Here is a 218314-nt window from a genome sequence, read left to right as displayed (position 1 = left end):
AAATGGAAATCCTGTTTATCCACCTGCATCATATTAGTATGCCTGGATGGCTCAGTTGGTGAGAATGTGGTGCTGATAATGCCAAGGTTGCAGGTTTGATCCCTGTATGGGAAAGCTGCATATTCCTGCTTTGCAGAGAATTGGATTACCCTCAGGTTCCCTTCCAACTCTACAATTCTATTATTCAAGGCTCAGCACAATAAATTCTCTCTTAGTTCCACTAGAGGGAGTTAGATTCTAATCTCTAGCATCATTTCATGCCAAGAGTGTAGCTGGAGTGGGGAGAACAAAGTACTGCTTAAAACTGTTGTGGGTTTGGGCTTTTTTCTTAGATTGTGTTAACTTCAGGCCTGTGCTTAGGTGTTCTCTCTCCTCCTTGTAGGAATGGAATAGATTGTCACACTGCCAGATTAAAAGAACTAAATAAATCTGCCTTGCTCGTTGAGGATTAATGGCTATAATTTTGGATTCTAAACAGGAAGGAAAGGTGACCGAGGTTGCACTTATCCAGGTAAACCAGTAGAAGGAATAGACAGGAGAGAGCACTAGTAATGAGTGCACTAGTGTAGTAATCCAGATGACTATGTTTGTTCCAGGATTTTACTTGTACTGGGAAGTACCCAGCACACAAATGGGTCCTCCTGATTGCTCTGCAACCTGTTTGTTCCTCAGCACTGAATGCAGAACAGGTCCTTACAGCAGTTCCTTCACACATGAAGGGCATACTAAGCAACTTACATTTCCTGTCTTGGCCCTTTCATCTCATCCTGCTCTAACGGAAGAGAGAATTGAGGTTGTTATAACAAATACGTATTTCCATCTGGCTGTAGCTGAGGAAGAGGTGAGGCCGCAAAACCCATCCATTGGTTCGGATCACCTACCGCTTTGTGCCTCTCCTAATGAAACTGTTTTTAGCGGCCATTCTACTTGGTCATTGTGCTACTGGGAAGATTTTTTGGTGCTCAAGTTTCCTTGTTTTCATTTTCTTTCTCTCCGCTCCCCCTTTCCTCTTGTGCCATGTGCTTGTGGTTGTAAGTCCAAAGGCAGCTCCTGTATCATTTTTTAAATCTTTGTACAGCACCTGCAACATTTTAATAGTTTGGGGAAAATCCTAGTTACTGAACATAATGTCTTTCCTGCCCACCTCTCTCCTATGGCAGCGCACGGTTTTAACTATGAAAAGGTGAAATAGAAATAAAATTATGTATGTATGAAATAGTCCTATCAGACTATATGCTGGGTTCCTCCAGACTGTCCCTATTTTCCAGGAGGGATTCGAGCACATAACAGAAATATAAGTTTGTGTAGTTAAAGTGGATTAAAGTCCTTTGTCATCCCGCAAGCAAATCAAGATGAATGCTCATTGCCCCGCAAACAAATTGGAACAAATGCTCAGTAAGGACTGGGCATAGTCTCTACTCTGTGTAAGCTTTGTGCAAGCAAATCAGGCCAATTGCTTACTAAAGAGGTCCTCTGGAGGAGCCCTCTAATGATACACAAGGAATCTGTATATACATGCTGCTGCAGCTGCTTTTCTAAGGAAAAAAGTCATGCAAACAGGAGTCAGAAAAGGGGTGTAATTGGTATATTTATTTATGATACCCCAGGGTGCCCATCCCTTTCACTAACTGAGACGAAACAGGAATATGCTGCCTACTGCCTGCCCCACTCCTACCCCACCACTGGAGTGCAAGAGGCAGCATCCCACCACTGGAACATCCCCCTTTCACTGAAATGCAGTGCTCCCGAAGCGGTGGGGTGAGTGGGGTGCTTCCTCTTGCGCTTCTGCCACCTGAGGCCTCCACATGATGGGTGGGCCAGCTCTGATGATACCACAATAGCCTGCAGAACCCAGATAACATTCCTGGTTTCTCCCTCCGTTCTTCCTAGAAGTCATCAACGTTTGGTACCTGGGTATTTCTATAAGATGGGCTGCCACAGGGAATCCATGCCTAATCTCTGAGCAAATTATACATTATTGGTTGCAAACTGATTATTGATTATACTTTTTATTTTCTTCCCCTGCTCTTTTGGCCTCACAAACGTGTGCTTCAGAATAACAGGAATCACAGATGGACTTACAAACATCATAAATTAAATAAAACAAGGCCATTCATTTAGTTGTGCTTAAGTGAAACCAGTGTTCCATGCACTTTTGGCATTTAAGGCTTGAGTTCTCACAGGGGCCAACCACAGGGGCCTGGAGGAAACCCACATGCAGGACTTGAGCACAAGACCACTCTGGTGGCTTCTAGCAACTGCTATCAAAAGTTTACTGCCTCCATTGTGGCAGTAGCCACTGTTAGTCTGTTCCTCCATTCATTTGTCTAATTTGTCTTTCTAGGTTGGTGGCCATCACTGCCTCATGTGGAAGCAAGTTCCATAGTTTAACTATCCACTGTAGGAGGAAGTCCTTTCTTTTAATCTGTCCTGAAGCTTGAGGCACCAAAGGTGAACAAAAATCTCTTCTCCCCTGAAATAATTTATGTTGTTTTTTTACTGCCTTTTTGAAACAAATGTTGCTCTTATTATGTAATTGCTTTTTTATAAAAGTCATAAGGTCATATGGTTATAATGGTTAGGGGATTTTTATCTGGGGGCTTTCTAATATAGCTTGTGGAACAAATTGTGGTTAAAGATGCTAGCAGAAAGAACAGGTGTTATATGCTTTTACAGAAATTGTGGTTAAGAAGAACACCAAGAAAACAAGGTATTGACATGCTTCAGTGAAATAAAGGAACATGGCTTTACTGTATTGCTAAAAACAGTATATAAGGGGCTTTGGGGAACAGGAAAGTGAATGGTGGTTGGATTTGACATTGCAATAGAATAGGTGGACGCGATAGGTGTAAACTTCGCATGCCCCTTTGTTAGTGGGCAGCGAAGGAGGGACTTGCGCTCAGGAAAAAGGGTTTATATACGGTATATTCATGAATATATATATATATATATATATATATATACATACACACATATGCAGGTTTTGGTGTCTTCGGGTGTCTTCCCGTGTAAGAGTTGGGGTGTCTAGGCGACGTTTCGACGAGGTCTCACTCGTCATCTTCAGGCTGGTGCTTTCGGCTTCTTGTTACTGGAACAGAGCAGGATCTCAGTGTTTGAGTTCCTATAAATACTGTTGAGGGGGTGTGGTGTATATCCTCCAACGTTCTGGGCAGAGAGGAAGTTCCCAGGTTAGTGTGCCTTTTCTTCTTTTGTTCATTAATTACTTGAGGGATATCTTGAGTGATTTCTTGAGTGATATTCTGAGTACCACTTAGGAGGGTCATTAGGTGTGGATTAGTTGCTAAAGCTTTCGTGTCTTGACCTCTTGAGCTTGTGAAGAGTTTTTCTGAGAAGATGGCTGTACTGCATTTAGTTGTGCTCTGGCTTGGCTTCGTGTATAGGGGCGAGCTGTGGTTTTGTGCCCTGTGCCAGCCAGATCTGTGTAGGGATTGCAGGGGGGTGCAGCATCCGGAGGTGCCACTATGGTTTGGCTACTGGATGGTGTCTGTAATTTATCTGTGGAGAGGGTCTGGGTTTGGGTCTGGTGTGGTTGATTGGAGATGGCGTTCTGTGTGCCTCTGGTTCTGGTGTCGGTTTTTGTGGGGAGGGCTATTTTCCAGATGTCTGGCAGGCGGGACGTATCGTCACGCTTGTTCATGTTGTGAGGGTGTTTCTCTATTTCGATGGCTTCCATGATTATTCTCTTGTGGTGATGTTCCATGTTAAAGAGCAATTTGGAATCTGCAAAATTAATTTCGTGTCCTGTTTCTTTCATGTGTTGGTAAAGAGAGGAAGTTTTTTCTTCTTTTTTGACGGCATTCTTGTGTTCTGCGATACGTGCATTTATTCGTCTGTATGTTTGTCCAATGTACGTGGTTGGGCAGACTTTGCAGGGTATTTCATAGACCCCTTGGTTTTCTAACTGGATTTTATCTTTGGGGTTTCTGAGGATATTGGCTATTTTTTGGTTGGTGCAAAAGGCTGTTTTGATATTGTGTTTATGGAGGATTTTGCTAATTTTATCTGTAGTGCCCTTGATATAAGGAAGGAGGGCCATGCCATTGTTTTCTTCTGTGTCTTGGTTTTTGGGGGGTGTTTCTTTTTGGATTAGCTTCGTAACCCTGTTTTGCTGGTATCCGTTGGCGATTAACACATTTGAGAGATTCTGTAACTCAGTTGTCAAGTGGTCTTTGTCAGCCAGGCGTTTGGTTCTGGAGATGAGAGTCTTGGCTACGGAGTTTATTTGTGCAGGGTGGTGGTGTGATTGTGCATGTAAGTAGCGGTTGGTGTGTGTTTTTTTCCGGTAGATAGTGTGTCCTAGGGAGCCATCAGGTTTTTTGTAGATTAGGACGTCAAGGAAGGGAAGTTGGTTGTTGGCTTCTATTTCCATAGTGAATTGTATTTTGGGGTGTAGGCTGTTGAGATGTGTGAGGAAGCTATCTAGTTTTTCCTTCCCGTGTGGCCAAATTACAAAGGTGTCGTCAACATATCTGAGCCAAAGTTTGGGTTTGTGTTCTGACTTGTCTAAAGCATTGGTTTCAAAGTGTTCCATGTACAGATTTGCGATGAAAACAATGGCATGGCCCTCCTTCCTTATATCAAGGGCACTACAGATAAAATTAGCAAAATCCTCCATAAACACAATATCAAAACAGCCTTTTGCACCAACCAAAAAATAGCCAATATCCTCAGAAACCCCAAAGATAAAATCCAGTTAGAAAACCAAGGGGTCTATGAAATACCCTGCAAAGTCTGCCCAACCACGTACATTGGACAAACAAACAGACGAATAAATGCACGTATCGCAGAACACAAGAATGCCGTCAAAAAAGAAGAAAAAACTTCCTCTCTTTACCAACACATGAAAGAAACAGGACACGAAATTAATTTTGCAGATTCCAAATTGCTCTTTAACATGGAACATCACCACAAGAGAATAATCATGGAAGCCATCGAAATAGAGAAACACCCTCACAACATGAACAAACGTGACGATACGTCCCGCCTGCCAGACATCTGGAAAATAGCCCTCCCCACAAAAACCGACACCAGAACCAGAGGCACACAGAACGCCATCTCCAATCAACCACACCAGACCCAAACCCAGACCCTCTCCACAGATAAATTACAGACACCATCCAGTAGCCAAACCATAGTGGCACCTCCGGATGCTGCACCCCCCTGCAATCCCTACACAGATCTGGCTGGCACAGGGCACAAAACCACAGCTCGCCCCTATACACGAAGCCAAGCCAGAGCACAACTAAATGCAGTACAGCCATCTTCTCAGAAAAACTCTTCACAAGCTCAAGAGGTCAAGACACGAAAGCTTTAGCAACTAATCCACACCTAATGACCCTCCTAAGTGGTACTCAGAATATCACTCAAGAAATCACTCAAGATATCCCTCAAGTAATTAATGAACAAAAGAAGAAAAGGCACACTAACCTGGGAACTTCCTCTCTGCCCAGAACGTTGGAGGATATACACCACACCCCCTCAACAGTATTTATAGGAACTCAAACACTGAGATCCTGCTCTGTTCCAGTAACAAGAAGCCGAAAGCACCAGCCTGAAGATGACGAGTGAGACCTCGTCGAAACGTCGCCTAGACACCCCAACTCTTACACGGGAAGACACCCGAAGACACCAAAACCTGCATTCCTGTACCCGTGAAAATCTACGAAAGCATACACACACATATATATATATATTCATGTTTTGGTGTGTGCCTGCTTTTTCAGGTCATCCACCTTGCAAGTGTCTATTTGCAATAAAATATTGCTGCTTCAGTTGCAGATAGGTAGCCGTGTTCTTTCCAGTAGCACCTTAAAGACCAACTAAGTTAGTTCTTGGTATGAGCTTTTGTGTGCATGCACTGTGTATCTGAAGAAGTGTGCATGCACACGAAAGCTCATACCAAGAACTAACTTAGTTGGTCTTTAAGGTGCTACTGGAAAGAATTTTTTTATTTTGAATATTGCTGCTTCATCAACTTTGCCCGGACTTTATTTCAGAAGGGGTCCTAGGACTTAAGTCCTGGGGGACCAGTATTTGTATCTTACACCCCCCTCCACTTTCAACATGATTTATTGACAGGATGCTGCATGAGCTCCACATTAGAACAATACTTTCATTAGGGCCAGCATGCCTTTCTAAAAAATAAAAAAGCGTCCGGTTTCGAGTTTCGTCAGAACTATTCATCATGGTTAACGAGGAAGAATATCTCAGCTGTTTCATTTTATTGTTTCCCGTCCAGAGAAGTCTACTACCGAACAGCATTGCAATAAAAAAATAAATACGCTTTCACTTTTCCTGCTGGACTTTTTTTGCGGCGCTCCCCACAATCGCTTCGAGGAATTTTTTTAAATACTGTATTACTATTACAGTGTTTTATTGTAATTTCTGCCCGCTAGAGGCGCTTTCCCCGCGGCGGCCTTCCTTATACGTCTCAGCCTCCAAGGGGCGGGGCGGAAGAGAGGGGCGGAGCCATCGCCTGTCGCAGCTCAACCCGCCGCCGGGGCCGACCTCCTCTTACGCAACCGGGCAGCTGAAGCCAGGAAAGGGAGCTGGCGAGGAGGCGGGCCCGACGCGTGCTTTTTGTTCAAACCCTCCAATGGGCGCAGGCCGCCGGGAGAGATTGACGGCGCAGGTCAGGTGCGGCTCTTGCCAATAAGCTCCCGCTGCTGGGATTTGACAGACGCACGCACAACAAAACCCGGGCCATATTGTCGCCGTGCGGCTTCTCTTTAGCGCTCGGAGCAGGCGGGACCGGAGGCGGCGGCGGCAGCTCCTGAGGATTAACTTAATTAATTGCAAAAGGGATCCAGCAAGCTGACCTCGCGCACATCCCCGCGAGGCAAAAGGGCTCTTGAGGGTTTTTATTTCCCATCCTTATTGTTGTCGGCATCTCGGGCGCTTTGCGGGATAAGTTTGTGCGCTTCAGGAGGAATCCCGGCTTGGAGAGGCAGAGGACGAGAGGAGACCGGAGAAGAAAAAAAGGTGGCGCCCTTTTGTTTCGTCTTGTTTTTTTCCTCTGCCCCAGAGTCAAGCTCCCCTTGCGCTGTTGCCCCAAGTCCTCCCCACCCCATTCCCCCCAGAAGTCACCCCAGGCGAGCCCCCCTCGCGCTCAGCCGCCCTGCCTTGATTTCTTTCCCTGGCCCGGAACAAAGCGCCACTTCTTCTCCTTCTCTACCGCCTCTTTTGATGTCCCCCCGTTTAAACAACACTATGAAAAGACGCTCCGAATTGTCTCTCCGTTTATCTCTCGGCTTATCCCCCCCCCGCCCCGTCCTTGCAAGGAGCAGCGACGACCCGCCTCGCGCATGCTGCTTTTGTTGTTGTCCTCGCGAGGCGCTGGCAGCTGCGGCAGATCGGAGGGACTTTGCCTTGGCAGGGAGACGCGTTGAGGAGGGGAGCGGCGGCCCCATCCCGGGCGTGTTTTGCTTGGGTGTAACGCTCCTCGAGTTCGCCGGGACTTTCTCTTGGAAGTCAGGGGCTGCCGCCGCCGCCGGAGGAGGGTGTTGCAGGGAGCCACGCGAAGCGGGTAGTAGGGAAACAGGGAGCAGGGTGGGACTTCCTGAGGACGCCCTCCCTCCGCCCTCCCCGCGTGGCCGCCGGCTGCCGGTAGCTCAGGACGCTTCATTCGACTGGCTCGTTTTTATTTCCCCGCTCAGATCTGCTCCCGGGTCCCGCTCGCTCTTTCTTTTACTCTTTGTAATTGGCTTGAGTGGTCCCTTCAGAAACCGTCAGCCCGCGACCGGTAACTCGCAACGGCAGCCCTTGCCAACCTGGTGCCCGCCCTCCATAAAGTTCAGGACTACAACTCCTATCGCCCCTGACTATTGGCCGTGCTGGCAGGGGCTGAAGGGAGGAGCAATAATAATAATAATAATAATTATTATTATTATTATTATTACTATTATTATTTTATTATACCCCACCCATCTGAGTTTCCCCAGCCACTCTGGGTCGCTCCCAACAGAATGTTGATATTATTAATAATAAATAGGTAGCCGTGTTGGTCTGCCATAGTCAAAATAAAAAAATTCCTTCCAGTAGCACCTTAAAGACCAACTAAGTTAGTTCTTGGTATGAGCTTTCGTGTGCATGCACACTTCTTCAGATACACTGAAGAAGTATCTGAAGAAGTGTGCATGCACACAAAAGCTCATACCAAGAACTAACTTAGTTGGTCTTTAAGGTGCTACTGGAAGGAATTTTTTTATTAATAATAAAGTGATCAAACATTTAAAACGTCCCTAAACAGAGCTGCCTTTAGATGTCTTCTAAAAGTCGATAGTTGTTTATTTTTTTGACATCTGATGGGAGGGCGTCTGAGGGCACTCAGTCGGCAAGCAAAAGTGATGAATTTTAAAGGGGGTGGGGAGGTTCATACCCACTTGAAAGCCTGACTTCAGTGGTGGCTCATTATTAGGGAGGGGGGGGGGAAACAGGACTATTTTGAAGAGTGTTTTTATTTATTATATTTGCTACTCCACCCCTTCCCCATACAGAACTTGTGAGGGTAAAATGGCACCCTGAGTTCTGTTGTGGTAGGTTGGACTGGAAGAGTGAAGTGACTGGCCCAAGGCCACCCAGGTAACTTCATGACAGGATTTGAACACAATCCCCGCCGCTACCACTAGTCCTCGTCCAACCATGATGGGGAAGTGGATGACAGTGGGCAATTTGGACTTCAGTTCCTGTCAAGACAGCCAGTGTGTTGTAGTGGTTACAGTGTCAAACTAGGCTGAGAAGTAGATTAGGCTGAGAGGCAGTGAGCTTCATGGCCTAGTGAGGATTTGAACCCTGGTCTCCTAGGTCCTTGTCTGACACACTAACCGCTGTACTGTACTGACAGCCTTTGCTGTTATACTTTGTTCAGTGGCTTCTGCACATGTTCCAAGGTTAGAGAGTCAGCCTTTACATTGGGAGCAAGTTTCAGGACTTGTTCTTTCTTTTTGCCTTTGCAAAAACCTGAACTGGGCCCCGAAAGGACTCCCTTTTCCCCAGATGTCTCAGTCATTCTCCTTATTGGGGGGAGGGAGGGGATGAAACTTGGTAAGAAAGGAAGGAGCAAGGCAGTTTGGCACATGCATAGGAAGTAACTTGACAGAGGTCCCTTATAATCTGCTGCTTTCCCCCTTCCTGTTCTGAAAGGAGGCCAAAACTGATCCCTAGAGTTAGCATACATGCTTTCTATTGTATCCCCCCAGGGATAAGTGCTGTTTCCTAATAGCACTGAACAGATGCCTTTGTACTTTTCTTTTGCTCTTTGGGATTTGATGTAAATGCCTCTTTACTTTGCGCCCACATGGAGTGGGGAGGAGTCTCTTGTGGGCTGCTGTAAAATGATGGAAAGGGGTGTGTGGAGCATAATAAGCCCTGTTTGCAGTATAGTTCTAGGCAAGTACAGGAACAGCTTGAGCATCCTGCTTCTGTGGAGGGAAGGGATTTAGTTTTAATTTTTTTACAAGGATCCAGAGAAAGGGATCTTCTGCAGGCAAGCATGTGATCTGTCAGGGCGTCGTTTTGCCAATGTAGCCCTGAAGAGAATTGGCCGCATCTCCCAGAATAGCTGTGGTGCAGGATTACAAACGCAGGCTGGCATAACATGATCGAGATTTGACTGGTTTTGTTATTGAAGTTTCATAAGTGGCTGCCTATGAACAGCCTGGTGACTGCTTGCTTGTTGCTGTGATTGTAGAGAGCCAGGGAGGCAGACTTTATAACCGTATAAGGGGTGGATATTTGAGCAGAGTCAGGCTAGATTTCTGCTGTTCAGACTGTTTTGCATCTTGGCAGGCAAATCTGCAGGGCGGCTGCCTGGTGGTGTAAAAATACAGCCACTGCCAGAGGGTCACCTAAATGAGCCTGACTTAAGTCTGAGATGGCTCTCTCCTTGGCTGGCCTGGGACATGTGTTCTTTTCTTGGCCAAGAGCTCTGCAGCTCCCTGCCAAGTTTTGGCTCCTGGTGCTCTGAAAAGGAGCATGTGAGCCATATGTCTGCTGGTTAGAAAGTTGAGCTCACGTGCTCAGGCCAGCCAGACGGAGGCTCTAGTGAAGGGGCCTGTAAGGTAGCAGGAACTTCTAAATCTCAGGTCGCAGTTCTTCCTGCTGGACAAGTAGCAATGCCCCTAATCCTCCTGTTTCAAGTAGAATTAATAGATCTGCATCAGTTACCCTTTTACGAGTGTTTTCAGATGAGCTGTTTGTGGAGCATTCATTCTCATCCGCTTGGATGGCGGTCAGATGACATTTTGTCAAAGCAAGTGTTAGCCCAGTGCATTTTTCCATTGCTTTCCTTATCACAAAAGGTCTGATTTGGGGGAGGAAATGGGTTTGTTGTGCGAAACCTCCCACACATACCAGCCTAAACTTGTTAGTATGTGATTGAATCCCAAATGTTTTTGTCTGGAATGTGGCCATGAACTCTGATATTGCCACTTGCTCAACTGAGTGGAAGCTAGAGAGGGTTCTCTGAGTGCGTAGAAACTAGCCTACTGTCCAGACATAAATGTTTCATTTAGTTATTCAGCCCGCTTTTGCCTCTGGGCCCACCCCCCACTGGCATATGGCCCTTGGAAGGTTGCCCAGAAGGAAAAGTGGCCCTTGGGCTGAAAAAGCTTTCCCACCCCTGATCTAGATGACCCCAAGGTCTTTCCAACCCTGTGATCCATCAGGGTGGCTGTTATATTCTTGCTACACCTCTAAAACCTACGCTGTCATGCCAAGGACAAGACTCCTGTCCTGGACCCCAGACTAGCTCTGTATGAGCCTGATTCTGGGATCTGTAGATTTTCAAGAGTGCTGGGAATTGTAGCTCTGTAAGGCTTAACTGCATTTCCCAAGTTTATTTAGGGGAAGCTTTGTGCTTTAATTGCACAGTGCGGAATGTTACTGTGGCTGTCCCAGCTGCTGAGTTTGTGGACCTTATGCTCTCTTCTCTCTATTGCTTCCCCAGGTATCTTGACAAAGGTCTGGTGGTTTTCCTTTGACCATGTCCCGACGAAGCCAGCGCCTTGGAACTGTTCGTTATTACCAAAATGAAGATGATGACAACATCAGTAATAGTGGAGGGAGTTCATTGCTGAGTAGTCAGCACATCCTATATAAAGATGGCTCTGATAGGTAAGTCAGAACAAAGCAAAAGGGAACCCACACCTTTCCCTCCCTCCTAAATGTTGATGCACTGCCAAGTTTCTCTGCAGCTCATTATAAAACATTAGCTTGTTATTGCTGCCTTTCACATCCAAGGGTTGCATGTGATATGTAACTGGCATGAGCTGGGGATAGGAAGAGGCATTTTGTGTTGTGGGAGAAACTAATAGCAGTTTGCATGGTCCAATCCAAATTCACAAATTAGATAGATAGATAGATATTGCATTTTGAAAAATCACATTTTGCTTTTAGACATTTGGTTGAGAATTTTCAGCACTGAAAGTTGTATTCGGACCTCAAACTGGATATCAGATTTATAGAGCTGAAGCATGGTTGAATTTCAAATCTGAGCACTGCTGTATTTTTAGGAAATTTATTGTTAACACCAAGCGGGGCCCAAACAGGTTTAACTGCAATATTAATCACAGCTATATTGCCCAGAGCTCTAACTCTGCATCCTTCAAAGTGGTTCTTAGAAGACTCTCAACTTGATTCTCTTCCTACGCAGAATTCCAGTATAATTCTTGCCACATTCTCCCACATCTGACTTGTGATAACCCTCCCTATTTCCACAGTTTTTCCCCAAGCAGCAATATAGCCACACCTTGTCTGATGCACAGCACATTACTTAATTAGAGGAGAAAGGAAGGGTTGCAGTACAGGAGAAGTAATTTTTCTAGTTCTTCAGCTTTGCTGGATGTGACATTTCCAAAGTTACAAATTTATTACAGAAGTCTTAAGGCCCTTCAATGTGTTATTAAAAATTAAGTGCAGCCCCAGAGTTCATCCTAGCCTTTTATAGAATGTACGGTGCAGCAGTCAGTTGGCACAAATAGGTGGTTATGCTGTGGGAAACTTACGTTGCTTTGAAAGAAAAAAAAACTTGACAGGGCCCATTTTCAAAACCTGCTTTATACGTTTCACTTTTAGAAAGTAGCAGTAGCTTAGCACTACAATGGCACAGTATGGGGAAAACATTTATTTATTTGTTTGTTTATTTATTTATGCATACATACATACATACCCTGTCTTTTTTTCCTTGATGGGACTGAAGGTGGCTTAGTTAAAAGCAAGAGCCACAGAAAACAGCCACAAAATGCACCATGAAAAAAAGAGAAACCTATCCTCTTTAAAATAAAAAAAGTTATTGCTTGTTACAGCTAGGGAGTTCAGTCGGTTGCCAGCCATTACTGATGTCACATGGGCTGGCCACTACAAGTGCCCACTGTTCTTGCATTTATTTATCTATTTTTGCTTTTAAACCTTTCCTTCATGAAGATCAAGGTGGTATACATTGCTCTCCTCCTCTGCTTGTTATCCTTACAACAACCCTGTGAGGTAGGTTAGGCCGAGAGGTGGTTTCTAAGGTCACCCAGAGAAGGTTCACGGCTGAGGGAGGATTTGAACCAAAACCTAGTCCGACACTCTCACCACTGCACCACACCTGTCACCATGTGAAGTGGCCTCTATTTGCTGGCTGTAACCTTTTTTACTGGTCCTCTGTACTTAGGAGGAGGAGGAAAGGTGAAATAACTGACTGACATATGCAATGACACATCCTGCGCTCTCTCTCTCTTGGAGTCCAAAAACAGGTCAGGGCCACAGGTTCCCCATAGCCAAAGAAGTTCAGTTTACAAAAGAGGGTGAGGGGAAGCTGTGCTCCTTGTTTTTCAGGCAAATGGCTTGTCAGGATTTTTCTCTTCCCCCTCACCCCTGGCCCAGTCAGTTGGCAACCCCATTTTCCATCTAGGAGTAGCTACTGCCTGGCTCCTGAGGTGGCGGGGGGCGGGGCGGGTGATGCATTCATGCTGCTTGTGAGCTTCCCAGAGGCATCTAGTTGGCCATTGTGGGAAAAGGATGCTGGACTAGGTGGGGCTTTGGCCTAGTCCAGCAGGGCTCCTCCGTTCCTCCTTCCTTCCTGTTCCACCACGAGCAGCTGCTAGACGCTAAGCCATCCAGGAAAACCGCAGCTGCTGCAGAGGAAGCAGGCAGGAAGTAAGAGGTGGGAGAAAGAGCAAGCAGAGCCGTCTATTTGTGTGCTGAGCACATCTTCTCTCGCTTTGCAGAAGATCCGTAGGCGGCTAAGAAATGTTGTAATCTGCCTCTGCTCCCCCCAACTTTTAAAAATCATTTTTTAAATAGGCCAGGCAGAAATAGCTGCTTGTGCTATTTAAAAATGCACTCAGCGGCAAAGTTGTATATCTCTGTATTACCCTGGGCATTTCTCCTAATTCTGCATGAAAAAACCATGTTCTGGTTTCTTCCTGTAATGGAAACACGTTGTTGATCCCTCAGTGGCTATTTCCTGAGCTGTCACACCTAATCTACAGACAGAGAGGTGAGACAGGAAGTATCTATCATACCACAGCAAATATGAGCCACTGCTTTGGTGAGGTTATTATTGAAATTTTAAAGTGCGGGTGGGCAACCTGTGGCCTCAATATCAATTTTGTGGCTCCTGAAATTGCCTCATTCTTCTGTATTGTCAGGGGTTATTCCTTTCCTCTTTGTTTCCTTTTTATTTTTTTATTTTTTTTTTGGCCTGGCTTCTTAAAGTGTGTCTCCCCTCTTTCTATGTAATTTCAGAATAACTGGAAGGATCTGAGAATGTATTTATAGCACACTAAAGTCAGAAAGGAGTTGCTTTCGCTTGCTTTCCAGAACATTAGCTGTATTGATCTGTTGTATTACGCTCCCTTGTATACTTACTTGAGAGTAACCCTGTCAAACCCAGTGGGGTTTACTTCTGAGTAGACCTGCATGGGATTGAGAGAGCTAACCTCCAGTAGTTTTGATGACCAGTGGTAGGCAGCCCCCCAACAGATTGTCCCTGAGAAAATGTGTCCCTTGCACAAAAAAGGCTGTCTGGCCCTGTTTAAAGCTTCAGGCCTCATAACACACTTTTAAACTTCTGGGTTGCCCCAGTTCATCCGCAGTCCGTCAGTGATATGGTTCAAAGCATGTATAGTGTGTACAAGTTCCTGGACTGAGACATTGCTCCAATGCTGGCATGAGAAAAGGAATAGAACAAAGCCACCCACAGAGAAACTTGTTCTAGGATCCTTTCCCCACTTGGAGCATCAAGCATGCCCCATAATCCCCATAATCTGAGAATATTTTGGGGTGTACAGTATAGAGCATGGGTTCCCCAAGGGAGCCCCCAACCTGATTTCACCCAGCCCTCTTTGGGTTCCATCATCTGTTCAACAAAGAGGGGAAAGGGCTTCAGGCTTATGCAAACTGTACAATTGCAGCTCCTTCCACTGCAAGATCAAAGCAGAAGGGGGAATGTTTCAGCAGATGTTTTGCAGATATGCAAAAGGTAGTCTGTGCATTTTGCAGTGGCTATTGCATGCCTGCCTTTCAAAGTTTTGAGTTTCTAAATAGCTTTAACTTGGGGCTTGCAGTTTATCTGTGCATGATCTTATTTGCATTCTTCTGCAGAGATTCTTTTTAATAAAAACAAAAGCAAGCCAAATGTCATACACAAATGGTAGTTGGTGACTTGTTGCTTTCATCTTTATCTCACCCTTTCTCCAGTGCACATGGGTCCACCTTCCCATTTTATCCTCACAAAAAATGTCATGTGGCAGCTAAGACTGAGAATGTGTGACTGGCCCAAGGTCGCCTAGTAAGAAGAGTCCTTGTTGTCATAGTGGCTGCCCAAATGCTCCTGGGAAGCTCACAAGCAGGGCTTGAGCATAACAGCACCTGCCGCACATGCTCCCCAGCAACTGGTCTCCAGATGCATACTGTCTCTGATACTGCAGGTAGTGCATAGCCAGCCACCATGATTACTAGTAGCCATTGAGCTGCACAGCTAGGCAGGGATTTGAACCAGTCCCTCCCTGGACCAAGTTTACAGCTTACTCCCCTTTCAGAGTATCTCACCCACCTGCAGTGCACAATTATCGCCACATAATGGACATTCAAAAGCCAGTTCTAATCCCTTTCAGATCCACACTAACCTTGAACATTCATCATTTCCCCTTTTCTCTTTCTGTCCTGTTAAGTTCAGCCCCCAGATGCATGTCTGTTAAGTGGTGAGAGTTTAGTCATTACATACTACCAGCTTCATGTGTGTGAGCTTTGCCTTTCCCACACATTTATTGATTAAATTTGTATCTTGTCTTTCCTCTGATGAACTCGGGGTAGCGTTTGTGGGTTTATTTCCAGCTCTCATTTTATCCTCATGGCAACCCTGTGGGGTAGGTAGGAATGGGAGAGAAAGTAGATAAAGTTTGCATTCAAGGGCTGACCTGCTGAATTCACACTTTCCAAAATGCAAGAATCAAAACACAGCCATCCTTCAAAATTTGCAGTTCTCTGGATTCTTCGGTACAGTTCTGCAGCCAAGTAATATGTCCAATAATACAAATATTAGAGGAATATATACATAACTGTGAAAATAGCATACAAAAATGCATATATCAGAGAAAATTGCTTTGCAAAAATGTGCATATTGAACAGAACTGGATACAAAAACGTGTACATTAGGAGAAATTAGCACTACAATGCTGATGAATTTAAAATAAAAATTCCAAACTGACATGGAAGTGCGGAGAACTGAACTTAAGCCTGGAAGAATGAGAAATGGTCAGATTTACCCATCCCTGGTGGTAGGCTTGCTTGAGAAGGTCTCAATCAACCAGTTTGTTTCATGACATAGTGGGGGTTTATATGTGCGACAGCTGCCCCAGGTCGTTTGACCCTTTAAAAGATATACCTAGTTCTCTTTTTCTGTCTTAGAAAAGACTGCACAAGGCACTCTGTTTAGGGTTTAAACATAACACATTATTTTACCTAGTATACTAAAACATATTTACATGCATGTATTTATATAATCTTGGACTGACAGACTTATGAGACTTTACAGACTTCTGAGGCACATAGCAGCATACAACAAACTCACTAACGCTCTACAGTTGATAACAGACGTAACTGAAAAAACTGCCTACTGCAGTGACATCATAGAATTATATGCTACATTAACTATTTCCATAGCATTTTAGATGCACCACTCCCACATGAACCTGGTTCTTCCATTTCTTAGTCCACCATTCTAACCACTATCACACTGACACACATCGGCATGACAGTGTGTTCCTTTTTTTTACTCCTGCAGCCGGAGCCTGAGAAGGAAATCAAGCAGTGTGAAGCGGCCATCTCCGGCTCCTAGCCTGGGAAGCAACCCTGCTACCCATACCACCTCCTATTATAGCGAGTCTGTGGTCAGCGAATCTTACCTGGGAGATGGCAGGGGACTTTCCGGCAGAAGCAGCGCCCTCTTGGATGATCCACTAGACCGCAATTCTTACTGGAGTGAGTATTTCTTTTCCACTTAAGCCGAGGTTGGGGAATCCGTTGCCCTCCAGATGTTGGTGGACTCCAACTCCCATCATTCCTGCATGGGGGGGGGGATACCAGTCTACCACCCAGTATAAGCTGTAGAGAGGTTCTATATGGTTGCTTAGCACCCTCCTCAGCTACTTCTTACTTATTCTGAAATATTTATATCTGCTTGCTCTGCAGATCATATGTATATTTTTCTGTTAGAATTATATAGTATTATGACTGCTCTATTTATATTGATAGGAATCAGGGTTGTGGGTTCAAGCCCCACATTGGGCAAAAGATTCCTGCATTCCAGGGAGTTGAACTGTGTGAGCTTTGTGGTCCCTTTAAACTCTACAGTTCTATGATTCTAGGTATACTAAATGGTTGTGCTGAAAATTTCATGGTATTGCTGTGTGTGATGTTGTTAGCTTAAAGAACAAAGTAGGAAAAGTAGGAAAAGAATTTAAATACACCAGCCTTCCTCAACGTGGTGCCCTCCCGATGTTTAGGGCATCCCAGCATTCCTGCCCGTTGGCTGCGCTGGCTGAGGCTGCTGAGAGTTGGAGTCCAAAACATCTGGAGAAGAGCTTGCATCCGCTTTGCTCTTCCCCAGGTTTTTTAAGTTGGTGCAGGATGGCAGCCAAGCCACAGTTTAGTTAGGTTTGTGGTTAAGGTTTCTTCTCTTTAATCACAGCCCGTAGTTGTAGGACAAACCTTGGCTACAGGTTATAGTTAAGGGAGGTAATGGCTAATTTGACATCAGGTGGGCGTAGCTTGCCCAAATTTGTCTCATGGGTCAAATCAGAAGGTTTAGCAAGCCAGATTGGGCCCAAGAGCCACTGGTTCTCCACCCCTGGTGTGGACAATACTGAGATTGATGGTCTGATCCAGTATGATAAGGCACCTTCCTATGTTCCTAAAGAAGTTCCTCTTTCCTGGCCAGGCGAGGAGTTGTCAGCAAGGAGGAGGAGAGGTACTGGAGGCTCGGAGTCCAGTAAAAAAATCAATGGGCTGGTTGAAAGGAAAACCTACGACACCTACGCCTCATCATCTGGCTACTCCTCTGAGGATGATTATGCAGGTACAGAAGTGCTCTTTGTCCCAAGGCAGCAGCAATGATGCTCTGTAATGAGAAACCTCCTAGGAGAGAAAACTCATGTAAAAAAAAAAAATCTTCTTGCACCAAGCCCTGTCCCACAACATAGACTGCTTTTATGTCTCTTGTCGTGAAAACAGAGATAACCCTTTCACAATGGCCCTTTGCCTGTAGTGTCATCCTAGCTTTGCAGCTCCTCACACACACTGGCAAGAAGAAGAAGAAGAAGAAGAGTTTGGATTTGATATCCCGCCTTTCACTCCCCTTCAGGAGTCTCAAAGCGGCTAACATTCTCCTTTCCCTTCCTCCCCCACAACAAACACTCTGTGAGGTGAGTGGGGCTGAGAGACTTCAAAGAAGTGTGACTGGCCCAAGGCCACCCAGCAGCTGCATGTGGAGGAGCGGAGACGCGAACCCGGTTTCCCAGATTATGAGACTACCGCTCTTAACCACTACACCACACTGGCAAACCTTTGGTTCTGGCATCAGTCTCCCACCCACCCGCCGTTCCCTCATGCTGCAGGAAGGCTGCTCACCTTCGTAAAAAAAGAAACAATAAAATAAGAACGACATGACACATAATGCAATATTCCAATTCAATTAAGCGAGCTGCAGCGACAAGAATTTAGATGCCCATACTGGTCTTGTGTTCTAGGGTTCTGTGGGGGTGAGGCAAGACCAGTTGCTATTTCTGCGGCGGATCTGCGTCTCCAGCATCCTAGAGCTGACCGATCGGCATGAAAGGGAAGCTTTTTAGCTGCTGTGTGCTCCAAAGTGAAGGAACACTGAAAGCACATTTTTGCTTCATTTTGAAGAGAATGGTGTGCAAGTTCTGTTATGCACAATGGAACTTCACAGGAACCACAACTTAAGTCACTCCAAAGGAGAGAGCTATGTGCACAGGAAACAGTAGTTCTAGCTGAAGGGCAGCACATGGAGGTCTGTGCTGATAGTTGCAATGCATCCCTAATTTTTATTACTATTGTATAATCTTAGAAGGTTGTACAATATTCGAAGGAGTGAGGCTATGAGGGGGCATGGGTATGACTATAATGAAGGAACCCTGCTCTTCTGAATTTGCCACTATGCTACTGGATGCCCAAGACACCTCACCCCACATCAGGGCAAAAAAGGTGAGTTTTCACCTGCTGAAAAAATGACAACAGTGTTGTGATTGGATGGCCTGAGAAGGGAGGTTGTTTCAAAGGTGTGGGGCCAGCACAGGGAAGGCCCACCCATGTGCCCCCTTCCTCACTAGGTGTAGGGACCACCACCAAAGCTTCCCTTGCACTTCTTAAAACTCAGGCAGGTTGGTAAATGCTTTATCAGTCCCCTCTGTTTCCTTGGACAGGTTTCTTCTACTTTGGGAACCAAGGAAATAGAATCATAAAGAAATAATGTCTTTTCCTTACATTCAAAGTGTGTGAGGGAGGGAGGAAGAAGTGATGCCCTGTTTGCTGACAAACCTATACTCTGTTTCCTGCAGGTCAGACCTACTTGGACCAGAACACTTCTGGTTCTGTGTTGAGGAATGCAATCTCCAAAGCTGGCTCTTTTCTGTGGCTGGTGCTTACATCACCAGGTAAATGGAAAAGTTGTTAAGTGTTTTATTTAGAGGAGTGATTTTCATTATGCAAGTTAGCAAATGGAAATGAAAAGACAGCCTGAGACCTTCTACCCCCACTGAGATCACACTGCTAGTTGTCCATCATATTACAGAGGCCTGGCTGGCCTCAACTACAAATCCGACATTTAGTGTTTCTGGTCCAGTGCTGTGGAACACTCTCCCAGCAGAGATGCAGCAGACACCCTCCCTTTGGGCTTCCATACATCTCTTGAAGATCTTTTTGGGCCAATACAATTACATGACTATTTGTGACAACAGTAGTTAGTGATAACATTATTGTCTTAGCATTGCTAAGCAAATTGGCCTTCTGTCATATCCAGCCTAGAGAGCTGGAATCAAATCTCTTGATATAATTCAACCCTTTCACGATGGAGTCTCCTCCTGACTTTCCTGTAACAGAAGGGCAGTTTTTTAGGACAGCAGTGGGAGCATTGCAGAAGATTTAGATGTTCTGGTTTCTCTGACTGTTGCCATTTCTGCTGCCAGATCTGCCTACATGGCAAGCGAATAAAGGAAGTTGTGTGCCAAGACCTGTTTCCGATGAGCTACATTGGGGAGATGGGAAGTGCGTGAAGGGAAGCTGGTATTATACCACTTTGCCAGAGCAGGAAATGAAGTCTTAGATCTTGAAACAAGCTGAGCTGTTGACATGGCCTGTTGCTGTTTTTCATGCTGCTCTGGTGACTTTGCAGGTCGGGTCTTTGGATTGCTATACTGGTGGATGGGGACCGCGTGGTACCGCCTGACCACTGCAGCCTCCCTGCTGGATGTCTTCGTCTTAACACGGTCAGTGTGGCAGAGAATTTAGAATGTTCAGGAATGCGGCTGGCAGCAATTTCTGAATTGGCTGAGAGGCAGCAATTGGGTGGGAGCTGAAAAGTGCAAATTGCGAACAGGGTTTCCAAAGCTTGCCCTACAGGAGGGAGTGGGTGCCTCTTGCTCCCCAGGAGTTGATAGACTCTGACTCCCTGAAAATTGGCCACGCTGAACTATTTTTCTTTCTTTTTCTGGTTTGTATTTGATGTTTTAGCTTTGATGTGGTTGCAGTGGCATTACTATTTTGATTTTGTTATTCAACTTGGAATGACACTTTATAGTCAGTCTGTGTATATACATTTAATTAATTAATTAATTAATAATAAATTGTTTGTATGTTGTGTGGTTGGAATGATGAATTTGTTAGCTGCCTTGAGCTGCTTTTGAAAATGAGGGGGGCTAGCCAATTGAAAAATAAATATGTGCAGTCTTTCTGATGTCATACAGCCTGCCCCTTATTTGCTGGAATGGCCTCTCCCATGGCTGATCCTGGACTACAATTCCTATCATCCCTGACTGTCGGCCATGCTGGCTGGGGCTGATGGGAGTTTGGAGTCCCAACAGCATTGGGAGGACCACGACAATAGGTTGGAGACAGCTGAACTAAGGGGTCACCATATCTGGGGCTGAGATTGGAGCTACAGGTTGCAAGAGACTTGCAACTGCTGCTGCCCATCTAGCTCTTTGGTTCCTCTTCTCACTAATGACAACCATAGCACAAAGTGTTGTGCGAAGATGTCATGTTGCGCATTTCCCTGTCCCCTTTTGCATTGTGGGGTGGGAAAGCTCACAGTCTGATGGCTGACACATTGTGTTGTGGTAGTCCAGAGATTAGTAATCTCAGTCTTGGAGAGGGGCAGTGCAATAATTACTTACTACATGCTGCATTGTGGTAGACCAAGGGTGGGGGACCACAGGTCTGGGGTCTGAATGTGGCCCTCTGTGCTTCACTGTGTGGCCCTCAGAGCTCTCCCAGACCCCACCCCTCACTCTCCCTACTTTGCACCCCTGATACTTGGATAATGCCTTTTGCTTCCCTGGATGGAGGTTAGAGAGAGTTGTGGCAGTGCATATGTAGAAATTTAGCACATTGTACAAAGGTAAATACATTGTTTTCCCTGCTTTTGCCTTTTGCCCTGTCCACCACTGGCATGTGGGGCCCCCAGAAGGTTGCCCAGAATGAAATGTGGCTCTCAGGCTGCAAAAAGATTTCCCCACCCTTATGGTAGACATTATGAGGAAGGGCAAATTGACCATAGACAGTGGCTGCTCCGCTTCTTTGTCAGGTTTTGCCTTTGTGGAATTCCACTGCATCTTATCCTCTCCCTTTCTCTCTTGCTCCTTGGTGCTCAGGAGCTATCCAATCCTGAAGAAGCTCCTCTTGCTGTTGCTCCTGTTGCTGCTCCTGACTGCCATTGGCTACGGTGAGTTCCATATTGCTGTCAAGGTCCTCCTGCACATCAATAAGTGCTGCTTAATGATTAGTTATTCACCAACTTCCTTTCAGGAAGGGGAGAACTGTAGTGTAATAAAGACTGCTTTGCAGGATCAGACCACCCACCATTCCTCCTCCTGCAGCAGCCAACCAGATGCCTCTGGAAGCTCACAGACAAGGCATGATGGCAATTATTCCTTTGTTTTATCTGCCTGCATCTGGAACACTGGGCTTCCAATTTTGCTACCTCTGCTGGTAGCTTTTGTTAGTAATATCCTCCAAGATTCTGTCTGATCTCTTAATTTTTTAAAAATTTCCCCTTCTGGGGGGAAGCTGTAGCTCAGTGGGGGTCCACGTTTTGCATGCAGAAGGTCTCAGGTTCAACCACTGGCATCTCCAGGATGGATGGGGGAAGGCCAGACTTGGGGCTCTCCTGATGCTGCTGAACTATAACTCCCCCCATCCCTGAGCATTGGCCATGCTGGCTGGGGCTGCCAGGATTGGTTTGCCATGGGAGGCAGCATTGAGCTAGAAGAACCATGACTGCTTCCAAAACTGGTGTCCATTCCCACATCTTATGGTGAATTCCCCAAATTAATTTGTGTGAAGTTCTTCCTTCTATCCGTCCTGAGCTATGGTGCCAATCCATTTTATTGAGTGACCGTATGTTCTGGTGTTATGAGGTTGAGTTATATAAATCAGCCTACCCACGTAAGCCCTCATTTGAATATTGGTGTATATTCTGAAGTTTATATTTAACTAGATTTTTGTAAGTCAGACTGGACATCTGCTTTGACAGAATAGCCGGGTAAAGACCCATCGGATAAACCCAACTGTAACTGAACTCTCCTTACTAATCACATTTAGGTGCTTGGTATTTTTATCCTTTCGGACTCCACCCATCTGTGTTTTCTTGGGGATCTATGAAGCTGTCTTCTCCTGTTACCAAAAAGGGAGATGAAGCAAGAGATTTTGTTGCATTCTCGGAGGTGAGTACTATGTGGATCTCAGAGGTTCATCAGTAGGAGACACCCTGCAACATTTCTGCTCACCCCTCAGGCTGAGCTGAGCTAGGGAGTTCCCTCTTTGCTTCACAGGGATATAATTATATTCTTGTAAACATAGGTGGATTCATGCAGAGCCATATACTTTGCTGTTGGCTGTTTCTGAGCTGTAACCTGGGGTTAAGATGGTCATAAAATTCTAATGGGAACTATGGTGGGTGGTGCTGTGGTCTAAACCACTAAGCCTAGGGCTTGCCAATCAGAAGGTCGCAGTTCGAATCCCCACGACGGGGTGAGCTCCCATTGTCTGGTCCCTGCTCCTGCCAACCTAGCAGTTCGAAAGCACGCCCAAAAAGTGAAAGTAGATAAATAGGCTCTGGCGGGAAGGTAAATGGTGTTTCCGTGCACTGCTCTGGTTTCACCAGAAGCAGCTTAGTCATTCTGGCCACATGACCCGGAAAAACTGTCTGCGGATAAACGTCGGTTCCCTCGGCCAGTAAAGTGAGATGAGCGCCGCAACCCCAGAGTCGTTCGCGACTGGACTTAACTGTCAGGGGTACTTTATCTTTTTTATGGTGGGTTAAGAATCCAAGGGATAGCTCAGTCAGTAGAGCATGAGACTCTTAATCTCAGGGTTGTGGGTTCAAGCCAAACATTGGGCAAAAGATTCCCACATTGCAGGGGGTTGGAATAGATGAACAAAGAAAGAGCCTTGTTGCATCTGAAGCCTAGGATACATTTCCAGCATACATTTAAATGAAATAATTCTGGGAGCTGCAGTTTGTCAGGGGTGCAGAGAGCATTTTACATGATTCATTTTAGATTCTTTCTAATAAATTATGGTGATAGTAGCCTTATGTAGCTGCATCTCTCTCTCCTCCCCCCCCCCCCAATGCCCTGAATTTAAAAGGGACAGCAGCAGGTTTTGTCTCGGCTTCAGGCACTGGAGAGACATCTTGAGAGCCTGGAAGGTGCAGTTTCAGTGCTGGAACTGCAAAGAGGGGAAAAGACGGTGGAAGGGGCAGCCCTGTCTCATGACGATACCCTGTCACTTCTGGATGGGCTGGTGAGACGACGAGAAACCATCTTGAGAGAGGAATTCCGTGCAGAGTCAGACCTTCACCTCCAGGTAGGGCAGGAACAGAGAATGAAGGGGACATTTTGGCATCAAGGGGGAGAATTGACTTTAGGGCTACAAGCATGTTGACTTGTGCACATAACTGCTTAATTTCCAGTTTTGAACACTCCTCAGATTTGGGTATGAGCAGAGCCTGGATCCCTTTTTTGCATTCATGACGATTTGTGCTCATGGTATCGGGGTGGTTATACGCAATCTCACTTTCTATGTTGCTTGGGCCAGCAAAAGATTTGGAGTGGACATACTACTTTGTTTCCAATCGGTGCATGTCCTGTAGCTTCCTGATGAAACCTTGCAACGCTCTTGCTTCAGGAAACCATTAACTTGTCTGCAATCCTTGTTTTTCAGAGGTTTCTGAGAAATGGCTCTAGGGCACTCACTCAGGGGCAACCCTGACGCTGACATTAAACATGTCTTCCTTCTGCATGTTGCTCCCTACCCTTGCTTTAAAATAGCAGTTGCAGTTTGCTCGGTCTTGATCAGGATCATGGGATGGGAGAAGGGTCAAGCCTTTCCTCTGCACCATTTTTTCCACCTAAAAATGATCTCCTGAAGCTGCTGTTTGCAGCAAACAGCAGCAACAAGTGGGATCTTAAGGGGAGGTTTCTAGCAGAACAACATAGAGGGCAAATGCTTGAAAAAACAGGTTGTTACGCAATTTATCTGTAAGTAATGGCACAAAAATTACTTGCTGGAGCTTTAATTGCAGTTTTGCAATATGTCAATATTTTGCTTCATTGGTTTGTTTAACAAATTCAAAACCAAACTATTAATCAGTTATCAAACTTGTGCTTGTTTTTAAAGCTATATACTACTTCTCTTGTTTCCCTACAGAAGGAGTTGGATGCTTTTCGATCCCAGCTACGGAAGGATTTTGACAGTCTCTTGAAGAAAATATCCCAGGCTTCAGAGGTAAAACTTGACTTCTTATTTTAAGGATGCAATGTGTAGGGAAGGTTGTCATACCACCGGTGTTCACTTTCAAAGAATATTGGCTTGTTGTATCATATGAACCAAGGATCCTGGTTTAACACAGTTCCTGGTTGGTTAAACAAGCCAGCTCCAAAAACCATGGTTTGAAGCTTCTTGATAGTTTCTTGTGACATTCACTAGAGTTTGGTGTAAGCCAAGAATCCTTGCTCATACAACACAACAAGATGACATTTCTTTGAAATTGAAATTACTCTGCAGAATAACAGGAAGCTGCCCATACCAAGTCAGACAGTTGCCCAATCTAGCTCAGTGCTGTCAACACTAGCAGTAGCTCTCCAGAGTTTCAGACAAGGGGTCTCTTCCATCCCTATTGGGGGATGATAGAGATTGAAGCTGGGATCCTCTTCATGCTAAGCAGATGCTCTATGTCTGAGCTGTGGTCCGTCCCAGAAGTCATCGTCCTGACTGCACAGGAGGAGGAAGTGCTTGAACTTGCTGGAGCTTCTTCATGTTGCAATAAACCATGGTTTCTTGTTACATGTAGCTGAAACCACTGTCTTAACAGCTCTTGTAGTTGTAATGTGGTCCCCCCCCCCCATTTTTAATCCAAATAGAATATTTACAGTTTTCACTTTTTAGTAAAACATGTATAACCTTTACATTGATTATTTCAATTCTGTTTCACTGCATCTTTAAACATTACTAGGTGTGATGCAGCTGATCTAAACACATCTCCCACTAATTTAAGGGGGGTTTTAAGCATGTGCTTAGCTCTGTTTAATTAAATGAGGCATGCAAGCCAAACTTCTAGGGGGGGCTCTAACTCAGTGGGGGAGCATGAAGTCAGCTGATGGGCAGAAGAACAAGGCTTAGTCCTGCATTGGCTGTACATCCTGTTCTCTCCAGAGGCTGAAACAGAAGTGCAGGGGGTGAGGAAGGTCTGTCTTGAAGCAAAAGCAGCCTTTGAAGCAGTCTCTTGCTTCTCCCCTGTGTAGCCAGTGGTGAGTTGAAGAGAGGAGGCTCCTTTCTGCTCTCTTAAATGAGAATCATGGCGCTTCTTCAAAGAGGACTTTTGCAGATGGCTTTAACCCCTGCTCACCGACTGAGAAGTGGACAAAGAAGTAGTGAATGGTCCAAATAGAAGATATGTTATTATTCATCCATCCATCCCTTACTGTGGCTCCTCCAGTTGTGCTCCTCCAGTTCTAGTTACACACACGGTGCTGCACAAGCAATGGATTTTATTCTGCTTTGTTTCTATTTCCTGACCTGTGCTCTGTTTCTCCCACAGGAGACAGAAACTCGGATGCTCCAAATGACTTCGCAGTGGCAAAGGTAATTTGAGCATCCTCAAGAAAGAGTTTTCTCCTATGGCAGTTTTTGTCTTACGATAGCAGGAGGGCCAGGAATGCATGTAACCTGAGAGAGTTGTGTTTAAAGCGACATTGTTCTTAACTTGAAAGTGAAACTTACGTATTCTTGGAATAACAGGATGCATGAATAACCTGAGAATTTCTGTCAATGCTGTTCATACAATTTATCACCTTTTAAGTAGTGATGCTGACATATAATGAGCTGGTAAGATGCATGTTCAGTGCTTGTAATACTTGCTTATATTACAAGTCAACCCTGATTGTTTGGCCCAGAAACCTGTAATTAGTGGCTGAAATATGGTTTTAGGAGATTGGAGGGGGGGTCGCACATCATTGTTTTTAATTCATTTGCTGTTTGCACCATTGTGCTTTTAAGAAAGTGCTTTTTCTTAAGTCCTGTTGCAGTCAAAGATCAACTAGGAACTATGTGCTATTTTTTGATGGCAAGTACTTATAAAGAGGCATAGTCAGTTGCTGCCCTATTACCTACATTCAGAACATCTTAACTATTTATTCATTTGATTTTTTTTTTATCCCTCTCTGCATCCACAGTCTCACAAAGAGACATCCATGAGATCAACAGCAAACAAGACATATTGGAAATCAGAGCAGATCCACACCATCCATTTAAATCACATTCACACACATTTAAAGCACAACTTTCTCCAAAAGTTCCTGGGAACTGTAGTTTCACCACCTTGTAGAGCTACAGTTCACAGCAACCTTAAGCTACAGTTCCCAGGCTTCTTTGATGAAATTCATGTGTTTTAAATATACGTTGAATGAGCTTTAAATGTATGGTGTGGTACATAGCTTAGATTAGGCTGTCTGGTATGGGTTGATTTTCATGGGGTGGCTGTTGACTGATCTTCACAGCCAAACATAGTTTTTGTAGAACATTATTGGTGGAGGTAATTAAAGATACAACCGACTCTGAAGCACCTGAATTTTCATTTTGCTTTTGAAGCTCTACACAAGAAGGTCTGATGGGTAATTTCCAAAAGGAGATGGAAAGGCTGGAAGCGCAACTGACAGGCCTGAAAAAAGAATTTGTGGTCTTGGCCTCGGATCAGAAAAGGTTGTCAAAACATGTGGATTCTTTGCCAGGACAGATCAAGGAAATGCGGGAAGATGTAAGTTCATTTTATTTTATATATCATTTATTTAATACCTTTCCTCCAGCTCAAGCTGATATACATGGTTTCTCATCTCTGCATTTTAAGTCTTGCAATAAACCTGTGATTCCAGCCCAAGGTCTCCCAGTGACCTTCATAGCTAAGCCTTTCTTGGAAAGCTTTTATCTCTAGTGTAGTATAGCCAGGGAACTGGAGGTCTGCTCCTTTCTATGTAGGAGTGGACATGAACCAGGCATGGAGAGCCTCGGGGCCAAATTAAGTCTGTCGGACGTCCTAATTTTTCCTGCAAGGCTGTTTTCCCCAAACCACACTTAACCTTCCCTGACATCTGAGGTGTGTCATATGTGTGGCAGGTAAGAACATGGCTGCAAAGGAACAGTCTGGAGATTAAAGTGCATTACTGATGGGCGCTGACAGCAAGCCCTGCTTGCTGATCAGTGCTGAAAGCACATCTCATTGAAGTTATTTATTTATATTTTATTGATATTGTTATAGTAAATTAAAGTAAATAAACAAATGAATAGAAAAAGGAGAGGATACATCAGAAACATTTTTAAAAGCAGAGGAAAGCAGCAGAAACAAAATAAGCATACAATATAATTAAGATTACAAAACTATATAAGCTTATTGTTTCCCTCAAGTATATGTTGATTCATGTGTCACTATGGTTTCGACAAATGCATTCCAAATATTTATTAAATTTGTCGCCTGTTGTCACGATGACATCAGGTAAATGACAGGCGGGCAGCCCCACCCATCTGACAAAGTGGCCTGCAGGAGGTGGGAAAGGTCAGTGTCCAGCCTACGGATCAGCAAAATGTCAAAATTAAAAGATGTCAAAAGATGAAAAGCTGCAAACATTTTTGTTAAGTATCTCTGCCCCACCCATCATGCCCCTTAGAAAGAACAAATCTTCCAAGGTGGAAGCATTGCTGTTGCTGTTATTTAACAAATGTATACCCCTCCTTTCCTCCCAAGGGAGCCCAGGGCAGCTGTTGCTTGTTCTCAGTAATCTCTTTACATTCTCTCCATAGAAGGTCTGCAATTCACAGGAGGAAAAGTGTTTATGAAACCTGTTCTTCTCTTTGTTGGATTTCAGGTGGAAATCCAGTTTCCGATATGGCTCAGCCGATTCCTATCCCAGTCTAAAAGGGACGGGACAGGCAGTCTGTTTCTCCATCGTGAAGAATTAGAGGAACAGCTCCTCAACCTGGAGCAGAAGATCCTTGCCAAAGTCTCTGAGGACCAGCGGCTCTCTGCGCGAGATGTCGGGGTGGTACTCCAAAGGGAGGGTGTCATAGGAGTAACGGAAGAGGTGAGAATTCGCTTACCAATTGGCTGAAGTGGTTCCTCACAAGGGCATTTCCAAGAATGATGCTAAGATGGTGATGTAGAATATTACCTGTGTGTGTGTATTTAGAGGTCTGGAATGTGAAAGTAATATTGAGGAGCAACAATGAAAAGGCTACCTCACCCCCGCTAAATTTGGCTGAAGAAATGAAGAAAGCTTTGTGGGAAACCAGGAGTGAATTTTTGTCCTAGACTGAACACGTGCTCAGTGGCATCCTGTTCTTAATTCTTAGTCTGTGTCCTTTTTTAGTATACTTAGTACTGTAAGCCTGCAATTTGTGTGTTTTTAATTTGTGCACATTCACCTTTACACACTTGGCAAATTAAAAAAAAAATAAAGGGGGCAGGTGTCCGGGGGGAAAGACTCTGGCAACCCCCCACTCCATTGCACCCAGTGTGTTTAGATGATACGCGATTTTAGCTTTAGGCACGATCACCGGAATGTAAGTTATGGGCTTACTGTATACCTTAATTCTTAGCATATGTATTTGTATGTGAGTTTGGTTGCTGGACCTAAAGGTTCTAGTAAAAAAACAAAGTAGGTCTCCAATATCTAAAATGTCTCCAGCTCCACCTGCCTTAGCTGAGCCATAAACTCTAGCTCTCAACCCCCACATCTGCAATATGGGGCAAGGCTTTGTAAGAATGACTTATGTGCAGGTAGTGCTGTGAACACTGAAAATGCTGTATAAATGCCAATTATCATTATGAAGAAGCCAATGATCAGGCCTTCTATTCAGGGCTGAACCAGTCAGTCATGTTTGGTAAGGCTCTTCCCTGCCTCCCTTCTGCTCTCATGATTCTTCCAGGCCATTTCTCAACCCAGATGTCCTATGGCATCAGCACAGCCATGTCCAGCTGGTTGGTCTCTGTCCCTACACAGCCCAGGAATTCTTGAGGCTCCAGTGCTAATGCTATTCCAGGCTACATCAACAGAAGTATAGTGTCCAGATCAAGGGAAGTTCTAGTTCTATTCTGCCCTGATCAGACCACACCTGGAATACTGTGTCCAATTCTGGGCACCACAAGTTAAGTAGGATGTTGACAAGCTGGAAGGTGTGCAGAGGAGGGCAACCAAGATGATGCAAGGGTCTGGAAACAAAGCCTTATGAGGAGTGGTTGAAGGAGCTGTGCATGTTTACCTTGGAAAAGAAGAGACTGTGAGGAGATACAATAGCCACCTTCAAATCTCTCAAGGGTTGTCACATGGAAGAGGGAACAAGCTTGTTTTCTCCTGCTCTGGAGGGTAGGACTCAAACCAATGGCTTAAAGTTACAAGAAAGGAGATTCCAACTAAACGTACAGAAAAACTTTCTAAGAGTGAGGGCTATTCGGCAGTGGAATGGTCTCTTTCGGAAGGTGGTGGACTCTCCTTCCTTGGAGGTTTTTAAGCAGAGGTTGGATGGCCAATTGTCATGGATGCTTTAGCTGAGATTCCTGCATTGCAGGGAGCTGGACTTGATGACCCTGGGGTCCGTTCCAGCTCTACGATTGATTCTATACCTTTGACAACAGTGCAAGCAATATTTTGAGTGGCATATCAGCAGCCATCCATTAGGTGGCACCATCAGCCATCCCTTTGCTCCCTGACACAGTAATAACTCTTAACTTTGCTAATATATTTGCCTGCTGAATATTAAGCCTCAACTCTCATCCTAGGCAGTATCGGTTATTGACAAAATAGTGATCAGCTCTGCAGGGTTTGACAGTTCCTTATTTTTCAGGATGTCACTAACAATTTGGTGTGTAAGGCAGGAAGGAATGGTTAAGTCACAATTTATGGGTAATATGCAACTAAGTTCACTCAGAATAGACCCATTGAAACTAATGAATATGACTAAGTTGTGTCCATTAATTTCAATGGATCTACTCATTGAAATTAATGACACTAACTTTTAATATCACCCTATGCCTCTTCAACTGAGTAAAAAATGTGGCATGTTGTTCCCAGGCAAATTTTTGGCACAGCAGTCCCACCGGTCCATACGGTGCAGGTCTCATGTCTTAGTGGTCTGTTGATGCACCACTGATATGCAACCAGTCTCAGGATTTGCACCAGCCAAGCTATACCTGAATTCCTCAGGTAGCCTTGCCATTTGCACACTTTAGCCTGGCAGAATAGAACAAAACTGAAAAATAAGTTTTAGAATCCTGAGTTCTCGCCTTACATTCATTCCCTTTCTCTTGTTTCAGCAAGTTCACCACATTGTCAACCAGGCCCTGAAGCGCTACAGCGATGATCGCATTGGAATGGTTGATTATGCTCTTGAATCTGCAGGTATGCAAACTCTGGCTGGGCTGGTCTTTCTGTCCTGATAGCTGTCAAGAAAGGTGGCCCGTGAGCTAGAATTGGCATGATGTTGATTACATGATGTTGATTCCTTCCTGCTGCAGGAAGGAATTGTCTGAGAATCTTCTCTTTCACGTTAAAAACAACAACAACCATGCTTCTAGCCCTCATAGTGGCAAAGAATAACCTAAAACTTTGTTGCCAGTTTCTGTTATAAACTGAAAAACCAGAAAGGGTTCCCCCTCTGCATATCCACACCTATTTGTTTCTCAAATTTCAGCAATTTTTGTCTCTTCTGTCTCTCCTACAAGATTCAGCTTCTGCCCTCTCCCAAGAAAAGTTCCTAAACCCCAAATTGCCCATTCAGAATAATGCATGCAAATATGCATTGAATAGCCCAGTTGCAGTTTGGGAATATCTTATTGTTAGAGTGGGGAATGTTAAAGGAATGTTCAAATATCTTTTAGATTTATCAGCTGTCTGCATGAGCTCTCTTACTGCTTTGAGCAGAGGGAAAACCGATGTGTCTCTCCTTCACCCATATCTTTTTAACTACAGGGGCCAGTGTTATCAGCACCCGGTGCTCAGAAACCTATGAGACCAAGACTGCATTGCTTAGTCTCTTTGGGATCCCCCTGTGGTACCACTCCCAGTCTCCACGAGTCATTCTGCAGGTAGGTTTTATTAAAGGTACAATGGCCCTGCCCTACCTTTTCTTTGTTATCTTATTCTCCCCAAAGTGTCTGGTTCAAATCCACAATACCTCACCCAGCAGATTACCTTTTTATTTAGACCTTCATCCTAGAAGGTTGGTATGTATTGCGAATATCCACAACTACTCTATAAAGTAAGCTGGGACAGAGTGTATATGTGACTGGCCCAGTAAACTTCATATGCAAGCAGGTATCAATATAGTGGTCTCAAATGTTGAGCTGGAGAAAATATGCTGTGTGTGCTATTACATGCTCAAAGAGTATCAAAGCTTTGCATAAACTCCCCACTAGACAGAATCTGGAACCTGGCAGTTTAGCCTCCTGAGAAACTCTTGCTTTTTGCCTTGGGTTCTTTTGCCACTATTGCCCCGGTGTGTGGTCTGAAGGCACCTTGCTAAAGCTAAGCAGATCTGGCTCTGATCTATACCTGGATGGCTGGCTGCCTGCCCAGAAACTACATGTATGGCACTTTGGGTTCCAAGATGGAAGGAAAGCAGGATATTGATGTAAAAAATTAAACAGAACTGTGGCAGTAAATATAAAACCACCTTGTAGGAAGCAGAGAGGTAGTGAGTGCAGTAAGAAACAGGGGGTCTACATGACTTCATCACAAGGATGAGCCATATTCCACATTATAAGGGGAAGAGAGAAAGCACGTGACAGGACTGATTGCCATATTCAGCAGCATTCCCGTGTCAATTACAGCATGTCTTTCCACCTTGAACTCCTTGGAAATGAAAGGCGAAATGTATATTACGGATGGAGCAATTTGCTCCCTGACCTGCATGGAATTCCTAGTCACCTGCCAGGTGATTTGTTAAATACTTCTTAACAAATGTTTAAAAGTCCCTTTGCCCTGTTTTATATGGAATACGATAACAGTACCATAAGGTGCCAAGGGCTGTGTTAAATTTGTGAACAAGTACCAACCCAGAGTTCATTGTGTTTTCCCTCCTGGTCCTTGCATATTGGAGCATCATTTCTGCTTTCAGATACAATGGTTAAGTCTAACATATGGCAGCCTCTTACCTAAAACTCTGTGTGTTTGATTTAATTTCAGCCAGATGTCCACCCTGGGAACTGCTGGGCGTTCCAAGGCTCCCAAGGCTTTGCTGTCATTCGCCTTTCGAGCAACATCCGTCCCACAGCTGTGACGCTAGAACACATCTCCAAAGCCCTCTCTCCCAAAGGGACCATTCCCAGCGCCCCCAAGGACTTTGCGGTCTATGTAAGTCACTCTTTGCTTGGGACTGGGGGGGGGGGAGGATGTCGTAGATTGGGCAAGTTTAAAAGAGGCACACTGGAGATAATTTCCCATTCTCAGTCAGAAGAGGGAGGCTTCTCTCACACTTTGCTAGCAGAGGTTCCAATAGCATCCAGGGCTTTTCCACCAGAAGTCTCCTCAGATTTCTCTCTCTCCCCAAAGTACAGCAAGATGCCCTTCATAAATTTGCCCAACTGGGTGGTCAGATGCACAGCTATTTAAGGCCCCATCTGCACGATATACATTTAAAGCAATATTATTCCACTTTAGACAGTCGTGGCTTCCCCCCCAAAGACTCCTGGGAACTGTAGTTTGTGAAGTGTGCTGAGAGGAGGCCCCTATTAACCTTACAGTTGACAGATTTCCCTGGGAAGAAGGACTGATTGTTGCTCAGCATCTTTAGCAAACGGTACTTCCCAGTAAGCTTCATGACCAGGGGGGATTTGAACCCTAGTTTCCCACGTCCTAGTCTGACACTACACCACACTGGCTCTCAGTTCAATCATCAGCTTTCACCCACCTGGTGTCCTCCAAGTGTTTTGGACCACAACCTCCATCAGTTGTGCTGGCTGAGGCTTATGGGAGTTGTAGTCCAAAGAGTCCCATGTTGGCCAAGGCTGATGTGCAGTGTGAATACAGATGCACCAGGCAACCCAAGAGTCTGGGGTGAAAGGAGCCATTTGTTAGACACCTTGGGATCATTAATGATGAAGTTTGGGTTGGTACAACCAGGAGCCAAGACTGCAGGCATATGTACGATGCATACTGATGTTAGTCTTTGTCCAAGTGCACTGCTGCAGCTCCCCCACCTCCCTAAGAATCCTGGGAACTGTAGTATGAATGTCTTGAAATTTCATTTGGAGCCCAAGGCCCGTCCTGCAGAACTGCAATTCCCAGGGTATTCAAGAGGGACAGAATAAATCAAGACAGTATAAGGCACTGCATTCACATCACACTTTTACAGCACATGGCTTTTCTCAAAAATCCTGGGGATCATAGTTACCCCACTCTCAGAACCCTTAACAAATGACGGGTCCCAGGTGTGGAGGTGTGAGATTCCAAAATTGCACCTCTGGGAAAGGAGGAAGAGGCATTGACGTTCATAACTACCATCAGCCTTCTTTCCCCACCCCTCTACTGCTCCCATTTGTCCCTTACCTCCTCGTAGCCCTGTGTGTTTCATTTTGGCATGCAGCCACAAGACTGGCCTTTAACCGCACTTGTGTCCCTCTCCCCTCTCTGATCCTGCGGTTGCTCTGATCTCCCCACGGCCCTCCCCTCCCCATTCTCTCACCCCCTTCCCTCCTTCTCCCCAACCTGTTTTTGTTTCCACAGGGCTTAACAGAAGAAGGGCAGCAAGAGGGCAGCCTCCTTGGCCAGTTCACGTACAGCCAGGATGGGGATCCCATCCAAACATTCCACTTGCAGGTAAGGAAGGAAAAGGTGCAAGGTTTGAAGGGTGGTGGTGGGTCGAAACCCTAGCCCAAGGTAGAACTGGAGAGTGTGGTAGCTTTTGGGAAGCTACCTCAGACTGAATCAGGTGACTTGGTCCATCTAGTTCAGTATTGTCTACACTGATGGGCAGCTGGTCTCCAGGGTTTCAGGTAGGGCAGGGGCCCTCTCTCAGCCCTACCTGAAGATGCCAGTGTGAGCAGTGCCAGAGCATCTCACAGGAGAGGGTGTGGTAGAGGAGGCGGCATGGCAGCCCTATGTCTCCAAAGAAACAAGCTTGATGCTTCTCTGGCCCTCCTCAATATTTTGCCTTTCTCTCTTCCCTTTTCCCTCCCTGCTTCCCCCTTTTTTACATCCTCAGGATGAAGGCAGGATTGCAGCTTTCCAGCTTATTGAGCTTAGAGTTCTCAGCAACTGGGGCCACCCGGAGTACACCTGTATTTATCGTTTCCGCGTGCATGGGGAGCCAGTCCCTTAACCCCTCCTGCATGCCGCAGCCTTGCTCACTGGCTACCTCAAGTTCTGCGCCTCAGACTGACAAAAGGCAGACGGAGAAAAGCAGTGTTGGAAAGGAGAGCAACTTGGGATGAGTGATGCTTCTTTTTGTTACGAGGGGAAGCATGGAGACTTCAAAATTCCTATCCTGGTCAATTGGTTCTCTCCTAAGGGCAGGGGGTTGGGGGTACCTTTCAGTATGCAGAGGGAGAAAGAGGGCTTCTTGATTTTTGGTATTTTATATTCAGCTTTTTGAAAAAAACAAAAGCCTATGCAGTTCATCTCTTTCCCCTCCACCATCAAGGAAAAATAGTTTCTGGGTGTTCCTTTAGAAAGCTGTGCCATGATACTGTCATAGTTCTATCAGTGTTTATGTAATAATATTATATTTTGGTGGGGGGGAGTGCATCTATGGATTTTTTCTTTGATAAGGGCAGTAAGAGACCCCATGCTGTTGTTTTTCCCTTTCCTGGGTTGGAAAGGTTTAATTTTTCGTTTACCACACTGTAAAAGGTGGTTTGGCGTTGGCTGCAAAAGTAGCCTGCACAATAGAAAAAGACAAGAGGGGGAAATTGATGTTTATTTAAATGAGAGAGGCTGCAATCCTAACCAAGCTTACTAGCAAGCAAGCCCCATTTTGCTTAGTGGGAATTACTTCAGCGTGAACATGCATGGGCTTGCCCTGTCAGGTTAAGTATTTAACAACAAAGGCTGCCATGTTGAAAGATGGGAGAAGAGTCTACTTTACAGTGCTCAGAGTTGGTTTTCTAATGGAACTGCTTAGCTCTGCTAATATGTGTCACTGTTGGAACTCATTCCCATTCTACAACGCTTAATTTTCTAGAGGGAATGAATATTGTCTGGCCAGCACGGTCGTGCTTGCTTAGCCTAACTCCCAGGTGTGGCAGGGCTGCTTGTTAAGTGGCAAGGGAAAGCATTCTGTACATGTTCAGAGACACCCATTATCTCAGAGAATGTGCCCCAACCTTAAAATAGAGCTTACAGGGCCTTGATGAGCCCTGCTTCAAATAAACTTCATTTTCTTCCATTGTAAAGGAAACAAGGGGTGCTTGGCTCTTGTTCTGCAGGTTTTAACTCACATGCTGCTGCAATGCCCAGTGGGTTCATATGGTCAAAAAGGGTGAGGAAAATCTTTCCACGTTTCTGCACGTGATCCCCACGTGCAGTAAGACAAGGTAGCATAAGCAGCTCAAGTTCTGAGGTGGTACAATGGACAGCCTTGCATTTTCCCGTCCATACTAGCAGAAGAATAAAGGTGGGATTTCTCTCCCTGCTATGCCAGTTTTTATTTTAATTTGCAACGGATATTTTAAAAAATGGCATATATACCCATCTTTACTCTGAAGTGGTACGCTCTCTGTGATTGCCTCATTCTTCTGCAATATATAGACTAGCCCATACGGGAAATCTCATGACTACTTGGGTAAGGTAATAGAGGTCAGAATTTGTTACATTTGCTTAACATTAACATTTGCCGACTAGTTATTTATAGTAAATAGGTATCTGTAGTTGCCAGCAGTAACAGTTGTACTCTGGAGGGACAGCCTTCCTGGTATGGATACAGTATCTCATAAAATAGTGCCTTCATCTAGGCTTTTACCAAACTTAAGGCTGAAAACACATGGGCAGTGCTGAGTAATGAAAATTTCTGAACTGAAATTAATGTAGGAGCAATCAGGGTTTCTTTCCTACCTGCCTTTTATTTTCAGGGCAAGCTGGCTGTGCGGAGTTCCGATAAGCTAGTACTTAACATAAGCAGGAGGCTGTGTCCTTCCCACCTCCCTTCCAGCTATCTGTGGAGAGTGCTGATTGCCACAACAGCTGGCCCATCGCTTTTCATTTGGGCTTGGCCATAGCAACAATGTCCATTTAGGGATGGCACCAAATAAACATTTAGAAATATAAGACATACGGGCATTTGGGGAACTGGCAAAAGCTAAGTTGTGCCTGAAAAGGGGAGTGAGAAGCTGCAAAAATTCATACTGGCCGCAGATTTGTTATGTCAGTGGAGAAGTCAGTGTGGCAAGAGGAAAAACAGGGCTTGCCCCATAGCAGAAAAACCCACTCTCACTCCTGGAGGGAAAAGCATTTGTCTTCATCCTAAATCCCAAGAGGAGTGGGCTAATGCTGTGTCCAGCTTGAGTAGTTCCCCAAGCTATATAGAATACATCTAGTTTCTCAACTATATTGAGGGGCCAAGTAGACTCTTGAGTAAATATGATCAAGGGCACAGTTGCACACCTTTTGAGGATGCTATAACAGGAAAGTGGCATTAGTTATGTGTAGAAGCCACTTTGGCAGTATATAAATTAATTACATAATGACACACATCAAGTAGATAAGGGGTTGAACAGAAGACAAGCTTCTGTGTGATTCTAAGAAACAGAACATATCCATAAGGAAATAACAGTATTACATGGATCTCACAGCTTCAGTGTTAAAAAAGTCATAAGGATTGATGAAGGTAGTTCAAATGACAAGAGGGCAGCTTTCCTATTTTAAACCTGAAACCATGAGTGGTGGTGGGATTTAGCATACACTCACCTCCACCCCAACAACAGCTTTTGCCTGGATGCTTCTGGTAACACATAATCCTGATTATAACTAAAGGGCCTAGCATTGCTAACTAAACACATTATCTATCTATCTATCTATCTATCTATCTATCTATCTATCTATCTATGCATTCTTGCTAAGCTACTGTGGAAGTACATCAACACAGTTTATCTTCTAAGCATTTCACAGCTTCCCCAGTCTGGTGCTGTTAGCTGCTCCAGCTAACACAACCATGCGGCTTGCAGGATCAGTTAAGATGACCTGCACTATTAGAAGAGGCACATCATTCTGTCAGGGTCCAGTGATAACTGCTATGCTCTTTGGTCTATGGCAGAATCCTTGTGAAGTGTTTTGATGCCCTTGCATGCAACAAGAGAATAAAGGCCAGTTCCAACAGTTTTTTTTTCCTAGAAAGCAAGTAGAAGGACCACATGGTCAAAAGCAACTCTTGCTTTATATCAGGCAGGAGTTGCATCTGACATGCAAAAGCAGCATTCTGGAAGGCGTGCGTGTGCGGTTTGCATTACAAAAATACATTGGCCAGGTTTTCCTGCTTTTTTCATCTGAAATACAGAATAAAGGCTAGGAAAAAAAACCAGGCTGTTACAGGAGGGTGGATTGCGGTTAAACCTTAGGAGAAACTTCTTTAAAGGTAAGAGCAATCTGACAGTGGAACCAATTGCCTTGAGGGGTGCTGGGCTTTTGCTTACTGGATGTCTTTGAGCAGATAGCTATTAGCTGGGAGTGATACAGCTCCAGATTCTCTGCAGCGATGGGGCAATGTTGGGCGAGGTAGCCTGAAATTAGGCAGTTTTAGAGGCTTGCTTCAGCTCACCATGCTTGGTAGGCAACCTGTTGTGCTTCTACAAAGCACTAGGTCAACTTATGGTTTTGGGGTGGGGTGGGATGAGGTGGGAATTTCTAATAAAAACTTGGGTGTTTTTTGTAGGCAAAAGAAAATATAGGTAACTTACTCTTGTCTTTGTACTCTCCAAAAGATGAGGGGTGTAATAAGCACTGATTTTTACCTGTTCTCTACTCCTCATAAAAGAGGTTGATGGCTAGGTTGTACTTGGGAGAAAATGGAGAAGTCTGTTTAGGGGTGTATAAATCCCATGTTGATCATTGTAGGGTAGTTTCCCACAGTTGGGCTCCATACAACAATTTATGTAGATAGGCTTCTCTGCTCTATTAGTTGCATGGAAAGAAAGGATGTGTTTAACAGACCCTAAGTGCAACAAAGTGATTAAAAATCTAGAGTGACCAAATGAACATTCAGTGAGCTTATGAATGAATGCATTTGGAAAAGCATGAAACTTTCCTGGTCCTAGGGTCTACTCAAAGCCACACCAAGCAAAGAGTCAACAGTTGAAGAATGCTGGTGATTCATGCACATAATGGCTTCATGACCACTGTAGGCATTTCATGCTTGTGTCAGCTCCGACCAGTAGCAAGGTGCTCAGATGGCATTTGCAAGGTGACAGCAAGTAGGAGGCACCTTCCAAAGCATGACTTCTTTGCCCGCTCCCTTTACTTTTGACCTGGCCTGTTGTACTCTGTAAAGCACCATGCACACTGATGGTGCTGTATTAATAATAATGATTCTCCTATGAAAACAGTTATGTACAAAGTGTGCTTGGATTTGTATCTAAGACTGTATGTAGCCTGTTGCAAATGCTGCACTGTTCCGTTCCTTATTTTCTATCTCTGGATTGTAATTTATGCCTATGCAAAAGAAACTCGAGACAATAAACAATTTTTTTTAAAAAAGGTGAAGCTGACCATTGGTGAAGAGGGGACACTTTTTGGCCAGGGTGAAGGCTAGAAGCATTAGCGAGAAGAGACTATGCTGTAAATAAGTTGCATTGGAGCTGTTGTCACTGTCCACATTTCTGTTCCTTCTGCCTGAGGTTTTTCTTTAGTCCACTGCTTTCCCCGGGAAACCCCACTGTTTGATGCTTGTTCCAATTCAGCAGTAATCTGCAGAAAACTTGATTGACATTTGTTCCAATTCAGTGATACACAGCAGGTTTTCCTAGGGAAAGCAGCGGGACTGAAGAAAAACCTCTCAGACAGGAGGTACAGAAGTGTGGATGAGCCCTCAGTCAGTGCAGGACACACACATTCAAACTCAACATTATGAAGCCAATTAGAGGGGGGGAAAGGAGGGTGGGCAAGGAGAAATCCCCCCTTGTGTGTTGTTTACATTCTAAGCCTGCAGGCAGAAACTGTCCTGTTGATTGTATGTAAGCAGCTTACATACAATCAATTGATTGTATGTAAGCTGCTCTGGGAGCCTTTTTGACTGAAGAATGGATACAAATGCTTTTGTAAAATTCAGCCAATGCCCTTATTTTTAATTGCAGCAATTTTGATGAATCGAACAAAAGCCTGGCTCTCTTATCTGTGCCTAGATGGGAAACAGAACAGGGTTCATGACTGCAGAGACGTTTGCAGGTTCTAGCCCCTTTCCAACATAGTTGTATTTTGCAACTACTGCAGACCACTAACTTGGGAGACTTTGGTAATTTAAACACTATAAAAATGCAATAAATAAGCAAGTGGGACAGCTGAGTTCCAACTGCATTGCCTCCTGGTCCACTGCAAACTACCATTCAATATATTTTGCTACTTAAGTTTAAAGTACAATTTAAGCCACTCTGAAAACCGCTCCACTTATAAGAGCAGGGTACAAGTACTGAAAACAGAAGTGTAAAAAATTAAAACCTACCATTCCAACATATTTACTAAATGTTAAGTTCATTCTCTCCAGTTCCTATCATCTGAAAGATCACCACCAAGGTTTGGCAATACTTAATCATTTTCCATGTGTTTGATAGGCTTAACAGACCAGCAGCATTTCTCCAGCAGATGCACCTTTTCACAAGGAGGGAGGATGCTACAACTAATGACGTTTCCCCATGTGTCACTATTAAGAGAGAAGCCCTTTCCTCCTATTAAAAATTTGGCAATACCTTTCGGCTTCTGCTTAGGTGCTGAAGTTCACTGGTATACTGCCCAGTTGCCAACTTTTATTGCTTTGCCTTTAACAGCTGCACGAACAGCAGGAATTCAGCAGACAGGAGCTAGCATGATTGAAATGCAGTGGTTAGAATGTCAGATAAGGACTAGGAGTGGGGAAGACACTGGTTCAAACCCCCACACGGCCATATAAAGCTTACCAAGTGACCTTTGGTCTCTGCACCTCACCTACTTCATAGTGTCATAGTGTACACTGCTCCCCAACCTTGAGCTGCTTGGAGAAAAAATGAGGGAAATGTAAAATACCTATTGCCAACACCAGAGGGTACAAAGTTCACGTGCACTGGAATATGTGGATGCTGTTCACCTGAATATTACACTGATAAACTACCTCCCTCCTTAAAGTTTTGTACTCTTGTCAATAATAGCAAAAAAAAAAAAAAATGAAAGTAGGGGCTTATTTTGCATACAGTGAGCAAAATGACCCTTCTCTTGTGGTCAGCACTACTAACACTCCTGACTAGGCACAAAAACCAAGGTGTGTTCCTAGCCCAGGAGAGCAGCCAGCCCTGATCTCAAGGAGTAGCTTCAGCTTTGCATGATGCCTGCTTGAAAACATCTAAGCCTCCCCTCTGACACATGCAGATTCAGAGGTACCAACACAGTCACTGCTTCATTCCTTCTACAGTTGTAAGAACTGACAAACAACAAAGCCATTTAATTTTAAAACTTTAAACAAACCTTTCTTTTTATTATTATTATTATTACATCATGCCAGCCTCAGTAGTCTTTAAATGCTGGTCACAAAACAGAACACAGCACCATGTGGCTTTTTTTTTTTATAATGAAAACTTCAGCACTGCACATTCCTCTTTCAGAACTAAGGAATGAAAGGAGAAGAAAAAATAAAAAAGGACACCACACCAAGGTCTCCACTTCCCTTGGAAATAGAAGGCCATGAGGTGGATATCGCTACTGGGCGCCCAAGGCACCAAGTGATACAGGCTGCCGTCTTCCTTTAGCCACAGCACGCTCCATTCTCTCCCCAAGAGTGTTATTAATACTGTCACTGCTTAGGATGCTGCCCACAAAGTTTCAGGCAAGAAAGTAGACCATAAGCCATGCCTACCTACTCATCAGTGTTCACTCTTAGCTTCCGGGAAACTCCAGCCATTCAAAAATGTTAGGATGATGTTGCAGACAGCAATATGAGAGACATGGGGAGAGACTTTAAAAGCTACAAACCAGTGAACTACAAACCTGGTTTTTGTTTTTAAATAAAAACATGATGCCAGTTAAAAGTCAATTCAGAATAAGTGCCTCAAAAAGAAGCAGCAAATGTGTATCAAAGTTATAAAATCCTGAACATGTGTCCAAATTTAAAAGCACAGCTCAGAGCTGGCTCCAGTAAACCTCTTCCTGCTTTTACACAGTGAGTGTGTCTAAACCCACGACAGTTATGATTCTGAGGAGAGGCTGAAATGAGGGGTGCAAGCTGGCTTCTAGACACTAAGAGGCCCATGCCCACTTACAGGCAGCAACACCCATTTCCCTAATGAGGAGAAATGAATTCTTGCATTACACAAATATGCAGGGAGAAGTCGCCCACTGACAGTGTCAGTTCTTGAGGAGGGGAAGGAAACACTGCCTTTAAAGATACACTTGGATACCACGGGGAAGAAATGGGTGAGTCAGAAGAAGCCAACTTGCAATGTCTCTCCCTTTCCCCAATCTGACGTAGCTGGTTAGAAAACCAGATATGGCAGGATTCAGAATATGCACGCACCCATGACTGACTGCAAGAAAAATAGTAGGTTTTGAACACAAGGCCCAAAAAGGATTGTGTGAAATCAATTTGTTGACTTTACACCAAAGCCACCAGTGCTTTTGTGGCCTGCTACACCTCCTCCCACAAGTCTCGCTTTTAAAGTAAGCTTACAAGTGCATAATTATGAGATCTAGGATCTCATATCAATCCAGCTTTTGGGATGCTGCTGGAGTGTGTGTGTGTGTGTGTGTGTGTGTGTGTGTGTGTGTGTGTTCCTTCATGTCGATTACCAATTGCAGGCATTGGTACTTTAAGCTAAAGGAGGCCGCCCAGGGCTCACGCAGTTTGACTGGTGTGAAAGGGAGGGAATTCCTACCTCTTCCGAACCAACTAGCATATTCATACTTGTATGAATGGGATTTCAGGAATTCTTGATTGCAGACCACAGACACAGGGTCAGTTTCAAAAATATATATATGACAGGGTGGGGAAGAGAAGAGGAGGCAGTTACTTTACTCTGTATACCTAGATCCTCCCGATTCTTCATCCGCACGCATACCACACACAAACATCCACCATAATAAAAACTAATAAAAAATCATGACTAAGAGCTCACGATGTACAAAATGTTTGGGCGGGGGGGGGGGGGTAAAAAGGGAGAAGGCGGCAGCTGGTCAGTCCCACGTGTGCTTTTGTCACCTTCGTTAGCTTAAACTGTAAACCCTGCGTCCCCCCGGTGGCTCCTCTCCAGGAGGGGAGGAGGAGGAGGAGAAGTTCCACAGTAGCAGATCAGCTGGGATGGATTTTGGTTAGGCTGCTCTGGGTTTTTGGGTTGAAGAAGGGGAGGGTGCGAATTCCGCAGTGATTAAAAACGATGTTCAGCAGCCACCAGCAGGAGTCACAATAGCCCCTTGAGACTTCACTTTATGGCGCTGCCCTCCACGTCGGCGGCCACCTCCTCCAGTCTTCACCTGCGGGTAGATAAAAAGAGCGCTCAGGTAAGGGCAAGGTGGGGAAGGCAGGATCTGAACCTCTCAGCCCTAAACTGAACAAGAGGAGTGGGAATGGACAGTGTCAACCAACCGTATCCAGAAGTAAAAGGCAAGGGTAGGGAACCCGCGGTCCCCCAGATGCTTGACTCATGGCAAAGTATGCTGGAAGTTATAGTCCAACATCTGGAGTGCCACTGGTCTCCCATCCCTGGGGGAAGGAAAGAAGTGAAGTTGTCTTTGTCCTTTCTGGTCCTATGAGCACCTTTGCAATAGGCCAGGCTTCTACCAAAGCAAGCAGGAATTCCAAAAGGAAAATTGTAAGACTTTGGAGGGGAGGGGGATGTCTTGCAAGGGTGGCCTTTTCTCCCCAAGGCAATCAAGTCAAAGCAACAGAGGATGCAGAAGTACCTTGCTGCCCTCTCGGTTGTGGGGCTCTTCATCCAGGGCAGGCTGAAGGAAAGCAGCAAGGAAAGAGAAGCATAGGTGAGCAGAAGGCAGCAGACATCCAAGATGTTGGACAAAGATCAGCAGAGGGGAGAGCAGTCCCTTAAAAACTGCCACCAAGTGAGCACAGCAAGAGAGGAAACAAAGCACCAGTGATATAGACAGAGGCTATGACAGACTTTGCCCCCCCCCAGACAAACTTTGGAGAAGAGAGTACAGCAAGGGCACCAAGAAGCCACATTTACACCCAAGATGCAAAGCAAGAAAGCAGCTCAGATTCTTTCAGTCTGATTTTTAGAGGGCACCCTGTAACATATGTATAAAAGAGCATTTCTTTGCTACAATTATCATCGTAGCTGATGCTTGCAATTGCAGCATTTAAACCTCACCCCTCCAGTTTCAGGAGTCTCAGAATAATGCCAACACACACTTAAAATACACCAAAGTGAAAAACAAAAGAGCAAAGGAACTGAGACTAAGATTTCACTTCAGCAGAAAGAACTTCATTTCAAAGGTTCATCAGCCAGATGCCCCATGAAACAGCTCTGTCATTGGTCAAGGAGGTCCTTCGACAGCATGTGCACAACTGCGCAAGAGGTCCTTCTTTGAGCTCTACATATCCTTACCGCACACAGCAAAGACATGCACAAGGAAAGCCCAACCGATAAGCTTCAGAACAGCAGCAGGGCTCCAATGGGGAAAGTTAACAATACAGTTATGGGCAAGCAGGGGCAATTGCCCAGGGCCTCACACCAGGCCAGGCCTGCTGTTTCTGCCCACTTGGCAAGGTTCTCACCATCCTCCCTTCCTAAAACCACTTCACAGCCAGCCACTCACTAGTATTCAGGCACAGGACTAGGAGATAGCAGGTGAAATCTGGCTCACCTTAAAAGGTAGGCATGTTTACTACAAAAAGCTTAAGAAGCCATGAAAGATAACTTTGGAATAGGAGGGAGGGCACAGGCTGTTCTGCATACCTGAGGCTGTTGGGCGCTCGAAGGTGCTGAGGGGGCTGCTCCCAGCGAAACCGCATCATCTGCCACTGTGGGACTCGCCGTCGCCATGCCAGCCTGGGCTCCCCCTTCCTCTCGCTTGGTCAGGGGCCCCTTTTTCGTGGACTGCATCTTGATCTGCTGAGGCTTGGAGTTCATTGGAGAGTTATTTGTGGTCTGGAGTAACTGCCAGTCGAAAGGATGGTAGAGGCAAAAAACAGAATTGTGCTTGTGTTGTTGCTTTCATTTTAAGCACAGAGTTGGTTTAAGCAAAGTTCACCTTTGACATTAAACAGGACTTCAATATGTGGAAAGAAAATGCTCTTCCCCAGGGAGGCTCACCTGGCACCTTCATTGCACATATTTAAGCGCTAAGGGAAACCATTCCTCTTATTCCGCTAATTAAACATTCTATGGCCTTTTGAACTGGTTTGTATGTATTGTTTTGTTTGTTACAATGTTGTGTATCTTTGTGTTTTTATATTGTGAATGGTGCACGCAAACAGCAACACACCAAATCTCATTCACACCCGCACAGCTCTCTTTATCTCCCACTTCCTCTGCAGTGGGAAGGCTAGTGACAACAATTTCCTCTCTGTTCTTTAAGCACTTTTCTGTTTCATGTCTCTTATTATCTGCAGTAGGGCAGGTAGGTAAAGCAGAGGTGTGATAACAACATCTAAGCCTCGCTGGGCCATGCGCCAAGTCAGGATGAAAATAGTCTCCTTTCATTATTATTTTTAACCCAGGACATGCATGAAACTGCTTTCTGTCAACAACCAGGTCCCACAAAGTTCCCAAGATCTTTAAAAAAAAGTAATTTATAGAGATGGGAAGAAACAACTTGAATGCCAAGCAACTTGCCCTTCACCCAGAAAAGAAGCAAGGCCTTCACAGCACAGACTAGGTGGCCGGGCTGGCAGAAAAGTTTGGCAAGTATTAAAAAAACTTGGCCATTTGAGAAACATATGGTTTAAAGGGGGGAGCACAGATGAACAATAATCCCCATTCAGTAAGGGAATACAGGAATTAGTGGAAGAGAAAGAAAGCTTGTTCTGTCTAGCAGGGTTATATGCAAGTCTGGGTTTAAGGTTGGGGTTTTTGTTGTTGTTTTTAAATCAACTAGCAATGCTCACTCCTATCCTAAAGACAGGGAAAAATGAAAAGGAAAAGGAGAACGGAGCCACTAGTGCATATGACATGGTTTCAAGGAAGGTATGAAAATTCTGATAAACCAAGCAACTTCCCCATCATCATCTATCAAGAAGCTAGGGTTTTCAGTAACTAACTAGAGGGAAGGGAGGTGTCTGTAGTACTGTACTTATGGCATGCACAAACTTTGAGAACCTATGTCCTATTGTACCCCAAAAGCTCTATTACCTTGGTGATGGTACCCACAGCTTTGGTACGCCCTTCACGGAAAACCAGCCGCTGGTCTATGTGCAGGTACTCCGGGGTCTTGATGAAGCGGAAGTGCACGGTCGCCTTGTCTCCTGTGCGTAGACAGTCTTTGTCCATACTGAGGATAGTGGCTGTCTGGCGGATGCTGCCACAATGCACTGTGAACAGTAAGATTCTCACTGGCACTCAAACTGCAACAAGCGGACAAATCTCAGTAGCACAGGATACCCTGAACTGCCACCAGCTATGCTGCTGCATGCAGATGCCGCTAAATTCACAATACAAACACCTTACGAATCCATGTTTGTCATCAGGTACTGTATATTCAATTTCCAGCAGAGAGGCAACGTCAGAAGATAATCTACGTACCTACCTCTAATCTGCTCAGCAAGCCAGCCCTACCACCATGCCTCATAACTTCTATAGGGAAGGCTACAGAGGCCAAGTGCAATTCTTCTATAGCTATCCACTGAACCCATAGCTCAAGTGGGATTTTGATGAAGGTGCAAGTCAAGCGCCCCTGGTGACAGATCCCATAAGAGCCTTCTATCACTTCCCAAATTTGATCCACAAGGAATTGCTTTCTCTTTCAGCCATCCTCTTGTGGTTGCTGCTCCTCGTAAATTTGTCGGTATCAGAACTTAAATGACGCAACCACAAATTAATTCAATACCCAGGGCCAAAGCAGGAGGAGTGTGTAAGGGATACAAAAAAACCCTACACATACCCATCGCCTGATAACGTGGACTTATGGTGGTAGGATGATGCAGAACCAGAATCTCAGCTTCAAATTCCCAAGACGCTTGAGGATTTAATCGGGGAGACACCATCACCATGCCTTTCCGGATAGAGGAGCGCTTGATCTGGAAGTGCAACAATTTTAAAGCATAATTTAGTAATTAATTCACTTAGACTGATTTTTTAAAAAGAAGAAATCTATATATTTTCCTAGCATTTTACAGATGAAAGCCTAGATAAGACTATTTTGGGATGGAATGGGATGCCCATCCAGCTGAACATACTGCTGAGCATGAGTTTTACAAAGGTGTTGGGAGAAACATGAGAATGAAATAATTTCAAAAGAAAAAAACTTCAAGGGATGGTTTTGGTCAGCACAAAATTGCTATCCTTAAGGGATGTTATCAGATTTTCCTACACGCTGTCCTTCCTTCATCCCCTATGAGGACAAACTTCAGTCACAGACACACTTATGTTGCCTAAATGATGCAGAAATTACAAATGTCCATCCTTCATGGATGTAGAGAAGTTGGGATGCAATAGTGAAAGTATTCCTTTGGCTTTCTCTCTGCCAAACAAATGACTCACTTAAAAGCACAATGTCCACTGCTGCCTTTAGACAAGTTTAGTCCTAGCATGCCTTTGCAAATAAAACCTGCTCTCAGCTCCATATATTAAGCCTGAGAAGTTGCAATGCTAAAAACAATGACTAGGGAGAAAACCACATCTGAATGCAGAAGGACTTGGTACCATTGCCCAAGGATGAAGACAGATGTGATTAACAGCTGGATTTCATATGTCCCAAACATGAAGTACCAGCCACCATATGTTTCTCCTCAGCAGTTCTGGGTGCAACAGGAAATCAACCAAGCACCTAACAGAACCCCATCTGATTGTCCGCTATCTCCTCCCACATTCTACCTTAAAACTGTGACGAAATGACACCATTAAGGCAGCTCAAAAACCAGCCCTAATATTCTCTTTCCCCACAACCCTATTTTATTTCCCATCTAGTCTGATAAAGATTTCTACAGAACTTAAAAGCTTGCATGTTATTTTATAGCATTAGGGATTGCCCTCATGTAGATTTTGGGACTTTTTCTTATGGCCCAATGCAACTAGCTTTACTTTTTGTGCAGTCTCAAAGTAAACATTCTCATAACTGCACTGGCAGTTTCCCAAAAAACCCTCATTTTCTCCCAGCAGAAAAGCAATGGAATACCCTTGGCCAATGAAGTCCACACTCACCTTCTTCAGAGCAAAGGAGGCAGTCTGTCCTCCTCGAACCTCTTTGACGGGCATGCGCTTGCGGTGGATGGACTTCACAGCAATGGGCAAGAAGTTACCCAGAGGGTCTGGGCCGAGCAGCAAGGTGTCATTTAACTTGATCAGGCCTCTTAGTGTTGTCCCAGACACCACTGTCCCTACACCCTGCATCAGGGAGAAGTGCAAAAGGCAAATGAATTAGTCACAATGGTAGAGCAACAGCAGAATCAAGCCAACATCCCCATTCCTTCCTCCTCGTGGAAAAAAATTAGACTGAAGTGAGACTCTCAGCACCACTCTCCTTACTGGAACAGAGTAAGTGTCATCTATCTGGAATTCTGCAGGTTCCTCTTCCCTGTAACTGGTCCTTGGAGACAGGAGATTGAGAAACATCTTAAGCAATTCCAGGTTCTCACCGGTGACATTGGAAATCTGGAATATTGGGCACATCCTAATTGGAAGAGAAGAGAATAAGAACATATGAGTTATTCACAGTTCTAAGTTAGGTTGATCTTAATACTTGCAAGACATCACAGGTGCTGGTTGGCATGCTCAGTATCGGAAGGAAAATTCCCTACAGGAAAGTACTAGCTGTAGTACTCTTAACACTAGCGACATTCAGTTAAATAACTTTATATCTACTTCTGTTTTTTCTGCGATGGCAGCAGAAGTGCCCACTCAACTGGAGAGTCATCTTGCATGGTCAGCTTCCTTTTAGATCACACGCTCTAGTTAGATCAGATGTAATATTTACATTTTTAGCTCCTACAATTTTACTCTCTTTCCCTCTCTCATCAGCAGCTGGGACCAAGCCATTAAGAGAATGGTCCAGCAGACATGCCAACCATCATCAGTTGTCCAGGATATTTCAAGAAAAGGACAGACCTAACACAATGCTAGCTGCCAACCTCATGCAACTGTTCACTTCCTTCATTTCTCCCAGCTTTCCAGTATGGCTTATCTTCTGATCCATACACATGGCATCCACATTTTGCGGCAGCGGCAGGGAGGGTGTCTCATGCAATAGATCAGCAGCAGACTCCTGGCCAGACTTCTTGCAAGGCCATTTGCTTCAGCCTCTACACACAAGCAGGGCCATTCATTTTCTGCTCCTAGCCCTCACCCCCCATCCTCCTAAGTCCTCTGCTTGCTTTCATCCTTGCACCAACTGTGGATGACAGAAATGGATTCAAAGCAACAGAGACAACTCCACATGGTTTCATTAGAATTTGACCTTGGCATTTCCCCACTCACTGGCAAGAAAAACAAACTAATATATGTGGCAAAAAGAAAGATGATTCCTGAAGTCCATTTTAACTCCAGTCCTGGCCATTTCTACCATCCATCTTCACCTCTTCGCATGCATTTCTTGCCCAGAAACCTGGATAATCTGTTTTGAACCTGCCCAACAGAGCTAAAGGCGCAGATCCCACCAATTCAGGATCCTTGCTATTTAAGCTTGTAAACATATTCCACATCTCTGTTACAAATTCCTTATACTGCAACTAGAAAAGACCTGTTTGTGCTCCCAACCAATTATCATCCCAGAAGAGTCTTGGGGTCAAAGTTCAAAGCCCATGTTCTAAGGAGACAAAGAGTGGTCCACTTTGTTTTCATTTCTGTCACCTTTCTGAGCTGAAGTTGGAGGCAGTAACGATGACATCATCTTTGCTCTGGACCAGGACAGGGATCTTTCTGCATCCTGGGGACTTCAGAAGTCGTTGCAACAGCTTCAGGGTTTCTTGATGAATAAAATGGAGAGGACTAGATCAATATGCCCTTTCTTGCATTCAACTTTAGTGCCTTAGTTTATTTACCTAATTTTAAGACCTTCTAAGAAACGGACCTTATTACAGTGGTACCTCTGGTTACGAACGGGATCCGTTCCGGAGGCCTGGCTATATCCCGAAAATTTCGTAACCGGAGGACCGCTTCTGCGCATGCATGCAGCGGTGCAAAGCGCTTCTGCGCAAAGAGTGCTTCTGCGCACACGCAAGTGCCAAACCCACTTCCGGGTTTGCCGTGTTCGCTGCCTGAAAATTACGTTACCTGAAGTTAACGTAACCCGAGGGTCCAATGTATGTCCTCATATGTAAAACCACAGAATTCAGAGAGGGTGTACTTTCTTTGCCCCAAGTTTGTATGTATGTGTGAGCAAGCTGGGATATCGTTACAGATTTTAAATTTAAAAGGAAAGCTATTTAAGTATCAATAACATATAAGAGAACATGCAGGAGTCTTTGACACAAAAGGGTTAGTGAAATTGGGCTTTAGAGGTTGTAATATGGGGCTTCTTGTGCCCTTAACAGATCTTTTCTCTGTCCATGTCTGGATGTTGACCACATTGACAAACCTTCCCCAGTCTGACACCTCCAGATTTCTGGATTACCACCCCCCCATTATGGACCATTGGCCATATCAACCAAGGATGATGGGAGCCATAGTAAATGCATCTGGTGGGCACCAGGATATTGATCTGAAAAGCAAGCCAGCTATTACAGCTAGTATGTATTGAATTTCCACCGCTATTCTAATTGTAGAAGTTGTCAAGCTACCGTATTTTTCGCCCCATAAGACGCACCGGCCCATAAGACGCACCTAGATTTTAGGGGGGGAAATAAAGGGAAAAAAATTTATTTCCCCCCCAGGTGCGCTGCGCTAATCCAGAAGCTTGGGGCAAGCTGAGGTCAGCGCGCCCCAAGCTTCTGCGTGCCGGCAAGCAGTCCGCTGCCGCCCCAAGCCTCCCGCACCCGGCAGGAGGTCCCGCTGGGTGCGCAAGGCTTGGGGCGGCAGCGGACTGCTTGCGCGCACCTAGAAGCTTGGGGCGGGCTGAGCTCAGCTGGCCCCAAGCTTCTCGGTGCGCGCAAGCAGTCCGCTGCCGCCCCAAGCCTCCCGCACCCGGCAGGAGGTCCCGCTGGGTGCGCGAGGCTTGGGGCGGCAGCGGACTGCTTGCGCGCACCTAGAAGCTTGGGGCGGGCTGAGCTCAGCTGGCCCCAAGCTTCTCGGTGCGCGCAAGCAGTCCGCTGCCGCCCCAAGCCTCCCGCACCCGGCAGGAGGTCCCGCTGGGTGCGGGAGGCTTGGGGCGGCAGCGGACTGCTTGCGCGCACCGAGAAGCTTGGGGCCAGCTGAGCTCAGCCCGCCCCAAGCTTCTAGGTGCGCGCAAGCAGTCCGCTGCCGCCCCAAGCCTCGCGCACCCAGCGGGACCTCCTGCCGGGTGCGGGAGGCTTGGGGCGGCAGCGGACTGCTTGCGCGCACCGAGAAGCTTGGGGCCAGCTGAGCTCAGCCCGCCCCAAGCTTCTAGGTGCGCGCAAGCAGTCCGCTGCCGCCCCAAGCCTCGCGCACCCAGCGGGACCTCCTGCCGGGTGCGCGAGGCTTGCAGACACTCGCCCGAAGCAGGGGGAGCCCTCCAGAGGGCTCCCCGTGCTTCGGGCGACAGGCTGCCGCCCCAAGCCTCGCGCACCCGGTCGGACCTCCTGCCGGGCGCGCGAGGCTTGCAGGCATTCGCCCCATAAGACGCACCCCGATTTCCCCTTCATTTTTGGAGGGGGAAAAGTGCGTCTTATGGGGCGAAAAATACGGTAAGCCTCAGAGCGAGAAATAAGTTCAGTATTGCTACTAAGAAGCTGTCAAAACATTACATACAATCCAGAAATTTGCATAGGCTTTTCTGTACTACACATCCTGTTTCACTTTCAGGAAGCCTGCAGGGAAACCATGGAATCTTATGACTGGAAGGCTATCGTTTTCACAAGAAAGACTAGGATGTGTTTTTTGCTTGAGAATTGGTGGTTTCATTTTGTTTGTTTACAAAGCTAGCAGTGCTACCAGAGCTTTGAAAAGATGTCCAATTCTAGCCAAACCCTTGTCTCAAAATTTGCCCCTGGTGGTGGATTCCATGTCTAATTGCATGTTGTGCTAGATGCTCCTCTAAGACAAGAGCTTGTCTTTGCCAGAATAAACCGATTTCCCCACAAATGCTTACTGTTATGATGAGGAGTGAAAAACAAGATGTGCACATGAAAGATGGGTGCTAAGATGTATGCAACATCACGTACACATTTTAAAAGCGCTCACTTTGAAGCATCCCGAATGCTAAGTCCACCTGACCAATTCTCAAATTTCCATTTTCTACCACAGTGCTAGCTGCACATTGCAGAGGTTCCTCGGTCATCTTATGCAGCAAGTAACAGAAAAGCCAATAACTGCAGTACCAGAAAAACAGGGGTCTCTTGAACAGGAGCCCGCACATTTTGAATGAGCTTGGTAGCAAACCATTTGCTCTCTCGCTTTCCACTGTGTAGTCCCAAAGTGCATTCCTTTTCTATCTGATGCCCAGCATCTGCCACTAGTGATCATCTTTGTGGACCTCTTTTTTTGGAAGTGCATAATTACATACAAGGGAAAAGGCAATAATATTTCCTAAGCACTCGTTTTGGTTGCACAGTTTATGGCTATTGGTGACAATAGCTAAACGGTTTCTCAGTGTTCAGGGATATCGTGTAACTGAACATCAGTTGCAGGAGGAGAAACAGCAGGAAAGAGTTGCTGCTTTTGTTTCAGGAAGCACCGTGTTGGGCCCTGTGGGGAACAGGCTACACTAGTTGGTTCTTTCATGACCCTAAGAACCAGGAAGTGAACAGATGCAAAAAGTCTAACTCTCAGCTGCCTTCTCTTTCCCATAATCTTATTTACAGCAGTTGGGGAAGAACACAAGTCAAAACATTGCTTTTGAGCAGCTTCACTGTTGCAAAACAATTGTTTTAGAACTGCTGACATGACAGTTTTAAGAGACCAGCTACAGAGAGAAAAAATTGTACGTCAAATAAGTCTCAACGAGTAAGAAGCAATGAAAGCCAGGAATTGGAGATGGCTAGAAAGAAGAGTTTGCTTAAACGGCTCCTTAGTAGAGTCTGAAGACACACTACCAAAACAGATGGCAAACACTTCACAGGAGAAGCTGTTTGCGCCATCTTCAGTTTATTTTATTTATATACCACCCTTCACCCCACAATCACAGGGCAGTTTACAGGCAAATACCTTGGAGAATGTTGGCAGGACACATGTCAATCTTGGTCACCACCACAAAGACTGGGACGTTGAGCGCCAATGCAAGGCCCAGGTGCTCCTTGGTCATCCCAACAATTCCTGCATTGCTGCCAACCTGTATCAAGGAAAAGCACAATGAAGTGGGGAGTGGGGGAGGAAGGCAGAATTTTAAGTCTCTGTCTAGATATATGGCTGCGACTTTGCTGGGCAGCGTAATGCAGATACGCCACAAGAGAAAGGCAAGAGGTCAATTTTTAATAAATTATGAGAGCAATGGTTCTATCTAATACTGTTGTCCCACTAGCGCAACAGACTTCTATTTGGGCAACAGAGCTTCTCTTTCCTCTCCTCCCAATTCAGCCCCCTTGGATAGCTTCAAAACCTGCTCCAGACGGTTGCAGGAGTTCTGCTCACACAGCATTGGACAGAAACCCAGTGCTCTTACAATAAAGTAAGAGCTAATTCAGACATTAGCACTTGCCACTCTTGGAATAACGTTTCTGGTATGTTCCATGGTGTGCAAAGTAAACCAGAAAGGCTTATTTCCTGCTGCTTCACCAGGATAATGTCAAGAACAGATGGAAGAGGAATCCTGGGTCCTATTCCCAGAATCCTCTCAGGAAAAGCCACGGTGGAATAGGCTATCAACTAAACTTTTCCCAGTTCATGCCAATCACAAAATCACTTTTAAAAAACCATTGCATTTGCAGGTGACATTGTGTCAGAGCTAGCCTTCTTGTGGGTGCATGCCCACTACCTGCTTCTCCTAGCATTGCCAAGAATGGCTAGTATAGTCTGCTCCAAAATAAGTGTCATAACTAGAACTCTACTTCTCTGTTTTCATGTAGGGAAGCCAGTGACACTGTTCCGATGATGTTCCCAGCCTCCCTGGCTTATGAAGTCAGGGACTAGCATTGGGGCCAAGCACTCCTCCCTAACTCTTCTTCCTCACATCACATGCCAGCTTCACCACAAAGCTCCTGGCTTGTATCAAGCCAGAATTCTCAATTACAGCCAACCCCCGATTTGGGGGGGGGGGGTTATGTTCCGGGTCATTGCAAGCTTGCATGAAATCACATGCAATGGAAACGCCCTGCCCCCCCCCCATTTTGATGACATCTTTCCTGGTCACTCCCAGGGCTGGTGCTGTGTGCATGTGCACGGTCGCACACATATAGGTCGTGCCTAAAATGGGTGTTCCCCGTACCCCAAACTGGGGAACTCTGGTTTAATGCCAATTAACAAAACTGGGAAATAATCTAGCATCACAATCTAGAGATAGGAAACCTGTGACCTTCCAGACGCTCTTGAACTCCAACTCTCATCATCACCACTAGTGATGTTAAATTCTCGAGAACAATCTTTTGGAGAATATTCTCGAGAATATTCTTGATTAATGAAAATATTGTACCATTGAATGGCATTGCAAAAACCAGTTACTGGCACTGAATAAAAATATAGAAAAGTCAGCTGTTTAAATCAAGGCCACCTCACATGCTGTTACACATAATTGTATAGGCCTAGGTACTTTTAAGTGTAGAAAGCATTAAAGCTACTTTCTGTAAAAAAAAATTTAAAAAATCACACTTATGGCCAAGGGTATAGAATTGCTAAGAATAAGGTCACACCAAAATAGAAAAAAGGCTGTTACAAATAGTTGAAATACATACAAATCCAAATATTCATAAAATTAAATGAATAGCATTTTTAAAACTAAAAAAAAAAAAAAGGTTTTCTGTAGCTCACATTTCAGAACTGCCAATGGTGAATGACACAATGCCCAGTAATGTAACTGGATCAAAAAAATCATTATTCATTATTTACACTGGCAATATCACAGCTTGACTTATTATTTACTAATTTTTTTAATGTGGGTTGTAAAACTGGTTCTTACATTAGAATTTACAGTTCATGGAAAATATTCTCCAGAGAATTTTCTAGCAGAGAATATTGTCAAAAATATTCTCATTCTTGAGAATATTCTCCGGAGAATATTCTCACCTCACCTCACCTCACTAATCACCACCCACCAACCTTGCTGGCTGGGGCGAATGGACTTGGGAATCTAACAACATCTGGAGGGCCACAGGTTTTCCTTTTCTTGACATATACCATGGTTGATGAACCTGGGAACAATGTCCCAACTGAGCCACTATCTCAGAGTGTATCAGCTACCCCTTAATGTCATTCTGCAAGCATGTCATCAAGTGGCAGGCTGTGGCTCTTATTGATAAGAAAGGTTGATATGGGATACTGACCCACGAACAGAAAACTAAGCTAAAGAATTTCTATACCACTTCATCTCCTCACAAGGAAGCACCTGTCTGCAGTTTAGACTACCGTACTTGCCAATAAATCTGAGAATTCTTTGTTTATGTGACTGAAGCACACATACTCCAAAACCAACACAGGAATGTGCCACAGTGGGAGGAATAGTTTGCCTCTCATGGTTGCGGAAATAAATCCACTGATACAGATAGAACCTGAGACAAGTTGTGTTAAGCCACTATGGCAGAATTAGGTGTCCTTACAGTGCAGAAAATTTTTTTGTTGTTGCTGCTGCTGCTGGGAGAGTGGGGGAGACCAGCAAGGACAAATGTCAAATTAAGTTCTGGAAATAGGTACCAAACCTTGAATGCTTTGCACACATGACAATATCTTTGACACCCTGACACATGGGCAGGGGGCACTTCAGAAAGAACTTTTCTGAACTTCATGGTGTTTTTGCTTAGAGCATTTACTTATGTAGAAGCTTGCACCCGTATCTGATGCATGAGCATGAATGGAGAACTCAGTTCAATCCTTAACATAGGCCATCAATCACCCTCAGATAGGCAAAAGAGGAACATGGTGAACCGCAAGAAACAGTCCTCCAAGCAGTTTGTTCCTGTCAGGGAACTGCCATCGGAGCATCAGGTGGTGGAGGGGCTCAGGGAGGAAGAAAGAGACTCAACAGCTGAAGCAGGAACCAGCAGGGGGAGGAGTGGATCTCTGAGGGAATGCGAGCAGGAGGGAGGGCTCAGAGACGCTTCCAGCGAGAACAGTGGGGAGGTATCTGAGTCTCCCATAGGGAGACCCACACCTCGCCGGAAACTGTCACGCCGTGAGTCCAGGAGACGCGTTTCCGTTAAGGAGCTTCTTTGCTGGAAGCGCTTCCGCAGACAGCCACTGTCAGACTCTACGAGTGACTAGAGCAGACATGTTTGAGGAGCTCTGTCACACACAGAGGTTTGTGGAGCCGCACAAACTCTGAGGGAGCACGATTTTACGCACAAGCAGCTAATCATCCCATTACAGCAGTCTGACAGTCTCTGTACGCTGCCTGTGCAGGAGAAAGCATCATGAGCGACCCAGCCGGAACCGGAGGAGCAGGGGTTGGAGCTGGTCCAAGCTTGGAAGAAAGATACCGAGCGTTGGAAGTCCAACTTGCGCTGCAGACGGCGAGGCTTGAGGAGAGAAGGGCTCAGGATGCAGACAAGAAGGGGAGAGCCACTCAATTCCCCAGAAAGGTACCAGGATTGGTGCAGAAGTTTGGGGGGGACCCCAAGGATTACCATGCCTTTAGGACAGAGATGCAATATGCCATTAATGTGCAGTTTGATGAGTTCCCTGATGAGGAATCGCGAGTTGCTTTCGTAATTGGGCATCTTGAGAAAGGGGCGCGGGACTGGGTTCGACCCCTAATGGCAACGCACAATGACGTCCTAAAGGACACGATGAAGTTCTTTCGTGCAATGGATATCATGTTTTCCAGCGATATTGAGGAAGGGGTGGTGCGCAGACAGCTAATGGCTTGCAAGCAGGGAAGCCGATCTGTCCGTGAGTACTGGACTGAGTTTACCATGCTGGTTCACAGATTGGGTTGGGATTTATCGGCGGCACCCATTCAGATGCTATTTGAAGAAGGTCTTTCTTCGGCTGTGAAAGACGAGCTGTCCCGGAGCCCCAGGGCGGTGTCTATGGATCAGCTGACCAAATCTGCGCTGACCATAGGAGCGCGTCAGGAGGCAAGAGCCTTGGAGAGGCAGGAAGGGAGAGGGGAACGTTGGAAGGAGTTCCGCATTCCAGACATTCCTGAGCCAGCTTTCCCGCCGGCAGAGCCGATGGAAATCGGAACAGCGCGCGCGCGCGCATTTTCAAAACCCAGTGAGGGCCTAAGAAGGAGGGAAAGGGCGCCCGGAAATGCTATCTCTGCCAACAGCCAGGCCACTTTGCCAGAGTCTGCCCCCAGAGGAAGGAATGGCAAGGGATGGTGGGAGCTGTTGAGGGAGGAGAGCAGGGAGAAACAGAGCAGGTAAAAGCCAACGCCTGGTTGCCACAGTCGGGGCACTGCAGCCAGGCCAAAGAGCAGTGAAAGTGCCCGTGCCAGAAGCTCCTCAACCTGCTCTAGTGATTGAAGTGTCGCTAGAGCTGCAAAATGGACACCCCCTAAAAATAAAGGCGCTGTTGGACTCAGGCAGCTCCTGCAATTTTATGAGCAAGGAGTTTGCTGCTGAACACCAGATACAGACGATCCCTTTAAGCAACCCCCTGCAGGTGACCACGATCGATGGCAGGGAGTTGTTGGGAGGAGGAGTCAGCTTGCAGACCGTCCCAATGATAATGAGGGTGGCAAGGCACACAGAACTGATAGCGTTTAATGTGGCCACCTTGGGAGGCGCTCCCATTATTTTGGGAATGAGCTGGCTAGCGCTACATGATCCGCTGGTGGGCTGGCATCAAAGAGTGGTTTCCTTTGGTTCAGCACATTGCTTAGAACACTGCAAAGGGGAAAAGGGTTCAGCAGGGGCCCAAGCCACCCTAGCAGGGACTGAAGTAATGGAGAAGGTGAAGGTACCACCACAGTATGCAGATCTCAGCGACGTGTTCAGCGAGAAGGAAGCTGACCAACTACCCCCGCATAGGCCCTTTGATTGCCAGATCAATTTACTCCCTGGAGCACAGCTTCCTGTGGGCAAGTTGTATGCCATGTCAGACAGAGAAATGCAGGAGTTGCGAGAGTTCATTGACAAGAACCTGAAGAGAGGCTTCATCAGAGAGTCCAAAGCAGCGGGGGGTAGCCCAGTGTTTTTTGTGGATAAAAAGCACACGGACAAGCCGAGACTTGTATGTGATTTCAGGCGGTTAAATGCAGTGACAGAACCAGTGGCTTTCCCTATGCCCAGGATTGATGATATTTTGACCAGGGTGAGGAAGGGAAAGATTTTTACAAAGCTGGATCTAAGGGGGGCGTACAACCTGATACGTATAAGGAAAGGGGATGAATGGAAAACCACCATGTTTACCCCTTTGGGGGCATTTGAATATCTCGTTATGCCTTTTGGATTACAAGCAGGCTCAGCGTGCTTTCAATCTTTTATGAACCACGTACTGGGTCCTTTGCTCTACAAGAATTGCGTTGCCTTCCTAGATGATGTGTTGGTGTATTCGGAGAATGAGGAGCAACATGTGAGAGACGTCAGAGAAGTGTTGAGCAGGCTGCAAGCCAACAGGCTGTGGGTGAAACTGGAGAAGTGTCAGTTTCATACCAAGGAGGTGGAATTCCTGGGGTACCGCCTGTCAGACAAGGGATTGGCCATGGATCCCGGCAAGGTGCAGGCAGTGCTGGAATGGAAAACACCCAAAACCAAGAAGGATGTGCAGAGGTTCCTAGGGTTTGGAAACTTTTATCGTAAGTTCATCCGAAACTTCGCCCACCTGACGGCGCCCATTACGGACTGTCTCAGCAGTAAAAAGAAGTTTGTATGGACGGCGGAGGCGGAGCGAGCGTTTGAGGAACTGAAAAGGGCCTTCGCCTCTGAAGAACAACTTCTGCATGTGGACTTACAAAAGAAGCTGAGGGTCGAAACAGACGCATCTGACAGAGCCATAGGGGCGGTGCTTCTTCTGCAGCCGGGGAAGGAGGAGTCAGAGTGGCGACCGTGTGCCTTCTTTTCGCGAAAGCTGAACAAATCCGAGAGGAACTACACGGTGTACGACCGGGAACTTCTTGCTATTCATGAGGCTTTCCGGAAATGGAGGCACCTGCTAATTGGTGCACAACATAAGGTGCAAGTGTGCACGGACCATAAGAATCTAGAGTATTGGAGAACTGCGCGAGTGCTCAACCAACGGCAGTTGAGATGGGCCCAGGAGTTCTCCAAATTTAACTTTGAGATTTGTTACGTGCCAGGCCCAGAGAACGTTAGGGCGGACGCTCTCTCACGCAAACCTGAATATTTGGAGGGGGAGGGAGCACCCGAAGAGACCCATGTCATTCCAGAGGACCGCTGGGTGTGTGGGGCGACATTGGTGGGGCAAAGGGAATTGGTAGAGGGAACGGTGCATGATGAATACGCCCAGGACAAACTCAGGGGTCTCAGGAGGGAGGGAGACAAACCCGGGGGTTTTGAGGAGAGAAACGGGGCATTGTACTACAAGGGAGCGTTATATATACCCGAAGGGGAATTGAGGGAGAAGGTACTCAAGCAACTGCACGATAGCCCCACAGCAGGGCATTTTGGGCAACACAAAACCATGTGGCTGGTTACCAGGGAATTTTGGTGGCCCAAGGTCAGGGAAGATGTGCGGGAGTATGTGAGAGGGTGTGAACAATGCCAACGAGCCAAGGGGGAGAGGCGGGCACCGGCAGGTTTATTAGAACCACTACCCACACCTGAAAGACCGTGGGAAGCAGTGGCAATAGATTTCATGACTGATCTGCCAAGGTCTAGAGGGAAAACAGCCATCACGGTTGTGGTAGACCAGTTAACTAAAATGGCCCACTTTATAGCCTGCTCACATGCGGTCACAGCAGAAGAAACAGCTAAATTGTTTGTAGAAAATGTGTTTAGGTTGCATGGCGCCCCCTTGAGGGTGGTTTCAGACCGAGGGAAACAATTTACTTCCAGGTTCTGGAGGAAGCTCATGAGCTTACTGCATGTAGAGGTTAATTTCTCAACGGCCCGTCATCCAGAAACCAACGGGCAGGCGGAAAGAGCTAATGGTGTTCTCCAGCAATATTTGAGGTGTTATGTGAATGACAGAGAGAATGATTGGGTGGAGAAGCTGGCGTTGGCAGAATTTGCCTACAACAATGCAGAGAACGTGTCCACGGGGATGAGCCCCTTTTTGGCTAATCACGGGTGCCATCCCAGAGCCTTCCCAGGGGGGGAAGGGGAGAACTGGAGCGTTCCAGCTGCAGAACAGTTCGTTGAAGAAATGGAAGCGATCCATCGCCAGCTCCAACTCAACTTAAACAGGGCTAAGGAGGAATATAAGAGGCAGGCAGACAAAAACAGAAGGGAAGGTGAAAGCATTAGGGTGGGGGACCAGGTGTGGCTGTCAACCCAAGGGTTGCCATTCAAAGGGGGTTGTAAGAAGTTAAGACCCAAAAGGCTGGGCCCATTTGAAGTCATGCAGCAGGTCAACCCAGTGGCTTTCAGACTCCGGTTACCGAACCACATGAAGCTGCACCCAGTTTTCCACAGGTCGTTGCTGTCACCGTATAAAGGGGACAGAGAAGGGAGGGTCACTAGGGGGCCAGCAATGGAGGAGGAGGAACACAGCTACCATGTAGCGGAGATCCTCGATTCCAGGTGGAAGGGAGATCAAGTAGAGTATTTGGTAATGTGGGAAGGGGAACCGGAGTCGGAAAACACCTGGGTTAGGGCAGAGGATGTCAATGACGAAGTTTTAATAGAAACTTTTCATCAGAGGTTCCCACGTAAACCTCAGCCTGTAGCGAGGTTCCGGAGGAAATACTTTGCCACCACCGACGAAGAAGAGGAGTTGGAGGGGTTCACAGATTCCGAAGAGGAGGAGGATTCAGCGAGCCAGGACGGCGATCGATGGAGGGAATTGTTCGAGACGTCTGAAGATGAAGAAGATTCTTTTCGGGGTTTTAACCCTTCACCTCCCAGAGGAGAGGAAATGGGAGGGGGTGAGGGGGGCCCTGGAGGGGAGGTGGATGTCAGGGAACTGCCATCGGAGCATCAGGTGGTGGAGGGGCTCAGGGAGGAAGAAAGAGACTCAACAGCTGAAGCAGGAACCAGCAGGGGGAGGAGTGGATCTCTGAGGGAATGCGAGCAGGAGGGAGGGCTCAGAGACGCTTCCAGCGAGAACAGTGGGGAGGTATCTGAGTCTCCCATAGGGAGACCCACACCTCGCCGGAAACTGTCACGCCGTGAGTCCAGGAGACGCGTTTCCGTTAAGGAGCTTCTTTGCTGGAAGCGCTTCCGCAGACAGCCACTGTCAGACTCTACGAGTGACTAGAGCAGACATGTTTGAGGAGCTCTGTCACACACAGAGGTTTGTGGAGCCGCACAAACTCTGAGGGAGCACGATTTTACGCACAAGCAGCTAATCATCCCATTACAGTTCCCAACCTTGAAGCCTCCAACATTCTATGGTAGGAAATCACCACTTACTGAGAGTGACATGGCCCACGGCGCCAACTAATTTTTGAGCTCCTGTTCACAATAACAGTGAGAATTCTAGCCTATATTGTTTTCATTAATTCCTTAACTCTCCAACAAAAAAGATGGGAAAGTGCTGTGGATGTTAAGAGCCCCTTGCTGCTACTGACATCCCACCACCATGGCACAGCTTACCATTAGCATGCAGAAGTCAGGTAGGTGCCCAGTCATGCCAAAGACTGTAGTCTTCAGGTACTTCTCGTGCCCAGCCAGGTCAATGAAGGTTATGACCTTTGTTGACTTCTCACAAATCTTAGTCCACTCCAGACTTCCACCGTGGCTATCGGGCTTGTTCACTACATTGCCCTCACTGTCAAAGCCCAATATGTCATTGCCCACGCTGCTAGTACGGCCCGATTCGATCTCGTGCTTGTGGCGGAAAAGCTTTTGCCGGGCAAAGCCGCGTCCATTGTCCAGCTCACCATGGGTGAGGACACCCAGCAGCGTGCTCTTCCCTGCGTCCACATTGCCAACCACAGCTACCCTGTAGGAAGGCAAAAGGAAGCCATCAGAATGTCATCGGTCATGTGCAATCTCTGAAATAAACCCTTTATTATTATTTTTTGCAAATTAATTTTTTGTTGATTTTCAGTACACATACATACACTCATAAATTACACATATAAAGGTTACATATTTAACTTAGGCTCTATCATGCCTCTCACTTCCCTCCATTTCTTTGGTAAGTATCAAATAAAGTTCTAATATCATGTACTCTATATATCTTATTATCAACTACACACTGTAAGAGTTATTCCAACCCTACCAGTGTCTTCAAAGATTTACAATTGTTTCTTATATACATCAAATATTTACTCCAATTTTATTGAAACTTCTGCTCGTCCTGATCTCTTAATTTTTCTGATAGTCTGGCCAGTTCTGCGTAGTCCATCATTTTAACCTGCCAGTCCATTATATTCGGTATTACTGTATGTCTGTTTTCCAATTCTGAGCTAACATGTTTCTGGCTGCTGTCGTGGCATATAAAAAGAGTTTTTTATCTTTTTTTTCAATTTCCTTTCCAATCAATCCCAGTAGAAAAGCTTCAGGTCTTTTTTGGGAAAGTATATTTAAAGATTTTTTTAAGTTCGTTATAGATTAGTTCCCAAAAGCCCTTCACTTTACTACAGGTCCACCACATATGGTAGAGGTCACCCTCTACCTCTCCACACTTCCAACATTTCTTATTTTTTGTTCTATACATCCTTGCTAGCTTTACCGGCGTTAGATGCCATCTGTAGATCATTTCCCACAAATTCTCTTTTAAAGCAGTACAAGCCGTAAATTTCATGTTTACATTCCATAGTTCTTGCCACGCATCAAAATCGATATTATGGCCGAAATCAATAAACCCTTTAAAAATGAGTAAAAGACAGGACCTATGGGGTTTCATAGAATAGCATTTTAGAGCTGGAAGGGACCCTGAGGGTCATCTAGTCCAACCCCCTGCAATGCAGGAATAGGAAGCTGTCCTGTACAGGGATCAAACTTGCCACCTTGACATTATAAGCACCATGCTCTAACCAACTAAAGTATCCAGGCTTACACATAGCACAAAGAGGGCAAAAACCTACAACAGCAATCCTTTCATTCAGATACTGCTTGATCAGCCAAGTATGTGCGCAAGATCCTAACCACTGGCTTGTATACAAAGCACAGAGGAAAGGAAAGTTAATTAGTAAGGAGAGGCAGAGTCACTCCCATAGCCAAACCAGAGTTTCCAGCTTCTCACCACTACGTGTACAGGTTACAGGAGTGAGCTTCATGCTGACAAACACTCCTTCTACCTATCTCCTTACCTGACCTCCAGGAAATCGTTGTCACCCACCCGCTTCCGCACCAGGTAGTCACGCACTTTGCCTCCTGCCTCTTGGTGCTCCCGCAAGAGGATCACATCTGCATCTATTTGCTCAGCCATGCTCTTCACGGTGGCGTAGGATGCTTCCATATCTGCATCACTGAGCCCGTACTCAGTCCCATCTAATGTAGGCATGGGGAAGAAATGAGGAACAGCTGCTTCAAATGTTTTGCCAAACCAGGAGTTACTTTGTCATTAATGTAACCTCACCAGGGTCTTGCCACAGATGGGCCAGGTAAGGAAATGAAGAATCCATTTTAATTTCAAATGCTTATGCAATGCAATGCATTTAACTGTTCATTTAGCCCTATTTCTCCAGGCTAAACAGCGTCCATCTCAAAAGTTTGGAAGGAAAGGTGGGATGTACGAGAGTCAATTGTGCTACCCTCTTCAAAACCTTGGCTCCATTAGTTGAAGACACAGCAAGAAGGTCATTACCTAATCCCACATCCTACTCTAGAGGTAGCCAAGATGCCCTCCAGATGTTTTGGACCACTGTTGCCATCAGGCTCGGCCACCATAGCCAATGGTCAGGGATGATGGGAGCTGTAGTTCACAAGGTGTGGTTGACTCCTCCTACCCTAACCCATTAAATGCTGATAACAGTTGAGAAACTTATGTGGTGCAAATCTAACATTTGCTACACTTCCCCCCCTCCCCCCACCCGTTTCTTTGAAGACTGAGCAGACTGACATCACCTGAGCCAAGAACACCAATGCCAAAACCACCAGTCACTTCAAAGGCAGCAAACACCCTTTAATCTTTTACATTGGGTGGTGGGAGCAGACAAAAGTAAATATGTAGCACTACCAAAAAAACCAAAACCCCAATTAGAGGAAAAACATTAACTGCCCTAAACATTTTCAACTTGCTTTACGGAAAAAACCCATGACTGCATGCAATGCTAAGCTAAACCAGGGATTAGCAACAACAACCAAACACGCAGCTACCCAGAGTGAAAACCGTGGCGTCTTTGTTCCTCCACTGGTTCTGCTGCTGTTTCACTACTCAGAGCCAAACCATTGGCCTTAGTGTTACATGCAAACCCAAGCTTGAGGTTTTCCTCGCTCTCAACAAATGGTGAACTTATTGTAACCAAGATTTGCTCTTGGTTTACCATTCACAGTTTGTTTGGGGAAAACAAACAATTCACTAGCTGCTAGAATTATGCTCAGATCATTCATGGTTGAATTTAGCCATAACTGTACTGAGACCACCCTGGGATTGTGAGAATAGTACACATCAGCAGCGCACAGTAACAAAGGGATCTCTGTGCCAGCCTCTCTGGGAAAGTGGTGCTCTTGAGCATATGGTTTGGAACAGATCATTCAAATTATGGCTTAATAGCAGACAAGCTAAAACACATCCTTTCTTTACCCCACATGTCATTTGAATGGGATATACTTATTCAAAACGCAGGTCAGAATTGTTTACTGAAAGCAAATAGTTACTACTAGGCATATGTGGCCAACATGCAACACAGAATTAGCTGCATGCAGGAATAATCCAATGAATTTATTTGTGTTATGGAAGAAAGGCTTTTAACACTTGAGATCTAATATACTAACTGTCCCATCCCACAAACACGATACTTCAAGCAATAGCTGTTTCTGCTGAAACCACTATAGCATCTTTAGCTTGGCTTGTGGTATCATGAAACCATGCTCACCTGATCCTTGTCCAATGACATAGATGGTCTCCCCACATCCTTCATCCATCCTCTCCCACATCTGCCGCAGCAAGCTATCATACTGCTCTGATGTTGGGCTCACCATTACTAGCTGAAAATAAACCAGGTATCTGTGTTAAACATGCTGATATGGGGGAGAGGGCCAAAATCACTGGCACTAACTAGTAGATGATTTTCTCTCAAATTGTTTATGAACTGTTTTTCAAAGAGTTCATAATTATGAGACTCAGCTTATACTCAAAAGATATGCAATGTAGTCCTTTTTTTGGGGGGGGGGTTATGACAGAGGAAATAAAAAAGGGTTGATATGACACCAAGGAGCCACAAAGTATAAAGGGAAATTCAGAAAGCTTAGCAAAAGCAGTGTGAAGAAGACTGAAGTGTATATGTGTATGTATGTATGTATATGTGTGTGTGTCTGTGTATAATATATATATATGTGTGTGTGTGTGTGTGTTCATTTTAAAAACACTGTCGATCAAACAAATCCTTAGTAACGTAAAAAATATTATGCTGCTTTGTGGTGGCTTAAAACAAAAAATAAACTCAAGGTACTCCTAGTTTATTCTGAGTTAGATCACATGAAAAGCCACTCCACTTTCCCCTATGACTTCCATTTACCCACAACTGCAAAGGTCACACAAAAAATGTAAAGCACAACAGCCCCAGATGTCTGAACTTACAAAATGGCCCATCATCACTTTTCATGGATACTCTGCTCTGAGATTTTGTCCCTTTTGAGCACATCACATGATGCCCATCCAGCAGGTTAACTAACAGCCATGCAGGTATCGCTGCCCATTGTTTTGTTTAAACATCGCCCCTTATTGCACTTTAGGGTAGTACTACAAAACATAAAGGCTATCCCTTTACAGTACTTCACCCACAGCACCTGTTTAACAATTTCAACTTTAACCTTTTTTTTTTAAAGCAATGCCCTAAAAAGATAAGCGAGGAGCTTGAACTTTGCACTTAGAAGGGCTGTATTAACACAGCACGAGGGTGTTGTTGTTGTTGTTGTTAAGGAAACTACAAACGGGGAAACAACAACTTCAGCTGAAACCCTACCTACGCTTAAACCGGGAGTAAGCTTCGCGGAAATGAATGGAACTTATTTCTGAGCAGGCATTATTTACAGGGCTGGGCTGCAATCCTAAACGTGCCTAAACGTGGGGCAAGCCCCACTGAAAACGGAGGGGCTTACTTGCGAGTAAGCCTGTTTACGCCCCCCCCCCTTCTCGTCCCCGTCTGAATCCATTCTCGCGTGCCACGTACACCAGCCCGTACCCTTGAAGCTGCCGCCGTCGCCCCTTGGCGACACTCTCGCCCTCCTTGTACCTCAGGACTCGCAGGGGGTAGCCGGCCTCTCGCCGCCTCAGGAGGGAGCGTCGGCAAGGGGCCCGGGGTACCCGCTCCGCGCTCCTTAAAGGGGGCTGGACGAAGTGCCCGGAAGGACAAGGGGAGGCACCGCCGCCAGACCGAACGGAGAGAGAGGGAAGTGCCGGAGCTGCCTCCGGGCGCGTGAAGGGGACCGGAGGAGCCAGGTACCGGGGTCTGGGCTGGCGGGGCCCTGGGTCTCCGCTGCCCCCCGGCCGCCGGGCCTACCTTGCTGGTGAGGTCGAGCTCGGGCTCCCCATTGAGCACCTCGCCGTCCTCGCTGCAGTCCGAGTCCGCGACGCCGCGGTGGAACCTGGAAGAGGCCGCCACTGCCCCGCCGTGAGAGGCGGGCTCCGGGGCGAACATCGAGGCCGGCACCGGCGAGCCCCCCATCGGGGAGCGACTGCGCTCCGTCGCCATCTTGGCAGCCCCGGCCTCCTTCTCCGGCCTCATTAGCATAGGCCCCGCCCACCCCTTGCGTCGACCGAGCCGGAGAAGCCCGCCGAGCTCCGCCCCCCGGATGGGCCTGCTTAATAATTTAGTACCCTGTTGACCAATCGGGGAGCAGCACTGTTAATACAGTAATTGCTGTATTGCTATGACAACCCGCAGCTAGAGCTTATTAATATGGATGAGCCATATGCCTCCTTCGAAGACCCTTTTTGCGGTTCCTCTGGTTCAGAAAATAAAAGCAGCGGCAGCAGCGCTACCGGGATTTTTATTTATCTCTATTCTGGAAACTCCGGGTGGGAGCGGGGCGGTGTTATATTTCTACCTACTCGCGGCCAATGGGAAGGAAGAATGCATGATAAACAAAGTTCCTCGCCAATCGTGGCAAATATTTAAGTAATAGGCGGGAGTGGAGCCTCCGCCAATCAGAGAGCAACATTACGGCCAAGGTGAGTAGGTGAGAAAAGAAGGCGGGAATTTGATCGTGGCGACCAATAAGAAGGAGTGTACATATGCCAAAGCCAATCAAATACCCCAAACCCATTTTGTGATTGAATGGGGGATTGCTCTATTTACTTCTGTCTCTGAGACAGATTGTCTCGCCCGGGATAATCCCTGGCAAAAGCTGATGAAACGGGGTTGAAATAAATCGCTTTGAGCGGTGATAATCTTATGCAATCGAGCAATCATACTTGCGTTCCGTGACTTTCGCCCAAGGCCAAGAACGTTTTATTTCCTTGTTTTTCAGCCTCATTTTGAGAGCGAGGAGGTGGCACTGAAACGTGTCTGGACTAATTTCCAAATGCTCAAAGGCGTCGTGTAAATCGGTGAAGCCTCACTCAGCCCAAGCGCTTTTGTTTTGGCACTGGTATTCCTGGTTTCGCATTTCTTATCTATTAGGAATAAACTGAACGGCCCCCACGGACTTCAGTGTTTTGAGAAGCCAGCAGACAAGCAATAATAATAATGCTACTGCTATTGTTATTACCTGTTCTTCACCAGCAGGTCCCAGGCCAGGTTAGGACAATCTAAAGTTCAAATTTTAAAATCACTTAAAATACATGACATTTGTAGAAAAAATGTGTGCCTTTCTTAAAACACATCTTAAAAGGCTGACCTGTACAAGCACTCAAAGACTAAATTTCTTTTGAGGGTTTTTTATCTAGTTATTTTAAGTTTCTTTAGATGGACAAATATTTTATATTGGTGTTCCATCTAGTCTGCACCTTTAGGAAAAGTAAGAAAGCTTTTTGGTATTTTAAAGATTAACATGTTTTGTAGCATAAGCTTTCCTGGGCCTGTAGGATGTGCCAATAAGCAAGGTGCAAGAATCACCTATCTTCTCAAAATACAAAATTCTTCCACACAAAAATTCCCATACTATGTAGACATGTATATATCTGGAATACATAAGGAAGAGAGGGAAATGCTGTATCTTTGTAGCGTGGAGTCACAATATTTCAAGCATTGCAAGAGAGCTGTGTGTTACTGTACTATTCAGCACTCAGTAATGAAATTCAATCCAGTCAGTTGTCGAAATCTGACAATTAGTGGCCAGTTCTTAATAAAAAGAGCAAGGTAAAATTAATGATATTGAGAATACTAGGGCTTTTCTTCTCACTGATGACATGAGGAAATACAATAAATCACAGGTCAAAGTGGTGACTGCTCAGTTGCATAAGATTACAACAGTTGAGAATTATTGTGTTTCAGACTTGTGTAATAAGCATTGTCTAAGGATTGACCCGCGGGAAGCGGGTGGCGCTGTGGGTAAAACCTCAGCGCCTAGGACTTGCCGATCGCATGGTCGGTGGTTCAAATCCCCGCGGCGGGGTGAGCTCCCGTCGTTCGGTCCCAGCTCCTGCCCACCTAGCAGTTCGAAAGCACCCTTAAGTGCAAGTAGATAAATAGGTACCGCTTTATAGCGGGAAGGTAAACGGCGTTTCTGTGTGCTGCTCTGGTGCCGGTCGCCGGAGCAGCTTCGTCACGCTGGCCACGTGACCCGGAAGTGTCTGCGGACAGCGCTGGCTCCCGGCTTCTAGAGTGAGATGAGCGCACAACCCTAGAGTCTGTCAAGACTGGCCCGTACGAGCAGGGGTACCTTTACCTTTAAGGATTGACCCAGACCCAGACTTTTAAATCTCAGTGTGAGAGAATAGAGGAAATCCCCATTCATTTATACAGTACACACAATATAAAGCTATAGGGAGCTGAGGGCCACTTATTTCCATGGGTGAAAAAAATATCAGAAAATATTAAAAGTATTGATGAAGACTTGGATTTTCATGACATTTGGAATGGCTGAATTTATCAGCTTTTAGCATACCTGTACTCTGTTTCTTGTATAATATTAATTTGGTTGATGAGTTATCCTGTGGAACGATGATTGAATTGCCTATGTTAGCTGTTGAATTTGTTCCCATTTTGCATTGGTAAGAACAGATGTGACTGACAGATGGAAGTGGAAAGATATTGGCCAGGCAACAGATAGCCCTGTTGTTTTATATGCTGTTTAACATTATAGTGGAATGATCTGGAGTCTCAAGACTGTGCTGCCATCAATATGTTGACAACATGCAACTTGAATTCTTTGTTACAGCTAAAGCAGGTGTGAGGTGGATGTGCTCGATCAGTGCCTGGTTTTCGTAATGGACTGGGTGAGAGCCAACAAACTGGAGCTCAGTCAGCGTAACACTGTGACCCCGTTATTGGGTGGTTCGTCTCTCTGAATGAGGTTACACTTCCCTTGATGTGTCGCTTGAAGAAACAAGTGTGCTGTTGGGTACACTTGGATTCAATCCAGTCATTTGGCACAAGGAGCCTCAGTATGGCACAGAGTGCCTTCTACCAGCTTTGGCTGGTAGCCCAGGTACAACCCTGTCTGGATAGGGATAGCCTGACCTTGCTTGTCTATTTTCTAGTAATCTCCAGTTTAAACTTTGAAGACTGTTTGGAAACTACAGCTAATACAGAATGTAGCTATTAAATTGTTAACTGGAACAAGAAGGCGTTAATACAAAGCATGGGACATGGCCAGTACAAATTGGCTGCCAGTTTGTTTCTGTACCCAGTTCAAAGTGCTGTTTTGACCTTGAAAATATATTTACCTAAAAGACTGTCTTCATATGAATCTGTCCAGAACCAAAGATGGTTATCTGTAGTCCTCCTTTGTGTGCCCCCTCTGAGGGGTAAGGAGGGTGGCAAAGAGAGAAAAACCATTTATAGTCACCTCATTCATAGAATGCTGTCCACAGGGTGCCAACCATGTCATTTTAGCACCAGGCAAATATGTATTTATTTTCATGGGCATTTGGGCAACATATTAATACTAAATCTGTTTTTGATATATTTCTGTTGCTTTATTAGTGTTTTGTTGTTTTTTACAGTACTTAGCTGTAAATCATTTTGACACATTTATTTTAGTAGATAAAGTAAAGGTAAATGGACCCCTGACTGTTAGGTCCAGTCGTGACCGACTCTGGGGTTGCGACACTCATCTCGCTTTATTGGCCGAGGGAGCCGGCGTACAGCTTCCGGGTCATGTGGCCAGCAGGACTAAGCCGCTTCTGGCGAACCAGAGCAGCACACGGAAATGCCGTTTACCTTCCCGCTGGAGTGGTACCTATTTATCTACTTGCACTTTGACATGCTTTCGAACTGCTAGGTTGGCAGGAGCAGGGACCGAACAACGGGAGCTCACCCGTCGCAGGGATTCGAACCGCCGACCTTCTGATCGGCAAGTCCTAGGCTCTGTGGTTTAACCCACAGCGCCACCCACGTCCGATTTTAGTAGATAGTGATACATAAATTCAGCATATGTAACCTAACCTATATAAGCTTGCCTTCTTTATGGTCCTTAAATCTTAAAGACAGCCCATATAGTTGAGGAAGTATGTGGGTCTTCCCCAACTGGGCGTCCCCCATGTGATGTTGGACTAACATGCTAATCAGTCCTAGCCATAGGAGCCAACTCCTAGGGGCCCTTGGGGTCTTCAGCCTCCCAATAAAATATTTGAGGGGGCTGCCCCTCCCAGTTGATGGGCATTGTCATTCAAATGGTGTACATGCACCATGTCGTGTGATCAATTATGTGCGGTGGGACTGCACCAAGAGGCAGGAGGCTAACATTGGTTACTGGCTCCCAGTTCTGATTTGAAATACTGCACAATCGCATCAACAGACTGAATATATAACTCTCGTTTATAAATAAAATCAAGGCTACTTCAGCTTCATCCCTGAGAAAAGGTCCATTCAGCAGCGCAGAGGCTCCCAAACTGTGGTCCTGCGTTGTGGGGGGGGGGGTGGAGAAATATTTTGGGAATCAGTGCAGTCGGGTAGGGAAGGATCTTTGCTGCTCCAGCACAAACGAGCAGCGGCTGTCATGCATGCAAGCTGCCTGAAATAATGGTACCTCGGTTTAAGAGCAGCTCTGTTTACGCGAACTATTCAGTATACGATGTATGCACCGACTGAAATGTTTACCAATGTCAGGCACCCAAACGGAGCGGGTGAGGCTCGGTGATTTAAAACCATGACTCTCTGACTCAAAGGCAGGCATATCGTTAATTATATTTTTATCCCACCCGCCACGCGGCTTAGGAATGCCTACACCCGCCTTTTATGTCCTTAACAACACCCCTGTGAAGTGGGTCGGGGCTCAGAGGACGCCTGGCAGAGAATACCGTCCGCGCCGGGCTTCGTAGGCTTGAGGAGGAATTGTGAACACGCGGTCCTCCTCCTGGCGCGTCATGCCCAACCCTGAGCCCCACAATTCCGCACTGCCTATAATAAGGCACAGCTCAAGCCGCACGCACAGCCGAGGGTTAAGATTTCAGAAGATATTGTCTCCGGCGCCGTCTGAAAGGGAGGAGGGAGAGAGCGATCGCCGCCTTCTCTGACGTCACGCGGAACCCTGCTCCATAGGCCCGCGCCGGGGGCGGGCTCAGCGCGCTCACACACACGCGCGCGCGACGGGGAAGGGCTCTGTTATGGTTGCGCATGCGCTGGCTCCTGGGTGGTTGTTGGGCTTCAGCAGGTTGGGGCCGCTAACGGGTGAGTAGCAGCGTGACGGGGGGACGGGGCGAGGGGTCGCGAAGGGACAGAGGCGTTCCGTGCCCTCCCACCCCCCAAAAAACAAAAATGCCGGAGGGCCTGTGGGGTTGGCCCCCACCTGAGTAGAGCTCTTTTCTCCCACACGTCACCCTGGACAGTCCCTTCTTCTTCCTCTCCCCTCAAAAGACTCTCCGGTTCCCCCTTCTCCCGAGTTGGCGAGTTCAACGCCTCCCCCCCCCCTCCGCGCCCCACAGTCCAGAGAAGGAGCTGCCCCCCCCCCGAGCGGGCACAGGGGCCTCCTGACTGCATGACTGCGGTTCCCCAGGACAGGCCAGAATTGCTGTGATTGCAAGCACAAACTCCCGTTCCCTACTCTCCCCCCCCCCCTCGCAGTTCCTGCACGCGCTTCTCCTGCCCGCACTTAACGGCGGGATATTGGCACCCTCCGCGACGCCGAGGAGGGCTGGGGGGTGCTTGTGAGGCAAAGGAATACCCTTCTTTCCGGATGTGGGGAACCCCGGATCTCATAAGGCAGGCCTTCCTTGCACCTCCGTGGCTTTTTTTTTTGTTTTGTTTATGCAGAGCAGTTCTGGAAACCCTTTTCTGGAGTGCTGTTTTAAAAAGTCGGTAACCGGGCAGTGATAATTCTGTGCTTCATTGGATCTTTTCTTTTCTCCCATCAGGAACACAAGAAGCCTTGGGCAAGGAATTTTGTACCTGGCGAAGTTGGAGGACCCCCACCTGGAAGAAACAGTCTGTTTCCCTGCCTCTCTGCATCTGTTTTTTGGGGACGCAGCCTCTCTGACAAGATTGCAAAAATGCAGTTGATGCCTCTCTGGGGGCCCTGTATTCCTTCTGGACAGCACCAACTTGGCCTTGCTTAATTACATGATATTTGTCTTCCCCCACACCTTTTTTGTTATTGTTGTTAGATTGAGCATATTTTAAAAGTTAGGCTGTGGATCTTTGTCTTGGAGGCATCATTGACCAAAGGAAATGGAGGAAAAAGAGCGATGTGATACATTCTATCTGACACTCTGATGTTAAGGCCATATAAAACATTTTTCAAGGGGAGGCCGAGAAAAAGATGCAAATATACTAAGGACGGTTCCTTGCAGGCTAAAGGAGGTGGGAGGGTGGGAGAAAAATGATTAAAATCTTTAAGTTATTTCTGCAGCCATCCAGTGAAGACAACTATTGAAGTAACAGCAGGTGTTCCACTTGTGTGGGCTGGAGTTGTCTAGAAACGAAAGGCTGCTTGCTCTGCTTTTTGTGTGGTGGGGAGAAACTTTATAAACTTTGTCATCTCATATCTTCACGTCCTGCACTACAAAAAAAAATGAGTTGTGTGCCATGGAAAGGTGACAAAATAAAATCAGAATCATCTGAAACACCACAGCCGATGCCAGTGCGTATTTATCATGAAAAACAGCGCAGGGAGTTATGTGCTCTCCATGCCCTCAATAATGTCTTCCAGGATGGCAATGCCTTTACCCGAGACACATTACAGGAGATTTTTCAAAGGTAAGAAGAACTTGGTTTGCCAGCATTATGTTAGGGGGGGTGTTGTTTTGTTTTCTGTACACACATTCACTTCTTTAGTTGTATTTAATGCCTCAGAAACTCTGGATGAGGAAAAGAAGAGTTTCCAGAATTTTAACACTGATTCTGAATGGTTTCTTGTTTCATCAATCGCCACACATTTTACTAAGGAGACTAAGTTTGCCTTTTTGTCCAGGGTTCTGCCTCTCTGTACGTACCAGCTTTTGAAGCAGAAACAAAATCCTCTTAGAGCTGCGCTTTGCATAGGTTTTTTAATGTGTAATTAAAAAGACACACAGGCAAAATGTAGCCAGGGGATCTCATGAGAACACTTATTTCCTGATGTTAAATACAATTCTTGCTGTCCTGGGTATGGTGGACCATCATCCCTCAGGCTACATCTGCCAGTCTTTCATCATATCTCTCTGTCTGCTCTCTGGGAACCAGTGTCTTCTACAAGTCCTCCTGCTCCTTAACTCTTCCATGCACCATACCATTCAACCACCCAAGTTGCTTCTGCTGCATCTTCTTTTGTTATCCAACTAAACAGTAGCTGATATGGTCCCATTATTGTATCATGTGTGTTAGTAACTAGCGTGAAAACAGTGCTTGGAACTGAAAAAATAGGTGGTAGTCCTTCCGTGTATGCTCGATCCTTTATTTACTACAAATGTTTTGAGAAATGTGCTACTCAGCCATTTGCAAACTGGAATTCTCCCAATCTCTCTTTATGGATAGTCTTGTGCACCCTTAATAATGAGTAAATATAACGGAGGGGCTTACTCTTTTGAGTAAAAATACCTAGGATCATGCATATATTTTAAAGATGGTATGAAGTTTTTGTTGAAAATTAAAATAGGTAATATAGTCAAGGCAATAGTTCCTGTGTTGTTTATGTAGTGTTTTCTTGTTCTTCTGGGAGTTCTCCATATTCCTTGAGACTCTTGGGAGGCTTAATTTAAGACACGGTACATTTAAGTGGATTCCCTTGAGTTTCTATCTTGAAGTTATTGGAACTGAAAAGTGAAGTTTGTGTAAATGTTCAGGAACATTTAGAAAAGTTCTTAACGTCTAGGTTCCTGACCAAGGATTCCGTGGCTTAGGTCTTTACAAATGTAATTGTTGAAGGATTATGGCTGTAATTAACGAACCCACAAAACTTGCCTATCGCACACCAGAGCAAAGTGGCCCTATGCAGTCCTAATTTGTTAAATACATCTTTGCCTGCTTTCTTTACTGTCTTAGATCATAGACTGTTGTATTGGTTACCATGAGCATGTGAAATGGATCAAAGCAGATCTTCCTTGCCTATTTAAAAAGTGGCACTGTCTGTTGTTAACCTTTAGGGGAAAGGACAAGGTGCCATTCGTTCCTCCAGAGTAATTATGGATGAACAAATGTCATTTGGCTGTGGAGAGATCATTTCATGGTAAATGTCTGAGGATTGCTCATTTCCAGATGCCAGTCATAATTACAGATTGAGCTTGTTGGGATACCACACATAGCTTGTTCATGTGATTGAAACCAGCATGACCTACTTGGCTTTGTTCAGACAATAGTTGATGTTTGAATCTTACAGGAGTGTCATGCTCTTTCAACACAGAGAGGTATCTGCCACTGTAAAATCAAGAATTTTACCAGTTTTTCAAAAGTGTAGAAATCATTGTACTATAATTCTTCTGTTTTGGATGAAGTCTCTATCAGGGTCCAGTCAGGTTTAGTGTTGTGAAAGTTTATTCTTCTCACTCTTTGAAACTTTGCTGCCTTTTATTGTAGGTTCTATAATGGTTCATTGTAATCTTCTATATGTTAGCAATGACTTTCATTTTCTTTTTTGAGGGATATAAATCTGGTGACAGAAAAACAATAGGTTTACTTTGAGAACACTTAATGCACTTCCCCGCTTCCTGTCCATCCCAGCACCTATCTCTTCCTTACAAATGCACAGACAGAGTAGTGGACTTAACTTAGAATCATAGAATCATAGAGTTGGAATAGACCACAAGGGCCATCGAGTCCAACCCCCTGCCAAGCAGGAAACACCATCAGAGCACTCCTGACATGTGGTTGTCAAGCCTCTGCTTAAAGACCTCCAAAAAAGGAGACTCCACCACACTCCTTGGCAGCAAATTCCACTGTCGAACAGCTCTTACTGTCAGGAAGTTCTTCCTAATGTTTAGGTGGAATCTTCTTTCTTGTAGTTTGAATCCATTGCTCCGTGTCCGCTTCTCTGGAGCAGCAGAAAACAACCTTTCTCCCTCCTCTATGTGACATCCTTTTATATATTTGAACATGGCTATCATATCACCCCTTAACCTCCTCTTCTCCAGGCTAAACATGCCCAGCTCCCTTAGCCGTTCCTCATAAGGCATCGTTTCCAGGCCTTTGACCATTTTGGTTGCCCTCCTCTGGACACGTTCCAGTTTGTCAGTGTCCTTCTTGAATTGTGGTGCCCAGAACTGGACACAGTACTCCAGGTGAGGTCTGACCAGAGCAGAATACAGTGGCACTATTACTTCCCTTGATCTAGATGCTATACTCCTATTGATGCAGCCCAGAATTGCATTGGCTTTTTTAGCTGTCGCGTCACACTGTTGGCTCATGTCAAGTGTGTGGTCAACCAAGACTCCTAGATCCTTTTCACATGTACTGCTCTCAAGCCAAGTGTCCCCCATCTTGTATTTGTGCCTCTCATTTTTTTTGCCCAAGTGCAATACTTTACATTTCTCCCTGTTAAAATTCATCTTGCTTGTTTTTGCCCAGTTCTCTAATCTGTCAAACTTATTAACCTTTTTGTCCATCTTCAGCTATCTTTCCCCAAATGGTCAGCCTTGCTTCGTCATCCGCTTGGGACCAATGCTATCTTCATGTTTCTACAATGTGTTTTCATGTTCAGGTTGTCTCCCAACACCATGGTGACACCCCACAAGAAAAGCATGCTGGGAAACGGGAACTATGATGTGAACGTCATCATGGCAGCTCTTCAGACCAAAGGTTATGAAGCAGTTTGGTGGGATAAGCGCAGGTAAAGAGAACCAGACTGTCAAGAGAGACTTGCCATCATTGGAACTGGTTTCTTCCTAGTTGGGTTTATAAATAACTGTAAGAGCTTAACAGTTTTTCTTCTATTATTCTCTGTTCAGGGATGTCAGTGTAATTGCCCTCTCCAATGTGATGGGCTTCATTATGAATCTGCCATCAAGCCTCTGCTGGGGTCCATTGAAACTTCCTCTTAAACGGCAACATTGGATCTGTGTCCGGGAAGTGGGAGGTATCTACTATAACCTTGACTCTAAACTCAAGGTGCCTGAATCCATTGGAGGTGAAAGTGAGCTCAGGTAGGTTTTCTTCCATCCTAGCCAGTATAACCTAGGTGCCCATCCTCTGAACGTATTGTGAATTGAAGTGCATAATCCGTAGTGTAGATTGGTTTTAACCTCCCATAGATGAAGGGAGTAAAGTGTACCAACAATGGTGAAGAATGAAAAAAAAAGCCTAGACTTTGTCCTTACCCTTAACTTAGAATTAGCGCAGATTCAAAAGTAGGCATTTGACGTTATTTAGTAATAGGAACCCATTTTCAGGGCAAGGGCAACATTACCCTGGTGGAAAGTTGTTGGGGGCTGCATTCGACTGGCAGGTGCAACCAGAAGCATACACACACACACACTCGTTTTTTTTCTCTTTTTAGTTTATTTAATACTTAATTCATAGTAAGGCTCAAGGCTCACCTTCCATTTTCTTCACAGACTTTTAAAACAAAGTTTGTTAAAGGGTGTTGCTGTCTTTTGAACAGTAAGATTTTTTAAAGAAAGTTCTAAGATCTCTGCAGTTCCAGCTGAAGAAAACCAATAAGATGAAATCATGGCTGACCTGCAAGTTCTTAAAGCTATTCAAATGTCAGAATGTAGGTGCATACCAAAAATTACACTCAACAAAAAGATTGCATTTGAACTGTGCTTTATTTTTCCCCTACCCACCTTTAACTGCTACAGGAAGTTTTTGAGACACCAGCTGCGAGGAAAGAACTGTGAACTTCTTCTAGTGGTGCCTGAAGAGGTGGAAGCACATCAGAGTTGGAAAGCGGATGCATGACCTGCAACTACCCTGTCCTCGCACTACAATACTGGTCCTTCTCCCTCCACCAATTTCTAATGTCCTGTGATGTGGATAATGAGCACTCTTCTCCTCTTCCCTGGAACTTTGGCATTCCCCCCCCCCCCATTATGAGGCCATAAGGCAACCACAAGGTATTGTCGGAGCCAACATGAAGAACAGAAGCTGGACATGTAGTAGGGGAAGAGAAGGAGGTGGACGTAACAGAACCAGATCTGTGCTCTTTAATTATAATGCATACTTTCATTTAGAAATGGGTGTTGGAATTCTCCCCTTAAATTTCCTGCTCCCCCCCCCCCGGTCTTAGGACTTCATACTGGGTTACACACAACTGTCTCCAGGAGTTCCTATAGCTACTGTTTGGCTAGTGTGTGTCTCCTTCAGGGTAGGGCTGGGGCCGGGCATATTCTCCCCACCCCCAAAGCCATGCCTGCCTCCCTCCAACCCTCATTGTGGAACTCCTTACAGGAGTTTTGGGCTTTTCCTGCCTCCATACTCTTCATTATGTGTGTCCTTTGTCTCCAACACCAAACTTATGTTGAAGAAATTTGCAAACCATTTGGGTCTCTCAGGAAACTCTAGATACTCTTAGCAAAGGTATGGTGCTTGTGGATTCCCCTTTTGTAATAGTAATTGTGCCAAGAGTTAGGGGAGATGTAGACAAAATGGGACCATAATAATGGAACTCCTTACAGGAGTTTTCCTGTCTCATGCTCTTTTTAAGTGTGGTCTGAAAATGAAAGACTGAATAGTTTGGAAAAGTGGTAGCTAAATTGATGCTTATTTAAAAGCCTCAAGTATTTTTGTTAGGTGGTCCACATGTAGCCTGTGTTTATTTTTCTTATCTGTCTGTCCTGTAATTCAGGGAAATATTCACTGAGCAGGGAATAAAACTACAGGCTGTTTTGAGGATGAAATCATGAAACAAAAGGGAAGAGTAACCAAGTTTCAGCAAGGTAGGAAGCTGGAAATGGAGCAAATGTTGATTTCCAAGTGGAATTATGGGAAACAAGATCAAAGGGCTAGATTTCTGTTGCTCTTGTATAGCAGCTGTCAGTTGTTGGGGTTGAGAATGTTTAAGCGAGTTTGCTGGGGATGAGGGAAGACTGTTTACAACAGGTAGGCTGAGCCACATTCTTCCATTATGATTGGCAGGTGACCCTCCTGAATTTAACTCTTCTCTCCTCACCAACTAAGTGAACGAGCTAAAGACCCTGGCAGGAGACTGAATTAGTTTTCCTTCTGATCTGATTCAGGTGTTTCACATCACTTCTTTGTGCTAGTTAGTAGGTGAAATGGAGAAGGTGGCCTTTCACTCGATTGACTTCTCCTTGAACCCCGTTTATTCTATTGTTGCATTTTTCATTATTAATGCTTTTTGCCAGCTTCATTTTCAGTAGTACTGGAACAGTGGAAGTAGAACCCACTTTTTTAGTTTCATTCTATAGGAAAATGTAATGGTTAAGGAGGGCTGAAACCGACCCCTTACATCCTTGGAATTTGACCTGTCCATTCTAAGCATGAGCAAGATAAATGCTTTCTAAGCCAGCATTCCAAGCCCTTCACAGTTGAATGCAGTGTGAATGGTATTCAACATCTTGTTTATTGACCTCTGGACACCTTGCAGGCAATATACTGGGAACTTGTGTTGGCTATTCTCTGCATGTATTACAGTCCTAGCCTAATTACTTCTATTTTTACAAAAGCCCTCCCCTTTCTTCTGGACTACACATTCCAATAACCAAAGCCAGCTAGCAGAATTTGTACACACATGCACACACTTCACAAGCAGAACATCAGGCTTGCAGTTCTGCTTCTGACTTGAAGCCATTACCCCCCCCCCAAAAAAAAATATATCTCAAAGACATTATTTTATCTGCTGGCTAAATAATAGCACTTTGGAGAGACCCCGTTTGCATGGAAGCCAATGGACCAGTGCACAATATGCAAATATCTTTTAAAGCATACAGCTGTTTCTTTCCGTCTGTGTGTATTTATGTCATTGTTCTGTCCTTAGGGAAAAAGTGGTGTGATTCAGCAGCTCAGGAAAAGGGAACATGTGATCACCCACCCCTCTGGACCAGAGTTATGGCAGCAGAGGAAAGGAATCAGCCCATTCCCATTGCTTGGGAATGAAGAAGCCCTTAATTGTTTTCCTGCTTGTTTGGTTTTGTTATAGCCTTGTCTTGGGTTTGTTTACAGAGATGTATTTTGTTTAACCAAATATTAAAAATGAAAAAGCCTTCCTGTGTCCTGTCACTTCTGTGTGTTGAACTGAATTGTATTGTAATAATGTATATAAAGGGAAAAAATAAACACATGTTGGTATGAAGCTGTATAGCCTAAGAAGAACTTATTGCCCAGCTACTCTCCATCAGAGATGGTCCCTCCCTGCCATTACTACCAAACACAAGCATGTAAAGCTAAGGGTTGACACGCAATTGGTAAGTTTTAGTATCCTGCTGTTAGCAAGTATAATGTATGTAAAGCCTGAGGTAATAAAGAAAATACTTCCATGTTTGCACTGAAACTTTAATACAAAAGTGCTCTAGCTAACTTTGATACTAATAGATTCAGCACAGATAAGACTTGGCAAAAATGACTCTTCCTGCTTCCCTTATTTTTCAAATATGTAACATTGTAGGGCAAATATCTTTCAAGTAAGAGCTCACTGCATAGAGTCAAGTGCATTCTAGGTTCTTCTATATGCTGCACATTCTGGCATATTTACTCCATTTCTTGCTGTTACTGTTCTGAAATACAGTTGGAGAAGAACGCAGGGCTACTTACACTGACAATTACAGGTTAAAGTTGACCAAATATGACATGTCCTGAGGTGGTTTCCTGGAGGTAAGGCTACCAAAACAGAAGCTTCCAAAGTCTCCATAGGTACCTATAATGTTGCTTGAATGGATGGAAAAGTCATGACTGCCTAAAGATTGCAGGAGATCCAGATAGGGGTTCTGCCTTCATTAAGAATAGTTAATATCCCAAGGTTATGAGAAAAAAACGCTGGCCTAATCAAACAGTTCAAACAAATGATTTCAATATTTCATTCCACGATATGGGTCCAGTGTAGCTTCATTAAATCTTTCCAGGAAGAGACGGCAGAGCACCTGGCATCCCTCCAGACAATCCTGTGTTTGGTCCTAATAAAATCTGTTAAGAAATGTGAAAAAGTTTACAAATGCTTCAAAAGCAAGAGCAGCATTTTAACTACTTAGCCTACTGGAGGAAGGATTTTCACCTTCTGGTGAATAACCCTCCAGATCTTTTGTAAAACTTAAAAAAAGGGAACACAGCATTTCCTACCATTCTGGAATATTAGCAGTCTCTTCTTAAAACCATGCTGTTGCTGGTGTGGCGTTCCAGTACTTAAATACAAGGCTGTGTTACAATACAGTCATACCTTGTGTTGCGTTAGGTTCATGTTGCATCTTTTCAGCTTGTGAACACGGCAAACCCGGAAGTGTTTCGCCGTGCATGCACACGTAGAAGCGTTCTGCGCACTATGCGCAAAAGTGATTGTGCTTTGCACATGCGCAGAAGTGCTTGATCGCGCCATGCACATGTGCAGAAGAGGCGCTCTAGTTGCGGACTTTTCGGGGTGCAAACGGCACCCCGGAACGGATCATGTCTGCAACCAGAGGTACCACTGTAATAGATTTCTACTTTCATATAAGTGGAAAAAACTGCCCTGATAAAATTAAGTGAATGAAGTGTAAAGTACTTGAAAACACAGTATTAGCTACGTCTGACATGGTCATTCAGGCGGTGTGAGAAGTGTTTTGCAATTCTAATATTTCAATACCCCCCCGTCAGGTGACCAAAGAGGTTCTCTTATATCAAGGGTGATATGCAGCTTTAAAAAGTGTAACTTTTGCAGACATAGAAAAGGAAGAAAACTAACCAATCATAATTTCATGCTAATAAGAAAAACAGGGCAAGTGTTATTTGTAAATAAAGGAACACATTGTTACTAATAAGACCAGTCAAATGTCATCACTCAGAAGTTTTGCTGTGAGCGGACACAACCATCAGCCGATGTGCTTCTGAAGTCACAAAATAGGAAATACCCCAGCCAAATCTGGGAATGTGATGTTTTGTACTCTTTCAGCTGGTTCGGTGCAATTATGGCCAGCACAAAAGCTAGAATTAACATAGAAAGGAAGAGACTATGCAGAAATCTACCCCATCTTGCATCAGCAGCTGGGGTGACTGGAAAGTGTTAGGATGATGGAATGCCTGTAAAAGACACTGCGGGAAGTGATTCATCAGGAGGAAAAAAGTGAAAGAGGTCATGCAGTAAATGAGGGGGGCTATTATTTCATCATATAGCAAAGGTATATGCTACATGAGAAAACGTGCACAAAAAGATATAGATGAAGAAAGGAATCAAATACAGTGAAACTGATCCACTAGATGCTTTGAGACAGGTAATTATGCAAAGATTCAGGAATTAAATGTACTGTGTGGTGGAGGAAGATTCACAGATAAAAGGAGGGACATTCTGAAAAGGATGAGAATCACAGACTTAATAGGCCAAAAAAATGCTGTAATTCAGTTCTCACCTGTCGCTGTTGCATCTGCTGTTGCTGCTCCATTTGCAGTTTCTCAGTTTCAAAAACAACAGGAAGAACTAGGATCATGAAGGAAGTGGTCCCAATCCACAAAGCTGCCCTGGAGAATCTTTTTTGGGGGCGGGAGAAGGGGAGAGAAGGTAATAAGCTAATGTTTCCAACTTTACTACAATGGAAATGACTTATCCTAAAGATCTCACTGTTAGATTGCATTAGACAATTATTCCAGTTTCAATACAATCCTATTCATATATACTCCAAGGTAAGCTCCACTTATCTAAACTTATACTTTCTGGTAAACAGTTATGGGATTGCAGCCTTAAATCCCCTTCCTATGGCAACATTAGTGTGTGTGAACCTTACAACACGTCTCATCACAATCATATTTTTGCTTCCAAATATAAATACTCTCCCTATAAATATCCATCACAATCTGAAATACCTCCAGGATTTCTCCCTTAAAACTATCAAGATTCCATTCAAACACAAAGAATTAGCAAAGGAAGGAACTAAATGCATAAATAGTGTATAAAGTTTGGTTTTATACCATAATGAAGTTTCCTTAAAGATCATAGGCAACCTGAGTGATATCCAACATCAAACAAACAGCCTTCTACTCATGTGATGCAGCTTTCTGTCATCCACAGCACATTTTAGATCCCAAATCTGTTCTGAAAAGCTCCCCAACCCTCCAGAGCAAACTTGAGCATGCAGAGACTACAATGGGAAGGGGAAATCCTCTTCTGCTCACAGAAGTTTGTAAATAAGTGGACATAACTGGATATCGCTTCAAAAGAAAAACCTTTCCTCCTCAAAATAAAAAAATTCCTTCCAGTAGCACCTCAAAGACCAACTAAGTTAGTTCTTGGTATGAGCTTTCGTGTGCATGCACACTAAGAATGTTTTTTTTTTTTGGGGGGGGGGAGTTAAATACATGGATTGATCTTTGTGGGAAGATTAGGATACTGTGTCATGAAAGCTTAGAAATTAAACAAGAGAACAAAGCTATGCTTTCCAACCCTCACAAAATTTGAAACACCTGGAAGAGCAACATTTTAATTTTAATCATTAGCAGCCAACAGCGGTTCGTTATATATACCTATCTCAGGATAATACTTCATACATCTGACAAAATGAACTTTAGTCCATGAAAGTTTAAGCTATAAAAAGCTTGTTATTTTTAAAAGCATCATAGGATTCTTTGTTTTTGATGCAAAGGACTTACAAGGATATTCCAATGGAAATTATTTTACTGGAGGTCTTAAAAGAATATAATTATATTTGAAGCAAATTACTGATTCACAATCTTTTATTAGCAGCAATAATTTTGGTTTCTTCTGAATGGAAACTTCTTAGTATGTATTCTGTTTCAGAATGATTAAGAAAATATGATCACGACTACATTAATAAAAGAACAAAATGAGAATATAAATTCTATTTAACAGGGTTATTTTGTGTCCACAACCTGAGAAATTTATATTTATATTTGATGACAAATTGTTTGGTGTAGTACAGCCTTGCATTTATTATTCATGTCTATATGGAGTATGTGTGTGTAATAAAAGAGTTTAAAGAGCGAACAAAAGGAAAATTACCATTTCAGGTAATAAAGGGCCCAAGCCCTTTACAAGGTCTCAGTTTAGTTGAACTACTATAACTGACTTATGAGTGCTATATTTCTAAGCATACTCAAAATAGTTCTCTAGAACTTCACTCTCACAAGTAAATATAGAACCCCTTTTCTCCCCAACTACAGATATCACAATTATCTCAATTATTTATTATCAATTTGATTTTAATTAATTTTTAGAATGATGTTTTTAGAATGTTGGATTATTTGATTGTTGTTAGCTGCCCTGAGCCTGGCTTCAGCTGGGGAGGACGGGATATAAATTTATTATTATTATTATTATCAATTCCATGTCAATGGCTCCTTGCAGGCAAAGGGTTTTTTATATTTAATTTGCATTCATTTCTCAGCCTTTTCTTCATTAAAGCTTGAATATGCATGGTACATTCTCAACTGCTTGATGATCATTATCCAAACAGCTTACAACGGGTCATTTCTGTCCTCACATTAAAAACACACACGTCTAGAGTTCTGAATTAGGAAGTTTAAGCGTTCTCAATGGCTCTCTGTCCAACTTAAGAAATGCAAAACACCACCAACTCCCTAACAATTCTCCATCCCTTGGTGGCTGAAGGAGCCAGCCACTTCCCTGAGAAGGGCTACCTTAACCACCCACAAACCACAAGTCTTGCGAGGCATAGCTAAGCGGCCACCTGCACATGGTATCTGAGGACCAGGGACCAAGGCGCTTGGGTCCTCACCTCCCATTTCCCCCTCCTCACCTGTACATTTTCTGGGCTACAGAAAGAGACACGCCGAAGGTAGCTCCAGCTGCCGATCGGACGCTTTCCGGGAACATCTCTGTCAAGCCCCAGAGCCTCTCTGCCAGCGTCTCGTCCAGCTGCAAATGGGGGAAAGGAGAGATGAGGGTGGGAGCCCCACAAATCAAGACTCGCCCCACAAACCGCTTCCCTAAACCTGGACCCCGTTAACACTGAAAGAGCCCTGCTGAATGGGAACAAAGGCCGATCTAGTCCGGAGCTTCGTTCTCAGCAGCGGCCAGCCAGATGCCAATAATAATAATAGTATTATTATTATTACCCGAGGAGTCCTCCTGCAAGGGGAAACCTCAGCAGGCACCAATCCACGCTCCCAGCAGCACCGCCCCTCCGTCGAGCCCCCTCCCCCCCCGGCTCGTGCAAGGCCCCCCTCCAGAAATCATACAGAGGAGACGCTTCCCGCGCTGCTCCTCCTCCTCCTCCCACGTCTCCTGGCCGGGGCTTCAGCTCACTCGAGCTCCCCGCCTGGGCCCAAGGCAGGGCCGACTCCAGAGCGGGGTCACCTCGCACATGGCCGCCCGGCCAAGCTCGGCGCTTTCGCGGCAGCAGGGGCTGGCTTTACCTCGTCGTCGTCGTCCTCCACCTCCTCCTCCAGCTCTTCGGCCTTGCCTGCCGCGGACTTAGGCAGCAGCAGGTCCTCCGGGGAAAGGGGCATCGCGGCGGCCATGACTGCAACGAGGGGAGGGCAGGCAACGACGAGGCTGGCGGCCGGCAGCGGAGAGAGCGAGCGTCGCCGGAAGCGGAAGGAGAGGGAGAGCGGAAGCGCGCGGGCTGTGCTCTGCCGCTGCGCAGCGACACCCAGCGGACGGGAGGAAGAGTTGAAAAGGCTGTTCAGTTTCTGTTTCAGTTTCTGTTAATTGGTTCTCGTGGGAAACTTGCAGATTCTAGCTTCACCAATTAACTCAAGCTGGTGTCAATTTACTCTTGGCAGAAAGCCCAGGTCTGCTTGACCTAGAAACTACTCACTCTGATTGGTTAACGAGCAGCACTCAACTCTGTTATCTAGGGATTGCTAGCACAGTTTGATGTGAGGTGTGTTAGGAGTTAGAAGTGCTGTGTATGGTTATGAGAGAGAGAGAGAGAGAGAGAGGATTTATTTTGCTTTTATTTGTATGCAGAAACTCTGCTGGTTTTATTTTTTCCTTTTAATAAATCCTGTAAATAGTTATTCTGAGTCTAGCTGACTAGTCATTACCGCCGCAACTAGCTTCCTCGCTGTGCAGGAAAACTCTGCTACGTTTGGGCTAAAGCCAATAGGGCTATGCCTGACACTCCAAAGTTCCATGAGGTTATGGGCATTGTGCTGCCAGCCTGAGTTGCGGTGGTGTCAGCATCAACGGCGTTGGTTCCAGTAGTTCCAGAAGTTGTTGTTCCTGGCTGGTTCCTGACCGTGGTGAGCTGGTGACGCAGCGGACACAAGGACAACAGCTGCAGCGTGTGAGTGCTGGGTGCTGTGGTTCCTGTTTTCTCTCTCGGTGGTCGTGAGTAGCTTGTTCCGGGTTCCAGGGACATCGCTCTCAAGATGGCCTCACAACCAGGTCAGATGGCTTTTGAGCGTCTGAATGACTCCAATTACTTGCTGTGGTCGGAACGCATGCAGGCAGTGCTGCAGAGGGATCGTCTCTGGCAAGTGGTGAGTAAGTTTCCTACGAAGCCTGATGATGAAGACCTCGATAAAGACCAAAGAGCAAGGGCCACAATTGTCTTGGGGCTGGAAGATTCCCAGTTGCCGTATGTGAGGGGAATCAAGACAGCTAGAGGTGTGTGGCAAGCACTTAAAGAACTCCATGTGCGTGAGACAGCGGTTTCCAAGCTGTTCATTCGCAAGGCATTGTACAAGGCAATGTTACAGCCTGGGGTTACAATGCAAGAACACCTACACAGTTTACAGTTAAAGTTTGCTGCGCTACAGGAAAGAGACTGTGCCTTAGACCAGCAGGAGAAGGTGGCTATTATTTTGAGTTCTCTCCCGGAAAGCTGGGATAATTTAGTTTTGTCTCTAGAAGGCATACAGGAGCGTGATTTATCAGTCAGTTACGTTACTGGGCGTTTGATTGAAGAATGGCAGAAGAGGCAAGAAAGGTCGGTGGCTGCAGAGGCTTCTACAGGTGGACGGTTTGGAGGGAGTTCTCATGCTGTGCCAGAGGTGAAGCAAAAGCAGCGTACTGGTGAGGAGTCAGCGTTTGCTGTTAGGCGTTGTTTCCGATGTGGGTCTTCAGCGCATCTAAAACGACAATGTCCGGAGTTGGTCAAGTCTCAGTTGCCGGTGCAGGAGCAGAGACGAGATCAGCAGCAGCAGCAGCAGCGTAAAAGGAAATTCTTCAAACGAAAACAGTCGGCTCAGCTGGTGACCGGCGAGGTCAAGATTGCTGATGAGAAACAAGCGGTCTGGGTGGTCGATTCGGGAGCGTCTCGCCACATCGTGAATTCAGATGAATTGTTTGTTTCCAAGAACTCAGCACAGCGCAGCCAGGTGGCTCTAGCAGACGGAAGTACTTCCGAAGTGATTTCGGGGGGTGCAGTTTTTGTTCCTTGTCTTCGTGAATGCCTGCAAAATGTACTTTGTGTGCCGTCATTAAGGAGCAATCTGATGTCTGTAGATTGTTTGCTAAAAGCTGGGTTTAAAGTGTATTTTGAAGGAGACAGTTGCATTATTAAGAAGGCTGGTGAGATTTTAGGCACTGCTAAGTCAGAGGGAGGCTTGTTTTGGCTTAAAGCAGGATCTCAAGTTGCAGCAGTAGTCAGTAAATCTCAGCCTGCAGTGAATAACAAAGCTATACATGACAACTGTGTGCACTTATTGCATAGGAAAATGGGGCATGCTTGCTGGAAAAGTGTACTAAAAATGTCTGAATTGGCTGATGGGGGTAATTTAAAGAATTGTAACAAGTACCTTGATTGTAATGTGTGTAAAAAGGTTAAAACCCACAGAGTCTCTTACCCCAGAAGTGACAGAGTTAGTGAGTCACCGCTACAGCTGGTTCACATGGACGTAATTGGTCCATTTGCTGTAAGCAGGGGTGGATCGCGTTTTTCACTAACAATTGTGGATGACGCCACACGTTATTCTTGGGTTTTTCCCATGAAGAATAAGGGTGACGTGTTCACTAAGTTTAAAGGCTGGGTGGCATCTGTGGAAAGATTTCTGTCCATTAAACTCAAAAGGATTCAGACGGACAGAGGTGGCGAATTTATGTCAAATGCCTTTAGAGATTGGTTACAAAAGCGTGGCATTGGGCATAGAAAAACGAACGTTTTTCCCCCAGAGGAGAATGGCGTTGCAGAGCGAAAAAACAGATCTTTACAAGATATGATGTTTGCCATGCTTGAAGATGCTGATTTACCCATGTCTTATTGGGGGGAGAGCATGCTCACCGCGTGTTATCTCCAAAATAGGCTCTTTCACCAAACAATAGGTACAACCCCGTACTTTAAATTGTTTCAGAAAAAACCTAAAATTGACCATTTGCATGTGTTTGGATCAAAAGCCTGGGTATTAATTCCGAAACAAATGAGGAAAAAGGGAGATCCTAAGACCAAACAGCTAGTGTTTGTGGGTTACCAGGAGCTGGGAAAAGGTTTCCGCTTTGCTGAAGGGACAAATGGCATTGTGATCTCCAGGAATGCCAGTTTTTGTGAACATAGTGGCTGGGAGAGACTACATGCCAATACTGAGGTTTGGTTTGAACCTTCCCAGGAGCTTCATGACTCTGAAGGTAGACACAGAGAATCAGAGTCTGAGGGGGAGGAAAGTTCAGATAAGAGCTCTCAGGAAAGTGAAGTTAGCCAAAGACCAGTGGCTAAGCAACAAAAGAGAGGTCGTAGTTCTGAGGAGGAAAGTGGGTCAGAAGAAAAATTTTCTCCCAGAAGATCTAAAAGACAAAACAAAGGAGTGCCTCCAGTGCGTTTTTCTCCTGATACTGCAAATGTGTTTAGTGTAAGTGCAGAACCCAAGAGTTTTCAGGAGGTGTTAAAGTTACCAAAAGAGGAGGCAGAGCGCTGGAAACAGGCAATGGAGGAAGAGATGTCCTCTCTGAATGAGCACAAGGTTTTTACACCAGTAGCAGCGCCTGAGGGGGCAAAGATTGTAGGCTGCAGGTGGGTGTACAAACTTAAACCTCTGGTGACAGGAGAGTATAAATACAAAGCTCGTTTAGTGGCTCAAGGATATTCTCAGAGGCCTGGAAAAGATTATGACGAAACTTTTTCCCCTACTGCTAAGGGGGACAGTGTAAGGCTGATTTTAACACTTGGAGCAAAGAGAAAACTCCTGTTAAACCATTTTGACATTCAGACTGCATATTTACATGCACCAATATCAGAAGACCTGTATCTAGCCGAACCGCCTGGTTATGAGACAGGTTCCAATAGAGTGTTGAAGTTAAACAAAGCTCTATACGGTCTTAAACAGGCTGCAAGATCTTGGAACAAATGTTTCCATGAGGCCTTAGTGTCATTTGGTTTCAAGCAGAGTACAGCTGACAATTGTGTTTATGTACGTGGTACAGGCAGTGATCAAGAGTTTTGTCTGATTTATGTAGATGATGTATTGTATGCCTGCAAAACAGATAAACAAACTAAAAGGTTTGCCAAGCAATTGTCCAGTAAGTTCAAAGTGAAAGACTTAGGCCCGGTTAGGACATATCTAGGGTTGGAAGTGTGCTGGGCCCAAGATGGCAGCTGCCTAATTAGTCAGCAGAACAAAGTTAAACAACTACTGACTACGTACAGGATGCAGGATTGCAAAGGGGCAGCGGTGCCTATGGATCCAGGTTTCATAAAAACACTTCATACAGATGAGAGTCCTGAATTTGAACACCCTGATGTATATCACTCTGTAATTGGAAGTTTATTGTATCTAGCACAGTGGTCCAGACCTGATATTAGCTATGCAGTAGGCATATTAAGTAGATTGGTCTCAAAACCCACACTAAATGCCTGGAAAGGGGTAAAACAAGTTCTGAGATATCTCAAGCAGACAATTGGCTATATGTTACAATTAAATTCTTCAGAGGACGAAATGTTGAGTTGCTACTGTGATAGTGACTGGGGAAATTTGCCAGATAGAAAATCTGTCACAGGACTAGTCATAAGGGTCGGTGGAGCTTTAATCAGCTGGCGGTCACGCAAGCAAGATGTTGTAAGTGTGTCATCAACGGAATCAGAGTATGCCGCATTGAGTGAATTGTGCAACGAGGTGATTTATTTCAAGCATTTGATGGCAGATTTAAATGTAAATTGTGGAGAACCAGTACAAGTTTACATTGATAATCAAGCTTGTATAACCTTAAGTAAAACAGAGGGTTTCAAATCGCGTTCAAAACATATCTCTGTAAAATACCAAAATGTACGTTGCTGTGTACAAGACAATGTAATCACCTGTACTTATGTGTCAAGTGAAGAAAATGTAGCAGATGTGTTAACTAAACCATTGGCAAAGATAAAGAACAAGCGAATGTGCAAGGGTTTAGGTTTGCTGGAAAAATGATCTCCTACATAGGTGTATTTGATGTTAATTGTTCAGCAGAATCTGTGAGGGGGTGTTCAGTTTCTGTTTCAGTTTCTGTTAATTGGTTCTCGTGGGAAACTTGCAGATTCTAGCTTCACCAATTAACTCAAGCTGGTGTCAATTTACTCTTGGCAGAAAGCCCAGGTCTGCTTGACCTAGAAACTACTCACTCTGATTGGTTAACGAGCAGCACTCAACTCTGTTATCTAGGGATTGCTAGCACAGTTTGATGTGAGGTGTGTTAGGAGTTAGAAGTGCTGTGTATGGTTATGAGAGAGAGAGAGAGAGAGAGAGAGGATTTATTTTGCTTTTATTTGTATGCAGAAACTCTGCTGGTTTTATTTTTTCCTTTTAATAAATCCTGTAAATAGTTATTCTGAGTCTAGCTGACTAGTCATTACCGCCGCAACTAGCTTCCTCGCTGTGCAGGAAAACTCTGCTACGTTTGGGCTAAAGCCAATAGGGCTATGCCTGACACTCCAAAGTTCCATGAAAGGCAACGCGGGGCTCGCTCGTTGTCGTCGTGCAAAGGCAGCCCCGAGTTGCAGATGCGGCAGCTCCTTGTTCTCTGAGCTGAATTGTGGGATGTTGCAGCGTACTCTCTCCCCCCCCCACAAACTTTTATTAGTTTTTCCGAAAGCTTTAAAAATAAACAAACAAACAAACAAACAAACAATACAAACAAGTGACTTCCTCGTATCTCCCTGGTTGAATTTCAGTGTAGATCATTTTAAGATCATCAGGAGGTTTGGGCTGGGTGTTCATCAGTATGCGGATGATACCCAGCTCTACCTCTCTTTTAAATCAGAACCAGTGAAGGCCGCGAAAGTCCTGTGTGAGTGCCTGGAGGCGGTTGGAAGATGGATGGCGGCTAACAGATTGAGGTTGAATCCTGACAAGACAGAAGTACTGTTTTTGGGGGACAGGAGGCGGGCAGGTGTGGAGGATTCCCTGGTCCTGAATGGGGTATCTGTGCCCCTGAAGGACCAGGTGAGCAGCCTGGGAGTCATTTTGGGAGGCACAGGTCAAATCTGTGTCCAGGGCAGCTGTTTACCAGCTCCATCTGGTACGTAGGTTGAGACCCTATCTGCCTGCAGAGTGTCTCGCCAGAGTGGTGCATGCTCTGGTTATCTCCCGCTTGGACTACTGCAATGCGCTCTACGTGGGGCTACCTTTGAAAGTGACTCGGAAACTACAACTAATCCAGAATGCGGCAGGTAGACTGGTGACTGGGAGGGGCTGCCGAGACCATATAACACCGGTCTTGAAAGACCTACATTGGCTCCCAGTACGTTTCTGAGCACAATTCAAAGTGTTGGTGCTGACCTTTAAAGCCCTAAACGGCCTCAGTCCAGTATACCTGAAGGAGCGTCTCCACCCCCATCGTTCTGCCCGGACGCTGAGGTCCAGCGCCGAGGGCCTTCTGGTGGTTCCCTCATTGCGAGAAGCAAAGCTACAGGGAACCAGGCAGAGGGCCTTCTCGGTAGTGGTGCCCGCCCTGTGGAACGCCCTTCCAGCAGATGTCAAAGCGATAAACAACTACCTGACATTCAGAAGACATCTTAAGGCAGCCCTGTTCAGGGAAGTTTTTAACGTGTGATATTTTAGTGTATTTTTGGTTTTTATGGAAGCCGCCCAGAGTGGCTGGGGAGGCCCAGCCAGATGGGCGGGGTATAAATAATAAATTATTATTATTATTATTATTATTATTATTATTATTATTATTATTATTATTATTACTATTACTATTACTATTATTATTATTACAGTTTTCCAACACCAATATTCTTAAAAAATTAACTTATTCCTTAACATCTTTCTTTCTTTTCAATTCAGCATTACAACATCTTAATTCATCCCTTAACATGTTAAAATCCTAGGCCTATCTGGTATTTACAAGCTTTTTCAATTAAATTAACATGTTTATCTAGATAATCTTTAAATTTCGTCCATTCTTCCTGATAGTCCTCCTTCTTCTGGTCGCGGATTCTCCCAGTCAGGTCGGCTAGCTCCAAGAAGTCCATCATCTTCATCTGCCAATCTTCCACTGTTGGTACTTCTTGTGTTTTCCAATTCTTAGCTAATAAAATTCGAGCAGCATTTGTGGCATACAAAAATAATTTAACATCTTTCTTGGGCAATTCCATTCCTGTTATTCCAAGAAGAAAGGCCTCTGGTTTCTTAATAAATGTATATTTCAATTCATTATAAATCTTCTCCCAGAAGTCTTTCACCTTGGGGCAGGTCCACCACATGTGATAGAAACTACCCTCTTTTTCTTTACATTTCCAACATAGATTATCACTATTATGGCAGATCTTTGCTAATTTTACAGGGGTCAAATACCATCTGTACATCATTTTCATTATCTTTTCCTTTAATACTGTACATGCAGTGAACTTGACCCCTTTCTTCCATAGTCTTTGTTGCAACGTACTCTCACCTTACGACCAGAGTGGTTCTGCTTATGGTGCTGGTCAGCCAGCCCACTCCCCACGACAGGAAATTATAAGGCAGGGACATTGTGAGATGTGGTGGCCCCCTCCAGATGTTGATGCACTACAACTCCCATCATCCCTGACTATGGACCTGTGTTGGCTGGGGCTGAGTCCAGCAACACCTGGAGGCCACCACAATGGCTGCCTCTGCAACAAGATGCGAAGAGATCTGGCAGGGGATTTCCCTCTTTCCGACAGTCCGACTCCATCTCTCTTTCATTTTTCCAATGACATTCAGGATCCCATGGCTACTGAGCTCAGTCTTCTTGGGCAGATGTGTTTGTTTTTCTGACCTCTGAGGCTCTGGTGCTTTTTAAGTTGAAGAGCTCCCGTCCGCCCACCAGCAAAGCAGTCCCTTTTATTCACACACAGAGAGGACACAAAATTCCAGAAGGCAAACGAAGATTTATTCTAAAGAGAGTAAATTATGAAAAATGGGGCTTTTGCACTTCCGAAGGGGTAAATAATATGGTAGGTAAATGTGTGTGTGTGGATGTAAATATATATAGCACCCATGTTTTCAGGGTGCTTTTTAAAAATTATTATTTTTTATATAGGATTAATACTTTTCTGAGGAGTTAATCTTGAGGAGGGCCAGATTTCTCTTGAACTTGGACGATGTCCCTTAAAACACCACCCACAGTGGAGTAATGGGCTATGTAATAAAACAAAAACACAAGTCAACGCTGCAGCAGTAGAAACACTGTAATGACTTTATTTTTAAAGTATAAAAATAGATTTATACAACAATTCAACTCAACATTTAACTTACAGTGGCCTGAATGGAACTGGTGGCTGTACAAAGAATTGCCTGAAGATTTGTTTTTTACCAAGATAAGGAAGAAGGTAGAATGCACACAGAATTCATGGAGTGTTATAGAACTCTGATACATCATGAAGGGGAGGGATAAAAATGGAAGAGAACCAGCTGTTCAATGTGGAGTTCTGCCATATTAATAAGGCAATACAGCAAATCACTGGGCTGGCATGGGAAAGGAAGAGATGAAAGAACATATAGGACAGAGGTCTCATACTTCCCGGTACACCACTGTACTGTGGCTGTGAACTCAAGCTGCTCTGCAAAGGAAAAATAGAGCACCTCAAAACACGGTGATATCATGTGATTGACAGGTGGGTGAACTAAGGATCTGGCCCACTATGCTGAGCTGAAAAGGTCCCCCCCCCCCCGTGGTGTGTCAGTCAGCTTTAGAGTATAGGCCACTGCTATTCAGAATGACTGTGAGCCAACTGAAGCGTGTAACTTCCCAAATTGTTCACTGTCATCTCCGATGATAAAAGGTTTCTGTCACTAATATATATTGCAGGCCTATAAGGGTAAGGGCCCAGGATGCTGCCTATCCCCAGTGGTGTCTCTGTATCAGCTCACAGGCTCGGGTTCAGGACCTTACTTTTCCAGAGAATTCTGCGTCCCAAAGATACGAAACAGCCAATTGAAAAGCATTTCTGAGGCATGTTAAGAGAGAGACAGCAAGAGTATGTAGCTATATGTTGCAAGCAGTTTCTCCCATTTCTTTTTGCTCTCCCCACACCCCATGATCTTGATTGCCTTCTTGGGTGGGTGGGAAGAGATGCTTATTAACTACAAACCACTACTTGCTACTGATTAGATTAAATGCGTATTGCGGAAATATGTTAAGAGCACTTGGATAGAAGCTCCATTAGGGAAGAAGAAAAGTAGGATAGCTGCTTTCTGATAGCACTGTAGAACTTAATAGTATTTCACATTTGGAGTCCTGGCTAGATATTCAGCAACGTGAGGTCACAACAACAAATGTCTTCCAAGGCAGGTGTGGCTTCCTAAGTTCCTTGCAGTGGATGGTTTTAACCATATCCCCTTGCTCTTCCCTCTTCCAGCTCCTAGAGGCCCTCACGTCCAGTTCACTTCCTCTTTCGGCTATAATTTTTCAGTTCCTCCATCTCTTTCTGCATGAGGTGAGACTCTGCAGTCGTCTCAGAGAGCTATGAATAAAAGGACGAAATGGCAAAAAATGGCATTTGTTTTCCCATGTTGTTTTAGTGTTGGTAACCCTTAAAAACAAGTACGTTTGTTTGTTTCTCTCTAAAGCAGTGGATTTCAAACTACAAATCCAGAGGGAATTCCTTCTACATCATATCATCTTCCATTAACTGCTGCCTATTGCAGGTGATTCTGGGACTTGTTATGAGGCACATTCACAATGAATGGCCAGCACTAGTCCTCTGGAATGCATTTCATATTCCTTATGAACCTGGGCTTTGTGGGGGAAATCAATAGAATAATATTGGAAAAGCTCTCTTCTGGGCAGCCATGCTGCCACTGCCTATCTTCTCATAAAAGGCACCCAGGGTTCTCAACATAGCTGTCAACGTTTCCCTTTTTAAAAAAGAAATTCCCTTATTCCGAATAGGATTCCTCACAAGAAAAGGGAAAAGTTGACAGCTATGGTTCTCAATAAGATCATCAAGTGTTCTGGTGCCTGGTTTGAATCCCACGAGACATGGACCCACTGTGTCACCATTGTCATTCCCCTGATTTTGTATCAAGCAGAAAAATTAATGTAGATATCAAAGATATATTGATGCACAGAGGTGAGTGAATCACCTCATTCTCACCATATCCAACAAAATGTCAATTTTCAGCTGTAGGAGATTGTTCTCTTCCTCCAGCTGCTGGATCCGTTTCCGAAGGCGGCTTGCCTCCCTGCGGTCCCCCATGTCCCCAAATGATTCTAGGAGAGAGAAAGTGGTCAGTACTAGAATCACCTTTCACTCACAGGAAAGTGTCAAAAACTATGCAACTATAGCCCTCTAGCAGCTCTGAGAAGCAACTGCATTAGCTAGATGGAATCCAACACGGTCAATGTGCTGACATCTTGGTATACCTTTAAGATACCCTATTAAATGTCCGCCCCAAGAAGAGTGTCAGTAACCTTGTGACATGAATGACCATTGGTGAACCATGCACACCCACCCACTCAAGCTGGCATCTGCACCTAGTCAGACCCAGACTACAACAAAAATACCACTCCTGACACAAGGCCAGAAACCAGAACCAGCATCAACACTACAGTACTATTTGCCAGAATACATCAAATAAGGAGGTGTGGAGGACAATGGGAGTACAGACTCAAATGGATGGGGGTTATTGCAAGAGTTGTATCTTCTGAGGAACAGGATGAGGCCATTGAGAACCTGATAAGGATTGCTTTTGGATTATGGCCAACGGGATTAGTGTTCTCTCTCACCTGCTATCCACTGGCCATTCTCAAACCTCATACTCTGTCCAGTAAGGGTCATGACAGGAGTGCCATACTCCAGGCCTAGCTCAATCTCCCGGCTTGATCTATCCAGCTGTAGGAGGAAAATGGACACAACGTTTTGTTTTCATTCTCCTCAACTCAACTATACAAATATTCATTGCTCTGTCCACTTTGACTCTGATCTTGCCAATAACTGGCATGTGGCCCTCAAAAGGTTCCCCACAGGGGCCCTTGGGTTGAATAATATTCCCCATCCCTGGTTTTGTCAATCCAAGATTTTACCTTCTAAAACAGTGGTACGGGGGACAGACACACAGTGTAACAAAGATATTTGTTTTTAAAAGACAATTGGAAGCCTTTAAAATTAATCAACACAAACACTGCAATAATTATGATTCAGACCTTCCACTCAGAAAAAATCAGAGCAAGAATCTGAAACATAACCCTTTTTCCTTCTAGGAGTGGATGAGCTATTCTAAGTGTTGGTACTCCTCGCTTGTAAATTAGAGGTATTAATAAGTTGCCTGTGTAGTTGTGTAGTTGTTCCTGTTGTGCAGCTGCTTAAGAGTTTTGGGTCAGAATTGATGGGACTGTATCCAATGCTAGTCCTGCTCAAAACAGACCTTTTGAGGTGAATGGCAATGACTAACGTAATTTCAAATCTACACTGAGCACAATTGTATAAAACCCATGGTCTGTATTATTTATGGATTTCTATGGGCAGCACACTCCAGTCTACAGTGGTGTCTCGCAAGATGAAATTAATTTGTTCCGCGAGTTTTTTCGTCTAGCGAATTTTTCGTCTTGCGAAGCACGGTGTCGGAAAAGTTTTGGAAAAGCTTCAAAAATCGCCAAAAACCTCAAAAAAGGCTACCACACCGCGTTCTATGAGTTGCTCCTCGAAGTCAAGTCGCAACTGTATTAACGGTGTTAAGAAAAAGGAAACAAACTTGCAAAAAACGCAAGACGTTTTCGTCTTGCGAAGCAAACCCATTGGGAAATTCGTCTTGCGAAGCAGCTCAAAAACCGCAAAACCCTTTCGTCTAGCGAGTTTTTCGTCTTGCGAGGCATTCATCTTGCGGGGCACCAGTGTATGATACATTCTGTGTACAGCATATGATTGTGACAGGCTCTGCCTCTCTTATTTCCAAGGCACTATTTTGTGACTGACTGTAGCTGGGGGACCCTGGGACTCTATTTTTAAAAAGTGGAGAATTAGATCCCAGACCCCTGTTTTAGGTTCCGGAATTTACCATGTGCAAATTGGAAAGTGAGGCTGATTTCCTGGGTGGGGTTTTCTTTGGACTGAATGTGTTTCCAAAGAGCGGCATGGCTTCCTCACTTAAAAGCTTGTTAGAATTGTTCTGGTTGCCTGAAATAAGAAGGAAGAAAAAGAAACAAAAGACCATTACCTCATGACCTCATCACTGTGCACAACATTAAGAGGCTGTGAGTCAGAGCAGATTGGCCTACTTAGTGTCATCAAAATAGTGAGAGCAATAACTGTCATTTTCCAGAAAGCAGTTTCTAGTTCTCATGAATCTGGAGATAGTCAAAACATTTACAGCTCCCCTAGCCTAACCTTTTTTAAAAAGAAAAATGGTTGGTAATTTTTTAAAAAGAACATTTCTGCTATGGGCTTCATCTTAGGCTACTAAATACACTAAGTATTTTGTGTGGAATTGCCACCCTATTCCATATTGTAATTTGTTTTAACTGTTTTTAATAATGAATTTTAAATTGTTGTAACTAGTCCTGGGATCTAATTATGAAAGGTGGGTAAAGAATTTAATAAATAATAATACCTTCTGCACTCATATTTTTAGGAGGAATTACAAACAGTGTTGTCATCCATATGCAATCCTCCCTTTATTCCTATCACAAAAAAATAAAATAAAAAATGCAAGGGGGAATAGAGGATACAGAACGGTAGCACATTCTCCACAGGTCTGGTGGATCTTAGCACTAATCTTCTGTCTGTTTAACTTAGTTTCATTGAGCTGAGGGGAAATATCCTATTTAAGAAGATAGAAAGTGACAGAATAACAAATGCTATCTGCAAACCCAAAATTAGACTAATCCGTCACCATCTTTCACATATCTGAAATCATCAGGTCAGGTCATTCAATCTGCTTTAGTGTATGCATGGTTTGGGAAATATCAATTGTAGCAATAGATTAAATACAGTACGTACAGTACTTGAAAAATTAAAAAGGGTATCATATATCCTATTCCTTTTGCGGCTCATTACTGCCCTTAACAACAAGCCTGCAAAGTGCCATTCCTCAAAATTATCTCAATATTGGAACTAATATTGAAACAATGAAATCTGTTGTCATTGCTTCTGCTTCAGCAAAGTCAGGCTTGGAGGTTTAGCTGCACAATGAGTGTGATTAGGCACAATATCTTAAATTGAATCTTGTAAAAGGTGGTTCTTCATTATTTATGCAATTATGTGAGAGACCCTTTGAAGCCATGCCTAGCACTGCTGGATTCATCTAAGGAGAGTGTGGAAATGAATCACTTACCACGTAGCTTGGAATACAAGTATTTTCCACCCACCTCTTACACACACTCACACAACTTTAGCAGATGCACCGCTATGCAAAAAATCAACAGGTGCAGCTCATCACTGCAGCTCCATCTTTGGGAAAGCTGCACCTGTTGAATATCTGCCTGAACTACAGCTTCATTTAAAAGCTCTCTCGGGCCGGCAAGTGGCAACCTTAGCGGCACCTTAAGTGCCGAGACCCCTAACTAACCCCATCTACACCAAACTAAATCCTGACTCTGGTTATAGTGGGAGCTTAATACTCTTAATCCCACAGTTCAGGGGGCAGATCGAGACCGCAGCAAATAAAGCAGCGGGGGGGAGGGAGTCGAGAGTCGCTGCCGTCCTAAACCCGCCAAATGGCTTCACCCCAGCATCGCGCACCCACAACCGTGGAGCTCCTCACCCGACAGATGCACCACACACCTCCGCACCCCGGTTGTATCCTCCGAGGTGAATTGCGCATGCGCACTCTTTGATGCTTCGCGACTTGCGGTAGCCGAGAAACGCACGGCGGGCGGAACCACCCCAGGAAAGAAATCGAAAATTCCACGGGACAGAGGAGGGGGCATACGCATTTCATTTTAAATGCATAGAGTGACGGATTTTTTTTTTTAAACGGCTTCAAATAAGTAAAATGCCCTGCGTCTGGAGGAAGCTTGTGAGAATATCAGAAAATGCACCCCTTCTCTTTTCGTGTCATGGTTGTATCCCAAACCGCCGGGAAAGGCGGAGCGAACGGCAGCGCCGCGGACGGGACCGTACCATTGTTTATAAAAGGCGAAGGGGGGGAGAGAAAAGAGTTTTGGCCGAGTTGTAAAATTACGTTAACAGTGTTATCCCTCGGGAACAGAGCTTGTGAGTGAATTGCATCTCACACGCAGATTCGTCAGTCGTAGCCGGCATCTAATGCTACCTTTTGGAGATGCATAAAGGTTCAAGAAATAAATGGTTTGCTCCGAGTAGTTGCCACGGCGACGGAAGAACGCTCAGGGAGGAGGACATAAAAGGGCCTGTTGTGGGCGGGGTCGGCAGAGACTCCGTCGTGGTTCGAGAGATAGAGTCCGTGGGGCAAGGGCTGCTTCTGGTATCGGTCTTGTTAAGGGTCCAGAAGAAACAAACAGGGTCCCCACAGCTGTGTGGGCAAGGAGGTGCCTCTTCCCGCCCTTTCACTCCGGTGCGTATGGGCGCCCCTGTGTTACTGCGATGCTATGTAACACCCGAATAAGTTGGGAACGTCGTTTTTTCACGTCGACCATCGACGTCTTTTGATGAGCCTCTATAAGCTTCCCAAAGGAAAGGCGGGGGAGATCATAATACACGGACTATTATTGTTCATTTTGTAGCTCTCGTTTTGCTGGCATTTTCTTCACAGTCTTAATCTGGCGACCAGTCTGGGAGATCTGCATCAGTAACGCTCTGCATGCCTGGTGGACAGTTCTTCTCTTAATTCAGCCAAGGCCATATCAACACCCATGGCTGTTAAAAGTGGTATTGTGCTTTAAATGCCTGGTGCAGATGTGGTGTAAACTGGTAGTTTTCTTATCGACAGTTTTCTGTTGCTACTGATTAATTTTGAAATAGTCGTGCATTGTAGGAAAGGTTCTCCCAAGCCCTTGGCTATTTTGTCTGCCCCTTTCCCAGTTCTACAGTGTTCTTTTTGAGATGGGGCAATCAGAATTTTATACCATGCATAGCTGCAGCATTGGCATATTTAGAAGGTCATTAAGGTATTTCAGTTTCATGTTTTAATTTCCTGGTGATCACTAGCATGGAATTTTCCCTTATGTTTTTAAACACCTCTGCACACGCTTAAAAAACAAACAAACCTCTTCCTCCCACCCTATCCTGACCCATTTCACCTCTGGATAAACATGCGCAGGATAGGGCTGCACATTGATATGCAAAGCACTCCAGCATTGGACACGTTTTCTTGGAAATAAAGTTGACAAATTGTGTAGAGAGTACACCAGTGCAATGATACTTTTAGGCTGATTAGAATTTGCACATTTTTACTCGGAAGGAAGTGTATATAATGCAGCATCAGAATGCTAAAATACACATTTTTTATACTTGAAAAAAATATAATCAAAGGTAATACAATTTTATGTGTCTCTTCACAGTTTAAATGAAAAAGTAACACTAGCAAGAAAACTAATGTGTGTGACAGAACAAGAAACAAAATTCTGGTAGCTTCATAAAATCCTGATACTTTGCTATCCCTCCGTATGGTGGAGAACAATGCAGTTAATAGTTGTGATTTTCAGGCTTGAAATTTCTTCTGGGAATACCCAACTACAGCTAGAATTCCAAATTGCTGCCTCTGAGTTGGCAGCTGTAATTACTACAAATTAAGTAAGACAGATTAGGATAATTTTCCCCATGGGACCCTTTCTTCCTCTTACTAAGCTATATTTGGTGGAGGGGAGTGGGGCAGAAGTGTTACGGTATATTTATAAAGTAACCCTTTTGGTTTCCACATGAGGAATCCTAAAATAGCACTCAAGATTAAATCAGCTCAAGCCAATTGGAAAAGTTAATTTAAGTGTGATCATGCTTTGGGAACAAAATAGTAAGCAAGTTTGTGGGGAAATGTGTTTTTAATATATGGTAAATGTGTTGTCTCCACTTTATTTTTTAGGGTTTAGTAATTTCAAGATGCAATTTGTAACTATTAAATCATTTGTAAGCCCTTTAAAGGGATTCTTGATATTGCCATCAGCAACCCAAGAAAAGAAAAGAGACACCGTCAGTTGCACATTAGATGACAAACCACGATGTATCCTTTGTTCCTATAATTAACAATGTATGTGTAAATAAATATATAGCTTGTATCATATATAACTGTTTTACTTTTGCTTTAATTTCAATTGTTTGGGTAATACTTATTTGGTACCTGAACCTCATTTTTTTGAGGTTTGAAGAAATCTTGAGTCATCATTGGGGTTGCCATATTTCAAAGAGTAAAATTCCTGACACCCACAAAGTTGTGGAACTTTTTTGGAGAACAAACCCACATTGTTGAGCTTTTTTTGGGAAACCTAAACCAAAAATAGTTATTTTAAGCTTTTTGAGCTGTTTCCATTGCTTTTTCCATCATGTTGCCATACATCCGGGTTTTCCCTGACATTCAACAAACTTCACCCCCGACGCCATTTTTACACCCTAAAAACCAGGACATGTCAGGAATTTTCCTGATGTATGACAAACCTGGTCATCATCCCCAAACTTAGATACTTTGTCATGAAAAAAAGAAATATAATTGCAATCAGTCTTACATGATAATTGTGTGAGTTGAAATAAGGAAATACTATTATTTGTCTTGCATCTAGTGGGGCAGCAAGCAGCATGTGGTCAAAATCTGGCAGTCAGTTGAACACTTGTTGACTCAACATACACATAACATACTGAAATTAAAAGATGCCTGCTTCTTGGGAGAAAAGCAATGACAAACCTAGACAGCATCTTAAAAAGCAGAGACATCACCTTGCCAACAAAGGTCCGTATAGTAAAAGCTATGGTTTTCCCAGTAGTGATGTATGGAAGTGAGAGCTGGACCATAAAGAAGGCTGATCGCCGAAGAATTGAAGCTTTTGAATTATGGTGCTGGAGGAGACTCTTGAGAGTCCCATGGACTGCAAGAAGATCAAACCTCTCCATTCTGAAGGAAATCAGCCCTGAGTGGTCACTGGAAGGACAGATCCTGAAGCTGAGGGTCCAATACTTTGGCCACCTCATGAGAAGAGAAGACTCCCTGGAAAAGACTCTGATGCTGGGAAAGATGGAGGGCACAAGGAGAAGGGGACGACAGAGGACAAGATGGTTGGATAGTGTTCTCGAAGCTACCAGCATGAGTTTGTCCAAACTGTGGGAGGCAGTGGAAGACAGAAGTGCCTGGCGTGCTCTGGTCCATGGGGTCACGAAGAGTCGGACACGACTAAACGACTAAACAACAACAACAAAGTTGTGCTCCACCTTCACGCTCTGCCCAAGCAGTAGCAACATTCCTTTAGAAGACATCTGAAGATACCCCTGTATAGGGAAGTTCATTAATGTTTAATGTTTTGTTATGTTTTTATATATGTTGGAAGCTCCCAGAGTTGCTGGTTTGTGGAGGGCCAGATTCCCCTAAATTCCGGTGTGCCAGATCCTCCCAATAATTCATGGATATAGTAAAAGTTAGAATTAATCAAGATTTGATTAAATTTTGGCAAACATGGAAATCTCCTAGATTTAGCTATGCTAAGGAGCTAAGCCAGCTTTGCAGAGCTAGCTAGATGGGCCATTAGCAGAGGACACAGGCCAGTCATGGACCATCAAAGAAACCATCAGAGGTCAAGACTGCCAGGCAAGTAGGAGTGGGGCTTCTTTGTTGAGTGCTAGTGGGCTAGAATTAGGGTTTCAACTTTGAATGATGTAGACTGTGGTGAGTCCTTTGAGTCAATTAGCAGCAAGAAGGAGGAGGGGCAGGACTCCATGTGAGTTGGGGATAACAAGCTGGAATTAAGAATCACAGAAGGTGGCTGTCCTTTGAAACCAATGCTGCACTTAAAGGGGAAGTCAGACCCTCATAGGATGTGAATGCCCTTCAGTCGCTCCATCTAGGTCCAGGTTGTTTATGTGTAATAAAACCATATATCATAAAGACACCACAGTCTCTGTTGTCCCTCAAAAGGTAATACAGACCCTAGTAAGCATGTCTGCAACCCCTGGAATTTCACACCACTCAGGGAGATCGGGGTGGTGTGTAACAGTTTATAAAGGAAATACAGCATTTAAGTGATGGTAATAGGAGGTTTAACAAAAAGGAGGATGAAGAATTTTGCATATGCTTTGAAGGTTTTCAAAATATTCCTTAACAAATATCTGTTAGTGTACGTCATTGGCAGCATAGGACAAGTGAACCAGAAAATTTCTCACTTAGAACTGGGTCTGAAAAGATATGACAGTAGTGAAGGAGTGAGTAAAGAAATCTTATCAGCACTTTATACAAGGAATCCCACTGTGTTTTTTCTGCTGCTGCTTCTAAATAATAGATGCTTGGTCAAAATATATTTCTTAGCTTTTTTGATGACAAACTGAAAATCAGTTGCTGCTGTTGTTGTTTTTTAAAACTGAGGTGAAATCCTAGATCAACACTAATATAACTGTGTTGAACCCTAGAATAGGATACATCAGGTGCAATGAAGCTATCGCACCAGCTAGGCCTAAATATTGCAAGTTTTTGAATCCCCGTATTTTTCATGCACATATATTTATTGACAAGATCTTCTAGTTGTCAAATATTTTATTTTACTCACATTTCTAATCCTAATTTCAAATACATTTCTTAGGTTCCTGAAGAATGTTCTGGTTTTAACTGAAACTCAGTGTTAAAAGAACTACAAGATAGTGAGGGACTTAATAATTCCTCTCTTATTTAATACAAAGAAGGTAAATTCCAGGACCTTGTAGGAAGTTAGTGCCTAACCACCCTTTTCCATTATTTTTCTCATTGAAGGTGATTGGGGAAATGGGGCTCAAGAGACACAAGACATCCAGAAAAGTATCGAGACCACTTAGGGCGAAAGGTATGCATTAATACTACCAAATATGAAATGGAGGCTCTAACCCCTTAAAAATGATGTTCTTGTTAGAACATATTTATTCGAGTAAATTTGTATTTTGTCCTGTAGTTCAGATATGCCAAACCATGATTTGTGCTAACAGCGGCTAAGAACTCTTGGCAATAAACCACCGACGGCCAAGTTGTTGCGTGGTTAAATAGGGACCTCCCATAATCTCTGCCCTAAGGAAGGATTAGAGAGAGAGATAAATATTACTGTTTTGTCTTACTCTTTCTCCAAGGCACTGAGCTTGGAATACATGGCTATTTGGCTCCACACTGCCATCACCATTTTATTCTCTTTTTGTGTCCCAAAATACTGAACAACTTGGGTGTGTGAGAAGAGTCTGGTTATAGAGGGGGAAATTATCAGTGAGCGTTAGCCTGAATTTGTAAAGGGTTTTCCCCCCTGATGTCCAGGGACAGACATGGATAAGATTTAGTAATACAGTGGTGCCCCGCAAGACGAATGCCTCGCAAGACGAAAAACCCGCTAGACGAAAGGATTTTCCGTTTTTCGATGCGCTTCGCAAGACGAATTTCCCTATGGGCTTGCTTCGCAAAACGAAAAAGTCTTGCGAGTCTTGCGATTTTTTTCGCTTTCCCCCCCTTTTTCTAAGCCGCTAAGCCGCTAATAGCCTTTTAGCAGCTAAGCCGCTAAGCCTTTAATAGCCGCTAAACCGCTAATAGCGCTAATCCGCTAATAGGGTTGCTTCGCAAGACAAAAAAACCGCTAGATGAAGAGACTCGCGGAACGGATTAATTTCGTCTTGCGAGGCACCACTGTAACAAAAACAGGTAATGAGTCACAACAATTAGGTTTCCCAAGGGCATAGTTGCAGTAGAATCAGTTGAGCATCTTAGCCAGTCAAAGTACATTTAAGAAAGTGTTCCTGGTATGGACTGAGCTTAGGTATATTGGAAAATACAAAAGAAGGTGCTGAATTTAATTAGGGAAGAGGATGCTTACTGGAGGGAAGCTGTTACTTGCAGAGGATAATTTATGGTCAAATCAGGGCTTTGAACTAGGCACTGGGGAGTTCATTAAGCAAATACAAGCATAATGCTGGTCACTGCAGGGAAATTACCCTTTATGGTAGGCCACTTGGGGAACTTTGGTGGGAAGCTTTGGGAACCCCCCTCAATAAATGATTAATTCAATTTGAGTTTTCTCTGATTACTTATGTTAGTGTTATGCTCTTTGCTCAGAGCAAAACCCTAGTGAATATACTTAGTCTTAAGGCCTGTTTAGAGTTCCAATTTAACCAAGTTTCTCAGTAACAAGCATTGGTTCAGCATGCTGTCCACTATACTACTCTGGCTCCTGGTTATCTGTATGGGCTCACTTCATTCTGGGTACCCATGCAAACCACTGACAAATAACAAACCTCCCTTTGCTTGGAATCCATTTGCTACCTACTATAATACCATTAAAAACTGGCACAGGCATGTGGTGGAGTGCAGTGGAAAGGGGAAAATATGCTACTTCATTTTTCTGGTGGAGCAAAAATATCTGCAAACCACAACCTCAAATCCAGTGCTTTTACTTAACTAATTCCCACGAAAAAATTGTCCATTTCGTCCTAAGATGCTCTTCAGATGCTAAGGGTGGCCATTTTTTCCTCTTATGCTGTAGAGAGAGACCAGAAGGTGATGCAGAGGTCTGGAAAGCATGCTACAGAGAAAATAGCTCAGAAAAAGGTATGATGGCATGTGAGGGATCAGGAGTCATTGATTCCTGTGCATATTAGAAAGATGCAGAATCCTAAATGCTCAGGAAGTATGAGATGTGTTATGTACTGAAGTTCTCACCCTGGGCCAGCAGGGGGATACTGTAGATAGTTATGCAAATAAGGGATCAAAAGTGAAATTCAGTGATTGGATATTTTTAGGAAATTGTTACTGTACAGTTACATTGTACTGGAGCTCTATATAAGCAGGCTGACTGAACCCTTCAGTTCAGTTCTGTCCTGGCTTGTGAATAAACAAGAGCTGTTTGAAGAACCGCTGTGTCGTCTGATACGTTCACCCACAACTTAACAAGATGCATTGTGACAAAAGTGCCTAGGAAGGTCTCATGATGAATCAGATAGTTGGTCTTTTTAATCCATTATACACTCCTATAATAATTGTTTCATTTATATAACACTAGTCATTAGCATTTGTACAGTACAGTGCTTTTGAATGTTCAAAGGTTTTTTCACATCCTTTAACTCGCCACAGTCCTAGAAATAAACTAAGATATTATTAGTACCTTATTCTAGATGGGGAGGAGGAGCTAAGGCTGAATATGGCACTAGATTTGTTAATAGTTAACCATTGCTGTGTATGAAGGTGATTTTTGTCAGGACTCTGGTGAGTCCCAGAAACTTTGGAATGTCAACAGACTGTCATTAGGGTGCTCACTGGGTTGAATTGTGAGCTGAGTGTCTTCTTGATTTCTCATATATTAATTGTTTTTTTAACCCCTAGATGGTCACAGAAAAGGATAAACTTGTGGAATTATATCAATACCCAGGATACTGTAAGGAGAAACCTACACCGTTGCCAAATGGAATAGAGCTGAGTGAAATTTTGGAGAAGGTGATTCGCGCCCAGGGTAAAACACCAGTTGGTAAGGTACGCTGCATATCTCAAACATTCAGAAGTTGATAGCAGGCTGGACGAAGGAGGTAGTAGGGGTGAATTGATAATGTAGGGCCGTACATGCTTTTTTGACGTGCATTTACCTGGTGCAAGATAGTATAGCTGGGGCAGTGTCAGCACCAGGCATCTTCGAGCGGTTGCTAAGGCCACAGCATCCTGGCAGGGGTCACATCTGATGACTTCCCTCGCCCTCCCCTTTGTTGGTTTTCCTGGTCTATCACTCTGAACAGCCCCAGGTGGCTCAACCTAGCATCACCCTTGCGGCATTGTAGGCAGTTAAAATGGTGGTTAGACCCAGATGCTTATCACCGCTTGGAATGCTGCGACTGCGGCTTGGTAAGTTAGGGCCCAATGACAGAGGACAGAGCTCACTAAAGGACACGTTAACTAGGGCTCCCTTAAACCTGGAGTTGACCCAAGTGTATAATCTGGTACAGGAGTTATGATCTTGCTATAATAGCCATGGTTAATTGGCCGGAGAATGAGCATTGTGCCTGCCTGCTTCCTACCTTCCTTCCATTCTTCATTCTCTCTCAAGGCGCAGTTGAAACATCCAGTGTTTCTTATACCACATTTCCCCATTATATCTCAACTGGAAAACTCTGGTTAATCTTGGACAACAAACCAGGATGTGAAATCAAGGTCTGAAACTTCTAGACCAGAGCTTTCCAAACTCTGAGTCGCGGCACATTTGTGTGTCGACTGCAGTGTGTTGGTGTGTCACGCGAACAGTCCCCGCGCCCCTCCCAGGTCTGGAAAGGGTTTAGTTTATCCTCTGGTTTGCTAGTAAAACTGAATTACTGTGTCATGAAATGATGCATGTCCCAAACGTGTGTCACCAACATGAAAAGTTTGGAAAGCTCTGTTCTAGACCACCAAGAGCATTTCTAGGCCTTTGAAAGACCTGGGGCACAGCCAATCACACATATTTGCATAAAATTTGCATGTACTGATACTCGTTATGGATTCATATTTGAGCTGACCTTCAGTGGGAAAGCCACCCTGTAAGCATAGTAACAATTTTAAAAAAGGGGGTGGGGAGAAGATACAGGAGAGCCATAATCCAGTACAAACAATGCTCCTTAGACCATAAAGAGCCTTTTGGCACCTTAAAGATTAACAGATTTATTATGGCATAAGCTTTCATGGACTGGAATTCAGTTCATCAGATGCATGAAATTTAATCCTAAATTGACAGGCATACACACACACCATGTGGGTTTTCCAGACAGGAGTTAAATAATGTAAATGTGTCATTGAGATGTTGCAAACAGATTGTTGGCAACAGCTTTTTTTAAAAAAATAATTACTGGATTTTCTATAGAAAGTGTAAATTTGGATTAAATTGGGAACAGGGGTAGACTTGCCTTTTGATGACTATGACATTATGTGGGCATTACAAAAATAGCTTGCAAGGATGAGGAGCACTCATCCCATAATAAACACTAGTCTGGATGTACCAATAGTATGGAGCCAGGACTGAAGAGGAGTGAGGTCAGAGGAAATGTAAAAGTAAGCAACAGTAATAATTACACAAAAGCAAGAGAGTTACAATTAACAAGGCCATGGTGATACATTTATTGTTCAGCCAATTAACACATGCAGTATGATCAAAATCCATAATCTTGATTTAAGACCATTATATTCCTGTTTAATTTCTTTAAAGACACGCTGGGCTTCAAAGATGCTGCAAAAGTTTCTCGATGCGCCATGTATCCAAGCTATTTTGCTGGACAGTTTCTGGTGGCAGTTTCTGCACTTGTATCATGTAAGAATAAGGGCTGAATATTGGGGGCTTGGAAGATAGTTTTCCTCCTGATTTTTCGTTTCTGATTTGCAGCTGCTCAGCTTCTTCAGTGACAGTGCATTCCTCTTCTAATGCTAGTCCCAATGCCAGCCCAGCAATTGCAAATGAACATTCCAGATTTTTTTTATTGCATTGCAGAGGCACAAAAAACCTGTAACTTCTGCTTTGGACCTGCTTGCTAGCCTCACTTTCAGTGCCACACAGGGATGGCCTGCCCGTTAAGTCATTAAATAAGCACTGACTGTCTTGCATCATCTTTCAGGGATGCTTTAGACATCCTCTTTATTGTGCATTCCTGATTTTTTGTGTCGGGACAGTTATACACAGTCCTGATTTCAATGCAGTTTGTGCCTGGTTAAGTTTCAGGGTAGACATACTGTTTCCAGTCAGTGCATGTCTCATAATTTCCTACTGAAATCCTGTAACTTTTCTAGTCTGTCTGGGGTTTTTTTGTTTGGTTTTTTTTGTCCTCCTTTTGTTGCACTGCAGTGCAAGAACACCCTTCAAGATGGCCATCACGCAATAACATTGGAGATGCATTGGCAAACAGCTAATAAATCAGACTGGTGTGTAGATGATCCAGTATAAATCCATCACTAATGCACAAATGCATTAAATCAATGGCATTTTGCAGAATACACCCGCCTACCCACCCAGACAAACCAGTCTGGAGGGGCCCTTATATTTAGACAACTGCCACATAGCATCCTTCAATCCAACGCCTGTCCTGCTTTTCTTCATTATGTAGCCATTTCTTTCTTTTAAGTTATTTATCATTTTTTATAATAGTATTATTTATAATCACAGGAATTCACAAAGCAGCCAACAAATAAAAATAAAAAAATCACAATGAAACCTTTAAAACATTAGCAAAGGAAACAGTTTAACACAGAAATCAGTATAATAGCATTATCAAATCGTGATAAAAGCTAATGCTTTTAGAGTTGATGTTTCACTTATTATCAGAGATACCTGGGTCTCAGACAAGTTAACACTATATGTCTGCAGTAGCCCTTAGTATTGTGCCCAATATCAAATCAGAAGCCTACTGTGAACTCCAGCCAATGGTCTGGCAGCTGTATTTTGAACCAGGTGAAGTTTCTGTATGCTTTTCAAAGGCAGTCTCATGTATAAGTAGCTTTCATTTCACTATGTGTAGGTTTATAGTTTATCCTACCTTTCTGAAGCCTCATTGCAAACGCCTCACATTTATTTCTCTCCCAATAGCCAAATCAAGAGATTCAGGGGCGTTTGTTCGAACGCATTTCAGAAAATTATTCTCGCGTTCTGTTGGGCTGTCACAAGGTTGCCAGTCAGGAACTCATCCTTACAGTAAGTATGAAAAAAAACCATAAAGAGATATCAAGTTTCAAGCAGGGAAGCTCCCATTTGTGCCAGTGAGAGATATTTTCCGAATACTAATTTTCACCCTGATATTGCTTACTGTTATTGTCCTGGGAAGGCTTAACCTGTTCAGTTTCTGTTAATTGGTTCTCGTGGGAAACTTGCAGATTCTAGCTTCACCAATTAACTCAAGCTGGTGTCAATTTACTCTTGGCAGAAAGCCCAGGTCTGCTTGACCTAGAAACTACTCACTCTGATTGGTTAACGAGCAGCACTCAACTCTGTTATCTAGGGATTGCTAGCACAGTTTGATGTGAGGTGTGTTAGGAGAAGTGCTGTGTATGGTTGAGAGAGAGAGAGAGAGAAAGAGAGGATTTATTTTGCTTTTATTTGTATGCAGAAACTCTGCTGGTTTTATTTTTCCTTTTAATAAATCCTGTAAATAGTTATTCTGAGTCTAGCTGACTAGTCATTACTGCCGCAACTAGCTTCCTCGCTGTGCAGGAAAACTCTGCTACGTTTGGGCTAAAGCCAGTAGGGCTATGCCTGACACTCCAAAGTTCCATGAGGTTATGGGCATTGTACTGCCAGCCTGAGTTGCGGTGGTGTCAGCATCAACGGCGTTGGTTCCAGTAGTTCCAGAAGTTGTTGTTCTCTGGCTGGTTCCTGACCGTGGTGAGCTGGTGACGCAGCGGACACAAGGACAACAGCTGCAGCGTGTGAGTGCTGGGTGCTGTGGTTCCTGTTTTCTCTCTCGGTGGTCGTGAGTAGCTGGTTCCGGGTTCCAGGGACATTGCTCTCAAGATGGCCTCACAACCAGGTCAGATGGCTTTTGAGCGTCTGAATGACTCCAATTACTTGCTGTGGTCGGAACGCATGCAGGCAATGCTGCAGAGGGAACGTCTCTGGCAAGTGGTGAGTAAGTTTCCTGCGAAGCCTGATGATGAAGACCTCGATAGAGACCAAAGAGCAAGGGCCACAATTGTCTTGGGGCTGGAAGATTCCCAGTTGCCATATGTGAGGGGAATCAAGACAGCTAGAGGTGTGTGGCAAGCACTTAAAGAACTCCATGTGCGTGAGACAGCGGTTTCCAAGCTGTTCATTCGCAAGGCATTGTACAAGGCAATGTTACAGCCTGGGGTTACAATGCAGGAACACCTACACAGTTTACAGCTAAAGTTTGCTGCGCTACAGGAAAGAGACTGTGCGTTAGACCAGCAGGAGAAGGTGGCTATTATTTTGAGTTCTCTCCCGGAAAGCTGGGATAATTTAGTTTTGTCTCTAGAAGGCATACAGGAGCGTGATTTATCAGTCAGTTACGTTACTGGGCGTTTGATTGAAGAATGGCAGAAGAGGCAAGAAAGGTCGGTGGCTGCAGAGGCTTCTACAGGTGGGCGGTTTGGAAGGAGTTCTCATGCCGTGCCAGAGGTGAAGCAAAAGCAGCGTACTGGTGAGGAGTCAGCGTTTGCTGTTAGGCGTTGTTTCCGATGTGGGTCTTCAGCGCATCTAAAACGACAATGTCCGGAGTTGGTCAAGTCTCAGTTACCAGTGCAGGAGCAGAGACGAGATCAGCAGCAGCAGCAGCGTAAAAAGAAATTCTTCAAACAAAAACAGTCGGCTCAGCTGGTGACCGGCGAGGTCAAGATTGCTGATGAGAAACAAGCGGTCTGGGTGGTCGATTCGGGAGCATCTCGCCACATCGTGAATTCAGATGAATTGTTTGTTTCCAAGAACTCAGCACAGCGCAGCCAGGTGGCTCTAGCAGACGGAAGTACTTCCGAAGTGATTTCGGGGGGTGCAGTTTTTGTTCCTTGTCTTCGTGAATGCCTGCAAAATGTACTTTGTGTGCCGTCATTAAGGAGCAATCTGATGTCTGTAGATTGTTTGCTAAAAGCTGGGTTTAAAGTGTATTTTGAAGGAGACAGTTGCATTATTAAGAAGGCTGGTGAGATTTTAGGCACTGCTAAGTCAGAGGGAGGCTTGTTTTGGCTTAAAGCAGGATCGCAAGTTGCAGCAGTAGTCAGTAAATCTCAGCCTGCAGTGAATAACAAAGCTATACATGACAACTGTGTGCACTTATTGCATAGGAAAATGGGGCATGCTTGCTGGAAAAGTGTACTAAAAATGTCTGAATTGGCTGATGGGGGTAATTTAAAGAGTTGTAACAAGTACCTTGATTGTAATGTCTGTAAAAAGGTTAAAACCCACAGAGTCTCTTACCCCAGAAGTGACAGAGTTAGTGAGTCACCGCTACAGCTGGTTCACATGGACGTAATTGGTCCATTTGCTGTAAGCAGGGGTGGATCGCGCTTTTCACTAACAATTGTGGATGACGCCACGCGTTATTCTTGGGTTTTCCCCATGAAGAATAAGGGTGACGTGTTCACTAAGTTTAAAGGCTGGGTGGCATCTGTGGAAAGATTTCTGTCCATTAAACTCAAAAGGATTCAGACGGACAGAGGTGGCGAATTTATGTCAAATGCCTTTAAAGATTGGTTACAAAAGCGTGGCATTGGGCATAGAAAAACGAACGTTTTTTCCCCAGAGGAGAATGGTGTTGCAGAGCGAAAAAACAGATCTTTACAAGATATGATGTTTGCCATGCTTGATGATGCTGATTTGCCCATGTCTTATTGGGGGGAGAGCATGCTCACCGCGTGTTATCTCCAAAACAGGCTCTTTCATCAAACAATAGGTACAACCCCGTACTTTAAATTGTTTCAGAAAAAACCTAAAATTGACCATTTGCATGTGTTTGGATCAAAAGCCTGGGTATTAATTCCGAAACAAATGAGAAAGAAGGGAGATCCTAAGACCAAACAGCTAGTGTTTGTGGGTTACCAGGAGCTGGGAAAAGGTTTCCGCTTTGCTGAAGGGACAAATGGCATTGTGATCTCCAGGAATGCCAGTTTCTGTGAACATAGTGGCTGGGAGAGACTACATGCCAATACTGAGGTTTGGTTTGAACCTTCCCAGGAGCTTCATGACTCTGAAGGTAAACATAGAGAATCAGAGTCTGAGGGGGAGGAAAGTTCAGATAAGAGCTCTCAAGAAAGTGGAGTTAGCCAGAGCCCAGTTGCTAAGCAACAAAAGAGAGGTAGTAGTTCTGAGGAGGAAAGTGGGTCAGAAGAAAAAATTTTCTCCCAGAAGATCTAAAAGACAAAACAAAGGAGTGCCTCCAGTGCGTTTTTCTCCTGATACTGCAAATGTGTTTAGTGTAGTTGCAGAACCCAAGAGTTTTCAGGAGGTGTTAAAGTTACCAAAAGAGGAGGCAGAGCTCTGGAAACAGGCAATGGAGGAAGAGCTGTCCTCTCTGAATGAGCACAAGGTTTTTACACCAGTAGCAGCGCCTGAGGGGGCAAAGATTGTAGGCTGCAGGTGGGTGTACAAAAGACTTAGGCCCGGTTAGGACATATCTAGGGTTGGAAGTGTGCTGGGCCCAAGATGGCAGCTGCCTAATTAGTCAGCAGAACAAAGTTAAACAACTACTGACTACATACAGGATGCAGGATTGCAAAGGGGCAGCGGTGCCTATGGATCCAGGTTTCATAAAAACACTTCACGTAGATGAGAGTCCTGAATTTGAACATCCTGATGTATATCATTCTGTAATTGGAAGTTTATTGTATTTAGCACAGTGGTCCAGACCTGATATTAGCTATGCAGTAGGCATATTAAGTAGATTGGTCTCAAAACCCACACTAAATGCCTGGAAAGGGGTAAAACAAGTTCTGAGATATCTCAAACAGACAATTGGCTATATGTTACAATTAAATTCTTCAGAGGATGAAATGTTGAGTTGCTACTGTGATAGTGACTGGGGAAATTTGCCAGATAGAAAATCTGTCACAGGACTAGTCATAATGGTCGGTGGAGCTTTAATCAGCTGGCGGTCACGCAAGCAAGACGTTGTAAGTGTGTCATCAACGGAATCAGAGTATGCCGCATTGAGTGAATTGTGCAACGAGGTGATTTATTTCAAGCATTTGTTAGCAGATTTAAATGTAAATTGTGGAGAACCAGTACAAGTTTACATTGATAATCAAGCTTGTATAACCTTAAGTAAAACAGAGGGTTTCAAATCGCGTTCCAAACATATCTCTGTAAAATACCAAAATGTACGTTGCTGTGTACAAGACAATGTAATCACCTGTACTTATGTATCAAGTGAAGAAAATGTAGCAGATGTATTAACTAAACCATTGGCAAAGATAAAGAACAAGCGTATGTGCAAGGGTTTAGGTTTGCTGGAAAAATAATCTCCTACATAGGTGTATTTGGTGTTAATTGTTCAGCAGAATCTGTGAGGGGGTGTTCAGTTTCTGTTAATTGGTTCTCGTGGGAAACTTGCAGATTCTAGCTTCACCAATTAACTCAAGCTGGTGTCAATTTACTCTTGGCAGAAAGCCCAGGTCTGCTTGACCTAGAAACTACTCACTCTGATTGGTTAACGAGCAGCACTCAACTCTGTTATCTAGGGATTGCTAGCACAGTTTGATGTGAGGTGTGTTAGGAGAAGTGCTGTGTATGGTTGAGAGAGAGAGAGAGAGAAAGAGAGGATTTATTTTGCTTTTATTTGTATGCAGAAACTCTGCTGGTTTTATTTTTCCTTTTAATAAATCCTGTAAATAGTTATTCTGAGTCTAGCTGACTAGTCATTACTGCCGCAACTAGCTTCCTCGCTGTGCAGGAAAACTCTGCTACGTTTGGGCTAAAGCCAGTAGGGCTATGCCTGACACTCCAAAGTTCCATGATAACCTTCCCCTATTCTTGTACAGTGGTACCTCGGGTTACAAACACCTCAGGTTACAAACACTTCAGGTTACAAACTCCGCTAACCTGGAAGTAGTACCTCAGGTTAAGAACCTTGCCCCAGGATGAGAACAGAAATTGTGCGCCCGCGGCGTGGTGGAAACAGGAGGCCCCATTAGCTTAAGTGGTACCTTAACTCAGGTTAAGAACGGTTTCAGGTTAAGAACGGACCTCCAGAACGTTTTAAGTTCGTAACCAGGGGTACCACTGTACTGTGGTGACAGTGACAATCACTCACCTGATCTGGTATTTAGTATTTCAAAACCCACAGCATGACTGTGGATCACATCATTAACTTAACATGTTAACAGTTAACAGTTGCAGTTAACCAATTTATTTGAGCTCTGATTTCCCCTGCCTTGGTTTTAGCTTTTCCCTTCACTGCTGAGCCAAGCTGTGTACACCTGCTTCTGCTACTGTTTCTCAAGGTCCTGGTTCAATACACATGAATTCAAGGCTGGGCTCTGCGATATATTCTCTGAGTGGCTGCGAGGTGAGATAGCCTGTTCTCCTTGCTTATGAAGGGAGCTGGACAGACTTTGCTTGGAGATCCATGTTTCACACAATGCAGTAATGTTATGGCGGTGCTTTTTTCTGGGGGGACACAGGGGTACGCATACCCCTAAACATTTTGTAAATCTTTGTACTTTTGTCCATTTACTGTATTTATTTATCCCCGATTTGAACTATAAAATGGTGATTTTCTTGAGTCAAAATGAGAGTACCCGTAAACATTTTTTTAAAGAAAAAAGTACTGTTTTTAACAATCCTACAACATAACATAACCAGTTAGCTGCCACCCCCTTCCCCTCTTTGAGTCAGATTCAGTCAAGAAATGTGTCTCATCTTGACATTTTTGAGCTGTCCTTAGGCTTCCTTCTCTTACCCTACAGTCGAATCCAAAGAATCACTTGACTAGTTATAAGTTCCAGAGAAGAGCCATGTAAGTTTGCTGTAACAAAAGCGCCTAGCAGTCCTGTAGTACTTAAAAGAACTAACACATTTATTAAGAGGAATATGTTTTTGTGGATTAGGTTTCAGTTCATCAGATGATCAAAGTTTATGCCATAATAAACCAGTTAGTCTTTAAGGTGCTATAAAACTCTATGTTATTTAAGCTACTTATATGTGCCCAAGGGGGAATTTGCAATTGTATTTGTTAAACAGCTGTTCCCCGTGTTACTTTGGAAATGGTTTTGGAAAGTGAGGCATCTTTCAGAAGCAGTTTGCAATATGGCATGAAGGCATAAAAAAGTCAAGAACCCATTGGGCATGCCTCAGTTCTTGGGTGGAGGCTGTCTTTTTCCAACACAAAACATAATCATACATAACACTGTCCAATAAGTTATGATTTACTGTGTATAGATGATAATAACGAGTGCATTCTTTTGCTTCTCACTATCTGTCCTCCCTCTCGCCCCATATAGGTAGCTTGAATGCACCAGGGAGTTATACTAAATGGGATTATTCCCAGCTGGAGCCAGAGCGATCCAGAAGAGAAGATTTGCTGTCCGGAAAAGGAAAATTAGGGACTGGTAAGTCGAGATGAGCAAATCTTTCAATTTCAGTTTCTCATTTTTCAGATATTAAGTTCAGTTCTCTGCAATTCCACATCAGTTTGCAAATTTTTAAAAAAATCACATGAAAATTCATCAGAATGTGTGTCACTTTCTCCTAATATTTACATTTTTGTATGCAATTTTATTTATTTAGTTTCAACTTTCTGTTTAAGGATGCTTTAAAAAGGGCATTTTGGGTGTGGGGGGAAGGGTGCCTTTTGGTTGCTTGTTTTTTAATAATGTATTGACAACTGGGAGAAATTGATAAGTCATGTAGAATAACTGGAAGCTGTAAGAAAGACATGTAACTGTTAGGATATTTCCGTTCCACCTTAAAAGGGAGCAGGCTGTGAGTCACAGAGTCTGCGTATTTCCTTTTTTCACAGGATGTTTCTTTTGTGTCTTTGCTTTCGTTTCTCTCTGTGTCGGAGACACTGATGCAGGCAGTCATGTCTTTCTTTGTTCTGATCAACGCTGAATAAAACTTGTAAATAATGCTCTCCTGAGTGCGACTTTTGCTGTGCATTATCTGCTGATAGAGTGTGCATGAGCTCTAGAATGTGGCAAGATATTTTCTAGAAACTCATGTCGCTAATTGCTGATACTGCGTGCCTACGGGAGATCGATGGATCATCCGGCAGACGGCTTGGGGCCATGATGGACTTTGTCTCCCTGGCAGTATCCCAACAGTAACAATGCCCAGTGTGGGAGCGCCTCTTAATCTTTGGCGTCTTTTACAGATGTTGCCAGTATGTGTTTCACTGTTGTTGTTGTTGTTGTTGTTGTTGTTGTTGATGATATCCTGCTATTTCTCCAAGGAATTCAAGGCAGCACACAGGGTTTTTCTGCTCCCTCTTATTTTCTCATATCAATCCTGTGAACTAGGTTCGGCAGAGAAGCCGTCATTGGTCCAAGGTTTTTCTTATGCCTGAGTGAAGATTTGAGTCTGGATCATCCTAGTCCAACACACGAAGCCAGTGGTGGGGAAAGTCTGGCTTGTGGTCCTAATTAGGAAGTGCCTGTCAATTTGGAACTTCCTTTCTCTAGTTGGGGAAAACGGGTTGGATTCAAAATGGAGCATTTGCAAGGGATAAAATTCTGCAGTTTCATACTTGGAGAAGGCAGTTTGAATGCATATATTTGCACATGTATGTGATCCTATTGTGCATTTCCAATCTCTTAACCATTTCTGCACCAGCACAGATTGTGGTGCCATGGAGTCACTATAGTGGGTAAGCATAGTTTTGTAAAGAACCTTTCTTGGGTTTTTTCTGTTGGAGGCCGTATTTGCAAATGGCTTTTAAGAGGGTTTTCCTCTCCTTAGGTTCATTATTGTGGGATGTATTCCAGTGCTGGGCAAGCAGAATACCGCTTGCACAGTGGGAATTTCGTTTCACCTGTGCACTCTGCAGATCTGCTTTGGAGGGTCTCACAATGTTCGGGAGCTGATTTTGAGCAGGGTGGGCTGGAGGGCATAGGAGAAAAAGTTCCATTGTGTTCATGTAACTCTGCTACTTGAGTAGGGCTCTAGTATTGGATACAGCCCTGTGTAATCAACATGTCAGGAGGTCTGATATAGTATATTTGTGGTGTAGGAGGAGATTCAGTTCCAGGTGCAATAGATCAGGGGACTGTCTTTCGTAGGAGCTGACATCCAGCTGTGAAGGGAGCACTGCCTTTATCCACTTCCCTATTTTGATGGGATTTACCCCCTTGGATCAGCAAAATATTCAAGTGTTCATGATTGTTCAGCTCGTACCTGGCTGGTTCAGAACCATTTGGGGTCAGCTTCCATATGAGCCTCATAACTGATGGTGTAGGAAGGAAAATGGCTGTGTACTGGCTGGGGTAGAGCATAGCCTTCCATAAGAAGAATCCTCATCATTTCAATAGGATTCTGAGAAATCCCCCAAAGAATCAAACTGCATATGCAAGAAGTATAAAGTGTGCATTGTGGACAGTGTGTTCTGTGTCCCAGGCAGAGAGAGAAATTCCCTATTCACCTAATCATAGGTAATAAGGAAATAATTTATAATAAGCAACTTTGATTTCCACAGGCTGTGATATTTCCTTTAGCAACTATGCGTTACCTGGTACTACACGGAAGCACCCATTGACACTCCGAAAGGTAATAGGTTATTTCATTTGCAAGCATCAGTATAGGGGCTGTTAATACGGGCAAAGTGTTCTGAAGATAGACGAAAGATTATACCAGAGTAGGTGGAGGATCAACTCATAGAATCATAGAATTGTACAGCTGGAAGTGACTACAAGGATCATCTAGTCCAGGGGTCGGCAACCCGCGGCTCCGGAGCCGCATGTGGCTCTTTTACACCTTTGCCGCAGCTCCAGGGCGGATACTAGCGAGGGGAGGAGGCGCATTGTGCGCCCCGACACTCCCCACTGTGGCGGGCGCTGTACTGGCTGTGACGTCGCATGGGGGCGGTGCGTGCGTTAGTCACACACCATCCCGACGTCACCTTCCTGCCCGCCCGCCCGCTACATTGTAAGGGGCATGTACGCTGGTCACTGCATTGAAAGGGGGCATGTACGCTGGTCACTGTTTTGAAGGGGAGTGAAGAACACACACACAAAAAAAGGTAACTTGTTAATTTAACGTTTATTTCTATGAGGAGGAGTAATTCTGAGGGGTCAAACAAAGAAATAATAAAAAAGTTGTTTTTATAATGACGAGTTTTGCGGCTCCCAGTTTTTTTTTTCTTTGGAAACGGGTCCAAGTGGCTCTTTTTATCTTAAAGGTTGCAGACCCCTGATCTAGTCCAACAGGAATCTTGCCCTACTTCGGCTTGAACCCACGGCCTTGAGATTAAGAGTCTGGTGCTCCTATCGATCAAGGCATTTGCTCATATGACTTAAGGTCTATAAGCCCCATGGTACAATGATTTTAAGAAAATAGTACCAGTAACTCTTCCCAATGCTGTGTTGCATTTGGTAAATAAGAGTGAGCGCTGATCTATTAAAAAGAAATAAAAATTCTACCTGAATAATGTCCCAATATTTAAAGTCCTTTCCTCCTTTTTAAAATCTCCAAACTTACTCCTCCCCACGCAAATTTAATATGTAAAAACATAAATGTGGTATGATTTTTTTCTTCCTCTCTTGTGATCTAGAAGCATACAGCCATTAAAAAAGTCAAGAAGTCTGTCTCCAGGAAAAAAATTCAAAAGCAGTTTCCTTTGGAAGGTAATACCGTGAAAAATTTGATAAATGTATGCAAGATCTGTTGTAAACATTAGAGTCCTCCATTACGCTAACAGCATTGATGTGGCATGCTTTTTCCAAGTGAGTGTATGGAAGAGTGTGTTGTCATGACTCATAAGTAAGAGATGTAGATGAATTACAGTGGTACCTCAGGTTACATATGCTTCAGGTTACAGACTCGGCGAGAAGCCAAGTTACAAAGAACCAGGCAGGGGGCCTTCTCGGTAGTGGCACCCGCCCTGTGGAACGCCCTTCCACCAGATGTCAAAGAGAAAAACAACTACAGTAGTACCTTGGGTTAAGAACTTAATTCATTCTGGAGGTCCATTCTTAACCTGAAACTGTTCTTAACCTGAGGTACCACTTTAGCTGATGGGGCCTCACACTGCTACTGCACCGCCGCTGTGCAATTTCTGTTCTCATCCTGAAGCAAAGTTCTTAACCCGAGGTACTATTTCTGGGTTAGCTGAGTCTGTAACCTGAAGTGTCTGTAACCCGAGGTACCACTGTACCAGACTTTTAGAAGACATCTGAAGGCAGCCCTGTTTAGGGAAGTTTTTAATGTTTAATAGGTTATTGTATTTTAATATTCTGTTGGAAGCTGCCCAGAGTGGCTGGGGAAACCCAGCCAATTGGTGGGGTATAAATTATTACTATTATAAATCTCTCCTTTGGGTAAAGCATGGAATGTTCTCTCATTTCTTCATATATTAAGTGTATGGGCTCCCAGTAAAACGAGGCTGCATTTTAAGCTGTATTTTAATCAACTGGTTTTTAAAAAATGTTTTTATTGTATTTTATATTTCGTGTTAGCCACCCTGAGCCCGGTCTTGGCCGGGGAGGGCGGGGGTATAAATAAAAAGTTGTTGTTGTTGTTAGTAATTCTTTTTAAATTAAGAGACAGCTTACATAACAACTGAGAAGCTTTTTCTCCCTCCCCCAACCCCTAGAAAAAATGAGTCTATATTTTCACTCTTTGAGGACTACAGAGGATGATGAGCAGCATTCATCACAGAAGCATCAACGTTCATCAAAAAAGAAACTGAAGATTGCTTTGCTTCCTCGAGAGGTAATGTAATTCATGTAGAGGGGACATTTTAAAATAGCACAATTACTTGAGGATAAGATAGTAACATATCCCTACTGCTTACACAGATGTCCTTTGAATTCAATACAGAAAAGAAAGTTTATTCAGCTAGGATAATAATAATAATAATAATAATAATAATAATAATAATAATAATAATAATAATTTTATTTATACCACGCCCTCCCCGGTCAGGACCTGGCTCAGGGCGGCTAACATCAGAATATATAATACGTTAAAAACATAGAATCAAACAATCAATTAAAATACAACTTAGAATCAAGCTAAGGTCAGAATAAAATCAGATGGCAACCCACGAATTATAACTATAAGGGTTGGGAACATTAAGTGCTTGCTAGGCCCAACTATTTGTGCTGGCCTTACTGGGACATTGGGAAGAGTTTTGGAGACCACTTACATGCAGGGTCTTATAAAAGGATCTTATAGAAGGAGAGGGGGTCAGACTGGGCCCTGACCAAAGGCATGGCGGAATAGATCCATCTTACAGGCCCTGCAGAAAGATGTCAGATCCTCAGGGCCCTGGTCTCTTGTGACAGAGCATTCCACCAGGCTGGGGCCAGTGCCGAAAAGGCCGTGGCTCTGGTCGAAGGCAGTCTAACCTCCTTGAGGCCTGGGACCTCCAAGGTGTTATTATTTACATAAGGTCCTCTGCGGGGCATACTAGGAGAGGCGGTCCCGTAAGTACGAGGGTCCTAGGCCGTATAGAGTTTTGAAGGTTAAAACCAGCACCTTAAAGGATACAAGCTTAATGAGGATGATTATTTTGAGAGACACAAAAATCAGAAGTGAAACAGAAAAGAAGCATCTTGAATGAGCAGTTATGTCAATCAGAGAGCAATCCCAGATTATCTGTGACCTGATTCACACTTGAAAACTACCCACATGGAAGTATAAGGGGCCACAGCCAGACTGAGCACAAGGCATCACCCATGCAGAAAGACTGTGTAACCTCCAGAAGGGCAAGTTTAAAAAAATGCTAGCGGAACCACAGAAAACGTGAATCCATGCACATACATGCCATTCATGCAAAAAGCATCTGCAAGCCCTGCTCAGCCATGAGACAACGCTTCCCATTATTGAGGGGCTCACATTAGGATATTAAATATAGCAAACTGTAAAGGTGAGGTTGCTGCATTATTGTGCCAATGAACAATCTGTAGGAAATCAAAGATCAGGGATACAATAATGTATCTTCTAGATCTAGAAGAATGATGTATATTTGTAAAACAATTGACATTCAAAATATGTTTTAAATCTTTCCCTTTGGTCTTTATTGTGAAAATTGGATGCAACAATTCAAGGTTTCTGACCTGAAATGCAACATAAACGTGAAATTTTACTGCTTTTGATTTGTTATGTCCCCTGATAGGTTAAAGGAACAAATGCATCTACATAAAGTATACTGAATTCTGTTGCATGTAAAGTGAAATAGAATGAATAGCTGCCAGCTATTACCAAATGTTGAATACTACATGCCTTTTGCCATCAAATGTTAACAGCTGCTGCAAAATTATTGGATGTCAAATTATTGGATTCAAAATGATTGAATATCAAATGGTAGCTGGGGAATGTTTGGAGAATGTTCTCCATCAAAATTCAGGAAGACTTTGAGAAGCTATTAACAAGGTGTTAGCAGTGGTTGTTGCGGACAGTTTGAATGTATTATCAAAGTTCTGTGATCATTCACTCTGGATGGAAACAATTACAGTTGTAAGATGCTACTACATCCACAAATCTGAGTGTGATAGAAGTAACCACTGTCCTCATTTATCTTCTAGTCACACCCAGCCAGTTCTGGTCCTGAGTACACCTGGCACCACCTGAATATTCATGGTCACTGCCCACTAATTCAGCACTTTCTTCAGAAGCGGAATGCTGTATCAAAGGCAGGATGTGACATATTTTTAAGCAGGAGGGCAATCTGCAAGCCAATACCATATCCTTATGAACTGTTCAAGGGAAACGAGGATGGGAAATTCTTTTATATAGCAACGTTTTTGTTCATGATACACCAGTTCAGAATTACTTATGTACAGTGCATTATGCAGTATGTTGATGAGTTCATAGCTTATTATTAGGACAATAGAGAATTAGGGTTGTTGTTGTTTTAAAAAATGTCCACACTTAACAGTTCAAACTAAGCCACATCAAAGAGTCCCGGGTGTCAACGGGTGTAGTGTCAATTTAAATATACGTAAGTAATTTTTGACTATGTTCTGGGAACTATGCAGTTCCTCTGAACCTCTGTCAGGAATTCTTGAATGAGATGATCATGAGGGAAGACAAACTTGAATAACAGTTTGCTCATTGTTCCTGATCTTTCTGTGAAATAATGCAGAACAGTAGTGAAATACTGGATGTGCTCTCAGTATCTGACAGGTTAGGCCAGATAAACCTAGCTGAAACCTTGTGCCCTAAATCAGTTCTTAGATGCAGGGAAGGATCTGTCAATTTTGGTTCTCTCAGTTTCTCATTTTTCCAACATTAAATTCAGTTCCCTGCATTTCTGCAGGAATTTGTGATTTTTTAAAAAAATCCTTATGGGAATTATTTGGCAGTGAATTTGTCCTAATAAATACCTTTTCCGTGTAATTTTGACTATTGTGCACATTTTTGCAAGCAATTTCTCCTAAAGCATTTTTGTGTTATTTTCACTAATATGTTCATTTTAATGCACATTTTGACCTAATATATGCATTTTCGTAAACATGTGACTTGGTTGGAGAACTGCATTGTGAAATTGGATAAGTGCTAATTCTGAAACATGGTTGTGTTCTTGTTCTCATAGTGTTTTGAAAAGCACAAATTTGATAAGAGTCACCTTTAAATGCAAACCTGAATCAAATTTCTCTCCCATCCCTTCTTGGGAGACAATTCAATACAGAAAGGGTTCCCTGAAAGTGGTGGTGGTAGTAGTAGTAGTAGTAGTAATAGTTTTTCCCAGTCTGGGAAAAAGTCCCCACTCAAGGGGAGTTACACAGATAAAATAGAACAAATTAAAAATATAGAAAAGTCAACCATTAAAATGTAATTAAAGCAGACATAAAATAGTTCTGCTTCTTAGAGTAGAGGGCAACAATTTAGTCAGCAGAGACAAAAAAAGCACAGCTAGAGAATGATTTAGGAGCTGGTTTTAATATGTTATAGTTAAAGATGCAACATCTCTGTCTGCAAACTAGTTCCCTGTATGGAAGACATGTTCACACTCCAATATTTTTTTGTCTTTTGTGATTAAATCACCAACCTGTGCTGCAGAAGGATCAAACTTAAGTTTTAAATTCTGATTATAAAGCAGTTTATCATTTACTAGGGCTGAGGACTTCTGGGTTATAAAGAGCACAAAAGGAACACATGGTATACCTTTTAGTTTCACTGGATTGCAGCCATTGACTTTCATTGGCCATTTCATGGTCCACTCAAGCCAAATTGCATTCCCAGAAACACACATGGGGCTGTTTCTACCACTGTAATGCAGAAGGTAGGAGGGCAGGCAGTTCTTGACTCGGTATTAGTGGTCTTGGGCTCTTATAAAATCCTACTCTGAACCTTCAGTCTACTTTAGACCCATATTTAAAGATAATGGCCCCTATCCAGCGCAGTTATGCATGCTTAAGCCCATTTATTTCAATATATTTACATCTGTGTAGTTGAAATATTTATACCCTGCCTACTAACCAAAGTCCTTGGGAGAGTGTACAATATTGCTAAAATGCTGTACAAAAACAATTTGGATATTAGAGTCCCGCTCACGGGGCAGGGCTTCCTCACCCTGGCTGATTTTGATATCTACTTAGTTCCTTGGCTCCTGGTGGTAGATGCAAGAAATACAGGTGAGGCAAAGGCCTCCCTCACCTTCCAGTCTTTGGATGCCCCAAAGCGGATGAATTTCTGCATCGCACAACAGGTCTTGGAGGAAATAACCCTGGCCTGGAAATGGCTGCTTAAGTAGCCAGATGTTAAGGGTCCTTTGCAGATTGGTGCTTCCTCCCCCAAGCTGCTACTGATGTCCATCTCAACTGGTGTAACAGATTTCTGAAAAATAGTTTTGCATATCCATAGAGTTACCATTGACTGAGTTTTATTCCCAGATAATTACAGAATATGCTTCCCCTCACCCCACCCCGCCCCCCAAAAGCTCAGTACATGTTCTCTTTGGTATGCTTGAGGTAAGCAATTGGATTAAAATTTTCCTTTACTTCTGAAATCACGGATTCTGCCCAGACATATGCAGAAGTGATCAAGCAAAGTTTTCAGAGCCTCCGCCAGAGGCACAAAGATTTCATGAAGACTTATCGGAGACACCGGAGAGAAATGAGGAAATTTGATCAACTGAGCAAGTATAACCTGTTGGTTTTCAGGTATTTAAAGAGCTTGTTAAGTACAGCTTTATACATTACAATCTCTTTTTTTTTTTAAAGTTCTTTTTATTAAGTTCCTTTTATACATACAAAAAGAAAAAACAAATACATTTAACAAAATCTCACGGCACTTAGGCACTTAGAAAAAGAAAAAAAAGAAAAAAGAGAAAAAAGAAGAAGAAAAACAAAAAGAAAAGTAAACAACATAAAAAGACAAAAAAGTTGTAACGTACAACCTTGACTTCCTTCCCTACTGATTTTGGGTATCTGCTTTTAATAGTTTCATTTTTACCGCTGGTGTTTGTTTCTAGTTTGTACATCGGAAGTTTTATAACAGACCTGCTGTAGTTGGTAAGTTTCTAAAATAACTTTCAAAATAAACCATAAATTTATTCCAATCTTCTTTTAACTTTGTATTTTTTTGATTTCTAATTCTTTGTGTCATTTTTGCCAATTCGATGAAGTCATATAATTTTAATTGCCAATCCCTCACCGTTGGGAGGTTTGTACTTTTCCAATTTTGAGCGATTAGCATTCTGGCCGCTGCTGTTGAATATTGGAATAAAATTTTATCTTTTTCTTGAATTTCTTTCCCGACCATCCCTAATAAAAAGGCCTCTGGATTTTTGAGGAATGTGTATCTAAATATCTTTTTTAACTCGTCATATATCTGACTCCAAAATTTTTTTATTTCCTCACATGTCCACCACATATGTATAAAATTGCCTTCTTTTGTTTTACATTTCCAGCAGGCCTTATTTTCAGTTTTATACATCCTGCTTAATTTTTCTGGTGTTAAGTACCATCTGTATATCATCTTTTCTAAGTTTTCTCTGATTGCAGCGCTTGCCGTAAATTTTAATCCCTCATTCCACAATTCTGACCATTTTTCGTATTCTATATTATGCCCCAGATCTATCGCCCACTTGACCATAACTTCTTTAACTTCTTCATCTTTAGTGTCCCATTCAAGTAGTATATTATACATCTTGGATAAAATCTTAGATTTGCTTTCAATTATTTCAATCTGAAATTTGGACTTCTTTTCATTCATTCCTGTTTTTTTATCTTCTGTCCATTTTGCATTGATCTGGTTACAATCTCAACATGAAGGAGGCTGGACTGTCTAAGGGCCTTTCTACGATCAGCTGTATGCATAGCCAATGCATGGTTGCTGTTTTTTCTAACACTAAGAACTGTCATGACAGTTCAGATAGCTTAGAATTGTAGCATTGGAAGGGACCTGAAGGTCATCTAGTCCAACTCCCTGCAATGCAGAAATCTCAACTAAATTATCCATGATAGATGGCCATTAAACCTCTGCTTAAAAACCTCCAGTTAAGGATAGTCCACGGCTTCCCGAGGGAGATCATTCCAATGTTGAACAACTCTTATTATCAGAAAGTTCTTCCTGCTGTTTAATCAGAAACTCCTTTCTTGTTTTAGACATCCTTGTATTTTTGCTATGTTGCCTTATACTGTAGTGTACAGTTAAACTTGTGCATTTATTGTACCAGTCCACATACTGCCTCTCAGTTTTGTACTTCTATTGCATGGACTTGTCATTTTCCCAGCATTTAAAATTAAATGTTTTACTTGTGATAATCCCTCGTGAGCAGAACAACTCTCCCTGCACAATTGCATTAACTTTTTAAAAAAATTGAAGTTGTGTGCTTTCCCTGTTTATGATGGAAGGCTCATTTAGGCATATTTAAGGATAAACTTCAGCAAGACTATGTCCCTCTCAGCGTGGTTGTCTGTCCTTGTGTTTTATTCATGATGTGCAGATGCCTTATAAAAAATGAGTAATCAGAGTGTGGCTATTTCACAGTAAATGACCATTGTGAAAGTAGCCCTAATTTTCTGCAATGTATTGCAAGGTTTCTCTTCACCTTCCTTAAATTTAATGGCTTTTTCTTTAAATTAATTTCAAGCATAATTAATTACACTTTTTCCCTTGTCACCATAGGCAAGAGATGCTGGAAGAGATGAAAAAGCAGGCCCAAAAGCAGAAAGAGTTGTTTTCTTGCTCAGAGGGACTGAGTTCTTCAGACAAGTTTATATGCCGCACCCCAAAAGTCACTTTCAACTAACTGACTTGTTAACTTACACATGGCCGTAGCAATAAATTTAGTTTTCTCTTTTGGAAATGAATGAGACTTAAGTTCAAATTGAATCTATTTGGGAGAAGCTCTTCTATAAACATTGTTACTATCTGCTTTATATAAAGAATGTTTAAAGGAAATTAACCTAGATTTGGTGCAAAGAGATGTACAAAAGCATTTCTGATTAGAAGCAATTGTGTATTACTGCATTACCAGGAGTAAGGTGAGCACTGGCTGAGAGGGAGTTTCCTTCATTAATTCAGGCATGTCATTTATGTTGAATTCTTTTAAGAGGGGGTTCTCATTTTTATACCACTGTTTGGCTGTGTCCATTTCAATAATATATTGAATATGAACGGGACTTAAAAACAGGGCTCAGATATATCCTAGGATAGACAGATTAAGTATAAAGCAGGGGTGTGGATTTTGGGACTCTCTGTATGTTGCTAGATTACAACTGTCATCATCTCTGATCATTAGCCACACCAGCTGGGGTTTATGAAAACTGGAATCCAGCAACCTCTGAAAAATCACAGGTTACCCATGCCTGGTTTAGAGGCACCTGGAAGCTGTCTTTAGAAATTTTATTTTTGCTGCCTAGATCTCTATACATCTTCTAGATCTTAGCATACCTTACTTGGAAAGCTATATTTAAGCATATGTGTTTTCTCTTCACCTTATTTTCTGTTTTCATGAAAAGCAAATTGTAATATTTACCTTTAAGGGGCAGCATTTTGAAATGTTAAAAATCCCAACCTACATTGCTTTTGAAAATCTACCATTATGTACTGAAATAATGGCTTTTTGCAATAACCATATATTTAACACAACTCAGTCATTTACATTACTTCAACAGTGCATTACAACTGTCAGTACATATTTCATGCAGTTATTCTGAACACAATGCAGAGAAACACTAATTTAGTACACTTCAAAGGTCTGAACTTGTGTTTGACAATATTTGTTTAAAATCAGAATTGACTACCCTTTTCAATGATTTCAAAGGCTCCTTAATCAGTGCTGTAACACAAGGCAGTGTGATCTTTCTCTACTTCACATCTTACCCTGCAGCCCAGTGAACTGAATGTGCTGGTCTTCAGTGTTGGTGGTCTCAGGGATGCAGCATTTAGTATTTTATGCCCATAAAAGTACTGTGATATATCTATGGAGTACCTGTGTTTCATTATTACAAATCTATGAAGAATATATCAAATTTAGTTTCCCTGAGACATAGTGATCTAGGAAAGAAATTGTAACAGGACATCAGTTCTATCTAGCACAAGTTTACCTTTTCACATTTTATAATCCCAGCAATAAAAAAGAGGATTACATGAGCAATCCTACTAGAATTCTTTTTTCTTTTCTTTTTTACAATCAGTTTGCAAAAAACATGCCCAAGTTAACATTTTCTGTCTTTGGAAGAAGAAATCTTTTAGTGTAGTGGTCTTATATAAAATACCCAGACATGTAGCAATGTCTATAAAAACATCACCTGCCAACTTCTTAATTCTGAACCAAAAAATGGCAATTATTATCAATATGAGAAATCCTGGCAATTAGCAATTTCTTACAGACATTCTGACACAATTTCTTTTAGTTCTGTACCAGAGAAGTAGATACTGGTCTGATCCAGTTTGCCAGATTTCATGCTGTTTTGCATGGACTGAGAAGAAGGTACCCATCTCCAAATATTTGAAGTTACAACTGCCAATCCTCTTGCAATAGCCACGTTCAACAGTGCGAACTGGAGAGTAAGGCTATGTTTGTACTCCTGCATTTCTGAACCATAGATTTAAGTACTGGGATATAGTCAAGGTGCATATGAAATAGTTTTAAAATTGTGTCTCTAAGCATGTACAGAATACCTTTCCCTCATCACTGAAAAGAATCACATCCCATCAATCCCAATGAATTTGAGCAAAGAGCTGGCCCCTCTATTTTTAGTAAATAAGTATTGTTCTGTCCCATAATAAAGTTTCCATTGGGAGTGTGAATGGTGACAGTGGCCATATATGGCTCCCATATGTGAGCAAATGTGTTAAACGTCTTGTACATGTCCCATAAGAAGTACTATGAATCTCTTTGTCCTTTAACATCACCTATGAAGCTGCTGCTCCATATCCCCTTGCAGTCTGATGTGTGACAGAAGGATACAATGAATGGGCCCTTTTCTGTAGTGGTGTCTAGATAGTAGACAACATTTCTCAACCAGTTAGCCTGGCCCAATTACTGCTCATTTTCTGGCTACTGGCCAACACTCTCGGTTGGCAGGCTTTTAAAAGTATGATTTTTATTAACATGATGCTGAAGTTGTTTGTGCTGATGGTGTATTTTACTGGTAGTTTTGATGTGTGCTTTGTTTTGATCGTATTTTAGTTACTGTTTTAACTTATCGTTTGCTGCCCTGTTCCCAAAAGGTAGCATATAAATGTTGAAAGTAAATAAAATGCTTTCAGATTCTGTGTTCATATGATTCTAAGCGGCCTAATCCTTTCTGTGCTGCCTTTTCCCTTTCTAAGAATTTTAAGAATTTTAAAGGATATGTAGCAGAATCTCTCTCTCTCTCTCCAGACTTGCCATGTACCAAATTCATACCAAATTCAAAGTGTAAGATAAGAATTCATGGGCCTGATCCTCTTTGCAGATGGTAGAGGCCAAATTCTTATTACTCTGGTATAGCCAGACAGAAGCCTGCAAGTGTGAACATGTTGCCAAAGCATGGCCCAATAGCACAACCAACTGGTGCATTCATACATTTGTCTCTTTGATACGTTCTTACATAGGTTTGCTTTGTTTCCTGAGAATGTGTTTGATTTGTTTGCTTCTCCTAATCCATGTACAGTTAATGATTGCAATAAAAAAAACCCCTGCTAATCTTTGTTGGCTTTCCTCATTGCTCTCTCCTCCATCTAGCTCCCTCACTCTTTAATGTCCCTACTCATTGCTGGGCTGTGAACCAGTCAGGATCTCAACATTACAGGCCATTTTTCTTTTAAGATATATCTCCCCCCCCCCTTTTGGACTGGCTGATGGCTGCACTGAACATGATTTAAACCAGGCATAGGCAAACTCAGCCCTCCAGATGTTTTGGGACTACAACTTCCATCATCCCTGACCACTGGTCCTGTTAGCTAGCGATGATGGGAGTTGTAGTCCCAAAACATCTGGAGGGCTGAGTTTGTTTATTCCTGATTTAAACCCATAGTTAGGCTTGCAGCTACTGTTCTTGGGTGAGACTGAGGGGTGGCCTGGGCACTTAATACATAGTGAGAAGGAGGCTCGGTGTAGTTGGACAGGATATCTGGTAGTTTTCTGGATATCTGCCTCCTCGGGTTCTCTGGAGAAAATACATAAAAACTGAGGCCAAGGGGACAGGCTGTTTTCTGTCTTGGGAGCCATTTTACTGCTAGCGCCACATCCTTCAGACTGTGGCTCCAAACCCATCTGCACGCTGCCCTAGTAGGTGAAATGGAAGATATGTTCTCAGTGGCTACAAGTCACAATGGGTATATGCCGAACTTCCTGAAAGCATCAGGTTTAGTCGCTGTGAGAGACAGGATGGTGTCTAGGTCTTTAGTCCGATCCACCAGGGCTCTTCCACTGACACCGCATGGCCCCTCTAAGCACCACCAGGCTGTGCCCTTGATCTGTCAAAATGCCTGCAACTTTGCTCCAAGGTTTCCTCAGGAGATCTAGCAACCCCTGTAGAAACAACATCTATATTCTTCTTCTGGTGTAAATGTGGATAGGATTGAAGCATTTGTCATCTTTGAGGTGGTGGTTGTTTTTTTAATATACATTCCCCAGCTACCCAGAGTATAGCTGGAAGCCATTTTGGCTTCATTTTTCTCCTCAGATCTGGCAGCTCTGTCTAGCAGCTTTTACACCTTTTTTCTTCCAACGCTGGAGTGTGAATCCCAGAGTGTGTAGCAGAAGCAGACTTGCTTGTTTAAACCAAGTCAGCCTCAGTCATATGTTACCACAGAGGCTGGGGAAAGGTTTGATTTATTGGGCAGGAGAGGGGAGGGGGAGGTAAGAAAGGCTGAACATAAAAATTGATACATCTGAACATTTTAAAAAACCTCTAACCCTATCACAATCTGAAATAATACATCATCTCTCCTTTGTAACGTCTCAGGGTTTTAGTTTGCTTTTCAGGGCATCCAGGAGGAAGTAAATGTCATGGTAAAAAGTTAGAAGCACAGGAAAAAAATGCTCTTTCCCACCATACATTATTCTGAGCCTTCTCTGCCACTTGAATGCTTAAACTGCCCTCCTTTTTCTGGCACATTCTTCTAGTTTTAGTATATATTTACTATCTTTCTGTCAAAGTGCTGGACGGTCAGAAACAATAAAAAATATGAAAAACACACGAGAAAGAGGGCCATGACCTTGCACTGGATATATTAGAAGAGTGCCACTAATTTTTACCTCAAAAAAGATACTAGTATGGGTGGATTCACATTACTGTTTCTTTCAGCATCAGGTGATTTCTTTTAGTAATGTGATGAGAACCGTATGGCACTGGAATGGTTTCAGTGATACACTGGTGAGTCATGGCAAGTGCTCTCACCTCACATACCTAAAAAAAAATACCTCACAATTAGTAAAACAGTCACCTGAGTCGTCTCCTGGCCTCTGTTCCATTTTCACTTTGCGGCACTGGAACTTGAGGTAGAGAACATACTTATAGCCTCACTTCTTCCTGATATGTAGCGCCACTGTCCAAAAATGAGAATGGACACAGTTGTACAATTTTAAAATATATATATTTAAACCGGTATCCAGGTCAAGAAAGCTGGGAACAATGAGAAAACAATGTGCAAGTATGATGTGATCTTCAATAAATAGGCAAGATGTTATAAAAAGGAGTTACAACATGTCCTTCATCTTTTTAATTGGATGCTTCCCATCTGTCATTACCAAGGAGCGGGTGGTTATGTTACCTCAGGAAAATATTTTTACCTTTTCCTAAAGTTATTTTGAAACATGATGATTACGAATTAGTGGTTTTTCGCTTTCTCACTGTTAAATCACTTGTCACTTCAATAGCATCTTGTTGAATTGAAACTGAGTGATTGGATGGCAGATGCCATTCTTTTCTTCAGGTTGAGAGCATTCCACAGTTTTAGCATGAGAGAAGAACAGAAACTGAAGACCAATCCATATTTTTGAGGTGCTGAGGTCTATGTATGGTGACTTGTTCACCTCATTTTCATGTGAGGAGCTCTTTACAGGAGGCTCACGTGAACATTTTCAAAATTATCACAACAGAAAAGAAAAACAAAAAGCTTTCAAAATCTGTATTTTCTCTTATATGGTAAATTTGGAGATTTTTTATGTGGGAACTCTCTTACACTATAGCTTTCATTTAATATCAAATGTTCCAATGCTCCATAACAGATGTGAGTCTCACAACCCAGGCTGAATAAATTAGCCATTGCTACCTCAGTGTGATGGAAGTCTTCAAGCATGTTGGAATCAAACAACTCTCTCTTAAATCTATGATAAAACTATTCAGTACACTTAGTCCCTTCTTGGTCATGCTATATAAGTGACAAAGGCTGCCGTCTTACATGAAGTGCACACACCAGATCCATAAAAGAGTTGCATATCTTATTGCTTTATATGCTTTTACACTCTCCAATTGCTTCCTGCAGCACTGATTGAAATCTTACTATATCTTATATTACAATGAAGTCCATGGAGGATCAAGTTGTGCAGGAAGAACCAGGATTCCAGGATGATGAGGTATAGATGCAAAGTTTGTTTTGTCTGGATTCCTCAAGAAAATTATATAAAATGGAATAAAGCATTCATTTTTTAGTAAACAAAATGGTTCATATTTGAGAAAACTTAGAAGATGTGCATACTCATATAATTTTGAGGGGTGGCAACTTGAAAGGGGGCATTCTCTAAGGGCAGCCCCTAAGCTGCCCACATAGGCGCATCTGGCACCTTTATAGTATAGCTTTCATCATAAGCTGAAATGCACCTCTCTTTATCCTGGCCTTTAGCATCTGAGATGCATGTTTTAGGACCCACCCTATTGTTTTAACTGATTTTAATGTTGTATTTTTATATTGCCTGGGACCGTATGGTGAAGGTTGGGTAAAAAAAATCAAATTAATTCATTACAATTAATTAATTGTCACTATTAAAGAAACGCCCAGTGCTTTTTTTCTAGAAAAATAGGTGCAGGTACTCACCATAAAGTTGTTACAGTATGTGCCATACTTTTTAACCAAAAAAGTGGTCCTGGTACTGCGTACCTTTGAGCATGGAGAAAACCCTCTAAAAGTAATCCTTGCTCTGGGATAAAATAAAGTTAGTTGGTTGACCAAAGTGAGAGATGTGTGCATAAATATCAAAATAACAAAGATTCTGGTAGCTGCCTTTGTTTTTGCATCCCTTTAGGAGTCCTTTTTCCAGGACATCGACCTGCTACAGAAGCATGGAATTGTAAGCATACTTTTAAAATGCATCTGTATCCTTATTTGCCTTTCTATTCTCTGTTTGAGCTCTGACTGCTATTATGAGCGGGTGTCACATCCTTAATTTCAAGCAAGAAAACATAAATTTTACAGTCTTCTATAGTAATCAAGATTACTTGGACTATGTGTACACTACTGTTAAACTGAGATAAGCTGTGGTGGCCAGGTGAAAAAGACCATTGTGTCTGCTGAAATTCCTTCTTCTACACAACTTACAAAGCTGCAAGAACTCTGTCTTTTTTATTTTTACCTGGCCATCCTAAAGGTAATAACTAACATAAATGCAGCCTGTACCCAAAAAGATACTCAGCTGTTCCACTGCTCGTGTCATAATCTACTGCACTGGAACTGCTTTTATTACCTTCACAGAGAAATTATTAAATGTCCACTACATTCAGAAAAAAATACAATGAATGCTTAGAGAACTACAGGGTATAATGGATGTCTCCAGAAAATATAGAAATGGCACAGCTTAATATTCTTAGAAATCAGGGATGGGGGGAACCTGAGACTCTCCAGATGTTGTTGGACTTCAGTTCCCATCCATTGCTGCCAGCATGGCCAATTGATAGAGGTAACAGGAGTTGTAGTCCAGCAACATTTGGAGGGTTACAGCAGGCACAGCAAACTTGGCCCTCCAGATGTTTCAGACTACAACTTCCATCATCCCTGACCACTGGTCCTGTTAGCTAGGGATGATGGGAGTTGGTAGTCCCAAAACATCTGGAGGGCCGAGTTTGTCTATGCCTGGGTTATAGGTTCCCCATTTGTGTTATACATCATTCTTCCCTGTTGTGCAATTTTGCCTTGGATTTCCAGCTGCTTAGGAAAACAAGGAGACCCAAACAATATATAGGCGCCACATTCATTCTGCTAATTTATTTTCATAATGCTGATCCAGCCTTTCTTTCTGAAAAGGACCTGACTAAAAAACACACCACAGAGTAGAAATCAAGATACACTTACATTTATTGATTAAAATGAGATAAAAATAAATAGAAAACCTGCACCAAAAACCATTTCTAAGCCCTCCTAATTTTAGTGAGGAACAAGATTTTGGTTTATTAACCTCCCTGATATATGTAACATCTCATGAACATCAAGAGTTCTAATCCTTTTTATGTCCTTCACAGAATGTGGCTGATATTAAAAAGCTGAAAACAGTGGGAATTTGTACAATCAAAGGAATTCAGATGACAACTAGGCGGGCACTATGCAATGTTAAGGGACTCTCAGAGGCCAAAGTGGAGAAGATAAAAGAGGCAGCCAACAAACTTATAGTAAGCAAACACTAGCACTCCATCCATTTCTCACTGGTAGCATAAGATGGAATATAATCATGACTGCTTTATTGAAACCCTCATATTAAATATTTGTACCAGTTAATGTGCCTGGCAAGCCATCATAACTTCACCCAGGAATGGTTGGCAATCCAGTACATATCTATCTATCTATCTATCTATCTATCTATCTATCTATCTATCTATCTTGGAGTAGCTGTTGGTATATTCCTAGCTAAGTACTTTCTTGACCAAAACACTTATCTTAGAGGTCAATTTCACATATTATGGAAGCTGTGTTTCTTTATAATGAGCCATTGCGAGGCAGTTCAATGCATTTGTTTCACCACATTAACTTTTAAAGCATGCGGCAAGAGAACCATGGCTTTCTGCAATTTGTACTCATGATAAACACATCATGAAATAAATGTGTAGCTGTTTCACATGTTTTAGAGATCATTGTCAAAACATGCAGTAAACATGTAATTAATGCACTAGTTCAGTAGTTGGAAATTGCCTTCTAATCAGACATCAGTTATCACAGAAACAGAGGAAATGCATCACAAAATGGACAAAATATGGCACACACCTGCATATGCTACTTCATATGTGCAAATTTAGAAAGAATGTGTTGTATGTATCCAATGGTGTTGATCAGTCGATTGACTTCTATCAGCAGGACTGGGTGAGAAGCAATTTCCAGCTATATCCCCTCCCCACTGCAGCCTCCTGTGTCCTCCTAAATCTCCTCTAGGGGGTTCTCCTAACACTGGGGTAGATCTGGAAGTTTGGGGGAGGGAGGGAGGGAGTCATGAAAAATTGCTTCTCTCTTCATTCCACTGAGCACAACCTTATAGTCAGCTGATGGACCAGACAGCCCTGCAAGTAGAGGACTCTTCTCTATTAAGTAGGGAAGGGTCGTGGCTACAGTACATGCTTAGCATGCCAAAGGTTCCAGGTTCAATCTTCAGTATGTCCTGATAGGGCTGGGAGACATCCCCTGTCTGAAATCTAGGATTGCAGCTGCCAGTTAGTGTAGACCAGGGTTGGGGAATGTGTGGCCATCTAGATGTTGTGGGACTAGAGCTCCCATCATCCTTGATCATTGTTTATGCTGATTAAGGTTTCAACCACTTTGTGCTTCTTACAGGAACCAGGATTTTTGACAGCTTTTGAGTACAGTGAGAAACGTAGGATGGTGTTCCATATCACCACTGGAAGTCAAGAATTTGAGTTAGTAAACAGCCAACACTGCTTTTTATTTAACTCAGTATTTCAAGAAGCTTTCATTGTTGCTGCTTGTTTTGTTGTTTGTTTGTTTGCTAACAAGTTCTATATCCAGACCCAATTTAATAGCTAACAGTGTCACACTATGCATGCTGCTCTGAAACAAGTCCTGTTAAATTCAATGGACCTTACTCCCAGGCAAGTTTGTGTATAGGATTGAAGCCTAATGATGCCAGGGCCATTATCCTGTCTTCTCCCAACTTAAGGTCCCAGGGAAGTCCAAGCTGATGTCCTGACACTCCTTATAGGACAGAGGATGCAATCCCAAGAGCAGGGTCAAGACAAAGGAAGTCCAATCAAGTAATTGAGCCCAAACTGACAATTCAGTAAGGGTAGGCTAGGGATGGAAAACCTGTGTCCCTCTAGCTGTTGTTGGACCACAGTTCCCATGAGCAGGAAAGTTGTTGTTGTATTCTAGCAACATCAGGAGGATTGCACATTCTGTAAATCTGGAGCAGTTGTCAAAACCTAACCAGGGAGGCAGGAAACACAAGGCAGCTTTTCATCCCCTGGAGAATTCAGAGTACCCAGTGGTCGCTTGGGAGAGCTGTTGCCTCAGTAGTATGCGGAAGCCTTCTGAGTCTTCTGACTGAACTGCCTATCAGCACTGTGAAGAGCTGTCTGTTCTTTTGAAAGGCCATTGCCCTTTTCTGTAAGCAGTACCTCCTACAGCACAAGAGATGACTTGGACAGGTGTCCATATTCTTGGCATGGTAGTGGGGGTGGAGGAGCAATGGATCCCCAAGTGATGTGCTCTTTCCCAGATGAATGAAGTCAAATAACAGGACAAGCCATGTTGTTTACTCCTCATACTTTAAGAAAGAAAGAGCAGTTGGCAACTATATTATTAGGCAAAATGGGTGGCAATTAGTAGATAGGAGAAAATACGTACAAACCACATTTAAAGCACAAACTTCCTTTTTTTAAAAAAAATATACGGTAGTGTACAAATAAGTGGCCTAAAGATCAATATATGGTAAAAGGTTAGAGTCCAACACAGTTTGGCAGGTTTAAGCTCATTTATTTCAATGAACAAGTGTAGCAAACTCCATGTTGGAATGTGGCCAAAATATTTAAATATCAGAAACTTTATGAACCAATTATTTATATCTTCCTCTTCTACTGCTTCTTCAGAACAAGCAAGTATATTAAGCCAACTTCAAACCATAGCTTAATATTGTGGCTTGTTCTGAAGATTTTAATTATAGCTTCCTGATTCAGATGAAATGGGAAACAATGGAAGATTTTCTGGTTTATTTGCCAGTTTTTGCAAAGGGGCTGCATCTATGGCCAACAGGCTTGTCCATATCTTGTTTTAATGACTGTACAAATGTTGTCATTTGATGTCACAACAGTAACCCTATAGTGTATATTCGAGATCTAAAAGAATAGCAATTCCCTGTAAGCTAGAAGCCAGCTAATAGCAACCCATGTTGTCCCTACAAGCTGTGAAAATCACATGCAGGGTCTTTCAACATGGGCACACTTTCCTTAGAGCAAAAAGTTTATTTCATATTGCTTTCTTGGCTTTGTGACTTGTTTTGCATAACTTCTTCCCCTTATCTGCACTTCCAGTAAACTCTTGGGTGGTGGAATTGAAAGCATGGCAATTACTGAAGCCTTTGGGGGTGAGTGAAAGTATATCATGGAACATGTTCACTTCCCTAAGCTATTACAAATGTGTGTTTGGGTGATACGATACTCTAGCTTGTTTGTAGAAATATTTGGGGGGCATACCCCTATTTTTGTAGTGCATGTATTTGCTGGGGATGTCTGCCATTAGTGTTTTTGGTGGGGCCATATAAATGAGTAAAAAGGGTGAATGGGTAATTTAAAAAAAATATTTCTTTCAAGATCAGTTTAAGTTATGCCCTAAATTTCTTAAACTTAATCCAGCTTTGTGCAGTGTTCAGACAAACTTGCTAAACATTAGCTGATGCATGGGGAGTTAAATTCTACTTTTTGCAGAAAGCAGTCCAAATAATTTGTGTGTGTGTGTTTGGGGCAGGTGAGGGGGAATACTGACTATATTGTTTCATATGACTAGCAAATTTAATTCTTTATATTTTTAATTAGAATTCCGAACCGGCAAAACTCAGCTTTCCCACACTCTTTGTGGTATGTATATGACACCCATCCTGAGAACTGTATGTTCTGTTTCCAAAAACTTGTAATTTGCTTTTAAAATAATAACTAATATAAATATTTCTGCATCAAGGTTAATCTATTTTAAGGATGAAGGCCTAAAAGTCTATTAGTTTTACAAATGAAAAAACTGCCACTAATTATGATTACTATTTTAATGTTATTTATAATTTCCAGATCTAACTTAACTTAGGGTACAATCCTAAGACCACCCCTCCAATGTTGTTGCCTGGGAGAGGTTAGGATGGTGTATATTCACCTCCCTGCCAAAGGAAAGGAGTGCTGCTGAGATGGGGAGGAATGTGCCACAGCTGAGGCTTCTGGTATGCCCAAGCAGGCAGGAGGCTACTACCAACAGAGTTGGGGTAGAGTGCTGGAGGCTTAGGACCTGCACGACTCAAGGGTCTGCAGATCTCCCAAGGGATCATATCACTGGGTTCCTCAGCTAGTACGGGGGGGGGGACGGGAAGATGAAGAGAAAAGAACACCCTCAATCTCGTTCCTCAACAGCTAGAACAAAATTGACCTTTTCCCAGTTTTCTAGGCTCTCTACTTCAGCTAATGGAGGATAGGGTTGCCATATTTCAAGAAGTAAAAGCCAATACACCCCAAAGGTTGTTGAGTTTTTTTACACAAGACCCAGGACAAAGCACCAGGAATGTCCAGGAAAATCTGGATGTATGGCAGCCCTAACGGCGGAGTCATTAACCAGTGAACTCTGCTATGCTCTATGGAAAGGGAAGTTCCTCCACTTTCTTGGAACTTCCTTCCATGTTGTGTGCTTTTGATCATGCCTTTGGGGGCTTGTCAAGAACAGAAATTACTTGGGATACTTCTAAGTAGTCTTGAGGATTTACACTGGCCTTACTATAAAGCTGATAGTGATTATCAATAATGAAAAATTCCAGGTATTAAAATGGCATGTAGTAGGGCTTAAATTTGTTCACTCCTTTTTATAGTAACAGCCCAGCTTCCTGGAACGGATGGCTATACTGGTGGGAAGATTATTTTCATTGACACAGAAAACACCTTGTATCCTTTCTTTTGAGATATTACAGCTTTAACAGAATAAATTGGAAGATTTTCCTAATGGTAACAATAAAAAAAATTGTTTTGTGGTGTTAAGAAGATTTGAAGAGCCATTTATATGAAACTTGAGTTTTATGGGTGGGTGTATAAAGAATACCATTCATTTAATTAACTGTAGTGCATGAAGAACTGCTGAGAAGAATTTTTGCTTGTATGGGAATTCAGCTACCACATCTCAGAAACTGGATTAGAAACTAGATACCTTAACTAGGAAACACCCCAGCCGTCCAGACCGTCTTCGTGATATTGCTGATCGCTTCAATGCAGACCATGATGCAGTTCTTGACAATGTATTATATGCACGGGCATATACAAGTAAGAGTGCAACTGAAGATTGTGTGGAAATCCTCCCTACTTTAAGATTAAACAATTCTCAGCTCAGTACCGAGGGGCCATCAGGAATATTATGAATTACCATTTTAAAATATGAACTCTGTATTTTTGTTGTTGTGGTACTTATGCATTCCTGTAGTGCATATGATTATTTTACCTAATTTACATTGGGTAAAAGTAGGTTTCAGCAGAACAAATTTACGTAAGTCTGGGGTATAAAGCTTACCTGCATTGGGATGAGCCCACGGGGCTTATCCACATGTACCTTTCCTCTGTGTTTTCCCTGCACAGTCCATGCTTTAAGGTCTGTGGTCCAAATAATTTCATTATTTTTTTTTTGCTCTGGAGCTCTCCCTGCAAAAACCTGTGCTTTACTGCTGATTCAGAGCAAACAGCAATTATAACAAGTGGTATAATTATATGCTCCCTTAGCACCTACCAAGCTCTGGATAGTTACATTTGCCTAAAGCAGAAAAAGTAGCAGTTACCTCAAGAAAAAAAAATGTAGAAGACAGTCCACAGTAGCATTGCTCAAAGTCAACTAAAGCTGTAAATGTGAGGTTGATTTCCACTGCTTCTTCAACAAACAATTGTGTGAAAAGCTATTTTTGGATGTGCAAAAGCCACTTCAAGTGCTTCAGTATAGCATAATATTTTTAAAAATCTTAAACGTTTTGTGGATGGAACCTTATCCATGATATTATTACATGAGATGAAAGATACAATATATTTTTGTTGGTGGAAAACTATGCTTCTGCCAAATCCTCTGGAACACAAGTTTCTACTTTCTAAGCAAGCTACCTACTTCTTCCCCCCTTTCATATTGGTTTCTAACTGCTTTTCCTGTTTTTATCATTCTTCCATGGTGCTTCAAGGTGAACATCAGATGGAATTGCTTGATTATGTTGCTGCCAAATTCCACGAGGAGCCAGGAATTTTCAAACTATTGGTATAACTCATATGATTATGTTAGTGATCTGCTCTGCTTTCCTTAATTTTATTATATACTTTGTGGTTTTTATATTGTAATTTTATGTTGTGAACCACCCCGAGATCTATGAGTATAGGGTGGTATACAAATTTAATAAATAATTATAAATAATAAGCTACATCCCTATATCCACTAACATAAACCCCACTGAACTCATGTTACATTTATACTAATATGTATACCCAATTCCCCCTTCCCAAAGGAGTAGCTCAAAGCAGCTAACATGTAAAGCACAGAAAAATAAAAATAGAAGTCACCTAATTTAAAATCCATTGCTGTACTATAAAAGAACACAACTTAACAGCAAACAACCCCACAGAAAACCCAGCATGGGACCCAATGGGACTCAATTCTGAGTAGACATGTATAAGATTGTGCTGTTCATTTCTATATCTTGAATATTTTCCAGGTAAATTCTTCTCCTTTCACATCCTCTCCCTCTTTACTATTTCTTTGCAGGTAATTGATTCTATTATGGCGCTATTCCGCGTGGACTTCAGTGGTCGGGGGGAACTGGCTGAAAGGCAACAGAAGCTTGCTCAGATGCTGTCAAGGCTTCAAAAAATATCAGAAGGTAGGAGAAGCATGTAAGGCAGAATACCATGCTTTTAGATGACTGAAAAATAAGTGTTAGTGTAGCCCAAAGCTATTATCTTATTATTATTATTATTATTATTATTATTATTATTATTATTATTATTATTTAAGCACTAGCATTTTCACCAAATAATGTACTGCCAGGAGAGCAAGTATAGTGTAGTAGATAAGTGTCAAGTTTGGTTGTGGGAAATGTATTTCACACCTCTACTCCACCATAAAATGTAACAAAAATGTGCTAGTTGTTTAAAATGCAGTTAATATTTTTCAATATTACAGGAACTTTAATAAGCATAGTTCACCATTTATTACTAGAAATGCTTAAAAGCATTCTGGGAGGGAACATAATGAATTTTCTCTTTATATTTATCATCTTCCCTTGGACCTTGTTTTCACTGCAGAATATAACGTGGCTGTGTTTGTAACTAACCAGATGACTGCTGACCCGGGAGCAACAATGACGTAAGCAATTTACTGCGATTTTTCATAAACCACAGAAATAGGAAGTAAGATAGTATGGGGAAAGGGCTAGGATAGGTGGGATAGTCTATGAAGAATGTTAAACAGGTTTTTCTATATTCTCACTTCTCTGAGAGTGCACTGCAATTATGGGTAAAGAAGGACCAGTTAGCCAACTCATGCCCCTCTCCATCAACATCAGTCTCAGAATGTGGCCCCTTAAAAAATCCACATTTCCAGAATATGCCAGTTGAAGTTCATAAGGAGATGGATGGAGATCACTAGAGTTTCACTTTCAGATATAAATAGTTCTGGGGAGATTCTCATCTGAGTGTCAGCACTTTTCAGCTTGGAAACATGCCATGGTGTTAAATGTCTTTGCATTAAAAAAAAAAATGTATATAGCATCAGCTGAGCAGGGATGGTTCTGACAATGCCTAACAGACAGTGGAGGCACATAGGGAGTAATTTCCTTCATAGCCCCTTGTGTTTCTTGGAACACTAACTTGGAACACTTAACTTTTGCCCTATGCTTTCTAGGCACAGGTCCACCCTTTCCCAGTCCGTGTCTGAGCTCTCTCACCCACCCCCCAGAAAAACCTGATCATTACCACTGAATCAGAGCAAACCACAATTTGGGCTTCCCACAGATTGCCGTTTGTTCCGATTCAGCAATAAAGAGTGGGTTTTCATGGGGAAAGCACAGGGGCAAAAAAAGAAAAGAAAAAAAAGCACTCAGACACAGAGCTGGAAAGCCTGGACCTGTGCTGCAGCAAAGGTAAGTGTGGATGAGCCCTGCCACTTACCTTTGCTTCATGCTTTTTTGTAGGAACGCTTCCCCACCCCCCTCTGCTTAGGGCTGTCATTTGTGGCAAGCCCTAAGCAATTTCAAGGTAGAATTCAAGGACCACATTCGAGGTTGTTGTAGTACAGAAAATATAGAAATTAAACAAAATAACATCCACAGCTATTCTTCACTACAATTATCTTGATGTGTTTGTAACCAGAAGTGATGTACCTTTTATGTATCCCTTTATGTATGTTTGTTTTAGCTTTCAGGCTGATCCCAAAAAGCCCATTGGGGGCCACATCCTCGCTCATGCTTCAACAACTAGGATTAGTTTGCGTAAAGGAAGAGGAGAGTTGCGTATTGCTAAGATATATGATAGGTAATATAGAAGTTGTGTGGTACAGTGCATGCTATAGTTCCAATGACTTATTACGGTTTATTTGGCTTCGAGTTAACTTTGTTTCTGAATGAATGTATATAAAAAAGAGAAGTGTGAATGAAGGAGGCACTCTATTTTGAAATTAAGATTCAGGTTCCAAATAAGAGGGGAAACTGCCCTTACTAACCTGAACTAAATTTCTCTCCTCCTCAGCACCTTCAAAAGAACCAAATATGTAATTAACAGTTCTTGCTAATTAGGTAAAGGTAAAGGGACCCCTGACCATTAGGTCCAGTCGTGGCTGACTCTGGGGTTGTGGCGCTCATCTCGCTCTATAGGCTGAGGGAGCTGCCGTTTGTCTGCAGGCAGCTTCCGGGTCATGTGGCCAGCATGACTAAGCCGCTTCTGGTGAACCAGAGCAGCGCACGGAAATGCTGTTTACCTTACCTATTTATCTACTTGCACTTTGACGTGCTTTAGAACTGCTAGGTTGGCAGGAGCAGGGACCGAGCAACAGGAGCTCACCCCGTCACGGGGGTTCGAACCGCCGACCTTCTGATCGGCAAGTCCTAGGCTCTGTGGTTTAACCCATAGCGCCACCCGTGTCCCTAGTCTTGCTAATTAGCCGTGGCCTATAGGTGCCTGTTTGATATTAAGGAGGATGGTAACCAAGTCTGAGTATTTATATTGATTCAGTTATGATGATCTGAGTCAGAATTCAAGTAAATCTGAAAAAATATGCTTGAAAACCATGTGTGACCCAGGCTATTGCTTCTACCAAGTTAAAAAAAAAAAAAGAAATCAATTCAATGAGAAAGTCAAGACAAATTTTATCCAAATCCCCATAAAAGTAATGTATGCACTGGATTCCCCCCTCCCCTCATCAATGCCTGCATGTAAAATGGACTCAAATTCTGTGTTTTATCAGCCCAGAAATGCCTGAGAATGAAGCCACATTTGCAATAACTGCCGGAGGAATTGGAGATGCCAAAGAATAGGCAGAACTTGGTGGTGAACAATGGAAGGCACGCCCACAAGCTAAATTGTGTCTAAAGTTAGTTAATTCCTGGTTACTTTTGTTCCAGATCCAGAGTGTTTAAATTTCTAAACACTTGTTGACATTATCACTGAGAATGTTGTGATCTTTTGGAATTGTAGAGCAGGTTGGCTCTATGAAGGTAGTAAACTGGTCACGGTCAACCTCTGAAACCTGTATGGCTGAGCTTTTTGCATGCCGACACAGATTTTGTGCAAGGTGGCAACTGGCTTGCTACAACTTAGGTGTCAATACAAAGCAATTTCAATAGGCTGAGAGGCACCCAGTGGGTATGAGAATTAAGGCTTACAAAATGCTTAGGAATTATTTTAAAGAGATGTTGTTAATTGTTTGTTGCCCTTTTTTTAAAACTGATGTTTCTGTTGCAAAAAAATCACATTCCACCTCAAGGACATAACACCCAACACTGTTTTTACTGCCAAGGGCTGTCTAACTATGTCCTTGAAGTCTTACAATATTTGCATGTAGAATATAATATAATATAATAGCATAGAATGCTACTGAGAATTAAATAGTATTTATTAACTGCCCAGAATTTTAAAAAGTATGCTTGTCACTGGAGCCTCCAGATAAAGCATAAGCTGGCGTAGAAAAATGGAAATGGTTTCTGCTAGAGGAATAGAAGAATTGTTTATAAAATTGTTTTTATGAGTCTTGACAGCTCTATTTAACTGAAACTAAATTGTTCATACTTGCATTTTTAATAAAATGTAGCAGTTGCTAGCTTTTTCATCCGTGAAATGCATTAAACTACTTTTTCCCCATTTGTTATGTGGGTAACAAGTGGAAGCTGTCTCCCAATAAGTTTATTCTAATTGTCTTATTCTTTCTATGTAATCTGTGCCACTGACAGCACATGTGTCAAGGAATTCTCTGCATCCAGCAATGCCAAACATAATCAAAAGGTGATGTTGAACATCTCTGAACACAAAGGGAGGAGGGCTGATAGCATTACATTTTTGAACCTGAGGCTTGTGGGCTTCCCACCTTTCTTCTCTTCCTCGGGCTCAACCACGATGAGATCAGAAGCATTCGCTTCCTTTTAAAACTAACTGCAATTTGTTAATTCATGCAAACTGCCCGTGGTTTATCCAAACAAGCCAAGATCAAACCATGGTTTCTGATGCTGCCTCATTCAGATAAATCAAGATTTAGCACCCTGTACAGTACTGCTTTTAACTCAAGGATTTGGGCCTAGGACACACGCAGTAATTATAAAGCAGACAATACCTTGAGTAGGTTCAGTGTTTATGCTGGCACCAGACAACTGCAACTTGTTCTCACAACCCTGAAAATATGGAAGCCAACAAACAGGTCATGAATTTGATGGTACTGTACTCTAACAACTTGCATTCAGAGGAATGCTGCCTGATAGTGGAGATGTCCATCATAACTAGTAGCCACTGACAGCCAATGTGTCTAATCCTCTTTTCAAGCTAAATTGGTGACTGTAGCTATATCTTGTATCGGGAAGTTTCTAATGTTTGATGTTTTATTATGTTTTAATATGAGCTGGAAGCCGCCCAGAGTGGGTGGGGTATAAATAATAATATTATTATTATAACTATTCTTATGACATCTAGCTATCTCCTTTGAGAACAGAATGCTACACTAGTGCAGTGTTTCCCAACCACTGTTCCGCGGCACACTAGTGTGCCGCGAGATGTTGCCTGGTGTGCCGCGAGATGTTGCCTGGAGGGAGGCGGGCGAGTCGGGCGGCGAGAGGCGGGGCAGCGGCAGCGAGGAGAGACCGCCCAGCGCGGGGCTCTCGCCGTCTGCCTGCCTGGCTGCCTGCGAGCTTGGCGGGCAGCGCCTCCGTCCGCAGCGCCCGCCTCGCGGCTCTCATTCCCTGCCCCTGCCAAAGCTCACCCAGCCAAGCCGCGCTCTCTTTCCTGCCTCGCTTTGCTGCCTCCTCCCCCCCACCCCCAAAGCTTGGAGGTTCCCCGGCAAGGGGGAGGGAAAAAAATTGAAACTTACACTTTCGTGCGTCCCTCCCGGCGTGACGCTGCGCGCTGACGTCACGGGGCTGTAATGGTGGTGTGCCTCAAGATTTTTTTCATCAAACAAGTGTGCCTTTGCCCAAAAAAGGTTGGGAAACACTGCACTAGTGGACATTTTGTCTGATTCTGCAGACCATTTTAAAATGTTCTTGTAACTTGCTCTTTTAGACACAAAGGCTCCCAAGGTGCTTACAAAAGTTCCTGGTCTCAAGCTTATCACCCAAGTAAACGATTTCTGCGGTTTCGCTGTACTTCGGTTGCTTACAAGTTTATAAACTGCTTCACAGCCCTGAGGACCTCAAAGTGGTGCACAAGCCAAAAAAAAGTAAATACTAATTCCAATAACAAAACAAATCTGAAGCCCTGGGCTAAGGCCCGCCTGCAACCCCGGCAATCCCGTACTGCTCGTGTACATTGGCGTGGCGTGTAGTGTAGTGTAGTAATAGGTTCCTAGCAGCGAAGCGAACTGAAATTTCAGAGAGCAATCCGCGTCTTGGAGCATTTAGGAGCGAAAGTTGCTGTCAAAACCGGATCCGTGTTGCGGCATACGAAGTTCATTGTCTCACAAGCGCAGTTCGCTTCCTCTGTATAGCCGGTAGGCGATATTCTCTGAAGCCTACACGTTACAGAGTGTGCGTAGCTCTGCTATATCCCAGTAGTTTCTACGAAAGATGGGTAGCTTCCTCACATACAGTCCCGCAACGTAGCAGCACTGGCACCAGTTACGTAAATTACGGAGGCAGTTTTATATTACCTCTATTAGAGCTTTCTTTAGGCTCGTAGGACAGGATCTTTGCGCAGATGACTTTCAAGAATGGGCAGAAGTTGGCTCCCCGACGCAAGGAGCTAAACGAATGCAGGCTACGCCTGCGTACTTTCTGTACCGCGCACGGTAGAAGGATCCTTTTGAACCAGCCCTTTACAACAGGACCCACGTTGCGTTTTTCGAGAATAAGCGCAGGCGCCCGTTCCCTCTCTGTTCCACCCGGCTATTCAGCGCCGTAGTCTACGCAACAGTCGGCCAGACCGACAACGTAAGAGGCGGCAAGCTAGGTTGGCGGCGGCCATTTTGTGTCGGGAGGTCGGAGAAGAAAGACGGCGTTGTCTTTCGCGCCGAGCGGTTCCTGCTTCCATTCGGCCTGCCTTGGAGTCTGCGGGAATCGGGCCCTAGCGGGAGAAAGAAGGGATATAGCAGGACAATAACAACCGCGCTCGGGTCTTCTCAGCGCCGGGACTCCGGTCGTCGCTTTGCTCGCCCACGTAGCCTGGCGCCAGAGGACTCCTTCGGCCTGTGAGGATGCGAGGCTTTGGAGACCGAGGCCGAGACCGCGACCGCGGCGGGTAAGGAAGGCCTGGGCGGGGAAGGGAGCGGGGCGGCCTCCTCCGGGGAACCCGAGTCTACTGGGCTTCGCGACAGGCAGACAGAAAGCCGCCAGGAGCCGTTTTCCTGTGGCGATGCTCCTGCGCTGGGAAATGCTCGTTCCCTGCTGGGCCTCTGCCTGCCTCGTCGCTGCCGCACAGGAGACCCGCCAGGAGAGGAGAGAGGTCGGAGGGTCCTCGGCCCCTGCGGGTGGGGAAGCGAGCTAGAGGATTTTATGAACACGCTTCTTCGGGGAATAAGTTTATTTGATCTCGGGTGGTAATCCTGAGTAAATATAAGGGGCTACAGTGTGTTAAAAGCTGCTACATACATACATACATACGTGCGTATGTGTTTTGTAGCAAAGCTTACTGGTTTTTCACACAGCTGCACCTGTAATCCAACAGGTGAAGCTTTCTGCACCACCGCAACGCGGGGAGGAAAGCTTCACCTACTACTGGCTTCTCCCTTGCCAGGAATTAAAGGTTGCAATATGGTTGCTGAATGTAACTAAGCGGATGGCAAATGGCGTTGCAATATGGAGTCCAAGGTGGGGACAGGGAGGTGCTTAATGTGGGCCCATGAGGGGTGGAGATCTGGGGTAGGAAATGCGAGGCCTTAGGAGGCGGGAACTAGAGGCTCCCTGGACAAAGTTCGTTTGTGTTCCTCTTCTCTTCCTTTAACTGATCGGAGGGCAGCAGGCCTCTGAACACACTTTGCACCGGTCCCAACTCCCGCAGATTTTATACTTGTTGATCACTTTATTTGATCCCCAACATTGCGTTCCTCCTCTTCCTCCGGGTTAAGGTGGGACACAGTATTTCCTGGGACTGTCAGTGTCACTTTTGCAGCAGTAGTAAAGTACTGTAGATTCTAAAGTACAGCTGCAGAGGCATAGTGCAATCCTTACCCCAGGGTGAATTTGTTCAAATCAGACGGGGTGTTCTGTAATATGATTGCAACCTAAGCTCATTTTAGCTCAGTTGTGAGAATTTCCTTGTGACTGTATAATGCTGTTGTTCAATGCCTTGTCGTGTTCTTACTTGGGATATTTAAGCGCAAGCCTAATTATAGAGTGCATAAACAGTTAGATAGCATATGTATCATTATCAGTATCATTTTCTTATGTTGTTACTTGAGGAGCATATGCCGTGGTCCCAAGCACATTTACTTGTTATAACCCCTGTTCAAATCAAGGAGACAACTTGCAAGTAAATATGCTTTGGATCAGCATTCAGTTTGAAAGAATTGGGATCAGCTGACACAGCTTGTGGTGATACTGAAAATGATAACAACCCCAGGTGTTGCTTCTCCAACCACTGTAAATACTAATGTGGTAGAAGCATTGGTGCTGCTGTCACTGTGCTGCCAATACCGATATTGCTAGTCTGATTGAACTGCATGGGGATTTGCATAATTTTACCACAGTTTATAGATGTGTGACTTGCTGATTCAGTGTCACTGATACTGAGGTTCCAAACACCTCTGCCTGGAAGCACCCTGGCTTTGCAATCCTAATCCTGTTTACTCGGAAGTAAGGCCCACTACGTTAAATAGGACTTACTTCCCAGTAAATGAGAAAATCTGGAATAAAGTAATTTTTGAGCATCCCATTGCTTTAGGCAGCCTACAGCACAGTCCATACGTGCTTAAAAGTAAGATTTGTTCAGTTAGATTTACTCCCATATAAGTATTGGTTGCAAACCTTTGCACACTTTGGTGTAAACTTCCCTGAACTCGCTAGGACTAGTTTATGTGTAAATGTGCTTAGAGTTGCACTGTTAGTGTCATAAATGAACTGTTGAAGTTAAAACTGTATCCTAGTACATATGCATGCTTCCCATAACTTGTTGCTAAATTGTGCATAAAATGGTTTGATTATAAAGTTACCTTGTTTTTCATTTTGTTTTCATGTGTGGAATTTGATCTTTCAAAGTTATGCTCTGTTTTGTTAGAAAGTAAAGTTAAAAAAACTTTGCAAAAATATTTAAAGGTATGTTTAGAATTTTTCAGTGTTTGCTGATAATACTTTCTAAAACATTTAGATTAAAGTAATTGCTTGGAATATTTTTTGCTGCTTTCCTGCAACAGTAAACAAAAAGACAATCCCTGGAATAAACATTTTATCAATTCTTGCTATCTTCAGTATTTCCAGAAGCTGAACTGTTGTTGTTATGTTATTGATAAGCAACAATACTTCTATTGCCCCAAGGTCTCATTTTGTTTATTTGTTGGTTAAGGATATAGTATAGCAAATAGTCAGAGGAGGAGAATGTTGCTTTAATATAACTTCACTGAGATTCAGATTACAGGGAACCAGGCAGAGGGCCTTCTTGGTAGTGGCATCAATAAGATGAAATAGGTGACACTTTCCCCCATTACAGAAATGTTTTCTTAGCTTAATAATAAAGACGCAAGCATATGTTTGTCAAATACTTTGAAAAATAACTTCAACTGGAATCCCCCTCCTCTCCAGGTTTGGCGGTCCACTTCCTCCTAAAAAATTTGGAAACCCGGGTGAACGTCTCCGTAAGAAGAAATGGGACTTGAATGAATTGCCTAAGTTTGAAAAAAATTTCTATGCTGAACACCCAGAAGTGGCCAGACTGACTCCAGTAAGTTTCATTTGTTCTTCCTTTTGTGCTTGGTATACTTGGAAACTTTCCCAGCTTTAATGCTTCCCATATAGAGTGCTAACACAGATATGAAAATAACTAGAATTATTTCTGTCAATAGCTTTGTCAGCCTGCACATTGCAGTAGTAATCTTTTCATTCACTTACTGCAATTTATAAAGTTACTTCTAATCTATCTTTTCTGTGATTACACAAGGCTTGTAAAAAAGCCTACAAAAGTATTTTAAGCTACTTGCCCAGACATACTTAAGTTAGTACAGTGGTACCCCGCAAGACGAACGCCTCGCAAGACGGAAAACCCGCTAGACGAAAGGGTTTTCCGTTTTGGAGGCGCTTCGCAAAACGAATTTCTCTATGGGCTTGCCTCGCAAGACGACAGCCCATAGGGAAATCTCCGGGACAGCGGGGAAGTGCAGCGCGTCTTCCCCACTGTCCTCGGACCTCCGCCCGCCGCGCGGCATCGGAACGAAGCTCCGATGCCGGGCGGCGGGGGGGGAACGCCTCCTCCCGCCGCGCGGCATCGGAACGAAGCTCCGATGCCGGGCGGCGGGGGGGGGAACGCCTCCTCCCGTCGCGCGGCATCGGAACGAAGCTCCGATGCCGGGCGGCGGGGGGGGAACGCCTCCTCCCGCCGCGCGGCATCGGAACGAAGCTCCGATGCCGGGCGGCGGGGGGGGGAACGCCTCCTCCCGCAGCGCGGCATCGGAACGAAGCTCCGATGCCGGGCGGCGGGGGGGGAACGCCTCCTCCCGCCGCGAGGCATCGGAACGAAGCTCCGATGCCGGGCGGCGGGGGGGGAACGCCTCCTCCCGCAGCGAGGCATCGGAACGAAGCTCCGATGCCGGGCGGCGGGGGGGGGAACGCCTCCTCCCGCCGCGCGGCATCGGAACGAAGCTCCGATGCTGCCGCGCGGCATCGGATGGCTTTCCTGAAGACTTGGGGTGGGAGGAGGGTTTTCCTTCCCACCGCCAACATTCAGAATGCTGTTCTGAATGTTTGCGGTGGGGAGGAAAAACCCTCCTCCCACGCAAGCCCCGGGAACAGAGGGAAAGCGCTGCGCGCCTTCCCCTCTGTTCCCGTACCTGTCCTGAAGGCTTGCGGTGCGGAGAAAAGCCCTCCGCACCACCAGCCTCGCAAGCGGTTTCCCTAGGAACGCATTAATTGATTTTCAATGCATTCCTATGGGAAACCGTGCTTCGCAAGACGAAAAACTCGCAAGAAGAAAAAACTTGCGGAACCAATTAATTTCGTCTTGCGAGGCACCACTGTAATTTGTAGCATATCAAATGGCCTAAATGGTAGCGAGATAAAACATCTATTTTATAAAATATGCCCTTCGTAATTACCTGGGTGCCAGTTTTGCCTATGCAAGTCTAACTTGTTATATATGTTTATATAGGTGATTTCACCTTAAAACTGTGGCCTGGATGTTTTTTGAGTTGCAGTGTATTTTGTTAAAAATGAACTTCTGGAATAAATTTGGTTTCAAGTGTTAAGTGCATATAAATTTTTCTGGCTTGTTTCAATCCAAGCACAGAAGACTGTTGTGCTCCGATCTTTGTAGGCCCTGAAGACTTAGTTATTAAAGGTCAGTTTTACATAGGCAGTGCCCTTTTGGGTAGGAAACCTTTTTCTTCTTTACTTGTTCTCTGTCAGATGCTGGTTCTGTGGCATTACAGTTATGTATTATGAATTGTATGTGCTCAAATTGACTATTTTTTGTTGATACTGTGTATGTCTTAATTTTTAATATGCAAGTCACCTTGGAAGAAAATCACTTGGAAATGTTCTGAAATTAAGTTTCTCAAGTGCTTGTTGAAATTATTCACAACTCTTCAAGTTAACCAGTATGCAAATAAAGCATTTTAAAGGAAACTATCAATCAGATGCAAAGCAAGTGGGAAAAATAACTTGCTAGATTCTTTATCTAAACTAAATTGAAATATTGATGCAGATGAGGAGTTATATGTGACTTACTAGTGTTTCATTTTTGGATTAGTAGCATATTGAACATCTTGCAGTTTGGGCAAGGAATTCACCTGAGAAAACTTTGTTGCTATAAGACTCTGGATGGTGAATTCAGTGGGATTTGCTTCCTGATAAATGTATTCAGGAATGCCGCTCTAGAGGTTTTTTGGTGGTTTGTGTGTTGTTGCTTTTACTACATGGGATTTGTGATCCCCTGAGGTGGATGCAGTTTTGACGTGAATTCTAGTACCTACTTGGCTATACTTTCAATATTTTCTTGATAATGGAACTAATATGGAGATAAATATTTTATTAAAAACCCTCTTATTCTGCCTTTCAGAGGTTAAAAGATGCGTTGTCTGTCAAGTAGGGTTGTTGGAACATAAAGCTAAAGCTACAGAGCATTTTACTTTAAGTGCAAATGGATGATGATGCACTGATAGAAATGAAGGGATTATCTTCTTCGTGACAGCCAGTAATGTTTTTCATGACAATGGAAGGTTATATAAAAATTTATTTTCACAAGATTTATGTGCATTTTTTTACTCTAAACAGTATGAGGTTGATGAGCTAAGAAGAAAGAAAGAGATTACAGTTAGAGGATCAGATGTTTGCCCCAAGCCTGTGTTTGCCTTCCACCAGTGTAACTTTCCACGTAAGTATTCTGCTTTGCAGCTGTGACTAATGGGAGATCTTGGATGACATCAGTTTTGGGATGAAAGAGGGTGAAGAATCTGAAACCTCATTGACAGAAATACTGAGGTTGGGAAATCTGCTGAACTGGATGTGTTGGGTGAGGTTGAATGACCAGGTATACAACTTGGAGTTTCTCCCAGACAACTAGCTGATTTGCCATTTGCTAGTTGCACCCCTATTTGCCATAGTCATTGATGAGCTGATTACCTCAAGACTAAATTACTGTCATGCACTCTTTCTGGGACTACCTTTGAAACAGTTCAGAAGCTTCAGTGGCTTCGGGGGCGGGAGCAATATGAGCATATAACACTGATTCTTTACCAGTTGCATTGATTCCCAGTGCTCAGGGGCGAAACTAAGCTTTATTTCACTTAGGTCTAAGACCCAGTTTGGCACCCCCCCATACATTTGCATACACGTTGTTGTTATTGAAGTCTTTCCCAGGAAACTAAATCTGGGTTCCCTTATTGACTGGTTTTAAGCAGCCTCTCAAGACTTGGTCCTTTAAATCTGCTTTTAAGTGATAACAATGCTATTCTTTGTTCTTAGTTGTAATTTTAACAATCAGTTCTATTTCTAAATGAATTGCTTTTAGTACTTTTATTGTGAATTTTGTATCTGACAACCTTTTATTTAAATAATTTTTAAGTTGGGTACTACCTTAGCCCTGAAAGGTAGTATAAAAATCAATAAATCTTCAGTACTTGGCCCCAGAATGTGATACTAACATGTAGCATTGGTTAAACTGCACTCTGTAAAAATTTAATTCATACAGAATATATGCTGTGCTATTTTTAATGTATGATTACATCTATGTTTTTAACTTTCAGAGTATGTAATGGATGTCTTGATTGACCAGCATTTTACAGAACCAACTCCAATTCAGTGCCAGGGCTTTCCATTGGCCCTTAGTGGTCATGATATGGTGGGCATTGCACAGACTGGCTCTGGAAAGACATTGGCAGTATGTATTTTTCAGTTTTTGTTGAATGATTTTTGTCTCCAAATTCCTTGGGAGGAAAGCACTTACTTTCAATCACAGTGACATTATGCATTCATGTGAAAAGAATAGAACAAAGCTGCTCCTCTCCTGTTACTTCTGCAGTACACCAAGGCTAAGTGCAGAATTTGGGCATATTTTTCCTTTTATAGTAAACTGTGAACATCTTGTAAAGATAGATACAGTGGTACCTCGCAAGACGAACGCCTCGCAAGACGGAAAACCCGCTAGACGAAAGGGTTTTCCGTTTTGGAGGCACTTTGCAAGACGAATTTCCCTATGGGCTTGCTTCGCAAGACGACAGCCCATAGGGAAATATCCGGGACAGCGGGGAAGCGCAGCGCGTCTTCCCCACTGTCCTCGGACCTCCTCCAAAGCCGGGCGGTGGGGCGGGAACGCCTCCTCCCGCCGCCACCGGGCTTCGGAACGGTGCTCCGAAGCCGGGCGGCGGGGAGGGAACACCTTCTGAAGGCGGGCGGGGGGCGAAAGTCTTTGCTCCCCCCTGCCTGCCTGTCCCGGAGGGCTTTTGAAGGCAGGCGGGGGGAGCAAAGACTTTCGCCCCCCGCCCGCCTTCAGAAGAGGTCCAGGACCTCTTCTGAAGGCTGGCGGGGGGCAAAAGTCTTTGTCCCCCCTGCCTGCCTTCCCAGGGGCTTTTAAATCGCCCCGGACAGCGGAGAAGTCCTCCGCTGTCCCGGGGCGATTTTAAAATGCCGCCCGCCAGCATTTTAAGATCGCCCGGACAGGGGAGAAGTCCTCCTCTGTCCCGGGGTTTTTTAAAATGCTGGGGGTGGGAAGAAAAGCCCTTGTCCCCCCGGTCTGAAGGCGGTTTCCCTAGGAACGCATTAATTGATTTTCAATGCATTCCTATGGGAAACCGTGCATCGCAAGACGAAAAACTCGCAAGACGAAGAGACTTGCGGAACGAATTAATTTCGTCTTGCGAGGCACCACTGTAGATATCTAAAATTAAACAAGGACAAGGTAAAGGTGTGATATTTGGTTAATTTTTTCACATTTTATATCATGACACCTGAGCCTGTGCATGTTTGCTCAGAAGTATCATAGAGTTGTAAGGGAGCCTGTGGATCATCTAATCCAACCCCCTTCAATGCAAGTCTCACTTTGTCCTTTGAGACTTAACATAATGCTTTCTGCACTTATCTGGAAGTTATCAGCCTAAAGCAGCAATACTAAATGCTTATTTGGGCATGGTCCATTGTTGTTAATTGAAGCTGATGTCATGTAAGTAGATTTAGGCTTTTGTGGTGTATGTTCTTGGAGGGGTTGTAAGAAGTCAGCCGTGTAATGTTGAGTAGCATCACATTGAGGGGAATATTGTCATAGCTCATGAGCCTTTTATTCAGTTGTGCTGTAGCTTACACTAAGCATCCTTCGCTTAGCTGATGGAGTACTTTCAGCTTTCTGTATTTGGCTTTCTATGATTACTGTCTTACTGGCAGAAGCATCTAATGTTGCTGATCCTTGCTTCTCTGCCCTTGGTTCAGTGACTAAAACTTGAGAGTACAGCACCCGTGCATGCCTGATGATTATGGGAACCATGTTGACCCATTGCAGTATTGGTGTACTGCCCCTTTCACCTCCAGGTTGGCTGTTCTCAGATACATGAAGAGGTGAAAGCTGTAAATCTCATTTTAACTTAAAATGCGTATGTGAATTGGACAGCTGGTATATCCACTTTGTGTCTTTAAGCAGTATATAGGTAAGATTTGAGAAGTGACTTTCATTTTCATGTCCCATAATATCTTGATTTATCCCTGTTTCAGTACTTGCTGCCTGCAATTGTTCATATCAACCACCAGCCATACTTGGAAAGAGGGGATGGTCCAATTGTGAGTAAATATTTTTAATGCTTTTTTTACATACATTTTATGCTTTATCATATTACATTTCAGTAAATCAAAGAGAGCTGTGGGCTTTGCCTCTGATGTTTAAGCAGTTTACATAAAATCACATGGTATTCTTTGATGCCTTCTTTTGCAGTGCTTGGTTTTAGCTCCTACCCGAGAGCTGGCCCAGCAAGTCCAACAGGTAGCCGATGATTATGGTAAATGTTCAAGGTTGAAGAGTACCTGTATATACGGAGGAGCACCCAAAGGTCCTCAAATCAGAGACTTGGAGAGAGGTAATTAACAGTGGGCTTGCTTTACGCAGGATGGTTGTAACATACTAATTGTGCAACCCCAATATGTGATTAAAACTTTGTATGGATACCTTCTTGGTAGCATATTTCAATTAATATATTTAAATTATGTTGGCTGTCTCATAGGTGAATGTATTTTTAATGAAAGTTGATGGATTCCCCCCCCTTTCATTTTCTTTCCTCTGTTTCTTCTTTACTAAATTTGTTACAGTAAGTGTGCAACTTACATACATTTAACTTGTGCGCATTCAGCTTTATATGCTTGACAAAAAAAGAAAAACTAAATGGAAATGGGGTGGGTGTCCTGGAAAAAAGACTTTGGCAATTCCATCCACCATTGACCACAATGTGTTCTGATGATAAGTGATTTTGGCTTTAGGCCTGGTCCCTGGAACATAACCCCTGCTTAAGCTGTGGGCTTACTGTATTTAAAAAATCAACTGAAATATTTATAAAGGCTGAGGAAGTAGAAATTTGAAGCCTTAGGATAAGTCTTACATGAACAGCTTGTGAGCTGTACTAGTGAGGCTTTTCTTTACCATGCAGTCTTTTAAATATTGACCTAAATTGGAAGATTTCTGTCTGCCTTCATTAAAAAAACAAAGAGTTGTATGCATAGACTGTATGTAGACTGTTGGTTAAGAATGTTGATTGCATATTTAATGTCTGCAGTATCTCTATCTAAACTTCTTTAAGAATCCTAGGCTAAAAGGCCTAGGCTAACTTGATGCACATAAAAGTGTTGGCTGTGTACATAACTGTTGTATCTTTGAATTCAGTATTTGAATCCTTGGTTAATATTAAGTTCCTTTTATGCTAACTTTCATCCCCACCCCAACTTCATTCCCTGAAGGTGTTGAAATTTGCATTGCTACACCTGGACGTCTAATTGATTTCTTGGAAGCAGGGAAAACTAATCTCCGCCGATGTACGTACCTTGTGCTAGATGAAGCTGACAGGATGTTGGATATGGGTTTTGAACCTCAGATTCGTAAAATTGTTGATCAGATACGGGTATGTAAACCTTCACTGTATTAGCTTTCCTTAAATCCCCCCTTTAAAGAATACCACCTAGCTTAACATATATTCTTTCAGCCTGACAGGCAAACTCTAATGTGGAGTGCCACTTGGCCAAAGGAGGTGCGCCAGCTTGCTGAGGATTTCTTGCATGATTACGTCCAGATCAATGTGGGCAACCTGGAGCTGAGTGCCAATCATAATATCCTGCAAATAGTGGACGTGTGCATGGAGAGCGAAAAAGATCATAAGTATGGATGCTGCTGTAGTTCCCTACATTTTCTTGTAAATTAGACTTCCCCTCTCTCCTTTAAAGTAGCATTATTTAAGTAAGCCTATGGCAATTAGTTATTCAGGCAGACCCCGGACATGTAACTATTTAATGATTTTTATTTGTTTTTATCCTGCCTTTTGGATCTTAATTGGACTTTCAGAGCAGTTCAAACAGTGCTCCTTGTTATGATAGTTCATGTGATTGAGGCCAAAAACCTATAGTTACTTTATCCATAAAACACCCACTGAGCTAAGCGAGTTTTTACTCATTATTTAAATGCTGTGCATAATTAATTTTGAGTGGATTGAATATTGCTGTAAATGACTTGCCTCAAATAATACAAAATTAGCTTATTTTTATGTTTATAATTTGTTGTGTGTGTGTGTTTATTCGAAGACTAATCCAACTGATGGAAGAAATCATGGCTGAAAAAGAGAATAAGACAATTATATTTGTGGAGACAAAAAGACGATGTGATGACCTAACTCGAAGGATGCGTAGAGATGGGTAGGCCTTCTGCTCTGTCTTTGAACTGATAATGTTACAGATGAAAAGCCTTAAAGATGCATAGGGCTTAATTTTGTTGCTGCAATGATGTTCCTATGTTTAGCTTGCAATGGAATCCAGGTTGCAGAAGGAATGGTGTGGCTGCCTACTTGGAAACTTAATGTATGCAGTACTGTATTTGAGAATCCAGAGTGTACATGTTTTAAAGATGTTCATCAAAACAATTGCCAATAAGATAAAAAGGGAAAACTACTCTTCCAGAATCTGAGGGGATAGGTAGGTTGTTGAGGCAGCTCCAGGCAATGAGATACTAATTAACCACTAGCACTTTAAGTATGACACATAGATAATTATGTTCTTACTTTGGAAATGCACACACAGTAATTGAGTGGTGCAAGTAAAATAATATTGAAGAACATGCTCTTGTTCCCCAATGTATGTTGTTGCCACCCTCACTTGGAACATTCGCTGGTGCAGTCTCTAGCTTTTGTAGGGCCACATTGTCCCCAGAGGTGCATGTGGCAGCTTAAAACTGTTGAAAACCTTTTGTCTTTGTAGATGGCCAGCTATGTGTATTCATGGAGACAAGAGTCAACCAGAACGAGATTGGGTGCTTAATGGTGAGTAGCAGGAAAAGCTTCCCTAGCTTCCCAGATAATACTTGATTTTGCGCATAAGTGAAATACAATACAAAATCATAAGCTTATTGATCTCATCTATATGCTGAACATGCTTATTTTTAGCTATTTGTTGATTTCAGTATTGCGTTTGCATTCTTACATGCTTTCCTAATGGAAATGCAACAAAACAGAAAATTAAGTGCATGCAGTCCTAGTGTGAGTCGATGTAAAGGTTTCAAGTCTAATTCTGGAACCATGGGAAAGAAAGATCCATTTCATATGTGTGGTTTTTGTGACTTAATGGCTTTTTTCCTTTCAGAGTTCCGTTCTGGAAAGGCTCCTATCCTCATTGCTACGGATGTTGCATCTCGTGGGCTAGGTTTGTACACATGGGCTTCTCTGCCTGCTTCTCAGGTCGTTTCTTTAGATTTGAAACTTATTCCAAAGAATTTTAAAGCGTGACTTTCCCCCACATGTGAAATGCCTTTTTTAACATTGATCTTTTTTTTTCTTTCATATTCAAAATCTCTTCCTGCTCCTAACAACAGGCTTTGGTCTGCAGCAAGGCCTAGGCATGACTAATCGATCGCCAGTGGGGAGAAGAGACGTCCAATTACTCAAGCCCAATTGTTCCACACACCCTCTCATTTCCAGCTTCAGCTTTGTTGCTGGATGACTAGGATTGGACTGCACCCACTAAGTTGTTCAGAATTACCAGACGGTAGAGCAAACATCTTTTTAAAAATCCCTCTCTGTCCAGATGCATTACTAATGTAATTGCACCTTAGAGACTCACCACTACTATGGAGCACTGTTTCACATACATGAACGTAACTTGTATTTTAACACACGAGCATTATCCCTCATTTTCCCACCTAGACTGGATTGCTGAGGTTATATAGTAAAAGCTACAAGGGGTTTCTTGTAGTGTGATGTATCTCAGTTTTCTTCAGTGCTGTAAAAATGGCTGCTTCCGGATGCTTGGGTAAACAGTCCCGCTTTAATATCTGTATTGTGATTAAGCTCTGCATCTCAATTGGCCAGAAATGTCAGATTCTCCATATTGTAGATATTTTGGAAATCTGGAAGAGGCCACTCCTGGGAGCTGTTAGTGTTGAATTTGGTGGACTGGCCCACAGTGGCAGATCTTGTACCCAATCAATGAAAACAATCCCTCAGGTTGTTCAGAGTGACTTTGTTTAAACAGAGGATTTTGTCACTTGAAATGCTTAGTTCCCAAATGTGATAAACGTACTAAAAAAGTTGTTAGCCTTTAATCACATAACCTTCATTCTCACATGCCATCCCCTAAATTGGAAACACTTCTTTAGAGGTGTTCATATGGATTTCAGTCTCTGTCCTCTGGGGTCATGTCTGGACCTGTGCAGGTAGAACTTGGGCCTGTTAGGAGAAGGGGTGAGGCCAGATTTTTTTGGCAGTGGTTTTTAAACAGGCTTGCTGTGTGCTGGTAGCTTCTTTGTGCATCTTGCCTAGACACTTAAAATCAGCCCTTCTCATATATATATATATATTTCCCCAAAACAACTCATTTGGATACTATTTAAGGAAAACAGTCTCCCCGTTCTGCCTTCTCCACTTCACCGAGGCTGGGGGGAAAAGGTACCAGAGTCTGTTTCTTGTTACTAAATAACATCTTGGCTTGTTTTGGGGCCCAGAGTTTGCTGCTTAATAATACGTAGCTGGCAAACCTCTGGACGAATTCCTCCAAGTTCCTGGAAAGTGAAGGCTTCTACCTAAAACATAGAACAGGGGCGCGCACTTTTTGGCTGAGTCACCAGGGTTTTTCCTTCTACTCAAAGGAACATTGGTCTCAGAAAACTCCTTCCAGGTAAGTTGAGTCCCCCATAATGGCTTCTTTATGAATAACCCCCAGGAGAGAAGACTTCCCTCTGCACTGTTTTTCATTAAACACTTCACTCTGTTAAAGTCAAATCATTAAATTTCTTTTTGTTTGTTTTCTTTAACAGAAACTTTATCAGCTGCCGATCACTCAGTGCAGGTCTGGGGACATATCTACATTGGTGGTCGAAGCAGCTCTCTAGATGAAGCGTGTTTGCTAGTTTCTGCCCCTCCCAATTAAATGCCCAGTCATTTTCCGGGGGCATCTCAGTGTGAATGCATCCCCAGGTAGCCATATTCCTTTCTAGAATGATCAAGAACGGAATCTCTATAATTCCTTGGAAGAAATACTGTGATGAGCACAATTTTACATCAGTGCAAGATAGAATAGTAAGAAGTCATTTTACTGCATGTTACCTCCCCTCCCCCACTCAGATAATGTGGATCTGATACACATCTTTTAAAGGTAGAAATTGACCCCACCTCTTTTCTCTTCCTTGTTGCCCTTCCATGGATTTCCACCAAAATCCAGTCATTGAGACCTTCATTGTTAACTGGCAGTCTCTGTGCTTTCTAACAAGGATATGCTTCCTGGTATTCATTATGGCTACCTAACTAATGGATGTACAGAATGGGATTGGCTGAGGTCCCATAGCCTGCTGTTTGTCAGACTCCAGTTAAATCCTAGCTATGAAGATGTGAATGCACTTGGTATGTTACCCTGCCCTTACCCAACTCTTGCCCTTTGAGATCTTTGCACCAAGGACCCTAGCTGGAGACTCGCGCTGCCCCCTGTGAAATCTTGCCTTCTCACTTTTTGGTGTGATTCAGGACTTTGGAGTCTGGAAAGATTGAGGAGCCCCCCCTTGGTGTAATAAGAAACAGACGTAATACCCCTTTGCCACCACTACAGCCCACTTTTATTTTTGCCCTTCTCCCCATCCCTTTATTTGAAATTGATGCAGTCTGGGCAATAGATGCAGCCTGACCTTTTGGATGTAATTTTTAGCATCTGCATTTTTGACAGTTGCCCCCTTTAAGCCCTGTGAGGGGACAACAAGCGTTGGAGGACCTGAAACCTTTACGTGAACCCAGGTTCTCAGGCGCTTGACAGCCAAATGGGGCTACAGAGAAGCATCCATGCCAGTTCACAGAGCGAGCGTGTGTGGGGACTTCTCGCTGCCATGGACCCTTGATGCATGCTCCCCGCGCTCCAGTGGTCCCGTGTCAGAGGGCGGAGTTTTCGAAAGGAGGCCGCCAAAAATAAAAGGCAAAGAGACGGGATCGTCTGCAGCGATTTCCCACAGGAGGAGGGAGTGTGCATCGGTCTGGTAACAAAACAGGGAATGTTTCTAATTTTTACGAGAAAAGTCAATCTGTGTTTTATCTTGGATATAATCTCAATATTCTCTGTAAAATGCAGATTTTTTTGTAAGAGCTGTTAAATTTTAATGTAAAATTGCTGTTTAAAATGTATTGCAATTTTTCTCAAAGCATTACACTAACATTTACTTATTTTCTGCCTTTTGCACCTGTGAACTTTAAAATGTTTCCTCGAAGGTTTTGAATGTTTAAATATTGGGTTATTCCCATTGTTCAAGTTAGCTGCAAGCAGTTTATGCTAGAAATCTCACCGAGATAGTCTTGGTGGTATCAAATGTTAGTGTGATACACCTTTTTAAAGGAGAATTAAAATGATCTGAATGTCCATTGGCCAAACTGTACTTCAAATTTAAAACTCGGGTAATTTATAGATACCAGGAAGAGGGGGAATAAATTATCTAAGCCATCAATTTTTGGGGGAAAGCATTTCCCCCCCATTTTTGTAACAATTGGAAGGTAAGTGGTTTCAGTGTTGCTGGACTTTGTAGACTTCTCCTAACAGAGTTAAAGGCATGTGGCAGTTCTCTCCTACATCCAGTCCAGTTGCTGTGTCCATAAAAAGAATGGCACATTTGTTTGATGACATGCTGGTGTAAAGTTGCCTGAATTCCACAAATGAAATGTTTGGAGATTAATATTATTTGTGTGTGTGTTCATAGCATGCATGCAGCAAAGGATGGATGAATTTTAGAGGAAGAATGAACTGCTTTGACTTGACTTTCTGAAAATAAATTATTTATGTCCATGGGCATATCTCTCCATTTAGCCTTTCGCTCTGTTGGGAAAAGTCTGTACTGTCTTTATTCTTTACAACTATTAACTTTTTTCTTTTTTCTTGTTACTGTCACCTGCATTTGTGCTCCCCACCTTCTGTTGGCACATCCTTCCACCATATCCTGTCCTCAACCTCTCACTGTGCTTTGGTTGCTTCACAAAGATGTGGAAGACGTAAAGTTTGTGATAAACTACGACTATCCAAACAGCTCGGAGGATTATGTGCACAGAATCGGCCGTACTGCCCGTAGCACCAACAAAGGCACTGCCTATACATTCTTCACACCAGGGAATTTGAAGCAGGCTAGAGAGCTAATAAAAGTCCTAGAGGAAGCCAATCAGGCTATCAATCCTAAACTGATGCAGCTTGTGGACCATAGAGGTGGTGGTGGAGGAGGAGGTAAGAAGCTTCTTTCTACATGTGTTTTGTTTTTTGCAGTTTCCATATTGGTTGCCTTTAGCTTGCCAGCTACATTTAATAGAATGCTATCAAGCACTGTACCCAGTGCCTTGTCTATTACCCTGTGCCTGGCATTACACTGCTGTGCTAGCTCTGACCTCCCAATATGTGGTTATCTGCAAAGAGCCGCTGTGCATGAGCAACCAATTGCCTCATAGGGCTTTCCTGGCAGACAACCACACTCAATGCATGGTTAGTGTGAGGCGAGCGGGAAAGTGTGGCCCTGCCATGACATTGCCTCTAAATGCAAATGCAAAAAACTCATGCATAAGGTTAAGTGTATAGTGTAAGCTCAGTTGATCTAGAGCAGGGGTCAGCAACGTTTCTCAGCTGTGGGCCGGTCCACCGTCCCTCAGACCATGTGGTGGGCCGGACTATATTTTGGGGGGGGGGGGAATGAACAAATTCCTATGCCCCACAAATAACCCAGAGATGCATTTTAAATAAAATGACACATTCTACTCATGTAAAAACACGCTGATTCCCGGACCGTCCGTGGGCCGGATTGAGAAGGCAATTGGGCCGCATCCGGCCCCCAGGCCTTAGGTTGCCTACCCCTGATCTAGAGGGCATTTAAGTGAGCTTGACACCATATTCATTCATCTGTACCATCAGGTGGCCGCTCTCGTTACCGTACCAGCAACACCTCCAACAATCCCAATCTGATGTACCAGGAGGAGTGTGAACGGCGGCTCCGGGGTGTTAAAGATGGCCGGAGAGACTCGGGCAGCTTCCGAGACCGTGAACGTGGCGAGAGCTTTGCAAACGGAGCCAACAAGGCCTACGGTGGTGCATATGGGAGTGCAAATTCTGCGTTTGGGTCGCAGCAGGGCCAGTATGGCTATGCCCAGGGAGCCTATGGAGCTGCTGCTTACGGTGCGAGTGGCTATGGGGCAGAATATGGTGCCGCTGGCTATGGCGGAGCAAATGCTGCCAATGCCGGGAGAAACTCGCAGAGCACAGGCCAGCAGCAGTATGCAGGAATGGGCCGTTCCGGCCAGCAGCCTCAGCCTCTCATGTCGCAACAGTTTCCTCAGCCTCCAGGCACTAACGTGATGGGCTATATGGGACAGACTGCCAACTACCAGTATCCACCACCTCCACCACCCCCTCCCCCTGCACGCAAGTGAGACCATTTGGTTTATAGGTGACCAGTCAAGACTTGCAAATAAGAACCTTTTCTTCTCCCCTTTCCCTCACCACCCCTGCCATCCCCATTGTGGTGTTTCCCCTAATGCAGGTTAGATGTAGAGTTCACTATCGGATACTGTCCATAAACGGATACTGTCTACATTTCCAGTTTTGTTTTTAAAATTAGAGTTGACTGGAAAACTAACTTCTCTTTACATGTTTTGGCCTTGCATGTTAAGAAACCTGAAATGATTTTTTTTTCTCACCCCCCCTCCAAAAAAACACCTACAAGGCAGATATGTCCCAGCCCAGTTGTCATTGTGTCTGAGGCTTGTGTATGAAAACTTGCTGCAGAGAGGAACAACTTATCAATCACATAGACCACAAGAAAGATGTTTTGTAATACTCCTTAACAGAATATTTGAGGTGGTGTAATTTTTGCTTATTAAAATTGAGACTTTCCACAAGGACAGTTGAACCCGAGTCCTTGAATAGGTGGATTTTGAAAATATAATAATTGTTTTGACTCGTCTTACAGTTGTTCCAAACCTCTCCACTTTACAGACAGAAAGAAACAAAAACATTTAATTTTGGCTAGCATTTTTGCAGCACCTGGATGTCTTATCAACCCTTTGCTTAAGGGATTTAAAGAAAGTGTGTTAGAAAAAGTTTTCTTTTCTGTACTTCTCCCCAGTTTTCATAACTAAATCATTCATTCTTAAAAGTTAATTGGATTTCTCTGTGGTACTCAAATTACTACCAGCTAGATTTTTCACCCAATAATAAAACCTTATGCCTTCCCACCTCAAGTTCCAAATTGCACTTCAGCAGAAAATACTGAGGAAAATTAAGCAGTCACCATTTACTTGGTGTATATGTCCTTAATATAACATCTCTTATTGGGCAGATTTCAGGATCCCACTGTGCTGTGTAAAATGGTTCAGTTTTTCTGTTTCAAATTTTGAAGATTTACTTTAGGCCAAATGGAATCTAACCCCCTCTTTAGTGGGGAGGAGGGAGAGATGGCTAGTAAGTCTTGGAGCTGCAGTCACATCCTGATCTGAATAGGGCTTTCCTTGGCTTTTTGAGTGAGTTTCTTCAACTGTCTTTTACACTCGGCTTTTACAGGTAGGTAGCATTCTAGGAAATTTTAGGAAAGGATGGAGCTTTAGTAAACCGTTCCATTCAATCTTGTTGATTTTTTTCCCCAGGCTGAGCAAGGTTGTAGGTTAGTGAGTGGGGAGAGTGGGATAGAATTCTTCAAGTACTAAGGCTTATGTCCTGTGACTATTAGCAGAAGGGTTGACAAGTAGTTGGCTTTTTTTAGTGCATCACCGGCTATGTTTGGACAACATGGCAGGAGATCACTTGTGTACTGTACTGATTGAGAGGCATAATGTATGTGCTACAGTGTTTTCTGTTTTGGGAAATGCATAGTTCAAATAAGTACAACAGCCCAGTTACTTTATTGCAACGTGGGGCTTGTTTATTTTTTAAAAAGGGGCCGTTACATTTGTATTCCTCAGTAGAGAACAGCCCGGGGATCGATAAAAAGTTGTGCGTCTGCACGCAACATACAGGTAGGTTGTTGGCACAGACTGTGAGAGGGAAATTTGCCAGTTCAAATAGCCCTTGCTTCATTTGACTTCTGTAATTGCACACTGGAGAAATGAGAAGTCTAGTAGTAAGCTTCAGTGCTGAAAAGATCAGAAATGAACGTTCATTTTAGAAACGTATCATGGAATATCTTGTTAGCTCATGCAGAATATTAACAACCATTGAATGCTCTGGTATGTTCTGGCCATGTCCCACTTGGTGCTGCTTGGTTCCACTTACCAGCTAAAGAGCCCCCTTGACAAAGCGGTGATGTCCATTGTTCCTCCAGTAAACGTCTGTCGAAATGCCAGTCCAGCATCTTCCCTTCCAAATAAATTACTGTGTGGGCTTTAAGTTGAAAGATTTAAACTTTAGAGGCTTTTTGGGTCGGATCAGTGCTCTGTTTCAACCCTTACTGGTATTTGAACACATTCCTGTTGTATTAACAAAGACTTGAATGGAAGGATTCATAGCTCTGTGGTATTCAGGCACAGCATACTAAAAAGCTATGTTACTATTAGTTTGTAAATTGTCCTTTTGATACCATCTTGTTTTCTTTTGTAGGTATGAATAAAAATACTTGTCAATAAAGATTGAACTCTCTCTCATTTAAAAGGTAGAACCTCTTTTTCCAGTAAGAAATATCTAATTTCTCTATACAACAAGTATAGGAATGAACATTTTAATGTCCATAGTAGGCTTCATTGGATTTGTAGCTGATTGACTGGCTGAACCCAAAGGGTCCTCACTATTGGTTCCTCAGCGTTGTGGAAAAAACAAGTGGGGTGCCACAGGGTTCTCTCCTGGGTCCACATTGTTGCTCAAGGTCTTTATAACTGACCTGGATGGACCAAACTGGGAGGGACAGCTAATGCTACTACTGAAGACAAAATTTGGATTCAAGATGATCGTAACAGATTGGAGAACTGGGCCCAAACTAACAAAATGAATTTCAAGAGGGACAAATAAGATTCTGCACTTAGGCAGGAAGAACAAGCTGCACAAATAGAAGATGGGGGACACCTGGCTTACTAGTACATGTGAAAAAGGTCTTGGGGTCTTAGTGGACCATAAGCTTGACATGGGTCAACAGTGTGATGCAGCAGCCAAAAAGGTCAATGCTATTCTAGGCTGCATCAGCAGAAGTATAGTGTTCAGATCAAGGGAAGTAATAGTTCCGCTCTACCTTGCCTTGGTCAGGCCCCACCTGGAGTCCACCTCTGGGTTCCACAATGTAAAAGGGTTGTTGACAAGCTGAATGTGTGCAGAGGAGGGTATCCAAGATTATCAAGGGTCTGGAAGCAGAGCCTTTTGAGGAATGGTTAAGTAGGTTGGGAATGTGTAGCCTGGAAAAGAGATTTGACAGTCATATTTGAGAGAGAAATAGAGATAATTGTGAGAAAAGTATACCAAAAGATACATCACACTATTTTATTTGTTATAGTTCAAACACCAACAAACATCCCCATACAAAAGAAAACGTAGATACTGTTCCAACACTAAATTAGAAAGTGTTAAGCCTAAAGTGTTAGCCACCTGGACCTCAAATCTCTCAGGCACAGTCTGCTAGTCACAGTGTAGAGAAGCAGGTAAGTTCTCTGAATGCGAGCTGAGCCATGTGGGGAAAAAGCGGAAGAGGACACCATCCAGTCCTGGAGCAGGGTCTTCAGGAACTTGCTTCGCTTGGGTGTGTCTTCAGATAGGCATTGGGAGGCTCAGCTTCTTGCCTTTTAATACTAAATGGGAAAAATGAATTAAGACTTAAACTGTTTGTTCTGACAGAAAGGAATGCCACCTTGCCTCTACCAAATGCATTCATGCTGCCATTTTTAATGGTGCTTTTAGCTCGCGATTTACAAAACCCCCCAACATAGCAATAAGCGTTTTGTAGGCAACCCCTTTAGGATGAGAAGATTCCATAAACTCTTGTCACCTCTGTACAAATCTTTGTTTCTAATAGCAGCAAGAAACCCTGCACATGTTACGGTCACAGTGCCTTAGAATTTCAGAACACGGGACGTAGTTAATAACAGGCTGAAAGATAATTAAGAGTCCTATGCTAAAATACTCAATAATTTGTGGAGTGTTCTGCATAGTTTCCAGTATTTGTAATCTGAGATGACTCCCCACCCTCAAGAGGCTTCCTCGCACTGCTTTTAATGTGCAGAGCACGCTACTCATATAGCAATGTAGAAATTGTCTTATAGGCTTGGTAGCTTTTGAGTTGGGTTTAAGTGTTTAATATTTCATGTAATTTATTTATTTAAAAGCATTGATCAACCACTCAACGTTCTGAAAATCTCTTGAGCAGTATACAATATAAAAATAGTATTTTAAAAAAGTAACTCAAGACACAGAAAGCAGAATAAAAGCATTCAGAGTCTTCAAGCACATAAAATAGCCCTCTCTTATGGGTCAGGGAGGAAATCTTTACAAGATTTTGGAAAGTAGCTGATGGCTATATACTGCTGCTTTACAAATGGCATATACTGTTGCTTAATTCTGAGAGTTTTTTTTACTGCTGGGGGCCCTCCCATTGGAGAATGTGCAAAGCTACATTTTTTAATGCCAATTTTCAGATCACTGTCCCATGATACTCTGCAAGCAGCAGTACCGCAATCAGAATTTTCCTATATGACCTAAGTGCTCTTGCCCATCTGTACAGGACCAGGTGGTCTTTCAGACGACCGCTGTTAAATGTTCTGGGTGGAAAAGAAACAAAGCCAACAGGTTCTGTGGAAAGGGGTGTGTGGGGAGAGCAGAGCTATAGCTGACCTGCCTGATCTCTGCCACAATTGTGGTCAGTTTCAGCCACTGACTAGCCAACATTCTGTGACCCTTACCTTTCGTGACATAGAGGTAAAAAAAGTCGCAGTAGAAGATGGTCTGTACTACTCCAGACACCACAGCAATTTGATCGTAGAAGTTCTCTGTGTGGTAGCGCCAGATCCAGTTTGCAAGGTAGAGAGCACGATAGAGGCCCAAGAAGAAAAGGTAGTGTGTCGTGATAGTTTCAGCTTCACCTGTTTTGCTAATCATGAAAAGTTGTGGAAGGATAGCCACTGATTCCAGGTAAATTGAGAAAGTCCAGAGAATCTTAAGGGAAGAATAAAGGGAAGTCCAAGTTAAATGTTAGTAATACATGAATTAGTCCAGAGAAAAACATGACAGTTTTATTTTGGGCCACCTTTACCTTTCATTGGGCAAAAGAAAGTTCAGTTCCAGACACCAAAGGTTCAAGGAAACTTGATGCAATTACTAACTTCTTCCACTTAATATGAATGGCTTTCTTACCTCTAATGGGGTGAAACTGTGGTTTTCTAAAAATGACAGGCCTGTAACTGGAACTAAAAGGAATTCAAGGCGGAAAGAGTCATTCTCACTATCAAAGGTTTTCCGGAATTTCCCATAGATCAGGTACACTGTAAAGTAGGCACAACTTAAGAAAACAACCTGCAGAGGAATACAAAAATCAACTTACTTTCTCATAGTGCAAATCTTTTGAGGATTGGTCTGCTCAAACTTTTAGAGCCGTGTCTGCTAGAATCCCCTAACCTAAGTGTTTGCTGGCTGTTCTTTGGCTGATTGCAGACAAGATTCAATTTGTTGTCATTACCTTATATTTCGCCTAAGGTACTCTGGTTTGGCACCTTTAATGCACTCTTAAGATGATACTGCATGTATTTTTTTATGCATGTACACATACACACACATAGGAAGCCCATTAACTACATCTCTTGTTCTTCCCTAGCCACCCTTGCTTAACCTGCTGTAAGAGTGGCTTTACAAGCCTCAGAATTGGTGCACCTTGTTCCAATCAGACTCACTGGGTCATTACCACTCTGCTCTAGATTAAACAATGGGGGAACAGGGAAGAGGCTGCGCTGCACTGCACATATTTAAAATGTCATCTTTCTCTGACACAGTCTGCTTTCTCTCCCCAGTACAACAAAAACCTAGTGTGCACTGGCACTATTCTATTAGAGCCCTGAGCACTGTAGCCCTGCGTTCGTAAACAAGTTCATTGTGGCTTTGGGATGGGAATGGACTGCCTTGTTCAATCTCAATGAAGCAAGATGCCGAGTGATTGTATCACTTTATTTCTTTATACAGTGGTACCTCGGGTTACATACACTTCAGGTTACATACGCTTCAGGTTACAGACTCTGCTAACCCAGAAATATTACCTCAGGTTAAGAACTTTGCTTCAGGATAAGAACAGAAATCGTGCTCCGGTGGCGCGGCAGCAGCAGGAGGCCCCATTAGCTAAAGTGGTGCTTTAGGTTAAGAACAGTCCTCCAGAACGAATTAAGTTCTTAAACCGAGGTACCACTGTAATTGAAATTCTTTCAGTAATATGTTAATAGAAAACCCTCTACCTCTGTAATTGAAATTCTTTCAGTAAAATGTTAATAGAAAACCCTCTACCTCCACTGAAAATGGCCCTTTTTTAAAGTTATAAATCAGGGTCTGAACATACCAGAATTGTTCCTATCTCAGACTGACTAGATGGAGGGCACTTGAACTCTTGCCCTTACCTTCATGACAGTATTATAGATGGAGATGAAGTTCGTGACCAGGTCAAGGTAACGGCTTGTGAAGACAAGTGCAAAAAGGATCTGGCTCTTTCCTGAGATACCTGCAGGCCAAAAAGAAATTAAATGAGCAGATGATGAAGGAAAATAAACAAGCCGGGAGAAGTGCCTGGGCCTTTGGCACTGGCATAATAAACAAGCAAAGTTCTTAGTTGGGTAAGGAAGGTAGCAACTAGCACCACAAGCCACAAACTTCAGAGCTCCCCACAGAGGCGGACTTGAATCCTCTGGCAGCACAAACACAGCCTGGAGACGATCACCCTTCTGCCAAGTGAAGAGGCACAGTCAGAGAATGAAAGGGTGCTGTTTCAGCTTCAACACTCAAGCCAGCTCCACTGCCAAGTGAACTGGAGAGCCTGTGGATGTCTTCCCAGGATCCAGGGTGGGAAGAAAGATAACCCACACACCATCATTGTATTGATGCCCAACACAGAAAATCAGCATAAACACAGTGGTTTGTTAAGGATGTTAACAATTATAGGGGTAGACTACAGTTCCCAGGATTCTTTGGGGGAGGCCATGTGCTTTAAATGTGTGGTGTGAATGTGAGCAGTGTTGCCTCTCTCTTCTGAAAGACAAGTTGACCTACAGTATACTGTCTGGAAATTTCAGGCAAATATTACAAAGTGAGTGTAGAAAATAAATGGTAATGGAAGAAAACAAGGGGGTGTAGGGGGCAGTGCAGGAGAAAGGTAATTGATCCCCAGGTGGCAGCAGTTTTTGCTCATGGAAACACAAAAAGATCCTTATGGCACTTTGAAAACTAACAGATTTATTGTACAGCTGGAGGCCACAAGAAGCCTGTTAGCGTTTAAGATGCCACAAGCCTCTTTTTTCTGTAAGAGACAAACATGGCTACCATCTGGATTTTGTTTGTAGATTTTTTTTCTACGATACTCCCTTACGTAGAGCTCAAAGAAAGGCAGCAAAGTGGGAAGGGGGGGGGGAGCAGGTAGGAAAGTGAGGAAGCCAGAGCAAGATTCACAGACTGCTGCTACTAACCCTCTCAGCCCTAGCGCCGCTAGTGAACACACTATTATTATTATTTATTAAATTTATATACCACCCCTTAGCCAAAGATCCTCGGGCAGTGTATGACATTAAGAACATAATTTGCGCAGTACAATAAAAGCCACAATGCACAGCATAATGATAAAATAATCATAACAACAGTCCCCTCCCACACCTTTAACAAGCGATAGATTACTTAATGGCCAAAGGTCTGGATAAAGAGGAATGTTTTCTGGGCATCTCTCAAGATGCTGCTATAGCAGCAGAGTTAAGGTGCCGACAGAGGCAAGCAATTTTATCCTCAAAATGCTTGGCAAATAAGTCGCAGTGAGCTACCATAGGTTCTACCACCTCTTTGGGGCCATTCTGCAAAAGGCCCCACAGTAACTAGAAAAGCTCTGCCAGATAGCATAGTGAGGTTGAAGTGGAGGTAGCAAGTATGTCTTCTTTCCTGCCTTCTCTGCCACTGAGTAAGCTAAAAAAATGCATGCTCACCAGGGTTCAGTTGTATTTGTCTGGCGTTTCCCTCCACTTGTGTTCAAGTCATCTCCCAGATTGCTTCTTTGCCCTATTTTCAGTAGTATACCACGGAGCCAAATAGGCTCCACGAAGCACTTGGGAGCAATTGTGTCAATGGCCCAAGCCATCCAGATATTTAACAGGAGCACCAGTCATAACAGCCACACACACACACACACACACACACACACACACACACACACAGGCCATATGGAAACCACTTGGATCCATCAACCTCTGAGGGCAGACCATCCTTAAAGGTCTCCCACTTCTGCAAAGGGAGAAAGGTGCTGAAAGCCTAAAGCTCAACAAGAAGTCCTCTGACAATGACAAGGGACTGATGTCAATATCCCATGTTTCTAGATCACCTTCTTCCCACCCAGCCAAAAAGACAAATATTGCATGGTGTGCAATTGTAAGTGCTTGGTTTTTCCATGTTACACACGTGGCATGTCACTTGAGGTAGGGGTGTTTGCAATTCAGGCCAGCATGGCTGTTCTCTCCCCCCCCCCCATTTTTTTTTTGGGGGGGATTTATTCAAACTGCTCCCATCAATGTATCTTGCCAAACTAAGAGACCATTCTCAATCCTTGCTCAAACATTTTGCTGCCCTCAACACTTCCCATACTGATCGACCTTGAACAGTTCAAATGGCAATATTCACTGGGGCAGCCTCTTCTGTGTTGAGAGTGCAACAAGTTCCCGAATGCAGAGAAACGAGATTAAACAGATTGGAAGATCAAAGCTAGAAAAGTAGATTAGGGAGTCATCGTTGGTTTACAGGTTGGTGGCATTATTGCCATCTTGTACTATAGTACAACGAAAGCCAGACACAACTGCCATGGTGTGAAGCTGTCTATGTATGGGTGATGCACTGATTGGAAACGAAGTATTATGTCCACCCCAAAACTTTGGAAGACACAAACAGTATTCAAAGTAGAGCTGCGTATAAATGCCCCAATACCATCATGAACACAAATCAGCATGAATATCCAATGAAAAGGATGCCGGCTTAAAGGGTCCTGAGGTAAGGTGGACTTTAGTAGAAAAAAGGCTGCCCATCCCTGTTTTCAGGTGCTGAAGACTCTTCATTGTTTTTTGCAACACAATATAATTATTTTCTTTTCTTGAATAGTTTAACATCTCAAAATAAACATTTTGCACAATATCATATAATCAATGACTTCCCTCCTTCCCCTTCCATGGTTCATTTTAGTTGTCTATCCTTCCTGCATATTTTACTATAACCATTTTAAGTCAGTTCTCCCACCTTAAATCACTCAAATATTAAACTGTTGAATTTATCTTAATGCTGCCAGCGTTTTCAACTGTGCACAGTTAATTCCCCTCTACTCAATAAAAGTTTTCCACTCTATCATTATTTCTTTCGAGGCAGTAAAATGAGAAAGTAAAATTATGCTGCTTATTGGATAAATGTTGTGGGCAGTTGCAAACATTTAAGAGTCATAGGCATCTTCAGGTGAAAGAGACCAAAGACAAGTATTTCTGCCTCATTGTTTAATCTGCAACGCAAGACGTGGCCCTGCAGTTTCCTTTTACAGTGATGCTCCTATATGTCTTGTTTTTCAGCCTCAACGGGATAGTGCAAAAAGGCAGGGCGCACAGAAATTATGCTGAACGTACAGAACGAAACTCGATTCCACAAGTTCATTCCTCCTCCTGCTACAAACTTAAACAGTCTCCATAGCCCAGGATATATGTCGATGGACACATACACCACACCAGGGACTGTGATATGCCTATACCACTTCAACTGCCACATCACAACACCACTCCTTCTAAACGAATCTTGATTCCGCCCACAAAGAGCGTAAGGGGGAGGGGGAGTTTAATGGAATGGGAAGGGCTTGAAAGGAGGAAACTAGGAATAGAAGGAGAAATTTTAACAAGAGGCCATGGAAATATTGCTGCAGAAGAGGAGTGGGGAGAGGGGAAATCAAGAAAGTAAAAGGAGTTAGCAGCATACACTCTGGGACTCAAAAGCTTTCTCCATGAACACAGTCAGGCTTTGAGGTGGTTGGGAAGAAGACTAAAAGGCCCGCTGTAGTTCACAATCAAGATTAAATTGAGAACAAGCAGTGTATATTAAGACCATTTGTTGTGGTTGCTTTTTAACACCAAAACTTGGGAGATTAGATATATAGGAGACATGGGTGAGGGTTCATAAATGCACTTCCTAAACGGCACTTTTGGTTTTTCTGCATTTCATGCAGTGCTGTTTCACATTTTCAGTTCCGCACAGCACAGTCCTATATATGTTTCTTCAAAAGTGTCCTATGCTTACCTCGAAGTAAAGATCCATAGGATTGCAGACTTACTTAAGAGTGCTGTGTGGGAGAGAAAGGACTAGTCATTGTCCTGGGCAATTCATTTCTCTGTTCCCTGTCGATTAGGTTCCTTTGTTCTTTACCAGTTTACTTAAATCCTTGGCAGAGGTTTCCCCGGCTGTATTGTGCTTCCCAGCCCCCACCCCCACCCTTCTGCCCTGGGGAAATATTCTGTCTGAAATGCGGAAGGATTCCTGTCTTATTCACAAACACACACCCCAAGGCATTTAGTTTGCTCAGGTTTACGAAACGTGTTTTAGTTGGCGAAAAGGCCCAGAAGGAACCCACACAAGTGGCTACAAATCTCAAAATTTGCAGAAAACAATGGTGACTGAAAATTGCATAAAGAGATATTGTAGGAGCATCTCTACGTGACATTGAAATGACCTCATCTGGGCAGGGTTGCCTGTCAATACAATGGACAGGTGTCTAGCATGAGACATGGGGAAAGTGTTGACCTCAGTGAGTTATCAAGTGCTATTTGCTTTAATAGCTGGTTCTCTTATTTCCTATCAATATTCCATGTTAATTCATTTATGCTGCATTGTCCTACAAAACTACTGGGAAAGACTTAAAACATCCAGCTTCTTAGGCGAGTGGTCACACTCCCACTTACTGTGCACTCACAGTGTTTCCAGTGCTGTTTTTTAAATCTGTGCTCACACAGCAGTTCCCCAAAATGCATATGCATTCCATACTTCCTTGCAAAATACTACCGTTGGGTGTGCTATTACTCAATCCAATTTGAGTCCTTAAGCCATTCCTAATTTATCTCTAGCAAATGTGTGAGCACCTTTGCATAGGGTGCCCCATCCGTGCTCCCTGGTGTGTACACCAACAAATCTGACACTAATGAAGTTGTGCTGATGTGAACAGCTAGAGGGGAAAGAGTTGTGAAATGCAGGGGTGGGAGAACAAATTCACTGTGCTTGAAAGTAATAATGTGAACACACCTTAGGACAGATGTGTGACCCACGCAGGCTGAGGCCAAACCCAAATCCTCAGTCTCTGGGGCACAGTTTGTGCTCTGGTGACAAGTAACTCCCAGAAGCTTTGCCCCCTTCTTTTCCTTCTGCATTGTTTCTGCACCAGCACCTTGTCAACGGGATGAAGAAGGAAGGAGAACAAGAACTTACCAGCGCATGACTTTGATCTCCAGATCTTCCCCAGCAACATGATCATGGCTAATAGGTGAGAGACATCACCCAGGATCCGAAATATGTTCATGCTGGCCAAAGAATGTCCCAGAGAGTCCTGAAGGAAAACCAGTTAGTTTAATATCCCGATAAGGATTGTGGCACTACAGCAGGCCTCTTCGCTTTTCTTAGTAGATGCTTTCTGGTTCCTCGCTTGGACAAAGGGTGTTTCTCTTCCTTTTTCTTCAACAGCCAAATGATTCCTTTCTGTTCCAACTGAGTATTCTGCTAAGCCTTTCCCTCTCTTGGAAGGATTACACTCAGACTGCCTATCTTTGTCTTCACCAGGCTTCCGCAATGAGCTTCGAATTTGAACTTTTGGTGCACTTATGCTTTTCCCTACTGATCACTTTGTCTGTAGGGAAGTCTTTGGTTCGCTGGCTCTCCTCCTAAGTCGTTCTGCTCTCTCTGACAGAGAAGTGGAAGAACATCACAGCCAAAGCTTTGCAGTCCCAGCACAGGCACTGGGTGACGTGGCGTGGATGGTGTTTGTACTGAGGGTGGAGAAGGAGGCGGGGGCAACTAGGCCGAGTTAAACTTTCTCCTGCATCCTTCCAACTTCTCAAGTTACAACCTAGAATGTCGTTAAAGAGGAAAAGACAGTTAAGAGGAGCAGACACCCCTTTGCCCGCTTGAGGGGGAAATTAATGTGAATTGCTCCAGATTCCAAAGATTAGGGGGAAAGGCCCATTAGAAAATGTATTTCTTACTCAGGGCCCCAACGCAAAGTAGCGTCGCCAAACCCTCAGTGTTGTTTTGCAGACCTATTTAGTCTGCAAAGAGATTTGTAGGACCAGGGTCACAGGTTGCTTTCTTCGTTTTAACAGGCTTTCCTTCACTATGTTCCAGTTTTTGTTGTCAGGAAGTATTTCTGCCAGGCCTTTCCGCCTTGTCGCTTTGGGGACATAAAAGAGTTTTGAGGCACCTTATAAACTGGCAACTTTTTTTATAATAGCATCAATTTTCACTGACTAGAGCCCAGGTGCATGGAGCATGAACCTCGGTTGTCAGACACACACATGCAAAGCGGGGAAATGTAACCAAATGTAAAAGAGTTAAATGGCAATGGAATGCAGAAAGTACACAGCCTCTGGCAATTCTGTTAGAATAAAAATATTGGAAAATTACCACAGCAGCAGTAATTGGTGAGAACAAAATTGTCTTATTGTAGCTGAAATAAATTAACACCTATAGTGGAATCCATTGTTTCTATTCCGACCAAAATTTAAAGAGCAGACCCTTTTGCTAAGTTTCTATTCAGCAGTTTCACTTGTGAGTTTCTCCTCAGTGAGCCTTTGTTTCAGGATGGTCACTGCCATGGCTTGTCCACAGTGCAGCTGCCACCTTGCTGAAGTGTGTCCTTTTCTGTCTTTTACAGCCCTCTTCCAAGTTGTTAATGGAGAAATCTGAGGGCTCCCTTGGACAAGGACACCAGGAATACCAGAGCAAAACAGCAGCCAGTAGGCTTGGTCTTTATTGAAGACTGTCGCGACAGGACTCCCACCTGCCACAAGGTGGAACAAGATGGAAGCCTCGAACAAAAGAGCCCCAAAACTTTTATTAGCTGCTAATCCCCATGTTAACACCACCCCAAACTACATCACTCATACATCACAATTATATCATAAAAGGGGAGGTCTGGTGGCAGTAATCTGAGCATTGTGGACCCTGCCCCATGGTTCTCCTTGCCCTCCACCAAACACCCATCAAGTGTAACAAAAAAGATATTTACATTTCCCTGTTTCCCAGCCAAGTTAATCACACCCTTTTGCCTTTATCTGGGTTTGTTATTTCTGGAATGGCTCAGTGGCATAGCGTGGGGGGTGCCAGGGGGGCAAGCCGCACCGGGCGCAACATCTGGGGGGGGGCGCGCTCGCTGCCTCCGGAGTCGCCGAAGAGCCTCGGGCGCAGGCTGTAGCAGAGCTGCATGTCTCGCGGAACCGACGAGCTGTGCGCGCGTCCCGGCTTAAGGCGCCCGGCAGGCAGCGGCTCTCAGCGCTCGCCGCGGAGGACGCGCCAGGCAGCCCCTCCTCACAGCCCCGCCTCCGCCGCTGCTGTTGCAGCTGCTGGGCCGTTGCATTTTCCTCGCCTCTCTGCCCCCCTCCTCCTCCGGGCAAGCGGCGTCGTTTGGGCGGCAGCGCCAGCGGCAACTCGCAGGTTAGGGGTTAGGGGGGGCGCAAATTACGTGCCTTGCCCCGGGTTAGGGGGCGCAAATTACTTGCGTTGCCCCGGGTGCTGACAACTCACGCTACGCCGCTGGAATGGCTACCTGTCTGGCACTCAGGTATCAGGATGTCAGGGATTATCACTCAGGCAGAGGGGCTGCTGAGTAGCTGAGCTCACATGTCTATATGAATTTCTGAAGTTTTCCCTTTCAGCCAGTACATAGATACATTTATCAGTAAATTGTTACATTTGGTATTGTGCTGCAAATGCCCTTTGAATAGATAGGAAGAAACTGTGATGAAGTGTTTTGTGGGGACAAATCACAAAAGTCACAAAAGCGATTGTGCTGATTTTGGTAGTGGGCTGCATGTGCATGATATCTGCTGGAGGGGCAACCCCCCCCCAACCTATACATAAATTCCTGCAACAGTGTTAAAGGGCAAGGTTATCAAACTGGAAGCTTCCCTCCTATTCTTGTGGAGACATGACCAGGGCTCTAAACTGCGCATGGAGCCCCCCACAGGAACATGAGGTTCCTTAACAAGCAGCCTCCTGCACTCGCTGAGGCTCTTCGCTTCAGACGTTTGCCCTTCAACTTGTCTATGGAAGGGAAATGGGATGTTCCAGAGTGTGAGGGACTTGCCAGGACCCCTCCCCCCACTCCTTCACATGTATTATCGCACCAGTGAACCGAACCTTCAGATAGGATGGGTGCGTCACCCACTTTACTCTTAGCTCAGGGGAAACCTGAACATGAGTTCTCCCAGTCTCTCACTGTCTGCTTCACGTTTGCTTGCCTATTGGCATGCACACACATTCACATATGTGCATTAATATCGCCCTCCTCCCCACCACCCAAAGATGGGGAAATAAATCTCATTTGGAATGCTAGCACTAGGCCTTACTTCCAGGCATTTACTATGACTGACTAAATAGGTAGAACCTTCTAGAACAGGGCCAGTCAAGCTTGGTAGCTTTAACTGAGGTGCCCGTGGTCATCATGACTTGGGTCTCGTAAATAAGAGATGTGCTACTGGCTCCATGAAATGAGTTAAGCCACACTGGCGTCATGGCAACACAATAGAGTCTGACTGTGACAGCCAAAGTTCCCTTCTGAGCTGCCTCCTAGGGTGAGTCCATTATTAGGACTCATATACCTTCCCCCTGTTTTGCAGCCTGCACATGTATTCCTCCTCCCACCCCTACAGCTTTTCCAGGAGCACAAATGAGTATGAAGGAGTATGACACACAACCACAGAGCCTCTTGAAAGTGCTGGAACCATGTGGGCAGTCACACACACACACACACACACACACACACACACACACACACACACACACCTAAACTAGGAAACTGAAGGGGAATTTAAAACAGTTCCCAATTTTAAATGGGGGTCAAGGAACCCTTACCAAGCTCCAAAAAGGAGCCATTAAACTGTCAATGTGTGTGTACTCTTTACAATGTCATAACTAGATGTTCCTGAACCTGGGATAGACTTTAAAAAAATGAAGAAGGGGAAACACATGGTTTTTATAAGTAAAACTGTCAATTCTAGAATTCTTATCTATTCTGTCCCACATGTTAGAACCCAGGATCATCCAGTGAATTCTGGGTTGTAAAAGATTCAGAACAAATGGCATTAAAATGCCGAATTTGTTTCAGTGTAAGTGTCCTGAACCCCTGGCCTACCTGGCGACAAGTTAATATTGCCAGTTGCCAATAAAGTCCAACACAATAATTTTTGACGTCAAAAGAGGAAGCCTCTCACAAGCATGGGAGTTGCTAAAAAGGGAGTTGTAAGGGAAAGTGAAATGGGTCAAATCTCTGCTTGGGGGTTATTCAAAACCACAATAATAGAAGCTCACCTAAGAATTTATACCACAAATCAGAAAACATACTACGAAAAGTCTAAGAGGATACCAGTGTGGTTTAAAAGCAGAGTTATTAGTGACAAAAAGGCTTCCTTCAGAAAATTGAAGTCTCATCCGAATGAGGAGAAACAAAAACAGAACATGGTTTAGCTAAAGAAATGCAAGCAGGCAATAAGGGCTGTGAAAAAAAGAAGAGAGAATTCAAAAAGGTTGAGAGAGACCCCTGTCTGTAACCCTGAAGAACTGCTGCCAATTTGCACCGAAAGTACTAAACTAGATGAGCCTATGGACTGACTTTGTACAAGGTATCTTTCTGTAGCACCTGTAGGCCACAGTGCGTCATAGGTAGGCAGTTTGGCTTGGTGGATTACAAGTTATGGAGGCATATCTTAAGTCAGGATGGGGAACTTGTGGTTCTCTGCTCATTGCTGGAGTCTAACTCCCATGGGTCCCATCCAGTACAGTCAATCAAATGGGAATGATGGGAATTGTAGTCCAGCAACCTTAGGCCATGTGTGAAGTTTATGTTTCAGTCCTGCTTTATCTTTGGCTTCTCCTTTGGCAGACTTCATGGCTCCACGCACCATTATTGCTTCCTCAAGTTCCTCAAGCAAACACTCAGCCGATAACACTTCCTCCATCACCACATCGCCATGTCAGGCCAAACTTTACTTGTCATGCTCCTGATGGACATACAATGTGATCTGTGCTGGGGGGTTGGGGTTGGGCAAACCTGAGTAACTGCATGCTAACAGGGCCGGATTTAGGTTTGATGAGGCCCTGAACTACTGAAAGTAATGGGGCCCTTTATATGTCCAGCTGTCCTTTGTCAACAACAAATTGTCGCTGTTTTTTGTGTTGAATATATGCTATATGGTAATGTATGGACCTAATAGGTATCTAAAGGCATTTGCACATAACAAAATATGTATTTTATCAAAGTAATTGTTGAACTGAAATACAATTAAGAAGTACAGTGGTGCCTCGCAAGACGAAAAGAATCTGTTCTGTGATTCTCTTCGTCTAGCGGTTTTTTCGTCTTGAGAAGCAAGCCCATTGAAGGATTAGCGGATTAGCGCTATTAGCGCTATTAGCAGCTTTTAGCGGCTTATCTGCTGATCGGATCAGCTGATAAGCGGCTTAGCAGCTTAGAAAAGGGGGGGGGAGGGAAAAAAACAGCAGGAACTCGCAAGACATTGTCGTCTTGCGAAGCAAGCCCATAGGAAATTCATTTTGCGAAGCACCTCCAAAACGGAAAACTCTTTCGTCTAGCGAGTTTTCCGTCTTGCGAGGCATTCGTCTTGCGGGGCACCATTGTAGTATATTAATAGTGAAATGGGTGGGGCCTACACCTCATAGGAGCCTACACAACACAAAGCACTGTTGCTGCATGTAGGTTTTATTTTATTTGTTTTTTTATCTTATATTTTGGAAATGTACATCCAGTTGGTTTTTTTCCCTTTAGATTTTTGGGGGGCCCCGCAAGAGAGTGGGACCCTAAGCTATACGTAAATCTGGCAATACATGCTACAGAGCCCTGCAGCTGCTAGCTGCAATTTGATCCAGACAAGTGTGCCGCAGAACAGCATGAGGTGAAGGGGCACACACATATAAGTGCCTTTGAAGCGCACCATGCAAACATGCCCCTCAGGAGGGCTTCTCTTTCACAGCCCTTTTCGTCAGGCTGAGAGGCCTTATGCAGAGGAAGTAGCTGGGGAATGAGCAATGAGAATGCTCAGAATGTGACATCCATGTGCCATCAAAATGGTCGAGGGAGGATGTGGGTGAGGAGAGGCTTGAAAGAAGGGGGAAGAGGCTTCCAAATCTGGAATAACTGAAAAAGAAAAAGTTGGCACATGAAGTGGGAACAAGTAAAAATAAACCTCATCCCCCCCCACCTCCTTCTTTGCTGCAAAATAAGCTTGAAAAGCCTCGCTCCAGGTGTCTCCCTGCCTCCTAAAATAATCTAAGATGCTTCTACTGTCTCTCTCCCTGTGATGCCCCCACCCAACCCGCCACCCCACTAGTGCCTTGGGTTTCCATGGTGACTGCAAGCAATGTCGCTAGGGTGACAAGGAAGAGAAATGTTTTTTTTAAAAATAGAAGGGGTTCTTGATTATCTGTTGTTCTTGTGGGGTTTTATTATTTTTTTTTCCAAGTTGAGAGAGTTGTTTATTCTCTCCCTCCTGCCCCCAAGTTGGGACCTCATCGTTTTCATAAAATGTTGTCCCTTCAGGTCTCCTTTCCACCACCAGTGCTTTGATGAAACTGAAGTGAGGGCAACAAAGAAAGGAGGATACTGGTCTCTCCTCAGCAATGGTAGGGCAGGCCCCATAGGAGGACTCTACCACCACCACCACCACCACCACCACCACCACGGTGCTCCCTCTTTTACTTTCCCCTTTATTAGTTATGTGTAGGTCAGTTTCACACTTGAAGTGCATTTGAGCCTCTTTGGCATGCATCTGTGAAAATCCAGAACTGTAAGATGCCAGAGTAGATTTGGAACAAAGACCTCCAGCTGTTCGTCTCTGGTGCCTTCCCTCTTATGAGGTCAGTGGAGGCTGGTCCCCTGACGCTACTGGGGCACAGTCTTCCCAGGGAGAATGACAAGCAATTACTGCCCCTGCCAAATCTGAAAGCCACACACTCTTTCCCTACATGCATTTTATACTTCTGTTTGAACTCAGAGAAGTTCTGCAAACATTTATGCCAATCTACTGTTCTTTGACTAGGCAGGTGTCTGCACCACTCAGCCAATCCTAATCCAATCCTAATCCAAAAGTGAAGTGGTCTCTCCCACTTAGATCATGGACCAAAGTTCTGACCCCGTATAAGGCAGATTCCCGTGTTCAACAAAAAGGGCTGGTTGGGCTCTGTGGATCAAGAGTGCCCTCTAGTTTGCAGTATCAACCTGAATACTTTCCAGAGTCCAGAGAGTTTTTGCTGCACTATACATTTAAAGCAGTATCATACCACTTAAATAGCCTTGGCTTCCCCCAAAGAATCCTGGGAACTGTAGTTTGCTAAGGGTGCCAAGAATAGTTAGGAGACCCTTATTCCCCTCACAGAGCTACAAATTTCAGAGTTTCCTAGGAAGAGAGATTGATCTGGAAAGTGTAGCTCTGTGAGAGGAATAGGGGTTGCCTAACACAAGATCCAGCCACCTTGCAAGGTCTGGGCAGTGCTTGGATGGGAGACAGCCTGGGTACATTGTATATGCCACCTTGAGATTCATGGTAGAAGAAAGGAGATGTATTATTGTGCTAAGAAAATACATAAAACGTCACTACTATTCTGGTAAAGTGTTTCAAGCCAGGCATCACCAGAAATCTCAAAAACTGAAAGAGGAGGGAAGGGGCTTTTATCTTATGCACCAGAATTTGAAAAAGGGAAAAAAGGTAATACTTTATCTCCCTTGATATCCACTGACATCTGCTATTAAGCATCTATCTTACAAGCTTTTCACAATTAAAGACATAATTCTTCCAGAAAATAACTTTAAAAACTTTTCTAGTCAAAACCAAGATAAATACTCATAACCTGCATATGAAATAGAGGGTTCAACTGAATTGTATTGAACAACTGATGTCCAATCCTCTATTACAGAATGATTTTTGACAAGCTGTAAATTCAATTCCACACATAGTTTTTTAGGCCCATTCTTGTTTTTCAGTACCAAATAGATAATATTTTTTAACTGACAGAGACATGCGAAACTTTAGCCAAAAACGTATGCCGTAAATCAATAGGATGTCTGCCAACATATGTAACAAGCATTCCTGAATTCTTACTAGTGTCCCTGTGAGAACATAAGAGCCCTGGTGAATCAGACCAAGTGCCAGTCAGTCAATATGTTGGCCAATCCAGTAGACAGATAGATACTATTTTTCTCCTATACTATCTACTAGCTAAATAGCAAGCTAGTTAAGAGTTTTATACACTGTGCTTTTTAATCTCAAAAGAGCTATGTAAGGCATCTTACAACAGTTCAGTATAACAATCAGCTAACAATTAAGAAGACAAATAAATTAAAATAAGAAGACAAATAAATTAAAATAAATTACAATGAAAAACAAATACATCAGATAAAATCTAAATGGCTTACAGGCACAATAACTTTTTTTAAAAAAAACAACAACAACAAAACTAGCAACCCAGATGGCTGGATACCTGCTGAAATACAAAAGGTCTTCATGAGGCGGCAAAAAAATAAAATAAAACCCTAAAATGAAACATGAAATGTTTTGCGACTGTGAAAACAGGATGCTGGACTAAATGGGTCACTGGTCTCATCTGGTGAGCTCTTCTGATGTTCTTAACCATCAGTGACTCTCTAGGAAGGAAGCTCCATGAGCTAGACCACTGATAATGCTGTCTTCCACATGCCAGTCAGATGTAACTCTGTTGCTGGGATGCAGATGTGAGCTTCTCAGCATATCTTAATAAATGGCCAAGTTCATCTGCAAAAGGTTGGTCTTTTGGTCCTAAACTGCTTAGGGCAGCCCTTTCCACCTGGTGCTCTCCAGATGTTTTGCCCTGCAACTCACATCAACTCTAGCTAGCACCACAGGTTGTGGAAGGCTGGTCTAGGAATAGGGATCCATCTGCACTATACATTGAAAGCATCACGCCACTTTAAACAGCCACAACTTCCCCCAAAGAATCCTGAGAACTGTAGTTTAAGGATGCTGAGAATTATTAGGAGACTTTCCCCCTCTTGTAAGCACTAGTCCACCTACTCTACACACCCAAGTTAGTTTTAAACCTGTTTAATTGCCATGGATGCCAGGTAGGGAATTCCAGGGATGGTAGTTCTCCAAAACGATCAGAGCCCTCTAAAAAGGTCTAAGAATTCAATAACATGAATGTCTAACACAAAGCAGCTGCAGTTTTTAGTAGTCCATATACTGACTTCACCCGTGCTGTCAAGGAGGAAGATGGTCGTGTGATTACCAACCACTGTTGCTTGCTTTATTATGAACTGAGCCATATGCAGTAGCTTTTTGCAGCTGATCACAAAAAAGTGTGTTGACAAGCTGTGGTTGTGATTGACTTCCAAACACTACACTAAAATGTGCAGTGGGCAGCAGCATCTGACAGTCACCACCATAGCTCACTGCAAGTCAGCAAGAGTTGTAATTAAAAACATGACTACCAGGTGCTCAGATGGTTGTGTGTATGAACCCTTGGTCCCTTCCAGTTCTATTGATTGCTATAACTGAAGAGGAACTGTGGAAAGCCAGGAGACAGAGAGAAACCCAAAAATTGAAACACCTTCCCAGTCAGGAAGTTACTGAGGATTGTAAAGAGATTCTCAAGGGAAAAGATGATAATCACAAAGAGATTCTCAAGGGAAAAAATTAATCTGTAAGTGTATAACTAGTGTTTTAGATGTCCTACCTAAGCAATACTCAAGTAGCCTCATCTGCAGAAAACCTGAGCTCTTAAAACTGTCATTAACACCTGCTTCCCATCTCTAAGCAAGTCTCCTCATGTCAGAAGTTGGAAGGTAGCTTCCAACTCCAGCATAGGACAGGTTGATGGAGATATTCTTCTTCTACATGTTCTGAGGAGCTACTAGTTCTCCTCCATTCCTTCACTTCCCCCATCCCCACAACATTAGCAGCAGGAAAGGTTGGCGGAATGGGGCTATTTTTGGGAACGTTTCCCTAGCAACGGCTGCTGCCACCGTCTGTGGTGGTTTATCCATAGGTGCTAAAATATTCGATGCTTCTTAATAAAGAAAGCAGCTGGCAAAGCAAGGTTGGATGTAGGAAGGGTTGTCCACCCAGTCTGCCTTGCCCAGCGGCCTGGGATTCATGGGGCTTGAAAAAGTAACAAAGCAAATGATGTCTTTAAGATGAAGTGCACTTTGACTTTAGCTCCATCCATTAAGGTCTTAATCAAGAAACAAGCCTCTTAGAGGTGAAAAGTTTCAGTGAGACATCTGGAGGGCCAAAATGAACCCACCTGATACACATGATAGCTTCTCTGTTAACAAGCTGAGCAGTTGAGGTAGAAATATGAAGCTTTTCTTCTCCAAGTTTGCAGAAGAATGTTGTAAAGGCCGATATAATCACGTTCAATAGTTATTAAGCTATCAAGGATCTTGATGTCCCATGCTTCTGGTCCTTTTCCAAATGGTGTATCTAGCAGCTGATCTGTGCAAGTTGGAGGGCATATTTGTACGATGAACCCATCTGATGTTGGCTTCTTCTCTTTATGTTGGTTTGCCATTGATTTGGGCAGCAGCAGGAGGAATACAGAAGTGTTTACAACTCCCCTCCCCCCTTACTGATATTGCATTGAGGTTTGGTCTCCCGCATAAAATCTAAGCTGTCTTCTGTTTGTATACTGCTGTTGCTCAGTGTAAAACTTACTGGTGAACTGAGGACAGCTTTCTGGTCACATGATGGTGCTGACTATGTGAGTTGCCTTTGTTTTTAGTTGCTTATTTACAGTGGAAAAGGCTAAAAAATACAATGATAAATCTCTATGTGTAAGTGGTCCATCACTGCCCCCTCCAAATTGTGTAACTTGGAATTACATTCAGGAGAGAGTGTGTCATCATGACCAACAGCGACTTGGGACTGACTTGGAGGAAGAGGGGACCCCATCAACTAGGGACTTTCCAAAACTAGTGAATGTGCCCCTCAATGGGACCCCACTGTGAGGCCAACTTCCTCACATACCATTCAGTCTGTGTGTGACCACAAGCACTGTGCCTGTCAAAAGTGAGCAGAGAGGTGACCATGGAAGGTTTGAGAGCTGACCTCCATTCTTCAGCAAGGAGGTGGAGCCTAGAGGGTGGAGGATGGTGATAATCAGGCCTAGCAGCAAGCTGCCCTTCTTGGGACAAGTCCTTTCTTTTCTGGGTCCTGTCCAAGGTTCTGAACCAACTCTGCAAAAGTGCTGTGCAGTCTCTCGCTGTTGGTCCCTTGGTTTTGCTACTACCTCTGGCCTATTCCCTTTTCCTCTACATGGGATCATTCTCACCAGGACAGGCTAGACACAAACATCTGGAAGCATTAATCTGCACAACCAAATGAGTAAAGAAAGAAGTGTATTGTTTATATCAGTTGAGTTAGACATGGGTTGCCACCATCCTTTTTACACTTTGTTTTTGATCTGAATTTCCATGAAATAATTGATTTGCATGTGGCTGCTGGGCTTGTGTTAGCTCTGTTCCTATGACATGTGGCTTGTCTTTATTTGGTTTTTAGCACAGACAGAGTTTGCTATATTTGCTTACTACCACAAACCCACATTGAAAGATTCCAAAACTGGATGTTTGGGTTCATAGTTAATGAATTGGGTGACCTGCTCACTATGAGTTAATGAATGTTCTGCTCAACCATCGCAATGTGAAGGAAAAAGTGATGGCTGTGAGCCCAGTCACAGTGGGAATCAAAGCTAAGACGATACACTGGGGTGGAGGTAAAAAGCCAACTTTACCTCACCCACCCAACTTTTCTCTCTCTTCTCTATAATTACTTCCATAGATGCAAGCTTCTATATAGTTTAGGTACTTTTTTTTACGCCTGCAGGTTTCTGCGCACAAATACAGTGGTACCTTGGTTCTTGAATGGTTTAGTTGTCAAACAAATCGGCTCCTGAACGCCGCAAACCTGGAAGTGTTCCAGTTTGTGAACGTTTTTCAGGAGCCGAACGTCTGACGTGGCTTCCGCTTGAGTGCAGGAAGCTCCTGCAGCCAATCGGAAGCCACGCCTTGGTTTTCAAATGGTTTCAGGAGTCAAATGGACTTCCAAAATGGATTAAGTTCAAGGACCAAGGTACCACTGTATGGACTGTAACACCAATGATGGCTGCCATGTATGAATGGGTAACCACAGGCCAGACATCGTATGGAGAACATGCATGCCACTTCCGTAAAGGTATAAGTACACAACCTAAGGAAAGTTTGGTCAGTAGAAATTGTGGTGTTGTTTTTTGTTTTGATCGTAAGATGTCATAGTCCTGTGCTGTCAGCAGAGCTCAGTGAAGGAAGAAGCCAGCCAATCAGCCAGGTTCAGGGGGGTACTTGCCTGGAAGCAGAGTCTATATACAAGGTTCAGTCCAGCCTAAGGTCAGAAATATCTTGGTTCATGTAGTCAGACATGAGTCAAGAAAGCTGAGGGTCCAAGGTCACGAGAAGCAGCAAGGTCTGGCCAGGAACGACATATGTTGTTTCCAGCAACTGACTGAGGCTGGAAACCCTGCTTTAGGGAGCCATCTGGTTCTCATCAGCAGCAAGAAGGCTGATCAGCAGCAGGTGGAGTCACTTTGTCTTCTGCTCCTTCAGGCTGCTGCTCAGCAGGTGAAGCCAACTCCTGGCCCATGACATAAGATCAGTTCAAGGGCCTACCTAGTCAACATCCTATTCTCACATCAGCCAACCAGATGCCTATGGGAAGCCCACAAGCAGGACATGAACACAATAGCATCCTTCTTGTGATGATTCACCACATTGGGTATTCAGATGTTGATTACTACCTCTGATACTCAGGTCCCTAAATGTTCCTGGCATAACTGAAGAAAGGAAGGGGGGGAGTTTTGTTTGTGTGTTTTCACTTTTTTACTTTAAAATCAGAACTGGAACCTAAGATTGTGCCCAAATTGCCTCTTGCAGAAGTGGGTGCCATAGTTTAACTATGCACTGCATGTAGAAGTACCTGCTTTTCTCTTTCTGGAGTCTTCCAATGTTTGGCTTCATTGGATATCCATGAGTTCTAGTGCTATGAGACAGGGAGAAAAACTTTTCTCCATGCCATGCATGGTTTTATAAACTTCTACCATGTTACCTCTCAACTGCCTTTTCTCTAAAATAAAAAGGACCAAATATTGCAACCTTTCTTCATAGGGGAGTCTTTCCATCCCCTTGATCATTTTGGCTGCCCTTTTCTGAACCTTTTCCAACTTGCAATATACTTACTGAGGTGAGGAGACCAGAACTGTACACAGTATTCCTCTCTGTAAGTTGACTTGAGAGGCCACAAGCCAAAGCCGCTTGTTTCTGCAGAGGCAGGAAACAGAATTTGTTTTTTGAGAGGAAGTTGTCACTCTCGTCCTGCCACCTATTCCAGAGAAAAGGGTTTCCCATTTGTTTGAAGGGAGCAGAAGACAGAGCCTTTTGGACTAGAGAAAGCGCCCAGATTGTACTCTCCAGATGTTGTTGGACTCCAACTCCTCAGTACCAGTCAATAGCGGTCATCTTGGCAAGGCTGCCAAGGTCTGCACTTCTATCTCAGTTCTCTCCTTTTGACAAGCAGCCAAGCCTTTGTCAGGCTAAATTAATTCTGTTGCTTTGATGATTTGGCTGTTGCATCTTGTCAGCTATGGTATAGTCCTTTTGCTTAGTTTTAAATGTTGTGCACAGACTTGAAGGTAACTGAGAGAAAGGCGGAGTGCAAATGTTTTTAATCAATAGTTAAAGCAGCTTCCCATTCCTAATTAAGAACCACCAGCAAAGTGAGGAATGTTTTCTGCCTCAATTTTGCAGCTAGTGGGGAAGGGTGTACACACACACACACATGTCACTATTCAGTCAAGGTGCTTAGAGCTGTTTACAAGTTCAAGTGTGGAAAGCAATTAAATTATACTTAAAAGAAAGTTACAGCAGAGCAGAATAAAATGCCAACATAAAGGCAACACCTACAGATTAAAACAAAAAGGTTTAAAAATGAATAAAAAAGGGTTGCATGAAGAAAAAGGTAAAGAGTGTTAAGGGCATATGCAAAAACGTACATATTGTGCCCTTTACTTTGATTTCAGTTGTAATTGTAAAGGTAAAAATTCATATGCTGGTTTTGTCTGTCACTCATTGTTCCCAACACATGAATTCACTAATGTGAGTAAATGCTTTCATACAGCATGGTAATGACCTCTCTGAAGGAGCAGGTTCATAGCCTGGGAGTGCTCCTGAACCCATCTCTATCACTCAAAGCCCACATGACCTCCGTGGCTAAGAGTGCCTTTTAACAGCTTTTTAGTAGGACAGCTATGGTCGTTTCTGGTTTGGGGAAAACCCGACCACTGTCATCCATGTGCTGGCAACCTCCAGGCTGGATTAGTGCAATGTGCTCTATGTGGGGCTAACTTTGAGGCTGATCTGGAAGCTGCAGTTAGTGCAAAACATGGAGGCTTGACTACTCGTTGGGGCAGAATATCACATTATGCTGCTGCTGCTGCTGCTGCTGCTGCTGAAGGAATCACATTGGTTGCCAGCCAGCTTGGTTTAAAGTGCTGGTATTGGTATACCAAGTCCTAAACGACATGGGACCAGGATATCTAAGAAATCGCTACATACCTTTCATACCCAAACTAATGCACAGGCATCCTTTAGCATCCTGAGATTCCTCTTTCAACAAGCTCTCTAAAATCCTTATCCTTATGTATGTGTTTGTTGTTGTTTTAAATTGTTTTTATATGTATAGTTCTCGTTTTAAAATATTTATTACATGCAAGTAAGTGTTTTTAGCTGTTTTTATACATGTAACTTTTGTATATGTCATACCACTTTGAGATGCTTGATGAGAAGCAATCCATAAATAATATTAACAAACTGGTTTATTGAGCATATGGGCAGGCTGGGTGAATCCACACACATTTACTGTAGTAGCTGTGCCATCCATTTTCATTGCTCTGGGGCTGTAAATAAAGTCACAATTCTGCATGTGGCAAAAGCAACGACAAGGCCAGCTCACCCTATACCAAACCCTGCATTTCTGCACTTGCAGATTGGCAGCAAGTTATCTAAGGAAGCCAGGGAATGAGGTTTAAGGGAAGGACTGTGCCTCACTGGTAGAGCATATGTTCTGCTTGCAAAAGGTTCAGTCCTCGGCATCTCCAGGTAAAGTTAGCAGAGGGCCCTGTCTGAAACCCTGGCAAGCTGTTGGCAATAAATGTAGACAATCTTGAGCCAGTAATGTGACTCAGTATAAGGCAGATTCCCATGTTCCTATGGAGTGAAATGGTCCCCTCAGGTTGGGTGCCAATTAGGCACCAGTAGATGCATGGAAGTGAGAGCTGGACCATAAAGAAGGCTGATCACCGAAGAATTGATGCCTTTGAATTATGGTGCTGGAGGAGACTCTTGAGAGTCCCATGGACTGCAAGAAGATCAAACCTACCCATTCTTAAGGAAATCAGCCCTGAGTGCTCACTGGAAGGACAGATCCTGAAGCTGAGGCTCCAATACTTTGGCCACCTCATGAGAAGAGAAGACTCACTGGAAAAGACCCCGATGTTGGGAAAGATTGAGGGCACAAGGAGAAGGGGACAACAGAGGATGAGATGGCTGGCCAGTGTTCTTGAAGCTACCAGCATGAGTTTGACCAAAGTGCGGGAGGCAGTGGAAGACAGGAGTGCCTGGCGTGCTCTGGTCCATGGGGTCACGAAGAGTCGGACACGACTAAACGACTAAACAACAACAACAACAACAGATGCACTTGAGCAGCTCTTACACACTTACAGTAAGCTGACACAACATCCCAAGTTTATTATGGGAGAGGGAGGACTATTTGGATTTTCCACCACAGGAAGCAATTCATCTTGACTTGGTCCTGGATGGTGAAGTCACAACAAGGCAACTATGGAGGAAGTTCTGGACGTGTGGTAGAATTTGAGGGACTTATCTGTGCTTCTCTGGAACAGATTCAGGGTGCAACTCTTAGGGAGAGCATGAAACTCTGGAACACACAGCAAACCTTTGCAAGCCACGGTACTTTGTGCAAAAATGCCTGGGGCTCTGCAGTGCCAGCCACATGTGCTCCTATTAATGTTTCCATTGCTTTGGGTTGCACTCCTATCTTTCCCCATCACTGCATCTGCAGCGTGTATCCATGGTTCTGAGATCACATGCAGGGATGGGTTAAAGTAGTTGAAGGCTGTTGGATTCTAGCGGAGTTACTGACTTCTTAGCTACAGACTGCACAGCGACCAGAGAACGTAGAAACAAGCGATTCAAACAGAAGAAATAGAGGAGAGAGAGAGAGACCCCGGAGGGAAAGAATGAATGGAACAGCAGGAGTGTAAAAAAGACGAGAGAAATAAGAAACAAAAGCGAAGCTAGAAAGAAGTATTGTTTCAAGAGCCGGTGGTTAAGCTGAAGATCTAAGGATGGGAACACTGCACAGAACAGCATGCTAAAATCAGAAAAGTCCAGAAACAAAGAAGAGCAAACCATTGAAGAAAGTTGGAGAAAGATCAAATCAGAGAAAACTGTACCGGGCTACTTGGAAATCATACACATACAAAATGGACCAAGAGAGGGAACAGTTTCAGGGGATGTAACACAATGTGGATGGGATGCAGGCTTTTTTCCTTTCCCCTGATAACTGGATTTGCAGAATTCAGATGGGAATAAGCTGACCATACACCGGGTAAGAGATCATTAGTAGGTGTTGTGTATTACAATATTTGATTCTAGTTGGAGCTAATGCATTTTCTATGCCTCAATGTGTTTGCATATAACTGGGGATATCTGTATCTGTATCTTTATCAATGCAGGCACATACACAATTTACTTTTGGCTGCAATCCTGTGTGCATGCTGCTTTCATCCCAGCGAAGGCTTACCTGTGGGTTGTAATCTATGAAAGCTCATGTTACAACAAATCTGCTAGTCTTTAAAATGCCACGAGACTCTGAACTGTTTTTATTTATAACATTTACTCATTTTGCTCTAGAACATTTGCTTGCATAACTTCGTGGGTACTCTTGTGTGGTATATTGGGCTTCAGAGCATGTTTTCTTAACTAACTTCATGAGTACCACTTCTCCATCTCTTTTACCCTATGAGTGGTCTATTTGGGCAGTCCTTCTTCACTGTTGCTTTCAAGCTGTTTTTCAAACTGGTCTTTTCTGAGGGCTCTCAAATCAGATGGATTTGGAGAGAGGTCTTTGAGGGGATTCACAGCCTGCCCTCAGGATTCTGGAGGGGTGGAGGAGAAACCCCAATCTCAGAAAACGCATGCCAAAGTTTTTTTCTGGGACTATAACTGCCACGAGCATCTCCCCCGCCTCTCTGCCTCCCCGCATGCCGTCATTGCATAGCCAGACAGACACAGTTTATATTGATACCACTCATCTCCTTGCTGTGTCCTATCAAGGTCACCCACTGATTGACTATTAAGCTGATCTTAGCGGTAGAACTGAATCTCAGATCTCAGCTACAGAAAGTAGCCTCAAACTACAGCAGTTATGTAAAGGAGCTCAAACTAACTGAAGACGAAATTATTTGCAGGCGATTGGAGGATGTATGTGTTAGAGAAGACATGGGGTATCTGTCTGCTTATTTCACCACTTTTAACATGTCAAGGAAAGGCAGGCTCTTGAGTCCTTTGTTCAAGGCAGAGAGTGCAAGGAGATGCCACTGCTGCTCCCGACTCCACGGCGATTTCTCTGCCATTGGAGAGCCTCCAACCTAGTGAGCAGGTTCATTCTTCGGATTCAGTGCTTTAAAACTAAATGAGAGGTTTCAGAGAATAACCTTTCACGCCTTGCTAAAAGCTAGTACAGTGAGGCATGGTGATTTTCTGTGTAAACCCCTACTGATATTTTGCTGCAGACTAAGTTGTTGTTGTTGTTGTTGTTTCTACTCCTACTCCTACTTGTGGCTAACAACCTGATCACTCTTAACTTGCACTTCAGACAAATAAGAGACTATCTGGGACTTGAGAGGGAATAGTGTCGGCTTCCACATAGCTTGTAGGGACCAGATGACCACCATTTCATTTCATAAATAAATTTAATTACAATCTCAGTGTATCTGAAGTTCCTATGTTAGATGGGGCAGGGTTAAGTTTTATGCATGTTCCTTCCCACTAAGGAAATGTATGGACTAGATTGTAATGGCATATATTTGGAACTATCAGCGACTGGCAAGTCTAGCAATGAAGTGCTAGTTAGAAATAATGAGTTTTGCATATATAGGACTGTACTGAGAGAGTGCTTCATAGACAGAACCCTTTTAATACAGAATTATTGATCACGAAGGTCGATTTAGGAATCAGCTACACCTTGGGGCTTTTTATGGGGCCAAACGTTGGACACATTTGATAGCAGAGGAATGATGACAGTGCAATTGCTTGTATTAAATTATTTGGCCGTCTTGGCAGATGCTCCCAGACTTTGGAAGTCCGTCCCTAGAGAAGTTAGACTGGCTCCCTCCTTTTTATCCTTCCACCAGCCGGTGAAGAGATTTTTGTTTTAACAGGCCTGGAAAGGGCTGGCACCATGCTGTTTTTTTCTCTTGTAATTGTTTGCACTGCGTCAGATATAAGATAGATGGATGCACATATACTTTGGGACCATCTCTTGAAATCCCATTGGTTAACTTTTGGCCACGGAACTCAGAATGGATTATGCCATTGCCCTGACAAATTGAGTAGCAATTCATGGAAAGTGGATGGCTGCCTCCACTGAGCATTAAATGTAGTGTCTGATGCAGTCAGGTGACAGAACTGGGGCCAACAGTTTTATGTGCTACAAGATACCACCAGATATGCCTTCTTATTATCCCAGCCATGGTCATGCGCAATCCTTGGGCTCAGTTTGACCAGAAAGTGGCAGAGCCCAACTAGTCAATTCCCTGTTCAGTGTGGACTTTGAGTAGGACCATTAAAGTCCAGCATGACTTGAGCCAGACATCAAACCCCACCCCACCCACACTGCACCACTGCTCTCCTTCCTGCTGTCACTGCTGTGTTTAAATCAAGGGTGACCAGGTGCCCCACTCTACAGAGGACAGCCATCTATTTCAAGGAGCCCTCTGTCTGAAGGACTTTGAAGGTCCAATCCTGTTTTTAAGACAAAGGGTGCTAAGAAGGGGAGGGGCTTTGCTGTTGCCCATCTGCAGTGAGCATCTAGACAGCAGAATGAGCAGGCTGCCACGCAGGTCGTCTGTTGCGTCTTCCTTGCTATGGAGAGATGTGCGGAATTTCTATTAAAATTACAGTAGTTCTTTCTGAATGCATTTATAGATACAAATTAGTACGTGCACATGTTATGCAAATCTGTGTTGCCTTGTACTCTTTTTGGCAATGCATTAACGGCTACCCTATTTAAATCAGCACACACACATATACACTGCCTTGTAATAGTTCATGGTAGACCCAGTTCTTCACAGAGGCCTGCTGTCATTTCATTGAACCTAGAAAGGGAGAATTTGATTTGTCCTCTGAAGCGCCACAGAATGGTGCTGAGCTGCTTCTGTAAGGTTGGGGGTGTTATTTAGTAAGGATTATACTCACCCACCCACCATCTCAGATCACTTATGAGGATTCCTAGGATTATTTGTTTTTCTGGACAACTTGCAGGTTCCACACACTGAACAACTATTTTGAACAGCTAAATGGGTTTCCAAGTATGCATGTCTAAGGTCCAAATTCTGTTTTTTTCCTTGAAAGTAGCCATTCAGCATTGCTACAAAAAGCAATAATAAAAAGTCTCTTAAGAGCTTTGCTAAATCTCAGGGGAATGAGTACACCATCGGTGGACCTTAAGCAGCTCCTTTGATATGATTTGGGGCCTGTTTCCTGACAGATGAGATGGCGACCACCTAATCTTTGCACAGTTTATATAAGAGAGGTTCAGCCAAGTAAAAACTAGGTGCCAAATGAGGATTTGAAAAGTCCTCTCTGTTGAGAATGGTGCCTCCAGAATGGGTGAGTCATCAAAGCATGAGACCTACTGTATATAGCTTCTGACAATGGTAATAATTACACAGCAGAGAACAAATATTTTAAAGAGTAATTTTGGTGGGGATGGAAGAAGAGGGAGGTGAGTGAAAGGAAGAAGATGGGGTGAAGTCGAGAGGGAGATGATGGAGAGACTACTTTCCCTCTTGATTCCCCTTCTATGGCCACAGACTTCCCCTTTCTTTTTCCTGCCTCTTCTAATGCCAAAATTGGTGTGTGCCCAATCTGTTGTTTCTTTTCTGAGACTGGGGTGGGGACATTACTAGAAATTGGCTGGCAATTTTTAAAAAAATTGATATTTTGGGAGTGCAGTTGGAACAGTTAACTCTCTTTTTAACTACTAGAAGACCTCCATTTGTTCTAATGAGCCAGACTCCACTGATCATCTCCTAGGAACAGATATATTATTTTATATATAATATATAATTTATTCAAATGACAATGGGGAATAATAAGTATTCACCATTGACTGTGAGCCTTAATCTCCCTGTCTTGCAGCTGCAGTTTACTTCATCACTGCAGTAAAAGCAACAAAGGGAAAGGTGGAAAAAAATACAATAAATTATAGAAGTATTTATATACCATCATCTAAAGTCTCTCTTCTGACTCTCATTTCACTTGCAGGATGACTTGTTGGATGATATAGGAAGGATAGGCCAGAGTTTGGGTACTTAGTAATAATCTCATTATGAAAATTCATACTTGTTCCCATTTTATAGATGAACACTGAGGCTGTGAGGCTTACTCAAAGCTCACCCAAAAGCTCATATCCAGGCAGCATTCTGAATCCATTTTCTAGGGTCTGTGTTCATTCTGTCCACTAAACTGGCAAGGAATTTGTGCAAGCTTTTAACCAGTTAATATTTACCTATCTGAGCATGTTCTAAATAGGTGTACTGACGGTCTAGTTAAGTTCAGCAAAGCAGTATGTGACCACTTGCATCTTAGAAATCGGTTCCTCAGTCATAAACGTACAGTTTCCCAGACTATTACTTTAGCCGATTTGTTGAAGAAAATATGTTTGTTGGCACACAGCACTGCAAAAAGCATCTGCCAACAGGTTATGCTAATATCACACAAATGTATTGTTTCCTCTGTATGTCGCAGACAAATAAACTGAAATTGGTTTAAACTGCAGGTGGATAAGCACAATGGAAAAATCAGATGCAATTTGTCTACCAAGATAAATTGGCTCATCAGAGCATGTGCCAGACTCTGAATATTTTCACAAAGGCAAAAGTGCCCCAAGACCATTCCACCAGTGGCCACCAGTGGCTATGTGCTCCAGGCAGTTTTATCAGGTGATTTGTATGGCCATTTAGGGTTATGGAGATGATGTTTATGAGACTGCCATCTTGTTCACATGGTTTATGAATACAGTGGTACCTCGGGTTACATACGCTTCAGGTTACATATGCTTCAGGTTACAGACTCCACTAACCCAGAAATAGTGCTTCAGGTTAAGAACTTTGCTTCAGGATAAGAACAGAAATTGTGCTCCAGCGGCACGGCAGCAGCAGGAGGCCCCATTAGCTTAAGTGGTGCTTCAGGAAGAAGTTTCAGGTTAAGAACGGACCTCCGGAATGAATTAAGTACTTAACCCGAGGTACCACTGTACAGTCGTACCTTGGTTCTTGAATGCCTTGGTATTCGTACATTTTGGCTCCTGAACATTGCAAACCCGGAAGTGAGTGTTCTGGTTTCTGAACGTTTTTTTGGAAGCCGAACGTCCGATGTAGGTTCCACGGGTTCCGATTGAGTGCAGGAAGCTCCTACATCCAATCGGAAGCTGCGCCTTGGTTTTCAAACAGTTCCAGGAGTTGAATGGACTCCCGGAGGGGATTAAGTTCGACAACCAAGGTACGACTGTACACAGAACACTAAATTGGCCTTAGAGGTGGACATCCTATTGCTTGTTTATTTTTTTTCTTTCTAACTGAGGCTGGATGTCTTTATAAAGTAATGATACAAATTTTGCTAGGTAGGATTTCGTGTCATGTCTAATCATGATTAGATTCAACAAGAATGTTCTCCCCATCATTGCACCTGCAGGCCAGAATAATACGCACCTGTTGAATTTCTACCCTGTCATGGAACTGCAAGATAAAGCAGGAAGCTTCCTTGATGTGGTGGGAAGAATGGAAACCTGAGACCAGGGTTTCCCAAACTTGGTTCGCCAGCTATTTTTTTTTACTACAAATCCCATCATCCCTAGCTAACAGAACCAGTGGACAGGGATCATAGGAACTGTAGTCTAAAAACAGCTGGAGAACCAAGTTTACGAAACACTGCCTTAGACAAACGATGCACTGTGGGTGGTATTCAACTAAGTATTACTCAGAGCAGACCCACTGAAATTCATGAATATTAATTTCAATAGGTCTACTTAGTGAATAGGTCAACTCTTAGTTGAATATCACCCTGTACTCTTTTCCAAAACTGGAAAAATAAATGGAGGTGGGTGGGAATCCTTATGTTCCAGTCACTGATGCTGCAGTCACATCTTTTATAGTGCCATTGCAGGGCAGGTGCTCAGGATACTACCATGTAGTTCAACTGCCCATCTGACATGCAATGCACCTGCCCATTTCTGCCAATGCATGTACAGCCTTATAACACACTGCTATCTGGCCGCCTGCATCTGTTCCTAACATATAGTTTCTTTCCCTGGGTTATGTGGGCTATCCCTCTGAGTGTGGGTGGCATTGACTTATCTTCTACCCTCCTTCATCAAGTTATTATTATTCTCTCACAGTAATTATGCACTTATTGAACAAAGTGCAATGCTGCAAACACACTAAAAAGAAAATTGAGATGCAGAAAGTGGGCAGCTTACCAAGGAAAAGGTAGAAGGAAATCCCACGAGGTGACAGTCTCAGTGTTCAGTGTTCAGAGTCCCCCCCCCCCACTGTTTTAAGCAGTGCAATTTAAAAGTGGGGAGGTTTACCACCACTTCTGCTTTCAACCATGTATATAGTACCGGCATCTGCCAGGGAAAATATTTGTCCCTTTTCAGGCTGACACAATTTTGTGTAACACCCACATAGGTACCCACACATTTTCAGTGTACGCAGCACAGATCAAATATTGGGTAAAAATAAAAGTTGAAGGGTGTTCAGTTCAGCATTTGTACACAGCTAGTGGAGGATGAAGCCATAATGTCTTTTAAGGATTTTAGATCACTGTCCTGTTCCTCACAGTAGTCAGTAATGGATGCCACAGAAGAAAACGTATACGGTATTAATGGAAGTCGTCGTTTTCTGCTGCTGCAAAAGAGAAAGCAAAGCACGGACCAGACCATCAGTGGATATAGGCAAGCGTGACTTTATACCAGCTGAGGATCTGGCCCTCTGCACCTGAGCTGTGGTTTTATTTCTGGCACATGTAAAAGATAAAGACAGCTGTGTTATTAACAAAAACAGTATGTGACTTCTACTGAATGCCTCCCAATCAATCTTTTCCATGTGAAGGTACTTAGCCCCCAAATTTACAGTCCAGTTAATGGGTTCTGTGGTGTTTTGCCAAACCTAATGAAAAAGAAGTCGCTGTGGGGACAAAGAAAGAATGAATACAGTTCTGCCATATGACTTGTTCTGCCTTTCCTGTTTTTCCTTGTAAGATTTAAGGCACTGCTACCCCTTCGGAACATTTTCTCTGTCTTTTCCACTCCCATTTTTAACTCTCCTTCTCTGTCCATGTGCAGGACAACAATATCCCTACCCTTGAGAAGTACATGCACCCATGTGCCTATATGCGCAGGCGCATATGGATCAATAGCAGAAGCTTTCTTTGTTTATATTTCCCCATCAATAGCAGTACGTAGATAAACTAGGTCTGGCAACGATTGAGCTGTTTAGAGTTTGGTTATGTCATGACCTCTGATGCTGACCTTATTTTGAGGAATGAGGCGAATTATATGGCACGTCACTTTCTGTTCTACAACACAGTACCATCATAATCAAATTGAGTGCAAGAATCTACATATAGGCGGCCACGCCACTGTTAAACCTACCACCTGAATTTTCAGCTAGGAAATGTGATTTAAATTATTCTGACTGCTGTATTTAAAAAGACTGACACAGTCTGTCCGCATGTCCTATAATCAGCTGCATGTACAAGTGGTTAAATCGGTCTTATCGGGTAATGCAGAAGTCAAGAAGATTTCTTCTTCTTTTTTAAAAAAGAAGCCTTGTGCACTTTTGCAGGTTGTTATGGCACATTGCATTTTCTGAGCAGTCAAAGCAGTATTAGATATATTATAGCTAGGAAACTCTGATACTTTCCCCTGATAATGCATTTATTGTTGCAGAATTTTACCAGCATTTTGTGAGCATAGATTTCGCCACGGATAAGTTACAGAGTGTCTTCTCCTCTTTGGCCACATGCCACTGTTTCTTAAACAAAACCAACCATTTTGTGATTTGTTAAGATATTGTTTGAAGGTTGCAGACTCCCCTATTCACATTTGCATAGCATGTTGCATAAAGCTCCCCTATTCACTTTGCTGTATTGTTTTTAACACTTGATTGGGAGCCGCCCAGAGTGGCTGGGGAAACTCAGCCAGATGGGCAGGGTATAAATAATAAATTCTTATATTATTATTATAAAGTCTTGTGCTTGGTGCTCAAGCAACCCACCCTTCAGGCACTGCTTGGATGTGTGTCTGTGTTCTCATCGTTAGCTCATTAGCTGTAAAGGTGTGTAGTTTCACACACACACACACACACACACACACACACACACACACCCTATTCTGTATCTCTTTTTCACTTCTTTGGTGCCTGAAGCATGTGGGCACATCAACATGTCATGAAGAGTTGCCCCGATTGCTAAACCTAGCAGGGACTTTTAATGCTGTATACGAACATCATATATGACGTGGGTGGCGCTGTGGGTTAAACCACAGAGCCTAGGGCTTGCCGATCAGAAGGTTGGCAGTTCGAATCCCCACGACGTGGTGAGCTCCCGTTGCTCGGTCCCTGCTCCTGCCAACCCAGCAGTTCAAAAGCACGTCAAAGTGCAAGTAGATAAATAGGTACTGCTCCAGCGGGAAGGTAAACGGCGTTTCCATGCGCTGCTCTGGTTCACCAGAAGCAGCTTAGTCATGCTGGCCACATGACCCAGAAGCTGTACGCTGGCTCCCTCAGCCAATAAAGCGAGATGAGCACCGCAACCCCAGAGTCAGACACGACTGGACCTAATGGTCAGGGGTCCCTTTACCTTTACGAACATCATATCCCCCTTTCCCCAAAATGACCCTCTTAAACTTTTTAAATGCCCAGCACTCCCTCCATTAGTAGCTAACTCACCATTGAGGATTACCCTTTACTGCTATCCCGTGATGATTTATTACATTACAGGCATTCTCACCTTGCAGACATCACACTTATTGCTCTTACACTGTGACAGTACAGGCACTATAATTGTCACAGAAAGGTATTTTTGTGTGTGCCGTGTGGGGCATAGATGTGGAAATATTGATGAATGGGATGTGTGCAAATGGAGAGCACTGTGGAGATGATTATGTAGATAAGCTTGGTGATAAGAAACCATGAGCCAAGGCATCTCAAGTGGACGAATGTACATTTCAGTTTCAAATTTTCTTAATTATTGGTAGGGCATGCACAGTAAAAGCAAGGCACTAGGTTTCTTTCCACAGAGCAGGTGCCAAAATATTGCTTTTATCACTACCTGTTCCTAATGTGGGAGCCAGTAGCTATACTCTGGTGACAGCATTCTTCTCACCAAGAATCAAACACAAAGTCTCCCCTCTCTGCCTTAAATATCCAGCACTCCTAGGTAGGCAGATATTAATGCTGTTGCCTTTTAATGAAGTGTTTGCTATGTTGTGTTCTAGAAAGAGCTGCATATTAAGAGAGGGTCATTGTAGGGACATGGGTGGCGCTGTGGGTAAAGCCTCAGTGCCTAGGACTTGCTGATCGCAAGGTCGGCGGTTTGAATCCCCTCGGCGGGGTGAGCTCCCGTCGTTCGGTCCCAGCTCCTGCCCACCTAGCAGTTCGAAAGCACCCCTAAGTGCAAGTAGATAAATAGGTACTACTTTATAGCGGGAAGGTAAACAGCGTTTCCATGTGCGGCACTGGTGCTGGCTCGCAAATTATCCAGAATGCTTAGTTGGTGGCATATCATTTTCTGATCAATCCAAGTTAATGCTATCCACATTATTGAATTGTCCCACCTGTGTCATGAGGTTTCCAATACGTAAGTCATTTGCTATCCTGGCCCCCTCCAGATGTTTTGGAGTACGACTCCCATCAGTCCCAGCCAGGGCAACCATAGTTGGCATCAGGTTGGTGCAGGCTGATCAAAGTCATCAATAAATATCCTTACGTAAGTCATCAAGAACTTTTACAGTATTTATAAATGAGCGACTACTCTGCAGCCTCCTAGTGGCTGCCTTTTTGACGTGTAGAATAAACAGGCAGAAGGTATTTGTAAGACCAGTGCAGATAAATAATGTTGATTTCACACAAACAAGCCTCTGTGTGAAGTGCCTCTTCAAAAGATAGAGCGTTTCACTGGTAGGAAGATTGTGAGGTGACGAGATGATCCCTCTGTCTTGCACTACCATTTACATAATAGACTGTCTCTTCCCCCTCCTCTTCACATGCGACATACTGAAGAAATATGGGTATGTTGCACACTGGCTCCAGAAACAGCAAAAGACATGTGATCACAAAACTATAGTGTAATTCAATTCAGTTGGGCTTATGCCCCTCAAAAACTGGGCTCACAACTCCAGTCTTAGTGCCTCTGCCTCTGTGGTAAAAATGTAATACAGTGAAAAACTAAATAACTGACTATTTGTTGCCCCATGGTATTTCAAAATATACCACCTCAGGCCTGGTCCCCTTGACTATTACTTTTAGTCAGGGCTGGTGCAAGAAAGACATGTTTCTGCCTGAACCCAGCCACGTTATTTTAGCATCTAAGGGTATGTTCACATTACTGCTTTACTCCACAACCAGTGCATTCCCATGACTAATTTATGAAGTCGCATTCACATGACGTTAGCCACAATCCACATCAAACTGATGTTTGATTTGTTTCCCCCCTCAAATGAGCTTCAATCCAGCTAGAAAACTGTATTTGGAGTAAGCAGCAATTTGAACATGCTGTCACAAACACACAGATGGATGTGCAACTGCTGATGAAAAACTTAACATATAGGTGTTTCAGGGGGTTGCAGGGATGAGGAAACCGGAAAAGGTCAAACACATTAGGTGAAGACATCCCTGTCCTTCTCCAATGTGAACAGCTCCCTGCAAACGCAACTTTGAAACACAGTGTGTGAGCATGTGTGGAAATGACCTCATTGCATTTCAAGCCAGTGATGTGAACATATCCTGAGGCTGAGAATCCCACATGCACTTCTCCTCCCAACCTGGCAGTAAAAACATGACAATAACAACTTACAACTTGCTGACCTTTTGTGACTCCCAAAATCTGCTGTCTGAGGTGGCTGCATTACCTAATGATAGGACTGGCCCTGCTTTTAATGTAGGTGAATTTCAATAGCTCTTCTCAGTCTGTCTCTCAGTAGATTGTATTTCATAAACCTTAAACTCATCAGAGATTAATAATAATAATACTCACAGTGGTTCTGTGATATTTGTGACACACACAAAACCAGCTTTGGGTTTTCACTAGACCTGGAGAGGAGTATTACTCCGCGTTCCTTGCTTGCCATCCATAGGCCGTGACCTTCCAATCTCCCCTTTCCTCATAGACAGCAGCACAGTCTCCTTCCCTTTTTTATTCACTGCCATCTTCCTCCCCATTGAGCTGGTTCTGGAGAGCATCCCCACAGTCGCCTAGCAACTGCAGCTCAACTTTCTGCCAGTGGCTACTAGTCATCATCATGGTTGTTTGCCACCTTCAAGGTGATATGCCTCTGAATACCAGCTGCTGGGAAACAGCAGCAGGAAAAGGACTATGGCCTCATGTCCTCCATGGGGCCTTCCCAGAGATACATGGCCCCTCATTGTGTGGGAAACAGGAAGTGTGGGAAACATTGTGTGGGAAACAGCCTCTGGTCTGGTCCAGCAGGGCTCCTCTTACTCCCCCCCCCCCCCAGATCTGGTAAAATGGCTAGTGGTCGCTGGGCCTGAGAAAAGCTGTTATCCTCCGCTGACCCACCAAGTCCAGTTCTTAAGGACATCCCTCCCCAACAGACAATTAACTGCACATTTATTGTGAAAGAAAAGGCCTACAAGTCCCACAATCCTGAACTCCATTAAACTTCCTTCCCATTCAGAAGACAGCAGTTGTGTTCATATCTCATGATGGGGAGCCATGTTCCCATTATAGAGAATGTTATTCACTTAACACGGGAGCAAAGGTTTTAAAAAGGGGTTTATGTGATACATTTCCTTTATCTTCTTATTTGACTTTTCCAGTTGCCTAACACGCAAACACATATAGAAGTTAAATCAGTTAAGTCATTAGTCATAGTTAATACCTCCATAATTACCGCTTCATTTGTTTTGTAGTCGTCCCAATATAACAAAAATGGTAACCTCCCCCACCCTAAAAATCCTCACTGAACGAACCCCTCCACCCCATAACTGCTCATGTCTTGCTATTTTGTTCAGGATCATTATATCGCAGCTTATCTTCCACAGGATTCTTGATGGTATGGTAACTTTCCCACTTTTTGCCTATATCAACACACGAGAGACCAAAATGTAAGAACTTTGAGGCCCCTAACCCAGATCTGGCAATTTGAGGGATGCTTTCTTGCCCCATAGTTCCCAAAAGCGAAAGCGGTGTGTGGAGAACATAGCTCCTGTGGGAACAGAACTCGCAGGCCAGGTAATCTTAGGGATAGGGGTTGAGGTGCCCACCCAACTCACTTGCTTGCCAAAGTGGCCCTCCAGAAAAACAACAACAACTAGTTAGCCGTCTGAGTGAAGGGCCTAGACAAGGACTGATGCTCTTCTGGGAACAGAAAGAAGCTGGAGGTGGCCGGGGGCTTGTAACCTTTTCCTATGTCTCACGCTGGCTGTGTCATCCAGCAGGTCTTGGTGTTCATCCCTTGCTTTGCTGCATTTCCTTCCCTCCACCATGTGGGTTGATCACGGCTCAAACTTTTAATTCAGATGGTAATTGAAATAATAATACAGGCAGAATCCCTTCTGTCTCGGATGCTGCAGCTGGCTTTGTGGAGCTATGAATAGATCTGAGTCACGCTCTGAAGATGGTTTCACTTCCAACGGTTTGTTTTGTTTTGGGGGTGGGGTTTTTTGGTCATTTTTTGGTTGTTGTTTTTTTTGTATTGCTCCTTGGGCTATGGGGAGGGGGGAGAACCCACCACGCCTCTCTCCCTACCCCAAAATGCACCCAGTGAGAGACATAAAATTGCTATTTAAGCCTCAGGGGATGAGGTTGCCTAAAGAAATCCATCATTTAACAATCATTGGGAGGACAGATGGGGACTGCTGGCATATACTCCTCGGTCTATTTATAATTATTATTTTTTTAAAGCACATTTGATTGCATTCCCCTCTTCATACCCTTCAGATGCCACATGTTGGCAGAGCAAAGTGAGACTGGCCTGGTTTTAACTTGCGTGCTTGGCATTTTCTGTTGGTTGGTTTCGTAACTCGCCATCTCCCTCTGAACAATAAAACAGATGAATGAAATCCTGCCCACAGATTATCTGAACTGGTCACAGTCTTTCATGTTATCAGGTTAATCCAGGTTGGAACTACTCAATCACATTCTGTGTGGGGCTATCCCCCTGAAAAGTGCTTGAAAACTGCCTCAGTATGTGGTGGACTCTCCTTTGCTGGAGGTTGTTGAGCGGAGGCCAGGATTGTGTGTCTTGTATTCCAGATCCTACACAGAGGACCACCAAAGTACCTTCCAACACAATGATTCTAATAAAATTATATATATATATATATATATATATATATATATATATATATATATATATGCAGGTTTTGGTGTTTTCGGGTATCTTCCCGTGTAAGAGTTGGGGTGTCTAGGCGACGTTTCGACGAGGTCTCACTCGTCATCTTCAGGCTGGTGCTTTCGGCTTCTTGTTACTAGAACAGAGCCGAACAAGAAGCCGAAAGCACCAGCCTGAAGATGACGAGTGAGACCTCGTCGAAACGTCGCCTAGACACCCCAACTCTTACACGGGAAGATACCCGAAAACACCAAAACCTGCATTCCTGTACCCGTGAAAATCTACGAAAGCATATATATATATATATATATATATATATATATATATATATATGAGAAGAAGAAGAGTTTGGATTTGATATCCCGCCTTTCACTCCCCTTCAGGAGTCTCAAAGCGGCTAACATTCTCCTTTCCCTTCCTCCCCCACAACAAACACTCTGTGAGGTGAGTGGGGCTGAGAGACTTCAAAGAAGTGTGACTGGCCCAAGGTCACCCAGCAGCTGCTTGTGGAGGAGCGGAGACGCGAACCCGGTTCCCCAGATAACGAGACTACCGCTCTTAACCACTACACCACACTGGCTCTCAATATATATTAAGAAGCCAATTCAGGACAGTGAACTCAGTTGTACTCTCAAAGCACAGTTACAGTGAGAAGTTTCTAAAGTGCAATTCCTTACACAGTCAGCATTCTCTCTCTCTCTCTCTCTCTCTCTCTCTCTCTCTCTCTCTCTCTCTCTCTCTCACACACACACACACACACACCTTAATCTATTTTACACAGTTGTTGTGTGAGGATACACAGAAGCAGTGCTTTTTTTCTATTAAAAAAATGTTTAAGGGTACTCTCATTTTGACTCAAGAAAGTCACCATTTTATAGCTCAAATCGGGAAAAATAAATACAGTAAATGGACAAAAGTACAAAGATTCACAAAATGTTTAGGGGTACGAGTACCTCTGCATCTCCCCAGAAAAAAGCAGTGCACAGAAGTAAGTCAGAATCCATGTATTCCACCCTGAGTTCTGAACTCAGTGGAGGAAGGGTGGATATAAGCTTGAATAATAACAGTTTTTTAATATTGTGCATTGTGGAGTAGATTCTGTATTAGTGTACGGAACACTACGGACAAAGTTAGCAGACAAAGCTTCTCCCTTGCAGCCCTTTGTCCCTCCCATTGCTGCTTAAATGCTAACCAGCGTCATTTCAAAACACCAGCATCATTAAAAACAAAAAAAAAATGTGATTAGCGTTATTCACATACTATTGCATGCCAGGCCAATATCCAAGTGGTGCAAGATTCCAGGGGTTCTAGGCGGGGTTCATGTTTCCTTTTGGAATGAGGCACAGCGGAGGCTGTGGCGTCTTTATGATATATGACTTATTTATGCATATATACAACCTGAGCCTGAGATGGAAGGGTTCACAGCATTAATACCCCCCAGAGGATATTGTTTCTTTCATAGCCACAGACTTGGATTTAAACAGAAATCATTGCTCTCAAACCTCCCTGCCAAAGGAGAGGAGTGCTGCTGGGGTGCTGCTGCTGCAGCTGAGGAGTCTGCTATGGTCAGGTGGGCAGGAGGCCACTACCAACAGAGTTGGGGTAGAGCACTGGAGGACCTACAGAATCCAAAGGTCTGCAGTTCCCACAAGGGACCAGATCTTTGGGTTCCTCAGCTGTGCCAGCCCTGGAGCTAGCACAGCAAAAAAAAAAGCAAAGACTGGCAAGAGTCTTTAGGGCTTTCAATGCAGCAACAGCTCCACTGCCCCAGTCCTCCTTGGTCCTAGTTAGGATTGCCCATCCGTAGTTGGTTTGATCAGCTTACTATCTAGTTACTGGCATTAAAACTGACATGGCATGATAACCTAGGAAGATTCCAGACAGGGTCAAGTCCTGGCATCAATAGTATATAGTTCAACGCCACTGGCTGAAAAAAAAAGTAGTAAAAGCTGTTCTAGCTATGTGTCTCTCCCAAGCCTGTGAAGTCACAAAATGAAGTACTGTCATCTAGTGACATCATAGATCAAGGCAACTTCTGCTTCCTCCACTATTAAAGAGATGCACACCTACAAGGTAAAGACTCAGATGCTTCAGTAGACCATTAAATTGTGCTGAGGCCAGCAGCACTGGCACTACAGCCGACAGGGCTGGTTAATCCTCTGGAGAAGAAGTGGGACCTGGGCTGGTGCTAATTTGGAAGAATGAAACTTCTATAGAAGCCAATAGGGCCTCCCCCCAAAACATGCCACGGCCACTTCTGGCGGGCTGCTCACATTCCCGAGGCCTGAAAGAAGAAGAAGAGGAAATCCAGCCCTGTTACCACCACCACATACCACCTCCCCCAGACCACATCAAGGGTCACATCAGCTCTGGAGACAATCAGATGAAAAATTCAAATGACCCACCCACATTTTCTTTGAAAGGGATGGGTAAAAACAAGAACCGTGGTCCGGGAAGACAGCATGAAGTGAAAAATAGAAATTACAGAAAGAAAATGGCAAGGCAGAACCTTGGGCTTGAAGTAGTGTCTTTGTCTCCAGAACCACTGGGCTTGAACTTGGAATTTCAAGAGCCATTATACAAGGAGGCAACAGTTTCTGATCATTTATCGGATGACGATGACGACTGGAGAGAAAGATACCCACCATCTGCCTATGACAAAGTGCATCTGTCGAGGATTGCCAGCATAGCTCAGTGTGATCCATACAATTACAACACAACTAGTCTTTCGGGGATGGAGGCTTTCTCTTCGTGGGGGTTCAGTGACAACGAGACGTGTATTGGGTGCCCTTCTCATACCAAGACGGATGAAAGCTACGTTGCCCATGAAGAACCCATAGAAAATATGGAATACATGTCTCCGCAGCTGAGCTACCAAGAGCTTAGGGAGGAAAATTCTATGCTGAGGAGGAAGATCAGAAGGATCCAAAACTTCTCAGAAAGTCAGACCCAAATGGTAAGGAACCTGGAGAGGACATTGCAAGCCACGGTGAATAAAGAGGAGAAAGATGCTCAGGATCTGGAAGCTCTGGTGCAACAGGCAGAACAAAATCTCCAGTGCATGACTCAAAGAGCCCTGAAGGCAGAGAGTGATGTTGAGAAGATGAAGCAGGAGATGTGCTTCCTCCAGGCTGAGCTGACCTGTTACAAAGTGGAGAACGAAAACCTGCGATCAGGCCAAACTAGCAACATGGGAGCAGTGAAACAGCATGTTGAAATCGCCTTGCAGAACCTCCTCAGGGTCACCAACCATGCACACGCTACCATCCACCAGCTCGTCTTTGGAGCTGAGACGTTGACGCTTGTTGCTGACCTCCTTAAATCTGTAGGCAGGATGTCTGAAGTTGAAGAGGAAGTGATAAAAGAAACTTAGGGAGCTCTCTTGCCTGCAAGTGCAGTGCTCCTGTGGTACCTTTTGAAGCTTAAAGAATTTGCTCTCGTAACGTTGAGGCAGTCCATGGCTCCAAATAAGCGACCTCTCTCTTTCCCCCAGAAGTACTTTTATTACATAATGGAAAATTAATTTCATATACTCATGACTTGAATGCTCTGTTTCAAAGCTTAACTTGTAAGAGTTAACAGTGTTCAGGTCCCATGGACACCTGCAGACCTTAGTTTAGTTATTTTTAAGACTCAGGCTTTGAGCCAAGCTAATGTGGAACATCTGATTGACCCTTGTGTGATTGTAGCAGCCACACGGAATGGGGGCGATGATTCAGATTGGAACAGTGGCCTGGTGGGGAGGAGAATTCAGATCCTCCCCAGCCAGGACTGCTATTTGTACACAGCTCTGAGAACATCCTCAGTCTTAAGGATGTTTTCAGATGAGATGGGAGCCACTGTCATGTTATTTATGTAAACGTCTAAGCCCTGCTGGTGCAGGGCAATGGGAAAAGAGCCTCTGTAAAGCAGATAAACATGCCGCCTGGTGCAAGTTGTGGGATAGCTCAGTTGGTAGAGCAGGAGACTCTTAATCTCAGGGTCGTGGGTTCAAGCCACACATTGGGCAAAGTATTCCTGCATTGCAGGGGGCTGAACTAAATGGTCCTCGTGGGTCTTTCCAGCTCTACAATGTAGATTCCATGATTCTATGAATCCGCATTTGCATTACAGACAGAATGGTGCAAATGCTGATTTGCACACAAGAAATGCAAAAGCAACAATAGTGGCTGGTCAGTGATTTTGCTCAAAGCCATGTGGCTGAGACTGCTTTCACATGTGAGGCTTCACATTTCGGTAGGGTGGACAGATGCAAAAGCGGAGGCTCCTGCACTTCCTTAACAGTTGCGGAAAAGAGGGGGGTGGGGTTTCAGCAGGTGTCTCTGCTGGGGAGTCCCTCTGCTACATAGCTATTAACAGGAGCAGGGCCCCTGTCCTCTTTTGCACCTGTTCTTACCTGCCCTGCTAGACATGGGACTACTTGGCTTTTGGCTATTTTAGCAATAAATTTGGTTATTGGCTATTTTGAGGCTCAGAGTATACAACCAGAAGCATGTTTTCAGGTGACACCATTGTGGTCTTAAAACAACAACACCTCATTGGTACTGTGCTTGTCATGTGCTGTTAGCAAGACTTATCCTGAAAGCTACACCTGCTGAATGTCCCTGTACAACATTAAAAGGTAGCAAAGGAACAGAAGAAGCTTCTTCATATCAAGCCACACCATCAGTTCATCTAGTTCAGCACTGAGTTTCGGATGGGGGTCGTTCCCATTGCTGCCTGGAGATGCCAGGGTCTAAAGCTGTGTATTTTTGCATACAAAGCATATATACTCTGCTGCTGAAGCACAACCCTTTTCTTGAAAGGTCAGATGCAGCAGCTCTGTCTTTTGCATCTGCCTGTCTTGAATTTTAAGGGATCAGGTATTTTCTAAATGATCTCTGTTGCTTAGAAAAAGAGGAAAAAAGAGAAAAAGAGAAAAAGAGGAGAGCCACATGTCATTCTGGGTAATGCTGGATCTACATTAACCATGCAAGGCAATGAAAGCCTGAGCGCCATTTGCAAAACAAAAAACCCAGCTTGAGCTCAGTTGCCTGTTTTTGTGGCGTCTATGCAGCATGCACTAGCAGAGGGATGAGATAGTCTCAGCCAGCAGGGACCATGCGAATGATGGGTGTTGGACCTCAGCAACATCCAGAAGGCCACCCTGCCCTAGCTTTCCGCTTTTAATTACATTAGTCCCCAACCTCTCACCCATCCTGTTATTCCTATGAGGAAATGAAGTTTACTGTCCCTCTCCCACGGGGAGGAGTTGTATCAGTGGGTCAGGAAAACAAGCAAACTGAACTCAGTTTGAATTCAGAGGGACAGAACTTCTCCTCAGCAGTCCTTGGCTTGTAGGGCCCAATCTGCACAGCAGGGAGAGTGAGGGTGGAGAAACAGAACTGCCAACCTTTTTTCTGACAGTGCTCCTGTACCTTAAACCGCAGCATGAAAGGCAACAGATAAAGCTTTTCCAGTTGAAATTATGCCAGGTCCATAGTTGTTAAGGGCACGTTATTAGCCCTTAACCAGAAAAAAAGTTTCAGTCTGAAGGGAGAGCTCTTGTCCACTGTGGTTTGTGTCTTGGTCCCTGGATTTATTAGTAAAGAAAGAGGCATCTGGTAAAAGAAAGTAAGCTACTTGTAGTGCAATTCAGGAAATACGTTTTCATTTGATTTGTAATAGGCCACCTAGATTATGACAGAATTATCAATTGCTAGGAAGGAAATCTAGCCTAACCAGAGAGCAACAAGAAGGCAGTAGGTCACCTGGAGGTGCCAGGGATTGAACCTGCGACCTTCTGCATTCAAAGCAGATACTCTGCCACAGAGCTATGGCCCCTTTCCTTGAAGAATAGACCTCAAACAAGGGATATCAATGGGTAGGAGGTATTATGCAGGAAGATGGAAAATGACACTGTGAAGATGTCCTCCTTTCTCAGGCACAACAGACATGTTTCCAAAAAAGAGCCCCAAATTTATTTATTTTATTTATTTCATAAAATTTATATGCCACTTGATTGTTAAAAAAGAAAACCCTCAAAGTGCTTTACAAAGGGAATAAGACAATAAAAAGTATCAGTTAAAAAACCATAAAACAACTTTAAATAAATGTATTTGGAAGTTCAAGAAAAGTTCCCTCAAATGCAGACAACTGTGCTGATTCATATAGACACAGACAGTGCTTGGGGGGGTATGCAGGGGTACACATACCCCTAAACATGTTGTGAATCTTTGTACTTTTGTCCATTTACTGTATTTATTTTTCCCTGATTTGAACTATAAAATGGTGATTTTCTTGAGTCCAAATGAGAGTACCCCTAAACATTTTTTTAAAGAAAAAAAGCACTGGACACAGACATAGACATAGACATAGACATAGACATAGACATAGACATAGACATAGACATAGACATAGACAGACACACACACACACACACACACACACACACACACACACACTGCCCCAAAGAGTTGCAGTACATCACATAATACCCAATTTAGTAGGATCAGCTGTCAGTCATAGAATACATTTATACTGAATAAACTAAACCTGGAACTTTCACAAAGAATCTTCAGCCAACTGAAATGCAACCTTTAGCTTTTAAGAAGAAAAGCAGACAATTGTACACTACCTTTAAAAATGCTTGATGTGAAGTAGAAACCCCATCAAAGAAAAGGGGGGTAAATATCCAGCCTCTACTTTGTTTTTCTGCTTCTCTATGAAAGCCTTCTTATCACCTGCTTTCAGCTGTCAGAGCAAGGTGTGCCTCTCAATTACTCTGAAACTCCAGCAGATGACGCCCTGTTCTGGAAAAAAACTCCCAGAGTTGTGTCCCCTCTCCCTCCCGTCCTCCTAGTCAATTCTCCTAGCTGACGCTCCTCCCAGACAGCCTTTACTCTGAAAGCTCTTAGTAGACATTACATTGACCTTTTAAAGTTTATTTCCAGAATCATGAGGGCTGGGAACCACAACTGTATAGGAAATCAATGCAATTGCTTCCGGCCAGATACATGTCTGCTGAGAGCTGGAGTGGTCTCCCTTGAAAAAAGTTATTATCACTCATGAAAAATTGGAATAGGGTGGAATATATTGGTAGGTTGCACCTTCATGGAAATGTCTTCTGTTTTATTGGTTTTGCTTTTTGGCACCAGACTAGAAATTCAGGAAACGTTCCTTCAGAAAGGGAAAAAACCCAACCTGAAATGAGGCAATTTCTTGCTCATCTCCAGGAATGTTGGTGATGCAGCCTCAACTTCCAGAAAGGGGCAGTTGCCAAATGAGAAGAAGATAACTTCCCTCTCTGCTTTAGTGTGTGTGGTGCAGAAAATACACTCCTTTTTCATTTTTAAGAAGCTGCCTTACGGCACTAATGAATCTCATCTTAACTCAGGGCTTGTCCACACTTATGTTTTACACTTTCCAGGCACACGTCCATGTTGTAAAGCTCTGGGTCTGAGCGCTCTTTCGCCCAGATATCTCCTTGCAAAAACCTGCGCTTTAAAGCACAACAAACGGCAATTCCAGACCCTCCAAGTGTCCCTAATTCTCAGGGATGTTCCTGATTTAGAGAAGCTGTCCCAGTTTTTGCTTTGATCCCGAAATGTCCCACTTTTCCTTAAGATGTCCCTATTTTCATTGGATAAATGCTGAATGGTATGGAGTTATCCTACCCCTGAGCTGTCTGAAGGCAATCCTGTATAGGGAAGGTTTTTTTAATGTTTAATGTTTTATTGTGTTTTTATATATGTTGGAAGCTGCCCAGAGTGGCTGGGGCAACTCAGTAAGAAGTGTGGGGCATAAATAGTAAAATTATCATTATGGAATGGGACGTCCCTATTTTCATCGGAGAAATGTTGGAGGGTATGCAGTTCAGGTTTTCTATTGGTTGCTGTTTGCTCTGATTCAGCAATTGTTAGCATCTGTCTTGAGATACAGTGGAGTGTGCCTCCAAGGGTGAAGTGAAACTGCTGCATAAGCAGCACCAAAGTGACCTTCTAGGACACAAGCCTGGGCAACGTGTCTGGAGGTCCTGGACTGCCCAGATGACAAGACCCCATTCTCTGCCTCGCTACTGTAGTCCAAAGGAAAGCAGAGAAATATGTTTTCAATGACTATACTGTATCATTTAAAGCCTTATGGATTCCAGCCTTATGTTTCCAGATCCCTCTCACACAAGTTGCACTCCGCTTTCAGAATTTATGGTGGAAGCCTTGGCATCACTCTGAGCCCAATTCTTAGAAGCCATAGAACACATCATACAATGAGATTAAATAACCTTTGAGCCTTCCCCCTTTCTGTTTGAAAAGTCTGAGCATTCTGTTTCATGTGAAAGGGAAAGGGAAGCATTTGTAATGTGAATAAGTTTTCAGCCAGCATAAGCTTTGCATTTGCATTGCAAAGGAACTGAAGCAAGGGTCCCTTCAAGACTCAGTTATTTGGATAGCACCTCATCACCAAACATTTAGGAAATAGTATAATTGCATTTCAAAGCAACTGAAGCGAGAAATAATTTTAAGCAACTCTGGTTCTAGGGTTCTGAGGCTCTTGGGCACAGTGCCCATCGTGGGGTGGGGCTAACCTGAAAGATGTGGGGCAAGAGAACTGAGGATTCCCTTGTTGTTGTTTAGTCGTTTAGTCATGTCCAACTCTTCGTGACCCCATGGACCAGAGCACGCCAGGCACTCCTGTCTTCCACTGCCTCCCGCAGTTTGGTCAAACTCATGCTGGTAGCTTCGAGAACACTATCCAACCATCTCGTCCTCTGTCGTTCTCTTCTCCTTGTGCCCTCAATCTTTCCCAACACCAGGGTCTTTTCCAGGGAGTCTTCTCTTCTCATTAGGTGGCCAAAGTATTGGAGCCTCAGCTTCAGGATCTGTCCTTCCAGTGAGCACTCAGGGCTGATTTCCTCCTCAGTAGCATGTTGGACGCCTTCCGACCTGAGGGGCTCATCTTCCAGCGTCATAACTTTTATATGCCTGTTGTCTTTGTCCATGGAGTTTTCTTGGCAGGGGATACTGGAGTGGCTTGCTGGTTCCTGTTCCAGGTGGATCACATTTGGTCAAAACTCTCCACTATGACCTGTCCATCTTGGGTGGCCCTGCATGGCATAGCTAATAGCTTCTCTGAGTTATTCAAGCCCCTTTGCCACGGCAAGGCAGTGATTAGGCTGCCTCTGATCTTCTTGAATACTCTCTGAAAAGTAGTAAGGATAGCACTGTTAGGACAGTGAGTCCATTGCTAGTTTGGGGACCCTGGGAAATGCTCAACCTTCCCGCCCTCCGGAGCCAGCTGTGGTTTTAAGCCTCACTTGTGAAAATCCATTTAGTTCTAAGGTACAGTCTGAAGATGCAGCAACCTTGCTGAAGCTAAGCAGTCTACTCCTGACCTGTGCCTTGATAGGAGGCAGCCTGAGAACACCATATACACCTGCTTGAGTTCTGTAATGCAGGAAGATGGGATAGAATACAGACAATGAAAAAGCCCATGCTTTCTTTGACTAGGCTATGGACAGAATGGCCACACAGGCCAAGACTGGTCCCCATGCTAGAGGTTACCTACTCTGGTCTAGGCTATGACTAATCTTTTTAGGTGTTGTGATATTTCTTCCACACTTTTGTCTCTAAAACAGGTATTCACCCCACAGCGACTGCCAAATATGGCTGCCACCGTTGCTACCCACCAGCCCTGAGGTACCACCGCCTTGTGTTGTGTGTACACTTGTGTGTGACACCCACTCCCTCACACAACACCAGAAACCTCTCACCTCTACAACGAGGAGTACCTCATGATAAAGCGAGTCATGGGCAGCATCCGGGTAAACAGGTGAGGGGCTGTTCTGTCCAGTCTTTATTGTTCTATGTCCATCTGAACTTCCTGTTGGCCACACATATAACCCAACAGCTGCGTATAAAAATCTCTCCCTTTGATACACCCAAGGCACAAACAACACAAGGCATGGCCATTGCTACAACCTGATTTGTATACAAGAGCATCTTGCATTTTAGACTTTGATCCACCATCCAAGATGCCTCTTAATATTGTTCCCAGCAGCAATGGTGACATCGGTTCAGGAAGCACGGCAAGAAGTATCTGAAAGAAAGTCCTGTCATGGGGGTTTAGAGCTCTTGCTGCAGTTAGGATAAGGGTAGGGCGATCTCACGAGTTAATATGGATTAGCAGTAATCACTTGCAGATGATCATTTTGAACTAGGCTTGCCAACCAGCAGCAGCAGGAGTAACTCTCCTCCCGTTACGGCAAAATGGAAATAGAGAGGGTGACATATTTTGAGGGATAAGGAGACAAAGGCAGGTTGCATATCTTGGAGAGAGGGAGTTTCTTTCAGGGTATCTGCCAACCCTTTGTCTCTTGATCTCTAAATTACACCTTTGGTTTTAGATCCAGGATGCTGGGAGACACGCTTGTTGCTGTAGCAACAGAATTGTCTAAACTGTGGAAGTGTATAAACATTGTCACAGATGCACAATTAGATCAACAAACGAGAACGGAACAGAAAATAGAAGCTTCCGGCCTTATGCAATCCAGAGTTATATGGTTATGAAACCATATTCACATAGCCCCTTGTCTGCCCTGTCCAGTCTAGGAGGTCACTCTAGTTGTCTGTATAGTGAACATCCATGTTGGAAGATGTATGCATGCGAGTGCCACTCAGATAAATCTCTGTGCTTTGGGTCGTACTAACTGAAGGCTGCACTGTTGTGATACATATTCTTCATAGCACTGCTTTGTGCAGTGACTTGAGTTCTGATCTGCTCATTAAGATCCAGGGGACCTTCTGAATCCCTGTATTGAATGTACTCTGTGACGCCTGGAACCCTGAATCTCATATGGGGTTAAGTCATTACACCCTCTACTTTGAAAATGGTTTTAATTGCTTTCCCCCTCTCATTCCCAATATGTACATATACAAAAATATAATATTTTAGAACTGCAAAGAACAGAGCATCATTTTAATTGCAGGTATTTTGAAGTCAGAATGATTCACCCTTCTGAATCTCTCTCTCTCTCTCTCTCTCTCTCTCTCTCTCTCTCTCACACACACACACACACACACACACACACACACACACACACACTCATCTTGGTCACTCAGGACATCTGGTGCAGTGTGCCCACAGACACATACACCAGAAGTCCAGTAAATCAATGATCCTGCAGTGAGTCAAATAAGGCAATGGACCTCTCTGCATGAGTGTTAGTGGAGAGATTTAAGGCAGGGCTGAGGAACCTGTGGACTTCATCTCCCATCAGTCCCAGCCATCATGGGCCAATAGTCAGGAGTGATGGGTATTATAAACCAACAACTTCTAGAGGGTACTTCTAAAGGTACCTTTCTCCCACTTTTAACTGTGATCTTTCTCCCCTCAAAAGGTACAGTATTGTCTCCACTGAAGAGGATGGACATAAAGTTTCTTCCCTTGGCAGCATTAATGGGCACAGTCGGAATGGAAAAGGCCACGCCCCGCGACGGAAACGCCGCAACCGTTTTGTCAAGAAGAACGGCCAGTGCAATGTCTATTTTGCCAACCTGAGCAACAAATCCCAGCGCTACATGGCTGACATTTTCACAACATGTGTGGACACTCGCTGGCGATACATGCTCATGATCTTCTCGGCGGCCTTCTTGGTCTCCTGGCTGTTTTTTGGCCTTCTCTTCTGGATCATTGCTTTCTTTCACGGTGACTTAGATGCCCCCAGTGCAGGAAGCGGCTCTCCCGCAGCAACAAAATTCTGCATCAAGCACGTCACTGGGTTCTTGGGAGCTTTCCTCTTTTCGGTAGAAACACAGACAACCATCGGTTATGGCTTCCGATACGTGACTGAGGAATGCCCCCTAGCCATCATGGTGGTAGTGGTACAATCCATTGTGGGCTGTGTTATTGACTCTTTCATGATAGGCACTATCATGGCTAAGATGGCACGCCCCAAGAAAAGGGCCCAAACTCTCCTTTTTAGCCATCATGCTGTCATCTCTCTACGGGACGGCAAGCTCTGCCTCATGTGGCGGGTGGGAAACTTGAGGAGGAGCCATATTGTGGAAGCTCACGTTCGGGCCCAGCTTATCAAGCCCTACATGACGGCAGAAGGCGAGTACCTTCCGGTGGACCAGCGAGACCTGAACGTGGGCTATGACATAGGCCTTGACCGCATCTTCTTAGTGTCTCCCATTATTATCGTTCATGAGATCGATGAGGAAAGCCCACTCTATGGGATGGGCAAGGAACAGTTGGAGAGGGAGGACTTTGAGATTGTCGTCATCCTTGAGGGCATGGTGGAAGCTACAGCCATGACCACCCAGGCTCGCAGCTCCTACCTGGCCAGCGAGATCCTTTGGGGACACCGCTTTGAGCCTGTTGTCTTTGAGGAGAAGAAACATTACAAGGTGGACTATTCACGCTTCCACAAGACCTACGAGGTGGCTGGAACCCCTTTCTGCTCCGCTAGGGAACTGCAGGAGAGCAAGATCACCATCTTGCCTTCGCCTCCACCGCCCCCCAGTGCCTTCTGCTATGAGAATGAGCTGGCTCTTGTCAGCCAGGATGAAGACGAGGAGGAGGATGACATGGCTGTAGGAGTAGATTTAGGAGGAAGCGCCACGGAAGATGCAGGAGTCATACCTATGATGGAGTTTGGGAGCCACATGGACCTTGATCGGTTGCAGGTCTCCATCCCTCTGGATACCCTCTCATACCGCAGGGAATCTGCCATCTAATCTCCACACTGAACTTTCCATCCCATCCTTTTTCTCCACCATTTCCTTCTCCCTTTAGTACCAGTGCTTGCTTGGAAAAGCCCCTCAGTACTGCTTCTTCTACTGACTCTTAAAAACCTGAGGATGTAAAGACGCTCAGGCATCTTGCTATGGGGATTAGGAAAAACAATGTTTTTAGACATTCTGAATTCAGAACAGAACTGAGATCATTTCCCCACTTCATTTCCACAGTTCAGCTTTTCCGTGTGGCTCAAAACTATGAAAAGTCAACAACAGCTACTATGGCATAGGATAATATGGGAGATAGTTTGTTAAGCTGCCAGCTTTGGGACCAGTGATCACTAAAGTGTTTGACGTGATTGCTGTGGGACAAAAAAAAGCTGCAATGTCAACCATGCTGGGATAAACTGGAGAATCTGGTGTTTCATGGGACAGGGAAAGATACGATGTGGGGGGATATAATCTGCATGTATATTATTTGTTGCATACTTAAAATGTTGCCTCAGGAGAGAATAGCTTTAGCTTCCTCTGCTCTCATGCATTAACGATTCAGCTCTTCTCATCCTGGTTCTTGGTATCCATGATTTCCTAAGTAAGTTAATGAACTTGTCTCTGATCCTTTTGAGATTTTGGTCCCTTCCAATGGAGGAAAGTGAGAGGAATTTGCAAGAGGAAAGATTCCCAACTGGACCAGCATCTAATGACCAGTAACTGGTCTCTTCTAAGCAATGGGATCTATATGCTCAACCCACCTTCACCTTCTGATTCATTCCGTGTTCTCACCTGAAAAAAACTGACTTTGTAACTATTTATTTTTTAATAAAATATAATGTTTCAGGGGAAGCCTGACGACAAAGAGAAGGGAGAACCCAGGTTCAGTGCATTATGCAATGATTAGCATGGTGACCAATCCCATGTGCAAATCAACTCCACAGACTTAAACTGGTTTAATAGATCCACTCATCCCTAAGGAATTATGAGGAATGGTTTTATAAGGGAGTTTAAACAGAATTCATTGCATCCTCCTTAAACTATAATTTCCTCTCTTTTTTGGTGGTGGTGGGGAGCGATAATGGTTAAACAGATATAAATCCAACATTGGTTAATAGTGTATAGACATGCCTGTACAGCAGGGGTAGCCAACATGATTTTTCCAGATATTTTTGGACTCC

At 43.7% G+C, this 218314-nt stretch overlaps 11 protein-coding genes and 1 long non-coding RNA gene across 36 annotated transcripts; 7 read left to right on the top strand and 5 right to left on the bottom strand.

Moving 5' to 3' along the window:
• The first annotated feature begins 6550 nt into the window (after positions 1-6550).
• Positions 6551-38213, top strand: SUN2 (Sad1 and UNC84 domain containing 2). Of its 2 annotated transcripts, none has more exons than XM_081211107.1 (18): positions 6551-7002; positions 10967-11133; positions 16289-16485; positions 17444-17581; positions 19083-19178; positions 19916-20009; positions 21393-21463; positions 22342-22463; positions 23389-23607; positions 24451-24528; positions 25841-25884; positions 26890-27055; positions 28158-28373; positions 30602-30686; positions 31257-31372; positions 32472-32639; positions 34011-34103; positions 34489-38213. In XM_081211107.1, the coding sequence occupies exons 2-18, from the start codon at positions 11003-11005 to the stop codon at positions 34603-34605; spliced, it is 2151 nt and encodes a 716-aa protein (XP_081067233.1). In that variant the 5' UTR covers positions 6551-7002; positions 10967-11002; the 3' UTR covers positions 34606-38213. The 2 variants fall into 2 exon arrangements, with proteins under 2 accessions (XP_081067233.1, XP_081067234.1); XM_081211108.1 differs by lacking the exon at positions 6551-7002 and adding an exon at positions 7340-7546.
• A 2684-nt stretch (positions 38214-40897) lies between these two features.
• Positions 40898-66665, bottom strand: GTPBP1 (GTP binding protein 1). 2 transcript variants are annotated; one of them, XM_081211079.1, is made up of 13 exons: positions 66438-66665; positions 64812-64923; positions 63084-63264; positions 61420-61768; positions 52820-52943; positions 49409-49523; positions 48089-48233; positions 47765-47947; positions 46506-46641; positions 45758-45936; positions 44363-44563; positions 43350-43391; positions 40898-42920 (listed from the first exon to the last, which is right to left on the bottom strand). In XM_081211079.1, the coding sequence occupies exons 1-13, from the start codon at positions 66660-66662 to the stop codon at positions 42828-42830; spliced, it is 2085 nt and encodes a 694-aa protein (XP_081067205.1). In that variant the 5' UTR covers positions 66663-66665; the 3' UTR covers positions 40898-42827. The 2 variants fall into 2 exon arrangements, with proteins under 2 accessions (XP_081067205.1, XP_081067206.1); XM_081211080.1 differs by lacking the exon at positions 43350-43391 and having other exon boundaries at positions 66438-66664.
• A 4914-nt stretch (positions 66666-71579) lies between these two features.
• Positions 71580-79612, top strand: JOSD1 (Josephin domain containing 1). 7 transcript variants are annotated; one of them, XR_014012425.1, is made up of 7 exons: positions 71580-71711; positions 72395-73235; positions 76150-76278; positions 76397-76591; positions 77249-77503; positions 78235-78325; positions 79387-79612. XR_014012425.1 is itself a non-coding variant. In XM_081211149.1 (5 exons), the coding sequence occupies exons 2-5, from the start codon at positions 73051-73053 to the stop codon at positions 77346-77348; spliced, it is 609 nt and encodes a 202-aa protein (XP_081067275.1). In that variant the 5' UTR covers positions 71580-71711; positions 72395-73050; the 3' UTR covers positions 77349-79612. The 7 variants fall into 7 exon arrangements, 2 of the variants coding, with proteins under 2 accessions (XP_081067275.1, XP_081067276.1); XR_014012427.1 differs by having other exon boundaries at positions 77249-77966; XR_014012426.1 differs by having other exon boundaries at positions 78235-79612.
• A 268-nt stretch (positions 79613-79880) lies between these two features.
• TOMM22 (translocase of outer mitochondrial membrane 22) lies at positions 79881-85082 on the bottom strand. The gene is made up of 4 exons (XM_081211153.1): positions 84921-85082; positions 84302-84420; positions 81941-82058; positions 79881-80528 (listed from the first exon to the last, which is right to left on the bottom strand). The coding sequence occupies exons 1-4, from the start codon at positions 85023-85025 to the stop codon at positions 80454-80456; spliced, it is 417 nt and encodes a 138-aa protein (XP_081067279.1). The 5' UTR covers positions 85026-85082; the 3' UTR covers positions 79881-80453.
• A 7978-nt stretch (positions 85083-93060) lies between these two features.
• On the bottom strand, positions 93061-98839 carry CBY1 (chibby 1, beta catenin antagonist). 5 transcript variants are annotated; one of them, XM_081211076.1, is made up of 6 exons: positions 98583-98618; positions 97431-97500; positions 96879-96997; positions 95611-95716; positions 94979-95094; positions 93061-94345 (listed from the first exon to the last, which is right to left on the bottom strand). In XM_081211076.1, the coding sequence occupies exons 2-6, from the start codon at positions 97474-97476 to the stop codon at positions 94265-94267; spliced, it is 468 nt and encodes a 155-aa protein (XP_081067202.1). In that variant the 5' UTR covers positions 97477-97500; positions 98583-98618; the 3' UTR covers positions 93061-94264. The 5 variants fall into 5 exon arrangements, with proteins under 5 accessions (XP_081067202.1, XP_081067201.1, XP_081067200.1 ...); XM_081211075.1 differs by lacking the exon at positions 97431-97500 and having other exon boundaries at positions 94968-95094; positions 98583-98839; XM_081211074.1 differs by lacking the exon at positions 97431-97500 and having other exon boundaries at positions 98583-98837.
• Positions 98840-99223: 384 nt separating this feature from the next.
• On the top strand, positions 99224-126791 carry FAM227A (family with sequence similarity 227 member A). 2 transcript variants are annotated; one of them, XM_081211046.1, is made up of 17 exons: positions 99224-99353; positions 100300-100365; positions 100818-100955; positions 103050-103135; positions 103677-103746; positions 105418-105482; positions 106254-106400; positions 108094-108195; positions 109462-109566; positions 114760-114883; positions 115818-115925; positions 118007-118077; positions 119081-119153; positions 120122-120240; positions 122058-122215; positions 124488-124637; positions 126607-126791. In XM_081211046.1, exons 3-17 carry the CDS (start codon positions 100835-100837, stop codon positions 126728-126730), a joined length of 1623 nt encoding a protein of 540 aa, XP_081067172.1. In that variant the 5' UTR covers positions 99224-99353; positions 100300-100365; positions 100818-100834; the 3' UTR covers positions 126731-126791. The 2 variants fall into 2 exon arrangements, with proteins under 2 accessions (XP_081067172.1, XP_081067171.1); XM_081211045.1 differs by lacking the exon at positions 100300-100365.
• LOC308596195 lies at positions 123394-131450 on the bottom strand. Its single transcript, XR_014012399.1, has 2 exons — positions 131362-131450; positions 123394-124311 (listed from the first exon to the last, which is right to left on the bottom strand). It is a non-coding gene; the product is annotated as an uncharacterized lncRNA (long non-coding RNA).
• Positions 129895-144384, top strand: DMC1 (DNA meiotic recombinase 1). Of its 12 annotated transcripts, none has more exons than XM_081211055.1 (14): positions 129895-129972; positions 132403-132493; positions 133160-133204; positions 134370-134516; positions 135667-135749; positions 137379-137431; positions 137880-137921; positions 138908-138980; positions 139261-139352; positions 140246-140319; positions 140821-140935; positions 141360-141420; positions 142470-142586; positions 143515-144384. In XM_081211055.1, the coding sequence occupies exons 2-14, from the start codon at positions 132437-132439 to the stop codon at positions 143582-143584; spliced, it is 1029 nt and encodes a 342-aa protein (XP_081067181.1). In that variant the 5' UTR covers positions 129895-129972; positions 132403-132436; the 3' UTR covers positions 143585-144384. The 12 variants fall into 12 exon arrangements, with proteins under 12 accessions (XP_081067181.1, XP_081067176.1, XP_081067177.1 ...); XM_081211050.1 differs by lacking the exon at positions 129895-129972 and adding an exon at positions 129987-130201 and having other exon boundaries at positions 132443-132493; XM_081211051.1 differs by lacking the exon at positions 129895-129972 and adding an exon at positions 129987-130201.
• Positions 144385-146724: 2340 nt separating this feature from the next.
• Positions 146725-165676, top strand: DDX17 (DEAD-box helicase 17). The gene is made up of 13 exons (XM_081211044.1): positions 146725-146984; positions 149480-149618; positions 152162-152261; positions 153133-153266; positions 155087-155152; positions 155304-155445; positions 156317-156477; positions 156559-156731; positions 157151-157261; positions 157820-157881; positions 158201-158260; positions 162062-162298; positions 162974-165676. The coding sequence occupies exons 1-13, from the start codon at positions 146941-146943 to the stop codon at positions 163486-163488; spliced, it is 1944 nt and encodes a 647-aa protein (XP_081067170.1). The 5' UTR covers positions 146725-146940; the 3' UTR covers positions 163489-165676.
• An 826-nt stretch (positions 165677-166502) lies between these two features.
• Positions 166503-177978, bottom strand: KDELR3 (KDEL endoplasmic reticulum protein retention receptor 3). The gene is made up of 6 exons (XM_081211059.1): positions 177864-177978; positions 174695-175328; positions 169624-169724; positions 168380-168538; positions 167929-168181; positions 166503-166821 (listed from the first exon to the last, which is right to left on the bottom strand). Exons 2-6 carry the CDS (start codon positions 174783-174785, stop codon positions 166781-166783), a joined length of 645 nt encoding a protein of 214 aa, XP_081067185.1. The 5' UTR covers positions 174786-175328; positions 177864-177978; the 3' UTR covers positions 166503-166780.
• A 12655-nt stretch (positions 177979-190633) lies between these two features.
• Positions 190634-217930, top strand: KCNJ4 (potassium inwardly rectifying channel subfamily J member 4). The gene is made up of 3 exons (XM_081211121.1): positions 190634-191175; positions 214040-214233; positions 215801-217930. The coding sequence occupies exons 2-3, from the start codon at positions 214196-214198 to the stop codon at positions 217140-217142; spliced, it is 1380 nt and encodes a 459-aa protein (XP_081067247.1). The 5' UTR covers positions 190634-191175; positions 214040-214195; the 3' UTR covers positions 217143-217930.
• LOC308596372 (endosome-associated-trafficking regulator 1-like) lies at positions 206466-207954 on the top strand. Its single transcript, XM_081211286.1, has one exon. It carries the CDS (start codon positions 206669-206671, stop codon positions 207797-207799), a length of 1131 nt encoding a protein of 376 aa, XP_081067412.1. The 5' UTR covers positions 206466-206668; the 3' UTR covers positions 207800-207954.
• Positions 217931-218314: the final 384 nt, after the last annotated feature.

The sequence above is a fragment of the Podarcis bocagei genome (assembly GCF_964188305.1).
Source record: "Podarcis bocagei genome assembly, chromosome: 10".
NCBI lineage: Eukaryota > Metazoa > Chordata > Lepidosauria > Squamata > Lacertidae > Podarcis > Podarcis bocagei.
This window is presented reverse-complemented; position numbering and strand designations above follow the sequence as displayed.

Excerpts from the sequence above, each read along its gene's own strand:
- SUN2 (XM_081211107.1), top strand. The coding sequence starts at position 11,003 with ATGTCCCGACGAAGCCAGCGCCTTGGAACTGTTCGTTATTACCAAAAT. Across the intron at positions 30,687-31,256 it reads TTATGCTCTTGAATCTGCAG|GGGCCAGTGTTATCAGCACC; the intron begins GTATGCAAACTC and ends TTTTAACTACAG. Across the intron at positions 31,373-32,471 it reads CTCCACGAGTCATTCTGCAG|CCAGATGTCCACCCTGGGAA; the intron begins GTAGGTTTTATT and ends ATTTAATTTCAG.
- GTPBP1 (XM_081211079.1), bottom strand. The coding sequence starts at position 66,662 with ATGAGGCCGGAGAAGGAGGCCGGGGCTGCCAAGATGGCGACGGAGCGC. Across the intron at positions 63,265-64,811 it reads TGTCATTGGACAAGGATCAG|ATGGGACTGAGTACGGGCTC; the intron begins GTGAGCATGGTT and ends TGCCTACATTAG. Across the intron at positions 52,944-61,419 it reads CTGACTTCTGCATGCTAATG|GTTGGCAGCAATGCAGGAAT; the intron begins GTAAGCTGTGCC and ends TCCTTGATACAG.
- JOSD1 (XM_081211149.1), top strand. The coding sequence starts at position 73,051 with ATGAGTTGTGTGCCATGGAAAGGTGACAAAATAAAATCAGAATCATCT. Across the intron at positions 73,236-76,149 it reads TTACAGGAGATTTTTCAAAG|GTTGTCTCCCAACACCATGG; the intron begins GTAAGAAGAACT and ends TTTCATGTTCAG. Across the intron at positions 76,279-76,396 it reads GTTTGGTGGGATAAGCGCAG|GGATGTCAGTGTAATTGCCC; the intron begins GTAAAGAGAACC and ends TTCTCTGTTCAG.
- TOMM22 (XM_081211153.1), bottom strand. The coding sequence starts at position 85,025 with ATGGCCGCCGCGATGCCCCTTTCCCCGGAGGACCTGCTGCTGCCTAAG. Across the intron at positions 82,059-84,301 it reads GTAGCCCAGAAAATGTACAG|ATTCTCCAGGGCAGCTTTGT; the intron begins GTGAGGAGGGGG and ends CCCCCAAAAAAG. Across the intron at positions 80,529-81,940 it reads AGCAGATGCAACAGCGACAG|ATTTTATTAGGACCAAACAC; the intron begins GTGAGAACTGAA and ends ATTTCTTAACAG.
- CBY1 (XM_081211074.1), bottom strand. The coding sequence starts at position 98,754 with ATGCGTATGCCCCCTCCTCTGTCCCGTGGAATTTTCGATTTCTTTCCT. Across the intron at positions 95,095-95,610 it reads GAATGGCCAGTGGATAGCAG|AATCATTTGGGGACATGGGG; the intron begins GTGAGAGAGAAC and ends TCTCTCTCCTAG. Across the intron at positions 94,346-94,978 it reads TTGACATTTTGTTGGATATG|CTCTCTGAGACGACTGCAGA; the intron begins GTGAGAATGAGG and ends TTTTATTCATAG.
- FAM227A (XM_081211045.1), top strand. The coding sequence starts at position 100,835 with ATGCAATTTGTAACTATTAAATCATTTGTAAGCCCTTTAAAGGGATTC. Across the intron at positions 103,136-103,676 it reads GATATGACAGTAGTGAAGGA|GTGATTGGGGAAATGGGGCT; the intron begins GTGAGTAAAGAA and ends TTCTCATTGAAG. Across the intron at positions 106,401-108,093 it reads GTAAAACACCAGTTGGTAAG|ACACGCTGGGCTTCAAAGAT; the intron begins GTACGCTGCATA and ends ATTTCTTTAAAG.
- DMC1 (XM_081211047.1), top strand. The coding sequence starts at position 131,931 with ATGTATGGTGACTTGTTCACCTCATTTTCATGTGAGGAGCTCTTTACA. Across the intron at positions 132,063-132,442 it reads TCTGTATTTTCTCTTATATG|TCCATGGAGGATCAAGTTGT; the intron begins GTAAATTTGGAG and ends ATTACAATGAAG. Across the intron at positions 140,320-140,820 it reads CAGGAATTTTCAAACTATTG|GTAATTGATTCTATTATGGC; the intron begins GTATAACTCATA and ends ATTTCTTTGCAG.
- DDX17 (XM_081211044.1), top strand. The coding sequence starts at position 146,941 with ATGCGAGGCTTTGGAGACCGAGGCCGAGACCGCGACCGCGGCGG. Across the intron at positions 156,478-156,558 it reads AAATTGTTGATCAGATACGG|CCTGACAGGCAAACTCTAAT; the intron begins GTATGTAAACCT and ends ATATTCTTTCAG. Across the intron at positions 156,732-157,150 it reads GAGAGCGAAAAAGATCATAA|ACTAATCCAACTGATGGAAG; the intron begins GTATGGATGCTG and ends GTTTATTCGAAG.
- KDELR3 (XM_081211059.1), bottom strand. The coding sequence starts at position 174,785 with ATGAACATATTTCGGATCCTGGGTGATGTCTCTCACCTATTAGCCATG. Across the intron at positions 169,725-174,694 it reads GAGATCAAAGTCATGCGCTG|GTATCTCAGGAAAGAGCCAG; the intron begins GTAAGTTCTTGT and ends TTTGGCCTGCAG. Across the intron at positions 168,539-169,623 it reads TCTATAATACTGTCATGAAG|GTTGTTTTCTTAAGTTGTGC; the intron begins GTAAGGGCAAGA and ends ATTCCTCTGCAG.
- LOC308596372 (XM_081211286.1), top strand. The coding sequence starts at position 206,669 with ATGCCACGGCCACTTCTGGCGGGCTGCTCACATTCCCGAGGCCTGAAA.
- KCNJ4 (XM_081211121.1), top strand. The coding sequence starts at position 214,196 with ATGATAAAGCGAGTCATGGGCAGCATCCGGGTAAACAG. Across the intron at positions 214,234-215,800 it reads GGCAGCATCCGGGTAAACAG|GTACAGTATTGTCTCCACTG; the intron begins GTGAGGGGCTGT and ends TCCCCTCAAAAG.